Source organism: Delphinapterus leucas, chromosome 1 (assembly GCF_059928025.1).
Source record: "Delphinapterus leucas isolate spDelLeu-1000000601 "Yukka" chromosome 1, BTC_Dleu_Yukka2, whole genome shotgun sequence".
NCBI lineage: Eukaryota > Metazoa > Chordata > Mammalia > Artiodactyla > Monodontidae > Delphinapterus > Delphinapterus leucas.
Window position 1 is genome coordinate 76,700,014 of NC_143129.1, and position 282,691 is coordinate 76,982,704.

The 282,691-nt window shown below is 49.4% G+C and overlaps 7 protein-coding genes across 13 annotated transcripts in view; 4 read left to right on the top strand and 3 right to left on the bottom strand.

Annotated features, from left to right (window-relative positions):
- Window positions 1–25,690: 25,690 nt before the first annotated feature.
- Window positions 25,691–37,274, top strand: LOC111167057 (ETS variant transcription factor 3). The gene is made up of 5 exons (XM_022559441.3): window positions 25,691–25,735; window positions 27,696–27,754; window positions 28,347–28,584; window positions 29,844–29,959; window positions 35,539–37,274. The coding sequence occupies exons 2-5, from the start codon at window positions 27,709–27,711 to the stop codon at window positions 36,672–36,674; spliced, it is 1,536 nt and encodes a 511-aa protein (XP_022415149.1). The 5' UTR covers window positions 25,691–25,735; window positions 27,696–27,708; the 3' UTR covers window positions 36,675–37,274.
- Window positions 37,275–55,090: 17,816 nt separating this feature from the next.
- On the top strand, window positions 55,091–62,859 carry LOC111167049 (ETS variant transcription factor 3 like). The gene is made up of 2 exons (XM_089913357.1): window positions 55,091–60,321; window positions 60,724–62,859. Exon 1 carries the CDS (start codon window positions 59,482–59,484, stop codon window positions 59,878–59,880), a length of 399 nt encoding a protein of 132 aa, XP_089769483.1. The 5' UTR covers window positions 55,091–59,481; the 3' UTR covers window positions 59,881–60,321; window positions 60,724–62,859.
- ARHGEF11 (Rho guanine nucleotide exchange factor 11) lies at window positions 59,992–207,810 on the top strand. The gene is made up of 44 exons (XM_089907299.1): window positions 59,992–60,321; window positions 60,724–60,844; window positions 64,567–64,736; window positions 95,104–95,582; window positions 158,899–158,987; window positions 159,978–160,076; window positions 163,558–163,607; window positions 163,952–164,009; window positions 164,583–164,761; window positions 165,608–165,679; window positions 171,260–171,379; window positions 173,066–173,111; window positions 173,722–173,798; window positions 175,290–175,427; window positions 178,558–178,632; window positions 178,839–178,940; window positions 180,039–180,137; window positions 181,679–181,721; window positions 182,834–182,930; window positions 183,091–183,213; window positions 185,842–185,865; window positions 186,996–187,140; window positions 187,408–187,507; window positions 188,295–188,324; window positions 191,337–191,463; window positions 194,149–194,328; window positions 194,417–194,464; window positions 194,687–194,874; window positions 195,090–195,236; window positions 195,518–195,597; window positions 195,702–195,827; window positions 196,395–196,512; window positions 197,396–197,574; window positions 198,148–198,223; window positions 198,546–198,713; window positions 199,517–199,607; window positions 200,737–200,862; window positions 201,320–201,381; window positions 202,323–202,541; window positions 202,884–203,240; window positions 204,301–204,429; window positions 205,340–205,587; window positions 205,835–206,024; window positions 207,201–207,810. Exons 1-44 carry the CDS (start codon window positions 59,992–59,994, stop codon window positions 207,368–207,370), a joined length of 5,895 nt encoding a protein of 1,964 aa, XP_089763425.1. The 3' UTR covers window positions 207,371–207,810.
- Window positions 207,724–221,727, bottom strand: LRRC71 (leucine rich repeat containing 71). Of its 6 annotated transcripts, XM_022559575.2 has the most exons (16): window positions 221,550–221,727; window positions 217,895–218,044; window positions 217,434–217,559; window positions 217,256–217,331; window positions 216,961–217,038; window positions 214,521–214,589; window positions 214,134–214,293; window positions 213,964–214,047; window positions 213,784–213,873; window positions 212,979–213,125; window positions 212,728–212,821; window positions 212,288–212,376; window positions 210,656–210,697; window positions 210,466–210,577; window positions 209,982–210,103; window positions 207,724–209,730 (listed from the first exon to the last, which is right to left on the bottom strand). In XM_022559575.2, the coding sequence occupies exons 1-16, from the start codon at window positions 221,710–221,712 to the stop codon at window positions 209,611–209,613; spliced, it is 1,722 nt and encodes a 573-aa protein (XP_022415283.2). In that variant the 5' UTR covers window positions 221,713–221,727; the 3' UTR covers window positions 207,724–209,610. The 6 variants fall into 6 exon arrangements, with proteins under 6 accessions (XP_022415283.2, XP_089769492.1, XP_089769502.1 ...); XM_089913366.1 differs by lacking the exon at window positions 221,550–221,727 and having other exon boundaries at window positions 207,724–209,757; window positions 217,434–217,990; XM_089913376.1 differs by lacking the exons at window positions 207,724–209,730; window positions 209,982–210,103; window positions 214,521–214,589; window positions 221,550–221,727 and having other exon boundaries at window positions 210,115–210,577; window positions 217,434–217,993.
- A 1,121-nt stretch (window positions 221,728–222,848) lies between these two features.
- On the bottom strand, window positions 222,849–235,693 carry PEAR1 (platelet endothelial aggregation receptor 1). Its single transcript, XM_030759541.2, has 22 exons — window positions 233,921–235,693; window positions 233,134–233,238; window positions 232,679–232,779; window positions 231,823–231,915; window positions 231,295–231,538; window positions 230,413–230,533; window positions 230,078–230,214; window positions 229,772–229,984; window positions 229,313–229,487; window positions 229,106–229,226; window positions 228,198–228,361; window positions 228,003–228,105; window positions 227,727–227,873; window positions 227,388–227,513; window positions 226,326–226,454; window positions 226,081–226,209; window positions 225,663–225,875; window positions 225,353–225,441; window positions 225,103–225,241; window positions 224,855–224,929; window positions 224,508–224,756; window positions 222,849–224,024 (listed from the first exon to the last, which is right to left on the bottom strand). Exons 1-22 carry the CDS (start codon window positions 234,127–234,129, stop codon window positions 223,873–223,875), a joined length of 3,234 nt encoding a protein of 1,077 aa, XP_030615401.2. The 5' UTR covers window positions 234,130–235,693; the 3' UTR covers window positions 222,849–223,872.
- Window positions 235,694–255,542: 19,849 nt separating this feature from the next.
- Window positions 255,543–275,486, bottom strand: NTRK1 (neurotrophic receptor tyrosine kinase 1). Its single transcript, XM_089913403.1, has 16 exons — window positions 275,169–275,486; window positions 271,915–271,989; window positions 271,568–271,639; window positions 269,647–269,715; window positions 268,383–268,920; window positions 265,982–266,114; window positions 263,679–264,005; window positions 263,224–263,241; window positions 263,000–263,052; window positions 262,628–262,730; window positions 261,974–262,120; window positions 261,519–261,649; window positions 261,147–261,319; window positions 258,627–258,867; window positions 258,102–258,260; window positions 255,543–256,828 (listed from the first exon to the last, which is right to left on the bottom strand). The coding sequence occupies exons 1-16, from the start codon at window positions 275,456–275,458 to the stop codon at window positions 256,643–256,645; spliced, it is 2,715 nt and encodes a 904-aa protein (XP_089769529.1). The 5' UTR covers window positions 275,459–275,486; the 3' UTR covers window positions 255,543–256,642.
- A 2,126-nt stretch (window positions 275,487–277,612) lies between these two features.
- Window positions 277,613–282,691, top strand: part of INSRR (insulin receptor related receptor) — a 16,127-nt gene continuing 11,048 nt past the window's right edge. For both annotated transcript variants that reach the window (XM_089913391.1, XM_030759540.2), the window contains exons 1-2: window positions 277,613–277,754; window positions 281,380–281,931. In XM_089913391.1, coding sequence (XP_089769517.1) covers window positions 277,670–277,754; window positions 281,380–281,931 — 637 coding nt within the window. In that variant the 5' untranslated portion in view covers window positions 277,613–277,669. The remainder of the gene's footprint in view (window positions 277,755–281,379; window positions 281,932–282,691) is intronic.

A 282,691-nucleotide genomic window follows, 5' to 3' on the forward strand; every position in this document is an offset into this window, starting at 1 on the left:
CAGTCCTTCAAAGCAGTCTTACTTCCAGGGAAATGTTCCAGAGCTGGGCATTTCCCCCTGAATGAACCCCAGCCCCAGGAAAGCCCCTGTGTCCCATCCCCCGGCAATCTGCCTTCACCTCTCAGAGTCTGTCTCAAGGGGTGAGGCAGAAGTTACCCCACTCTCCTCTTTGAAGCTGTTTCACCTCAGAAGTTTCTCATTTGGATCAAGAACTCAGATCTGAAACATAGGGTCCTCAAGGGTCCCCCCTTCTCAATGGTAACCCACCCCACTCTTAGCCCAAAATAATTCTCACCCAGCCCAGTCTGAGACGTGGGCCTCCAGGTCCCCCCACCCTGATTCCTAGCCTAGGCCTCTCCCACATCGGGACCTTGCCCCTGATTTCTCACCCAGATCACGGATCTCTCACTCAAAATAAGCTCATTTTGCCCAGGAATTATTTCCTAATAGCTGAATCCTGGTTTACTCTTGTGCTGCCGCCCCAGCTATCAACCTGCCACCCCTTCCCCCTTTCTCTGGTTCGACCCTTGTGCTCAATCTGAGAGTGAAAGGAAAAGACTCACGGACCTCGCAGCACCACCTGCAACCAGCACCGAAGCCTCCCTCAAAGCATCCTTCCGCCCTCCCCACTGGCCGCGCAGCGCCTGGGCACTAGTGCCACCTGGCGGCTGAAGATCAAACTGCCGCTAGTGATTTCCCGAAAGGAGGCCTTCCAACAGCACGTCAACATTCTACAAACAAAACAAAAAAAAAAACGTGATGAGCGCCTATTGTGTGCAGTACCCTGAATACGAAGACAGGAAGCAAAGCCACTGTCCTAGACGAGCCCGTAGTCTAGCAGGGAGGTATAAGCAGAAATCATTTCAGTGCAGGTTGTATGTGCTACAGTACATTTTCTTTCATCTAGGAGACCGTAGCAAGCAACAGGTGAAAACTGAAATAAAGCAGGAAGGCCTCTTGGAGGAGGCATGCAGGATGATCCGCAAGGGGCAGGTGGAGCACACACAGACACCGGGAGAGGAAGGGGCTGCAGGAAAGGGAAGAGATGTAGCTTGGGCGTCCTGCGGCCCAGGTCTCTGTTCCTGATGGAAGCCAAGACAGATGTAAACTGGAGGAGACTGGCCCAACGTGCTGTGTGTGGGATGCAGCCTCCTGAGTCTGCATGTGAGTGCTTTAGGGATGTGAGAAATGGCAAAAGCAATGGCCTTACGGTTAATTTAAAAAGGAAAAAACGAGCTTCTCGAGCATCAAAATTTACCAGGAGCATGACAGTCTGAGGGGGAAAGGACAAAAGGGGAGTAAGTGAGCCTATTGCCTGCCTAGGTTTTCCCCAGATCCCTCCTCACTCATAAGGTTCAGGTAAGGTTGGAGGTCTCAGCATTGGGGAGAGAAGCAAACGGTACCGGGTGGGGGAGAAATGACTCCCTCCACGGCCCCTTCCAGCCATACAACTCAGTGTGCAGAGGGCTGATGTGAATGCAGGGGATGGTGGGTCGCGTGGCCAGGCCCTAAGAGGATGGACTTTCACGGCAGGAGTCAAGGCAAAGGGTAATGAGCAAAACCAGCAGCAGTGAGTTCCCGGTAAACCCACCACTCAGATCAAGACTCTACCAGCCCAGAGGAGGGGTGTGGACAAGCCCCTCAAGCAGGGCAGCAGAGCCAGGCCAAGCAGACTGGGGCTGAGGCCAGGAGAGCAGGGCCAGCGGGATCCAGGGAATGTGGACAGAGCCCAGTGTCACAGCCACACCCACGTGATGAAAACACAGGAGAGCAGCAAGACTAATACCTTCCACCAAGAAGACTTTGGTCCCCGTCCGGCTGCAGGCGGGGTCTGTGGCCTCCACGGGAAAGGGAGCCCTGAGGCCAGGACAGCCTTTTCCACTTGTGTCCTCAGGCCTCCCACAGGCCCTTCAGGTAGCGGGTGCCGAATAAATGCTTCCTGGATGTGAGGATGATACAGCTGCCGCCTGAAACCACCAAAGAATTCCTGCACCAGGTATCACTGAAGATAAAGGCCCCTTGGCCTCTGAGCTAGCCTTTCCCCCGAAGGAATTCCTGACTCCAGTCAGTGCCCAGAGGCGCCTGCCTGCTTTGAACTCTGCTGCTCGGCCTGCCAACCACCCAGTTCCCAGAGGTCCTAACAGCCAGGCTGCCTTGCCCCACTTCTCCTGACCTAACCCCTTGAGCACCAGCTTCACCCCTGCCCCAGCACGGCCCAGACCCAGGTGCAGTGCAGGCTCAGGACTGGGGACAGCAACTGCGGGCTAAGAGCCTGGTGTTTCCCTCAAACCTGAGCACAGGACTTCATCCACGGATTCAGTGAACATTGGTTGCCTGTTGCCCAGGTCTCCTAGAAAGCCAGAAGCAGAACTGAATACTCTGGTTTTCCTGGACACCATCCCAACTGGTATTGGGGGTTCATTCTCCTCCTGGGAGAGTCTGCACCCACCCTCAACGTCCCATGAGGTCCTTAGCTCTATCCCCGGGACAGAGGCCTTACAAATGTCCCACGTCCCTCAAGTCCCTGGCGCTGGGCTGCCTGCACTCCCAGAAAACTCTAATAAATTGTTGGCACCTAACTCTTACTGCCTGTCCCCTCACTGTCAAGGCTGCTCTCACCCCTTGCCCTGTAAGAAGGGAGCAGGGTCCTTCCTCTGGAGCACAGCCCCAATCTGTGTGTCCAGCAAATCACTGAGGCCCAGTCACTGATTTCAATGTGATGATGAGAGAGCCAGGGTCACTTTCTCTTCTCTTCTTGCCAACTTCTCTTGGTAAGTTTCCCTGATAAAACCTGTCCCTTAGCCCATACAAATTTTCAGGCATTCTTCCTGAGATCTAGTCTATCACGGTGGTAATCACAAAAGACTCACCTTGCAAAATGGCACAAGACACTGGAAACTGTGCAGTGGGGACACAAAGGTGATTTTTAAAGCGGGGATGAAATGAAAGAGAGGGGGGATTAAAAGCTGTTCCTGCAGATGCCTGCTCTGCCCACCACTGCCCTTCTCCAAGCCAGGCAGCTTCCCTGCTTCCCCATCTCCCTGCCTCCTACCCCACACGTTCATCTGGACTCTCCTTTCCAGGTTTCATTCTCTTGCCTCAACTTCTTTGAGAAACTGTCAGAAAGTCTGGGTAGTCACCCTCCTCCGAAATACAGATTAAATCTTCCCATATCCTTGTGTAAAGATCCACCTACTGAAACGTGAAGCAGCCCTGCCTTGTCAGTGAAGGGTCTTAGTGAAGAATGATGGGTGGGAGATAGAGGGGTGGGCTCTGCCTGTCTTATTCTTGAAGAAAATCCTAAGAACCCTCACAGGAGTGGGGAGCTGTGTGAACAGCAGATGAAAATATGCTGAGACTGCTCTGTCCCTGGTGGCCAGGGGGATAGAATCTGGATTCCAGGTGGTGGTAAAAAGTGGTAGTAGCAGGATAGGAAGCAGATCAATACTGGGGTTGGAAGCGTGGAGAGTCCTGCTTAGAAATGGAGCTGGGCCTGTGTCATAGAGGGAGGGTAAGAATGAAACAGTATTAAATGCCTACTATGTGCAGGGCACTGTGGCAGGAGCTTATATACATTCTCCCTCATAATCCCTATAACTTAACTACCTGGTCAGCAGAAATGTATGCACCTGGCTCCAGGTGACACAAGAAAAAGGCTCCTGGACCCTAGAGAATATCATACTAAGTGAAATAAGACAGAGAATGACAAATATTATATAATACCACTTCTATCTAGAATCTTAAAAAACAATACAAATGAATCTCTACGCAAAACAGAAACAGACTTGCAGACATAGAAAACAAACTTATGATTACCAAAAGTGAAAGGGATACAAACTACTACACATAAAATAGACAAGCAGCAAGGATTTACTGTACAACACAGGGAACTATATTCAATATCTTGTAATAATCTTTAAAAAAATAATGGAATCACTTTGCTGTACACCTGAAACAAATACAATGTTGTAAAGCAAGTATACTTCAATTTTCAAAACATGAACAACAACAAAATAAAAGAAGACAGGAAGAGGGTAAAGTAGAAAGAAAAAAGAAAAAGGATCCCGTAACGTTGGGTGAAAGAAACCAGAGAGGAGAGAACACAAACTCTGTGCCTTCACTTGTGTGAACCCCCAAAACAGGCAGCATAAATCACCATGTTCATGGGTGTCTACTGAGGTGGTCAAACTATGGAGAAAAGCAAGTGCTTATCTCTGGGGAGGGGGACCTTGTGATTTTTAAGGGACACAGACTCCTGGGGCACTGGGGTGTTCCATCTTGTGACCTTAGGTGCTTACACTGAGTACTTCTTTATAATAATTCATTAAGCTATACATTTACTGCTACACACTTTGTGTGTGTTATTTTTCACAATCAAAAAGTCTTTAACTAAAGAATATCATGTTGGGGCTTCCCTGGTGGCGCAGTGGTTGAGAGTCCGCCTGCCGATGCAGGGGACGCGGGTTCGTGCTCCGGTCCGGGAGGATCCCACATGCTGCGGAGCGGCTGGGCCTGTGAGCCATGGCCGCTGAGCCTGCGCGTCTGGAGCCTGTGCTCCGCAACAGGAGAGGCCACAACAGTGAGAGGCCCGCGTACCGCAAAAAAAAAAAAAAAGAATATTGTGGATAACTGTTGGGCATTAAGTGTTTCCAGGTTTTGTTAGGATTTATCACAGATGTGGGTAATGAGACAGATGGTATGAACATTTCACAGCTCTTGATGCATATTGCAGACCCTATGTGATCTCACGGTTTAATTTGCATTTCTATGACTACTAGTAAGTTACAACATGTTCTCAAATGTTTCTTAGTTGGTTGTATTTTTTATTTTGTGAATGACCTATACATATTTTTGAATATTACCCTTTGGGGAAATCCAGTCATGTTTGGGATGCTGAATCCTCGGCATTTTGAGGGCAGAGAGGTGTCCATGGAGAGGAAGATACTAAAGATACCACAGGGGCGGGGGGAACCGGAGGGAGCAGCTGGTGTCCCTTCCCCAGGCTGCAGACGCAGAGCTGTGAGAATCCTTTCTGTTTGTCTCCACGCATCCTGTGTCCCCTGAAGCAGCTCATGGGACAGGCCCTGGGGATGCAGTGAGCAGACTTCATATCTGCCTGAGAGGAGCACGTCCAGAGGGGCAGCAGACAAAACAAAACAAGGCAACTGAGACACAGGGCTGGATGGGACACACACAGTGATGGAGGGTAGACAATACACACAAGCAGGGTTGGGGAAATGAGCACTTGAGCTGGGCCAGGAAGGAGGCGGGGGGCAGGGGAAGCTAAAAGAACTGTGAGCAAATAGAGAACTGTGTGGAATGGGTGAAACATCGGGCACGTTTGAGACTGGTCTGGAGAGACTGGAAGAGACCATGAAGGCCCTGGATGCCACACACAGAGTTAAGATTTATCTTGGGCTTCCCTGGTGGCACAGTGGTTAAGAATCTGCCTGCCAATGCAGGGGACACGGGTTCAAGCCCTGGTCCGGGAAGATCCCACATGCCATGGAGCAATTAAGCCCGTGTGCCACGACTACTGAGTCTGTGCTCTAGAGCCCGCGAGCCACAACTACTGAAGCCTGCGTGCCTAGAGCCCGTGCTCCGCAACAAGGAAGCCACCACAATGAGAAGCCCGTGCACCGCAACGAAGAGTAGCCCCCACTCGCCACAACTAGAGAAAGCCCATACGCAGCAACAAAGACCCAATGCAGCCAAAAATAAATAAAATAAATAAATTTATTTTTAAAAAAAAGATTTATCTTGTAAGTCGGCATTTCTAAAGTACGTGATGTCAGAATGCTAATTTAGCACAACAGTTTGGGCTTCTGCTTGATAAAAAGACAGAAGGAATGTGAATCCCATGGTCATACATGTTGTGAAACACCAGACTGAAGAATTTAAATTAATGTTCCCACTGGAGTAGGGACTATGAATATCTCAGAAGGGATCAGTCTGTACATTTCCTAAACTTCTCTGATCTCTGCTTACCTTTCTTGAGGAGCATTTCTCAGAACCGATGTCCCATGGAGCACACTGAGAATTTCTGACATGGGTAAATTGGGTGTCAGTTTGTGAACACAGTGAGGGCAGGAGCCAGGCTATGTTGTATTCTCTCCACAATCCTCGCCTTCTTCTCGCCCTCCCCACCTGTGAAAGCTCACCAGCAACGTGATCCTTTGGATGAAACCCTATTTTAGTAGCACAACCACTTCTATTCACTAAATAGGAGCTACTAGGGCAAAACTTCTTCTTAGTCTACTTAGGCTGCCATAACAAAATGCCAGAGGGAATTCCCTGGCGGCCCAGTGGTTAGGACTCCATGCTCACTCTGCTGTGGGCCCGGGTTCAATTCCTGGTTGGGGAACTAAAATCCCACAAGCCACATGGCCAAAAACAAAAAAACAAAAAAACAGCCAGAGACTGGGTGGCTTAAACACACTTCCTGGTGAGAGCTCTCTTCCTGGTTTTCAAAGGCCACCTTTGTGCTCTGTCCTCGCATGGCAGAGTCAGAGACAACTCTCTGGTTTCTCCTCGTATGAGGGCAACTAATCCCATCATGAGAACCCCACCCTTATGACCTCCTTTAAACCTGATTACCTCCCAAATGCCCCGTCTCCAAAACCATCAAATAGGGGGTTAAGGCTTCAACATATGAATTTGGGGGACACAACTCAATCCATAACAACCTGTCTGCCCCCAGCCCAGACCCTCCTCAATGGTACACTCATTCCTTCAACAAACTGTTACCAAACTTCTACTATGTTGCAGTCACTGCTCCAGGTGCTAAGATACATCCATGAATGAATCCAGCAAAACCCTCTACCCTCATCATTCCATTAGAAGAAGAAAGCCACTATACAACAGTCATGATAAATAAGGAAGTGGTATAGTGTGTTAGACGGTGATAAGGGCTCTGGAAAAAGCAGGGTAGGGAGGAACCAGACCTGGGAGAGTGGTTTTAATTTTACATCAGAAGGTCAGAACAGGCTTCATCCAAGGAAAGACTTTTGAGAAAAGACTGGGAGGAGGTGACGGAGTGGACACCTCAAGGAATAGCTTCCTTGGTGGAAGTGACAACCCTCGTAATGGCCCTCAGGGGGCACCGTGCCTGGTGTGCTCCAGGAACAGGAGGCCAGCGTGGCTGGAGCAGAGGGGAGGAGGCAAGAGGGGAAGGAGATCCTGAGATCAGACAGGTAACGAGGAGCCAGATCAGCTCCATCTTGACCTGGAATCTCGGGATGCCCATGCCAGAAGGGGCCTCAAAGACTGCATGATAACCCACCACTTGCTGGTCGGGTGAGAAAATGAGGTGGACAGGGTCGATGGGCACTGGAATAGAACTTGGTTCCTGTACAGCTTCTCAAAGCCAGGTCTTGCTAGTGAGGACCTTGCGTGGGTCCTGTGCAGGGCTGTGCTCTCCACTCTGTCCACGTGTCCAGGAGAGACCCCCCCCCCAGTGGCCACAGCAGCAGGGCAGGGAGACTGGGTGGCTGCCGCTGCAGCACTGTCCACCAGGGGGCGCTGGCCCAGCGCGCAGCTTCTCCCTTCATCCCCGGAAACTCCCTGATCTCGGCTCCGCAGGGCTGTCGCCACCTGGCTCTGTCCCCAACTCCAGCCCACGCAGCGGCTCCTTCCCACCCAGGCTTGACCCCTTTGTCTCAACCAACCTCCCTGCCTCTCCTTCTCCCCCTCCCCTCCCCCCTCTTCCCAAGCTACCGGGGGGGGGACAGCCCAGCCCCAAGAAGATCTCTGAGAAGGGGACCCCGCCTGGGTTTTGAGGGGCGGAGGAGTGGGAGATGGGGAGGGGTGGCTGAGGGCGGGGCGGGGCGGGGTGGAATGTGCACAGTCACGAGTGCTGTCTGCCCTGCCCCCCGGGGGCTGGCTCTTGCTCTCTCCCTGTTGTGTTTGCTGCTGAGGGGTCCCCAGGGGCTCATTTGGAGCCCGGGAACAGGGCAACCGGGGAGTAAGGGCAGAGGCGAGATTCGGAGAGGAGAGCGGGGGCCTCTGCCCGCCAGAGCCCCTGCGAAAGGAGGCCGCTCCCCCCCAGCCCCACTCGCAGGGCTTATCACCTTCCACAGCCTCGGAGAGGCGGAGACCGAGGCACCAGAGAAAGCCTTCCAGGCACCCTCCTTCCCTGCCCCCGGTTCCCGGATGTGTCAGGACGAGGTCGGGGTGGACTGTGCCCGCACAGCGCTCTGCTCTAGGCCACCCTGGGTCCTGCAGGGCTGCGGCGGGCGGTGCTGCCGCGGCCCCTTATCAACGCCCTGTGCCCAGTCCACACCCGTCTGGCACACACACCCAGCGGGGAGAGGAGAAACGTCCAGAGAGCCCCTACCCCACCGCTCCACAGGCCGGGGATGGGAGGGAAAGCCGGGACGGCTGATGCAGGTGGGGGTCGGCGCCCAGTCTCTCTGCCCCACTGTCCCCAGCGTCTCCTTCGTCCTCTTCCCCCACCCTGACCTCGCTCTCTGGGCCTCTGAGGCCTAAACCCCCAAACCTGAAGAGCAGAGGTCAGCGGGAGTCCCCAGCTGACCAGGGAAACAGGCTCCTCCCCTGAACCTTGGTCTTGCTCAGCAGCTGGCCCGAGGCCAGGAGCAAGGTTTCCCCTCTCCAGAGGAAGACTTCCTGCTGGCCAGAGGCCGGGGAAATCCCAGAAGCCGAGCTTCCCCTGCCCTCCAGGGACTCACACCCGCCAGGCCAGGGCAGGGAGTTGCTGGGCCCTCCCACGGCAGAGCGGGGGCGGGGGCACGGGGGGTGGGGCGGGGGCGGGACCGGGTGAGAGAGGGGCTGGGGGGACGTCAGGGAGCAGGGTCAGAGGCCCAAGAGGGAGGGAGAGGGGACCTCGTTCACCCCTTCACTTCTGGGTATGGGGTTGCATCACTGACATCCCGCTCAGGGGAGGGGCTGAGGGCTGGCCGGACAGTGGAGGGAGGGGGAGGGGGCTTGGAGACAGGGAGGGCGGGTGCCCGATTTGTCGTTCAGACCGGGAGGAAGGGATCGTGATGGGCTAAGGGGAGGGAGGAGACAGCTGGCAAGGCCCACTCTCCCCCAAGCGCTGGGACTGGTGGTCCCGCCGTTCCCCCCCTCACAGTCGGCTGGGGTGGGAAGATGGGGAAGGGAGGAAGGAGAGAGTGAGGGTGAGGGGTGTCCACGTGGCAGAAAGCGAAGCCCCCGCAGGAGAGAAGGCAGCGTGCATGGGGTGGTGCTGGGCATTAGAACGGTTATTCTTGTCCTGTTTCCCTAGAGATCTCCTTCGGGCCCCCTCACAACAGCTGTGATGTATTCCTCCTCCAGCTCCCCTGCTGGCGGCTTAGGGGACCAGGCCCAGAATCCCAGCCAAGGGCGGGAAGCCTCCTCTTCCCTGCAGTGAGCACCCCCATCCCACATTCTGTCTCCCTCCTTTGCAGCTAACTGCCCTCCTGACCAAAGCTGAGCCTTCTCCTCCTCCTCCTCCTCCAGGAAGCTCTCCTAGACTGACCTCCCCACACCCCCTCATTCCAGGGCTCTTCTTCAATCCGGCCAGACACCCTTTTCTCTCCTGGGCGCTGATAGGTGGCTGTGTAAGTGTTCCAAGCCCTGTGGCTTCCTGGGTGTGTCTCGGGTCTCCCATTAGTAACAAGTCCAGGGCAGGGACCTTGACGTCAGGTCACAAGCCAGTCCATGTGGGGAGGGGGTGGGGGAGCCGCCAGTGGATTTTCACAGCCCCGGACCCTAATTAAAGGGTCCCCGTCTCTGCATCACAACCTGCCTAAGCCCGACCTTTGCATCCCCCCTTTCCCCACTTTCTCCTCACACCCAAGCCGTCAGCCTCTCCCAGCTTCCGGTTTTCAGTTAACAGGTCCACCCTTCTCCCACCCACCCAGGCCGGAAACCTGGAGTCATCTTGACTCCTTCCTCCGACAGCCCAGATACAGGCTCACATCCAGCCCTGCCTTTTCCAGCGCTCCAACCCCAGTCACCTCACTTCATCTCAAGTCAGCAAGCATTCTTGATCACCTGCCAGGGCCTGACTGGTGTCAGGTGCTGATACACAAAAGATGAGTAAGGCCCAGGCCTTGCCCTCGAGGGCGTCACCGCAGCGTTAGTTGCACTATACTAAGTCTTATACTGGAAGCACAGAGAGCCCTGGAGTTGGAGAGATGCATTTCCACTGCGGACATGAGGAAGACAGTCTGGACTCACCAGTGACTGGCTGGGTGGCCTTGGACAAGTTACTTATGCTCTGAGCCTTTGTTTCCTCAACAACAATAGGAGAATGATAAAAACCCTTGCAGGATTTGGGAGGATTAACTGTAATAATAGCTAACATTTATCGGCTCTCGTTAGGTACCAGGCCCTCTCCTAAGTGTTTTATAGGTAACAGGTCATCTTGTCCTTGCAGCCCCTGTGAGGTATGGGATACAATCATCCCTATTTTCAGATGAAGAAGCTGAGGCTCGGGGAGGTTAAGTACATTGCCGGAGTGAGCCCAACTAAAAAGGACTGATGCCAGGATTTGATGCAAGACATTATCTCATAACGATCATATTCACCTATGCAAGTTTATCTTCAAAATAATTGTAATAATAACTAACTTTTTTCTTTTTTTGAGCTCTACTCTGTGCCAGGCTCTATGTTGATAACTTTACTTGCATTTAATCCTTAGAACCACCTTGAATGGCAGATATTATCGTATTGTAAGAAAAAGGAGGCTCAGAAAGGTTAAGTAATGCCCCAGGTCATGCAGCTAGGTCCCTGGAGAGTTAAACTTGACCCCAAGTCTGTCCAACACCAGAGTGTTCTCTTTAACCCTGCACCCTCCCGTGGCTCAGCCTGTCTGCTCACCTCCCAAGCTCACACAGTCACCGTGCTTGTTCACCACGCTTGTTAATGTCCACCCCCACCAACTCTCCACATCACCTCTGGTTCTGACCACCTCCACTGCTCAGATTCCCACCCACCATTCAAGGCCCAGCGTTTCTGGAAGCCCTCTACACTGATTCATTCAAGCCCACCCTGGTGTCTCTTCCAGACAGCACATAGCACATTTGTGGCATGTATTTTGACACTTGATCATATTTAAATGACAGTGTAATTATATATTATTTGGCTTTGTCTTCTAATTATTTAATATTTAGAAATCGTATATCCCCAATCAGTGCAAAACTTCCTTGAGTGCAAGAACCTTGACTTTCCCTTCACTTATTCTGTCTCCTCCCCGCATCGCACAGACTGCTAGGCACACAGCAAGTGCTCCTTAAATAAACAGAGATATAAAAGGCATTGAAGAGGCAGGAATTCCTAGATGATTAATCACCTTCGTATCTTATTGTACGGATGCATATCTATACAATATGTAACCCCGGGCAGACAAGCATAAACCTCACCTGAAGGCAGCTTCTCCCTAGGATTCTGGGAGCTAGGGTCCTTTGAGGATAGATCAACCAAAGGACAGCTTTACTGTCCCCTCCCCACTGGCAGTGCCAGTTCCTTGTCCTTCCCTCCCTCCCTATCCTCCCTGGATGAGGGTGCTAAGAGATTTACTTGAGGGGAGGAGAGGGGTAATGGTGGGACAGAGAGGGCGCACAGGGGCCGCTGACAGCACTTAAGCCCAATGTGTCTGACCCTCCTGTGTCTCTGCAGTGACCCACACAATCAGGTGGGGTTTCGTGAGTTGGTAACCCACACAGAGGCACACAGGGTCCAGCCCTCAGAAGGTCCCCGCAAATGAAAGTAAAAACATAGCCTGGGCTCCTTCCTGGCTCTGCCACTTATGAGTGACAAGGAAGTTATGGGGCAATTTGCTGACCTCTCTCAACAGGCTCTTAGCTCTGTCTTCCAGTTCCATCGTTTCCTCATCTATAATGAGCAGATTCCCCTTAGTGTTTCCACAAGGGCCACGTGAGAAGATGCATGTAAAGAGCTTCATGCACTGCCTGTCGCATTGTAAGCACTCAACACAGAGCAGCCATCATGGGTGCTGTTGTGATTATTGCTGAGATGGGAGACACAGATGGGAGTTGGGAATGTACATGGAGCTGGAAAGAGCTGGAGCTTTGGCCTTGGGACCAGACAACTCATACCTGGGGTCCAGAGATCAGGAAAAGAGCTCCTAAGGGTCCAGGCCTCCCGCCATTATTAACTACCCTTTCCCTCCCTCCACTTTTCTAATCATACCTCTCCTGCCTCCTCAGCAAGGGTTGTGCTCTATCTCCAGTAGTTTTCTTATCATGTCTTCAACATAAGCACTGCTTGTCTCTGCTTCCGAAACTTTGCACAAAACATTCGCTCCTAGATATTCTTCCTCACTCCTTCCCAGTACATGCCTATCACCTCCTCCAGGAGGCCTTCTTGACTAGGCCTCTCTACTCCTCTCCCTGATTCCAGGGGCAGCCTCACCTTGCAGTCGCTCAGACCTTGCTTAGTCATGGCCTCCTGCCTCCCCACCCACTGGAGGAAGCAGATGCCATATCCCCCATCTTGAATGTAAATGCCTGAGGGCAGACACCTGGCCCCTTTAAAATTCTCCCCACTGCATCGGAATGCCTCTTTCTGAGCTATGAGCTCTGTGCAAGCCCACCTCTCCATGCTCCGTTTTCAAAGACAGTGAAACACATCTGCCCCTTCTCACCTTCTCAGAGTGATGGAAGGTAACTCAGAAAAGAAGGCTGAACATCTGGGAATCAGGGCTCCAGAGAACAGCAAGATAATCATGATTTAAATGTGCTTCTGTCCTCAGCAACAAGGGTGAAGGAACATCATGGCGCAGTAGAAAAATCCTTCTGGAAAAGAGCCCAGGAGAGCCAGGACCTGATACCAGCTCCACTCCTGACATGTTGGGTTACCTGAGCAAAGAACTTCTCCATGACTCAGCTTTCCTGAGTGCCGAGGCTGGTGCCTATACATCCCAGACCTCATATGGCTGCCCCCTTCCAAGATCCCTTGAGCTTGGGCGAAACTTTTATTTGTCCACTTATGATTGTAGGAAAATAGAGCTGGCCCTAAATGAAACTGTCAAAATCTGAGAACTATGTTTTACAGACCTTCCTGTTCTTTCATCCCAGATCCCTTCCACCCGCTTCCAATAGTCAGTGGGAGGAGAGGGCAAGACCCCCTCTCCCAAATATTTCCCTCATTTTTTCCATCTAAACATGAAGTAATTTGAGTAGTAGAGTCTTGCAGCAGTGAGGTGAGTTTCAGTCAGTTGCCTTTCCCAGGTCAACTGAACTTTAGGCCTTCAATCAGTAATAGTGATATGATTGATTGTATTCCATATTCCAATAATGATCTCTAAGAATATTTTAATGGAGAGATCCTAGGGAGCCCTTTATCCCTGAAATTCTTTGTGCCCAATCAAAATATTGCAAATAAACCTTATTTTGTGCTTATTTGGTTCTGTTATTTATTGCTATATAATAAACCACCCCCAAATTTAGCTGTCTAAAACAAGAGCCATTTTATTATATCTCACAATTTTGTGGGTCAGGAACCACGTGGCACTGAATGGAGTTACCCAGTGGTATTCAGCTGGGGGCTCAGCTCAGCTGGATGGTCCAAGGTGACTTTTCTCATATGTGTGGTATCTTGCCTGAGATGCTGGAGAGACTGATCTGAGTTGGGTGCCTTTCCCTTTCCATGTAGTTTCAGGGTCTTTGCACATGCTTTCTCTAGCAGGGGGACCAGACTTCTTAAATGGCAGCTCAGGGTTCCAAGAGAAAAAGGTAGAAGTTGCAAATCCTCTCAAAGCCCAGGCCCAAAACTCTCACGGTGTCACTTCTGCTACACTCTGTTGGTCAAAGCAATCAGAGGCCAGCCGACATTCAGGAGAAGAGGAAATAGATCCCACCTCTCCAGGGAGGAGTATCCAAGAATTTGTGGCCGTCCTTAATCCACCGCCCAGAGTAACCTGATGGGGACTTAAAAGGGAGGATGTGTGGGAGAGGAAGTGAGGGACCTGGGATGAAAAGCCTACGGAGAGTTTCTTGATGTAAAAGTTGAAGTTTCAGATTTGGCTGAGGTCGCTGAAGAAGGTAATAAATACCTCAACCTCCTGGATATCTCTTCTCTCTATACCCCAAACTTAGCCTATCCTAATAAGATCCCAGGAGTATGGCTAATTCAAAACCCAGCCTATGGCCTAGAACCCACTCTACCCAAACGCCTACTCCTTTTCTAGGATCCTCTATTCCCCATCTCCTATCACCTCCTGTCTTCTCCTTTTCTCCTAAGGAATTCAGACCCTGTACATCTTATCCTTACTATCTCCCAGGACTAGTTTCTCTAACCAATAATCACCACCTTGCGTTAAATGAGCACTTCCTTTGTACCAGAGTCTGTGCTAAGTGCTTCAAATTCATTATTACGTTGACTCCTCGCAACAAGGCATTACTCTCATTTTGCAGATAAGGAAATGGAGATCCAGAGAGATTATGCAACACACCTGAACTTGTATGCTCCAACTCAAAAGTGCAGCCTTTAATTACCAGGTTATACATCTACTCTTCCAATTGTCTACCATTTAAATGACCCATCTGTGTCTTTATGGGATGTGAGGGTTGGAAGGCCCTCAACATGCTAAAACGAGGACCCCATTAGAAGGCAAGAGAGGGGAGGAGGAAACTCAGGGACCCCAAATCCTTAAAGATGGGAATGCAAGGAATATTCTCTGTTGAAAAGTTATGGTCAAGGTTTCTGTCTTAATTTATGCCATGGCGTGTGAGTCAGTGGTGAGGAGAAATCTGTACGTGATACCACAGAAAACTGGTTACAGAGAGATAAAACAGAACTAAGCAGGAAGAGGGAAACTGAGGAGTTCAGCTGGCAGTATAAAGGCACCAGAGTTACCCCTTGCTTAGCTGGAAGTCAGGCTCTGACAACCCCAATTCTGTGGAATGAGGCACCAAATCCAGAAATGAAAAAGGCCTTTAAGCACCCAAATTAGCTAACACAAAGCTCTTGAACCAAAACCAGATCCTTAGCGCTCCACACAGAGCCTTACTGAGTTACACCGAACAAAGTTTCTAAGAGGCTGACCTCTGGCTTCCCAACCCATGGCCCTGGGAGGACAAGGTGGGTGTGGGTGAAAGACCTTCTGAGAGGGAAGTGTCTTAAGAGCAAAGAGACAGCAAACAATTTAACAGCAAAGGACAACAGGACTCGAAATTAGACACGGCATTGTGCTGTATGTCACTTCACTTTAGAAAAAGGATTATAATGCCTCATTGTCTGGTGTCTGATGGTTTATCAAGCCCTTTCGCACACATTATCTCATTTCAACTCCGCAGCAAGCCTATGAAGTAGGCGCCAAGGAGAAAAAATTACACAGAGAGGCTTAGTGACTTTTCCATGGTCACACAGATCAGAGAGCGTTGGAGCTGGGAATAAACCCAGGTTTTATGATGTCTAACACAGGCCTTTCTCTCTACACCATGACCCAGCCTTTTCCTCTACACCAGGATGCCTCCTTTTTCATAATGAGGGCTGTGAGTCATTAAGAAAAGATTAGTTTACACCTAGTAGACTCTGTTGAATGAGACAGGGAAATAAGTAATACATTTTTAAAATTTTTTTATTAAAAATGACACAGATAGACAAAGGTTGGCATTTAGGATAAAGTTCAGCTTTCTCTTCCCAACTATTGGGTGGGCCAAAAAGTGCCTTCGGTTTTTTAAGTAAAAATAAAAGACACATTTTTCATTTTCACCAAGAACTTTATTGAACAACGTATTCACCCTTTTGTTCCACTACCTTCTGCCACTTATGAGGCAACTTCATAATTCCATCTTCCCAAAACTTTTTATCTTTTTGAGCAAAGAACTGTTCCAGGTGCCTTTTACAGTCTTCCAGGGAACTGAAATTTTTTCCATTAAGAGAATTTTGTAAAGACCGAAATAAATGGAATCCAAAGGTGCAATGTCTGGTGAATACGGCAGATGAATCAGAACCTCTCAGACAAGCTGTAACGGTTTTGCCTGGTCATCAAAGAAATATGAGGTCTTGCGTTATCCTGATGGAAGATCCTGATGCGTTTTCTGTTGACTAATTCTGGACTCTTTTCGTGTGCCAATTTCAGTTGCTCTAATTGGGAGCAGTACTTGTTGGAACTAATTGTTTGGTTTTCCGGAAGGAGACTCCTTAATAGAGGACTCCCTTCCAGTCCCACCATATACACAACATCACCTTCTTTGGATGAAGATGAGCCTTTGGTGTGATTGGTGGTGGTTCATTTCGCTTGCCCCACGATCTCTTCTGTTCCACATTATTGTACAGTATCCACTTTTCATCGCCCATCACAATTTGTTTTAAAAACGGAACATTTTCATTATGTTTCAGTAGAGAATCGCATGAAGAAATATGGTCAAGAGGTTCATTTCGCTTAAATTATGTGGAACGCAAACATCAAAGTAATTCACATAACCAAGCTGGTGCAAATGATTTTCAACACTGGATTTGGATATTTTGAGTATGGCGGCTATCTCCCACATGGTATAACGTTGATTGTTCTCAATTAATGTCTCGATTTGGTCGCTATCAACTTCAACTGGTCTACCCGACCGTGGAGCATCGTCCAGCAAGAATCCTCCAGCACAAAACTTCACAAACCACTTTTGACGCGTTCAATCAGTCACAGCACCTTCTCCATACACTGCACAAATTTTTTGTGCGTTTCAGTTGTGTTTTTACCTTTCTTGAAATAATAAAGCATAATATGCCAAAAATGTTACTTTTTTTCTTTCATCTTCAATATTAAAATAGCTACACAAAAATTCACCAATTTTGATGTCTTTTTTTAAATGCACGCTGATATGACAGCTGTCACATACAATCTAACAAAATTGTTTCAAATGAAGTTAAAGACAACTAAGTGCTACTAGAGCCATCTTACAGAAAAAAAAAAAGGAACAAAACTTTTGGCCCACCCATTACATTATAATTCTAGTCTTTTACCATCTATGCCTAGTTGCCATACAGCACAATGATGGGCAGATCACTCTGTGTCTCCTCAACTTTCAGGCATCAGTTCCTCCTCTTCATCTTGATTCTACCACCTTAGTTCTGTTTTCTCCTCTGTCTTTTGAACTTTCATAAAATTCCCCATTGGGATCCCCACTTCCAGTTATGATCCCTCAAATTTATCCTTCACTTACATCATTTTAACCAAGCCAACAGGAAGAAAGTCACAGCTCTTAGCAGCAATCAAAGACTCACTCCACGATCCAAACCCTGCCAACCTCCACTGGTTAAGTATTGCCCCTCCTGGCTCCACACTTGGATTCCTACAACACCAAAGGCTTCTTGCTACTAAGTTTCTCCCTCATAGCTGGTGGCTTCTGCTCTTTTTATGATCCTTTCTTTCTGAAATACCCTTTGTCCTGCCATTTACTTGATTAATTTTCTGCACATCTTTAAAGACCCAAGCTTAGTTGTCACCTAGACAACTCTCCTTGTTTTCCCTGCAGTACCCTATCTCCACACCACAATGCCTCTACCCTTGCATGTATCGATCACAATGCTTGTGGTTTTAGGTAACAGAACTCCTACACCTAAAGCAGCTTAAACAATAGGGGCTTATTGTCTCTTTACAAGAAGTCCAGAAGAAGATGGTTCCTGAATTGGCTCAGTGATATCAGGGACTAAGTTAGCGTCTCTGCAATTCTTTTGGACCTTTTGCAAGATTTCTGCAGTGGATCCAAACTCATGACAATATCCAAATTCAGGGAAGATCTATTCGTTTTCTAGGGCTACCATAACAGTATCACTGATGGGAGCGCTTAAACAACAAGACTTTATTTTCTCACAGTTCTGAAGGCTGCAAATCCAAGATCATGGTGTTGGCCACGTTGGTTTCTTCTGAGGTCTCCCTTCTATCTTAAATGGCCATCTTCTCCCTGTGTCCTCACATGGTCTTTCGTGTGTGTGTGTGTGTGTGTGTGTGTGTGTATACATGTGTTCAAATTTCTTCTTCTTTATGAGAATACCAGTCATATTAGATTAGGGTCCACCCAAATGGGCTCATTTTAATGTAATTATCTCTTTAAAGACCCTATCTCCAAATACAGTCACATTCTGAGATACTGGGAGTGAGGACTTCCACACATGAATCTGCCAGTGGGGTGGTGGGGACACAATTCAGTCCATAACAGAAGGAGATGCAGGTATAGGAGTTCCCCTCTGGGAATATCGCTTTTCAAGTGAAGAATCCTTCCCAGTATCCCTCCAGTAGATTTACAGAGTAGGATTTGGTAGCATGTCCTTTTCCTAGTTACAGGGGGAGGCTAGGAAAGCAGTTTCACTTTTATAATGGGAAGAGGGCTCTGCCAGACAGAAAGAAAAGGTTGGGAATTACTGAGTAGTTTACCAAAGTGTCTGTTGCACTGTTCCCCCACATGTGTCACGGCTGTCTGCTTATGTGTCTGTCTCTCCCATTAGGTTCTCAGCTCTTTGAAGCAGAGACAAGCGTTTCAATCATCTGTGTACCCCTAATGACTAGCACAGTGCCTGGCTCATAGTAGGTGTTCAGCCAATATCTACTGAAGGAATGAACAAATAGAATTTAATGAACTCGATGAACCTGTTTATGTTATATTTGATTACAACATTAAACTCTGTTCATATATTCGGCTTGCTTTGTCTGTGGTTCACACCGTTAAATATCTGTGGGGAGTATGGCTAGTGGAACTGTTATTTCAATCAGAAGAGACCAAGCTCCATGAGCTTTGTTTCCCCAAAGTCTGGCGTAGTGCACGGTATATAGCGACAGATGCATGAGTTGTTGTAGAACGAATGATCGATGGATAAAAAAATTAAAATATTTAAAAATTAGGATATATTTAATGCTTTGAAAAAATATCATTACGTACTTAAGAAGTTATTATGTTTTCTAGAAAAATGTCTTCCAGAACTGGGCATCCCTTCTGCTCTGTTGGTATTTCTAAAGGTTCTTTATCACCAGGTAGTTATATCACCTATTCTACTCTAACAAAGAATGATCCTGATGAGATTGGCCAATGAGCCCGTAATGCTTAGACCAATTTCATCTGAGAAGTAAAGATAGACTAACAAATATAAGACTGAGCTATTTATGTGATGTTTGATTTTGGTTCTGTGGAGTTGCAGGAATCATGTCACAATTCCCCACAAAGCACTGATCCCCAAGTATCTGATCTTCCATGTTCTACAGAATAAGGAAGAGCCAGGCACCTAGCTAATGAATGGCATTAGTTGTGGGGATAAGTGACTGATTTAGTGGCAGTTCCCCAATGTTAGAAAGCCTCTGAGGATTTCCATCTAATTCCAACTTCCCTCTCTGCAACAAGGAGAAGGGACCCAGGCAGCTAAGGTGTGTGGAGCAAGGGAGGCGAAAACTCAAGGTTGCCACAAGTAACCAGGTTCCCAGAGGCAGTGTGTAGTTTGGCACCATGAGACTGTGTAACCGTGAGTCCAGTCTCCTTTCGCCCTATTTCAGATCCAAGGGACCTACATCTCCTTCACGGAGTTCGAGTAATGAGGTTCAATTTAAACGTTCAGGTTCAATTAGTGTTTCAGGGGCAGTCTTAGGGCAAAATATTTTCCACAAGGTTTGTAAGAGAAACTAGCACTGTTCTGGGCCACATTGACATGTAGGGGCAGGAGAGGACTTGGTCTGCAAACAGCATCTGCATAACGTAGAAGCTGGACAAGATGGCACTTGTGCGTGTCTTTGTGCTTCTGCGGTGCCCGTTCTCTGTGCCCCAGGTGCTTTCCTAACAGCCAGGAGAAGAACATGCGTGCTAGGGTGTTTTCCTTCCAAGTTTTGACTTTTTCTTCTTTCCTTAAAGTATTAGCAGCCCAGATTTTTGCTGCAAAATCAAGACCTGTTATTATAATGATGGTGATTTGTTTTAATTGTGCCAATGAACCTGGTCTTAATGCACTATTGCAAGCACATTAGCCAAGCCCATTACAATAATCTATTGTTGAGTGAAAAATATCCTGGCAGTACATGTATCTAGGAGTTCCGCCTTCTGAATTGATGCCAAAATATGATAGATTCCCAGTTCCTTATGATGTCCAACTACTGTACGTGAACTCCCACTCCCCTCTCCCTCCTGCCAACATAATGACTAGCTTTGCTTTGATGTTCTCTGCTTTCCACAGTGGCTTTAATTCTCTGCCAGAGTCTCATGCACGAAGCACCCTGCTATTTGAAATCCCATTACCTGCAACTCCGCTAACTGGCATCTCGCAGATCAAAGGTATAATAATTGAGGAGACACTGCAGTGACTTCTGAAGCATTTAGAAAATATTTGACTGTGTTTAGAGTAGTTTAACATTGGCGTTTCAGCGTATTCTGCATTTTTTTCACACTTGCTCCAAATTCAATCTATCAATAAATTACACTATAATACATTCTAATAAATTAAGATGATATAGACAGGCTGGAATGAATAACAGACCAAAACCAACCAAATAAAACTGACAAGAATTAATGTAACGTAAAGTCTGGCATTTAGATTTTAAAACTACTTAACAGAAGAGTCCTGGGTTAACAGTTCCCAAAAGAAAGACATGAGAATTTTGGCTATCTACTCAGCAGTGTACTACAGCCTCTGAAAAAGTCAATCCTATCCAAAGCCACCTTAAAAAAAAAAAAGAGGGGGCAGGGAGAGCAACCAAATCAAGGAGGGAGAATAGTTTTACTCTCTACTTTGCTCAGACCAGGTCTGTGGAGGACTGTGTTTAGTTATTGAAGCCACATTTGGAGAGAAAAGGAACTAAGGTTGTTTTTTTCCAGAAACTACTTAGGGAGGCATAATACCTGTCTTCAAAGAGCTGATGGGCTGTCACATGGAAGAAACATTAAATTTAATCTGTGTAGCCCCAGTGGCCAGAACTAGGAGTCATGGGTAGTTATGTCAGTGGAACACATTTCAGCTCCATATAAGGAAGAACTTTCTATAATTAGGGTGATCTAAACGTTGAACTTGAATGAATCAGGAGGGACAAAAGAAGACTTCTAGGGTATGGTAATTTCTATTCTCTGCCTGGGTTGTAGGTACTTAAGTACTTTGTGTTATTATTGTCTTCAACTGATACACGTATATTTTCATATACTCTTTTGTGGATATGATGTAGTTTACAATATATTTTAAAAATCTAGGTTGACTAGGTGTTGGGCAAAGCAGTGACCTTCTCATCATCATGAGGGTTCCAGGAGAGGCTGGTAGCACTTAGAGAGAGGATGGGATAGATGACCTCTGACATTCATTCCATCTCTAAGATTCTACACATTCAAAAAATGTGTGCACAATTATTAAAGGAAAGCTTTTAAAAATATTCTTAAGGTGATTGCCTGTTAATTAATAGGATCTGAGGCCTCTCTCCATTTTTCACAACAACCATTACTGGTGTTTGTTAGACTATGAACCCCAAGTCTACTACAGTGATTATCATTTTTATTAGCCATTATATAATGAGCATTAGATAGACACAGTCTCTGCCCTCTTCAGATGACAAATGATGTGGACAGTCATAAAGAGAATACAGTGGGAGCCAGATATGAACAGTGAATAAATACAAAAGATAGCAAAAAGGTTTATGTGGCAAACAGGTCAAGGCTCAGGGCTTATAAGTGGGGAACAAATACACAAGGGTCTTGGAAAAAAAACATCCTAGATAAGTTAAGACCAGGAAATCTAGGCCTCTGCTCCAATTAACTTCGGCAGGCTTTCTGAAATAAGTGAATAGATTCTAGGAAATAGATTCTAGGAATTCCCTGGTGGTTCAGCGGTTAGACTCCACACTTTCACTGTCTTGGGGACGGGTTCAATCCCTGGTCCGGGAACTAGGACCCCACAGCCAGGCAATGCGGCGTGGCCCAGAAAAAGAAAAAGAAAGAAAGAAAGAAAAAGAGTCTGGCAATCAAACATTTGGTTAGGGGAAACTTTCTCCTAGGCTGCCAGGAAAAAAAAAAAAGCCAAAATAGCTTAAGTGGTCATTTTCTCATGTTAATCCTATTCTCCTGTTCTGTTCCTTCGTGATCTCTCACTACCCTCTCCACAGTGCTGATCTGAGATGAGGGAACCAAGACCTAAAAAAGGGAAATGAGAGAAAGGGGTATTTGTGGACTGTGATGGACGTGGAATCGGGGAGAGTCCTTGAGTCCATAAGTCACTGCTAAATAACAGTCAGGCTCTCTGCTCCTCCTGGCTGAGCTGTGACTTTGGGCAAAGTTACTTCTGCTTTGGACTCACTTAACCTTTAATCTGGGGATCCCCACTCATATTACTGACATTAACTCCTCTGGCCTCACAACAACTTTGAGTTAATGGGAAAAATAAACCAAAACACAAAACCTTATGAGCTACTTGAGTCCAATGTGGTAAATGCAAATAATAAGTAGTCAAAGTTTATTCTCTTATAATCATTTATCTTCACTTTACTGAAGGGGAAACTGAGTCACACAGAGTGGAAATAAGTTGATTTCATATATAGCCTTCAGTCTTTGACCTCATCAATGTAAATAGTCTTAATGTTACAGTATTTTTCTTTCTGGAAGTTCTTGTCATGATCATTTTATAAATGGGGAAACCAAGGCACACAGTGATTGAAATGTATTGCCTCAGTGTAGCCTTCATAAAATAGTGCCTAGATGAGAAACTCAAGAAGCCTAATTTTCAAGGCAAAATTCTTTTTCCATTAGATTCCTACCCAAGATTGAAACATTAAATCCACTTGAAGTTTGTGAAATTAGGAGATAAGTAAAGTTTGAGTTCTTGATACCAAGAACAGAGTAGGGAATGGGGTGGTAGCAAGAGTAATCGGGATCCTTGACCTTTATAAAGGGTTTCATAGTGGACAAGCGCTCCACAGACGCTGTTACACTCTGTCCTCAGCAAGGATATCCTTACAGATGAGGAGATCAAAACTCAGAGGCTAGTCAGAAAACAGTTTGTTAGCAAAGAGCAGAACTGAGATGGAAACTCAAGTCTTCTGAATCCAAGTTTAGTGAGGACACACTTTGGGGTAAAGAGGCTACCTGATTTTTACCGGGAGCCTTGAGTATGAGGGAGGTGGGAAAAAGCCAGTCTCAGAAGCACATTCGCGGAAAAGGAAATAATCATCATTAAGCATTTCAAATGATGACACAGAACTGCTCTGGGCACTGTAGGGACCTACTGACTGCAGCTCTAACCTCTGAGGGCCTGCAATCTAAGACAAACACACTAAGAAGAACAAATATGTACGTGACATACAATGGTATCTATTACAGTAGATCTACCATAGTGATCTATGACAAGAACAGAGAGGAAAGCATTTATATCACATACGTGGCTAGCTAAGTTTGCGATGTGGAGAATGTAAGTGCATAAATGAAAATGGGAGAAATAAAGAAAAGCGAGCCAGGGAAGGAACACACACACACACACACACACACACACACACACCAATTCACAAAGCGTTTTTTGGAAGAAAAATAATGTTTAAGAGTTCTTTTTTTTTCTCTTTTTTAAGAAGCAGTGGATTAGCTGTGTTGTGGCAGGAGCAGACCTAAGAGTGTGAGATTTAAAACAGAAATGTATCCTTAGGCATATGGAACAATTATAAAGATGGGTAGGAAGGGGGTAGAAGGCAGTCAGTGGACAAAGAGGGCTTTGAGCAAGTGGAAATTCAAGAGAGATTACCTGTCTTGACTCCCAGACTGTATCTGAGCATTTCCACCCCTGTGCTTTCAGAAAGCTCATGCTCTCCACATTTCAGGAACAAGAATTTCCAAGTTGTGAAGCCTGTCTGCAGTGGCTGAAGAAGGCAGCAGTGCCATGGTGAAGGAGAACATTGCAGAAGTGCAAAGTTCCTGCACTCAAAGAGCTCATGGTATAGTTAAAAATATTGGTAGTGTTACCGAGTCCAAGTTTGTACTGCTCTCAGCACAACAGGGCAATAAATCGAGAGATGAGATGTTGGGGCAAGGAAGAATAACTTTATTTGGAAAGCCAGCGGATGGAGAAGATGGTGGACTAGTGTCCCAAAGAACCATCTTCCCTGAGTTAGAATTCATGCTTCTTTTATACTAAAAGGGGAGGGGGGGTAAAGTCCTGCTTCCAGGATGTATTAATTTCTTCCTTCCTGCAGCCGTTTCCAGGTGGACCTGGTCAGGAGGTTTCCTGTGAGCTAAAGAAAGGTATTTTAGCTTAACGCTCATTACATGGGAGGCAGAGTTCCCAGAGATAGTCGATTATGTATAATTTAAGGTTATAGGCAACATCCCTTTAGTGATTAACTTGTAGCAAAAGCAATAGGATACAAAGGTTAAAGTAATTTATTCTTCCCTATTACAGTGGTCCTCTCTATGAGAGCACTTAAATTTTCCTCATTTTATTCACCTACATAGGATTTTCTCACTAGAAAAGACCTTGTATCACCAATGCTATTATCCTTTCTTTTTAAACAGGAAAGGCAACTTTAGGCCCAGAGGGGACCAACTTACTAGTTAATTTACAGTAACTGGAGAATGGCTAGTGGCAAACCCAAAACTGGAAGCCAACTTTTCTAACAACTAATGGTGATGTTTCATGTTCTTCCTGGCATTCAGGATATAAAGGTATTGTTACAACAGCGGTACAAAAAGAAGTTTACTCCTTTATCCCAAATTGTCCTTCAACTCCATTTCACTTCTGGCACTCTTATTGCTCATTTTAATTTACTTCACCTTTACTGATCCCCACTCCTCCCTTTTTTCTCCTTTTGGAGTGAAACCAGGCCTGGACATCACTCAGGCATATGGGGCTGGGGATGGAGATAAAGTAGATGTTTGAGATCCTTTACCATTAGTGAACCTTAAAGGAAGAACAAAAAATGCTTTGGATAACATGCTTATAACTGCTTGAGCAGAAACAAAAGACGGAAGACAAAGAGAGGAGAGATGTAGTTGAATGACTTAGGGAGAAAACTTGCAAGCTGCTTAGATGTGGACAAATGAAGACTAAATGCAGGGGGTTGGGGGTCAGCGAGGAAACGTCACAATCCCCTAACGGAGCGAGGTGGAGGGTGTAATGCCTAAGCAAAGCGCTTCACAGAAAGCCTCGCGGATTCTTTTGTAAGTATCTGAAAAGACTCTTTTCTTAGATGGCAGCGAACGACCTCTGAGGTCTGCGGGTATCTCTTCCCATTGTAAAGGCGCTCCTCTCTGGGAGGTCGCAGGGCCCTTTTACGGAGAAACGGGGGACCCCCTCTCAGCGGTCTGGGGTAAGCTTTAGGCCGGCGTTGGGCCCGTTCCCGTGGGTTCTGCGAGGTCCCCTCCCGCGACAGGCGTGACCCCCGGGTCAGCGCCTGGCCCACACCAGGCCGGCGGAAAAGCCCCCAGCAGCCCAGCTGGCCTCTAGAGCCGCTTCCCCCTGCGAGTCCCGCCGAATCCCGCCCTGCCGCCCGCCGCGAGCGTGCCTAACGTGCCCCCGCAACGTGACGCACGCGCCGCGCCGGGGTGGCTGCGCGGGCAGCGCGGCGGGAGGAGCGCGCGCCGAGGGCTGGGTGCGGGCGGAAGTCGGCGTCTGCGGAAAGGAGAAAGGAAAGGGAGACACGGCTGGGTGCGGCGCGGCGCGGCGCGGCGCGGCGCTGCTGCGAGACCAGCAGGAGGGCGCCGCCCCCTCCCCCGCCCTCTCCGCTGAGGATGGAAGTGACGAAAGCAGCCGAGGAGGTCACTTCCTGCTGGGGTGGATGAGGAGGAGCTGGAGTCGCCGCGGAGGAGACCGGACCGAAGACGGACCGTGCGGGGGAGAGGTGAGTCCCGGCCTCGCCGCCAGGTTCCTCTGGGCAGAACCCCTGGCTTCGGCGTGGACGGCGTCCCTGCGGTCGGGGCCGCCCGGCGAGCCACGTACCAACCCAGCCGGGCCTCCCCCAGTGCGGGGGGCGGGGGAGGGAGGGAGGGGGCCCCGCGGCTGAGGGGCGACGGGGATCCAGGCAGTGTTCGTGCGGTGGCTCCGCGGAGCTTCGAGGCCACGGGGCGAGGGAGGCCCGGCCGGGAGGCAGGTAGAAAGGAGACTCCCGGGGCTGCGGAAGTCGGGAGCGGGAGCTGCAGCGGGGGATCCGCGGCACCAGACTCTGCAAGCCTCACTCTTTGGGGAATGGTCGCGGTCCGAGGGAGGCGAGGGGCCTGCCGGGCTTTGCAGAGTTGAGATGAGTGATCCTACTTGGACAGAGTGTCCTCGGAATGAATTTGCCTAAGGCATGGAGAGGCGCCTCCGGGACCCTGGGAGGGAGGCCTTTATGGGTGAAATCGGGGAGTTGGGATGTCGGGAGAGAGCTTCCTGGGCAAGTCATTGTTGCAGCGGGGTTTGGATCGCAGAGTCGTGGTGGGTGAAGGCATTCCGGTGGCAGAATAAAGACCTCGCGAACCGACAGAGCAATCTAGTTGTTAGCGTCCAGGGCAGCTTCCTGGAGCCGTGGGGAAATTAGTGTTTTTCCTCTCTCATTGTCACGGAGATGGAAGCAGCCGGGAGAGGAAACTCCTGCCTCAGCTCTGGGGCCTTGTTATTGTGTATCTTGTGTGTGTAACTCTGTGTCTGTGTTTATGTTTGTTTTTTCCTTCCTTTGGGGTATGTATCTTATCCTCATTCCCTGGTAGTTTCATAGCCCGAAACTTGCTGGTCTTCTTAATGTGTATGGTGAGAAAAAAGATTCAAAGGATCTAGAGGAATCCTAGGTTAGATGAAATTTCAAGATTAGGAATTTGTACCCACCCCACCCTAGGGTCACTAAGGCACCTACATTGCCTCCAGACTCCTGCTAATGTTGGTACTGAGGGCCTGTCATTTCACCCTGGGGAACTGCCTGGCTGAGGGTAGATCTGCCTTCTGCCCGCATATCCCTCTGGCAGTTTTACCCTTCCCTCCTTTTTGTTAAAGGATTGACTGATACAGGGTGCTTGCTGCTAGGAACAGGAAATTTATTAAGGAACTGTAAATCTGAGTGGAATGAATTCAAATCACAGCCAGACTCCCTCCACTTGTTGAACAGAAGGTTCCCAGAAATGCTTGCTTTTTTTTTCTTCCTGTTAAAGGGAGAAAATGTAAAATGTTTTCTCAAAGAAAAATTGGGGGAGTGTGTGTGTGTGTGTTTGTATAGAGTAACTGTACATATGGTGTGTTTACTTAATGTATCCCAGGGTGTTGTTTCAAGGAGGAAGGGGCAGTTTCTGACTGGGAGAAGTTTTCCTTCTCCCATCTCACATAGTTCAGGAAAGTAAATCAAAATCAGATGTTCATTCTTGAGTGGCAATCAGATGGCTTTGGATTTTTTTTTTTTTAACTCTTCTTTAAACTGGTACATCTGGGTGAACTCAGACTTGTGTATCTTGGCATCTGGGCCTGTCTAGTAATAGAAGACAAACTGTTTGACTTGTTTTGGCTGCTTTTTTGGACTCATTTCGCCATACCCTTTCTTTTTTACATTTGAAGGACTGGTCAGGAGGAAGAAAGCAAATATTAAACACAGTGTTTACAATTTGTGGCTTAAAGTCAGGTGGGAGATAATTATGGCCTTTGAAGCTGATGACTTGAGCACCATCATTTGATGACTTGGGGATTAGCAGTTTGGAGGTGACATGTTTGGAAGAAAGAGGGTTACATAAGGAGGGAAAGACAGGGAAAAAGAAGTTTGGGGAAAGGCTGTGCCAGAAAACATTGGGAGGATAATAAATAAATAGCACCTTAAAGTAATTGATGTGGCTTGTATCTCTCAGCAGGAGGGTGAAAATGAAAGCAGGCTGTAGCATCGTGGAAAAGCCGGAAGGAGGTGGAGGTGAGCAGAAGTTAATCATCTTCTGACATACCTGGAATGTCCCTCAGTGGTTCCTTTTCTCTCCACTTGGGCTTGGTTCACAAATGCCAGACCATGGCTGACAGCCTCTTGACAGGGTAGATACTGCTAGGACAGTTGTAGGCTTGTTTCCTATGGATGAATGTTAACATGTCTGGTCACCACACCCTTATCCCGAGCTTTAGAGTCTCTTTCCTGTTAGAGACACAATTCCAACCTTGAGGGTAAGGTTGTTTTTTCCTAAAACATTATCTTTCCTTTTTGTTCCCTTTGGAACTTTCATGTCCTTACAGAAAGTAGGCATGAGATTTAGTAAGATCTGAAAGGGTAAGAGATTAGACACCTGGGTGCTGCTGCCCAGCTCTTATCAGATTTAATGATTGCCACAAGGAAAGGTAACTTCTCTCTGCTTTCCTCTCGGCTATTGTGGTTAGCCCCAGCTGACCGAAAGGGTGTTTGTGGCATGTTTGCACAGCACTCTAGAGATTCTGAGCATTGGAATGTGAGGTTGGGGATACAGGTATGTATGTTCCTAGCTCCTGACTACCTTGATCTTGCCCTTTTCATATTAAAGGGTATCAGTTTCCTGATTGGGCCTATAAAACAGAGTCGTCCCCGGGCTCCCGGCAGATCCAGCTATGGCACTTCATCCTGGAGCTGCTGCAGAAGGAGGAGTTCCGCCATGTCATCGCCTGGCAGCAGGGAGAGTACGGGGAGTTTGTCATCAAGGATCCAGACGAGGTGGCCCGCCTCTGGGGCCGCAGGAAGTGCAAACCACAGATGAATTATGACAAGCTGAGCCGGGCCCTGAGGTGAGGGAAAGGATTCCCAAATCCATTGTGTTAACAGATTGGAAGGAGACTTAAGTAGTTTGGTGAATGTTAGATAAAAAAGGTATCAGGTGATAAGAGACTCCACTAGTGAATAGGTGTAGCTTTTTTTTTTTAGGTGTAGCTTTAAAGTGGGAGTGGGAGCTATTGAATCTGGGTAGCACAGGCACAGGAGGAGAAAAGGCATATCTTTGGTTATATGTAGGAGGGAATTCCAACGTGGCTGGCACTGGATCCTGACAGCCAGTTCTGCTCTGTAGTGGGCGAGAATGTGTGGTGAAACCTGGATTGGAGCTCATTTATAATCCAAATGATTAATTTACAGTTCCCTGTTAGAAATCTCTTAGAATTTCTCTTTTTTAGGCTCTCCTGGAAGAAACTAGAAAAAGAGTGAAGCAAGCACACAAGAGAGCACTCACTGCATGGTAGTGCCCTAGCTATTCAGGAACCAGTCAGTGAGCTCAGTGAGTTGCCAGTTCATAGGTTGCTCCAGCATGTCTAAAGATTGGTCACTATAAGTTTTCGCAGGTTTTCTTTTCCCCTTGTCAGTCTTTACATTTCATAACCCTTTAGCCCTCCAGGGGCCAGTTTATAACCTGTGCCACTGAACAGATTCAAGCCTCAAGGTTCTAGGTACATTGAAATCCCCTTGCCTTCCTTCACTGTTAGTGACCCTGAATGTAAAATCTGGGCAGCAGCGTTGCTGGAGCCTCTCACTTCCTTTTGAAAGTGAAGTAGGCCAGGCTGACTGCTGTTTTCCAGATCAGGGTGTACCATTGTTTGACCTGCCACCGTAAAACAGTTCTACATTCCTTTGTCTATGCCTTGAGCTTAGGCCTCCAGACTAACCACATCAGGTCTCCCAAGAGATTTGTCTGCCCCCACCTGGGCAAGGCAGAAAGGAGAAACAAGGCAGTGACATACAGTGGAACAGGAAGGAAATGGACTAAATAATTGAAACCATAGAGAGAGAGAGAAGAAAGGTGGTTGGGGCTAGGATAGGTGTTCAGGATCTCGAAGTGAGATTGTCTTTGTAAAGGACTAGAATTTAGTTGAAAATTGAATGGGAAAAGTATGCTCTTAGGTCTCCCAGCTCTAACCTAAGGGCAAGGCTGCAAAAGAATGATAGTGATGTTTGCAAGTAATACTCAGCAAGAATTGTTGATCTTAGTGGTTACCTAAGTATATCAAAAACTGTCAGTAGCTAGAAGATAAATTGACGTGCATTCCTGTTTTTACAGATACTATTACAACAAGAGGATCCTTCATAAAACAAAAGGGAAAAGGTTTACTTATAAATTTAACTTCAACAAGCTGGTGATGCCCAACTACCCATTCATCAACATACGGTCAAGTGGTAAGATGCAAACCTCTCTTGGTGGGGAATAAATTTTGAGTTGAAAAGGAATTTTAAAAACCCAGGTCTAATATGTGATCATGTAAGTCCCAGTATATAATGCTGTAATACCCTGCCTAGTTGGTTGCTTCTCTCAGAAGCTTTCTTCTGGACCCTCAGAAACCGAAATCTAGGACATAGGTACATTATGAAGGGAAAACACACCCATGGTTTCTGTTATCTGCTCAGTGTGACTGGGAAAAGGAAAGGTGATCCCAGCAGGGGTTCAGGATTCCAGAAGCATATGTTGATTTAGCGAGTTGATGGGACTTTTAGAGACATGTGTTTATAGAGTCAAATATGAACGTAAATTTCTGGAGGAGGATTCAGTTTGAGACACACATGTTTGAGTTATCCTTGAATGGACAGTTGTAGAAATGATCAGAAATAGACCTTCAGTGTAAAAAAAAAAAAAAAAAACCCAGGTCTAGGATTTGTCACATTTAAGGGGTATTTAGAAACACCAAAGTAATATGATCCCCTGGATTTCCTCTGCGTTCTTGCTCAAGTTTTCCCATTCATCTCACAGGAAGTGATAGACTCTGCAGCATCAAGATAGATTTGGTTTATTTGGTTCCTTTTTCTGCATATTATTTGTCATCTCCTAGATATTATTGCATTGTCCTCTTTAGGAATGGTGTTCCATAGGTTTGTGTTGATCTTTAAGTTCAGGACTCAGAGTTTTAACACCCTGCCCAGTGGCTCTTTCATAGACAAGAACTAGCTTCTACAAACACTTCCGATTTTCTATGAAACAACCAAGCTCACCCTTATCAAGTGAATATCATCAAAACCACAGCATCCTTGATCACAGAAAGGAGGTTCATATGTTTGCAGTGAAAAGCAGTGTCTTTGATCTGCACCAACAACGCCTCAGAGAACAGGACTCTGGGGTTACTTGACCTTCTCTCCTCTGAAGTGCTGCAAGGCTTCCCCTCTAGGCTCTCCACAGGACAGGTTTCCATTACAGCTTCTCACAGAGGTTTTGAGTCTGCCTCTCAGGGATGCAGAAAGCAGTCTCTGATAAGGATGTTTGTTTGTTTGTTTGTTTTAAGATGCAAATCAGACCCCTGCCTAAGAAAATAGATTGTGTTTAACTAGTTTCTGAGCAGTCCATTAATGCTCTGTCTTTGTGGCATTGTACAAGGCAAAGAAATCTGATTGTGATTCTGTAGTATTACAACTTCTCAGAGAAAAGTTGGAAGAAACCTGAAAAATTAGAGCAGGGGTGTGGCTGAGAGAATATAATGCTGAGATCCGTGGCAGATATGTAATTACTACACACAGCAAGTTAGGGCAGTTTTAGCTTGATGCTGCTATCATTACAGTTCCATCTCTTCTGTAACCACTCCCTTCTGTCCCTGGGGCATGCATTTAAAAAAAAATAAAAGTGGTATTGGAATGCATCTCTCTAATTACAACCTGTTTTCTTTCCTTGTGCCTGAGGGAGAGGCGTTAGGAAATCAAACCTGTTCTAACCACTGGAATCTTGTTTCCTCTATTTTTCACCCTTACCCCCCTCCTGTGTACCTAGAGGAATTTTGACTCTAGCTGGGTATACCAGAGTGTGTGAGTCTTGTTCTTCTGTCTTTGACCCATTTTTTTTCTATTGAAAACCCACAAGTCCAGCCACTTGGACAACCTGGAATGGGGCATTCATCAGCCCTTGGGAGTAATATGCTTTTCCAAGGAAAGGAAATCTGGACCCTCACTATATGAAGACTCTGGTCTAGAAACCTAACAGTAGTGGCCTAGCACCACCTATTGTGCCTGCAGGTGGTTGAACCAACATTGATCCTTAACTAAGCTCAAGATCCTAATCAAAAAGTCATGGGGAAAGCAAAACTTTTAGGGATACTACTTCGTTTTTACATCCTGGTTGCAGATAACCCCAAAGAACTAGAGTCATTAGTTCATAGAGAACTTTTACCCAGATAGACCAGATGTTTCAGGTTAACTTTTATGATGACAAAGGAATGTAACATTTATTGAACATCTACTTAATGGAGGTACTTTTGCCTAGTGTTTTTGTGAATTAACTCATGCAACTCTCCTAGCCAAATAAAGTATACATCTCAGTACCCTCATTTTACAAATGATAAAATTAAGGATGACAGGGCTTCCCTGGTGGCTCAGTGGTTGAGAGTCCGCCTGCCGATGCAGGGGACACGGGTTCACAGGTTCGTGCCCCCGTCCGGGAAGATCCCACATGCCACGGAGCGGCTGGGCCCGTGAGCCATGGCTGCTGAGCCTGCGGCGTCGGGAGCCTGTGCTCCGCAACGGGAGGGGCCACAACAGTGAGAGGCCTGCGTGCCGCAAAAAAAAAAATTAAGGATGACAGCAAAGTCAAAGATTGATCAGAGTGGCTTGAATACAGTTATCTGTTGGACACTTTCTCAGGAAACAATTCTTGAGAGATTGAGCTATTGAAATAGATCATACATTCCTTCTCTGGTTTGGGATTCATTCATTTGTTCAACAGATAATGTATTAAGCCCTAAAGAAAAAGAAAAAGATAATGGGGGAGTTCTTTCCCTCAAGGAACTTAAAATTTAGCAGGAGAGATAAGATATATGAGGTTTAACACAATTCGGAATACAATGTGGAATGTGATAAATGCTCTAAGAAGCAGAGCTATGTGGATTAAGATCCTGGAGGCTAGAGAGATATTGTCTAGATGGTGGGTTGATACAGTTGGGCTATTTTGAACTGTGTGTTTTTAAAAATAGAAGCAATACATTTAAATTTTTTTATTATTTTTTTAATATTTAATGTTTAAATGTATTTTTAATATTTACATTAAAATGTATTTTTTAAATGTACTTACATAGGAAACCTTGGAAAGATACAGAAGATACTAGTAAAAATGCTGCCTGTCAGGGTGTGGGGAGAGAGCAGACCAGTTCAAGGATGGACTTGAGACCTCACTTCACCCCACCCCAGTTTTTTTATCTTTATTTTAGGAAACTTTAAAGCTACAGAAAAATTGAGGAAAAAATTGAACATCGAACACCCATATATCCTCTATCTGGATTCACTAATCAATAGATAAACATTTGCTTTATATTTCCATATACTTTTTAAATCTTCTGAGATTAAGTTGCAGATGTGACACTTCATCCCTGTGTACTTCAGTATGTATCTCCCAAGTACAAGGACATTCTCCTTCTACTCACAATAACATTACCATACCCAGGAAGTTTTAACATGCTCTAATACTATTATCTAATATATGGTCCATATTTAAATGATACATGCCTTTTAAAGTTTTGCTTTTTTAATCATGATTATTGTCTAATAAAAATTATTTATTTTAACAAACACATGCAGTTTGCTATGCGCTGGTACCAGTTGAAGGACTTTACAAATATTACCTCTTGTAGTTTTCATAGCATGAGGATTAGTCCTGTTATTATCCACTTTACAGGTAATGAAACTGAGGCACGGAAAAGTAAGTAAGTTACCTAGAGTAACACAGCTATTAAGTGGTAGGGCCGGGGTTTGAACTTAGACAAGGGCCTTATTCCATTTTGCTAAAGGGGTTCAAAAACCAGTTGGTTACTTGTACCAGGCTACAAGGTAGAAGGTGCTGGAACTAAGATTCAAACCCACGTTTTCCAGCCCTACTACTCTGATTTCATAGTGGCTCCACGAAGGTTGTCTTCTTCAAAGCAGTGTTATTCATACTTCTTTTAGCAGCAAACTTAGTTTTCAGACAAAATCTTAGATTTGTTATCTCAACATACTGATACAACATATAAAAATCGGGCTGCTGCAGTTACTCAGAGGTGAGGGATCCAGAATGCCACCTCCAAATTGCCTTCCTTCACTCCCTCTAAATGCATTTGGAAAATGCTATGTATTCTGTCTCCTTTTTGCAGATTTACAGTATACCTTAGCCTGTGTAGGGACTGAGATATCCTCCAGTTTAGAAAAAACAAAGCGAAAAACTAAATTGTTTAGGAGACGAGACCTTCTCTACCACCTCCCTTCCCCCACACACATTATACTTATTCAGTCCTTCAGAACACATAGAAGTGTTTTTTTTGCTTTTGAATAGATGTGCTTTTAATACAAAATAAAGATCCAGGAGAATCAAAAAAGAATAGAATTTTAGCCATTGTAATAAGCTAGTAGAAGTGATACTTTGGAGACCCTCTTGACTCAAATTATATTCAAGGTCATCCATCTGTTTTTCCTAATTGTGCAATTAAATCAGTGGTTTTAGAAAAAAGACCTGCAGACCAGTTTTCTGTGGAACATCATTTTGAAATGCTGCTCTGGCACAGTGTTACTCAGGCACATGTGCCAAGAAAGCTGCAGTCTTGCACATACCTACCGACTCCAGAGTCCTATCTGAGGATGACTCAATTATAACAAGAATAGAAGACTGCAAGCAATTCCTACCCACATCGTATCTCGTGCACCTTTTTTGTTTCTTCTCCTGGATCACCACACTTCACTTATTTGGGTTTTTCTTATTTTTTCTTCTCCTTTATCCTTCCCTCAGTAAAAATAGCCCTCCTGACATCATCAGTGATAGAAGCCACTGATGCCTCCCAGGCGCCCAAAGGATCCCTGAGGCCTCATACCTCTCTTATGCTCTGATTGTCAGGAGGACCTTTTGGGGGAGTTGAGAACTTGTGAGGCTCTGAAGTTGACATGTGTAGCACAGTGTTGGTTTCTGCCTAGAGCTTCAGTTTTTAGTCTGTGAATTTGGGAAAAGTAGGTACTCGACTTTCTCGCAGCGTCCTCAGTGCTTGAAAGCAGGATGGTAGTGGAGATCATTATACAGAATATGTATAATAGAAAATAGATTGGAGAGATTTAAAAATTTTTGAATCTCTACAAAGTAATGATTGTATATCAGAAATGATAAAAGGTATACCATGAGAACCTACCTTAACAAACATAGCCTCTTTTTGTGATGTTTTTGTTCTTAAAATGTGGTCTTGTTCATGTTCATATATGTGAGGTGCAGGGTCTTCAGCCTTTTAATGCATTGTTTACATACATATCGTTCCCAGTTTCGTTCATTGCTCTTGGTTTGCTTGCTTACTTTATAGATATGGCCAAGATTATGAAAAAAAGAAAAGATGATTTGCAAAGCTGAGAGTAAAGCAGGTGATATATATACAGTATTTAGAGTTGCAGAGGAGAAGGCTGTAATACCCATTCATTCACTCAACTGGTAGTTATTAAGCACCTACTAATTATTAAGCCCTGAACTGCTGGGAATCTACTTGCAAATAATAGGAAGTCCCTGCCTTCATGGGATTTATGTTTTAGAATACAGATAGACAAGTAAATGATATTTTGGATAGTAATGAGTACTGTGAAGACAGTAAGACTCTAGAGAAAGGTGGCAACTAAACTGAGTATAGGAAGCTGAGGAGACAGGCAGCTGAGGGATTCAGTCCAGCCGGAATGTTTATTTTCTGTTGCTCTTCAACATCTTGTACTTGCTTAGCATAAGTAAAATTGCTGATAATGAATGACCGGACCTCCAAAGTGGCCTTTTGTCTTTTCCTCCCTCACAGGTGTGGTTCCCCAGAGTGCGCCACCAGTGCCAACAGCCTCTTCCCGCTTCCACTTCCCACCTCTGGACACCCATTCTCCAACTAGTGATATGCAGCCAGGGCGGTTCTCTGCTAGCTCCCTAACTGCTTCTGGCCAGGAGTCAAGCACTGGCACTGATAGAAAGGTGGAGCTTTCGGAGCTGGAGGATGGCTCAGCCGCTGACTGGCGCCGGGGTGTGGATCTCATGTCCTCCCGAAATGCTGTCGGCGGAGGGATTGGCCATCAGAAGCGCAAACCTGACATCATGCTTCCCCTGTTCTCTAGGCCAGGGATGTACCCTGACCCCCATAGTCCCTTCGCCATCTCTCCCATCCCCGGCCGTGGAGGCGTCCTGAATGTCCCCATTTCACCAGCCCTCTCCCTGACTCCCACCATCTTCTCCTATAGCCCGTCGCCAGGCCTGAGCCCCTTCACCAGCAGCAGTTGCTTCTCCTTCAACCCTGAGGAAATGAAACACTACCTTCATTCTCAAGCCTGTTCTGTGTTCAACTACCATCTGAGTCCGCGGACATTTCCTCGTTACCCAGGGCTCATGGTTCCACCGCTGCAGTGCCAGATGCATCCTGAGGAGTCAACCCAGTTTTCCATCAAGCTGCAGCCGCCACCTGTCGGGCGGAAGAACCGGGAGAGGGTGGAGAGCAGCGAGGAGGCAGCGCCTGTCACTGTTCCCACGCTGGCTCCTGTCCCCCCGAGAATTAAGGTGGAACCAGCCTCTGAGAAGGATCCTGAGAGTCTCAGGCAGTCGGCACGAGAAAAGGAGGAGCGCTCTCAAGAAGAGGGCAGTGTGCCAAGCAGGACCACAGAAGAGGAAAAAGGCACCATCTTTGCCCGCCCGGCTGCACCGCCTGTCTGGCCCTCTGTACCCGTTAGCACCCCAAGTGAAGAACCCCTAGAGGTGACTGAAGACAGTGAGGACAGGCCTGGCAAAGAGCCCGGTGCACCTGAGAAGAAAGAAGATGCCCTGATGCCCCCCAAGCTTCGGTTGAAGCGGCGCTGGAATGATGACCCTGAAGCCCGGGAGCTGAGTAAGAATGGCAAGTTCCTCTGGAATGGGTCAGGACCCCGGGGCTTGGCAACGGCTGCTGCTGACGCTTAGAACTGGAAGTTGATTGGGAGCTGTTTATACTATAATCAAACACATACATGTATTTATGTAGCAAGATTTCAGGGTGGGGGGTGGGGAGGGAATTAGGCTGGTTTGATCCTTCTAGGGGCATAGACTTGTATTTTTATGTTTGGGGGATAGGATGGGGGTATCTTCTGTTGTAAATTAGATGGGATGTGAACACTTTTTTCCTGGTGAGTAGGACATGGGAAGGGTATTGAACTGAAAGAAGAAAGAGCCTCTGTTTCCTGTTGAGGCTTACACTTTCTGACAAACTCCCAGAGGGCCAAGATACTGTTTGGTCCCATGATAGTTCAGGTTCCAGACTTGTTTCTTTTCTATTGTATTTATATATGGAAAGCCATTAATGAATTTATTTTGCTCTGAGACATACACATAAAAGGGAAAGGGGCGTGGTTGGGAGGTTGAGCAGTGAGAGACCATTAATACTAAGTATTTTGCCTGAAATGTTTCTTTATAATTATTTCAGGGGAGGAATAAGAATCTCAGTCTTATGGGGGCAGGAGGATGTTCAGGTGTTGCTCTTTTTCTTTTTCCCTTTGTTGTTGTTTGGCTTCTTTTTTTTTTTTTTCCTTTTTATAAAATGTTTTCAGGAAACGTGAAATGTACTGCCAGTTAGAGCGGGGCTGGCAAGGCACAGGCGCTGAGCCTTCAGCTGCGTTGTTGAGACAGGAAGCCCTGCTGTGAATTTCTTGGACATTTCACCTACTTCACCTATTAAGAAGCCATGAGGAGTTATAAACTCTTGTTCAGGGAAGAAAGAAGAGGGCAGGAGGATGTAACCCAATGCCTTTAAAAACAAAAACACAAAAATGCTCTTTTTTTTTTTTTCCATCGTGGGTTTGGGGAGCCAAACCAACGTGTGACTGAGCGAGTTGACTGAGAGACGTGACAGAGTTGAAGATGTCTTTCTGCAGTGTCTGGTTCTCTTATCGTCTTCTTAAGTCAAAGCCTTAACAATGAACATACTTCAACATGATACGGGTCTGTCAACGTAAACCTGTAAAAGGGCATAGACATCTTTTCAGATAATCCAGGAGTGTTGGAAGATGGTTAAATTTTAAGCTGGTATTTAATCATCCCCCCTTGATGTATTGGGATAGGTAGCAAAAAGGCAGGATTGTGGGAGCTAAGGGCAGGTGATACCTGGAAACACCGAAGGTAGCTGGGGGTACAAGTGGATGTTTAGGAAGCTGAGAAAGAAGCGGTAGACAGGAGACACAGAAGGGAGACAGATGCCAAGAGGCCTGGTGTAAGTGAAGCAGTGGGTGTCTGTCCTGTTGTGGTGTTGCCGTTCTTGCCATACCCATTCCCCTAGATTGTACTAATTCTCATGATCAATTGGCTGTCCTGCATGAGACCCCAGGAATTGTTTCTTCTTGGGAAATTCCCTTCCAGCGACTTCAAAGGAATGGGAAAGTATTGATCTTACATGAATCAAAAGGAGCCTGGATCAGGGGCAGAGAGAAAGAAGCCACAGCCAACTGTGTGTGTGTGTGTGTGTGTGTGTGTGTGTGCGCGCGCGCGTGTGCGCACATGTAAGTACACAGTAGTATACAGAAATACCGAACATGGCTCAGATCCACGAGCAGCAGAGAGAAGAAATAACTGCGTCTCTGGTAGGGGCACGGAGTGGGCACAGGGATGTTGTCTGGAAGTTGGAGAGAGAGATCCCTGGCTCCCTCTCAGCCTAGGTGAACTCAGTGTAGACTAAGAAGCACTTGAGGGTTGTCTTCTCATGGTGGGGGGGGGGGGTCTATTTTAAACTGGAGTGCGTGCGTCAGAGAGGGGCCCAGGAAGGTTCGAGCCGGTGGGTGAGTTGTTAGGTGGCTTAAGAGGACTTGAGTCCATCATGCTCTTTTTCGGCAATTGTCCTCCCCCTTGTTTGATTCAAATTCCGTGAGTGACTTGTCTTTCCCTGGGAAAAGGATTAGGAGAATGGTCCCTAACAACTCAGGCTTTGGTCAGGCTGCCTTTGGTTGGTTGTGTTTTTGTCGGTTTCTTTCTCTGTACCTCGACTTACCTCGAATCAGAAAGCAAGCCCAGGCAGGTGGAAGAGGCATCTCTGCTTGGCATTGCCCAATCTAACCAGGGAGGCTGGCTGCCCACCGTCTCTGTCCACTAGAGGGGAGGGCCGGCAGGTGTCAGTATGAACTCAGGAATAGAAACATGAGGCCTTTAAAATAAGAGGGAGAAAAATCCGTGATGCAAACCTGTAACCCCCTAGAACCCAAGTGCCAGAATTAATTCCTAGATGCTGCTTCTGTTTGAATAAAAAGTCACAGCTTTTACACTTGAAAAAAACACACTCAAAAAATGTTCAACTCCATGAAAACTGTTTTTGGCTTTAAGAAATTGTTTGGTGTTTAACTGTTTCCTTTGATTGCCATTCCACCAGTAAATTGTTGGTTGATTTGCACTGCACACTGGGGTTGGGGGGAGGGTCCTACACAGAGCCAGACTTGGGCTTGCCCGGGAAGTGGACCAGGGGATGTGGCGGTCACTGATATTTCCTGGAGCAAAGGGGTGGGAGATAGTTTTTCTTCCCCGAGCCCACTCTGGGCAGCACCTGTCACCAGCCTGGCACAAAGCCAGGCCTTTCTCCCGCGAGCATCTCATCACTGAACAGCAGGTGGAAAGGGGGGGGAACAACACCAGACGTATTTTGCCTCCCCATTTTTTCCACCTTTTGCTGTGCCAAATGTTTAACATTTTGCAAATACAGATCTTGAACATGTATTAAGAACCTGTTCAAACTGTTTGCTTTTTTGACTCTAGAGAAGAAAACAGTAGAGATCTCTTCAGGGCATCCAGCCTTGCTGAGCTTTTCTTTCTTTTTTTTTTTTAAGAGCGGCTAGGAGTGAAATATAAACAATTCACTAAGTCCCTTCAACCCCCAGTTTTCAAGCTGCACTGCATTAAACCCAGCTCGGTAACTAACACAGGGAATTACTGCACCCTAGTCCTCAGTGGGCCAAGAAACTTTCAGAAGCATTAAAAAAAAAAAAAAAATAGTTGAAGTATACCACTTCTCACCAAGCGGGTAGAGTCAGTTGGCTGTTTGTCCCTTGTTTTTTATTTATTCCATAATTATGTTTGTGTTTTTTGTTTTGTAGACAGTAATGGAACATACTTTTAAATTTTGTTCAAAAGAAAAAAAACTTTGATCCAATCTTTCAAGAACTGTTCCATTTTTTTGTTTCTTCTTGGGGGAAAAAAAAGTTACCAGTTAATTTGTTTTGAAATATTTAGGCATTCTTTGAGTTATAAAATTGCGATGCAGGGATTTTGGGGAATTCACATGTGAAAGATGACTTCACTAGTTATCCGCTTAAGCAGAATAAAGTGTGTATATGTACATAAAATGTAAGTAAACTTAACTCCATTGTGCAGTGCCTTTTAGATGTTCCGCTTTCTATAAAGTCTTCAAATTTTTGCATATATATATTATATATATATGATGTAATGTTATAGAAATATATGTATAATATACATATTTTTTCCAGGGGTATCTGATAGCTCTGTATTTTGTTATGGAAGTTGAAAGAAAAAAAAGTATTTTACCTCAGAAATTAAAGTTAAATAAAATTAAAAAAAAATACTTTTAAGTAATGTTTGCGGAGCGTTGGCTTTGTTGTTGATACGCTAAGCCAGGGTGGTCATGCCAGAGAATGTGCCGCGTGCATGCTAGCTCACCCACCTCCACACTTTTTATTCCTGTTGTGCAGGGGCCAACACGGTGAGGGTGGGCCCCTTAACAGCTTTGGAGGTTGTCAATTTCCTTGAGTCAGTAGGTGCTGCTAGATAAAGGACAACTGAAGCCAGGGACACGTGTTAGTGGGGGAATTTCTACCTCACGATTGATTTGAGGATTCATTAAGCGTACATGGCAAAGCCCGACCCAGTAGGCCACCCTTTGTATGAATCTATGTGAAATGTTCAGAATAGGCAAATCCACAGACAACATAGGTTAGTGGATGCACTGGAGAGTGACTGCTAACGGGTCACATATTCTTTTTGGGGTGATGAAAATGTTCTGGAGTTAGTGGTGATAGTGGTACAACAATTTGAATAGAAAGGCCACTGAATTAAAATCACTCTGAAAGGGTGACTTTTCAGCCATGTGAAGAATAATCCCAATAAAGGTGATTTGGGGATTATTGATTTTGTTTTGTTTTTAAGTACATGACAAGCCAGTGCTAGGGAAACCTAGTATTTCCCAGTAGAGGACAGGAATCCAGAGGAGTAGGAGATCTTAATGGGGTATTGAGTATCATACAACACACCCTAAGGAAAATGGTGCGGGACTAAGTATTCTCATTTTACTCTTGAGATAAGGCAAAGTGATCTTCTAAAGATACCAACGTTGGTAGAATCACAGCCAGGTGTTACATTTGACTTCTATGGAAGGGTCCTGTGAGTTCAGAAAGGCTGAAATTGATGAGGGGTGAGGCTGAAGAGGCAAACTAGGATGGATTATGAAGGGTCTTAGGAGACACCGAGAGTTTACATTTTACTCCGCTAGCAATGGCCATCCCCAATGTTATGCAAAAGAGTTTGGGCTAGACCGCAGAGGAGCATGAAGGCCAGCTTGTCAAATTAACATTTCTGCTTAAGAAGACTATTAACTCATTTTGGCAGGAAAAGGTGAAATGACAGAGGCTAACTGGTTGACTCCCTGAAGCAACCCAAATCAGGCTGAGAATGAATGAATGGGCTTGGGTGCAGACCCTCCTGCTAGGAGAGCCTCCTGATTCTTTTCCTTCCTCAGGCTGCTGAAAGCAAAGTGAGACTTGTTAGGAATGAAACTGGTTATAGTTTTGAGCTCGGGATTCCAGGCCACCGGTTCTGCCACCCAATGTTGACCATTCAGTGCATAGAATTGGATGGCAATTATTCAAATTCTGAGCAAAGAGGAGTGAGTGGTGGTGAGCAGGGAGAAAGAAGTGAGGAAGGAGATGGAGCTTCAAGGTGAGAACGCTTGGGGGGGGCGGGGGAGGAAGGATGAGGGGAAAGTAAGTCGCAGAGCCTGTGACATGAGCGAGTAGCGAATAACCCCTTCAAAGCCTCCCCATTATCTCCCTGTTCACAGTCCTTACTTTAGTTTAGAAGGCCCTTCATAATCTGGCTCCCGTTTACCCTGCCAGCCTCATCCTTAACCACACAAACATGCATACACACACACTCTGTCAGCCCACGTAAAACCATGACAGCCAGCGCAGAGACAGCAGTTACCACGTGCCAGGCATGTTAAGGGCTTACTTGTATTAATCCCCATTTCATCAAGGGGACCACTAAATCACAGAGACATTAACTGGTATGACCGGGGTCCAAGCTCCAACACCTGTGTTCTTAACCACTCATGCCATAAGGGCTCTTGGCCCTGCTGAACTCACTGCCTGGAGACAGACGTCTTTCCTCCACTTCACCTGACCAATTACATCTTTTCCAGAACTCAGCTCAGACGTCATTGCCTCCAGGGGCCTTTCCTGGGCACTCGTCTGTGTGCTATTGCAGCCCGTGTTTACCTCTGTGCCACCACCCTAAGACAGTTTTGTCAGTGCTCTGCCGGTCCGGTTTCTCACAAGATGGTCCAGAAGCCGAGGGCTGGTGCAGGGGTCGTTTTGTTTTCTCCAGTGCCCAGCACGCTGCCCGGAGCCTGAGGATGCTTGATGAGTATTTGCTGGATAAATGAATAACAAGAAATATATGAAGGAGGTTTGATTGTCCAGATAGAGAATGCCAGTTTGGAATACTGAGGACAGAAGGAAGACTGCTGTCTCAGTCATCCCCCCACTCCACCACCCCTAACCCCTCTCGTCACAGCTTCTGCTTCCCTCCTCTCTCAGGAGCTGGGTGTGTTGACTCCCTGAGGAAGGGAGATAAAGTGGAATTGGCTCTAATCCCATAGTCCCACCCCTGCCATTTTACGGGCTGTGAGTCCTTGGGCAGATTATGGAAGCTCTCCGTGCCTCTATTTCTCTATTTTAGAAGATGGTTCTGAAGATTAAATGATGCACATAAAGCATTTAGTACTCAAAGTCCTTTTTTAAATGACATGACAGAGATATTTACGCCTGTACTCTGTACAGGGCTTTTGCCTTCACATCACTTCCGTCGGCCCCTCTCAAGAGGAGGTAAGATACTATTGTTGCAGGAAGGGGGACTCCTTCCAGGGCCCTAGAGTGGGCTCTTGTCTAACACTCGGAGATGAATTGTCCGAGGAGACACGCTTACTGACAAAGCAAGAGACTTTATTGGGAAGGGGCGCTGGGGCAGACAGCCACAGGGTAAGGGAACCCAGGAGGACTGCTCTGCCACGTGGCTCGCAGTCTCGGGTTTTATGGTGATGGGCTTAGTTTCCGGGTTGTCTCTGGACAATCATTCTGGCCCAGGGTCCTTCCTGGTGGCGCGCACATCGCTCAGCCAATAGATTCTAGTGAGAAGGATTCTCGGAGGTTGATAGGACATATGGACTGGTGTCTCCTCTCTCCTTTTGACCTTTCCCAAATTCTTCTGGTTGGTGGTAGCTTGTTAGTTCCACGTTCCTTACCAGGACCTCCTGTTGTAAGATAACTCATGCAAGTGGTTACTATCGGGCTTGGCCAGGGCAGGCAGTTTTCAGTCAGTGGTCCCCCTAACACTATGATCCCTGTTTTACTGATGAGAAAGTAGGGGTCCACAGTGGGTGACCTGTCCTACTGATTCAAACCTGTCTCATGAGTCTGAATCCCATACTTTGCCCATTCATGGCCTTGGATCTCTGAGACAAGGGTGAAGACACTTTATTCTAATCAGACACGCAGAATTAGGGGTGGTGTGGGGGACCCCAACCTTAGCATTTCTCCAGGAGTCAGGCCTTGTGTCCCAATCAGGAATGCAGAAGGAAAGCCAGCACCTGCAGCAGGCCCATGGGAGGGGGCCTCTATCTCTGGACAAACAGGCTCCTGGGACTGGGTTGCGAGGACTGGTCACGGAGGGATAAAGATCAAAGATTAAAGCCTTCCCAGAATGCAGACGAGCCCCACCCTGACTCCCAGGGCCCAGGTTGAGGGGAGAAGCCCCACATCTCCAAACTCCGGGGCTCCAGGATCTGGGAATCTGGTCTAGGGAGACAATGGGGAGGGTGCCGCCCAACAATGGGCTAGGACTGAGAAGTGAAGGTCTAGAGCCAAGAGGCAGCAGGTGTCTGCCCCAGTGTCACTGCCCCTTGCCTCAGTTGTCAGGTGCTGGCTCCATCCCAGCTTCAGCCCGAAGACTGGTTTAGGGGAACAGTGAGAACCTTACAACCTTGGTCCCAGAGAGCTAAGGGTCCGTGAGGGAGGCCGTCTCTGACCTCTCACCCCACGTTCTGCAGGAACCTGACCAGGGAGGAGGATGGAGGGACCCCTCTGTCCAGGAGACAGAGGTCAGCCTTGCAAACATGATTCTGGCTTCAGGGCCCTTTGTACCAGTGTGTCTTTTTTGGCCTTCTGGGGTTTTTTTCCCCCAAATCCCTCAAAGAGTAATTTAAACAGGCAGAGAGTGGGGTAGAGATTTCTTTGTATGATTTTGACCTCCAGGCAACTAACTGGAAGGAAAAGGGAGGGGAAACTGAGGTATGCGGTGTAAGCCTGTCTTGAGAATAGCACAGTAAAGGAAGTTTGCTTTAGTTCTCCCACTCCTGGCCCAGCTGGGAAAAATCTTTATCGCCCATGTTGAAATTTTGGACTTCTGGTGACCAATTGCAAGTAACATTTGTACGTTCTTGTCACTTGCTTTAACTTACTTGATCCACGAGTTGATCCACAACATTGCCCTCTGTGGACTCTTATTACTATTATTATCCCCATTTGGGGGATGAAGAAAACAAAGGTCAACGAAGTTGAGTGAATCACCCAAGGTCAACACAGCTAGTGAGTAACCAAACCAGGACTCACCCAGAGTTCCTGACTCCAAGCTCCATGCTTTTTCTCAAACACCTCCCTGCCCCTCAGTGATGACACACAGAGGCTAGAAGAAAGGGATGGGGGATTGAGTTGCTTTAAAGAGGCCCCTGATTTCTCTAAGGGAATCTTATGGAATCATCACTGGTGTGAGCTCCCCTGAAATGACCTCCAGGCCAGAGAGGGAGAGGCACACATGCTTTCAGTCAGTCATTCATTCCTGAAACTGACATGGCCACGTGCCAGGAGACACAGCGAGTCCCTGCTCTCTGGAGACTCACAGAGACTCAGTTTACTGAGGGAAACAAGCCAACACAACGAACTGAAACACAAGGCAGATTGTGGCCAGGTGACAATATTCATTCATTTGTTCATCTAACATTTCCTGAGTGCCTGCTGGATGCTAGACTCTGTCTTGGGATTTCGCAGTCAAATATAGACACTCCTAACCCATCGGGAACCTCCAGTTCAAAGACGGGTAATTAGGAGGCTCGGGGTCCTGCTCCAGGGCTCTCCCCACAATGCCACAGCCTTTCCCTTCATCTCCCAGCGAGCTGTGACTTTTCTGGTTACCGGAGAATTTTCAGTACTGACTTGGGCAGGCAGGAACTCAGATGCCCCCACAACACTGGGGGACTTCTCACTCTCCTCCACAGCCCTTCTAGGGAAAAAAAAAAAAAAAAACAGAGCCCCAAGATCCCTTCTAAACACAGGCAGTCCTCAGATGGACTGGTGTCCATCTGGCAGCACCCACACCACCACTTTTGGATCAGCAAGAACCAGGGCCCTCCTCCTAGCCTCCTGACCCCAGAGTCCAGCTCAGCCAGCGCCTAGCACATAAGGAGTGCTCTATAGATGGAGTAGGTAGGTTGTATTGCCAGTAACAGTGAAGCAGGAGGCACAACTCCCTCTCCAGCAGTCAGGTCAAAGCTGATGGGGAAGGCTTGGTCCTTGCAAACCTAGTTCTGGTCCTTAGATAGCTCCTACCTGATTTGAGGGTGGGGGGGACCACTTATCCACACTTGGCCTCAGGACAGAGATGTGGGCAGCTGGCTATCCAACTGGCTTGGGCTGTGGACCCCACCAAGGGGGAACCAGGGTGGGGATGGGGAAGATGGAGAAAGAGGGTGAGGCATCAACCTAGAAGGACTGTTGAGAGTGGAGCAGTTTGGGAAGGGAGGAGAGGGCATGGGTGGGGGGAGATGAGACGGACACGGAGTCCTGGGCCGGGGGCCTGAGCACTCTCTGGAAGCTGGGAGGGGCAGGGGGTGATTCTCTGGGGGACAGAGTGCAGAGGCAGCGGTGGAAGGAAGACCTAGAGATGAATTCCCAAGGAGGTGGGGTGGGGGGAACTGAAGCGAGTGGGCGGGGGCTGCAGAAGGGGTGGGCAGGGGAGCAGGGCTGACAGCAGGGAGCGCCCCCCCGCCCAACCGCCCAGCCTCCTGCCCATGGTATTGATCCACTAGATTACTCAATTTCACCCGTATTGATCAGGTAATTGCTTTATCTCGGGTCTCATTTGAGCTCTGCATTCTCCTGACTTTCCCGTCTCTCTCCCTCGTGTTTTTTCCTATCAGCCTGACACAAGGCTCCCTAACACAGAATAAATATATATACGTATATATATGAACATAAAGGTTTGGTTAGCCTGCCCCGGGTTGGTGTTTGGGAAGGGGGACAGAGGTGGATAGAGGAACGTAAGACCAGCCTGCCCTCGGAGCCCCTAAATTCTCTTTTAAGAAACCCTTCCTGGCTCCAGATAGTGGAAATGTCTGCCCACCCCAGGTTCTCCGAGGTCCAGGTAAGAGCTGGGGGAAACAGGCTGCATAGGCCTTGGTCTCAATCTGTCTCTTCTCACCGCCCCACCCATCCTCCTCCCCTGCAAGACCTGGAAACCCCAACTCCTCAGCCAGGCTCTTGGACGTCCCTTTACTAAGTCTGCAGAGTCTTGCCTCTGTCCTTCCGGCTGCTCTTAACTATGTGTCCTGCCAGTCTGTCCCCTGCCCTCTCTGTGGCCCAATGTGTGTCCTTCCTGCCCACCTTCCTCACCCTCTCCCACTCTCCCCATCCTTGGCCTTGGCCCAATCCCCTAACCTCAGGGTTCAGGCAGCCTGTCCTTCAGCTGGAGGAAGGAAAACTAGGGAAGGAGACTCAGCCACCCCCCAGGGAGTCCACAGACTGTTCCTCCCAGGAGCCCCCAATCTGAGAAGCAATGGCTCTTGTCTTCCTGAAGCCTCCAGTCTGAGAGAATGGACAAGACCCATCTGAGGGCAGGACAAGAAGACCCCCACAAAAGTTATAGACAAGGTCCCGGGAGGGGATTGAATGCTGGAAGATGCTGGGCAAGATTCAGCTCTCTCACCATCTTGCAAAGCTCAGCCCCAGATTAGCTCACAGACCAGCCAGGCAGAGTGGAAGCAGATACGGAGACTGGCATTTGCCAACAGTGGCTCCCCGAGCCTGGTGCGAAGTCTATGGGGCCAAGGGGATCCATCCACCTGCCACCAGGTGCCTCCTTCCAGCACACACTCTGGATTCCTGGAACCCTGGAATTCCCTGTGCAATGGCCAGAGCTGTGTCCAGGCACGCATGCGCCTCCACCCTGGACGCACCCTCCTGAGTATGAGCCTAGGGGACAGCTGTCCACCTGTTGTCTTGCACAGGCGCCTGCAATGTCAAGAGCGGGCCCAGGGTGTGAAGATTCTTAGCATTGGAGCTCTATTTTCAAAACTTCTACTGAGACTGTGTGCCAGGCACTGAAGTAGGAACTGGGAATTCCATGGTGAACCTGATGGATAAGGCTCAGGCTCTCCCCACAGAGCTTAGAGACTCTAGGACATTATAAACCAGTTCTCCCTCCTACAGCCTTCAGGATCCCCCACCCGATCCATGCACACCACCCAGGGCCTTGCAGGCTCACTCTGTCCCCTTTGAGGAAGGGAGCCCACCAGGTGGGGAGAGGGAAGGACTCAAAGCAGGGCGTCCAGACACCATCTGCGCTGAGGGCGGGGGGTCCCATATCTGAGCCCCACAAACTCATCCCACCCAGTGAGGAGCCAGAGGAAGCAGTGGGGGGTGTGCAGGAGGGTGGGAGCCCCAAAGGGTCCATCTGGCTACATCCTACCTTCCATGAGCTGGCAAGCACCATCACTGTCTGCCAATGTCCTCCACAGAGCCCAACCCAACTCTTCACCAGAGTTTTCCAGAGCAGAGGGCAACTGATCCTTTTTCTTTCTCATCTTAATTTCCAGAGTCCCGTCTCTGTGCTCTGGGGAAGCTCCTCCTTGAGTCTAACCAGCATTCCTCCTGCTGCTCCCATAGCGTTTTTTTTTTTTTTTTCTAGGTTCCTCTTCCATTCAAATGCCTCAACCTTTCCAACTTCTCCTTCAACTCTCCACGCCCCATCTTTCTCTCATCCTTCCTTCCTTGACACCTGCATTCATTCACTTTGGCCTCCTTGTATCCGGGCTTGGAAAAAGAGTGACCAACTGTCCCGTTTTGCCTGAGACTGTTCCAGTTTTAGTTCTAAAAAAAGTCCTGTGTTTGGGGGAACCTCTCTGTCCCAGGGACAGTGGGGCACCCTACCTGGAAGGTAGGATACCGCATGAGGCCCAGTTCGAGAAGCCAGATGGGAGCAGGGTTTGAGTACAAATACAAAAAGGCCAGCAGCATTTTCCCACGTGTCCACAGAGACAAAGACAGACACACACACACACACACACATATACACAGAGATAGCCATAAACAGTCTCTAAAACAAAAACACAGCCCACACATCCAGAAGCAGACACCCACAGAAACCCGCAAACAGACACCCGCATTCAGATTCACACACAGACAAACCCCGCCTCGCACCCGCATTCCTCGAGACAGGTGTGTGTGGACACACATAGGCACGCACGGTACACCAACAACGCACGGCGGAAACACAAAAACTGACACAAACGCCTACGCACAAAAACACACGGTCATAGAGACAGACATCCACAGAGAGACGCTCACTGTCTGACTCCTCAGAGACACACAGACACATTCAGACGCCCACACAGAGGCACGAATAAGACCCGGGAGCACAAAGATGCCTTCACCTGCGCCCACAGACTGAGCCAATCCACACATTCCAGAGCTTTTCCCTGTTCTGCCTTGGAAATGCTCACAGGATTGGGGGTGTTGGCTGGGCTCAGCCCCAGAGGAGAAGGTGGGCCCAGCCTGAAGGTCTCAGGGGACCTCAGCCTGAGGCTCACAGAACCAGATAGAGAGAGCACACCCCTCCTCCCTGCTGAAGACTCCCTCTGCCTGGCGGGCCCTGCCCCCGCACCAGTGCCAGGGCTGGGGACAGCTCTGAGAGCAGCCTCTCTGGAGAGGGGGTCGGGCGTGGGAAGCCCTGGCTCCCTCTCTTGGGGGTGGAGAAGTGTGAGTGAAATGGGTTTATTACTGGGAGTCTGTTGCCTCGATTGGTATCGATCCCCGCGTGTCACCTTCCATTGCCACTAATGGGACATGAAGAGTCGCCACCAACACCACAGCCCCTGGCTGCACACACTCACCTGCGGCTCCCCTCCCCTGCCCCCGCATCCCAAAGCTGCATCCCAGGCTGCCTCAGCCCCGCCTCCTCCCGCATCCCCAGCCTCACCTCCTCCCTCTGCCTCATCCACTCCCTCTCCTCCTCTTCCTCTCCTTCCGCCTCTTCTTTGTCTCCCTGAGTCTGATTCCAAAAGCTTCCCCCCGCACCTCCTTTTCTTTCCCCCCTTTCCGGCCACCTAAGGACCTTATCCCTCCATTCAGGCGTGTCCCTTTTCCCTCCCCTCACTTCCTCTCCCTCCTCTGGGTCCAGTCTCAGTCACCATCTGTCCCCCATGGGGGTGCACTGGGCCCCACCCAGTCTTGGGGAGCGATGGGGGATTCACGGGAATGAGCCAGTGGGAACCATCCCTCTTTCACCAACAGCTGGCAAGGAGTGCTTATCAAGGGATAGTCTCCTTCTGTCACACCTGGACTGGCCAGACAGACCCTCCTGGAACCAGCCAAGTCCCCCACCTTCATTCATTGCACTGGCTGCCTCCACCCCAGGCCAGGTCCTGGCAGAAGAACAAGAAGAGAGTGAGGAAGTCTTTTTCTTTTCCCTCTCGCTGTTCCTCGTGGAGGAGACAACACCACCTCCTCATCTCTACCCCACCTGGCAAGCCCCTCACCCCCTACAGTGCCTGGGGAAACCCTCCCCAGGGCCTGATCTCCCATCTGTGGGTCTTCGGTCCTGCCCATGTTAATGTCAGATGGTTATGAAGGCACAAGTGAGACCTGAGAGGACCCGTTCAGGGTGGTGAGGTCTTGATACAAAGTATGTCAGACTGTGTCGATAGACTAGGAATTTAGCCTATCGTGCTGGTTACTCAAGTATGAAAAAAAGCCACTAACTAGAACAGGAAAAGTCTACTTGCAGCTCAGATAGAGCATCCTTGGCTTTGCTGCTGTGAAAGCAGTCTGCACGCCTGAGTCTGTGCCATCACACCCTGGGGGCTGGCAGGGGAGCTGAGGAGAGGGGCTCCGCCCAGCCCCGCCCTGCGCCCCGATCAGCCCTGAGAGACTCCTCTCCAAGTGACCCTGGGAGATACCCAGAGCCAGCTCTAAGCCGCAAAGTGGGAAGGGCTGCCTCTTGTTGACTCCTGTCCCCAGACAGGGATGGGGTCTCCACCCCCGCATCAATGGGCCCCATTACTGTGTCAGCGTCGTTTAGGGGGCTGCATCAGGCCAGGTACAGTTACTAGATACGAAGTCGTGGGTTTGAAGGCAGTTTAAAATGCTGAGGCTTCCTGTTGCAACTTAGGGTATTTGGATTAGCTAGTGTGGGGAGCTGGTCGGGTACCTGTTGGTTTATTCACTCGGCGATCATCTGTAGAGCAGCCTCGTGTCCAGGCACTGCACCAGGCACCGGATGCACACAGAGATGCTCAAAAGAGCAAAGGAAAGGGCTGGATTTGGTCAGGGGACCTCCCCTCCCCAAAGGGCACTAGGCCATTTGCCTGTGTCTCAGGGAAGAAACAAGAGAGGCTCAGGGTCCCACCCTAGAAGCCAATGTCTGTGCCAAGTGCCCAGCTTCCTAATCCCACACCGAGCCTCCCCTACGAGGGCCAGCCATCAAAACGTGAATTGTACAGAAAGGGTAGGGGCGGTGGCAGGGGGACTGCTGTGACCAGGTTTACGGGCATGTGAGAGGAAGTGGGCAGGGACAGCGTGTGGAGCAGCAGAAGAGAAAAGGTGAAACCCTAATAGTCTCAGAAGCAGCTGCTCTGGTTCTCACAAGGACTTGAAGTTAGCAACGTGAGGGACTTTCCTGGGAATTGGGACAGTGGCAGGAAGTGGGACAGGAGAAAAGCCTTGAGCCTCCCTCCCTGGAGGCCTGTCAGATGTCACCCTCCCAGGAGAGCCTGTGGAGGCAGCAGGTGGTCTGAAGGACCTGTGGAGTCCAGGCCCACCGTGTAGGTCCCAGTTCTCCCACTAAAGATTGTGCCACGACCTGCGCTTCCAATGGGGCCTTCGTGGGGGAGGGGGAGGACGGAATGGCTCTACCTCCCCAGAATCCTCTCCTTGGCCTTGGCATCTTCCTGCTCTGAACTCACATGGTCCTAAATCCTTAAATGAAGGAAATGGGATGGGGTGAAGGTGAGCAAAGGGGCAGAGCCAGCCCTTCCAGTGAGAAAACACCAGTGACATCTGAGAGAGATGCCTGGAGTAACACGTCTTGGCACTAACCTCAGTCTTCCTTGCTATAGCTCTCTGTCCTCTATGGAGATCAAGTTTGCCTCGTCCTGGCTAATATTCCTCCCTTCTCCCTGCATCCAACTCCCTGGAACAGTGTTCTGGACCGTCCCTCCCTTTGTAACCTCTTTCCTTTTTGCCCTCGATGGGCTCGGAGCCCGGTCCTCCTGCCTCTCCCCCAACAAGGACCCTCTCTTCGTGGCCCCTAGCTCCTGTCTCTTCCAGCAATCAGCCTCTCTCTCTCACCTTTCCATCATGTTAGCTTCGGTTGATTTAACCAGAAAACAACCCCCAGAATTTAATTCCATGGCCCTCCATTCCCATCTCGATCAGCTCAAGGCTGGGAGGGGCTGTGTAATGATGGGGGGAGTAGTGGGGGAGAGAGAAACCTGGCTTCCCAGAGTCAAGGAGAAAAAAAAAAAAAGAAAATCATATTGATTCCCCAATGACAGCCATCAATCTTTTCCTCCCGACTAGGGATTGGGGAGATTGGACACAGACCCAACAGGCTCCAGGGTCCCTTGGTCCCCAGGACGTTAAAAACAGAGGCTCTGGTCTTTGACAGCCTCTCTCCTCTAGTTTCCCCTGAGGTCAGTTACCTAAATTCTCCATGCCCTCCCCCGTGTATTCCGGAATTCTACCACCTTATCTTGTTCCTGATATTTATTTAGCAGGGTATCTGATGCCCCTGCAGTTACTTTCTCCTGTCTGGTTTATGACTTAGTGGGCAGTTCTTCTTGCTGTCTAACTTTGAGTAGTATTTATAAAGAAAAGGAAAAATCTGTTTTCTAGAGCCCTAAGAGGAAAGGGACATAATAAGTGCTTTAAAAACCTTAGAGAAAAGGTGACTGGGTAAACTATTAGTTTCACTGTAGTACTTGAGACTAAGAGGAAGGTTACAGATTATGAGGGTTCAACACCAGTATGCGAGCGGAGGTGGGACCTGGGACTCCGAGGGGAAAACAGGGAGTGAGGTAGTGTTAAGAGTCAGAGGTTATGAAGAGGGGGTTCTTGTCCAGGCCTGGACTCATGTCCACAGGACGTTCTATGAGAGTAGGGCTGACTTATAGTTGGAAGAGTAGACAGCTGGAAGGACTTCCCGGAAGTTCAGTGTCCCTTTTCCTAAAACTGAAGCGGGTGTAGCCCTCTCACCAGTCTCCCTGTTGGTCAGATGTTTCAGGAGCCATCTGCTCCAGAGGAAGGCTCTGGATGCAAAGGACTCAGTGGAAGACCCTCCCTCCCACCCTACCCGCCCACAGAGGTGGAGGGGGCTCAGGGCCGTGGTGCCACTGGCCTCCAAAGGGTTAATGCTATTGTCTGAAAAACCACATCCGTTCCCCTGGGAGCTTGGAGATCCCGCTCTCATTTTAAGTAACCCTAACTCAGCGCATGATGAGCGAGGGGTCGCTGGGCGAGGAGTGCGCCAGAAGGAGCCGCTGGACTGAGCCCGGAGAAGCTGCCGCACCAAGGTAAGGGGCTCTGGTGGCAGGTCTGCCGCCGGGGCTGGCCAGAGGGACAGCCCTTCTCCTCCCCCACCCCTACCCCAGCTGTGGAGCCAGTCGCAGAGCAACTGGGAAGAGGAAAAGAAAGGAGTCACAGGCACGGGGTGAAAATGAGAGCCCGAGGGCCACACTGAAGCTGCCTAGGAGGGGCCAGGCTCTTCCATCCAGGTGTGGGACAGCGCAGAGGCAGGTGTAGGGCAGTCAGGGCAGAGAGAGGCAGGGACCCCAGAAAGACAGCAGGTCTGGCATGGCACCAGGCTCTTCTCCCCAGATGGGGCACAGCTGGGGTCAGATGTCGGCTCACTGGGGCAGAGAAGACTCCTGCGATAAATGGGGCCAAGTCAGGCTCTTGGGGCTGAATGAATGAGAGTCTCAGCCATCCCCGTGCCCTGTTGTCTGTACCTACAGGGAGTTCAGCGGCTCAGAGAGTTCACTGCTGCCATCCGTGTGGCCAGGTTGAAGGGTAGTGGGGGGAGGACTGACACTGAGGGGGTAGGCATCACAGTGCGGGCATGGGAAGGAGTAGGAGGTGGTCCCAGCGTGGGCAGAGTTAAGGTTGTGCTCCCACCTGCGCCGGGCTGGGATGAAGTGACATCTCTGATGGACTGAAGGGATTCTGCCCCATCCATCCGCTTCCCTCACTTCCACAGACTCCTGGCTTCTTCCCAAAGAACGAGGTCCAAGAAGCCTGAAATCTAAGAGCTTGGGTGCCCCGTGTCAGGCGCACCCCTGTGACAGCTGGGGCGGAGGTGGGCTGGGTGAGGCTGGAGAGGCACAGACGGTGATGCTCCTATGGCAGAGAAAGGTCTTACCCTCCTTCCCAACAGACAAGAGGGCAAGCACTGGGAAGAAGGTGGTGCCGCTGCCACTCCACCTCCAACCCCTTTCTGACCCTGCTCGAGGGCAGTGGGGCCCCGTGGGGAGAGAGTCCAGGGCACATGGATGGAGTCTCGAGTCCGGTTTGGCCCTTAGTGGAAGGTGAATTCAGGCTTCATGGTAAGATTCGGTACGAGGGCCAGGGTTGAGGCGGAAGCTGGAAGCGGACATGGCATTGAGGGCTGGCGACTGAGTGAGACAGCGTCAGAGGCCCCCAGCTGGTGAAAGCACCCTGGGGGGCCCGCTGCCTGCTGCATTCCTCGTCCGTCCGCCCCCCCCCCACCCCCGTTACTCAGCCCCAGACAGGCCTGCCGGCTCATCCCAGCTCAGCACTTGGCTGAGAGCTTTCACTTCCTTGAAGCTGGCCAGACTCCTCAGCCACCTACTGGAGGGGATTTCTTGTCCCCTGGGTAGGGAGATGAAGGGAAGGATCAGGGGGTGTCCAGTCAAGGGGATCCCCTGGGGCCCAGCTGATGGGAATGAGATGAAAGGAACTGACACTGAATTTGTGCTGGGAGAGAGGGCAAGGGGCCGCTGGAGGGCTGTGGGGAGGACAGGGGCACTGGAGGAGCCTGGGTCGGGAAGCTGGAGGCCTGGGTTTTAGTTTCCATCTCTGAAGCATAGGTGAGAGACAGGAGGGCAGGAGAAAGACAGAAAGAGGTAAGACAGAAAGTGACCGAGAGAGAGTGACAGAGACAGCACAACAGAGGGCAGGCTGGGTGAGAGGTGGTGAGGCAGGGACACCCTCTAAGGAGGAAAACGGGCACAGGGGGAGGCAAGACAGACAGGTCACTTGATTTGTAGACAGGAGACAGTATGATCTGTAGACATAAGACGTAAAGACAGGAATGGAGAGACCAACGGAAACTGAGACAGAAAAGGATGGACAACAGAGAAAAAAGAAAGTGAAAGGAGCTAGGGAAGTAAGACAAGAGAAGCCTGGTAGACAGGAAGTGGAAACAAGGAAGAATGAGACTTGAGAGGGGAGAGGAGAGAAACTGTAAGAAAGGAGGAAACAGTTGAAGATTAAAGGTCAAACAAAGTGAAACAGAGACTTGGAGGGGCCAGACCAAGGGAGCAGTGGGTGTGAGGCTGGAAGCTGGTCTCCTGACACCCCAATTCCTGTTCCCCAACCCCTGGGTCCTTGCGGGGGGGTCTGTGACTTTCCCCATGACTTTTAACTGCCCTTCCTGGCAGGTCTGGGGGTGGAGCATTGGGCTGTCTGGGTTTGGATTTCGACTCCATGGAGTAACACAAACCTTTTAAAATCCCACGGCCCCCAGGGACCACAGAGACAAGAGCCAGAGACAAGTCTGCAAGGGGCTGGAGGGGTGGGGGTGGGGTGAAGAGGCGATAAAGATCTGAGACCCGATGAGGGGGCACTGGCAATGGGAGCAGGTTGAGAGGGAGCCTGGAGAGGGGGCTCAGGGCTGAGGAGGAGGAAGGAGGGATTCAGGGGAAGTAGGGTGGACCCTGCTGGGGCAGTGGCAGAGAGGGAGGCGCCTCTCCCAGGTATGGGCTGATGGCAGCAAGAGCTGAGGCTGCGGGAGGGAGATGGGGTTTAGCTGGCCAGATTCCCAGCCAGGGAGCGTCCAGAAGAGCTCCTCTCTGCCCTAGGCTGTCTGGGTTTGGCAGAAGAAGGGACAAGATGCCCTTGGTGAAGAAGGACATCGATCCCTGCCCCTCCCCCAAATTCCCCAGGGAAAAGGTGTTGGCTTTGCCCTTCTGAGGCCCCCAGCTGGTCCTGCTCTCCATCCTAAGCCTCTTTCGCTAGTAGCATTAAGGGAGGTCTCAGGACTAACTGCTCTCCACTTGGGGTTGAGATCAAGGGGAGAGACCAGAGGCTTCTAATCAGACTGGGGATTTGGTTGGAGGCGGGGCGGGGATGAGCAGTTTGCTCGACGCTAAGAAGCAGAAAATATTACACACACATCCCCCCACACTGCCATCTCTGTGTTTCCCTCATTGCCCCTCAGGGCTGGTTTCTCCACTCTGATCTTTCAGTCTCCCAGGGCTGTATCTGAACCTCACCTGTGTCCACAGCATCCCCGATTTCCACGATGCTATTTCTCTGTCTCATTCTCTCTGATTCACTCTCTTCCTCGCCGACCCTCTTGCCCTCTTTTTGGCCGCCTTTGAATTTATAAACAGTCCGTTTTCCCACTCATCAATCAAGCAGTCACTGAGAAGACTTCGTTGTGTCCAGTCAATCAGATTATGGGGACAATCCACTTTAGCAGTTTAGAAGGGCCAACGACAAAGTGACTTATGATGCAAGTTTCTACTTTGCAGAGAGGCAGCCTTGTCTTGAGCTCTGACCTTTGTTTATCCTGGGCGTGTTCCTGTCCTCCTCACCTCTCTGTATTCCACTCTGCCCATCTGACGGTCCTCTGGCTTCCCCCCGACCCCCACTGTTGATCACTTTTCTGGCCAAAAGCCCACCTCTCAGGTTTAGACTGGAGCACCTCCTTCAGGACCCAGGGCCTCCTAAGCCTTGCCTCTGCTCCCAAGTTTCATCCTCAACTTTTCTGCCCTGATTGACTAATTACAGCTCAGAGCCTGGAGTCAGACCTGTCTGCATCCGGCTCCACCACTTGCCTTGGGATCTTATGTAAGTCTTCTAATCTTTTGAACCTCAATTTCCTCAGCTTGCAAAACAGAGATAATAATACCCACCACGAAGGGTTGTGAAGATTCAATGAAGTAACATAAGAAAAGAAAAGTCAAGCCCAATGCTGGGTTCATGATAGGGGCCCAGCTCATATTAACTAAACTCTTAAAACCTAAAATCTGCTTGGGACATTTCTTTTGGCTCCAACATCTAGGTTAAGGCTCTCTTTTTTATCATCGTTATCGCTATTGCTTTTCTTAAATAATTACCTAAAACTTACGTGTGTTGTAATGAGCGCTTGTGCGGGCCAAGGGGATTAATCCTATTAATAATAATCAGGGGCTTCCCTGGTGGCGCAGTGGTTGAGAGTCCGCCTGCCGATGCACAGGACACGGGTTCGTGCCCCGGTCCGGGAAGATCCCACAGGCCGCGGAGCGGCTGGGCCCGTGAGCCATGGCCGCTGAGCCTGCGCGTCGTATTTGGCTTCATATTTTAGATTTTGTTCTTTGAGGGAGCAGGAGAGAGGGTTTGGTAGCCTACCTAGGTGGCTGAATATTATAAATTTTATATTTTGTATTAAGTTCTTGCTTTCCACTCTTTCACTTAAGAGCTGTGTGACCTTAGAGAAGTTAGTCAGCCCCTCTGAGCTCCACCTCATCTGATACTTCCTGTGAGGTTCAGGGTGTGTCAATTTCTCAGCACAGTGCAGAGTGCCCTGAGTGTCTGCTCTGCGGTGGGTTTATTGTTCTCTTCTTGCCAGATTCTAAATCTGCCCTGAGGTCTCAAACCCTGCAGACCAGGAAACATCATCAGATCCAGCAGGAGGCACCGCAGCCCTAGGAATTCTATCTGCTTCCTCCAAGGAACAGTCCTCCTTTGGAATCTCTCACCTTTGCTCCCCCTATTTCCCCACCCATCTTCCTAAGATGAGGTAGGAGACATCCCAATCATCTGGAGGTTAGACAAAGGAGGAACTTCCCAATGGACAAAGCAGGAAAGGAAGGTGGGAGAGGAGTAGGGACATCTGCTTCAGGGGAGGAAAAGAAGGAGAGAAGATTCCAGAATATCAGCTATCAGTTTAGAGACAGATGGATGGGTGGGAAAACCTATTCACCCAGATTCAGAGTGGGCACAGACCTACTCATAGCCCTGTCTGCCTTAATTTCCAGAGATGCTCTCTGCTGGGGCCAGATTGGGTACCCCTGGACACACCTGCCCCCAGCGGGCTGTAGGTTTGTCCACTGGCCCACCTGGAGCTGAGTGTTCCTTGGGAAAAGGAGAGCAAGAGATCCAGTGTCCTCTTAGTGTGGGGGGAAGGAGGGCAGGGTTGGAATTCCTTGACTTTTTTTTTTTTTAATTGAAGTATAGTTGATTTACAATGTTGTGTTAATTGCCGCTGTACAGCAAAGTGACTCAGTTATACATATATATGCATTCTTTTTCCGATTCTTTTCCATTATGGTGTATTACAGGATATTGAATATAGTTCCCTGTGCTATACAGTAGGACCTTGTTCTTGGGATTCCTCGGGATTCCTTGACTTTCCAACACCCACAGCTCCTTAATGCTGTTTCCCATGGATTCTTGCTACTCAAAGTACAGCCCGTGTACCAGCAGAGCTGACATCACCTAGGAGCTTGTTAGAAACGCAGAATCTTAGGTACCACCAAGTCCCACTGAATTAGAATCTGCATTTCAAAGAGATCGTCAGGTGACTCCTATGCACATTCGAGTTGGAGAAGCACGGCTACAGATGATTCGTTTCAAGTCTTAAGGCAGCACGCTGTATGAAAAAGTGCCGTGCATTAGGAGTGGAGGGTGGGACGACCATACACCATTGTCAAGTCACTTTCCCTCTCTGAGCCTCATCTGGAAAGTGTGGAGGCTACTCCAGATAAGCCCCCACATGCCGCCAGACCTGACGGCCTAATAAGTTCTGGTTGAGAACAGCGCTCGCCTCATGCCAACTGCATCAGAGATGGAAACCCAGAGCCCAGGTGGTGTGAGCCAGTCCCCTGTGCGCAAGTAGTCCGCTGCGCCTGGGCCCAGCCCCAGGAGCAGGCCTCTCATTCTCCCATCCCTCCTCATCCTCTGGCCTATCAGTTCATCTTGCACTAGTGACAGTAGAAGCCAGCTTTTCGCACCATCCTAGTTCCATCCAGAAGGCTTTGTGACTTAGACATTTCCTCTCCTCCCCTCACCTGCATCAGGCAAGTTTATCTTACTAGGGCTCGTTCCCCAGTCTTCCCCCCATCTCAAGGCCCACCCCCATCCCACCCCCAAGCCAAATTGGGAACCAGCAAGATTCCATCTTCCTTGCCCATGGTTCATTAATTCAACAAATATTTATAGAGCCCCTGTGAGTACAAGGCCCTGGGCTAGGATGGGTTCTGGGGAGCCAGCAGGGAAGAAGACAGCCAGGGTTCCTGACCACAGGGAGCTGACACTCTGAAGGGGAAGACAGATATTAAACACATAGTGACACCCTTGATAAATTCATCACCATTCATTGATTCTACCAACAATCATTTCTTGAACATCCATGACATGCCAGGCGCTCTGCTAGGCACTCGAGACTCCTCAGTGAATAAAACGCACAAAAATCCCTCCTCTTCTCAAATGTAAAATTGTTCTAAGTACTATAAAAGTGCAGGTTTGTGTATCTGCCAACTCCTCACACTCAAGGTTTAGAAAGAGCCAACGATTAATTACATTTTCACTTGTCTCCTCCTGGGAAAAACCCCAATCCTGTTAAGCCCTGAGAAAAGGTGTCATTGTCTAAATCCCCCAGTGGCGGCAGGACCTAGGACCCTCTGCCTTCCTCCCCATCTATAAAGCAGCTCAGCCTCAAGCCCCAAGTCCTGGGTCAGCCCCTGGCCAGTGAGGAGGTCCCCAGAGGAGGCTGGGCCCAGCCTGGCTAGGGGGGAGCTTCCTGCCTCAGACCCTGCTCCCCTGCCTCAGTCTCCCTTTCCTCCCCTAGTCTCTTCCCTCTTCTCTCTTTCCTTCCTCTTTCACCTCCTTCTCCCCTGCCTTCTTTCGCTTCCTCCTAAGAGGGGACCATTTCCCCCCAAGACCCAGACACAGCTCTCGCCCCCCCCGAATGGACAATGCACTGCAGCTGCCTGGATGAGGGCATCCCTGCCATCACCTCCCGTAACTTCTGGATCTCAGGTGAGCCTCCGCCAGGTGTCCCAGCTGCGCTCCAGCAGTGCCCCAGAGGCCTCAGGAGCAGTGGGACGGCGCTCACTCCCCTCTCCACCCCAGGCCTGGTCTTCCCCGACTGGGCCTGCAAAGCCGAGTCGTCCCCGGGTTCCCGGCAGATCCAGCTATGGCACTTCATCCTGGAGCTGCTGCAGAAGGAGGAGTTCCGCCATGTCATCGCCTGGCAGCAGGGAGAGTACGGGGAGTTTGTCATCAAGGATCCAGACGAGGTGGCCCGCCTCTGGGGCCGCAGGAAGTGCAAACCACAGATGAATTATGACAAGCTGAGCCGGGCCCTCAGGTGAGAGGAGGCAGCCGACGTGGCCAGACAGGGCAGAGTTCAAAGAAAAGAGCCGTGATTTCTGGCACCCCTATCAGATCCCCGCCCCTCCAAGGCTTGGGAAATGCTCTGGAGTATGGTGAGATGTCCAGTGGTTATCCAGGAACAGCTTGGGGTTTGCCTTGGCAGCCTGGGGACGGGGGATGTGGCTGCGTCTCTGACTGCATCCTCCCTGCCACTGGGCCAACCCTTTATTCTCAACCTTGGAATCTCCAGATATTACTACAATAAGAGGATCCTGCACAAGACCAAAGGCAAAAGGTTCACTTACAAGTTCAACTTCAGCAAGCTCATCGTAGTCAACTACCCTCTGTGGGAGTTGCGGGCACCGCCATCCCTCCACTTGCTGCTGGGAGCCCCTGCTCTGTTTCGACCAGCCCTGGTGCCCATGGGTGTACAGAGTGAGGTAGGCATGAAAGCTGGTCCCGTCCCCAGAGCTCCACCGGAACCTGCCTCTCTGCCTCAGGGGCCCATCAGCTTTCAACGTTCTTCTCCCCCTGCATCCTTAGTCCCTGAGTGTTCCAGGGGTGGGGGTGATACTCTGAATCACCCCTACATATTTAACGATCCCTATAGTAGAGCACCTGCCTATGAGAGAGAACAACTCCTTCTGTGCCAGGATCACAGGGAAGGGGGTGGCGGGGTCTCAGGGGCGGGTCCAGGACATGCGGGCAGTGCTGACTTAGCAACCATTATGAGAGTATTTCATTATTTTAATGACTGGTCATTAAAACAAACAATGTATACTGGGGAATACACGCCAGGGAGGGTCCATTCAACCCCTGAGCCTGCTCTCCTCACTCCCCAGCTCCTGCATAGCAGGCTGTCCACCCACTGGGCCATGGCAGAGCAGCTGGCTGGACAGCGGGCCCCTCAAGGACCACCAGAGGCCTCCAGGGACAAGAAGGGAAGCAGCAGCACTGTCCACCGTGAGTGGTCAGGACTGAGGTGGGCCCAGGGAATCTTAAGCAGAGGAGGGAAGGACCCTTTTTTTTTTTTTGCGTTACACGGGCCTTTCACTGTCGTGGCCTCTCCCACTGCAGAGCACAGGCTCCGGACGCACAGGCTCAGTGGCCATGGCTCACGGGCCCAGCCGCTCTGTGGTGTCACGGGGCCGGGGCACGAACCCGTGTCCCGTGCATCGGCAGGCGGACTCTCAACCACTGTGCCACCAGGGAAGCCCCCGGGAGGACCCTTTTGATTGAGCACATGGGTGAGGGGGCATGAGTCAAAGGATAAGTCATGTATTCATTCAACAAACATTTATTGCTCACCAGCTATTTACTAAGTGTGGGGACCCAGAGATGAAAGATGGCTCTCAAGATGCTCGGAGATCAGTAGGGAACAGAGATGGGAGGATGGTCAGTGACCAGTGCTGAGATTCTGGGAAGCACGAGGTGCTATGGGAATGCAGGTGAGTTGGGGCTTCCTGGAGGAGGCTACACCTGAGCAGGTGAATAAGATGGAGAAAGATGCCCAGGCAGAGGGAACAGCATTTGTGAAGTAAAAAGCTGCAAGTGAATATAGTAAATCTGAAGATCTGCTGACAGCTTACATGGTGAGAGTAAGGTGCGTGATGGGAGTGGGAACAAGGAGGCGGGTGAGAGACGAGGCTGGCGAGGCAGACAGGCATCTGGTCACGGAGGGCCTCTGAAGCCATGCTGAGGGGGCTTGGACTTGATCCTGTGGACAGGAGGGACCCAGAGGGAGAGGCACATCCAGTTGTTCATTTTGCAAAGATGACTTGGGTTGATGTAGAGTTTGTGGTGGAAGAGGCATACAACTGATGTTGGAGGCTTTGAAGATCATCTAGGCAGAGGACGATGGGGACAGAACCAAGGCAAGGGCCATGGGTGGAGAAGGAGGCCCAACTGAAGAGAGATTGGGAAGATAAAGTTCACCCATTCTTTCCCTTATTCACTCATTTCTTCTTTCAACAAATAGCTCATGGGCTCCTGTTGAATGTGCCAGGCCCTGTCCTAGGGCCAGGGGTGCCAATGTGAGCAAGACTGCCTTTATAGAGCTTGTAGACAAGAGGGGGTTTGCGGACATTCAGTTAATAATCCAACAAGTGGATAAGTAATGATAATTGTGCTAACTGCTACAGGGAAGTTCAGGGTGCAGCCGGGAAGACTTCCTTGACAAAGTGACATTTGAGCTGAGACCCAAAATGTAAATCGGTACCAGCTTAGTTCAGAGGGAGAGAGGAGAGCATGGCAAGCAGAGAGAATGAGGTGTGCAAAGGTCCTGGGGCAGGAAAGAGGAAGCGGGAGGAAGCCAGTGTGACAGCACATGGTGATGGAGGGGGACACGGCAAAAATGCAGGCAGAGGCCAGTTCTTCCAGGACTGTAAGCTGGGAAGAGGCAAAGTCAGATTTTCTGTGAAAAAGATCAACAGAGACACTTGACCAACACAAGGCTCTTCTGCAGAGGCCCAAGACCTAGCCCTCCACTTCTGGTAATTTCATGGAACAAAGACCCATGGCCCTCACCCCACCCAAGTGCAGCTGAGAGCCCAGAGGTCCCACCTCCCAGAGAATGCAGGGCACCTGGCTCTGGGTCCTCATGAGCGCAGCCAAGGCTGTGGGCGTAGGGCGGCCCAAGACCGGCTAGGACTCGTAGGGCCACAAGTCTGGCAGCCTGCAGCAAGACAGCACCTGAACACCTCTCTGTTCTTCCACCCACACCCACCCCTTCCCAGTTCTGGGAATGCCTTGGGCACAGAGCTGCTCTCTTCGGGAAACTATGAGGAGGAAATCAAAAAACATTCCCTGGCGAGCCCCCGCTTGGCGTGAGGTATTTTGCACCTGCCTGCCCTCTGCGGGTGCCCAGGCCCTGCCTGTGCTTGGGTCCTGGGGCACATTAAGCTGCTTCAGGTCTCTGGGAGCCTAGCAGCAGCCACATGCCCACTTCTGGATCGGGATTCCAGAAGGGTGTGCCAGCCCTTCACTCACAGCATTTGGTGTTAAGAGAGGAAGCTGCTTCTGGGCAGAAGAGCGGCCAGGACTACTGAGCCAGGGGCAGAAGCTGCAGGACCAGTGCTGGGAAGGGGCGGGGAGGGGTAGGAGGACTCTTAGAACCATCTTCTCCGCACGCCTACTCAGCTGTGGGGCCCTGAGGGGGGACACTGCCCCCAGGAGCCCCAGGGGACACAACCTTCCTGGGGGAAGACAGCCGGCTCCACATCTCAAGAAAAGGACAGTGACTTAGGAGAAGGTACACTCTGGCAGGGGCCTCCACGCTCTTCCTCATGAAGGATCATTTTCACTATTTTCCCCTTTCACAGATCCAACATCAGAAACATTGTTCCCACCACATAAATCGGATGAATGAAGTAATAACTAAGTTTTTTTTTCCAGTTTTTACTAACTATAGCCCTGCTGATGTCATCACCTTGGGTTGATACTTGCTAAGAAAAAATGTGGAACTGGAGTTAGGTGTTTTGAACTATAGAAAGTGGTGTGAAGTTCTATATAATCATCCCCAGAGATCCCAGGCTAGGAGTCCCTATTGCAGGATCCTGGGGAAACAGGGCAGATTTGGAAGGAATGGAAGGAGGGAGGGCTTCTTGGAGGAGGAGAGCTATAGGCCAGAGCCAGCCAGAGAAGGGGAAGGCTGGGGCTCACCCCACATGCTTGGCCTCACAGCTCAGCAGGCCCCATGATGCTGCTTGATCTTAGCTGGGAGCAGGGGGTTTATGGATGAAGGAACTGAGGACTGAGAATTTAAATGACAAACCCAGGGTCACACAACTAGATCTTTGCCCAGCTAGAATAGAACTAGAGTCCTTTGCTACAGGGACGAGGAGAGTGAAGAGTGGATCCATTGAGTTATGGCAAAGAATATCCTCATTCATTCATCCAACACATTTTTATTGAGCACTTAATACACGCCAGACTGGGTTGGATCCCGGGATCCAGAATAAAACAGACACAGTTCCTGCCACCACAGTGTTGGGAACACAGATATTAACAATCACACAAATGACTCCTGATTCTAAGCAACAGGGCCCTGGAGGAGAGTACCAGGAAGGATGAGGGGGGAGTCCAGGGGCTCTCACCTAGGCTGGGAAGGCTCAGAGGCTTCCCCAAGGAGATGACATTTACGATAAGATGTGAAGCAAAGAAAAAAGGAAGGTGCACAGGTGGGGAGAGAAGGTTTCAAGCAGGAGCAAAAAGAAATGGGAGGGCTTCCCTGGTGGCGCAGTGGTTGAGAGTCCGCCTGCCGATGCAGGGGACAAAGGTTCGTGCCCCGATCCGGGAGGATCCCACGTGCCGCGGAGCGACTGGGCCCGTGAGCCATGGCCATTGAGCTTGCGTGTCCGGAGCCTGTGTTCCACAACGGGAGAGGCCACAACAGTGAGAGGCCCGCGTACCGCAAAAAAAAAAAAAAAAGAAAGAAATGGGAAGTGGGCAGAGAAAGGAGACATCTCCAGCGGTGGGGACTCACTGACCCTTTCTCTCTCTCTCTCTCTCTCCCTCTCTAGGACTTGGCTCTGCCCCAGCCCCCTGCCGGCTCAGCCCTTGCTGCCATTTGGGGAGCCCCCAAGACGAGCTTCCCAGTTTTGCCTCCTTCATCCCTCCCCTGCCACCCCCTGTCCCCTCTGACTGGCCCCACCTCTCAGGGCCTTTTTTGCCCCCTGTCCCCGCAGGGCAGCACTTCCTAGGGTCCTCCATGCCGGACACCCTGCTCCCAGGACCCGCAGGGGCTGCAGGGACCCCAGAGGCCCAGCATTTTCCTGGCCTTCCTCTGTTGGCCGGGCTGGCGCAGGGGGCTAGGGAGAGGCTCTGGCTCCCAAGCCTGAGGCCCGAGGGGCTGGAGGTAAAGCCTGATCCCACGATGGATCCCAGAGAGGGCTTCTCCTCAGAGAGGCAGGAACCCTACATTGTAGAGGAAAGTCCTGTGTCCCCCAATCTGGAGAACTTCAAAGCAGTGTGGCCCTTGGATCCTCCTGAATGGGAGAGGAAGATGTGAAGTGGGGGGGTGTCCCCCAAACTCTATCTCACCTCTTATCTACCTCCCTTCTGGCTTTGCTCCTTCCCCTGGCTGGAAACAGCTTTAAATTGTAGAACGATCTGAAGGAACGGAGTTGCACCCAAGGAGGTGGGGGGCATCGCAGGGAAAAAGTGAATGTGGGGAAGGGGAAAATTGAGGCAGAGTGCCCCCTCCCACCAAATTGCTAATCAGATTAAGGAGACATTCTTAATCTCAACTTTTTTTGAGGGAGAAAGGGAATGAGGTTTCCATAGGTTTCCATCATTTGAAAGACCCTATACCTGCCCACATGAGACGGGAAATTAAGAGTCTAAGTTGGGGAAGGGTCAGGAGTTGTTTTGTTCTCCGAGTCTCAGGGCAACTCCTTTCTTCGCTGGGGCCCTTGTCCCTCATCAGGCTAAGGTCTCCCCTCTCTCTCCTGCCCCTCCATGCAGCTCTCTCCGATCCCTCTGATTTCTGCGACATTGGGAGCTCCTGTCCCCTCTTTTCCCCAAGACCCAAGCAAGTGGGGTCAGGAGGGATGGGCCTCCTCAGCTCTGTAATACTTCACTGCAGACCATGAATAAAATGCCCTTGGCAAACCTCCCTCTTGGCTGACCACCCCCTGCTGCGTTCCTGCTGCCCTCTGATCTGGTATGGAGTTAAACACCACCCAAGATTCCTGACGGGAAGGGGGTAGAGGGGGTTGGGAGGAAGAGTAGGAATCAAGCCAGCCACTCTCCTCCCTTCTGCTGCCATCATGTCCCAGAGAGAAAGGCTAAAGCTGTAGCCCGAGGAGCTGCCCTGGCCAGTGAGAAACCAACCTCAAGGAAGGAACCTAAGAGCAGAGCACGGGCCTTCACAGAATGACCCCCAGATCCCTGCCATGGACCTCTGAGCAGAGTTTTAAGGGCTGGAGATGAAGGAGGGAGTTGGAAGGGGTCCCTCTCCCTCTGCACCCCAGGTCCTAAGAATGACAAGGGGAGCCAACTGAAGCATCAGGTGGCTGGGGGAGGAGGGGACACATAGAGAGGGGTCTTTTGCTCAACCAAGGAAAGGCCAAAATAAAAGGATGTTCCAGGAGCCAAGGCAATGGAACCATATTGCTCTCTTATCTCTAGGCTGCCAATTACAGGTTTAGGATTTGTCTCCACTTTCTTCCCATGATGGAGAGCAGAAACTAAGGAGGCACAGAGGGTCCCTTTGTCCATCATTTGTCCCTGGCCCTCATCCAAAGAGTAGGGGTGCATCCCTCTCTCAGAGCTCCCTATTCATTCTGCTACCCACTGCCTCTCAGTCCTTTGGGGCAGGCGCATGTTCTCATGGATGGACTGGGGAAGGAGAGACCCAGAGTAAGGCAGGGCTAAGCCCTCACCGCACAGAAAGGTTAAGATGAGCAAGGAACCCAGCTCCCAGGCTTCCAAGCGGGGTATAGGCCAGAAGAAAGGATCTGTGAGTGGGCTTCATCACAGTCTCCCTCCCTTACCCCAGATGCCAAAAAAGGGGACCTCAGAGTGTCGCTCCCAGGAGATCCTAGGAGCTATAGTGAAAACTGCTTCTCACTTGCTCCCAAAGTCACAGGCCCAGGCCCATCCCCAGCCCTACAAGAAGGACGAACACCCAGCCTGGGGCTTTCCCATCATCCTGTCCAGTTTGGGGAGACAAAGAGCTAGTGCTGTCTGCTGTGGCACAAAGAACTGGATCACACTGTCATAGGGTTTGAGTCCTGTTCAGAGAGGCCAGCCTCGGGAACAGGGTCCCATAACAAGGACCCCCATGTGTCCTCTGCCTGACCCCTCCTCCTCTTCAGAAGTTCGTGGTTGCTATGACCCCCACGTTTCAGGCAATGAAAAATGCTTTGTGGTCACTTTTCTAAAATTTCTTTTTAGAGTAGGTGAACCCAGGAGACTGAAAGCTCAGCTTCAGAGGACATAAATTTCCAGGTGGTGCGCTCTGTGTTTTAGACAACAGATTCAAGGAGAGCAGAGTTTCTCAACCTCGGCACTATTACCATTTTGGGCTGCAAAATTCTTAGCTGTGAGGAGCTATCCTATGCATTGCAAGATGTTTAGTATATCCCTGGCCTCTAGATACGAGTAGCACCCTCTCCCAGCCTCCTCTTCTAGACCTGGTGAAATGTTCCCCCCAGGGGAAGAAACCGTGCCTGGTTGAGAATCACTTAAGAAAGGCTTCAGCAAGTCCAGATGTTCTGGCAAAGATGCGACCCAGGCGCCACCAACGCGAAGAGAACTGTTGGTTTACACGTTGCAAGAGTGCCCTCTAGTGGCCAGAGTCAACACCAGCGATCCGAAGAGTTCAGAGCTCGGGACCAGGCTGGGTGGGTAGAAACCATGGGGGGCGCTGTTTGAGGTGAAGGGGTGATGGGCACCTTCGAGTCTTCCGAGGGGAGGAAGGGAGTTGCAGGATAAAAATATTTTATAAGAACTCTCCTATTTCAAACCCCATTTGCAAATCATGGACTATTCACCAAAGGATCCACAGGTCTAATGGGAAAACAGAGAGCAGATTGTCAGTTCCTCTGCTACAGTCGGGTGCAGCCATCAACCCTGGACATCACACCCTCTAGCCCGCTGGGGCCATCAGCGTCCTCTGAGAAGAGTATGGAGCAGATGCTCAGCCTTCTTCTAGGAGGGGTGGGAACCAGGGCAAGACACAGCAAATCCAGCTCACCAACCCCTGCTCCCAGGCCCTGGACTCTGTTGCACCAAAGGCAGGGACAGAAGCACACTTGGGTTCCAGCAGAGTTTTAGGGCGTCAGAACTCCCAGGCTTCATGAACCAGACATTAGTAGCCATAAGGGACCTTTGAGATCATCAAGTTCAACCTCCTAATTTTACAGGCCCAGAGAGAAGAAGGGACTTGTTCAAAATCATACATGTAGAAGAGCCAAATTCAGAACATAAATTTCCTAATTATCAGTTAATGTTCTTTCCACCTCACCATAATCACATGGATTGAGACTTCAAGAGGCCCTTAAAATTCCTTAGAAATAAGAGCAAATTATCTACTGAGAGGGAAATGTTAAAAGTTATTCCTGTGTGATTTTTTTCTTCTTTTTCAATAAATTTATTTATTTTATTTATTTATGTTTGGCTGCGTTGGGTCTTCGTTGCTACACGCGGGCTTCCTCTAGTTGCTGTGAGCGGGGGCTACTCTTCGTTGTGGTGCGCGGGCTTCTCACTGCGGTGGCTTCTCTTGTTGAGGAGCACGGGCTCTAGGCGCGCGGGCTTCGATAGTTGTGGCTCGCGGGCTCTAGAGTGCAGGCTCAGTAGTTGTGGCTCGCGGGCTTAGTTGCTCTGCGGCATGTGGGATCTTCCCAGACCAGGGCTCGAACCTGTGTCCCCTGCATTGGCAGGTGGATTCTGAACCACTGCACCACCAAGGAAGCCCCTCTTTTTATTTTTAATTGAAGTATAGTTGATTTACAATGTTGTGTCACTTTCAGGTGATTCAGTTTTTTATATATATATATATATATTCTTTATTTATTTATATTTATTATATATTATCTATATATATATTATTTTTCATATTCTTTTCCATTACGGTTTATCACAGGATATTGAATATAGTTCCCTGTGCTATACAGTAGGACCTTGTTGTTTATCTATTTTATATATAGTAGTATATATCTGTTAATCCCAAACTCCTAATTTATCCCTCCCTGCCCCCTTTCCCCTTTGGTAACCATAAGTTTATTCTCTATGTCTGTGAGTCTATTTCTGTTTTATAAATTAGTCTTGTTTAATTTTTAATATGACCATAGTAGCAAACATTTTCCTTTTTGTGTACATTTTGTCGCTTGATTACATATTGTCTAGTGCTGTCCTCTAATTGTCTGATTTGCATTAATATGGTGTCCCCATAAAGGCTGGTTTTCTTAGGGTGGTGCAACACACAATAGTTAAATGGAAGGTGTTTTGTCATTGGAACACTTGATTAGCATATGGAAGAGGCCTCGGACATTTCAAAACAAAAACAGAAGCAAAGTATTTGCTGCCCTGAATCATTGCTGGCAATGAGGAGAATCCCTATCCTCTCCCTTTTTCCCCCTAATGAAGACTCTGACCAAGAGGGGAGAAAAAATTCAAGTACCGTATATGCTTTATACACACATACACACACATATGAACACACACACACGTATATATAATTCAACAAGCATTTCTTAAGTGAGAGCTACGTGCCAAACACTGTGTTGCCAGGTTCTGAGGTGCCCTTGAGACACTCTCATCTGTGAAGGGTCACAGACAGCATGGCAGGAGCCAGTGCCTTGCATGGAACATAGGTGACTTGGCCGGGGAGAGGAGGGTGGGGTGTGCCCGGGTCAGGGCTCCGGCAGTCACAGCAGACGACTGAGTACCGAGCACTGGAGAGGCAAGGTTTCTGCATACATGTGCAACACATAATTTAAACGTGAATTTTGTTTAGTAATCAACCTACTTTTTTTTTTTTTTTTTTTGCGATACGCGGGCCTCTCACTGTTGTGGCCTCTCCCGTTGCGGAGCACAGGCTCTGGACACACAGGCTCAGCGGCCATGGCTCACGGGCCCAGCTGCTCCGAGGCATGTGGGATCTTCCCGGACCAGGGCACGAACCCGCGTCACCTGCATCAGCAGGCAGACTCACAACCACTGCGCCACCAGGGAAAATACCTAAAAGTAGGCCGCTCTTACCTTCTGAGATGAACTGTGTTATCCGTATGGAATGTGTCTCTTTAAATAAACTTGCTTCCAATAAAATAAGATAAAATAAGATAAATAAAATAAAATACCTAAAAGTAAATCTCAAGAAGTCCTTTCTAATTACCAAACACAGAAAGCCAAGCAACATGTGCCAATTGTTTATAAAGTTATCAAAACAGATACACAATTCTGTGATCTCTTGTTTCATCAAACATTACTTCATAAACACTTCGTTATGTATTTGTAATTAATTTTTGTTTGTTTGTTTGTTTTTGTTTTTTTTAGCTGCGTCGGGTCTTAGTTGCAGTACTCAGGCTCTTTGTTGAGTCACGAAGGCTTCTCTCTAGCTAAGGCACGCCAGCCTAGTTGCCCCATGGCATGTGGGATCTTAGTTCCCGACCAGGGATAGAACCTGCATCCCCTGCATTAGGAGGAAGATTCTTAACCACTGGACAACCAGAGAAGTCCCTGTAATCAATGTTGATCATCTTAACCAGACTATTAGTAGTCTGGTAGTAGTAGTAGACTACTACTATTAGTAGTCTGCCTTACTAACTAGGGCAGACTATTCCATCATGTTTATACAACATATATTTTACCATTACCCTTTCGGTGGGTTTTTTTCGGTTGTTTCTTGTTATTTGTTTTGTAAATAAAATGTTTTCAAAACTTTTGTCCATAGTTACAATCTTTTTCTTTCCTTAAATTAATTCTTTGAGGTTCGTTCCCAGGAGTGAGATAACTGGGTCAAAAATTATGACATTTCAATGGCTTTAGATACATATTGCTCAACTGTCCTCCAAAAAGATGATAATATTTCAAGCAGCCACATTTACACACCGCTTACCATGAGCCAGCTGTGTCATAAGTGCTTCAGATACGTCAGCTCATCCAAAACCCACAACAGCTTTAGGAGGTAGACTCTATTATCATCCCATTTTACAGATAAGGACACCGAGTAGAGAGGTAAAACAACCTGTTCAAGGTCACTTTCCTGGCAAGTGGCAGAGCCAGACTCAAATCCAAGCCACCTGGCTCCATAGTCCTGCTTCAAGTGCTGGCCTATGATGCCAACTGAAAAGGATGAGCTCCCCTGGACCCTCAGCAGCTATGACCTCTCCCCACCTTCCCCCACCTTTATTAATAAGAGTAAACTGTTACGTCATTACTGTCGTCTTCGGTTTGTCTCAAATAAATGGTGAGGGCAACCGAACATTTTTATGCTTGTATGCCATTTATAACTTGGACTCTCCTGCTTTAAAATTGGGAACAGGGCTTCCCTAGTGGCGCAGTGGTTGAGAGTCCGCCTGCCGATGCAGGGAACACGGGTTCGTGCCCCGGTCCGGGAAGATCCCACGTGCCGCGGAGCGGCTGGGACCGTGAGCCATGGCCGCTGAGCCTGCGCGTCCGGAGCCTGTGCTCCACAACGGGAGAGGCCGCAACAGTGAGAGGCCCGCATACAAAAAAAAAAAAAAAAAATTGGGAACAAAGGCTACCTCACTAATACAATATTTGAAAGATAGCTTAAATTCATATTATGGCCTGTTAAGGATAAAGGTAGGAAATAGGGTTAGTCAAAAGGAGAACTTTTCAGAAGGTTTTGAGGAAAGGGAAGAAGAAAATGTTCCAGGCACCAGGTTAGGAATCACTTATTTAGTGTTAATTACTTATCATAATTACCTATAAAAGTAATGTATCTGGTCACGTGACTGGGAGCTATTCATTCCATTTGAAATGTTAATACTATCACAATTAATACTGTTTATAATTCTTTCATTGCTTTGTCCTTAACCATTCAGAGACTCAGACCAGTCAGAGCAACCCACCAGGGGAAAACTGAGTGAACACAGCAGTAATTACCTGGGAAGTTCAGCCTGAGGAAAGCAAGCAATGGGTAAGGTTTGGTTTCTGGGCCAGAGGTTTTGCATCCAAATGGAATGAGACCCAAACAGCACGATTACCGTGGACCATTGCCAGGAACTTAGAAATGAAGCCAGAGAGATCATGCGTCCAACCCATCTGTTTTTCAGTTGAAGGTTCCAAGGTCCCCAAGAATAAGTTGTCCTGGGTCACTTGGAACAGCAAATCCTGGGTATCAATCCCTATATAATCAATCCCATTCACTTTTCCTACCCCAGCTTGCCATGGATTGATGGAGGAAATCCCACAACTGCAGGACAAGGTGCTACCATGTAGCTGCCCTCATCTGGGTCCTCACAAGTCTTTTGCTGGTCCCAGGTCAGCTCTTAGCATCTGTACTAAATCTTCTCTTACCTATATCCCACTCCCTTCCTCTCGGTCTACTCCACTTCCCGCTCGAGGCTTCCCTCCCCTGCCCCCGGTCCTTTTTTCCAGTCCTAGGAATTGATTGTCTCCCCAATGATGTAACCCCTCCCACCGGTACCAAACAAGGAAGGTCAGGCAGGTGTCAACTCCTGTGCCAACTCCAGTTAACTGTCTGGGGCCACAATTAGGCAGCACATAGTTGAGAAGGATTCCAAGGTTGTGTTGGGGCTTAGGAAGGGACCTGGTGCCATGTTTTTCTGTGACTTCCATATTACTAAGTCCAGTGACCGCATTTTGGTCCTTATCTTATTCAACCTCTCCTCTGCATGCAACACTGTTGAAAACCCTTTGTTCCATTAGTTGCTAAGATCCATCCCCTCTCAACTCTCCCATTCCTAAGACTGCTCCTTTTCAAACTCCTTTCTGGGCTTCCCTTTGCTCCCCCATCTCCAGTGTTCTGCAAAACACTGGCCACTGCTCTGCTTATCCTACACATGCTTCCTAGACGGTTTTAGTTTCATCTTGTCTCCTTGTCTTAACTACCACAACATCTACACAGCAGGCACTGACCTCTGACTCAAGCTTCAGACTTATTGGTCCGGCTGCCCACCGAGCATCTCTGCCTCATTGTCCCATAGGCAGCTCAACTGTATCATGTCCCAAATGGAATTCTTTGTCTTATCATCCAGCGCTGCTCCTCACTCCCCTTTTCTCTCAGTTTCTAACTTTAGTTAATGACACCACAATTTAGCCTATTACAACCAAGTAGAAACTAGAGTGTCAGGCCAAGCTTTTTTCTCCCTCACTTCCTACACCTGGTCAGTCACCAAATCCTACCAGTTTCACCCCCTACACATTTCTCGAATCTATTCTTTTCTGGACAATGCTACACTGACCTAGTTTAGGCCCCCACCAGCCTCTTAGAGAGCCTAAGCTTGTCCCTTTCCAATCCATAATCCATACTGCCAGGACGTTCTGTTTAAAAAGCCAGTCTGATCATGAGACTCAAAACCCTTTGGTAGCTCCCCTCAAAGGAAAAAAAGGCCTTTGTAACCCCAGCATTGGTAATTTATCTGTATTATAATGCCATTTAAATAGATATAGGCATAAAACTAGATATAACTTTATACTTACAGTACATAAAACTATAAAAGCAATAGCAATTTACCAATTAAATAGAAACAAAACTATAAAAACCAATACATTTAAAAATAATAACATTAATTTATTGTGACAGATGATGTTTGCTGAAACTAATTGCTGCCCAAAATGTGACTGTGGAGCTGATCCCTCCAGCGCAGGGTCTCTGGAGTTTGGCAGGCGTGCAATGACTCACTTCTCCTACCACTTTTCTGTGTTGGAACTTCTGCTAACTCTTTGTTCACTCAGCCTGCCGGGAGACATTTGGCCTCCCGGAGGCACAAATGTTTCATTTACATATTGAGTCCTCTTCTGTTCTCTTCTCATTAGCTGAGACAATTAAAGCAGCGCTACCTGGTGCCAACTCACCACAAAGACAAAGGCAAATGCAGACACTGAAGTCATTTGGCAAATTTAGGTTATAAAACACCACCCAGTTGATCCTAAACGATCGTCGCATTTGTTTTTCATATTATTAAAAGTAAAACACAAAAGTTAACCTTTCTGCAGAAATTCCAGTGACTTCGAGCTGAGACCTAAAGAACCAAGTCCAAGTTCAATATAGCATGGGATCCAGGAGCTCACTGCTGCACCTGCACAAACACTCAAGAAATACTTCTGCAGCCACTTCCCACCACCCACTTGACATCCTGGTGGTACTGAATTGCTTGTACCTCTGGGCTTTGGGTGCCTGCTTGTCCCGTGGACCGAAAGGCCCTGTCTTGTCCACTGCTTAAGCTAACTCCTGCTCATCCTTTAGGATTTTGCTCAGAGGCTCTTTTTTATCCCGTAGGCAGGGTCAAATAGGTCCCTCCCCATCTCTACAGGGCTAGCACCTAGGCAGGACCTGGCCATGGCAGCATGAAACAACGGCTGCTGAACTAAAACCCAGGTTCCATGTTGTAGTAGTGGGAAACTCTCACAGTGGCTGGGCCGTAGAATTTGCTTCAGTGATCATTTGTGACCTTGGACTTGTCATTGCATCACCTTGAGTCTCAGCTGGCCCATCTATGAAACAGGGACCGTACAGATAAACTCGCACAGGCGCAAAATTACAAGGGACTTCGATGCAGCATGGTTTCAAAAGCAAAATAGTGGGAGCAACCAAAATGTCCACCCGCAGTGTTAAACAAATTATAGTGCATCCATAAAATGGAACACAGTGCACAGACAAAAAGAAAAAAGAAGCCCCTTGTGTACTGATGTCGAAATGCCTCTAAGATTTGTTTTAAGAGGAAAAGTAGGTACATAGCAGTATGCATGGGATGTTATCATTTGTCTAGAAAGGGGGAAACATATTCATGTTTACTTGATTAGGCATTTGTAAAAAATTGATAAACAGAAACCTCAATTAAATGGAGTGGGGAGACCAGAAGGGGGAGCTCTTACTCCCTGTGATAACAGCAGAGCCCAATAGGAAGAAGAAAGACCCCTCTTCTTTCCTGGAAATAACTTAGCCAATGAAAAGCCATGGAGTTTTTGTTTACAATAGCCCTCTCAACTTCCTTTTCCTCTCTATAAAAATTGTTCTCCTTCCCTTGCGGTTGGCGGGACTTGCAGATGGCTTGCCAAGGTGACAATTCTCTGCTGAACCTGAATAAACCCATCTTTGCTGGCCAGATATCTAGCAGTCTATTTGTTTTAGGTCAACTCATTTAAACGTCTGGAAAAATAAACAGAACTAATAACAAAGTTTACCTATTGGGGAGAAGGAAATGCGTGGCTAAAGGACAGATGTGAAAGTAGATTTCTCACTGCAAATATTTTATACTTAAGATTTTTAAACTACAAGATTGTATTATTTATATTAAAGTTAAATAGGTTTTTAAAGTAAATAATATCTGCCATAACTACATCGCAGGATCAAGTAGGAAGATCAAATAAAAACTGTAAAAGCATGTGCTATTATTGTAAGGTGTAAAGCAATAATGTCATTTTTGTGGTGAAGCTAACATCCTATAGTACTACTAATAATTATAATGACAAATATGTCACATACCTTCCCTTCCCCAAACCCACATCCCCCCAATACATACTCACTGGGGGAGGATCAAGTTTTACTATCATTTGACAGAAGAAAGGAGACTGAAAAAAGGAAAATGACAATTAGACTGAAACATGATCTTATACCTGCTTGTAATACGGAGGGTCCCACATCTGAACCCTCCCCCCAAAAGCCTTCTAAAGGCATCCTCTTCAACAAGAGCCTGCCTCCTTCCTACCTTCCCTTTCCACGCCCTACCCCTACCTTCTCATGGCCCTCACATAATCCGGGGCTCTTCTGCAGCTGGTCTCAAACATCTACCATCAGTTCCACACATCATTTTCTTGTTGGCCTAGTACACACACTGAGTCTCATGACCTTCTCTCACTCACTCTGACATCCTCACAGAAATCTCAAGGCTGAAAAACCCAAGGCTGTAGCAGCCTTACAGCAGGCTCCACACACAGATACTGGATGCTGACTCCTGAGACCCTTGACCAGCCCAGCTCATCAGGATGAGTCACTTCTGATGGTCTTCTGCCTCTTGTTCCTCTTCCCCTTTGTCAAATGTCTCAAAGAAACCAGAACTGGAAGGAAAGAATGCCAAGGTTTGCTTTCGGAGAGCAGCCAGGTACCACCCAAGTAACACCCCAGTAATGCACACAGCAAGGGTCTCCTATGATAAGAAATTCCACACTGAGCCTTATTCAGTTAAAGGTATGACTGAAGAGACCCTAATGAAATAGTTAAACATATGGACTGTGGTCATACGTTTATTCATTCAACAAATATTTACTGAGTGCGTACTAAGTGCTAGGCACTGGACTAGATAATGGCATACTAGTAAACCAGCTCTCCAAAAACAAACTGAAAAAATCCCTGATTTGAAGCATTAGCCAATTACCAGGGTGTAAATACTGCCACCATAGTCAATATCAAGCTCTGTGATATCTCTGAATGTGGAACTGGAAAGAAATGGGCACAATTGGTACAAGCTGGCTCCAGCACACCACTGGACAATGAACATGATACATACAGACCCTACGTTCATGAGCTTATACTAATAGTATAACAATAACTAACATTTGTTGAGTGCTTACTATATGCCAGCTAATATTCTAATAACTTTAAAGTTATAAACCATTAAATTATTACCAAAACCCTATAAGGTTCAATATTTTTTAAAAGATATAGGACTATTCAGATTGTATATTTCTTCTTGTGTGAGTTTTGACAGATTGTACCTTTCAAGGAACTTGTATATTTCATCTAGGTTATCAAATTTGTTGGCATAGAGCCATTCATAATACTCCTTTATTATCCTTTTAATGTCCATGAGTTCTGAGGTGATGTCCCCTCTTTCATTTCTGATATTAGTAATGTGTGTCATCTCGCTTTTTTTTTTTTTTTTTTTTTTTTTTGCGGTACGCGGGCCTCGCACTGTTGTGGCCTCTCCCGTTGCGGAGCACAGGCTCCGGACACGCAGGCTCAGCGGCCATATCTCACGGGCCCAGCCGCTCCGTGGCACGTGGGATCTTCCCGGATCAGGGCACAAACCCCTGTCCCCTGCATCTGCAGGCAGACTCTCAACCACTGCGCCACCAGGGAAGCCCACATCTCGCTTTTTTTCTTAGTTAGCCTTACTAGAGGCTTGTCAATTTTATTGGTCATTTCAAAGAAACAGATTTTCATTTCATTGATTTTCTCTATTGATTTCTTGTTTTTAATTTCTTTGATTTCTGCTCTAATTTTTATTTCTTTCCTTCTTATTTTGAATTTAATTTGCTCTTCTTTTTCTAGTTTCCTAAGGTGGAAGATTAGATTATTGATTTTAGATCTTTTGTCTTTTCTAATAAATGTATTCAACGCTATAAATTTTTCTTTAAGCACTGCTTTCACTTCATCCCACAAATTTTGATAAACTGTATTTTTATTTAGTTCAGAATATGTTTTTTAAATATTTATTTATTTATTTTGGCTGTGCCGGGTCTTAGTTGCAGCGTGCAGGATCTTCGTCTTGGCATGTGGGATCTTTTTAGTTGCAGCACTTGAACTCCTAGTTGCGGCATGCATGCAGGATCTAGTTCCCCAACCAGGGATCGAACCCAGGCCCCCTGCATTGGGAGTACAGAGTCTTACCCACTGGAGCGCCTGGGAAGTCCCCAGAATATTTTTTAATTTACCTTGAGATTTCTCCTTTGACCTATGTGTTATTTAGAAGTATGTTGTTAAATTTCCAAGTATTTTGGGATTTTCCAGCTATCTTTTTGTTATTGATTTCTAGTTTAATCCCATGGGGATATGAGAGCAGATACTGTATGATTTCTACTCTTTTCAACTTGTTAAGGTGGGTCTTATGGCCCAGAATGTGGTCTACCTTAATGGATGTTCCATGTGAGCTAGAGAAGAAGATATAATCTGCTATTGTTGGGTGGAGTAGTCTACAGGTGTCAATTATATCCAGTTGATTGATGATGGTGTTGAGTTAAACTATGTCCTTACTGATTTTCTGCCTGCTGGATCTGGGCATTTCTGATAGAGGGGAGTTAAAGTCTTCAACTATAATAGTGGATTCATATATTTCTCTTTGCAGTTCTATTAGTTTTTGCCTGATGTATTTTTTGCTTTATGTTGTTAGATGCGTACATACATATAAAGATCGTTATGGCTTCTTGGAATATTGACCCCTTTATCACTTTGTAATGACCCCCTTTAGCCCTGACAACTTTCCTTGCTCTGAAGTTGGCTTTGTCTGAAATTAATATAGCCACTTCTACTTTCTTTTGACTAGTATTAACATGGTATATCTTTCTCCAACCATTAATTTTTTTAATAAAAAATAATTTATTGTCAACAAAGGAGACATATACAACAGGAAAATAGGTGAATCTTTTTCATTTACTTTTAACTTATATATTTCTTTATATTTAAAGTGGGTTTCTTGGGAGTTCCCTGGTGGTGTAGTGGTTAGGATTCAGTGCTTTCACTGCTATGGCCCATGTTCGATCCCTGGTCAGGGAACTAAGATCCTGCAAGATGCATAGTGCAGAAAAAAAAAAAAAAAAAGCGGGTTTCTTTTATATAACACATAGTTGGGTCTTGTTTTTTTGTTTTTTTGTTTTTTTTGTTTTTTGCGGTACGCGGGCCTCTCACAGCCGCGGCCCCTCCCGTTGCGGAGCACAGGCTCCGGACGCGCAGGCCCAGCGGCCATGGCCCACGGGCCCAGCCGCTCCGAGGCACGTTGGATCCTCCCGGACCGGGGCACAAACCCGCATCCCCTGCATCGGCAGGCGGACCCCCAACCACTGTGCCACCAGGGAAGCCCGGGTCTTGTTTTTTGATCCACTCTGACAATCTTTGTCTTTTAATTAGTGTATTTAGGTCGTTGACATTTAAAGTGATTATTAATATAGTTGGATTAATAGCTACCATATTTTCTATTTGTTGCCCTTGTTCTTTGTTCCTATTTTTGTCTTCCACACTTTTTCTGCCTTTTGTGGTTTCAATTAAACATTTTATATCAGTCCATTTTCTCTCTTCTCTTAGCATATCAGTTGTATTTCTCTTTTTTACTTTTCTTAATGGCTGCCCTAGAGTTTATAATATAATACTTACAACTAATTCAAGTCCACTTTCTGGCGGTCCAGTGATTAAGACTCCACGCTTCCACAGCCGGAGGCATGAGTTCGATCCCTGGTTGTGGAACTAAGATCCCACATGCCGCATAGTGCGGCCATAAATAAATACATAAATAAATAAACAAACAAACAAAAAACTGCTTCACAGGTAGTGCAATACCTCATAATCATAAGATATTCCTAATTCCTCTCTCTTGTCCCTTGTATCACTGCTGTCATTCATCTCACTTATACATAAGCACATATATACATATTTGTGTGTGTGTATATATATACATGAATACATAATCAAATATATTGTTGCTATTATTATTATTTTGAACAAAATGCTACTTTTTAGATCAATTAAGATAAGAAAAATAAAAGGTTTTATTTTACCTTTGCTTATTCATTCTCCAGTGCTCTTCTTTCTTTATGTAGATTAAGGTTTCTGACCTATATTATTTTCCTTCTCTCTGATGAACTTTTTAAAACATTTCTTCTAAGGCAGGTCTAGTGAAAAAAATTTCCTCAATTTTTGCTTGTCTGAAAAAGTCTTTATTTCTCCTTCATTTTTTTTTCTCCTTCATTTTTAAAGGATATTTTACAGTGTATAGAATTCTAGGCGGTGGGTTTTTTCTCTTAACACTTTAAATATTTTACTCCACTCTCTTCTTGCTTGCATGGTTTCTGAGGAAAAGTTAGATGTCATCCTTATCTTTGCTCCTCTATAGGTAAGGTGTTCTCCACCACCCCAATCCCAGCTTCAGCTTCTTTCAAGATTTTTTCTTTATCTTTGATTTTATGAAGTTTAATATTATATGCCTAGGTATAGTCTTTTTTGGCATTTTTCCTGTTTGGTGTTCTCTGAGCTTCCTAGATCTGTGGTTTAGTGTCTGACATAAATTTGGAGAAATTCTCAGTCATTATTACTTCAAACATTGCTTCTGTTCCTTTCTTTCTTCTCTTTCTAATACTCCCATTACATGCATGTTACGTATTTGTATTTTTTCCCACAGCTCTTGGACATTCTGTTCCATCTTTTTCAGTCTTCTTTATTTTTGCTTTTCTATTGTTGTATCCTCAAGCTTGGAGGTTCTTTCCTCAGCTGTGTCCAATCTACTAATGAGCCCATCAAAGGCCTTCTTCATTTCTGTTACAGTGTTTTTGATCTTTAGCATTTCTTTTTTGATTCTTTCTTAGAATTTCCATCTTACAGCTTACATTATCCATCTGTTCTTTCATGTTTTCTACTTTTTCCATTAAAGCCCTGAGCATCTTAACCATAACTTGTTTTCAAATACCTGGTTTGATAATTCCAACATTCCTGCCATATCTGACTCTGGTTCTCATGCTTATTCGGTCTCTTCAAACTGTGTTTTTTGCCTTTTAGTATGCCTTGTAATTTTTTGTTGAAAGGTAGACATGATGCCCTGGGTAAAAGGAACTGAGGTAAACAGGCCTTTAGTAATGTAGTGGTAAGGTCTGGTGGGAGGGGAGTTTTTCTATAGATCTATGATTTGGTCTCCGTCTTTTAGTGAGCCTGTGCCCCTGGACTGTGAACTTCACCAGGGCTTCTCAAGTTTTCCCTCCCCTAAAGGGGGCTGGAGTTGGATATTTTCCCTTCCCCCAGATAGGTTAGGCTCTGATAAAACCCCAGCAGTTTAAGCCCCGGTAAAGTAGTTTCTCCTGAGGGCACACCTTATTAAGACGGACAGACTACTCTAATGTATTTCTCCTCCCCCCCACCCACCAACCCCCAACCCTCTGCCAGAACACAAAGGGATTTTTCTCCATTACTCACTGTGAAGTCCTGATAGGGCTCCTAGAGGCAAAACTCACAGAAATGGGTGCCTCCCACCCACCCATGACTGGGTCACCCTGCAGTTTTTAACTTTCAGACTTGTCCACACTGAGCCTCAAGCAATTTGTCAATTACAGGTCAGGTTTTCCTACCCCAGCTCTGGTTCCAATGGAAGTTTCTGCTCATGGGTTTCTGCTCTGGTCAGATGTGAGTCTCTGTATCTGTGTATCTATTTCTCCAACTTGGGAGAGCAGCAGTTTGCCCTGTGACTTCACTTATTTGGTAAATCTAAGAATTGTTGATTTTGCATTTTGTTCAGATTTTACTTTTTTAAAATTTAAGATGGAATGTTAACTCTAAGCTCCTTACGTGCCAGACTGGAAACCAGAAATCAACCATCTTTTTTTCCCCCCTCATAAAACAAGAGTGAGAAGGGATATGGTGGGGAACACTTGAGGCAAGTGGGGAGATTTACAAGAGTTGCTATGGAGAAGAGGGGAGGAGTTGATACCACTCAGAAATACACAGGATCACAGGAATTCATGGTAAAAGACCATGAATTTGTACTAGTGTTAAATTCCATGGTTGGGCGACTCCCCACAGTCCTCAGCAGAACAGACGTAGGGTCAGAAAAGGGGGACAGATGTGCTGCTCTTGGGTTAAAGTTTACAAGAGAGCGATGCATTTGAGAGCGTCGATAAGTGAGTTATTGAAGTGATAGGTCATAGATCTAGGCCGATTAACTAGAGAAATTAGAGGACGGGTAGGGTAGGAAGTTGTAGCCAAGGATATTGAACTCAAAGTAAAGAAATCAGGTGATAATAAGGCCCATGATATGGCCATAAGAGTAAGTGGATGGTATAGAGCAAAAGTAAAAGGAGTTGAACATTAGAAGGTAAAGAGCTTGAACATTGGACAGTCATTTATTTTGACCCTGGAACTGTGCAAGATGATGGTAGCATCCACAAGTTACAGAAAGACTATGAGCAAGATTCCAGAATCTTAGATATGACCAGTTCCTTATATGTCAATTCCCTATATAACAAATAGGAGTAGATAGTCGTGTAGTTAGACGATAAGAGTCTCAAAGAGGATGGAAGACATGATCATCTCTTTGGGCTTCCATTTTCTCTTCTAGGAAAAAAAGGGGGAGGGATTAAATTGAGTCATCTCCAAGAAATTTCACAGCTCTAAAACTCTGTGAACCCCTGTCTAGAAGATGACAGCCTAGAGGTGGCTCCCCACCTCCCAGTACAGTACTCCCTGCCTTTGCTGTCCGCACTCTGCTGGGATTCCCGCATATCCATGCTCAGCTTTTCTGCACTCCTCAGCCATAACCAGGTGCTTCCCTGGCTCGTGGGCTGAGCTCTACTACCTAAACTCCATGGACTCGACCTGGGTGCTCCTTGCTGTCTGTGCTAACCTGGCTTACCTAGCTTGGTCCATCTGCTTAGCACATAAGTGGCTCTCTTTATTAACAGTCCATCTTTGTACCCATAGCCTCCATATCCCTCACTCACTCACCTCTGCTCAGATAACTGGTTCTTTGCTGACTCCTTTCTATAGAGCTAAGCATGCGGGGTCCCAGTTCCCTGATCAGGGATCAAACCCGTGCCCCCTGCAGTAGAAGCGCGGAGCCCTAACCACTGGACCGCCAGGGAATTCCCTTTTTATTGGGGGAGAGGGGTATTTGTTTTATTTATTTAGGCACCACCACCTTGAAGATTTGTTAACACCATAAGGAAAGTTCGATGCTTCCAAGGGCTTCTCCCAGTACTACCTCTTATTTGATTAAAGTTGCCCCCTTCATCCAATGCCCATTTTACTCCAGTTAATTTCTGCTCCTCCATCTTCATTCATCTCAGAACTGAATTTTTGCCTGCCCCACACATTCATTCTGGGACTCCCATTTCCAGCTTCAGCCTTCAGCCTATCTCATGACACACCCCTCCAGCCTCTCACTTCTATCCTTCATGTTAACCCACTTTTCAGAAAAGGCCAGGTCTTTCCCCCTCTTGGAGTCTTTGCAATCTTGGTGGAGAATCTCTCCAGTTTGACTGCTATGTGCTTACCAGCTGTGAGGATCAGTGAGGCATCAGAATAGTTTGGCAGCCATGCTGGGCTCTCCCTGAAGCTGCCATGCGCGCTTCTCAGAAACCACCAAGCAGGGAGCCCATCCTGCCAGCAGAGAGCTGCAGGCAGCAGCAGCTCCTTGTGACGTCCCTCTCAAAATGCAGGCAGGAAGGGTCATTATGTGTGCAGGTCCTTGTGCAGGACTCCCCAAAAGCTTCCAGTGAAACTCACTCAAGTATATAAAGAAGTGGTCATCAGAATATCTGTGTCTTAACCATCCCACTTTCCATACTGCTGCTAGAATTAAATACTGTATTTACCCTTTTCCTTCTCCACCAGATAATCTTGCTGGCTCCCTGCTGTCTTATATTAAAATAAAATCATTTTTTAAATATATTAGATTTTTAAATTATTAAATTACTACAGGCTATTGCTGAAAATTTGGAAAAAACAGAGAAGTATAAAGAAGAAGATATAAATCACCTGTGTGATATTCTGATTTATAATGACATATATTTGGTCTTTGTCCGGTTTCTGGAACAGAGCTCCTAAAACCCTTGGAATTTCCTAAGCGATGAGAGCAACAAATATGTATTTTGTTATGTTAATGAAGTGACTTTTGGACCACACTTAAGGATGGCTGCTGGTTGCCAGTGGACCCAACCATGTGACTAGAGGGTTGGAACTTTCAGTCTCCCCATTTAGCTCCCACTACCTCCAGGGAGAGGAGAGGGGCTGGAGATTGAGTTCAAGCATCAATGGCCAATGACTTAATCAATCATGCCTATGTAATAAAGCCTCCATAAAACCCTGAAAAGACAGGGTTTAAAGAGCTTCTGGGTTTGTGAACACATGGAGGTGTGGGGAGAGTGGCATTCAGAGAGCATGGAAGCTCCAAGGTCCTTCCCACACACCTTGCCCTCTACATCTCCTCCATCTGGCTGTTACCTAGTAAGTAACTTGTTTTCCTGAGTTCTGTGAGTTGCTCTAGCAGGTTAGTAGAACCCAAGGAGGGGGTCACGGGAACCTCTGACTTATAGCCAGTTGATCAGAAGCACAGGTGACAACCTGGACTTGCAATTTGCATCTAAAGTGGAGGGCAGTCTTGTGGGACTGAGCCCTTAACCTGTGGAATCTGATGCTATCTCCAGATAGATAGTATCAGAATTGAAATGAATTATGGGACACTCAGCTGGTGTCAGATAATTACTTGGTGTGTAGAACCCAACCACTCCCACTTCCCACTTTGGAATTGGGTGACAGAAAGATAACCTGTCATTCCATCTCCCAGAAATAATATTATTAATATTTTGGAGTGTTGCCTAACAGTCGTGTGTGTGTGTGTGTGTGTAGAAATATTTTTCTGTTTCTTGTTTTGTTTTACACAGTTAGGATACCTAATACTATTCCAGGATATAGCTGGGCTGTAACTCAATTAATTGTTTCATATCGTCAGGCATTTTTCCAACTGTTCCTTGCTATAAACAATGCTGCTGCCATGAACATCCTTGAGGAATTACTGGATCAAAAGATATGAGCAATACAATGGAATATTATTCAGTCATTAAAAAGAGGGAAATCCTGCCATTTGCGACAACATGGATGAAACTTGAGGGCATTATGTTAAGTGAAATAAGTCAGACAGAGAAAGACAAAAACTGTATGATTCCACTTACATATGGAATCTAAAAACACTGAACTCATAGACACAGAGAGTAGAATGGTGGTTACCAGGGGCTGGGGGGTGGGGGAAATGGGTAGATGTTGATCAAAGGGTACAAACTTTCAGATATAAGATAAATAAGTTCCAAGGATCTAATGTATAGCATGGTGATATAGTTAACAATAGTGTATTGTATACTTGACAATGCTACAATAGTAGAACTTTTATGTTCTCACCATAACCACAACAACAACGAAATGGTAATTATGTGAGGTAAAGGTGTATTAACTGACCTTGTTGTGGTAAACATTTCACTCTATATACGTGTATCAAATCATCACATTGTACACAGGGTTATATGTAAATTATACCTCAATAACTTTGAGGAAAAAAGATATGTCCACTTTAAGGCTTTTTATTCATTCTACCAAATTGTCCCCCAAAAAGTTAAAATTAATTTTTACTTCACTCACTCAATATGAGTTTTTATTTCATGGAATCCTTCCTGCCCACAATAGATAATTTCATCTTTCTAATGCTTTGCCAATTTGATATTTATAGGTAAACAGACTTATTTTATTTGTGTTTTGTTTTGTTTGTTTGGTTTTGGGGGGTGGCCTCATCATGGCATGTGGGATCTTATTTCCCCGACCAGGGATTGAACCCGTGCCCCCTGCAGTAGAAGCACGGAGTCCTAACCACTGGACTGCCAGGGAATTCCCATAATCTTATTTTAATTTATACCCCTTACTAGGAGTTGTACATTTTTTCATGTGCTTATAGGTCTATTCTATCTCACCTAAACCCAATAGCCCAATCTTGCAGCCTTCTTCCGCTGCACCCATCCACCTCACCAACCTCACTTCTCATGACTTCCCACCAATCTATAGCCCACACTAGCCAAGCTCATCTGATTGCACTCTTCATACATATGACTAGCTAACATGTGATAATCACCTGCTACGTGTTAGGCAATGCAGAGTGCTTTGCAGTATTAACTCATTTAAATCTCATAACAACCTTATAAGGAAGGTATTATTATTATACACATTTTAAAATGTGTATAATAAGCCATAAATAAATTAATTAACATTCCCTAGGCCACACAGCCTGAATCTTGAATCTTGGAGGATCCAAAATTCAAAGCCAGAGAGTTGGCTCAAGAGCCCATAACAGGCTGAAAATCCTCCCTTCTAAAATGGTAGCATGGGGCTTCCCTGGTGGCGCAGTGGTTGAGAGTCCGCCTGCCGATGCAGGTGACATGGGTTCATGCCCCGGTGCAGGAAGATCCCACATGCCACAGAACGGCTGGGCCCGTGAGCCATGGCCACTGAGCCTGCGCGTCCGGAGCCTGTGCTCCGCAACGGGAGAGGCCACAACAGTGAGAGGCCCGCGTACTGCCAAAAAAAAAAAAAAAATGGTAGCATGACAAGCCTTCCTTTAAAATTTAATTCCACCAATGAGAAAATTTTTCAAATTCTAAGTATAGAGTCGGGGTTTAAGTTTGAAAATAAAAGGCAAGCCAGAATTTCCGCATCTGGCTAAGAAAGTATAATAGGGACTGAATTCCATTGTTTCAACTGAAACAACTAAAAAAATAGACAAAATATACAAAACAACAGTTCTCAAGACACTGGCGACCAGGCAATGCAGGATAGTGATTCCTGGGAAATGGGAAACAAATGAGGTGAGTCCTTTAGTTAGTTGCTCCAGCTTACTTCCCGGACAAAGTTTCCAGGCCAATGCACAGGGAGGGGGAGCCCAGGTGGAGTGCAGTAGTGCCCCAGAGCTGAGGAGACAAAGCTGAGAGTCCTGGAGGGCAAGGTGGCTAGAGGCCAGAGGCCAGAATATCAGAAGGAGAATGCTGCACAAAGAGAGGACTCCAGAGAGCTGCACTGGGCCCCCCCTAAGTATTCAGCTGAGTTTAGATCAGTGCATGTGTGGGAGGATAATATCCTAGATTGAAGACAGAACTACTTGAAAGGATTAGAAAGAGGAATCCTTGAAACTCACACAAGGCCAGGAAAGGTGCCTGTTCCTACCAGCCAGAGTGAAAGATCTCATAGTTCCTAGGCCGTCGTACAGAGTACACAGAAGACCTAACCTCAGTAGCTGTGGATAGGGGGAGGGAATCAACTTTAGACTAAATACTGTCCTTGTTCCACCTAACAAAGCTTAAATGCAAGACCTGAAAGGGTTAAACTGCTTCCAAGAAGCTTAAATGTGTTCTATAACAAAATTTAAGAATATATATATAGGAATACAAAAATATCCAGCACCCAATTAAAAATTACCAGGCATGCAAAGAAGTAGGACATTAAGGCCCATAATGAGGAAAAATATCAATCAACTGAACCTGACCCGGAAATGATGCATATGATAGAATTAACACACAAAAATAGTTATTATGACTGCATCTCATATTTCAAGAAGCTAGAAGAAAGACTGGGCATATTAAGTGTAGGTATATGAGGAATTTTAAAAAGAATGTAACTGAACTTCTTGCAAAAAAAACTACAATGTTTGAGATGAAAAATACACTGTATATGATTAACAGTAAATTAGACATAGCAGAAAGAAAGATTAATGAATTTGTAGAATAGCACTAGAAACCATCCAAAATGAAACATGAAAAGAAAAAAGACAGAGTATCAGTGAGCTGTGAGACATCTCAGTGGCCTAATATACAGTCTCCAAAGGAGAAGAAAGAGATGGGGAACAGACAAAAATATCTGAAGAAATAATTAATCAATAGATTTCCAAAGTTAACTAAAACCATAACCCACATATCTAAGAAGCTCAATGAACCCCAAGCACAAGAAAGTAGAAAATAATTACACCAAGCACATCACCTACACCAGCAACAAGAAATGTTAAAGGAAGTGTTTCAGACAGAAGGAATGATACCAGATAAAATTTCAATTTACACAAAGGAATGAAGAGCACCAGAAATTGTCACTATGTAGATAAATACAAAAACTTCCATTTTTATTATTTAAATAAGTTTAAAAGACAATTCACTGTTTTACAACATATTACAGGATTTACAACACATGTAGAAGTAAAGTGTATGTATGCTAACAATAGCATAAAACCTGGGAGATTACTATATGTGAGGTGGTATAATATCATTTGAAGTTAGTCAATGATAAAAATTAAGAATTATACTATAATAGCACAACAAAAAGTTATAGTTAATAAGCCAGTAAGAGAGATAAAAAGAAATCATAAATATACACCTGTACATCGTAAGGAACTAGAAAACAAAGAGCAAACTAAACACAAAGCTAGCAAAAGGAAAGAAAAAACAAAAGAGTGGCGATAAATAAAACAGAGAATTTGAAAAAGTCAATGAAACTGTCTTAGTCAATTTGGGCTGCTATAAAAATTACCATAGACTAGCTTAAACAACAACAACAAAAAAATTCTTTAAGGAATTCCTTTAGTTTTATTATTTATTTATTTATTTATTTATTTTTGGCTGTGTTGGGTCTTTGTTTCTTTGCAAGGGTTTTCTCTAGTTGCAGCAAGCGGGGGCCACTCTTCATCGCGGTGCGCGGGCCTCTCACTATCGCGGCCTCTCTTGTGGAGCACAGGCTCCAGGCGCGAAGGCTCAGTAGTTGTGGCTCACGGGCCTAGTTGCTCCGCAGCATGTGGGATCTTTCCAGACCGGGGCTCGAACCCGTGTCCCCTGCATTGGCAGGCAGATTCTCAACCACTGCGCCAACAGGGAAGCCCAACAACAAAAATTTATTTCTAACAATTCCAGAGGCAAGAAATCCAAACTCAGGGTACCAGTATAGTCAGGTTCTGTGAGAGATCTCAAATCAATGATCTCAACTTCAACTGTAAGAAACTAGAAAAAGAAGAGCAAATGAAATCCAAAGTAAGCAGAAGAAAGGAAACAATAAAGATCAGAGCAGAAATCAATAAAACAATAGGGAAAAAAATCAATGAAACCGAAAAGCTGGTTATTTGAGAAGACTAATAAAATTTATACACCTGTACTCAGATTGGCTGGGAAAAAGAAGTTACAAATATCAGGAATAAGAAAGTAGACATCACGGGCTTCCCTGGTGGCACAGTGGTTGAGAGTCCGCCTGCCTATGCAGGGGACGCGGGTTCGTGACCCGGTCCCGGAGGATCCCACATGCCACGGAGCGGCTGGGCCCGTGAGCCATGGCCGCAGAGCCTGCACGTCCGGAGCCTGTGCTCCGCAACGGGAGAGGCCACAACAGCGAGAGGCCCAAGTACTGCAAAAAAAAAAAAAAAAAGAAAAGAAAGCAGACATCACTACAGATTTTATACATCTTAAAAAGATAATATAGGAATATTATTAACAACTTTATGCCCATATATTCAAAAACTTAGATGAAATGAATAAGTTCTTTACAAAACTGAGTCTATTAAAGCTCAGTCAAAAAAAATAGACAATCCAGATGGCCTTATACGTATTCAAAAGACTGAAGTTGTAACTTAAAACATTCCCACAAAGAAAATTCCAGGCCCAAATGGCTTCATTGGGGTATTCTATGAAACGTTTAAAGAAGAAATAATGTCACTTCCACATAAACTGTTCCAGAAAATTGAAGAGAAGGGAAACTCTTCCCAGTTTATTCCATGAAGTCATCATTACTCAAAACCAGACAAAACATTACAAGGAAATAAAGCTACAGTCTAATATCTTTCATGAATATAGATGTAATAATTCTTAAAATTTTAGCAAATCAAATCAAACAATATATAAAATCATAACCAGGTGGAGTCTATCCCAGAAATTCAAGGTTGGTTCAACACTGAAAACTCACCATATCAACAGAATACAGAAGAAAAACCATATGATCATCTCAGTCAATGCAGAAAAAGAATTTGATATAATACAACATGTATTCTTTTTTTTTTTTTTTTTTGCGGTATGCGGGCCTCTCACTGTTGGGGCCTCTCCCGTTGCGGAGCACAGGCTCCGGACGCGCAGGCTCAGCGGCCATGGCTCACGGGCCCAGCCGCTCGGCGGCATGTGGGATCTTCCCGGACCGGGGCACGAACCCGTGTTTCCTGCATCAGCAGGCGGACTCTCAACCACTGCGTCACCAGGGAAGCCCGAACATGTATTCTTGATAAAAACTCTCAGCACGCTAGGAATACAAGGGAATATTGCATGATACTACTACACCAGCGGTGCTACACTAGGAATACAAGGGAACGTCCACAACCTGATAGCAGAGCATCTATGAAAAACCTACAGATAACATCATATATAATGGTGAAAAAAACAATGCTTTCCTCCTAAGATCAGAAACAAGACAGGGGGCTTTCCTGGTGGTGCAGTGGTTAAGAATCTGCCTGCCAATGCAGGGGACACAGGTTCAATCCCTGGTCCAGGAAGATCCCACATGCCGCAGAGCAACTAAGTCCGTGCACCACAACTACTGAGCCTGCACTCTAGAGTCCGCGAGCCACAACTACTGAAGCCTGAGTGCCACAACTACTGAAGCCTGTGCGCCTAGAGCCCATGCTCCGCAACAAGAGAAGCCACAGCAATGAGAAGCCCGTACACCGCAACGAAGAGCAGCCCCTGTTCACCACGACTAGAGAAAGCCCGCGCGCAGCAACGAAGACCCAACACAGCCATAAATAAATAAATAAGAAACAAGACAGGGATGCCTGCTCTTACTAGTGAGGTCAACATCACACTGGAGGGTTTAGCTAGCACAGTAAGACATGAAAAAGAAATAAAAGGAATGCATATAGGAAAGGAAGGAGTAAAATTGTCCTTATTCTGACAACATGATCATCTACATAGAAAATCTGATAAAACCTACAAAGTATCTACTAGACCTAATAAGTAAGATTGCAGGATATAGGATCAATACACAAAAATAACTGTGTTTCTATGAACTTACAATAAGCAATCAAAAATTGAAATTCAAAAAATGCCATATAGCAATAAATTGATATATTCAACAACATAGATGAATCTGAAAATAATTGTGCTGAGTAAAAGCCATATCTAAAGGAACACATACTCTATGATTTCATTTATATAAACTTCTAGAAAATGCAAACTAATCTTTAGGGAAAAAAGCAGATCAGCGATCGCCCAGGGACTAGGACGGGAGTGGGGGGGGGGTCCAGTTGGAAGCAGTGGGAGGGAAGAATTAGAAAGGAGCAAGACTAAGCTTTGAGATAATAAATATGTTCATTATCTTGATTTGTGGTGGTTGTTTCATGTGTGTCAAAACTTATCAAATTGTACATTTTAAATATGTGTAATTTATCGTATGTCAAAATTTTTAAAGGACATTTTTCAGTTTTTAAAGCAGGCTTTGGGCAGGTTTTGTTTTTTGCTTTTTGTTTTTTTAATCTTCCCCTTGGTAGCTCACCTTTTTTGTATCTCGCATTTGATCCTGGGTACTTTTTCCTATTGGGAGGAAAAAAATAACACACATAACACACCCAACTTCCGAAATATTAACCTTCAATCTAAAACTGGTTTTCTTTCACACATTTCCCTTTACAACTTACCTTGGCACCTTCCCTGTTATTCAATTCGTCTCAGCTACTAGGGGTGTTGATGGGAGAGAGCTGGTTTCTAAGGTAACAACAGACAGGAAGTTACCACGCTTCGGAGGCTGGAGTGCACACCTGAGAGGTGACACCATAGACAACGCAGACCTCCCCTCAGTGGGAATTAAGGTGAGAAGTCCCTTCTCCACTGAATGCCTTGAGATCCTCAAAAGTGATGAGGGAGCAAATTTCTGGGGGTGATATCTCAAGGGACACTGAGAAGGGAGACAAAGACGTGAGAGCACTAAGATAAAATTTGCTGTTCACTGCATCATGGGAAAAATGACTCTCTGGAGAGCTGAGGAGTTAAACCGCTGACCTCTACTACCAGATCCACCCTCCCCAGTTTCTCCTCAATAAGCCCTGCACCTCTTCTTTCTGATAAGCTTTTGTCTGTGCGTTGTTCTTTGTTTTGGTTTGGTTTTGGTTTTTGGGGTTTGTTTTTTTTTTCACCAGTGCCTGTAACATACAGCCAGTACAGTTGACAGTTAAGCATAGACTCTGGGGCCAAACTGCCTGTGTCCCCAGCTCTGTGACCCTGAGCAAGCTACTTTAGCTCTCTGAGCCTCTGTTTCCCATCTGAAAATGAGGATAATAACCACCTCAAAAGGTTGCTGAGACGATCTAGTGGTTAATACTCATAGTTTGTTTAGAACAGTATTTACATAGTAAGCACTATGTATGTTTTGGGTATTATTATTTGATATTTCTTCATATTAAAATTTTATTGGGAACTCAACAGGTTGAATGATCAGAATGTTCTGAGTGACAATGAAATGATATCTGTAATAGAGGTTTAATATTGGTTATTCTGGCTACCCAGAAGTATTCTAGAGAAATCTAAATCAGCTAAAACATAAACCATAACATTTTCTCACCCTTAGGACTAAACAATATCTTAATTAAGCAAGCCTCTCCGCATCATTTTTCCAACTGATAAAGGTTGAAGAGGGATAAAGGTCTTCAATAAACAGTAGCACTGTCCCTCCATTGGTGATTCTATTTGCTAGGCCTGTCTCCTAACAGCATCCCAGAAGCAGAATGACTGAAACCTGGAGTCCGTCTTTCTAGACTTTACTCCTGGTTTGGGCTGAGGCTGTCTCTGCATGAAAAAGTTGCTTCTCTAGAACTCACACTGGGAACCATTCAAGTTTCTCCATCACAGCTCTCCCTCAGCTATGCAATTAGTTTCTAGACTCCCTCTCAACACACACACACACACACACACACACACACACACACAAGTTTTTTCCTTTGCTTCTCTCACCTAAAAATGAGGAGGTATGAACTCAAGCCTAAATGTATCAAACTAATGGGATTTCATGCAAATTACCTAAAACTTCTCTGTGCCATAGTTTCCTTAAGTGTAAATAAATTTACCTAACAACTAATGAACATAACAATGAATGCCCTACCTATCCCACAGGATGTTGGGCAGAGAGGGTTCATTTATTAATAGAGCTCTTGGAAAAAAGGTAAAAGGACTCTGTCGATTCAAGATATCACTTCTTAACGTTTATCCTGATTTTCCTGCCCAACAATCTGTAGTTTACAGAGCCCATGCTTGACCTTACTTAATCCTTACAACCTGCAAACAGCAGGTCACAAAGCTAGAAAGGAATACAGCCCCAAACAATCTCTGTTCTTTGGATTCGTAGTCTAGTGCTCTTTTCATTAACCAACAGCTGCTTCCAGATTCCTACAACCTAGTCTGTCTTGGGTACAATATATTTTTTTCCCTGAACTGAGACTGCAGTTCACTTAAATGACCAGCTAACTTCAGGGAGTTCTATCCTGCTAAGGCCACCCCCCCCCCATCCCCACAGTCTTCAAAGTGGAGTATACAAAGAGATACACTGCTCTGCAAGAGGAAAATATTTAAGTGCATTCACAATAGTATTTAACAATAGTAAAAATAACTATTTAAGCTTTATATTTTTATTATTATTTATCTTTAATATACGGTGTGAGGCCTGACCTAGCACTCTCACCGGGTCACTACTTCAGAGGTCATCTGTCACGTGCAGTATGTGAGATGTTTCCAGGAACCCGCAGTAATGCCACACACAGTTCAGACATTCAGTTTATAATGTATGCCATCCACTGGATGAAAATAAGCCTCTTAATTGCTACAAACTTTACAATTTTTAGTAAAGACAGGGAAAATGACCATGAAAATTCTTGTTCTGCTGAGATTCATTGGTTATCTCCTGGGAGAGGCCTAAAAAGAGATATAGAACAAAGCAGGGATACACATTTTTATTTTACAAAGTTTTATCAAAAATGGCTGGCAAGAGTATACTATCTAGCACTTATTTTCAAAAACAAAAAACAACAAAAATCCACTTAATCTGTCCCTCCAAGGTGAAGATGACAGTCTATTAATTAGTGGGAAAGTTACTGCTTTTCTAAAGAAACTCATGCTTATTGAGAAAGCATTTGGAAAATGCCTGGCTGAAATGGTTCCAAAACTGTTACTTTAAAATTTATTTTTGGGTGGCACTGCATGGCTTGCAGGATCCTAGTTCCCTGACCAGGGATCAAACCCGCACCCCCTGCATTGGAAGCTGGGAGTCTTAACCACTGGACTGCCAGGGAAGTCCCTGTTATTTTTTTAATCACCAAAAACAGTGTATTTCACCTGTAAAACTTTTGTCTGCACACTTGAAAACTAAGAAACAAAAATTTTAAATCTGTTTAAAAAATCTAAACGATACTTCCAAGGGGGTTCGGACCCATTTGTTAAAAATATAAAATGTAAAACCTTCCAGTCACTCAAGAGGACTGATTGACTTAAGCTGTAAATTTACTAGTTGAATTTCAATTAAAAGCCTTTGCCTCGTGGTGAATGGGATAGGAAGATGAGTTATCATAATTTAATAAATGCAATCAAGAATGCACTCCTTCTGCTTGACTCTACCTCTTTGACAAGCATCTTTTCCAGTCATGACAGCCATTAACTTCCACTAAAAAGTACGATTTTAAAATGCACTTCACCTTTATTTTGATCTTTTAATATTTCTACTCTAGAGCAAGATTTATAACATATGTAATAAAATACATGTAAATAATTGTTTAAAAATATTACATAGATTAAGAAAGCATGATAAGAAAAATGTTTGGTGACCACTGGTCTATCACCATAGAACAAGTGTCCACATTTGGGAACATCATTTTTGCAGGTAGTATAGGAAGGGAATAAGCAACAAAGTCAGTAGAAATTTGAACTGTGGTGCCTCAGATTCCGGGCAGACCACCTGTCTTTGGGGATTCTGGCCTAGGGGTTGGTGGAGATGAAGTGAAGTTCTTTTATTTACCAACTTGTACCTGGGATAATTCAGAGGAAGGTTCTAGTTCATTCTGGGTCCTCAGCGGATGCTTGTTAGTTTCTTTTTCCTCTTGCTGTTTGCAAATTCATCACTTCTAACACTGCTGGGGTCACTCAGATCCCTCTTTACTGCTTATGGATGTGTGTGGGTAAATACACATATACGTGTATTTTCCCCCAGAACAATCAAGGTGGTGTGGAAGGGAGAGAACATATGCAAACACACCACCTCCGCAGGGTATTTTACAATAGCATTTACCCAGGCAAGAAGACAAAGTTCACTCCCCAGTCCTAATGAAAAAATTTCCTTTTTGTCTTAATTATTTTTAACCATAACGCTTGGGACCTTCTGACTAATGTCATGCTACTTGGAAAGATTTAGAAACCGTGAATCTTTGAGAGGGGGTTATGAAAATAGAACTGTCCTTGAAAGGATTTTCCATCGAGTTCAAAAACACTTTACCCAGCCTGATATTAAGATGCCCAAACAACCGGAGCGGGAAGAGCAGAAGGGTCTCTTCCCGCAGTGTCGGTGGGTGTTAGAAGTGAGGAGGACCACCGAAACGGGAGGAAAAGGTTAAAAGAGCTCCTGGCACCCAGGCAGGGGGCCGCGACAAATTTTTGAAAAATAAGATGAGAAAAGAGGTGGAGGTAGTGTGAGCAGAGGCGGTGGGAGAGCAGGCGTTAACGATGGTGAACGCAAAAACCAGTCCACGTGGGGAGGGGGCCTAGGAGCGCCGGGCACCGCAGCAGGGTGGGAAGAGGGGGAAGAAACAAAGGTCAGGTCTTGAGCTCAGGGCAGTAAAAGGGGGAAAAGCACCTAAGGGAAAGCAGCGAGAAGGCGGCCGGGGTGGTGACGGCGGCGGAGGCGGCGCCGTGTGACTCGCGGGGTCCGGGCCGGGGTCGCCGGCGAGCCAGGCCGGGAAAAGCCAGGGATCCGGCTAAGCTCGGGATCGGCTAGGCCGCACCGAGGGGCAGGGCCAGCGACTGTGGGGCCGCGGAGGGGACCCGCCGAGAACCGGCGGCGAGGGGTCGCGTCGGGGTAGAGCGCACACGGAGACCTAGCGAGGTGCCGGGGGGCGGGAGCCGCGGCCTCAACACTCAGGGAAGGGAAGGGCGGTCGGCTTCCCGCCCCCGCCCCTAGCCGCGGCGTGAGGGGAAAGGCCGGCGGGCAGCGCTGGGAGGAGGAGCCTGCGGCCCCGCCCCCGCCGGAGCGAGGGAAGGAGAAAGGCTCGCGGGGAAGGAGGAGGGAGGGCAGCGCGGGGAGGGGGCGGCCGGCCGGGCCTGCGCCCGAGCGAGCGGCGAGCCGGGGGGGAAGGGGCCCGGAAGGAGGCGAGCGCGGCCGCGACGCCGGGAGCCGGACGCCTGCCCGTGCCGGCCTGCCGCCGCCGCCGCCGCCTTCCCTGCCTGCGCCCGAGCCCGGAGTCCCGCCGCCGTCGAGACCGGAGCGCGGCGGTCGGGCGTGGGGCGAGCGGGCGAGCGGGGCCGGGAGCCGGAGGCCGCCGGCGGTCCTGCGCCAGGCACGGTGGGCTTCTGCCTGCGGGATTAGGCGAGGGGCGGAAAGGGAGGAAAAAGAGAGGCCGAGCGAGAGAAGCCAGGCGATCGGATTGTCCAGGAGGCTGGTGTGGAGGAATATCCCACCTCGAACTCAAATCCACAATAATAATCCAAACTATTAATAATAAGGGAGCAGTTTTTCTGGCCAGGCGAGAGGGAGAACAGGGGGAACGGGAAGAAGCGAAATCTCCGTTTCATGGAGGCTGAGGCAAGAGAAAATTTCGGATCCTGGATGTGGAGGAGCAAAACAGAACTAACTCAGGAAATTGTCTTTCAGAAAAAGGCCGAACCTAGGCTGGGAGTCAGGCTGGGGTAGGTGGAGAAACCTGCAAGTTTAAAGGAAAAAGAAAAGGAGAATATTTTCAGAGATTTTTCTCTGGTTTGTGGTATTGCTACCATTTTAAAGGTAAAAAGCATTGCATTTCAGGTGTTCTTTGATTTTTTTTTTTTTTTTGGTGCGATTGGCTCATTTAAGAATTTCAAAACCTTTCATATAAAAGCTTTTTTTAAAGGAAATTCATAATTTTGGTTCCCAGGGTTGCACTGGACTAGGAAGGAGTTCTGTTGTGTACATACTAGTGTATGGTTTTATTTATTTTTTTACTGTGCAAATCAGCTGGAAGATTTTTTCCAGGTGTCAATTTGGATTTTTTTTTTTTTTTTTTTGGTCCCTCAGTATATTTGTTGTCGTTTTAAGCATTGGAGACCAGAGCATTATTTTTTCCCCCTTTGGAGCTTGAGGCTGTCTTGCCAACAGAAGGACAGCTAGGAAAACTAGATTAAAAGGATGGTTTTTATCTGTATTTTGCAGTTAAGATTGATATTTTGAAGGCACATTCTTTCTGTGATTTTTTTTTTTTTTTAAGCCCATAGCGCTAACCTTGAAGAGATTTGTGGTTGGGTTTTTGGTTTCTAAGAAGGTCATAGTTTTTTCTCTTCTTCTTTCGGGTTTTTTCTGTTGTTTTTTTTTAAGGGGGGGGAGGGGAAAAGGGGGCTAAGAAAGGAGACCATGTTAACTGGTAGAAGTAGAATGGAGCTTCAGTTACCAGGGTCCTGAGAGCTGGAAGAAAAAGGATTCTGTCTTCAAGTTGGGAGGCCATCCTCTCACCTTTCTTAAAAATTGCAAGCGATTCAGTCCTGATCAAGACATCAAAACTACAGGATTCTGGAACTGTGGAGACACTGAGAAATCATGAGTGTAAGGTTACCCCAGAGTATAGACAGGTAAGTTTGCTAATAATGTGGTTTTTCAACACTTACTTAAGGAAGGACTGGGAGGGAAAGTTGCATTTTGATAAAGCGTTTCAAAAGAAGGGTCTCTGTTGGGCTGTGGGAATTGGTGGGGTCTCTGGGGACTCTCTGGGCATGTGTGTTTATGTTCCCTCTGTGTGTGTCCATGTTCAAAACATATCTCCTGATTCAGTGTTTTTTAAGTATAAACAGTAGGCAGTGACGCCAGAAGTGGGGAAAGAGGGGGAAATGCTTTCCAGCCGCCTTTGACTTTTGCCAGGCCAGAGGCTGAATTTGAGTCCCTAACTTGCCAGCCTAAGGGTGGGAGGCGGGCACAGGCCTGGTCACGTGAGACCCCAAGGGTGATTGGGACCGGCTTTAGGTGTCGGAGCTGCTGGGGGAAGGGCCCTGGCAGGGGCGTGGGCCTCCACCGGCTGGTTGTTGTGGAATGGTGGGGCTTGGTGATGGGGTGGATCCCATTTCTAGAATGAGGAGGATGTTCTTGGCCTGAATGATGGGACAGAAACAGCCTTTGCACCCATACAGGTCTGGATTTTTACCGGTGGTTGATAATGGCCCCTAAAATGCATAGGTCAGCCCTAGAATTTCTTCCTCTCCAAGCTTGGGGTTTAATTGAAATCTGCCAAACAGCTGATGCGCTAGGTTAAATCTTCCAAGCCGTTTTTAATAAGCTTGACTCTGCAAAATGGGCCTTCCCTCTGCCTGGAGCCCGAAGGAGTTGCTTTAGGCTCTTAGGCCTAATGGGCAGAGGCACTGGCCCTTAGAGTCGGAGCACAGGATGCCCTCCCCCACCCACCTCCCCCAAGAGTCTGCCCAGTCGCCCCATCACTGGTAACACTACAGTTTACAACTTTGTAAGGTGTCTGCCTTTTCCCTTCCTCTCCTGCTCAACCTTTTCTCCTTGAGAGTCTTTAGGGTAGTTTTGTGGGTGCTGGATGGATGGTTGGTTGGAGGACTGAACAAGCAAATGGAAGGACTGGGCCTGGAAAAAAAAAATATTGGAGAGATAGGGAAGAATATTTGCAAGGGAACAATTGTTTTCTCCCTGTCCAGTTAACCTTTGATAATCCATGCTGATAATAATTTCTTTTGGGCTGTGGAATGTGGCCTAAAATGATACAATCTCTCTCTCTCCCAAACACTAATCTCTGTATTGCCTCAGAGTCCCGTTTAGATTAGTTCAGCAGTCCCCAGATGGGGACCTGACTTGGCAGTGGAGAGAAGGCAGATAGCCACAAAGGACAGATAGTATATGTGGCTGCTTGAACCTCCATCCCTTCCCCTTTTTGTTGGCTTCTCTCTAGTTTGACTCTTGTAAAGGGAGAACTGAAGCGTGTGTCAAGGCAAGAAGTTGAAATGGTTACATGGCTGCCCTTCTCTTTTCATCCTCTTGGAATTTGGGAATTAGCGCACTTGCCTTTTTGAGATTTGGGGGTGAACTGTTTCTCTGAATTCAGAGATGTGAGCAGATGGAATCCCAGGTGTTGGGGGTACAAGAAAAAGGCAATGAAGGTTCCTGGGCTATAGTGTAAGATGCTCCTCTGGGAGTTTGCATACCCTCACAGTCTCTCAGGATTTGTATAGCATGGTTTTTCTGAGTGCTTTCATAGGAATGTATCTCATTTGAGCCTCCCAATATTTCCGTGAGGCAGACGAATCAGAGGTTATTATTCTCATTTTACAGAAGGGGTGATTGAGGCTCACAGGGGATACCTGGCTAGCCCAGTGCCATCTTCCCTGACTATTGGCAGAATCTGGACTCAGTCGCAGGTCTTCTGGTTCTGAACCCGAGGCTCTTTCTCTTGCCCCACCCTGTCTAAGTAGGTTTGTATACTGGTCCTGTGGAATAGGGGCGGGGGCCCCGTTTTATTCTTTCTGGCAGTAGGGTAAGATGCTTTTCAGAACCCCCTTGCACTTGGGATAATGGAGCTTCGCAGGGTGAGAGTGTTCCTCACCTCTGCCACTACCCCAATTCTCTTCCCCATTAAAGGATCAGTTCTGGGACTTGGGTCCCCTTCACGGTATCTCCAGTTGTATTGGATCGTACCCCTTTAGCAGTAGGTTCATTCTATGGGCTATTTTGACATCTCAGATTCAAGACCCTGTGGATTTTAAGTAATTTACAGTTTTACACAATTTTACACCATACTGGAGAGATTGAGTGGAGGGATTTCAGATTATAGAGTCAGGGATTCTCTTTTAGTTTATCAATTTGCTGTTTAGAGAGCGTAGTGTAAGGTGCTGTGCTCAGTGTTTCAAAAAATTTAAGTATGCAGTTCTTGCTTACAAAGATCGTGCAATCTACTTGAGGAACTAGGAAAGGTTTAAGACTCCTGAAGACCACATAAAAGCAACACTGGACTATAAGCTCTGTAAAGGTAGGAACTGTGTTTTGTTTGCTCAGTTATAGCCTGCACGCCTGGCTTAGTGCCTTGCATGGGGTGAGTGCTCACTAAATATTTGACAAACGAATATTGGATTGAGTGAACATGTCAGCCTGTATAAATTCATCCGTTTCAGATTTTTCAACATTCATGTGTTAATTTCAAGTGTAGTCAAAGTAAGGCCAATTAGAGAAGGCTTCCTAGGTGATGCGTGTTTTCTAGGACACAAGCATGGAGGACCATGTCTATGGAGAGAGATTGTGGCTCGAAGAATAGAAGGCTGTGGAATATTTTTTTTTTTTTTTTTTTGCGGTACGTGGGCCTCTCCCGTTGCGGAGCACAGGCTCTGGGGCGTACAGGCTCAGCGGCTCCGCGGCATGTGGGACGCTCGCGGACCGGGGCACGAACCCGTGTCCCCTGCTTCGGCAGACGGACTCTCAACCACTGCACCACCAGGGAAGCCCCAGGCTGTGGAATATTTATCCAGCAGAGTCTTTAATCCTCTCTTGGGAAGTGACTTCTGGGTCCAAAGAAACATGAAGTATTTGCAGCTCATCTTGATCTTACCGTGTTAATCATTTGTTAGCGAAAGATGGGCTAAGTTGTAGCTGTTCATGTCCTTTTCAGTTTTTGTCCATGGACAATTTATTGCCTGTTAATGTGTGTTTGATATTGCAAGCAGAGGTAATAATACTGAATTATTTTTATAGGAATGGTAATGAGTTTTGCTAAGCCATCTATATCCATTTGCCTAATTCTCCATGGCAAATGTTGTTGAGATGGCCAGATGGGTTAGGAGTTTGCATCCATAAAACAGCTTTTCTCTGTTCAGAGATAGTTAGCTTATGTGAGGACCAAAGCAAATGGAGAAGTACTAGATTTAAGCTGAGAGTTCTTGGTTTGAGCCCTGGCATTCCCCTTAACTGTGTGATCTTAGGCAAATCACATGCCTCCTTTGGTTTCCTCATATGTAAGGCAATAGCTCATTTATATGAAATGCTTTCCGGTTCACAAACATTTTCACATAGCTTGCCATTTGAGGATTGTAACACTTATCGTGTCTTTCTCAACGGTGCTATTGAAAGGAGCAAATCAAATTAGATAGGGACTTCCCTGGTGGTCCAGTGGTTAAGAATCTGCTTTCTAATGCAGGGGACACAGGTTTGATCCTTGGTGGGGGAACTAAGATCCCACATGCCGAGGGGCAACTAAGCCTGTGTGCCACAGCTACTGAGCCCACATGCTCTGAAGCCAGCGTGCCACAACTAGAGAGCCCGAGCATCGCAACTACTGAGGCTGTGCGCTCTGGAGCTCATGTGCCACAACTAGAGAGAGAAGCCCGCACGCCACAACAAAAGATCCCGAGTGCCGCAACTAAGACCTGATGCAGCCAAATAAATAAATAAAATATTTTTTTAAAAAAACAACATTAAAATCAAATTAGATAATATATTTCAAATTGCTTTCTAAACCAAAACTCTATAACATTTAGATGGTAAACTCATGGATTTGATTTAACATCATGCACTACTTTCTGAACTGGCCCAAAACAAATTAAGAGTGACTGAAAGATCTTTCCATTGTTTTGAAGAATTTAACCAGAGCGAACAGGCATTTTTGTTGCAGAAGTGCATGAGGTTAGAAAGAAGGCATACTTTTCTAGTGGTCAGGGTTGGGTGATGATACTAGAATATGAGAAGGGGAAGGTTATTGAATCTCCTTCCCAGGAATTTTGATGAATGGGAGAGGCTTGAGCTACCTTGGCTTCCTTAGATGGGGATAGAAAGGATTTGTTTTATGATCTCTGGCTGTTCCTTGTTTTAGAAGCATATGACTTGCCTAATTCAGAATAAACGCAGAGCCAGCAACTGTTCCTTATCAGGGATCTGAATGTAACTTTTCCCTAGCCTGTAGCCTTTTTTTTTTTTTTTTTTAGAAGAGGCAAAATCTTTCATGAAGTGTATGGAGGAGGAGGGAGAAAAAGGCAGAGGAAGGAGGAAAGAGCCTTCAAGCTAAGGGGACGTTTGTAGAGAAGAAAAGCTGGTAGCCTAGGCTGAGGAGACTGGGCTTGTCTGAGAAGGAGGTGGGGGGAGGTTCGTCCCACCTCAGGCTCCCTCTTTGCACTTCAGGTTCTTACTGAGACCTGGGAACAAGAAACCCCCAGACATTCAGCTGAGTTTCTGCCTAGTTTCGAGGTTGGCCTCCCAGAACAGTGACAGGGATCCAGAACTACAAAGAGTAAGTCCCCTGAAATGCTGAGTCTTCTCCAGAATGTACCCTTGTGCTCTCCAGGCGTGAGATGAGAGATGGCAGTGGATTTGCAGATGAAACATTTGGTGATTAATCACCATTATGAGCAGGAAAAGGCTGAGCTTACCTTCACATACTCAAAAACATTTCTGAAAGAGCACCCTTTGATGAACAAATTGATTTAGCTTTTTTTTTTTTTTTAAATAGTCAGAGTCCCTTTTGTTCTGTTTAGGAGGGTAGACAAATGTGACAAGTTAAATGACAATGAGTTCATCAGAAATAAGAAAGATTCTGTGAAGGTCACATGGCTAATTCCCAAATTGGTATAAAGACAAAAGAGTTCTGGAAGCTTGCAACCTTCGTGGAATAGAGTTTGGAAACTTTTGGATAGTGTCTTTTGGATAGCAGTGATACTGCTTTAAAGATCTGGGAATCTGATGTATGTGAAAGGGCTGAATGCTGAAGTTCCATAAAACGTAAGAGGAATGGTTTTAATCTATACTGACTGAATTTGCTTCACATCTTCATAGTGGCACTGCCGTTAAAAATCCATTTTATTGGTTTATTATTTTTAAAACTTAATTTCAAGATTTGTCATGTGGTTTGGAAACCCTTTTCCCCATGGACTGTGCATTCTTCTTTCCTCAATCACCGTATTGGGAAAAGACCCAAGCATAGACCTGCTAGTGGCATCCAGGGTCACTCCTTTGCCCCATGGAGGGAAGCAGGACTACAGAAGTTGCAGATTGTGGTCTCAAAAGAAAAAAGTAATCATTACTTTATGAAAAGTTGTGTTAGATCCCCTATGAAAAGAGGTTTGGAGTCCTGATGGAAGACCCCCAGCATCCAAGTAAATAGATGAGTGAATTAGGGTAGCCGACTTCTCAGATTTGATTCCTTCTAGCTGTTATGTTCTTTGAGCCTCTGAAAACATAATGCCTGTGCCCTTTCTTTCAGTGAGCCAGGACTTTTTTTTCAGGAATCCTATCTGCCTTCCTGAAAACCAGTGAAAACGAAAGTTTGAAAAAACCAGGGAACAGAGCTGTCTGATGAAATGGGAGGGGAAAGTGGAAGAAGCACAGTGATGTGGAAGTGGAAGTGTGGGGAGAGACGGGGAAACCTGTGGCCCCCAATAAAATTGGAGTAGGATTTGGAAGACATTTTCAAGGCCTGGAAGAACACCCAGATTTATGGTCCTAAAACAGTTGGACAGATTTGAGGGGAAAATCACAGAAGTCTTAAGTCTTAGGGGATCCTCCTCTTCCCTTTCCTCTTGACTCCAAATAGGGCATCTCCTGAGCTGGTCCAGAAGGTTGAGGGGCTCCCATTTTCAGTGATCTCTTGTGGTTCCATGAGTTGAATAGTTGTAAATTCTTTTGAATCCCAATTTTTCCTTTGCTACAATTTTTTTTTTTTTTTTTTGGCTCCACTGTGTGGCTTGCAGGATCTTAGTTCCCCAACCACGACCAGGGATTGAATCCAGCCCAGTGAAAGCGCCGAGTCCTAACCACTGGACCACCAGGGAATTTCCTCCTTTGCTACAATTTAAGTCCATCTTCCTGTCTTTTACTTCTGATTTCAACATAGGCCCTAAAGTCACTGGTATCCCTCTGTCGTCCTCATTGACTTCTTCAGGATTCTCCTCATTCTAAAGAATAGCAAACTAAGACGTGAATGTGTGAGAAGGGGGCTTTGAAAAGTTAGGGTGAAGTGACTTCAGAGGCCTGATTTCCAGCACTTTGTCCTCCAGTGTTTAAAGCTACCATAAAATGGTGCAATGGGATCTATAGTCACCAGTCGTGGACTGGCATCAAATCACAGAGGGAACGGGGCCAATCTCACAACCTTCCAGATGATGACCTATGATCTGTGGCGCTTGCAATCAGTCGGTTGGACGGTAGATATTTATCAAATAGCTCCATGCACAGCTCAGTTCTTAGTGTTCTGATAGATAATTTGCAAGAATGTGGAGCTTACATTCTTGTTGGGAAATGTAATTAATGAAGCAACACAAAACAATAAAAAGGTAGTACATCATTACTGAATCTTGATGTAGACCAAAAAGGTACATTTAGAGACAAGTCGAAAGTTGGTGCTAGTGAGAAAAGCCAGGGGAGGGGTTGTTAGAAATTATTTAGGTTGAAGAAAGAGAGGAAGCTGTTTCAGACCAGGGGAACAACATAAGCAAAGGTTCTGGGGCAGAACCAAGCATTGGATAGTCTCAGGATGGTAAGAGTATTGGTCTTTGTAGAGCAGAGAAATTAGGTTGTCAAGGTGAGTATGGTGGGAGCGTGGGGGGGATAAAGGTATTCAGACCGGATGTGGTAGGAAAAAGGGAACCAGCAAGGTTTGTGTAATATATGGTGATAAAAGGAATGTTTAAGGAAAGAATTCTAATATTATTATGTAGGTGGGAAGAGAACAAAAGATAATGTGAGAACAAAGAAGGGTAGGATTTGAAAGACATTTTGGAAGGAAAACCAACAGGGTATGTATGTTAAGTCTGAATCAGATTTGGTTCCCAAGTTTTGGAGACTGGCTATTGCTAGAGAGATTAAGACCATCATTAAAAGTCATTCTGCCTCCCATTGGTACCCAGCAATTCACTGAACATAGCATATCGAATGATACTTATCTTGCTGAGGCCCTTAGGTTAGGCTGTTTCTACCAAATAGATTTAGAGGTCTTCAGTGCAGTCTTCTAAAGAGAGGGAGAGAGGCAGTGAGTTCTGAGAGCTCCCTTAGGAAATGGGGTCATGATTTGAGGAGATTAGCATATATTTGATATCCTGATTAATTAAGCATACCCCACTCCCCCGCTGCAGACCAAACTCCAGGGCTCAAGGGATATCTCTGCAGAAACCATCCTAGTAGCATGATTATAGAGAGTAACAGGACTTGAAGTGAGAAGAGCTTTGTGTGAGTCCCAGCTTTTCCGCTAACTAGCTGTGTGATCAGGACGATTTGTGTAAAAGCATTTTGTGAATTCTATAGTGCCAAACATTTGGTGAGCGTTGTTGAGGCATTTGGTTTGGCAAGGACCCCAGATTGGCCTGGACTCTCCTCAGCTGCGAGAAGACCTGTGCTTGGGTGCTGAGACCTGTGCTGATTCTAAACTGAGGACTGACAGGCATGGCTCTGGGAACATATTGAACAAACACAGGACGGTACTAGTTAAAAATAAGATGCGGAAGATCTCGTCCTAAGTCGATCCTTTTTCACTGGAAACCTTCTTTGCACAGTGTCTTTCCTTTCCAGCTCGAACTCCCCAGCTTGGGATCCATGCCTTCTTGCTTCAGTTCAGCCCACATCTCACTAATTGTAGGTCTTATTACTGTCCCCTACCATCCCGCTTCAGGTAGGCTAGCCTGTTTCCCAGGCCCACATCACTCTTTCCACATCTTTATATGAGTGTTCTCTTTCTCTCCCCAACTCCGGCTAGTCTTAATTCCTTCAGGGTGACCTTTTCTGGTTAATATCATCAAACTCTATAGTATATTTATATTATTCAACATTCCTTTTGCACATACATATAGCAATTGGACTCATTCTCTTTCGTATGTTGGTATAAAATACTTTATATAAAAGATCTAGCAGAATCCCTAGCACGTGGTCGACTATTATAAATAAATGTTGGTGCTCTTCCATTCTTTGCATGTTTTATGTTGGTTATTGTGTCTTATCCTGTTTCTCAGGGTTCAAAAGCGATGTCTCTTCATTTTTCTAGATTGTCTTCTCGTGCTCAGTAGAGTTCTCTCTATACGAGGTATACTCCTCCCTCAGTTACCTGACTTGAACTGTAGTTCATTCTTGACATTTCCAGTTCCCTCCATGCCTACCCAAGGGATTTCAAGAAAGCAACTCTAAACATTGCTGCTAGGAAGGGAGACCAAGAATTCCCCTTGTTCTTACTGGGTGCTAGGTCTTGGGCACTTGGTATTTCTTCTAGGGACAGAGCAGCCTTGTTGCGGTTGCTTGCCTTCAGCTTCTCCCAGCTCTCGGGGGGATTTCCCCATTGGCGGCCTGGTTTCCGGGCTGCTGTTCCCTGCAGGGGTCTGATGGGGCACAGGGCCCGCCCTGCCATTGTCCTGCCTGCCCCAGGCTGGCCCCATTCATTTCCCAGAGCACAGCCCTCAGAAGCTTCCTTCCAAGAGACTGCTGCTGCAGAGAAAGGCCACTGTTGTTCTGGGGGGAGGTGGCTGGAGAGAGTGTAGTAAATAGCTTTGTGAATGGGACCTTGTATGAGACTAAAACCGCAGACCCTTTTCTCCGAGCCCTAGGGATGGGGGCAGAAAACCACTTGGGCTTCAGTGGGTTCACAGGAATAGGGTCTGAGGTTTAGGAATACTCATGCTATCCCTCAAATAAGGGGATTGGTCCATTTAACAAGTCTTCACTGGCTGGTGCCCCTCAAGCCACTAGGATTCAACATGAATAAGTTGCTTACCCTGCCCTCTGGGAGCCTGTGGTGTTTTTTTTTTGTTTGTTTTTTTTGTTGTTGTTGTTTTTATTTAGCAGTACACGGGCCTCTCACTGTTGTGGCCTCTCCCGTTGCGGAGCACAGGCTCCGGACACGCAGGCCCAGGGGCCATGGCTCATGGGCCCAGCCACGCCGCGGCATGTGGGATCTTCCCAGACCGGGGCACGAACCCGTGTCCCCTGCATCGGCAGGCGGATTCTCAGCCACTGCGCCACCAGGGAAGCCGGAGCCTGTGGTTTTGTGTGGGGAGACGGCGGGCAAGCAGGAGTTGTATGATACCACCCTGAACTCTTCTGTGATATCAGTTGAAGCAAATGGGAGGGACAATAAAGAAACTTTCCTGGAGGAAGTGACCTTTAATTGAGGCCAGAAAATGAGAGCCAGGCTTGAGCGAAGGAAAGTCCAGGCAGGGGGAACAGCATGTACTGAAGACAGAAGAAAAGGAAGGACATGGTGTCGCGGGAGCTGAAAGTAGCTATGGTCTATAGCGAGACCTTGGAACAATTAATTAAATGAAACAGGAGCGTACAGGAGCTAGAGCCTGGGAATCATGTAATCCTCCCTATTAGGAGTTTTGGACTTTATCCTGAGAGCAGTGAAGCACCATTGCAAGACAAGTAGGGAGTAACATGGTAAGACAGGCTTTTAGAAAAACAAGATCACCCGACTGCAGTGTGGACATTTAAATTGAAAGAACAAAAGAATAGAGAGGGAGGACAAATTAGGAGCCCATTGTGGTAATCTGGGCAGGAGGTGAGGGTGGCCTCTACTAGGGAAGTGACAGTGGAGATGGAGAAAAATGAAGGATTAGAAGACTAAGTAGTTGGTTATGGGGTGGGGAGGGCGTGGAGGGGTGGGGGGCAAGGCTGACAGCCTTTTCCTTGGCTTGGGCTGGCGGGTGGTACTATTCAATGAAAAGGGGAACTGAGGAGGAAGAGTGTGATTGAGGGAAGGAGTCCCTTTTGGACATCATGAGTTTGAAGTGCCTGTGGGAGATCCCAGGGAAGCTGTTCGGTAGGTTGGCAGCTGGTTATACAGTCCTGAAGGTCAGGAGGGCGTGCTGGGATGTGGGTCATCAACATCTGGACCGAGTGGTGGAAGTGTGAGGCTGTCCAGGGACAGGGTGTAGAGTGAGAAGAGGGCCTTGGACAGAGCCCTGAGGGACACTGCATTCAAAGGTGAGGCAAAGAAAGAGGATCCCACACAAGAGACTGGTGGGGAGTGGCAGGAAAACAGGAGCCAGGGCAGTGTGGAATCTCAGAAATGAAGGGAGGGAGTGGCCAGCAGTGTCAAGTGCTCCCAAGAGGCAGAGGATGGAAAGGATAGAGAAGTGTCTGGATTTAGTAACTAGGAAGATTTTCATGGCCTTGGGGGGACGTGGGGAGGAGCCAGTTTGCAGTGAGTTTAAGAGGGAAGAGGCAGTGAGGAAAGGGTGATAGTCTGGTCAATTCTTTTATGAAGTTTGGTCAGAAAGAAGAGGAGAAAAAAATGGAGCCCCTTAGTCCCCATCAATAGGCCTTTGAGTTCATTTTTTTCCAGGTAGAACTAGGTTGTCTTAAGTCAGAGGTTAGCATACATCAGAGTCTGCTGTGGGACAGGCAGGAGGGGAGATGTGTGACAGGATTAAAGGAAAGATTAGACCCAAGAGAAGAAGTCAGTTTTTAAAGTAGGGGAGGACACAATTGACAGGGAGACAAAGATGGAAGGTTTATAAGGCCGAGATAAGAGTGCCATAATGATGGCGCTTCTTTGTATTTCTGCGGTATGATATGTAGTTTGCAAAGTGTTTTTGGTCTGTTATCTTATTGAGGTAGTCCAGGCAAGTATTTGCATTCCCATACTAGAGGTGGGGAAACAAGCTCAGGGAGGCTTTAATGATTTGCCTAAGTCTGTAAACTAGTAAACAATGGGATTGGGATTAAAAAAAAAAAAAAAGCTGTGTTTACGGAGCCCTAGCCTAGTGCTCTTTCCATTTTCCTGTCCCCCTGGCCAGGTTCACTGGTAAAAATGTGTAAATCTTTGAGGGAGCCAGACATCAGGTTTGCTTGACACAGGTGAAGGGTGTCCTCCAGGGAAAGAGATTGGTAAATCGGGAATCAAGTCGCTTGAGTATTTAATCTCTTCCCGATAAGCTTTCCTTGTCCATGGCCTCCCCATAGGACCTGAGGTTTGCATTCACTATCCAAGAGGAAGGAAACTTCCCTCCCTCTCTGCCTCCTGGTTGGTTAATGATGGGGAAAGAGTGGCACTCTGGGGCCGGGTAGGTTCAGTGACTTTGCGAAGAATAAAGTCTCAGAAGTGACTGAGCATTCTTCCACTAAGCAGTGTGGCACCTTTAAACTACCCAGGGGCCTTATCTGTGTGTACCCTGCAGTGCCTGGACTGTGTAGTGAATGGATGCTCAGTAAAGTTTTACTAAATGAATGAATACAATATTTATTTATTTATTTGGCCACAGTGCACAGCATGCAGGACCTTAGTTCCCTGACCAGGATGGAACCCACACCCCCTGCAGTGGAAGCACGGAGTCGTAACCACTGGACCACCAGGGAGGACCCAGAATACAAGTTTTTAATTAACAGCTTTATGATATATAATTCGCATACTATAAACTTCACCACTTTAGAGTGTACAGTTCAGTGGGTTTTAGTATATTCACAGAGTTGTGCAACCGTCCCTATTATCTAGTTCCAGACAATTTTCGTCACCCCAGAGGACCTCGTATCCGTTAGCAGCCACTCTCCACACCACCCAACTAGCCCCAGGCAACCATGAATCTACTTTCTGTCTCTATAGATTTGTCTGTTCTGGACATTTCCTATACATGGAATCATATAATATGTGGCCTTTTGTGCCTGGCTTCTTTCACTTAGCATGATATTTTCCCAAGTTCATCCGTGTTGCAGCACATATCAGTACTTTATTCCTTTTTGTGGCCAAATAATATTCCATTGTATGGATATACTACCTTCTGTTTATGCATTCATCAGTTGACGGGCATTTGGGTTGTTTCCGCTGTTCGGCTATGATGCATAATGCTGCTATGAACATTTGTGTACAAGTTTTTGTGTGGATGTATCTCTTCATTTCTCTTGGGTATATACCTAGGGTGGGAGTTGCCGGATCATATGCTATGTCTGTGTTTAGCATTTTAAGGAACTACCAAACTGTTTTCCAAAGTGGCTGCACCATTTTACATTCCCACCAACAAACTGTGAGAATCCAGTTTTCCCACATCTTCACCAATACTTGTTTTTTTGTCTGTCTTTTTGGTTATAGCCATCCTAGTGGGTATGAAGTGGTACCTCATTGTGATTTTGATTTGCATTTTCTTAATGACGTTGAGCATCTTTTCATGTGCTTATTGGCAATTTGCATGTCTTCTTTAGAGAAATGTCTATTCAAATCCTTTATCCATTTTTTGTTTATTTGTCTTTTTTAATATTTATTTATTCATTTACTTATTTATTTATTTGGCTGCATCGGGTCTTAGTTGTGGCATACGGGATCTTCGTTGCTGCATGCAGGATCTTTCACTGCAGCCCTCGGGCTTCTCTAGTTGCAGCATGAGGGCTCTAGAGCGCACCAGCTTAGTTGCCCCGTGGCATGTGGGATCTTAGTTCCCCAACCAGGGATCGAACCCGTGTCCCCTGCATTGGAAGGTGGATTCTTAATCACTGGACCACCAGGGAAGTCCCTGTTTACTTGTCTTTTTATTGTTGAGTAATGGATACAGTTTTCAGCTAAGTCACTTAACCTCGCTAGGCCTCTCAGTTACATCAATCGTAAAATAGGAAAGTTGGATTTGATCTCTGAGATCCATCCAACTCTCATGTTAATCTGTGGAACTTCGGTCACTCCTTTAAGGTTCTACTCACCATGTTGCAGTACAGACTAGTTGTTAGGAATATGACTTTTGTGTCAGATAGACCTGGGTTTCCTGTTACTCCGTCCCTCTCAGCCTCAGTTTTTCCTTTTGGAAAATGAGAAAAAGTCTATTTCTCTCATAGGGTTCTTGCAAAAATTAAGTAAAAGTAATGCGTGTAAGGTGCTTAGCAAAATACCTGACATAGTTAAGAGTTCAGTATATGCTAGCTATTATTATTAACTCATTACTACCTCCTATCTTATAGTCTCTAGTTGGATGAGCCAGGTCCCCGTCCCTTAGGTGTGACTTAGCTATCCTGGTCATGGAGGCTTTGCACAGATCAGTATTGTTCAAAATATCCATTGCTGCATAACAAACCACCCCAAACATTGGCTTAACATAATACTAATTATTTGGCTCAGAATTCTGGGGGTTGACTGGGTTGAGCTAAGCAGTTGTTCCCAATTGGGATCTCTCAAACAGGTGCAGTTATATAGGGGCCAACCTGGCCTGGGCTTCAAAGCCTTCTTCACTGTGGCCCCTGTGTTGGGAAGACTCAAGGCAGCTGGGAGCTGAAACAGCTGGAGCTCCTCGACTCTCTCTGTGTCTCTCTGTCTCTCTGTCTGTCTGTCTGTCTGTCTGTCTGTCTGTCTCTGTCTCTTTCTTTTCCTCTCTCTGGAATCTCTGTAGATTCTCTTTCCACATGGTAGGGTGAGGGTAGCCAGACTTCTTACAGGGTGACTGAAGGCTCCCAGAGCAGGCATCCCGTGATATTTGCAGAGGCTGCATCACCCTTTATGAGCTAGCGTCAGAGATCACATAGTGTCAGTTTTGCCCTACTCTTATTAGTGGAGGGAGTCACAAAGGCCTGGCCAGGATTAGGGAAGGGATATGGACGCCACCTCCTGATGGGGAGTGGCATGAAGAATGGGAAATACTGTTGTGGTTACTTTTGGAAAATTCAGTTTGCCACAGTCACTTAATTTCTTTATGGTTAATTTTTGTCCCTCCTGTGCTTCAAATACCACTTCCAAACTTACTTCCTAGTGAAGTCTTACCTGATTAACTGCTTGATTCAGGTTTCTCCTTTTTCCTGTATCTCTCGCCACATAAATCCCTGTTGATTTTTATGTCGTATCTGCTTATCTTTTCTGTCACCTGTAATACTCCTGTAGTACTTACAACTGAGCTCTGTGCCCTTTAAGTGGTGCCAGCTAGTGCCCTAAATTCTCCAACTGGGGTTTTTCCAATAACTTTAATCGGCTGGTGTTCAAGTGTTGACTGGTTCTCTCTTGGTTAAAAGTTCTTGCAACTTTTCAGACTTACTAAGTGCTAACTCTAATCCATCTGGCACTGTAGGGAAACCCAAGTCCTACACCCTTTTGTTCTCTCATATGACACTACATCCAACCGTATAAGTATATAGAAGGGTGGATAGGGGAAGATCCGGAATAACAACTGGGGTTTGTCCAGCACTTTACTATTTTTTGGAAAGTGCTTTAACAGTCATTCTTTCTGATATATACTTATTACAGTTATTTTTCTCCTTTATATACGAGAACACGGAGGCTCACGGGAGTTGAGACTTGAAATCACAACTGTAGTGAACCTAGGTCCCTGGCTCTAAATCCTGGGCTTCCTCTCCTTGGTTGAGGAGGGTGTCTGGTTTGGGCCCTGTTTAACACTCTTAATCACCCAGAGCTCCGGGGAGCCCCACAGGACTGATCTCAGAAATCGCTTTCCACCTCCTAGTCTTTGCTGAAGGAGGTAAACGCAGACAAAATCTACCATTCTAGCCCTACCTTCTCTGTAACAGCCATACAGTGATCTGGGACTCTGAGCTGTGTTTTCCTCCCATGGTCTCGCCTCTGCCGCTTTTATTCTTTACACCAGAGGTTGAGTTCCTTGGGAGCCCTGTGAGCTCGGTTACTTTGGAAAAGGATCCTCCCAATTGGGGAAAGTGTGTGTGTGTGTGTGTGTGTGTGTGTGTGTGTGTGTGTGTTTTCGTGTGTTTTCTAGCAGGAGGGTCTGAGAAATAGTGCTTATAGGCTAGGAAGCATGGAATGGGCAAAAGGATGGGAAGGTAGCTAGAGAAGATAGAAAAGAATACCTCCCAAAGTGGTTAAAGTTCTCTTGTCTTCAGTTGAGGGAGAGTAAAGTCAGATGCAAAACTGATGCTTTCTTTGCATCTGACCCTGCTGGTGATCTGCCAGTGCCTCCGAATTGATACTTGTGTCATCAGGGGCTCTTGACTGAGAGTCTGCTTCATTTCATTTCCTGTCTTGGTGATCCAATGCTTGGGGAGTTTTATTAGGGTACTGTTGGAAGAACTAGGACACAAACCAGACGAAGGAAAAGAACCACTTAATATAATAATCCTTGCAGTACCAACCATTTATACAGTGCTTTTATTCCTCAAAGCACTTTCCATCTATTGTTGTACTCTAACCTCACTATATACTTGTGAGGAAGAGCCTAGGGCATGAGGGAGGCATCTCTCTTCATCTGGCTTAGTTTCTGTTTCTTCCTCTCCCTCCTTGGAGGTGGGTTCCCCCAGGACACACTGTTTCGATAGCTCTTTCCAGCTTTTGGAATTGCCTCCCTTCTGATACAACTTAGCTCCTCCGTCTTTCCCCTGAATGGGGTGCCTTCCCTCCCTGGTGTTTATTAACAGGGGAGCCTGCTCATCTGTGTGGCCGTCCTGTCTGTCACCGTCAATCTCATGGAGAGCCTTTTATATGAAAGCTACAAGATTAGAAAATAAATTGGCTGAGGCAGGATTACTGACTCAGAGGGCTAGGAGCCCACAGCTTCAGGAGGGCATGGAGAAGGGGTGGTGAGGAGGGAAGGATGAGATAACAAGCGGGCAGCATGAATCCCACTGGAATCTGAGGTTCTTCTTCCCTCTGTACCAGATTTATCCCCCATCTCATTCTGGCTGCCATCGTCTCCATCAGCATCTACTCCTGCCCTGTATTATGTGCTTACCCCTCTTCTAGATGCCTTGGGGAAGCTAATGGAGACTAGTGGTCCCTGACTTTAGGGAACCTAAAGGCTAGTTGGGAAGACACCTGCAAAAGATCTAAGCGCCCTTAAGCAGCAAGGGTGGAATAAAGGCCTCACAGCTCACAGCCAGGGAGCTTACTGGCAGCTTGGTAGAGAGATAAGGAATCTCCTCTGCTTCCTGATTTTACCTTCGAGTCTTATTTGGCAATTAATTGACTTCAACAAGAAATGTGTATTGATCCCAGGTTGGTATGTGAGCATTGTGCTAGAGGTTATGGGGATTTAATACTTACAGGCAGACATTTAACCTGAGATATGTGTTCAAAAAATACGAAATGAATAATAAAGGAATAGTCACTCAAGATGCCATAGAAGTGACGTATCTGATGCACCTTTTAAAAGATTTTCTCTGGTATTACGAATAGACTAGGGGTTCAAGAGAAAAGCAGGAAGGACTATTGAGCTCTTGCAGTAATCTAGGCAGGAGATGATGGGCATAATTACTGAGTTAAAAATCGCTACTGTTTTTACTGTGGCACAGATACAAACATCTTTTTTTCCCCCGTAACCAACAGACTGTGCTTTTATTTTTAAAATTGAGGTAAAATTCACATGATATAAAATTAACCATCTAAAATATACAGGTCAGTGACATTAAGTACATTCACAGCGTTGTGCAACCATCACCTCTATCTAGTTCCAAAACATTTCATCTCCCCAAAGGGAAACCCCTTACTCATTAGCAGTCATTCCCCATTCTCCCCTCTCCCTTACCCCTACAAACGTCTTAAATTTAGGAATAGGGTGGGTTTCTATGGGATTTTGTTCCCTTCCCCCATACATCTTAGCTTTAATATATCTTTATTGGTCAGAGGTGAAAAGCGAATTGTTTATAAATGTACCCTAAAGTCAAGAGATAAATACATTAGATGTAAAATACATAGCAGGCTGGGCACCTCCCATACCTGCAGACAAGATTTTTGAGGATGAGTGAATTGGCTGATTTAATTGCTACTTCATCTAACCTTCATGACTTCACAATCCACAGCCATTTATTTGCATCATAATAATCCCTTGTGTTTGTGCATTACTTTGCAGTTTTACAGTTTGAGTGTTCTCACATATATTCTTTTTTTTGTAACAGCTTTATTGAAATATAATCCACATGCCATAAAATTCACACTCAAGGTGTGCAACCATCACCATTATCTAATACCAGACATTTTCATCACCCCCAAAAAGAAACCTTATACCCATTAGCAGTCACTTTCCATTCCCCTCTCCCCACACCCTCGGGCAACCACTAATCTACTTTCTGTCTCTATAGATTTGCCTATTCTGGACATGTCATGTAAATGGAATCATACAATATTTGTTCTTTTGTGTCTGGTTTATTTCACTTAGCGTATTTTCAGGTTTCATCTATGTTGTAGTATGTGTCAGAGTTTTATTCCTTTTTATGGCTGAATAATACTGTATTCCATTGTGTATATATACCATCTTTTGTTTATCTATTTACTTATTTGGCTGTGTTGGGTCTTCGTTGCTGCATGTAGGCTTTCTCTAGTTGCAGTGAGCGAGCGTTACTCTTCATTGTGGTGCGCGGACTTCTCACTGCAGTGGCTTCTCTCGTTGCAGAGCACGGGCTTCCGTAGTTGTGGCTCGCGGGCTGTAGAGCGCAGGCTCAGTAGTTGTGGCACACGGGCTTAGTTGCTCCGTGCCATGTGGGATCTTCCCGGACCAGGGCTCGAACCGTGTCCCCTGCGTTGGCAGGCAGATTCTTAACCACTGTGCCACCAGGGAAGCCTCACATTTTGGTTATTTATGAATAATACTGTTGTTAGCATTGGTGTACAGGTATATGTTTGAGTCCCTGTTTACAGTTCTCTTGGGTATATACGTCATAGGAGGATGACTGGATCATAGGATAGCCCTGTGTTTAGCATTTTGAGAAACTGCCAAACTGTTCTGCAAAGGTGGCTACACCACTTTACATTGCCACCAGCAGTCTGTGAGGGCTTCTAATTCTCCACATCCTCTCCAACACTTGTCATTATTTGTCTTTTTTATTATAGTGGGTGTAAAGTAGTATCTCATTGTTTTGATTTGCATTTTCTTAATGACTAATGATGTTGAGCATCTTTTCATGTGCTTCTTGGTCATTGTATATCTTCTTTAGAGAAATGTCATATGCTAAACCAACCTTGCATTCCTGGGGTAAATCCCACTTGGTCATGGTATATAATCCTTTTTACATGTTGCTGGATTCAGTATGCTAGCATTTTGATGATAATTTTTGTGCATATAGTCTTATTTAATCTTTAGACTAGCACTATGGGATTAGGGTTCCCATGAAAAACTGAAGCATGAATTAAGCAGTTTTCCTGTGACTGCATAGTGTCAGGACTAGAATAGGAAAGTAAGACTTGAATTTAGTCAAGTTTTCTTACCACTGCTTTACTTTGCCCCTCTTTTTAGCATAGATAACCAACAGTTGTTTTCATTTATTTGGGCTGTTTTCCCTTTTTGAAATCCTATCATTATTGCTTAGATTGAAAACTCCCATTACATGGCCACACAATTAAGACTTAATATTAGGTGCATTTTGAATGATAATGAAATTTATATCCTTGATGGTTATTAATTTGATTTTAAATGTGTCCTTGTCATTGTCTCCTTTTTGAATAAGAAGCATTGCAGAGGAAGGACGTATCTGTGATTCTTCTCTCTTTTTTAGTGCTCAGCATTTGCTGTGCCCAAATAAATACTAAATAAAGACTTTAGGACTGGAAGGATGCATCTCTGTAGTGCCCACCTGAAAGCATCTAAGAACAGCTTATTCTGCTGGCCTAAAATCCTCTTGAACAGCTCTCTTCTACCTGAATTGTGTACCCCATCACACCTGTCTCTCTCCCTCCTTCCTAAGTAGCAACTGGCTCATCAGAGATTGTAATTGCTGAGAATTTACTGACAGAATCTCAGCATTAAATCTTTGGCTTTTGCCACCTTTTCTGATGTGTGCATAAGCAGGCTATAACACATTTCACCTTGAGGTACAAGCATTTAGAGACCCAGAAAAGCTCTTCTGGAGAGCTCATCAGAGTGAGTGGGGAGCACGTGGGCAGACATTTCCCTGTAAGTATATAACATTGGTGGATATGTGTGAATGCTTTTAATTCAGTTGCTTTATCCATGTCAGCGTTGTAATTTATCCTTGCCACCTCTGAACTCCTTAGCTCCTGCTCTAGTAAAAAATAGGGGGGGAAAAGAATTTATTTTAACGTTAGTCAAAGCCCAACATCCCTAGATATATCTTCTGAAAAACAAGACCACGTGTTCAATTACAAAGGCAAATGAAAATGCTTTTTGTATTATACGCTTTTGCTGAATACTTGTGCTGCCTCTCCATTAATGTGGGTGTTTAGTAGGACTTGCCTGTGCATCAATTGATTAATCATTTGTGTGTGTAAAGAGATAGAATGCAAGTGTGTATGTACATATTGCGATTTTCTCCTGTTTTAAATCCAGAAGCCATTGCCTCATTTTATGGTCTAGCAGCACTGTGACCTGGAATAATGAACAGAATGTCTTGGGACACACTTGTGTTACCAGTTAATAGAGACTGCCTGCATCTCTGTAATTGAAAAGGGCAATGTTTAGTTTCCAGTGTGGACTCAGAATTTTTTTTTCCCTTAATGCGTTTTTTTTTCCTTTTAATAGTTCTATTCTGGTATATTTGATCTACAATCAATGTATACATTTACAGTATATAATTTGATGCATTTTGACATTGTGTACATCTGTGGCACTATCCCCACAATTAAGACAAGAAACATACCCATCACTCCCAAAAGTTTCCTTATGCCCCTTTGTAATCTCGTTCTCTCTCTTCTCTTCTTTCCCATCCCCAGGAAACTATCCTTAGGGATTTCTTTTCTATCACTGTAGATTAGTTCACATCTTCTGTAACTTTATATAAATGGAATTATACTCTATGTCCTTTTTTCTTGCCTGACTTCTTTCACTCAGCACAATTATTTGAGGTTAATCCATGTTGTTGTATGTATCAGTAGTGTATTTTTTTATTGCTGAGTTTTATTTCATTTTATGGATAATCTGTGTATCCAGTCTCCTGTTGATGGACATTTGGGCCACCACAAATAAAACTGCTATGAACGTTTATGTACAAGGCTTTGTGCGGACACATGTTTTCCTTCTTCTTGTGTAAACCCTAGGAGAGGATTGGCTGGGTTATATGGTAAGTATATGCTTAGCATCATAAGAAATCGCTAAATTATTTTCCAAAATGGTTTTACAATTTTACATTCCCACTAGACAATGTATGAAAGTTCCAGTTGTTCTACATCTTGGCCAACACTTGGTATGGTCAGTCTTTTTAATTTAAACCATATTAGTATGTATGTAGTAATATATCTTACTGTGGTTTTAATTTGCATATCCCTCATGACTAATGACGCTGAACATTTTTTATGTGCCTGTTTGCCATGCTTATGTCCTCTTTGGTGAAGTGTTTGTTCAGGTCTTTTGTCCATTTTTTAAGTGGGCATAATTGCTCAGTATTAACTCAGTTATTAAATTGTAAGAGTTCTTCGTGTATTCTAGATACAATTTCTTTGTCAGATATATTTTTGCAACTATTCTCTCCCAGTGACATGCTTTTTCGTTTTTGTAACAATATCTTTTAAAACTTGTTTCACATTTGCATGCATCAAAATACAGTGTCTTTGAAGATCAAAAGCTCTTAATTTTGATGAAAGCCACTATATCAATTTTTTCTTTTATAGTTTATACTCTTTGTATTGATTAAGTAAATCTTTGCCAAATTCAAAGTAAGATCTTCTCCTCGAAGTTTTATGATTCTGGCTGTTACGTTAGATCTGTGCTTTATTTTTAGTTATTTTTTGTATAGGGTATGAGATAAGAATTGAGGTTATTATCTCTTTTGGCTTATGGATATCTAGTTGTTCTAGCACTATTCATTGAAAAGAGTATTCTTTCCTCATTGAGTTGCATTGGCACCTCTGCTGAAAATCAGTTGATCATATGTGTGTGGCCTGGACTCTACTTTGTTCCCTTAATCTGTCAGTAACACTGGTTTGGTTATTGTCATTTTATAATAAGTCTTGATATCAGATGATACAAGTTTTCTAGCGTTGTTGTTGTTGTTGTTGTTGTTTTGGTCGCACCACACGGCTTGTGACAGCTTGTGGCATTTTAGTTCCCCGACCAGCGATCAAACCCTGACCCTCAGCAGTGAGAGCGCGGAGTCCTAACCACTGGACCACCAGGGAATTCCCTCTAGCGTTCTTTTGTTTTCAGAATTATTTTTGGTTATTCTAGGTCCTTTTCATTTTCATGTAGATTTTAAAATCAGTGTGTCAGTTTTTACAAAAATGCCTCTTTGGGGTTACAGTTGAGATTGTGTTGAATCCATAGATCAGTTTGCAGAGGATTGGCATCTTAATATTCAGTCTTCCGATCTCTGGACTTTGTCTATTTCTCCATTTAGGGCTTTAATTTCTCTCAGCAGTGTTCTGTAGTTGTTAGTGTACAGGTCTTACACATCTTTTGTCAAATTTATCCCTAAATATTTCATATTTTGGATGCCATTTTAAATTATAGTTTTTAAATATCAATTTTCAGTTATTTTTTGTCAGTATGTATGGATATTCATTTTTATGTATTTATCCTGTATCCTGCTACCTTGCTAAAGTCAATAATTCTCACAGCTTTTTTGTTAATTCCCTAAGATTTTAGAACCGCTTGTTTGATTCTAAATCATGTTGTTGGCAAATGATGAGCTTTGCCTCTTCTTTTCTAATCTGTATATTTTTTGAGCTTGGGAGAAAAATCAGGATTTTATAACTTTTTGCTAGACATGTGAAGCATATGTTGGATTCTCCCTCACTAGGGATTCTTTAAAAATAAATTAAAAGGGGATTATTAAGTCCTTCTATCCATTCCTTTATTCATTCAGTGAACATTTAGTATCCACTGTGTGTCAGTCACTATCTATTGACTAATGGAAGAGACAGACATATAAACAAGTAATTTTAATTTAACAAGTAAGTACAGTAAGTGCCATAGTAGTTATGATGCAGAGTACGTTGGCAACTTCGAGGCAAGGCTATTCAGAATCAGGGGAGAGAATGAAATGATCTCTGCAGGCCTGCTGCTACCCTGGATGGGTATGATTGATAAAAGAATACTCAGAGATTATTGATAGGAAAATGTTTAAACTACACTGTCCTGAGAAATTCTACATCCTCCCCATCCTGATTGTTAGTTACAGTCGGCCCTCTATGTCCTGGGTTTTTGCATCCATGGATTCAACCAACCTTGGATCAGAAATATTCAGAAAAGGGCTTCCCTGGTGGGGCAGTGGTTGAGAGTCCGCCTGCCGATGCAGGGGACACGGGTTCATGCCCCGGTCCGGGAAGATACCACATGCCGCAGAGCGGCTGGGACCGTGAGCCATGGCCGCTGAGCCTGCGCGTCCGGAGCCTGTGCTCCGCAACGGGAGAGGCCACAACAGTGAGAGGCCCACGTACTGCAAAAAAAAATTTTTTTTAATTCAGAAAAAAAAAATTCCAGGAAGTTCCAAAAAGCCAAACCTGAGTTTGCTGTGCACCAGCAACTATTTACATAGCATTTACATTGTATTAGGTATTATAAGTAATGTAGAGATGATTTAAAGGATATGGGAAGATGTCAGGGGTTATATGCAAATACTTTGCCATTTTATATTAGGGACTTGAGCTTCCGGGGGTGGCAGGTGGAAGAGCCCTGGAACTATTCCCCCTTAGATACCGAGGTACAACTGTATTTACTTTATTATTGAAAGTCTGAAAGGGCTACATCTTTATCTATAGTTAGTTCTTTTTCTCTTTCTTCTTCTTATTTTTTTTTAATCTTACATGAAGGCAACAGCCTTTGCTTCTAGCCTTAAATCTCATTGACCTGAGACCAGGAGCCGTGGGAGCAGGGATATTTGATACCATGTTACTCTTAATAGTAAATTATGCTGCTGTGTTCTTAAGAACCCTATGAGTTCAGTACTATTGCCCCCATTTCTGCAGGTTTTTTTTTTTTAATAAAGTGAGCTTGATCTTTTTTTAAAAAAATATTTATTTATTTAGTTGCACCAGGTCTTAGTTGCAGCAAGCAGTCTCCTTAGCTGTGACACACGGGCTCCAAACTCTTAGTTGCAGCATGCATGTGGGATCTAGTTCCCTGACCAGGGATGGAACCTGGGCCCCTGCATTGGTAGCGTGGAGTCTTAACCACTGGACCACCTGGGAAGTCCCAATTTCTGCAGTTTTGTTTTGTTTTTTAAAAAGCACTTTAGCATGTATCCTGTTATTTTTAAAATTCTCATAGCAGCTCCTGAGGTCTTTACATTTCTCCTGTCATGTACATTGAAGGAGAAGTAAGCTTCTGACTTCGTAGCCCCAGCATATTTCTTGGAATCTGGTGAGTAGGAGGTGCTAAATAGACACTAATGTGTGTGTATTGGCGTAATTTCTCTTTAGTCTAGTTGTCATGCTTTGGGCTCCTCTAAATAATATAGGATCATTCCCATTTTATAGATAAGGAAATTTCTCCAGGCCACCAGAGAGTAAATGATTGTAGGTTCTTCTTCTTCTCCTTCTTCTCGTTCTCCTCCTCCTCCTCCTCCTCCTCCTCCTCCCCCTCCTCCTCCTCCCCCTCCTCTTGCTCCTCCCCCTCCTCTTGCTCCTCCCCTCCTCCTCCTCCCCTCCTCCTCCCCTCCTCCTCCTCCCCTCCTCCTCCCCCCTCCTCCCCCTCCTCCTCCTCCCCCTCCTCTTCCTCCTCCCCCTCCTCTTGCTCCTCCCCTCCTCCTCCTCCCCTCCTCCTCCCCTCCTCCTCCTCCCCTCCTCCTCCCCTCCCCTCCTCCCCTCCCCTCCTCCTCCCCCACTCCTCCCCTCCCCTCCCCCTCCTCCTCCCCCCTCCTCTTGTTCCTCCCCTCCCCCTCCTCCCCCTCCCCCTCCTCCCCTCCTCCTCCCCCTCCTCCTCCCCCTCCCCCTCCCCTCCTCCTCCCCCTCCTCCTCCCCCTCCCCCTCCCCTCCTTCTCCTTCTCCTCCCCTCACCCTCTGCTCACCCTCCCCTCACCCTCCCCCTCCTCCCCCTCCTCCTCCCCCTCCTCTTCCTCCTCCTCCCCCTGCTTCTCCCCTCCTCTTGCTCCTCCTCCCCCTCCTCCTCCCCCTCCTCTTGCTTCTCCTCCTCCTCCCCCTCCTTCTCACCCTCCTCTTGCTCCTCCTCACCCTCCTCCTCCTCACCTTCCCCTCACCCTCCTCTTGCTCCTCCTCCTCCCCCCTCCTCTTGCTCCTCCCCCTCCTCCTCCTCCTCTTTTTTCCTCTTCTTCTTTCTTCCTTCTTCTTCTTCTTCTTCTAGAATTTAGTATTTTATTCGTTTGTAAAATGATATAATTTAAGAAACACTAACAGCACTCTTCATTTTAGAGGTGAGAAATCTTGCTTGCTATCATAGAGGAAGGCTAAAAACTTAGACATATCCACACTCCTTATTTGTTTCTGAAATGAGTCATGACTTCATTCTTCCTGTCACCCTGGCAAAAAGAATCTCTCACTTTCCTGAATTGAGAACTCCCAGAGGGCGGGGACCAATATAGCAAAGCGACTGGCACATGGTAGGAATTGAGTAAACATTCTTGACTGAGTAAATGAGTGTATCCGGCTCACCATGGGAAACACGCCCATCGGACCAATGTGCTAAGAATCTGGTGGCCAATTTTCCATTCCAATGCTTCTTCCTCCTGCGGGGGTAAGAAGAAGTGAACTGCACATACCTATGCTGCATGTGTTAAAGCCCTCTGTGATTTTATGATCGTTAGCAGACACACCCTACGCCTTAACCGAGGGCTACAGTGCATGTGTGACAGTAGACCTTCAGGCTGCAAGAGTGAATAAGACAATCCCTGCCTCAAGTGGCTGACAGACTATTAAATAGATAACTTAGTGCAGGGTGAGTGCAGTGATGGGGATGTGCACTGTGAGTTAGGGGCACAGAATAAAGATAACTGACCCAGTCAGGGGAGCAAAGTGAGGTTGCTTTTTGTTTGTTTGCTTGTTTACTAAAAACGAATACAGTGTTTGTTATGTGCCGGGCACTGTTCTAAGCAATTTGCACATAAGAACCCCTTTACTCCCTGCAAGCTATGTTCTGTTAGTGTCCCCATTTCACACTGAGGATAAGGAGCTACAGAGAGTTAAGGTCACACAGCTGGTAAGTTGTGGAACTGGGATTCAAACTCAGGCACTGTGGCTCTAGCATCTGTGCTCTTAAGCACAGTGCCAACTGGGTCTCTTGTAAGTCCTGAAGTAGAGGGGGAAATAATGAGAAATATAAACATTTGTATCATACTGACAGAATTTCTTGTTTAACTGGCTATGAGGTTAGAGAAAAGGAAGAGTCGAGATTGATTGCCAGAGCCTCTACGTTGGGTGAGAGAGAGAATACAGGAGTGGTAAAGAGGTGAGGTGTACGGAGATGAGGTTTTCAATGGATTGAGTTTGAGTGTTTACAGGTCGAGGTGTCTCCCCAGAAAGTTACATATAGAAATCAGAAACTTGAGAGAGTCTAAGGGCTGAAAAGAAGCTTTGGGAGTCATCAGTGTTTTGAGAGCTGGTTAAAAGTACCAGAGTAGACACTGTCTCCTGTGAAGAGAGTGGCAGACCCGAAGGAGAAAGAGAGAGAGAGATCAGCATTGTCAGATGCAGAGAGAAATCCAGTTTGATGAGATCTAGAAAAGAAAATCCTTCAAACTTTCAGTTAAGGGACTATTTAACAGTTCAGTGTCAGCAATCTTACTGAAAACAATCCCATCCGTGTCCGGAGGTAGAAGTCGGATTACAGTGGGTTGAAGAGTAAGTGGGAGGTGAAAACGTGAAGATAGTAAGTGCAGACTACCCTGTACTTTCCAGAAGTCTGGATGAGGAAAGAGGTTGCTTGGTAAAAGCTAAAGGAGCTTTCTGGGTGAAGGAAATACTTTCTCCTCAGGTTAAGACAGATTTGGATAAATTTATGGGTTGAGGTGGTAGAGCCAATAGTATTAGAAGGATCCTGAAGATTTAGGAGAGGAGGAGTTCCTGAGGAAGCAGAGGGGAGTGGAGTCAGGGACCTTGTGAGAGGGCCTTGACTAGAGGAAAGTAGCTAAGATGTGTGTGAATGTTGATTGAGGAGCTCATAGGTAGAAGTAGGAAATTGAAGAAGAATATGCCTGAGGACTCTAGTTATTTCAGTGAGGTCAGAAGAAAAACAATCTTAGGATAGCGTGAGGGCAGGCTTTAAATACAGAACTTTAGGAAAGCCATGAATGTTTGGAGTGGTGGTGGAGAGGGTGTGAAAAAGAGAATTGGGCTAATAAAGCCCTGACTAGAGGCACTAAAGGCCTGACAAAGGTTGGAGACCTTGGATCTGCACGCAGGATTGCATGGCAGTGTGGTTTTTCCCCAGCTAACTGAGTCTACCTAACTGGCAATAGGAGCAGAGGCCACAGATGGGAGTTTTGCTGCAGTGCTGGTTTGCTGGACACATTTGATGGAGGATCGGAGGTACAAAGGAATCAGGACTGTGACTTCAGGTGATCAACTACAGAAGAGAAGCCAAGAGGGGGCTGACACCTGGAAGGAAAATAGAAGGGTCTGGTGAGGTCACTTATAGGTGAAAGAGCAGATGTAGCGGGACCGAATGTGAGAGTGAGGGAAACTGGAGTTTGTGTCTTTGAAGGTGGAAGTAGTCAGGATCCAAAGTGTGTAGTTCTGGGAGTGAGTAGAGGAGATTGAGTGGAGGTGAAAATCTTAGGAATTAAGGGATAAAAAGAAAATACATTCAGGGAATTCAGTGTGTTGTATGAGACCCATAAACAGATTTGCTCTGCAGAATAAGAGGTACTGTAATAGAGGGAGGGAGGATGTGAGCAACTATGCTGGGGAAGAGGCAGGGAAATGCTTCACCAGGGTATTAATGTGTTTGATCTGAAGCTTGAGGAATGAGCAGGAGTTTGCTAGGCGTTCAATGAGTGAGCATGGCTGTGCTATGTAAAGCAGGATAGGGAAAACCAAAATGACTGTGCCTTTGAAATAAACCCACCCACTGGACAAGGCTTCTGATGTGTGTGGGTCGGAATGGGAGATGCAAGGAGTTGGGAACAGACCCAAGTACAGGTGAAGGCAGGGAAACGTAATTCAGTCCTGGAAATAAACCCGATTTCTCTAGTGTAGAGCAACCATGGCCAGTGGTCCAGGCATGTAGTTAATTACAGACGTTCAACACTAGACATCGGATGAGGAGTCCACGTGAATATTAGCCTGTAAACTCCAGGTTCCCCCTCCCGTATCACTGCCTCATCAACCACCCAAAATGGCACCCTTATCTAAAGACCCTCAATGACTTTGCATCAGACAAGGAAGGAGAAACTGACTTGTGTCTTATTTTGCTTTTGAAACCTAGCAGTGCTGCTTCATACACATTAGGCACTCAGTAAATGCTGTTGAATGAATGGCTCAGAAATGGTGATGATGATGGTGGTGATGATGATAGTAACTTAAAGCTTAAATAGCGTTTACTATATAAAGCCCTGTTCTAAATAGTGCTTACTGTTCAACAACAGTACTGTGAAATAGGGCTTCCCTGGTGGTGCAGTGGTTAAGAATCCTCCTGCCAGTGTAGGGGACATGGGTTTGAGCCCTGGTCCCGGAGGAAGATCCCACATGCCATGGAGCAACTAAGCCCGTGTGCCACAACTACTGAGCCCGCATGCCACAACTACTGAAGCCCCTGCGCCTAGAACCCATGCTCTGCAACAAGAGAAGCCACCGCAGTGAGAAGCCCGAGCACCTCAATGAAGAGTAGCCCCCCGCTCGCCACAAGGAGAGAAAGCACACGTGCAGCAACAAGGACCCAATGCAGTCAAAAATAAATAAATCTATTTTAAAAAAATACTGTGAAATAGGTTCTCTTTTTATCCAGATTCAACATAGATGATTGAGCAAAACTATCAAATTAATACCTAGAAAGAGAAACTGTTTACTTTGGATATATGAAGGATACGTATCCATCTGGAGTAGAGGATGGGGAAAGTAGTCGTATGAGAGCTCTAGGAAAGATCTTTTCTTCTAATCAGTAAACCCAGGAAAGTGTGGGGGTGGATGGCTGTTTGTTTTCTGTTTATGTTTTTGTTTTACACCTTTATTGAGATATATTTCACATACCATAAAGTTCACCCATTTAAAGTACACAGTTAATTGGTTTTTAGTATATTCACAGAGTTGTAAGACCATCACCACAATCTAATTTTAGAATTTTTCAGTACCCCAGAAAACACCGCCCTGTTCATTAGCAGCCCTTCCTCTTTGCTGCTCCCCGCCCTTCACCCTAGCCCCAAGAAGCCACTAATCTACTTTATATCTCTGAATTTGTCTATTCTGAACATTTCACATAAATGGAATCATACAGTGTAAGGTCTTTGTGACTGGCTTCTTTCACTTAGCGTGTTCATTCATGTTGTAGCAGATATCAGTACTTCATTCCCTTTTTTCTCGCTGCTTAATATGTCATTGTGTGGATACACCAGCTTTGTTTATTCATCAGTTGATGGACATTTGGGTTGTTTCCTCTTTTTGACTTTTATGAATACTGCTGCTATGAACATTTGTGTACAGCTTTCTGTGTAAATATATGTTTTCAGTTCTCTTGGGTATATACACCTAGGAGTGGAATTGTTGTGTCATATGGTATTCTGTGTTTAATATTTTGAAGAGCTGCCAAATGGTTTTTCAAAGTGACTGCACTGTTTTACATTCTCACCAGCAATATCTGAGGGTTCCAGTTTCTCCACATCCTCACCGACACTTGTTATTTACCATTATTTTGGTTCTAGCCCTCAGGGTCAGTGTGAAGTAGTATCTTAATGTACTTTTGATTTACATTTCCCTGATCGCTAATGATATTGAACATCTTTTCTTGTGCTTATTGGCCATTTATATCTTTTCTGTAGAGAACTGTCTATTCAAAATTTTTGCCCATTTTTTTAATTGAGTTATCTGGTTTTTTTAAATTAATTAATTAATTTGGTTCCGCCGGCTCTTAGTTGCTGCAGGTGGGCTCCTTGGTTGCGGCAGGTAGACTCTTTAGTTGCGGCTCCAGGGCTCCTTAGTTGTGGCACGTGAACCCTTAGTTGCGGCATGCATGTGGGATCTAGTTCCCTGACCGGGGATCAAACCCAGGCCCCCTGCATTGGGAGCATAGAGTCTTATGCTCTGCACCACCAGGGAAGTTCCCTGGTTTTTTTGTTTGTTTGTTTTTTATTGTTGACTTATACGAGTTTTTTAAAAATATATTCTGGTTACAAGTCCCTTATCAGATATATGAGTTGCAAATATTTTCTCCCATTGTGTGGATTGTATTTTTACTTTCTTGATGTTGCCCTTTGAAGCACAAGTTTTTAATTTTAATGAAGACCAGTTTATTTTTTCACTTGTTGCTTATGCTTTTAGTTTTATATCTAAGAAGTCATTGCTTAACTCAGGATGACAAAGATATACTCCTATGCTTTCTTCTGAGAGTTTTACAGTTTTAGCTCTTACATTTAAGTCAATGACCCATTTTGTTAATTTTTGCGTGTGATGTGAAGCAGGTCCAACTTCATTCTTTTGTTATGGATTTCCAGTTGTTCTAGCACCATTTATTGAAAAGACTTCTTTTTCCATTGAATTGTCCTGGCGCCCTTGTCAAAAATCAGTTGACCATAAATGTGAAGATTTATTTCTGGATTCTCTAGTTTGTTGACCTATATGTCCATCCTTATGCTAGTCCTGTTCTGACTTGATTACTATAGGTTTTGAAGTTGAGAAATATGAATCCTCCAACTTTTTCAAGATTGTTTTAGCTGTTTATTTTCATATGAATTTTAGGATCAGCTTGTCAAGTTCTGCAAAAAAAAAAAAAACCCTGGGATTTTGATAGAGATTTTATCGAATCTATACATCAGTTTGTGGAGTATTGGCATTTTTTTTAAAGGTTTCTGTTTATTTAGAAGACACAGACTAACATTATTAGATGGTAAGGTTCACAAATGGGTTCATTTCTTTCCTTAGCTTTTTTTGGCTGCATTGGGTCTTTGTTGCTGTGCGCGGGCTTTCTCTAGTTGCGGTGAGCAGGGCCTACTCTTCGTCGTGGTGCACGGGTTTCTCACTGAAGTGGCTTCTCTTATTGTAGAGCACGGGCTGTAGACGCAAGGGCTTCAGTAGTTGAAGCATGTGGGCCCTAGAGCACATGGACTTCATAAGTTGCAGCACAAGAGCTCAGTAGTTGTGGCTCTCAGGCTCTAGAGTGCAGGCTTGGTAGTTGTGGTGCATGGGCTTAGTTGCTCTGCGGCATGTGGGATCTTCCTGGACCAGGGATCGAACCCATGTCCCTTGCATTGGCAGGCGGATTCTTAACCACTGTGCTACCAGGGAAGTCCTGAGTATTGCCATTTTAACAATCTTAAATCTTCTAACCCACGAACATGGATATCTTTTCACTTAATTTCTTTCAATGGTGTTTTGTATTTTTCACTATACAAGTCTTTCACTTCTTTTGTTAAATTTATTCCCAGGTATTTTATTTTTATGCTACTATTAAAAAGGAAATGTTTTCTTAATTTCATTTTTGTATTGTTCATTGCTGGTGTGTAGATATATAAATGTTTTATATCAGCATTGTATCCTGTGGCCATTTATTAGTTCGAATAGTTTTTTGTGGATTCCATAGGATTTTCTATATACAGGGTCACATCATCTGTGAAGAGAAGTAGTATTACTTCTTCCTTATCAATCTGAATGCCTTTTATTTCTTTTTCTTGCCTGATTGCCCTGGCTAGAACCCCTAGCTCAATGCTGAAAAGAAGTGATGAGACCAGACATCTTTGTCTTGCTCCTGATCTTGGGGAAAAGGCAGCCAGTCTTTCACCTTTGATATTAGCAGTGGGTTATTTGTTTGCTTTTGAGGAAAGGATGAGATAGAATTTAATAGGTGCTCCTGGAAGCAAGTTCATGTTGGGAGAAGGCAAGAGAGGTTGAGTGAGATTCAGCCACTGAATATTGAACTGGGGGTGGCATGCTTTTGTAGTGGAATGAAATGGCTCAGAGCTGGACTACTTAGTGTGTTGAGGACTTTGTAGCCAGGTGGACGAGCTTCACCCCTGTAGAAGTTTTCCACCAGCTAGCTCAGACTAGCTAATGAATTTGCGTTGATAAGGAGTCCCCTTGTGTTTAGGTCAAATCATGGTTCACTTTGGTTTAGAAGCTAGGAGAAATAGAAGAAGAAGGGTGTTTATCCCTTCTGGCTGCCCTTTAAGAGTTTAGTGCAATACCAGTGACCTCAGGATTACTCTTCTTGAAGAGCCCCATCTTCTGATCACTGTATTTATTACTCAGTACTGTTTGTAAACAGTTGGCTCTTTGTGGATTTGCACTTCTCTTTTGCCTTTGTCTTCCTAACTCCTCAGATTGTAAATTTCCCAAGGACAAGAATCATGCCTCCTATGATTCCAAGGACAAGAATATGCCTCAGATGTCTAAATCACTTCTGAGTACCAATAAATAGTTATTAACTATCGATAAAGATAAATGTGATTATAAATACAAAGATTTCTGAGCCGTTTGGGAAGCATATTAAGTATAAATCCATTTTATACTCGATAAGTGGACTTTTGGAAGAGATAAAGGAGGTCACCTGAAAGTCATTATTTTAAAGTTTAATATACACCCACTTGAGTTTTTAAATATGTGCACGAGTGATATTTCTAACCTGCCCCTAGAATTTATTTCAGTTCATTTCCACTTACCTACAGGTGACATACCAGACAATCTGACTTTTCACTTCCTATGGACTTGGCCTTTACTAACTCCCACTCCTGAGTGCAACTTTGTGACTCAACAACAGCTGGGAGGAAAAGCCTTTGAAAGCAAAGCTGTGCCCTGCCTTTTGTTCCTTTCCCCACCTTGTGAAGGAATGAAGCAGGACTTAGGAGAGTAGCTCTCTTCGTATCTCTCCCAGAGGCGAAGCCATTGGCTCTAAGTATAGAGTGAGAAGCTCTGAGGAGTTGAATAAAGGGTTAGATAGAGACGCTGCTGAACCCATTTTTCCGGCTTCTCCCAGTGTTGTTATCTCCAAAATGGCCAACACCCCTACATTGATGTGCAAACACATTCCAAGGCCTTGTTGTAATAGAAAGCACCAACCTGGCATAGGAGCCCTGGCTTCTAGTTCTCACCCTGTCACTAGAGGACCCAGAAAAATTCAATTAAAGGCCTTCTTACTCAGCATAGGCTGCCATAACAAATACCATAGATTGGGTGACTTAAAACAATAGAAATTGATTTTCTCACAGTTCTGGAGGCTTGAAGTCTGAGTCCAGGTTACCACCATGGTTGGGCTCTGGTGAGGGCCTCTTCCTGGCATGTAGACAGCTGCCTTCTCATTGTGTGCTCACTGGCCTTTCCTTGTTGTGTACACCTGGAGAGAGAGAGGGGGCCAACTCTCTGGTGTCTTTTCTCATAAGGGCACAAATACCATTATGAGGGCCCCACCCTCATGACTTCATTCAACCTTCTTTATCTGCCAAAGATGCATCTCCAAATACCATTACACTGAGTGTTAAGGCTTCAAAATAATAATTTGGGGGGGGGGGACACAGACATTTAGTCCATAACAAAGGCTCCAATCCTCAGTTTTCTTGTCTGTGAAATGAGGATGTTGAGATTCTTTCTAGCCCTTAACATTTATGATTCTGTGAGGTTGCATTTGCATTATTTTCTATTTTGACTTATTTATAATGTTCCCCGTTACATTCTCTCAGGCAGCTGAATGGGTTTAGATTTAAATGGAGTTAGGTTTATTCTTTTATTTAATAAGTATTTTTTTGAGTATCTGAGCATCTTCTTTGTGCCAGGAACTATTGTAAGCACTGAGACTATAGCAGTGAACAAAAGAGACAAAAATTCTTGCCTTCCTGGAGCTTACATTCTAGGTGAATTAAAATAAGGAATAAAAGGATAATGTGTTAGGTAATAATTGCTAAAGAGAAAATAAGAAGTATCAGAAACGCAGGGTTGCAGTTTTAGATATGGTGGTCGGAGAAGACCACCTAAGGTGGCATTTGAGTGAAGAGGGAAGAGAGTGTGTTTATTTTATTATTTTTTTAATTTTATTTATTTATTTTTTTATACAGCAGGTTCTTATTAATCATCCATTTTATACAAATCAGTGTATATGTGTCAATCCCAATCTCCCAGTTCATCACACCACCCCCCCCCACCCCCGACGCTTTCCCCCCTTGGTGTCCATACGTTTGTTCTCTACATCTGTCTCAATTTCTGCCCTGCAAACCAGTTCAGCTGTACCATTTTCTAGGTTCCACATATATGCGTTAATATACGATATTTGTTTTTCTCTTTCTGACTTACTTAACTCTATGGCAGTCTCTAGATGCATCCATATCTCTACAAATGACCCAATTTCGTTCCTTTTTATGGCTGAGTAATATTCCATTGTATATATGTACCACATCTTCTTTACCCATTCGTCTGTCGATAGGCATTTAGGTTGCTTCCATGACCTGGCTATTGTAAATAGTGCTGCAATGAACATTGGGGTTCATGTGTCTTTTTGAATTATGGTTTTATCTGGGTATATGCCCAGTAGTGGGATTGCTGGGTCATATGGTAATTCTATTTTTAGTTTTTTAAGGAACCTCCATACTGTTCTCCATAGTGGCTGTATCAATTTACATTCCCACCAACAGTGCAAGAGGGTTCCCTTTTCTCCACACCCTCTCCAGCATTTGTTGTTTGTAGATTTTCTGATGATACCCATTCTAATCTGTGTGAGGTGATACCTCATTGTAGTTTTGCAATTGTTGTTGCATTTCTCTAACAATTAGTGATGTTGAGCAGCTTTCCATGTGCCTCTTGGCCATCTGTATGTCTTCTTTGGAGAAATGTCTATTTAGGTCTTCTGCACATTTTTGGATTGGGTTGTTTGTTTTTTTAATATTGAGCTGCATGAGCTTTTTATATATTTTGGAGATTAATTCCTTGTCCGTTGATTCGTTTGCAAATATTTTCTCCCATTCTGAGGGTTGTCTTTTCTTCTTGTTTATGGTTTCCTTTGCTGTGCAAAAGCTTCTAAGTTTCATTAGGTCCCATTTGTTTATTTTTGTTTTTATTTCCGTTACTCTTGGAGGTGGATCAATAAAGATCTTGCTGTGATTTATGTCAAAGAGTGTTCTTCCTGTGTTTTCCTCTAAGAGTTTTATAGTGTCTGGTCTTACATTTAGGTCTCTAATCCATTTTGAGTTTATTTTTGTGTATGGTGTTAGGGAGTATTCTAATTTCATTCTTTTACATGTAGCTGTCCAGTTTTCTCAGCACCACTTATTGAAGAGACTGTGTTTTCTCCATTGTATATCCTTGCCTCCTTTGTCATAGATTAGTTGACCATAGGTGCATGGGTTTATTTCTGGGCTTCCTATCCTGTTCCATTGATCTATATTTCTGTTTCTGTGCCAGTACCATATTGTCTTGATTACTGTAGCTTTATAGTATCATCTGAAGTCAGGGAGCCTGATTCCTCCAGCTCCGTTTTTTTCCGTCAAGACTGCTTTGGCTATTCGGGGTCTTTTATGTCTCCATACAAATTTTAAGATTTTTTGTCCTAGTTCTGTAAAAAATGCCATTGGAAATTTGATAGGGATTGCATTGAATCTGTAGATTGCTTTGGGTAGTATAGTCATTTTCACAATATTGATTCTTCCAATCCAAGAACATGGTATATCTCTCCATCTGTTTGTATCATACTTAATTTCTTTCATCAATGTCTTATAGTTTTCTGCATACAGGTCTTTTGTCTCCCTAGGTAGGTTTATTCCTAGGTATTTTATTCTTTTTGTTGCAATGGCAAATGGGAGTGTTTTCTTAATTTCTCTTTCAGATTTTTCATCATTAGTGTATAGGAATGCAAGAGATTTCTGTGCATTAATTTTGTATCCTGCAACTTTACCAAATTCATTGATTAGCTCTATTAGTTTTCTGGTGGCATCTTTAGGATTCTCTATGTATAGTATCATGTCATATGCAAACAGTGACAGTTTTACTTCTTCTTTTTCAATTTGAATTCCTTTTATTTTTTTTTCTTCTCTGATTGCCATGGCTAGGACTTGCAAATCTATGTTGAATAATACTGGTGAGGGTGGACATCCTTGTCTTGTTCCTGATCTTGGAGGAAATGATTTCAGTTTTTCACCATTGAGAATGATGTTTGCTGTGGGTTTGTCGTATATGGCCTTTATTATGTTGAGGTAGGTTCTCTCTATGCCCACTTTCTGGAGAGTTTTTATCATAAATCGATGTTGAATTTTGTCAGAAGCTTTTTCTGCATCTATTGAGATGATCATATGGTTTTTATCCTTCAAGTTGTTAATATGGTGTATCACATTGATTGATTTGCATATATTGAAGAATCCTTGCATCCCTGGTATAAATCCCACCTGATCATGGTGTATGATCCTTTTAATGTGTTGTTGGATTCTGTTTGCTAGTATTTTGTTGAGGATTTTTGCATCTGTATTAATCAGTGATATTTGTCTGTAACTTTCTCTTTTTTTTTGTATCTTTGTCTGGTTTTGGTATCAGGGTGATGGTGGCCTCATAGAATGAGTTTGGGAGATTTCCTTCCTCTGCAGTTTTTTGGAAGAGTTTGAGAAGGATGGGTGTTAGCTCTTCTCTAAATGTTTGATAGAATTTTTCTAAAAATGTTTGATAGAATTCACCTGTGAAGCCGTCTGGTCCTGTACTTTTGTTTGTTGGAAGTTTTTTTTTTTTTTTTTTGCGTTACGCGGGCCTCTCACTGTTGTGGCCTCTCCCGTTGCGGAGCACAGGCTCTGGACACTCAGGCTCAGCGGCCATGGCTCACGGGCCTAGCCGCTCCGCGGCACGTGGGATCTTCCCAGACCGGGGCACAAACCCGTGTCCCCTGCACCGGCAGGCGGACTCTCAACCACTGCGCCACCAGGGAAGCCCCTGTTGGAAGACTTTTTATCACAATTTCGATTCCATTACTTGTGATTGGTCTGCTCATATTTTCTATTTCTTCCTGGTTCAGTCTTGGAAGGTTATACCTTTCTAAGAATTTGTCCATTTCTTCCAGGTTGTCCATTTTATTGGCATAGAGTTGCTTGTAGTAGTCTCTTAGGATGCTTTGTATTTCTGCGGTGTTTGTTGTAACTTCTCCTTTTTCATTTCTAATTTTATTGATTTGAGTCCTCTCCCTCTTTTTCTTGATCAGTCTGGCTAATGCTTTTTCAATTTTGTTTATCTTCTCAAAGAACCAGCTTTTAGTTTTATCGATCTTTGCTATTGTTTTCTTTGTTTCTATTTCATTTATTTCTGCTCTGAACTTTATGATTTCTTTCCTTCTGCTAACTTTGGGTTTTGTTTGTTCTAATTTCTCTAGGTCCTTTAGGTGTAAGGTTAGATTGTTTATTTGAAATGTTTCTTGTTTCTTGAGGTAGGCTTGTATAGCTATAAACTTTCCTCTTAGAACTGCTTTTGCTGCATCCCATAGGTTTTGGATCATTGTGTTTTCATTGTCATTTGTCTCTAGGTATTTTTTGATTTCCTCTTTGATTTCTTCAGTGATCTCTTCGTTATTTAGTAACATATTGTTTAGCCTCTATGTGTTTGTGTTTTTTACGTTTTTTCCCCTGTAATTGATTTCTAATATCATAGCATTGTGGTGCTTGATGCTTGATATGATTTCAATTTTCTTAAATTTACTGAGACTTGATTTGTGACCCAAGATATGATCTATCCTGGAGAATGTTCCATTCGCAGTTGAGAAGAAAGTATAATCTGCTGTTTTTGGATGGAATAGCCTGTAAATATCAATGAAATCTATCTGGTCTATTGTGTCATTTAAAGCTTGTATTTCCTTATTAATTTTCTGTTTGGATGATCTGTCCATTGGTGTAAGTGAGGTGTTAAAGTCCCCCATTATTATTGTGTCACTGTTGATTTCCTCTTTTAGAGCTGTTAGCAGTTGCCTTATGTATTGAGGTGCTCCTATGTTGGGTGCATATATATTTATAATTGTTATATCTTCTTCTTGGATTGATCCCTTGATCATTATGTAGTGTCCTTCCTTGCCTCTTGTAACATTCTTTATTTTAAAGTCTATTTTATCTGATATGAGTATTGCTACTCCAGCTTTCTTTTGATTTCCATTTGCATGGAATATCTTTTTCCATTCCCTCACTTTCAGTCTGTATGTGCCCCTAGGTCTGAAGTGGGTCTCTTGTAGACAGCATATATGTGGGTCTTGCTTTTGTATCCATTCAGCAAGCCTGTGTCTTTTGGTTGGAGCATTTAATCCATTCACATTTAAGGTAATTATTGATATGTATGTTCCTATGACCATTTTCTTAATTGTTTTGGATTTGTTTTTGTAGGTCCTTTCCTTCTCTTGTGTTTCCCACTTAGAGAAGTTCCTTTAGCATTTGTTGTAGAGCTGGTTTGGTGGTGCCGAATTCTCTTAGTTTTGCTTGTCTGTAAAGCTTTTGATTACTCCATCGAATCTGAATGAGATCCTTGCTGGGTAAAGTAATCTTCGTTGTATGTTCTTCCCTTTCATCACCTTAAGTATATCATGCCACTCCCTTCTGGCTTGTAGAGTTTCTGCTGAGAAATCAGCTGTTAACCTTATGGGAGTTCCCTTGTGTGTTATTTGTCATTTTTCCCTTGCTGCTTTCAATAATTTTTCTTTGTCTTTAATTTTTGCCAATTTGATTACTATGTGTCTCGGCATGTTTCTCCTTGGGTTCATCCTGTATGGGACTCTCTGTGCTTCCTGGACTTGGGTGGCTATTTCCTTTCCCATGTTAGGGAAGTTTTCGACCATAATCTCTTGAAATATTTTCTCTGGTCCGTTCTCTCTCTCTTCTCCTTCTGGGACCCCTATAATGCGAATGTTGTTGCATTTAATGTTGTCCCAGAGATCTCTTAGGCTGTTTTCATTTCTTTTCATTCTTTTTTCTTTATTCTGTTCTGCAGCAGTGAATTCCACCATTCTGTCTTCCAGGTCACTTATCCATTCTTCTGCCTCAGTTGTTCTTTTGTTGATTCCTTCTAGTATATTTTTCATTTCGGTTATTGTATTGTTCACCTCTGTTTGTTTGTTCTTTAATTCTTCTATATCTTTGTTAAACATTTCTTGCACCTTCTCAATCTTTGCCTCCATTCTTTTTCTGAGGTCCTGGATCATCTTGACTATCATTATTCTGAATTCTCTTTCTGGAAGGTTGCCTGTCTCCATTTCATTTAGTTGTTTTTCTGGGGTTTTATCTTGTTCCTTCATCTGGTACATAGCCCTCTGCCTTTTCATCTTGTCTGTCTTTCTGTGAATGTGGTATTTGTTCCACAGGCTGCAGGACTGTAGTTCTTCTTGCTTCTGCTTTCTGCCCTCTGGTGGATGAGGCTGTCTAAGAGGCTTGTGCAAGTTTCCTGATGGGAGGGACTGGTGGTGGGTAGAGCTGGCTGTTGCTCTGGTGGGCAGAGCTCAGTAAAACTTTAATCCTCTTGTCTGCTGATGGGTGGGGCTGGGTTCCCTCCCAGTTGGTTGTTTGGCCTGAGGCGACCCAACACTGGAGCCTAGCCGGGCTCTTTGGCGGAGCTAATGGTGGACTCTGTGAGGGCTCACGCCAAGGAGTACTTCCCAGAACTTCTGCTGCCAGTGTCCTTGTCCTCATGGTGAGGCACAGCCACCCCCTGCCTCCCTCCAACACTAGCAGTTAGGTCTGGTTCAGTCTCCTATGGGGTCACTGCTCCTTCCCTTGGGTCCCAATGCACACACTACTTTGTGTGTGCCCTCCAAGGGTGGAGTCTCTGTTTCCCCCAGTCCTGTTGAAGCCCTGCAATCAAATCCCGCTAGCCTTCAGAGTCTGATTCTCTAGGAATTCCTCTTCCCGTTGCCAGACCCCCGGGTTCGGAAGCCTGACGTGGGGCTCAGAACGTTCACTCCAGTGGGTGGACTTCTGTGGTAAAAGTGTTCTCCAGTTTGTGAGTCACCCACCCAGCGGTTATGGGATTTGATTTTATTGTGATTGCTCCCCTCCTACTGTCTCATTGCGGCTTCTCCTTTGTCTTTGGATGTGGGGTATCTTTTTTGGTGAGTTCCAGTGTCTTCCTGTCGATGATTGTTCAGCACTTAGTTGTGATTCCGGTGTTCTCGAAAGAGGGTGTGAGAGCGTGCCTTTCTACTGTGCCATCTTGAACCTGGAAGAGAGTGTGTTTAATTTTGCACAGCCAGATTGGAAACTGAGACCTTGCTAGGGAAAGCTCTGTAATCCAGAAATCCTGCAGCAAACCTGGTTCTTGTTTGCCAACTACCCACTTCTCTCTCCACTAATCCTTCTCCCCACCACCGCGTCATCCTGTTCTCTGCCAGACACTCTGCGTTAATTAATGATTTCACAGCCCTTTTATAAATCTCAACCCAAAGACTGTAATGAGTTCCATTTAACACCCCTGCTGTCACAGTCTGGGAGAATCTGGCTGCCTTAGAATATGTACCAACTCCTGAGCTAGTTTGATGTTTAAATAGTTCTACAACTCCCTTCTCTCCCCTTTTGAATGCTTTTTCTCTTTTGCCCTAATTTCCCCTCTCCTTTCTCCACATCTTTCCACGTAGCCCTTGATCCCAAATCTTTTTATCCTGTCATGCTCTTGCTTTACTCTCCCCTTTCTTTTGTAACTTCCCTACTTCCTCCCCTTCTTCACTTTGTTCATCTCACATCTGCATTTATTCCATCTCTGACTCTTCCCTTCTGCCTTGTATCCCTTTCCATCCTCTCATCCTCACCGTGCCCTGTGATGTGTGCAGAGAACAGGCTAACACAAGGTGAGGAGCTCTCTCCTTTCCTCACAGAGTAAGTCACATCTTGGCCTCTCTCCTGTCTCCCCCTCACTGCTGCCTGAGCGCACAGAACCTTATAGGGGAGAAATTCTAACACAAGTCAGTTAGGATTTAAAGGGCTGCTAATCTCAGCCAGGCTGTCCCTGCAGGAACCCCATCCTCACTAGGCCTGTGGCATAGGCCTCATCCTACAGATCTGTGGCTGCCACTTCATCCTCTGGCTCTGGCCCTTGGCACATTTACAGTTAGTGGGTTATGGGGATAGTTTCACATGTCAGTCAGATCATTAAAGGTTCAGCACGATCCAGGGAAGGAGGTGCCAGCAGGTGGTGAAACCATTCATCGGGTCACTGCCATCTTCACTACCTTTCTGACCTGACCGCTGTCCAAGTGCCTGCTGACTTCCCCTGTGTTTCCAAGAACCAGAGCACTGAGTCCCATTCCAAAGCAGACTTCTGCACCAGAGGGCAAACGGGATCAGAGAGGTGTCCACTTCTTGCCCTCAGAACCCTTTTTTTCTAAGCCCTAGAAAGAGCGACAGAGAGACTAAATTCTATCCTGTGGTTATAGTGCTTTTGATGGGATGCATCCTTGCCCCCCACCTCCCTCCCTTAGTCCCACTCTGTCTTCAAATCAGAATCAGCCTCAGGATTGGAAGGAATCTTGGTAGTCATCTAATTAATCCAACCCTCTGATTCTTAGCCCATGTGGTTGTGTAGCTCCATCTTGAATATCTCTAGTTTTTCTTTGGCTATCTGGTCCCTTAGATTTGTGACTTGTGTCAGTGGCCATTTGTCAGCTGGTTTGTCGAACAAGTGGATCAAGCAGTGCTTTGTAGAATCCTATATCTTGTAGTGGATGCTGTGTGTGTGTGTACGTAGGTGCTTGTGCAAAAAAACCTACCTATTTTATCCAGGTGACCGACAGAGGGGAGAGAATACAAAGATATTTCAAAAGTGGAAGACACATCCTTTCCTCTTAAGGAATTTACAGCTTAGCTGGGGAAACCAGAGATGTGGAAGTATATTGATTGAAGAATACTTAGAAAAAGAGTGTCAAAACAAGTGTCATTTAGTGCACAAATGAGGTCTTTGTGGAGTGAGTTCCACAGAGGTGTTCGTCTTTGGTCATGCTGGATATGACAAATATAACTTGAAATAAATGGTTTGAATGGCTGATTGTTTTTCACTGAGGCTGTTGTAAGTAACTAACCAATAATACAGAGTGAATTTATGAAGGCTTAGGTTACTTCTGCCAAAGGGGAGAGGTTGGTTAGGAGCAAATCAAGGAAAGCTTCTTGGGATTAATATGTTTTCTTTTTTAAACATATTTATTTATTTATTTATTGGCTGCATTGGGTCTTCGTTGCTGTGCGCGGGCTTTCTCTAGTTGCGGCGAGCGGGGGCTACTCTTCATTGCAGTGCACGGGCTTCTCATTGCAGTGGCTTCTCATTGCAGAGCACAGGCTGTAAGGCGCGTGGGCTTCAGTAGTTGCGGCTCACGGGCTCTAGAATGCAGGCTCAGTAGTTGTGGCACATGAGCTTAGTTGCTCTGCAGCATGTGGAATCTTCCCAGACCAGGGATCGAACCCGTCCCCTGCATTGGCAGGCAGATTCTTAACCACCGCACCACCAGGGAAGTCCCAGGATTAATATGTTTTAAGTACGGTTTTGATGGGTGGAATTGGGTCAGTACCGGTCTGCTTTGGGGCTTTTCTCAGTTTGCTCTGTCAACCACAATTGTGAGGGCTCTGGACTGGCCTCAAGAAACTGCCCTGACAACCTTCATTTCTGGCCTCTGAGCCATAACTGTTCAAAAGCCCTCTAGGATGTTGAGGTCCACTCCCTATTTGGGATACCACCCCATCCCTATCCTCTGCCCTATGCCACATTCACTTCACCTCCTGAGAGTTCCTGGAGGTGATTCTAGGGTACTCAGACCCAGTGAAAGCCTTCAGCATTGTGGGGGCAGGAAGTAGGGACAGCCCTGAGACCACTGGCAGCAGTAGGGGACAGCATTCTGTTCTGTAATGGTGTACCCAGAGCAATCATCAGAGCTAAGCTGAGCAAATCCACCACCCAAGCAATGGACGGTGACAACAGAAGGGAGAAGGAAGGTACTACATAAAGTACCCTTGTGCTGGAGTTTGAAATAACCGGAACATCAGTCCCATGTTTCAGAATAGAAGAGCAGCAATTTTAGAAAAGAAGGCGAGGTCTGACGTTCTTTCCTGTTAGCCAAGCTTAGGAGGCACTCTGGGAGCGGTAGATTTCCTACAAGACTTTTCTAGGATCTTAGAGATAAGAGTTAGAGTTCTAGATCCCTTTGGCCTTCTAGATGTCATCTTTTTTTCATTCTACGTCCAGCCAAGATTGCTCCGTCTGGAGAGATTGAGGTTGCTGTTTCCTATTCCACAAGATCCCCTTCATTTTCACATTTGGGTGTCTCACCCACAAAATTCCTTCCCGACGTCATCTTTGTGGGAAATTGGGGATGGATTGAGGGGAGGGGCCTCAAGAATGCTTCTCTTTCTGTGAAAATAACTTTCAGCCCTTGCTGCCATTCAGCATTAGTTATATCCATGAGATGGCTTCTTTCCCCCCTCACCCCACCCTTCTTCGGTTTTCTGGAAGTGGAGCAGGGCTGGAAGAAAGAAAGGATGGAAATTCCCGTTGCATCTCTCTGCACTGAGCAGTGGTTGAGATAGGGTTTGGGTGAGGGGGATGGGAGAGGTAGAGAGATGGAGTCAGCCCTGGAGGGAGAGGCCAAGAGACTGCTGAGCCGATGGTATGGGCGTAATTACTCCTCTGCCTTGAGCTTGCCTGTAATTGTGGTTTCTGGGAGCCAGCACGTCCTGGAAATCTGCTGGAACAGCAGAGATTTGGGGTTTCCGCCTGGGATGGAGTTGAATTTTGCACTTGGAACAACTTGCCCAGCACCCGTGTTTGCTTGGGGGGTGGGCAGGGTGAATCCCTAAAGCTCTAAAGGGGCAATTAGGATAGTCTTAGGACTACAAGGCCCTCCTTTGGAACTGAACGAAAGGTTGTATATTCTGAAATTCTGGACATTAGAGAGGCGGCAGATAGCCAGATCTGGTGAAGAGTTGTATGCCGAAAGTTAGGAGATGAACTCTGTTCCTAACCTTGGGTAAGGGGCTTAATGTCTCTAGACCTTAGTTTTCCCATCTGTCATTTGATTTGAACATCCGTCTTTTTTAAAAAAAAAATAAATTTATTTATTTATTTTTGCCTGCGTTGGGTGTTCACTGTTGGGTCTTCATTGCTGCGCGGGCTTTCTCTGGTTGTGGTGCGCGGGGGCTTCTCTTCATTGTGGTGAGCGGGCTTCTCATTGTGGTTGCTCCTCTTGTTGCGGAGCATGGGCTCTAGGAATGCAGGCTTCAGTAGCTGTGGCATATGGGCTCAGTAGTTGTGGCTCGCGGGCTCTAGAGCTCAGGCTCAGTAGTTGTGGCGCACGGGCTTAGTTGCTCCGCGGCATGTGGGATCTTCCCGGACCAGGGATTGAACCCGTGTCCCCTGCATTGGCAGGCAGATTCTTAACCACTGAGCCACCAGGGAAGTCCGAACATCTGTCTTTTTTACAGGGATCTTCCTAAATAATACTTGAGGAAATGCTAGACTAATGTAAGGGAGCAACTCATGGTGTGTTGATAAGAGTAAAAGGTAATATGCATTTTTGGTATTTATTGTGTACCCTGTGCTAAATGCTGTAAGGAATGCACCGTTTAATCTCATAACAATCCAGCAAAGTAGTTACTAACCTCTGTTACAGATGGGAAAACCTGAGGTTGAGAGATTAAATATCTTGCCTGAGGTCACAGAGCCAGTGTCAGCGTCAGGATTACGAACCCCGGGATCTGATTGCAAAGCCTGTGTGTTTGGCCAGCAGAAGTATAAATGGTAATCCGCACTGTGTTTTACGCTTGTGCCAGGAAAAACCCAGAGCCAGCCGGGCTTAATGAGGACTGGCTATTGGACTTGGAGACAGGGAATCTGAGTTCCAGTCCTGGCACGAGCCATCACTAACCTTGGGACCTCAGGCAAGTCCTTTATCTTCTCTGAACTGTAGCTTCCTCATCTGTAAAATACTTACGTTCAGAGTTCTGAGAATCAAGTGAAATACTGTTTAGCACCACACCTGCCACCCAGCAGGTGCTTAATAAATGTTAGCAGAATCTAAATGCACATATGGAAAACTAAGCAGCCCATCCCTGTCATCCAGAATCTGTGATCTGAGATTTCAAGAGAACACTGATGTAAGTTAAGGATGGATCTGTGGCAAAAACACACTTACGGTTACCAAGGTTCGGGGTGAGGATAAATTAGGAGTTTGGGATTAGCTGATACAAACTACTATATATAAAATAGATAAACAACAAGGTCCTACTGTATAGCACAGGGAACTATATTCAATATCTTGTAATAAACCATAATGGAAAAGAACATGAAACAGTATATATATCTGAATCACTTTACTGTACACCAGAAACTAACACAACATTGTAAATCAACTATACTTCAGTTAAAAAAAAAAAGGATCTATGGTAAAGTAAAATAGGTGGTAAAAACTGTCTCGAACTAGAGAGCAAAGCATTAGCAGAGAACGGGCTCTGAAGTTAAACTGGTTGGATTCAAATACCAGCTCCATCTCCCTCACTGGAGGCATGAAATTAAGCAGGTTACTTAGCCTCTCTGTGCCTCAGCTTCCGACTATAAAACCACAACATTAATAGTACCAATTCATAGGGTGGTTGTGAGGATTAAATAAATAAGAATGGCTGGGGCTTCCCTGGTGGCGCAGTGGTTGAGAGTCCACCTGCTGATGCAGGGGACACGGGTTCGTGCCCCGGTCCGGGAAGATCCCACATGCCGTGGAGCGGCTGGGCCCGTGAGCCATGGCCACTGAGCCTGCGCGTCCGGAGCCTGTGCTCCGCAACGGGAGAGGCCACAACAGTGAGAGGCCCGCGTACTGCAAAAAAAAAAAAAAAAAAAAAAAAAAGGCTAATATTTATTGATTATTCTTACTGTGACCAGGCCCTGGCCTAAGCATTTTAGTTTTACGTTTTAAATAATTAAGTCCTAACAACAATTCCAAGAGATGGGTACTATTACTATCCCCATTTTAAGGATGAGGCTCAGAGAGGTTAAGTAACTTGTCAGGTCACATAGCTAATAAGTGGCAGGACCAACATTTACATCTGAGAGCGGGGCTCAGGAGCCTACACTCCTAATCATACTGTCTTGTCTCAGTAAGTGCTTGAGAAACATGCTAGCTCTCATCATTGTAGTCATCACTGGTATCTCATCTATCAATCAGTTACCTCACAATTAGTATTTACTAAGAGTACATGGTTAGCACTGTGCTCGTTACTGTGGGCTCTGTCAACAAGGAATATAACAGGATTTCTGCTCTTAAGTTTATCTATTTGGAGGGAGACATGATCAATATGGATGAAAAAATTTGAAAACAATCAAGTGATAAGAGTATGGACTCAAAATGCAGCAGAAATGAATTTAGTAAATAGTAAAAAGGGCATTGGAGAAGTTGCACTAGTTAATGAGAAAGCTTCCTAGAGCAGGTAATACTTGCCTTCAGCCATGGAAGACTGGGCCAAAGGACAAGGGTAAGCTATTTGGAGCACTGGAGTTTGGGAAGAGTTAGAATTTCAAGGTCGGTCATTCACCGTTCAACACATTTTCATTGAGTATATACTACGTGCATGGATAAAATCAACACTAGTTCTCAGTTGCCATTGTCTCTCTCCTGGTCAATCCAGGTTGAATTCCTAAAGATTATGTTTTGGAGACTGGCAATTTCCAAGTTGAAGTACTGTTACTGCCCTGCTCAAGGTGGTCTCTTGTTGACATAATAAAACTTCATTATAATATGATTTGTGCCTGGATAGAATAAAGAGTATGTTTTCCAGGCCCCTGGAAAGGCGCTGCAGGGAACCATCTGGTTCATCCATTCCTCTCCGCGTCACCCCCTCCACATGCACATGCCACCACACTCTTTGCTCATAAGGAAACGAAGGCCTAGAAGTACGATTATAATCCAGAGCTTCAAGCCCCCAGGATTATTTAAACTACCCTGTGCTGCGTGAGAGTAAACTGGGTCACATCATGTGCTCTGAAATGCAGCTGTGTAGGACAAATGCTTATCATTTCTGTCCACCTACACAGGGGGTTATAGTTCCATCTCCCAGCGCCAGTGATTTTTGTCTTTTTTTTTTTTTTTGGACCGTGCCGCGAAGCTTGCAGGATCTTAGTTCCCCAACCAGCGACTGAACCTGGGCCACGGCATTGAAAGCGCCAAGCCCTAACCATTGGACCACCAGGGAACTCCCTAATTTTTGTGTTCTTAATAATCTCTTCCACTGTTGTGCAGCCCCCCACCCCACCCCAGTATGAAAGGTTTCATTCAGTAGGAAAGGGTATAAGAGGCAGCAGCACTTGCTGGAAGTGGTTAACAGCCATTGCTCTAAAAACCCTTGTCTTCCCACAAAATGGCCTGGCATCTCCCCCAACAGAGAAGGCAGCAGCTGGTTTCCTCTCTTTGCGCGTATGAGCTAGATCAGCAGACTCGAGAAGTACCCAGCTAGGCAGAGCCAGTGGAGTGTTCTGGTTTGTGGTCTGCCCATTCTACCTCCTTTCAGGCAGGCATATACCTGAGTTGTTGCTTGGAGTTGTCTTAGGCCAAGTTTATGTTTTAATAACAGTGGCTGGTCCAGCAGTCCCGGTCCCATCAGTCAACATGAGGGGAGGGAGTAAGGGCCAGAGAGGTCCAAAGTGCATCACATGGCGATGAAACTGCGACGAGAGCTACGGGGATCTGGCTACTAGGGAAGTTGACTCACGTGTTCTCTGGCTGGCTTTCTGTCAGCTTCCTACCAACTATGTCTGTAAAGTACCCCTTGTAGAGCTCAGGTTATTGGTTGGGGGGCCCAGGTCAGGTGGCTGGAGATGCAGGTGCTAAAGAGACACAAAAATAGAAGACCGTGAGTCCTTCCTTCAGAACAAGTATTGCATTAGACAAAACACAGAATACTTGAGTTCCCTTTTAAAGTAATATGGAGGCAAGGATATATGTGTTTATAGCACAAGTCAAATGCTTAAGGGCTAGCAGGATGCAAAGTATAGGAGTGGTCATCATTAGAGAGTTAACTGAGGAAGGCTTCCAGAAGGAGGGGAGTTTCCGGGCAGTTTTTAGGAGGATGGAACAGGAATTTGTAGGGAGCCTGTTGCAGGCTGGAGAAGAAGCCCCCACCCCCACCCTTCTTTCTTCTCTCTGCCTCCGGCACGGCTTCCTGAAGTCACTAGCTAAGAATGTGGAGGGTAGGGACGCTCAGCCTGTGATGTTCTGGGTCCCCTCCCCCATTACAGTTGGTAGCTTAGATGCTATGAGACTAGATTTGCATCTTCCTGCAGTTACCTCAGCTGAAGAAAAGGTTACCACCTCCCTGAGGTAGGAAAGGGATTGCAAAGAAGAGCAGATGTGCTACTGTCAACCCACGGCAACTCAAGTTACCTCTGCTAGTCACTCATTTTACGGTTTAACCTCGGCAGTTTTAAAATCGAAGACTAGCTTTCTTCTGCCACCAAGTACTTTCCTAATGATTGTGTTATGAACTCAGGGAATTGAAACCAGTAATTTAAAACCCACCTTAACAAAGTAAAGCAAAAAGGTGAATCTTCTGAGACAAACGACAAAACTTTTTTAAAGCAAAATGGAGACTTCTTGGATTGGCTGCTATTCTGGGTTATTTGTTTTCTGGTTTGTCCTTTATTTGTGCCAACAATAAAAAACTGACTCGAATAACAATTCTCTTCTTATGGAGTAGAAAGCAAGGTATGCCTTGCTTTAAGAAAACCCAGTCTTTTGAAAGTTTTTTTTAAATTAGCATCATCACCTTCCGGAGGGTTCACTTCAGGACACGTTTACTTATCTTTCCAGGAAAACTTTAGGTAAAACAAGATATACCTGTAGAGTGATTTTTGGTTTACAAATAATTTAGTTATCACAGTGCCCTGTGAGAAGTGCAAAGCATGATCTTCCTGTTTTACCAGCACGAAAGCTGAAACTTAGAGGTGTTATGTGGCTTGTCCACTGTCACACAGTGGGCATCATGTAGGCAAGGAAGAAACCTCCTTCCATAGATGGAGGCCCTTTCCACTCCACCCTCCTAAGCCTTGGGCCTTATGACAGATGCTTATTCTTTACCTTGTGAATTCTAGGCTTGCTTCTTATTCCTTTGCTTTTGTGAAAACTGGGAAATGAATAAAAATATTCTTAGCCATCTTGTGGGCCTTATTACCAGTGCAGACCTTGAAGTGCTTCTAGATGATTGTTGGTGAGGGTGTCTACTGTTTTCTCCCAGTCGAATGAATTTAGTTCTACCTGAGCCCCCTCTGGGTGCAAAGACCTGATATGCCAAAGAAACATGGTGAGGGACAAAGAATCATGCAACGTTAGTGTGAGAAAGGACGAGAGATAATGTGGTCCAGCCCCTTCATTGCAGGAGAGGAAGTCAAGGTGCTGAGAGGGGAAGACTGGACTTTGGTCAGGCCAACTTAAGCTCATGTTCCTGGCTCTATCATTTAGCACCTGTGTTCTTGGGCAAACTATTTAACTTCTCTGAATCTCATTTTCTCATCTGTTAAGGGAAATAACAATGTCTACCTCACCAGGTTATTGTGAGGATTAAATGAATGCCTGTAACATATTAGGTGCTTGTTGTATATAATTTTCTTCACCTTTTTCAAGGGTAAACAAAAAAATAGGGGCAGATTTGGTCTAGAACCCAGATGTCTAGACTGTCAGTCCTGCCCTCTCACCACTTTGGCCTGTTCCCTCCCTGCTGCTATGGCAGCCTCCATGATCTCCATGATTTCCCTTTCTGTGTGCACTGCCACACCCCCAAACCACACACACACACACACACACACACACACACGGAATTACACAGCTAGTGAATGGCAGCATTAGCACTGGTATCCAGGTCTCCTGGTCTCCTCTTTCTGTCCTGAAGCACATTATTTTTATCAAAGGTAGCAGTTTGGAGGATACTTAGACAAAAGCAAATGAATGTCAACTGATATAACAGCAATAGGTCATTTGCTTCAGAGGAGATCGGTGAGATGGTTGCGTCTGTATTAGATAACTCAAAATTTGTTTATTTTGTGCTGTGAGGCAGGATATGATGGCTTTAGCAGTAGCTTACTAATTATGTTTGACTTAGGGTCTCATAAATAACAAGAATAGCAATCATTTTTTGAGCATTGCTCTGTGCCAGACATTGTGCTAGAGACGTCACTTACATTACACCAGTTCTTACAACAGCCCTGCAGGACAGGTAGCTGGTATTCCAGTTTTGTGGATGAGAAAACTGAGGATCACAGAGAGCAACTTTGCCTCGGTCACACAAATGATCAGAGACAGAGCCAGGACACACGCCCGTTCTAACTCCACACTCCCCACGCCGCTCCTCAATATCAGCTTGAATTCCTGGGCATAGCCTGAGCGTTGAGCTTTTCCTGAGGGATGTGTGACAACTTGCAGACATCAGATGTGCATCTATACCTGTGCTGGTAGAGCCTGGGAGGCTAGTGGGGTGTTGGGTTCTGAGCGAAGAGAAGGGTGCACAGCCAGGATCGTGTGGCATTGTTCTCTGCTTAGCACTGCAGATGGCCGCCCCCAGAGCAGGGCTCACTGCTTCCTCACTGGGGCTCCAGAGACGCTGTGGCGCACCCTCAGGGGCTCACAGTCCAGCAAACAAGGGAGAAAGGTCGGTGCCCATGTACGAAGTGCTTTGGCAGAAACGTGTAGCAGGTGCTGTGGGAGGAGTGACTCTGGGCAGATTTCTAGCTTCCTTTGACTGGTCTGAAGGGCACGAGGCCCTGCCATGGGAGAGAAGGCACAGTGCAGTACAGCTGTGGCCAGAGGAGGCCAGACCAGCGCTGCCCAATAGAAATAGAGTGCAAGCCTCGAGTGGAACTGAAAATTTTCTAGTAGCCACATTAGAAATAGTAAAGAGAAACAGGTGAATTAACTTTAATGTGTATTTCATTTAACTCAATATATTCAAAATATGTTATTTCAACATGTAATCGATATAAGAATTATTAATATTTTACATTCTTTTCTTTTTTTGTACTTAGTCTCTGAAATCTTGTGTGTATTTTGTACTGACAGTGTCTCAGTTCAGACTGGTCACATTTCGGGTGCTCTGCGGCTTCCCTGTTACATAGTGCCGGGCCGGAAGGTACTCCTCATGTCGGCCTCCAGTAGCCACTCTCAGTGGTCTCTCTCTCTCCTGCCTTTGCTATTATATCCCAGCAGCTGGGCTCTCATTCACGTACACATCATCTCTGCCCCACCTGTTCTCTGGGCCTCCAGCCTTAATCTCTTCTTGTCCACTCTACTCACTGCAGTCAGACCTGTCTTTTTTTTTAAACATCTTTATTGGGGTATAATTGCTTTACAATGGTGTGTTAGTTTCTGCTTTGTAACAAAGTGAATCAGTTATACATATGTTCCCATATCTCTTCCCTCTTGCGTATCCCTCCCTCCCACCCTTCCTATCCCACCCCTCCAGGTGGTCACAGAGCATCGAGCTGATCTCCCTGTGCTATGCGGCTGCTTCCCACTAGCTATCTATTTTACGTTTGGTAGTGTATATATGTCCATGCCTCTCTCTCACTTTGTCCCGGCTTACCCTTCCCCCTCCCCGTATCCTCAAATCCATTCTCTAGTAGGTCTGTGTCTTTATTCCCGTCTTGCCCCTAGGTTCTTCATGACCTTTTTTTTTTTAGATTCCATATATATATGTGTTAGCATACGGTATTTGTTTTTCTGTTTCTGACTTACTTCACTCTGTATGACAGACTCTAGGTCCATCCACCTCACTACAAATAATTTCGATTCTTTTTATGGCTGAGAAATATTCCATTGTATATATGTGCCACATCTTCTTTATCCATTCATCTGTCGATGGACACTTAGGTTGCTTCCATGTCCTGGCTATTGTAAATAGAGCTGCATTGAACATTGTGGTACATGACTCTTTTTGAATTATGGTTTTCTCAGGGTATATGCCCAGTAGTGGGATTGCTGGGTCGTGTGGTAGTTCTATTTTTACTTTTTTAAGGAACTAGATCTGCTCCTGTTACTCCCTTCTAGAAAACCTTCAACAGCTCCCCTCTGTAAAGAATAAAATCCATAACCTGCCCTAACCTTTTCCTCTGTCCTTGTACTTCCTAACATGAATATGTTGTTTTAGTTTTGAAAACCTTTGATATTCCCTACCTCATTTAATGCTCACAGCAGCTCTATGAGATAGGTAGAGCAGGGCAGGTGAGTTATCCACATTTTTTAGGTGGAGAAACTGAGACTCAGTGAGTTTGAGAGAGTTTCCTAATGTCCACCAGCTGTTAAGTGGCAGAACCAGGACGAGAACCCATGTCTTTTCAGTTTTATCTCTTGTTCACTCCTCTTGTCTGGCCCTTTCCTCTTTTCTCCCCTGTGATGCACTGACAGCCTCACCAAATTCGCTGTGTTCTTGACCTCCTTCTGTGCCTCTGCTTATGCTGTTTCCTCCCCCTAGCATGTCCTTGCACAGCACAGCTTCCCATCAGAATTCCACCCTTCCCCAGGCTCTGGTTAAATGTCTCCTCTCTGATTCCCCCTTTGGCCATCCCCTCAGCCAGATCTACTTTGTAGTTACCAGCACATCCTAACATGCATTTTCTTGTTTAGTGAATGCTTCGCTGCTTTGTGTACAGAATTGGATTCTAGAGATCTGAGAGATGGAAGACTTTAGGAGCTTAACTAGTTCTTACAGCCAGGTTGATGTCACTCCCTGCTGTAAGTGCATGGAGAGGCTAACACCTTCCTACTTCATTTAGCCTTTGTTAAAACTGTGAAACTGTGGGTTTAACCCTAACATACACGCGTTGTGGAGGTTACTCAGAACACTTTTGATGGTAAGTATGTGCTTACGATATTTTGATGTCTATAAAGTTCTTTTGTGTGTATTATCTGATTTCATCTTTCAACACGTATTTATTGAATGTCTACTATGTAGTGTGTTCTGGAGCTGCTGCGTGCTGTAGAGAATAAGAGACAATGAAGTTTATCATTAAATGAGGAAAGTAGACATTAAACAATCAGGAAAACACCCAAATAACTAGTTACTCTTGAGTTAGACATTGCAAAGGGAAATTTCAGGGGAGATTCAGCTTCTTGAGTATCGGAGAGAGCTTCGCTGAGAAGAAGCATTTACGCTGAACCATGAAGAATGAGTGTGAGTTGGCCTGGCTGAGGTGGGAGAGAAGGCCCCTAGGTTTGGAGTATAGTGAGCAAGGTGGGGGGCAGCGGGGGAAGCACAAGAGATGAGAACCTGCCAGGCCATGCAGAGGATTTGGAACTTTATACAAGGACAGCGGGAAACCACGGAAGGGTGATGTGTGTTCTAAATTATCTTTTGAAGAAACCCCCCTGACTGTGTGTAGAGAATGGGTGAATTCTAAAGGAGTGGAGGCTGGAGGAGATGTGAGGAGACCAGTTGTTCTAGGTGAGAGGTGTCTTCCAACAGCGTGTGACAGGAAGGGGCAAAAGTAAGTGGATTCCAAAAATAATAGTAGGTAATATCAGTAGGACTTGGCGGTTGGTTAGATTTGAGGGGGCGTCAAAAATAACTCAGGTTTCTGGCATAAGCGACTGTGTGTGCCCCTGTTTCCTGAGGAGGAACTTTGCTCAGGAGCCAGGGTCAGGCTTGGGCTGGGGAGATTGATTTCAGTGTGAACATTTTAGCTTCGAGGGATCCGTGATGGTGATTTGGTTCCACCAGTCGCCCTTTGAGGAAAGTGGAATTACCCACATTTGTTATTGAGAAACTGAGACTTGGAGAGGTTGGGTGGTTTGCCTGAGACTACACAGTGAGGACAAGCTGAGCCTGAGCTGGAGCCCGTACTTTACCCCTAAAGCTGTGCTTTCCAGACCATACCACATGGGCCGCGTGCTACCCTGTCGGCATACCAGTTCTCTGCCTCCACACAACCCCGTCTGCCAAGTTGTCTGCCCTGATCGTCAAACAAGTCCCCAGGCCTCTTGTTCTCCAGGAGTCCTTCATGGACGTGCAAAGGAGAGCTTTCCTGTCTCTGCCCTACCTAGAATTAGAACACACCAGGAGTCACCCCCACTTTTCCACGTATTGTTCACTCACTCAACCTTGTACTGTTCCGCTCACCTCTGACACATGTTGAGTGTAGGTCACCCAATCTGGACCTGGACAAGACTTCAGAAAACACCGTAGAGCCATTTGCGTAGGACTTTACACTTCCAAAGAACTTAACAAATATTACCTCTTTGATCCTCACCTCAGCTCTGGGAGAAAGAAAGGACGTGTACATTCCTTCAGCAAACATTTTGGAGCAGGTGCCCACCACGCACAAGACGCTTTGCTGGACCTTGGCCGGTGTTACAAGGATGAGTAAGATGCCGTCCTTGTTCTCAAGGGGTTTAAGGTCTACCAGGGAAAATAGATGATAGACTAAGAAGTTAAGGAACTTGTTTTGAGAGTTCCTCCAAGTTACTGTCCTCTAAATAAGGAATCACTTGGACTGCCTGTTGAAATAAAAATAGTATTCATACCACAGACCTGCTGAGTTGAACCCGCAGGGTTAGAGCCTCAAGTAATTCATATGCTGCTCCTCAGCTAGTAAATGATCCACTTGAGATGTGAGCCTTTTCTGGCTACATTGCCTACTTTCCCACTCCATTCTTCTGCCCTCTACTTTTACAGATGAGAGAATTGACACGTGTAGAAGTCAAGTGGGTAGTGGCCCACAGTGAATTAGAGACAGAATTGGAATTAGCACCTGAATTTCCCTGATTTCCAAGCCCAACGCTTTTCTGCAACATCATTTAAAGTGTTAACTCTGCACTCTGGTTCTGATTGAAACCACTGCTTTTACTTGATCTGTACCCTTTTTTCCCTCTAAATGTCTTCAGTTATATAAGCTCTTAGGGAGCATTTATGTCATATTCTGTCAGCAAGGATTGTCTGCAAACTGGCCTCTTTTATTTACTATAGGGATGTGCTGTGTTTCCAGCCTCAGACCATGGGGAAAATTCTACCCAGAGGCAGAATCCTTGGAAAGTTAGGGTGCCAGGAAGCTGCTTAAAGCTCCACCCTGGCAGATAAGGGAAACCAGACCAGTAGGACCAGGTCAGGGTTCAGTGAGTGTGGACTTTATCTAGAACTAAGGTCCTGGCAAGGTAGCTCTTTCCTGGTTACTACTCCTCGCTTTGGGCAGGGATTCAAGAACATTGCTTTGCCCCAGACTCAGAACACCTAGGTCAGCCTATGTATAGTGTACTTTTTATATCTATCTGTCTATCATATGTGTTCTATATCTTTATATACATGTATTGCATATATGTATTTGTATCTCATGTATATATCATCATATATATTATATGTGTGTGCACATGTGAGATGTATATATTATATGTGTGTTTGTATATGTGTGCATGTGTGTACGTATGTATGTAAAAAAGAAAATAGAGAAAGCCCAGTAAAGACCAATTAGGTCTACATACGGGCACAGGTCATATAGCTTTTTGTTCAGGAACACAGACCTTGAAGTCAGTTACTTAACCTCTGTTCACTCATCCGAGAATGGAGATGTACTACCTGCCTCACCAGGCTTTTGTGATGGTTAAATAAGATAATGTATGTCAAATGTTTAGCATGGTACCTGGTAGCTAGTAAGAACTTAATAATTATTATCACAGAACAGGGATATTCTCGGCCTTTCCCTCATTTACACATTTGTGGTGGAGTGGGGCTAAGGATGAAGAGACCTCCCATCGGAAGGGGCTGATACCACCCAGCTTAAGCCAGTTGTCACCATATGAGACTAAAGCCCCAGTGATGCCACAACTTCTGCCTTTTCAAGAGAAACCAGAAACCTGTATTTTTAAATATGAAATTGCCTGATTTTTTAAAATTTTTAACAATTAATTTTAAACACACATATATACATATATGTGTGTGTATGTGTATACACACATATATACATACGTATATATGTGTGTATACACACACACACACACACACAAATACCATAGGCCAACAGCAGGGATTTGTGGGCTGGTACCACTCTTCAGCTTTGCTGTCTGGAAGGTCACCAGAACTTTCCCTGCTTCCTCAAGCACCCTCTAGGCTAGGATGCGGAGGCTGTTTCACCATGTATTTGCAGAGCGCCCATGCTGTGTCTGGTGCTGGAGAGCATACCGGGAAGAACACCCTGTAACCATTGCCCTCTGGCAGAGAGGCAGGACTAACACAGCAGATGACAGGGAGCAGTGTAGGAAGGAGGAACATTTGTGAAAGAATGTGGGCTGCGTTGTAAAGAAAAGGATGAGGAAATGGAATATTTCTGTGAACTGATAACGGAGTTTCTTTGAGGGTATATTAAGCGAGAAATCAAAGCGTAAAAGGTGTAGGATACTACCTGTTGTGGAAGCAAGAAAGGAAAATAAGAGTATTTATATGTGTTTGCTTAGTTTTTACAAGAAGAAACACAGAAAACCAAAAACAAATGAAAGTGGTTACTTGGGGAGGAGTGGGATGAAGGGACAGGGACACTTCTGAATATACCTTTTAAATTGCATTTTGAGTTTTCAACCATGTAAATGTTTGACAGATTCAAAAAATAAAATTAAATAAATAAGCCTGAAAAAGCAAACCCTAAAATTACAGACGAATATAAAAAGAAACCTAGGGACTTCCCTGACAGTACAGTGGTTAAGACTCCACGCTTCCACTGCAGGGGGCGCAGGTTTGGTCCCTGGTGGGAGACTAAGATCCCACTGCTGCATGGTGCAGCCAAAAAAAAAGTAACCTAAATGCACTTCAAATTGATAACATAAAGAAGAATTCATCCAAAGTAACTTTCACACACAGTACTGGCTGTATACCTTTAGTGGGATATAGTCTAAGGACAGAAAGAATTGCAAGGAAACGCTGAACTTTACTTAGTAAGTTTGCTGTTGCTGGTGTTACTGATGCAGTAACTCTGAAAACAGTATTTGATGTATTACAGAAGAGAGCAAATGAGTAAATGTATTACTGTTGTTTGTGAACAAGGTTCTCACTATGGGAAAAGGAAGATAAAATATGGAGTTGGGGAAGATGAGGAAGAACCGTGTAGTGTTGGAGTCGAACAAGATTTTATTGTGAACTCACAATTTCTTAATCAATTTATTTCCTGGCTCTGTCCATTGAAAGGGCCTAGAAGCAGTGACAGCTTAGCAGCAATGAGCACCTAGCATCCAGATCTTGTTTCTAAATACATTTCCTACTAAAAGGAACCAGGGCTCCTTAGAGAAATGTTTGAGTCAAAGTCTGACATAGGGAAAATACAAGGTGAGCCTGGAGTATTTTTGTGTGTGTGCCAGAAAATAAGGATGCGCTCAGAGACAGATAGTGGCACTTTAAAGGACACAGCTGGCTTGTAGAAGCTCCCACCAGCCAAACTGGGACAACTTTAACATTTTTTTAAGAGCAGTAATGGATTATAATGCATTGCATTGAGGGAAAAAAAATCATGAGTTCATAGCACTATTCCAGAAAAGGGACAAAATGACCTTCTTTACAAGATTGCCTGCTAATAGATGTAGAAGGAATGATAGAATTCCTTCACCTCATCATGCTGCCCCTTCAACTTTAATATAGGTTTGAAAATTTTCCCAAAATGCCATTTTGCAGCCACCAGTGCAGTAAGTGGTTCAGGCCAGGATCATCAATGGATAGTAAAACTATTGGGTGGGAAGCTGTTGGACAACAGGATATTCACCAGTCTCAAAATATCACCCCACGGATTTCCCACTAATTCAAATGGGAAAATATACTTTTACCATTGAGAAATCTTAGGAGCACCAACTTATCTAAGTAATCAAATGTAGGATCACCAGAAATGGGCAAGTTATGCTACATCACTTATCTAATATTATTTTAAAATGTTTAATCTGAATCTAATCCTGAGGAGACAGGCAGATCTGTTACAGGCCATTCAATAAGACAACTGGCCTGAACTCTTCTACATGTCAGTGTTAGGAGAGACCAAGAAAAGTGGGCAGGCAGGGGCTGATATTCTAGATTAAATGAATCTAAAAACCATGAACGAATGCAATTCTGAGATCTTTGACTGGATCGTGTATTGAGGCAGTTGGGGAACAACTATGTAGGAGATTAATGAAACAATTAGGGAAATTTGAATATAGACTATATATTAGATAATATTATTTTTTGTTTTTATTTTTTGGCTGTGTAGGGTCTTCGTTGCTGTGCACGGGCTTTCTCTAGTTGCGGCGAGTGGGGACTATTCTTCGTTGCAGTGCGCGGGCTTCTCATCGTCGTGGCTTCTCATCGTTGTGGCTTCTCTTGTTGCGGAGCATGGGCTCTAGGCACGCGGGCTTCAGTAGTTGTGGCTCGCAGGCTCCAGTAGTCGTGGCTTGTGGGCTCTAGAGTGCAGGCTCAGTAGTTGTGGCTCACGGGCCTAGTTACTCTGTGGCATGTGGGATCTTCCCAGACCAGGGATTGAACCCGTGTCCCCTGCATTGGCAGGAGGATTCTTAACCACTGCGCCACCAGGGAAGCCCTAGATAATATTATCGTATCAAAGTTAAACTCATTGGGTGTGCTGATGGCATTGTGGTTATATAGAATTCCAAGGGTCTCGGGGGACATATGCTGAAATATTTAGGGGTAAAATGTCATGATGTGTGCAACTTTCAAATGGGAAAAAGTGTATAATCATAGAAAGATAAAGCAAGTGACAAATGTTAATTGGTGAATCTAGATGAAGGGTATATAGGTGTTCATCATGCTGCCCCTTCAACTTTAATAATAGGTTTGAAAATTTTCCCAAAAAATGTTGGGGTAAAAGAAATGTGAGCTGCAGTGGCCAGGGAATGCTTCATGGAATCAGTGCCATTTGACCAGAGCCTTGAAAAAGGAGTAAAGGAGGGATAGAGAGGAGAAGGGATGGAGGTCTTCATAAAGCAGAGGTGAGAATGAGCACAGAGTCTTTTAGGATCCAGTAGAGGTAAGGAAAAGTGAACAAGTAATAAGAGTGAATTTGAAAGGTACTTGGATCCACTTGATGAAAGGCCTTTAACACCAGGTAAATGCACGCACATCCGATCATATAGAGAGTAAGAAGGGAAATCATAGGTTCTTGACCGGGGGGGGACCCAAAGAAATATTGTTTGGGAAAGTTAGTCCTTTGTGATAGAATGCTGGAGGGACTGGAGAGTGAAAACAAGAGGTTTGTGGTTTTTTTTTTAAGTCATCCAGACTTGAGGCAATGGACATGTGGCTTAAAGTGATGGATATCAGTGATAATGTAAAGGAAGGAGCAACTCTGGGAAAACATAAAAGGACTTATCAGTCTCCGTAACTGACTGGATAAATATGGGGGTTACTGAGAAGTTGATTCAGAAGATCTATCTCAATGATGCCATTTAGAGAGCCACAAATTTTGCGGGAACTTCTCTACTCTCCTGGGCCTTCTCCATGCCCATCAGATTTAGGCTGATTGGAATCTGATCTCTGCTGCCCAGTTTTGATGGGAATATCATCAGGAAGAGGGAGAGCCCGCCATTAAAGTCTTGATCTGCTGATACAGGCATTTCTCCCTCCTCTAATTCAGTGGTAGTTTTTCCTCCTTTAAGCTCTCAAAGAGAAAAAAAAAATTTTTTTGCATCTGTTAAAATTATACTTATGTTGTAATCCCCCATGTCCTCCACTGTCTCTCCCCTAGCCTGTGATTTTTTTTTTTTTTTTTAGAGGAACTTTCAATGGCTGCTGAAATGATCCTTGTCTTTGCCCCTAACAGTCCTCTACAGCCAGGTACATAAACCTTGGCTTCATGTGCTTTGAGTTACGTTGAACAGCTCACAGCCTAGCTCAAATGCAAAACCAAACCAGGTTAAGTTACCAGACCATTCCTTCTAAGCTTAAATGTGGGCATAGGAAACCAGTTTCCTGCAGAGTCAAGCAGAACAAGGCAAGGAGGAGGCCCAAGCTGTCCCAAGATAGAATGGGCTTTCTCCTGAAGTAGTAAGGAGGGAGAAGTGCAAGCCCATTCTGGGTAACCCAGGGGTGGGATGTTGTGGATCAAGCCGAAGACAGCAGATGAGCAGCTGGAATAAAAAGCCTTTAATAGTTCATTCTGAGAATCCCTCACCGATGTGGGGGGTGGAGCTGTTGCCCTTCAGTGTTTATACTAAAGTTCTATATGTATACCTCATCCATTACCTGCGAGCGACTGTATCTTATTCGTTTTTGTACCCCGTAGTGCCTGGCATAGTGCGTAGAGCAGCGCTGTGCCGTTGAACTTTCCGCAGCGACGGAAGTGTTTTATCCCGCACTGTCCTGTATGGTAGCCACTAGCCATAGCACAACTGAGAAACAGAATTTTAAAATTTAAGTATCTACATGCGGCTAGTGGCTGTTGTATTAGGTAGATAGCACGGGTCTAGAATCTAGGACTTCTTTTTTTTCCATTTTACTGAGGTATAATTGACACACAGCACTGCCTAAGTTTAAGATGTCCAGCATAGTGACCTGGCATCCGTGTATTGCAAAATGATTACCGCAGTACGTTTAGTTATCATGCATAGATTCTAGGACACTTATTAAATGATGAGCTAAGTCTTGAACCTTTACCTTGGATGAGGAGGTGGGGGGTGGCAGGGCATGATGGACTAGGGTAATTTGAAGAAAGCCAGAAGTTGTAGCTTCTGGAAGTTCACCTTCTTGTCTGGCTGACAGGTGTAGTAATGGGGAGTAGAGTAAGAAGAATATCTAGGAAGAAGGAACAGTATGGGCAAAGACAGGAGCCGGAAACCATGGCAAGAGAAAGAACAGTGAAGAGCAGGGACCAAAAATAGGACGGAGCATTCACTGTGTTAGGCACAGGGGGTGCTGATCAACAAGACCACCCTGACTTCGTGGACCTTACAGCCCTACGGACAAGCGCACAAGCAGCTCCACTGATTGTATGCAGTAAGGATAGGTACTGGGAGCTGTGGGAGACAGCGGAGGGGCATCAGGCAGTACTTCCTTTTCGATGCTGTGCCTAATGGCCTCGCTTGAAGACAGGGTGACCTTTCTCCCAAGTACAATGGGGAAGCTCTAAAAGGTTTTAATCAGCAAAGTGGCACAGGTAAATCTGCATTTTAGTAAGGTGATTCTACTGCATTGGCCAGTTTCCACCCCGGGTCCTTCTTAGCTTGATTGTGGTTTTTCTTTTAAACCAACCACCTCCAGTGTCTTGTCTGGTTTATGTCTTGTTTCGTTTTTCTTCCCTGCTTCCTACTTTCCTGCATCACTCTCTCCTGGGCCCCACGCTCTCTTCTTCCTTGATGTCCTTCTCTCTCTGATCCAAAGATCAGCCAGTAAAAAGCAGTCTCACCTGTCCAGGTAAGTGGGGTGCCAGGGTGAGGGGGGAAGAAGACCCCTCTTTTAAATTTAAAAGTTATTTATTTGTACTGTGTTGTATTTATTATTTGAATAGTTAGTACCTTCACATGACTCAGAATTTAAATGGTACGAACGAGAAGATAAGGAAAAGATTCCAACTCCATCCCTTTGCCCCTGGCACAGTTTCCTTCCTCAGAGGCAACCAGTGATCTATGTTTTCTTTTGTACCCTCTCAGAGGTATTTTACACATTTTATATATATGTAAGCAAACATATAAACAAATCATTCCTTCTCTTTTACCGTCTACATAATTCTGCATCTTCCTTTTTCCACTCAGCAGCATGCCTTGGAGACTATTCCTTATCATGTATAAAGAGCCCCCTCCTTCTTTTATATGACCGAATACTGTGTCATTATATTGACGTACTGCAGTTTATTTAACCAGTCACCCCTTATGAACACTTAGAGTCTTTGCAGTGTTCTGCCACTGCACACAGTGCTTACGTGAAGCCCCTTCTACACAGTCATTTGCTAGATACGAATAGGAGACACCCTCCGGAGGGGCAGCAACTTCTGAGTAGGAACTGGCAACTTGTACACTTTTCTGGAAAGGAGAGGCATAGCAATGATCTGAGCTTCTCCTCTTCCTGCAGGGGCCCTATTATTAGATCTGGTTTGGTGATCCGTGGTACCTTGAGGTTGTAGGGCCTTAATAGTTTCTAAGCAGGGTGCCTCAAGCTGGCTGTAGGAATGGGGTTGGAATACTACCAGCAAACAGACCAGATTCCTGTTCTCCCATGGTACACACAAAATAAATGGAATTTCAGAGGTTTGGGTCATATTGTACGCCTCCTTTCTAGAACAGGGTACAAGTTGCCAATTACCCAACAGGTAAAGTTGCCAATTACGCAACTAAAGGCCTAGTTACCCTCCTAGAGACACTTGTTTTGGAGAGGGACGAAGAGACGAAGCTAAAGTGAGAGAGAGTGTCTCTGATACAGCCACTGCAGTCCTCTGCTGTGTCCCTGCAGGCCTCTGTGTGTTTGTGGCCCTCCCATCCTTGCCTTCCAGTCCCCCCTTCCTTAAAAATCATCACCTAAAACTAACTAGCTGTTTGGTTTTTTCTTGTCTTTTTCTCGCATTCATTTCCTCTGCTGCCTCCGTTCTGTTCCATCAGCCCCATTGCAGCCTGGTAAGACCCAACAAGCATGTATATTTGTTCACACCCTGTTCTTGCTACCGTCTCTTTGTCTCCTGACTCCAGGAAGGGCTATTTCCCTTCACGCCTTGCTGGGTATTAAAGAGATCATGCTTGCCTTGCCAACCTAGGATTCCAGATAGGTGATGTTGCCAGTGGTGTAGATGTGGCTGATCTCCCACCAGATTGAGCGGGTTACAGGGTGAGAGGGTCGGTCTCTTGTTACCCAAGACTCAGGGCCCCTTTGACAGAGCTTCTTTCTGCTACAAGGCTGGTCCCTCCCTGCCCAATTCATTGTTGTGCTTTTCTTACTCTTTCTCCAGGTTAAGTAGCCTGTCTTTGGGAGATTCAGCACCTGAACGCAAGTCCCCTTCCCACCACCGCCAACCCTCCGACACCTCTGAGACAACAGGTAACCTTCTCGGGGCATTAACACGTAGACACAGAGGTGTTTACTCATACAGACAGATCTGTATACCCCAGATGTAAAACAACTTAGCCTTTATATTGAGCTCATAATGTGTGCTAGGTATTGTGTTATATGCTTTATACAGATTACCTTATTCAGTCCTTTTACCAGTTGTAGAAAGTAGATTTTATCATGCCTATTTTATGGATGAGGAAGCTGAGACACAGAGTGGTTAAAAAATTTGCCAGGTGTACAGGCTTGTAGGAGACAAAGCCAGGACCTGAAACCAGTTGAGTTTTAACTCTATAATTCATGCTTTCTCCATCACAGGAAGCAGTCACACATACCTGCACACGTGCACGATGTCTAGTACACGCCCATAGGGATGGAGTCAGTTAGGAGTTATAGTCTCTCTTTCTTTTTTCCTACGCTCTGCATATGGTTGTATGTGTGACAAACAGGGTTTTCTCTTGTCATTTATCCTTCCCTGGATTTTGACAAGGGGCCAGCCCTCAGTCACCCCACGTGAGTTACCCAGCTCTGCAGAATCAACAAGCACTGGTGTCCCATCTGCTGTATTCATTGGACGTAATTTAATGGAAAACTTCCAGTCTCACTTAGGCTTCAATCCCAGGGCTGCTTCTCTGTAACACTAGCCTTCAGGCTGGAGTTGGCCATCCCCTTCTTCGACCAGTCTCACCCAAACAGGCCTAAAAAGACAGACATACATAAGAGAGACAAACATCTCAGCACCTCAGAGAAAGGAATTTCTTGTATAGCATACAGAGTAGATGACCGGGTTTTGTCGATCACTGAGGAAGGCAGGCATTTCAATAGTGTGTGTGGGCAGGAAAAGTCTGGGGAACCTGGAAAGGCTTTCTGGAGGAAGAAGCACACTGGGACCTCCCTGGGTTGGTCTTGGCTTGTGTGCACTAACTTTCTGATAACAGTTCCTACCGAACTCCCTTCTTTCTCCTCCTTACCTCTCACCAGGTCTCGTTCAACGCTGTGTCATCATCCAAAAGGACCAGCATGGCTTCGGCTTCACAGTCAGCGGGGATCGCATCGTTCTGGTGCAGTCTGTACGGCCTGGTGAGTGTTGCGTCCCTGCCACCTGCAGTTCTTACAAAGTTCTTACAAAGCCACCATGTATGTGACAGTGCCATAGGACTTGAAGGACTTGCAGGTGCTTTCTCTGGAGGCCTGGGCATCCTGGGGCATGAATGATTCATTCTAGAACTGGTTCCCCAGGGGCATCTGGGGAAGTCTCCACAATGCTAAGCTTCCAGGCGGGATTTCTAGGGATCGCACTCCAGGCTTGTTTCCCCTGTTGGAAGTGTGAAAATGGCAGAATAGCCTTCAGGTCATCAGGCAGGTGCCTGATTGCCCTCCAGGGGAGCTCCTCGTCCTGGGTTGGAAGATGCCGTGGAGAAATCGAAGACCCGCTTTCTTCTTTCTCACCTTCACATGACCTTGCTCCGTGCACGAATGGTCACTGTGCTGCGGCAGTTCACAGTTGAGACAGGCACACTGGTCTAAATGTATTTGCAGATGTTTTAACAGTAAGTAATAAATGACCTAAAGATGTGTGTTGGGCAGTACGTGGGAGGAAAGGGTGTTTGTAAGTTTGTATTTGGGTAGTTGGTGGTTCGAAGCTAAGTATTTCCCTTCTGATCAGTTTAGGAAGCCTCCTTAGAAGAAAATAGGATTTCAGGAGTAGTTTGAAAGATGGCCATGGAAAACACATTGGCGGGATAGAAATTGGGTGGGAAGGGAGGGCATTATAAGCAAATCGATCGAGTAACCAGTGATGTGTGAAAAAGCTTCAGATATTTCAAAGCACTGTCATATGTCAGGTGGTAGAATCATTGTTGTTAAGTGACCCAGACTGAAGAAGGTGATCAGGAAGGAGATGGGAGTAGCGGAGAGTATGAAGCAAGTATCCCTAACACAAGCAAGTATCCGTAACAGGAGTGAACTTCAGTGTAGCCCATGGGATTGGGGCTGGCAACGTGGTGCATCATAGGCTTGAAGAAGAGTACAAGGAAAGGGGTAGGGGGCAGGCCAGCATTTTCCCACTAAGTACAGTGCAAAATGGGAAGGAAATATACTTACATAATTTGGGAGACATATTTGGGATTTATTTAATGGGAAAAGTGAAAAGAGAATTTCAAATTTATGACCAAAATGAGGTATGTGGATCATACAGGGATATAAATAATTATAGCTCCTTATGTTTGGTAGTTAACTTTTGTCAGCGAGAGGTTTGTTTTTCATATCCTAGGGTAGAGCTCTGAAAAGATACTTTTATTCTTTGCTTCCATATTCTCTCAAGGTTCCTGGACTAGGGTGAGACAGAGCAAGTGGGACTGCCAGTAACTTGTACTTTGCCTCTATGGTCTGTTTGATACAAAAAGTATGGGGACCCCCTCCAGTGAAGTGTGAGTTCAGCACTCTTCCAATTTTGCCTCCTCTCAGACCTGGAGAGGAAAGAACAAAAGGATGGCTTGCAGTAAAATACGAGTTTTGGAAAATCTGTGTATGTGTGAGTACTTCGGGCAGGAGAGAAGAAGAGAATTCATTTGGATTGGCATTGAAATCATAAGAGCAACAAAGCAGTTGTTGTCTTTTCCAGATTTTAGGCTTCTCAGTTCACTGTTTCTCAAAGTGTAGTCTGTGTTCTGCCTACATCAGAATCACCTAGGCCCTTAGGATGGTTGAAATCCTCATTCCGGGGCCCAGTCCCAGAAGTACTGAATCACTTGCTAGCAAGGGGGTCAAGGAATATGCTTTTTAACAAGTTTTCCTGGTGAGTCTCATGCTTACTGAAGTTTAGAACTTCTGCTCTAATTCCGTTACTCTGAAAAGTTTAATTTCTTTTAATCCCTAAGTTATTGGAAGTCACCTCATGTGTTTCATACATTCAGGCAAAATAGCTCTTTCCCCTCCACCTTTAGTTTCTAGATGACAGTGTAAAAGAGAGTTTTCAAGCTACTTGCAAGTACTTTTCCATAAATAGCACACTTAAGATGAGGGTAGTCTGGGTCCCAATACTGAAAAGCCAAATTGGAATGTAGTCATCACTGTAATTTCTCTTTTCAGACTAGAAACATCTAGATGTGCTTTGTCGGAGTTTTGTTTTGATCAGATGAATGCAACTTACAGATTTAAGGATCATCTTGGGGCAGATTTACAAGAAACATAATTTTTATGCTTCTCGTGAACTTCTTTCTTTTTTTTTTTAATAAGCTTTCTGAGTGAACATATTTTAAATATTTATTTATTTATTTATTTAGCTGCATCGGGTCTTAGTTTCATTACGCGGGAACTTCCATTGCAGCTCGCAGGCTTTTCGTTGTGACACACAAGCTTCTCTCTAGTTGTGACGTGCAGGCTCCAGAGCACGCAGCCTCAGTAGTTGCGGTGCACAGGCTCAGTAGATGAGGCATGTGGGCTCAGTAGTTGTGGCACGTGGGCTGTCTAGTTGAGGCAGACGGGCTCAGTAGTTGTGGCACGGGGACTCTCTAGTTGAGGCACGTGGGCTCGGTAGTTGTGGTGCGTGAGCTTAGTTGCCCCGTGGCATGTGGGATCTTAGTTCCCCACCCAGGGATCGAACCCGAGTCCCCTGCATTGAAAGGTGGATTCTTTACCACTGGACCCCCAGGGGAGTCCCTCGTGAACTTATCTCATCATTAGTGTTTCTTATGCTTTCTGGGTATAACTTAAACTAGGACTCTAACTTATTTAAAACTACATTTGGCCTTCCATATCCGCGAGTTTTGCATCTGAGAATTCTGCATCCATGGATTCAACCAACTGCAGATTGAAATTTCCATCTGCAGTTGGTTGAATCCACAGATGCGAAACCTGCAGGTGTGTACTACTCCATTTTAAGTAAGGGACTTGAACATCTGCAGATTTTGATATCTGTGGGAGGTACTAGAACTAATCCCCGGTGGATACCGAGGGATGACTGTACGTGGTGATCAAAACCACTGCAGCTCCAGAACAATTTTTTAACAGAAAATAAAGCAGTGATCATTATCATCCTTAATGCTAGGAACCCCCATAATATCCTTGTGAACTTCTCAGGGCTTAGGGACCACAGTTTGAAAACGCTTGTTGTAATCCTTTTCTCATATTCCTCTTAAAAATGATTATTACTTCAGCAATTATTTACTACAGTGAACTCGTTCTTCCCACTGGATAATAGAAATAACTCTTATTTGACCTTGGAACATCTAGACACATTCAAATAAAGCACACGTTACTCTCCGCAGAGCATGGCCCTGCCTCTCTGCCACCTTGGCCTGGCTCTCAGAGGAGAAGTCTGGCTTCTGAGCCAGGTGGAGGAAAGAGCAAGAGATGTGTCCTTATACAGTCCAGTCCAGCTCAAAGGGAGTTGTGTCACTGGAGCAGAATAGGATGTACACCCAGCATTTGAGGCACTTAACACAGAGAGGTGAGAAGAGATTTGAGGGGGAAGGTGACCTGACAGGGTTGTTGGTGTAGATTCAGCCACCTCTGGAAAGGTCGTGGGGCTCTGCTGACCAGGCCTTCTCCTTCCTCACAGGAGGTGCAGCCATGAAAGCCGGTGTGAAAGAAGGCGACCGGATCATCAAGGTGAGTGACCTTCCCTCTCCGCCCCCAGAGGAGGGGGTGCAGCGTCACTTCTGGCCTTGGCCATCCTCCGCACTTCCGTTTTCGTGCCAGCTGTCATCAGCCACTGAGTAGGGGGTGGTGCCATGAGAGTGGGTAGTGTAATGTGACAGAGACTGGGGGCTAAGATAGCTGGGTTCCATATTCTAGGCCCTTCTTGACTCTGACCAAGCTTCTGTAATGTTTTACTATGCTAGAGAACATTGATAAATGGCTCCCTAAAGGAGTGGCGATTGACCACTGACCAGGAGAAGGGTCCCCTGGGCTTCCACTGCCATTACTCAATAATGTCGTTTGTCCCCCAACAGGTGAACGGCACCATGGTGACCAATAGCTCACATCTGGAAGTGGTGAAGCTTATCAAATGTGAGTTGGGGAGAGCTGACAGTGAAAGAAGTTAGGGGATCAGATGGGGCACGGGTGGAAGCAGGCCTGTTGCCCCAGGAGGCTTCCTTTGTAGACGTGCGAGGCAGCCGAAGTCTTTCTTCTTGGCCTGATCATCGTAGACTACCACAGTTCCCCACTGTCATTTCAAGTGGAGACACTATTAGTCTCTCATCCGACATCTCTATTTTTCCACCCATCTTTGCCCTACGTTTTAGATCATATTCTACTAAGACCAGGTCTCACTCAGATACCACTCACTCCCCTCTCCCAGTCCCAGGAAACAAGGGACTGGGCAGGCAGCTCCCACATAGTTACGGGTGGGATTTTGGTTGAGGTCTCTGCATGAGGAAAGGGAAGGAAGGGATACTTGTGTTGATGCAGGATGGAAGGACAGGAATTAGAGAACAGGTGGGGCATTAAAAGTGAGGAGAACTTTACCTGCAGAATTATAAGCTTAATGGAAGGAGAAGGGAGAACCCCCTCCTTTGTACCTTGAATGTCTGCTCTTGAGAACAATACCACTTGAGCAAGCCTCTCTTTGCCTTCCTCCAGCTGGTGCCTATGTTGCACTGACCCTCCTGGGCTCTTCACCCTCATCCATTGGTGTCTCTGGGCCCCAGCAGGACCCAGTCCCAGCAGGAGCTCCCCGAGTCACCCCTGTGATCCCACCACCACCACCCCCTCCACCTCTGCCACCTCCACAGCGCATCACAGGACCCAAACCTCTGCAGGTAATGGTCTGCCTACTCCTCTCCTCATTCTGGTGTCCCTTTGAAGAGCTCCCCATTGGAATGAAAGCAGGTTAAATCAAATGGCAGGCTGGCAGAAAGAGACAAGCCAAAGAGCTGTATGAAGGCCATCAAAAAGTAGAGCAAAATGAGAACTGCATTAAAGGGGTGTTCCATGCCTTAGTGTCCTCTTTCCATGTAAGTGCATATGCAGTTTATCAGATAGCAGCATGCAGTGTGTTTCCTGTGTGTGTGCAAGACTCTAAGGAGGCCCTTTGAGAGTTCTCCTCCCCGTCGGGGAGAAGGTGCACACCTCCAGCCATGGTCAGAGGCATCTGTAAAGACTGTTGCCAGTCATTGTTACAAGGGTATGGAATAAGTCAAGGAGTAGGGGAAAAGTCTTCCTGGGGAGAAAGGCTGCTTGGAGGAATGAAATATGGAGCCTAGTCTGTAGGGGAGAGAGTCAGGAAAGGACAAGAATAGTAGGGAGAGAACCCAAGGACCAGGATAACCTGTGTGAGGCGTTAAAAGAGGACAGGAGGCAGATAGGAATAGGGAACAGGATTTTCTGGTTGGAAAGAAGACCGACCAGCAAGTCCTGGGAGACTTCAGAGAGCAATTTATAACAGATGTGATTACAGCCAGGGTTTCTAGGAAATTAGGAATGAAATCAAAATCAGATTTTATGTTTACGGAATTTCAGTGAGATACTGAGTGTTATACAAAACATTCTTACGACCCAGGCTCTACTCTCATAGCTTTCCTCGACCAGGAATCAGCTAGTAGACGAGAATAAAAGCTATTGATCTGGTCCCCAATTCTCACTACTGTCATATTTTCCATTCTTAGGATCCTGAATTTCAAAAACATGCCACTCAGATCCTTAGGAATATGCTGAGGCAGGAGGAAAAAGAGTTACAGGTAAGGTCGCTGCTGAGGGTAGACTGGCCATTGCCTTAATGAAATAATACTTTATCAGAGCAATCTGCCAATGTGTACAACTTAATTTGCAGGCCATATCCTATCACAGTAAAACCTTAAAAAGTCAAACTTCAGGACTACTAAAGAATTGTCATAGGCCAGTGGAATTTGTTAAAGCAGAATTTGATGGATAGAGTGAATAGGGTAATAGAGCTTATGGTAATAGATTAGAATGGTGACTATGTAGAGAGAATACAAACAAGTGATGAGACAGGTAGAATAAAATGAGGGAACATGAGAACTGAGGAAAATCAGTTGGAATTTATCTTAGAGGTTCTGGGAAGGGAAGGATAAGAGGGAAGGAAGGTGGGGGTGGGGGGTGAATGCCAGGCCAGGCTGATGGAGGAGGGGATGCAGAGAGATTTCCAGGCCTGGGGAATGATGCACAGGGAGAACAGGAAGAAGATTAATTTGGCTGGACGGGAATAACCAGATTCCTATAATAGCCATGGCTTACAGTGGGCTCCTTGCCCCTTCATTTCAATTCAACAAATTTCTAAGTTCCCACTGTATGTAAAGCATTGCTTTAGTTCCTAGAGTATACAGAGATTAAAACGATTAGACAGTTCTTGCCCTCAACATGTTTACAATCTCATGGGGAAAATTCATATTACGGTAAGAGAGTGGGAGGAACAAAGAGCTTGCAATAAGAGAACAAAGAAGAGAGCAGTTAATTAATAATGGGAAATGTGAGGGAAACTTCACTGAGAAGATTGTATTTCAGCTGGGCCTTGAAGGATAGGGCTTCAGTAGGCAAAGGAGATGAGGAAGAGAATGCAGGTAAATGGACAGCATAGGTCAAAGGCACCAAGACATGAAAATACACTCGTTTATTTAACAAACTTTGAGTTCCTGCTGTGTGCTAGGTACTGTGTGTGTGCTGCAGTGGAGGCATGGGCCAGTGCTAGGGACAAAGGTTAGAATGGTTATAAAGATAAGTGAGAGATGAATCTTTCCTTTAAGGAGTTTATAATCCAGTAGAATATCAATGGATGAATGAAGATAAAGTTATACTGCACTATAATAAGTGCTGATACTTGCATTTTGATGCAAGTCATAGAATAATCAAGATAGTGTGGTACTGGTATAAAGATAGACCTATAGATCAGTAGAATAGAATTCAGAGTCCAGAGATTAATCCATACATCTATGGTCAATTGGTTTTTGACAGTGTCAAGATAGTTCAGTGGAGAAAGAATGGTCTTTTCAACAAATGCTTCTGGGACAACAGGATATCTATACGCAGAGAATGAATTTGAACTCTTACCTCACACAATAAACAAAATTTAACTCAAAATGCATCAAAGGGCCTTCCCTGGTGGCGCAGTGGTTGGGAGTCCGCCTGCCGATGCAGGGGACACGGGTTCGTGCCCCGGTCCGGGAAGATCCCACATGCCGCGGAGCGGCTGGGTCCATGAGCCGTGGCCGCTGAGCCTGCGCGTCCGGAGCCTGTGCGCCACACGGGAGAGGCCACAGCAGTGAGAGGCCCGCGTACCGCAAAAAAAAAGGCTCAAAGACTTAAATGTAAGAGCTAAAACTATTTTTAAAAACTATAAAACTCTTAGAAGAAAACATAGGTATAAATCTTTATGACCTTAGATGAGGCAGTGGTTTCTAGGCCCTGACACCAAAAGCATAAACAGCCTCCCAAAAAAGATAAATTAGACTTCATCAAAATTAAAAACTTTTATCCATCAAAGGACACTGTCAAGAAAGTAAAAAGACAACCACAGAATAGGAGAAAATATTTGCAGCACATATATCTGATAAGGGTCTAGTACCAGAACATGTAATAGATGCTTAAAACTCAACCCAATTTAAAAGTTAGCAGACAATTTGAATACACAGTCCAATAAAGAAGACATACAAGTGGCCAATAAGCACATGAAAAGATGCTTAATATCATTAGTCATTGGGAGAGGCTAACCAGAACTACGAGATACCACTGCACACGCACTAGGATGGCTAGAGCCAAAATAGCAGTTATTGGTGAGCATGTGGAGAAGTTGGAGAAATGTTTGTTTATATTTTGTCTACATATCCGCTATCCTAATCTACTCCCACCGTAGTGCAGCCAGTTTGGCAATTCTTCAAAATATTAAACGTGCAATCTGTCAATTCCACACCAATGTATATACCCAAGAGAGTTCAAAGCATAAAACGTGTACATAAACATTCATAATAGCATTGCTTAATTGCATAATGGCCAAGAAGTGGAAACAACCCAAATTCCCATTAACTGAGGAGTAGATAAACAAAATGTGTTGTATCCATAAAGTGGGATATTATTCAGCCATAAAAAGGAATGAAGTACTGATACATGCTTTAACATGGAAGAACCCTGAAAACAGACTAAGTGAAAGAAGCCAGGCACAAAAGGCCACATATTGTATGATTCCATCTGTGTGGAAGCCCAGAATAGGTAAATCCATAAAAACAGAAAGTAAATTAGCGGTTGCCAGGAGGTGGAGGAAGGGGAAATTGGGAGTGACTCCTTTCTTGTTGGGTTGATAGAAATGCTCTGGAATTAGATAGTGGGGATGTTTGTACAACTCTGTGAATATACTAAAAACCACTGAATTGTATACTTTTTTTAAAAATATTTATTTTCTTTATTTTTTTGGCTACGTTGGGTCTTAGTTGCGGCCTGCGGGATCTTTTTCGTTGCCGTGCGTCGGCTCTTGGTTTTGGTGTGCGGGCTTAGTCGCCCCGTGGCGTGTGGGATCTTAGTTCCCCGACCAGGGATCAAACCCGAGTCCCCTGCCTTGGAAGACGGATTCTTTACCACTGGACCACCAGGGAAGTCCCCTAAATTGTATACTTTAAAATGGCAAAGTTTATGTTATGTGAATTATATGTCGGTAATAATTTTTTAAATATTTTTTAAATGCCATTAAAGCCCCAAAGAAGGATTAAGTAATTATGCAGTGATCAGAGGAGGCTTCATGAGATGACATTCCAGTTGGGTTCAGTCTTTTTCACTCTGGAATGTGCTTTGGGCCCTCAATACCATGATGAGCTTGAAGTTTATTCTGAAAGCAGTGGGAATTGATTAAAGGATTTGAGTAGGGGAGTGATCATATCTTCAAATCAGTTTTCTTTAGAAAAGTGTGTTAAGTGGATTGACACGTAAGGAAACTATCTCGGAGGCTGTTTCAGTAGATAAGAAATGATGAAAAAAAAAAGTTAATGAGAAATTAAAAAAAAAAAAATGATGACCGATTTAACAAGAACAGCAGGAGTAAGAACAGACGGAGGGATGGCAATGTGAGACACATTGAATTCCCTCCATTCCCTGGCGGTCCAGGGGTTAGAACTCTGCGCCTCCACTGCAGGGGGCATGGGTTCAATCCCTGGTCGAGGAACTAAGATCCCTCATGCCACTCGGCGTGGCCAAAAGGAAAAAGAACAGAAAGAGGGTTGGCAATGGGAGCTATCTCAGGGGTCAGGTCAGGAGAACTTATCAACTGGAAGGGGGAGGTAAAGAAGAAGAAAGCAAAGATAGCCCCAAGTTTGTGTGCCTACATAGATGGTGATACCATTGATGGAGTGAGGTGGAAGAGAGGAGCAGGGTTTAGGGGAAAGGAGTGAAGGTAATCTTTGGATGTACTGAGTTTAAGCGCCCATGGGAGGTTCAGATAAAAAGATCATCCACCAGGCACATGGAGATAACAAGGATGAACCTCAGAAGAAAAGATTGGGTTGAAATAGAGATTCGGGTGGCCTCAGCATACAGGCGGTAGTTGAAACTGGGGACTAGACGGTATCACCTAGGGCACCACTGCAGAAAAGAGGAGAGAGCTGAGGGCAGAATTTCGGAACATCCGTGCTTCTGTAGCACACCGCACCAACCTCTAACATCACACCAGTTGCTGTTGTATTTGTATTTTAATTATTTATTTGTCCTCCTCTATTGCGCTAAGTTCCTTAAAGGCCAGGACCATGCCTACATTTGCATATTCCTCCTGCACAGCTGGCACAGGGCCTGGTGTGTATCAGCTCCCTGTAAATGTTTGCGGGGCTGAAGGCTCACCTAGATTGAAGAGAGGAGGAGGGGGTAAAGCTGTGGTTGGGGAGAGGGGTGTGAGGTGACCCAAGACAGTGTTGAGTTAAGAAGTCAAAAGAGGATAGCATTTGGAGGAGGTGGGTGTTTTTAAAGAGGTCTGGAGAGATGAGGACTAAGAAGAGACCATTGGATTCAGCCAGTGGGTCATTTCGCCTTTGGAAGAGCGGGGTGATGAGCGGAACTCGGCTGTGTATGCTGAAGAGTGGCTGGAAGGCTAAGAACTCTGGGCTCTGCATAGAGACTCCTGTTTGGAAACATGTGGCTGTGAAAGGAAAGAGAAAAGACTGAGGCGGTGGCTTGAAGAATAATCAGACTTGATGGAAAAGGTTTTGTTGTAGTGGCTTGTTTTTGTTTTAAGACAGGAAACGAGCATTTTTGTAGGGTGAGGGGAAGGAGCCATTGGAAAGAGGAGACTTTGGAGATACGTGAACGATGCCCAAGAGGAGCCCGAGGCAGCTGGAGGCACTAACCTTGTGGAAGATTCAGACAGAGTTTCTATTCTGAGGCAGGGGGAAAGGGTGGCTGCGGACGCCTTGAAATGGAGTAAAGTTGGGAAAGTTCTTACCAGCCGATACTATCCGCAGAGACTAAGGGGAGGGTTGGGGGCTCGAGAGGCGTGGAGAAGATGAGACGGCAAGTATGGCCCCAGACGATCTTGGAGAAAACGTGCACCCGACGTCTTTATTTAACTATTTAACCCGCCAACTTCACTGAGCATTTCATTTGGTAGTAAAACATAATAGCTGCCATGTATTCAGTCAAGTAATTATGCACCAGACATTCTGCTCAGCACTTTCCGTACGTAATCTCATTCAGAACGTACAGCCATCCCCAAAGGCAGGTACCGTCATCTCCATTTGATCCATGAGGACGTAGTAAAGCTTGCCCAAGTCTACACAGCTAGTAAGCCAGAATTCAGAGCCAGGCCTCCCTGACTGCAAAGCCCAAGCCCTAAACACACATGCTGTGCTCTGCCGTATGCTGGGAGGATGCTAGATATGTCTCAGAGTGGTTCCCAGCTACAGGGCTGGGGGACGGGGGTGCTTCTTCCTCTCATCTCCTGTGGTTCTCACTGTGTGTATGTTTCCTCCTTAGCACTTTTTTGTGTGTGCTGGTCTGGCCAGTCACTTAAATATCTAACCCTTCGGCAGCAGTCAAGGAAGACCTCATTTAGCAAGTAGGCCTTAAGAACAGGTCAGATTAGGACGGGCCTTTGTGTCATGTCTTCTTTCTCTAGTTGCCTCGTGTTCTTTTTCTCACCATTTATACCTCTTTCTGCTCCTGAGTGATGGTGAAATAACATGTATCTCCTAGGAGGCAGAGATCTCCTTTCTCTCCTCTTTGTTTTGGGATAACTGCCTACTCTCCCCACTGGTGAGTCGTCCATTCTCTACTAACCACTCCTCTGCCTTTTCCCTTCCTCCTTGTCCTCCTTGCCCCCCCCCGCCCCCCAGCGTATCTGTGAGGTGTATAGCCGGAACCCCGGCAGCCTGCTGGAAGAGCAGATCGAAGGCGCCCGGCGGCGAGTCACTCAGTTACAGCTGAAGATCCAGCAGGAGACTGGTGGCTTAGTGGTGAGTGATGATAGGCGAAGCTCTAGGAAGGGCACGTGCAGGTGGACGGAGGGGAGAATGAGGGAGAAATCTAAGACAGAGGCTTCCCGAGTCATACAGGACCGCAGGGCTGAGCTAGTGAGTGTTTAGTGTTTTACAAAGAAACAGAGGTCAGCAGTTCTTTATGTAGCACCACAGAGACTGAGCACTGTCCTGACACTTGGGATCCCATAAAAGGAAATAGCCTGTTTCTTGCCCTCCAGCAGCTTACAGGTGCAATAGAAAGAAATAAATATGAAAGAAATCAGACTGTCGGCTTTAATCTCCTAATTATCCATCCCCTTCTGGGTAGTTTCCTCATAGCTGATGTATATTCCGACACTAATTTTACTCATTATTCATCTGGTAGCTTTTCCCATCACCTCTCCCTCCAGTAATGGGTCTTCTCAAAGAAGTACGAGCACTTTTAAAAGTCAGCCTAAGTAAAGGATCTCCAGTCAGTTGAGAGGGATCTGTAGCAGTACTAACCACACTTTGTGGGAAATCCCAGAGAGGAGGCACTTCCTTATCTGTTCTAGTCAGGGACTTATTAATTAATAAGTATTAATTAGTGTCTTACTTCTCTCCATCAGGTCTTAATTCTTTGGGTAAATAAGTAACTCTCCAAAAACTTTAAGATCTCCAAGAATAATATTTGCCAAAGCCAACAGAAATTATTTGAGGATTATCTACTTTCTTTTTCAGAACATCCAGATCAAAAAAGTCTGGGAAACACAGGCTAATCAAATTTAAACTTTTATTTTCTGAAGGGCTTTCAGTATCACATGGTTGATAGGAGCTCAGGTTTAGGACTTAGACCATCTGGATTCACCTCCCAGCTATAGTGCTCACCAGCTTTAAGACTCTTGGGCAAGTGACTTAATCCCTGGGAGCCTTGGTGTCCTCATTTATGAAATGGAGCTACGGCAGGATCTGCCTAGTAGTGGTATTGTCAGAATTAAAGGATGCCCTCAGCACGGGGCCAGTGCATGTTTGCTGCTGCCGCTCCCTCTGCGCTCGTGTGCTCTGTAAGCGGTTGAGTCTGAAACATTCAGCTTGGAATCTAGGGGTCTGAGCGCCAACCCTGGCTTTATAGTTTACCTGCTGTGTACCTTGGGCAAGTTACTTAAAATCTCTGGGCTTCTGTTTCCTCATTTATAACATGGGAGTACTATACCTGCCTCAGAGTTGTTGAAAAACTCAATGAGATATAGACAAGAGTGCATCATAAACAGTAAAGCACTGGCAACATAATTCCCTCCACAAATGGCTGGTCAGCCCCAGTCCAGCGCCTGTCAGTCTTCAAAGATCTTTAGAGGCAGAGCTTTCCATCTGCTAGAGCTTTTCATACTCCTTGATAGTTCGGAAGTTCTTTCTGTGTCCAGCCCAACTAAGGCAATAGACGCTTTGAGGTCCAGGGTGAGAAATCAAGTAAGTTTTTAGAATTTTACTAATAGTAAAGCTCCCTTTTCACCATTAGGGGTCACCATTCTCCTCAAACTGTACAAATGAAGCAATAGCTCTTCCAAAGGGGCATTTTTCAGGCAATGAAGCAGAAGAGGCCACTAATTGTAAGCAGATGTTATCTGCTGAGACTGAGAGAAGGAGGAAAACAGTAGGGGGAGAGGTTCACAGCATATGTCCACCCTCCGGACCTTTCTTTTTTAGGACATACTTCCGCTATATGGTGACACCGGCCAGAGATCATCAGAAGGTGAGTCCCGTCAGCACGCCTTTTTTCTCTGGCGCATCTCTAGTCTACATTTCTTATCTATTCTGTTGTCCCGTCCCTTTGGGGCAGATTCAGGGGGAAAAAGTATAGTCCCTGCCTCTGAGAAATAGAATAATGAGAGAAAGCAGTACCAGTGACAGGGAACTTGGATACAACTTATTCAGTAGAAATGAGTGTATAACCAGTAGCCCTGGATCGATAAGTGCCAGGGAAATACTAGAATGATGGTGGTCCAGACAACAGCATGCCTACCAGCACCTAGCAGCTAGGAGCTCAAGAGATGCTGTCATAAGAGGAGATGGATGGGAACCAGAAGAGGGTTGGGATGAGCTGAGGGCTAGCACTCGTTGCAAGGTAGAGCTATGGAGGATTATTTTAGGAGGTGACACTGCCTGGGCTCAGGTGTACAGGTAGGTAAAAGCTAGGTGTAGAGGTTCTCGGGGAGTCGTGTAAGAGAGCTGAAGGGAAACCGGGAAAGAAAGGCAGGTGGCAGCTTCGCCCTCCTGCCCTGGGCACAGGTTCCCAGAATAAAGGCCCTTCTTTCCCCCAGGCCACAGCTCCTTCCTCACTGTGTAAACTCTTTTCTTCTCAGGCCGACTCTCTCTGGATTCCCAGGAGGGGGACGGTGGCCTGGACTCTGGCACAGAGCGCTTTCCTTCCCTCGGCGAGGTGAGTGCCAAAGCGGGGGGAGCCCCTTTTAAAACCATACCTTCAGTTTTCCTTCTCTGAACACCTAAAAGTTCTATGCTCACTGCTTACACCAAGGCCTCTGGCCTGTCATCTGTGGCCCTCTGGTATAGTTCCAGTTCCAAGGGTTTTAGTCATTCTGCTCTGGGATCCAAAAAAAGGGGGTTCAGATGCATCCTGCACTCAAGATCAGCGAATCTGGCTTCTGTTTTATCATCGTCAACTCTGTAGTACAGAGTCGGGTGGAGAAAGAGGCCATACCTTTAACTGTAGCAAGCCTTTTCTGAGTGTAAGGGAGCAGAGACGAAAATTCTCTAAAACAATGACTGGACCAAAAACACATTGCCAGCTGGCTGCGAATAACACCATCTTGGAGTAATACAATGAACCTGGCCTAGTCGGAGGTGGCAGCCTCTCTTTCTTTGTCACAGATCTTTCTGTACTTGAACAACTTATCTTTTCTGGAGTGGTCAGAAGAACTCCAGGCTTTGGCTTCAAAGGTTGTCTTCTAGGTGTTCTCAGTCTGCATATATTAATTGCAAATATAAACTTGCAATATAAAAATAAGAGTGAATGGAAGAAGTAATAATGGTGTGAGCAAAATATTTACTTAGCCAGCTTAATTAAATATGTGAATAAGTAATTGAAAACATGTTTAAAACCTAATTTTAAATAATAGTTGGAATTTTATTTCTTTACTGCTCCTGTCTATTCGTGGGAAGGTGATGAATGTACGTGGAAGGATCAGTACGTCAGAAAGACACCAAGAAGGGGGAGGAGGGTCCTAAATAATCCACAGTTGACATTCCCCTGCAGGCTCCACATCTGGAAGCAATGCAGCCTAGTGGGCAGTGGGTTGAGACTGCCCAGGTTGCATCCAGGGAATACCACATTGCTAACTATTCGACCTTCAGCAAGTCCCAGAACCTCTCCAAGTCTTAAGTTTCCTTGTGTGAGAAGTGGGAGGAATAATAGTTTCTACCTCAAAGGGCTCCTGTGAGCATTAAATGAGGTGATACATAACCAAGGGCTAGTATAATGTCAGGCACAGAGTAAGTCCTGGACTTTTATTAGCCAACGAGCAGAGCCCTGAGGGTCTTCTGGATGAGGTTTTCTGTGTTTTTTTTTAATTTTTGGCTGCGTTTGGGCCTTCGTTGCTGCATTCAGGCTTTCTGTAGTTGCAGCGAGCGGGGGCTACTCTTCTTTGCAGTGCGTGGGCTTCTCACTGTGGTGGCTTCTTTTGTTGCAGAGCACAGACTCTAGGCACGTGGGCTCAGTAGTTGTGGCTCGCGGGCTCTAGAGCGCAGGCTCAGTAGTTGTGGCACACAGGCTTAGTTGCTCAGGCATGTGGGATCTTCCCGGACCAGGGCTCAAACCCGTGTCCCCTGCATTGGCAGGCGGATTCCTAACCACTGAGCCACCAGGGAAGTCCCTGGACGAGTTTTCTTCTCACAGAATTCTCTGTTCCTCTAGTCATTGGTGAATCGGAACTCAGTACTGTCAGACCCTGGGCCAGACAGTCCTCGAACCTCCCCTGTAATCATGGCCCGGGTGGCCCAGCACCACAGGCGGCAGGGCTCGGATGCATTGGTTCCCCCCAGCGGTGACCAGGTGAGTGATCAGAGCCACCGTGCGCTTTTGCTTTCCCTGTTTTCAGAACTGGGTTACCCATACGTGGCCTTGAACGATCAGACTAAACCCTGTTTTGAGATAGACACTAGAGGACAAATAGTAAAGGAAGAACATGGTTTAAATGCATACATGGAAGTAAGGCTATCTCAGTTTCTGGGTGAAGAGTCCGTGAATGCATCTGTAGGGAAGTGATGTCCAAGGAGCAGATCGCTGGTCTTTCTTTTAATGTCTGTATAGAATGGGAAATAGGTTGGTTCAGTGTTTCTCCAGAACACTAATTTTCAATCTTCTCTTTCTTTAGCAAAGTCCTTTTCTTGAGCAAAATCTTATTATTTGGTACCCTAATACAGAAAACAAATAAATGCTCAGCTATCTGGGACTTTTCCTAATCAATCTCCCCACCTCGGCCCCCACCTCAGGGGCACTTCTCCGGAGCCCTAAGGTTCTGCAAAGCCTGATTTGAAAGCCACTGCTTTCAAGGGTAGAACTAGGTCCAGGGGAGATTTCAGGAAGACAGTTTTTGGCTCCATGCAAAAAGCTTGCAAAGAACCTGAGCTATCAGACAATGGAATGGGCTGACTTGAGAGCCCGGGAATTGCCTGTCATTGTTCAGGCAGAGGTTAGGTCATTCCTTGTTAGAGACAGTGGCAAGAAAGCTCCGAGTTTTGTAAAGCAGTGTTTCTTAAAATTCATCTGCTACCACCATAATTTTTTTTCCATATCCTCATACCAACTATATAATGTTACTTAATAGTTTTCTTTAAGCTAACTCACTTTTTAAAACTTAAATTTATTTTTAAAGGAAATTTGCCATTATATTAAAACCAACATCATACACCGTTTGATGCGCTAGTTCTCCCCATAGGATAGAGTTTAGTTACTTTCAGATCTTGGAGGGGGAAAGGCAGGGAAGTGGATCTCACATGTATTAAAATGCCTAGTGTACCAGCTGCTGTGCTAGATCTTTTAGGAACAAATCTCATTTAATTCTTACCACCAGAAAAGGAGATAGGCATTAGAATCTTCATTCAGTGAGAAAACTGAGGCAGAGAAAGGCTAAGGGACCATTCAAGGACTCAGCTTGCTAATGGCAGCATCAGACTAGAACTTAGTTTTCCTGAGCCCCAGTGCAGGGCTGCCTCCTGTCCTAGACGCTCTTTGATCACCCCTCCCACTCCTCCTCCACCACCACCACCACTCCCCCTTAGTAGTACTATAGGGCCAAGGTCAGGCTTTCCAGGCAGGGTCAGGTGCACATGGTGTTCTTTTTGTTTTTTTGTTTGTTTGTTTGTTTTTTTGCAGTACGCAGGCCTCTCACTGTTGTGGCCTCTCCCGTTGCGGAGCACAGGCTCCGGACGCGCAGGCTCAGCGGCCATGGCTCACGGGCCCAGCCGCTCCGCGGCATGTGGGATCTTCCCGGACCGGGGCACGAACCCGTGTCCCCTGCATCGGCAGGCGGACTCTCAACCACTGTGCCACCAGGGAAGCCCCCACATGGTGTTCTTAAGGGAGGTTTTCATTTAGGTGGCTAATAGAAGCAGGTGTAGAGTAATTGGTCTTGGAGTCCTTTTCCTCCTTCTCTGAATTTGTTTCAACTTCTGAAAACTATTTAAATTGTTATTTTTGAGTGATAAGAGCAAATATAGTATAGTTCCAGTTTCTTAATAATAATCTATGTTAGTAAGAGCAAAGGTGGAAACCTGTGCTATCCATGAAACTTGCAGCAGCTGGGGGATGGAATCATAGGGAATTCAAACTTTGTTACGTAATTCCGCAATGTTTGATTTTCTTATGATAAACATATTCTGCTTTTGCAATCAGAAAAACTGTATGTTTGTAAAGACTTTAAAAAAATAAATCCTCCCGCCCAAACAAGCAACAACCTAGTGCTTTCAGGTTTCACTAGAGAGCCAAGCAGAGACAGAAGTGATCATCCCACACCCCCTGGGCATCCTGGATCCCAAGGGATTCAGAGACTAAGGTGTTAGGGGAGAGGAGGATACTCAGGATGTGTCTGAGGAATTCAGGTCCAGCACATCAGGCCTGACTCTGCAACTTCCAGCATGCCATTATAAGTGAGTGCTAGACTCTGATCTCTGAGATGCATCCTGGGTCTCTCGAGTTCTATACTCAGTCATTCCGAGCATAGAGTCTATAAATACCCAGGAGAACAAAAATGAGTGAGGTGTGTCAGGGAGGAACCGTCAGGAAAAGCCCCTTGAGAAGGTGGAATAGGAGGGTGTCTGGGGCCTGAGAAAAAGTAGGCATGAGAAGTGCCTCCTCCAGATGGGTTCCAGAGCATAGTCCTTGATGAGGAATCACTGAAAATGAGGTAGAGTGAATTGAGTGAAAAATATAGTTGGTAGGAAATCTTTGAAAGCTCAAGGAACCTTTAGGAGAAAGGCTTGTCCAATGAAGCGTCTAAAACGTTTATACAGTATGAACTCTCTCATCAGACCTAATCGATGGCATAAGGGGGAAAGAGCGAAGGCCAAGCTGAGAAACTTGGATTTTAGACTGGAAATGGGGAATCTACCATAGATTCTTGAGCAGGCAGGGAAGATGATGGAGACGGTGTTGGAGAAGGCAAAGCTCCATTCCCTTTTGCTCAAGGAGGCAGAGATGGACCACAAAGCTCTCCTCCAGCAGGGGTAGAGGGCACACCGAAACTGTAGAGGAGCGCTGTGGAAGACACTAGGTTTGGAGGGCGTGTTTTTGGGGTGGGGGGCGGTCTGTTGAGGAGAACAACAGAGCCCCCGCCCACCAGTCCAGCAGAAGCTCTAGGTTCTTATTTTGTGGGCTGACACTCCCTCCTCAGATCTTTCACAAACAGGAAGAGAGCACTTTCTCTCACTTCCCATCTTCATACGTCATGTGACCAGGCTGCTCTGAGTCTGCCCTGCCCCACCCAGAAGCAGTTGCCTTCTTGCAAGTGGAAATCATTCTTTCTGTTCTCTGAGATTTGGGGGGTGGTAGTGAGATGCCGGTGTTTACCAGCCCCGTGTGGCCTTCCCCTTCAGTGCCATGCTGTCACTAACCAAACTCCACTGAGGGGGCTGGATCCCTGTCCTCTGACCTCTCATCTCTACAACTCGACTCTCTCCCCCAGGGTGTAGATCAAAGCCCAAAGCCTTTAATTATTGGCCCAGAGGAAGATTATGACCCGGGTTATTTCAACAACGAGGTAACAGTTTCCTGATTTTCTCCTTTCCTCATTCTCTGTCGTACCTGCTGTTCTGGACTAGAAGCGCTTGGACTGGCACCAGCTGTGAGGGAGCGTACGGGAGGGGCCGCGCTTATCAGCCCTGGCAGGCAGGGAGCATGGGGGCTGAGCTGGGGCAGGCAGTGCTTCTCTGCCCCCCCAGCCCCGCCTGTCCTTCTGCCTTCCAGAGCGACATCATATTCCAGGACTTTGAGAAACTTAAGTCACGGCCGGCTCACCTGGGGGTTTTTCTACGGTACATCTTCTCTCAGGCGGACCCCAGTCCACTGGTAAGTCGCAAGTATCTGTCTCGATTGAGTACCTGCTTGTGCTTGGCCTCTGTCCCTGCTCTCTAGATGTCATAAGTCAGATCCATGGGCATGGTCAGGCATCTCGAGGACAGAGACAAAATAGAAGAGAAGGTGCAACCTAGGTGGAAGGGATTCTTCACTGCTAACTGCATCGATAGCACAGGGAGGAACAGGAGAGCTGGGCCAAGAAAGCTGTCGTTCTGGGTCTGCTTGGAGGAGATGGTCTTTCTAGGTTTTTGGAATGAAGGTGGATACAGACTGACAGTGGGGAGTTGAGAGAGCAGCCCTTTGCAAGTATACAGTGTTACTGCAAGAAAGCTTGGCAGAGGGGGAAGGTGGTAAAAGGTCTTCAGTCTGAAGGTGATGACAAGGAAGATCGTGGCGGGATGGAGGTCGGGGTGCTCCGCGACAGTGCCCAGAGCCAGCAGCCTTACCAGTTTCTGTCGTTCTGCTCAGCTGCTTAGGAAGGGGGATGAAGGAGAGAGGCTGCTGTCATGTTCTCCAGAATAAACTTGTTGCCCGTGGCATGCACTGCGGCTCTTCCTTTCCGGGGCTACCACTGTTAGAAGCCAGAGTCAGCATCCGTTTGCTCAACAGGTGTTCAGTGAACACCTACCTGCGTGTACATCCCAAGCGCTGGTATCTCAGAAGCATTCCTGAATGAAGACGAGGCACAGCACAAAGAGAAATAACACCTGAACCCTTTAAAACAACAGATAAACAAGTGCAAGACAAAATGTCAAGTGTGGAGAGGATACAGGGTTGAGGAGAGATTGCGTTGGGGGAATGTGTGTGCGCGCGCCAAGGGGTGGGGATGACTTACCACAGGTTTCTGAAACGTGCTAAGCCAGGGTTTCTCAACCTCAGCACCACTGACCTTTGGAGTTCTTTGTTGTGGGGTGCTGTCGTGTGCATGGCAGGATCTTTAGCTGCATCGCTGGACTCCACCCAGTAGATGCCAGTAGCACCTCTCCAGATATAAATCAAAAATGCCTCCAGACATTACTAGCTGTCCCCTGGAGGGCAAAAGCACTCCTGGTTGAGAATCACTGCTCTAATCCATTTTCTCTCTCCCAGCTTTTTTACTTGTGTGCAGAAGTTTATCAGCAAACAAACCCCAAGGATTCCCGAAGCTTGGGAAAAGACATCTGGAATATTTTCCTAGAGAAAAATGCGGTAAGGCGGTCATAGACTGGATTACAATTTTCAACTTTATTATATTGTTTGACCATTCAGAGGCAGAGGAAAAACTAAGCAAAACACTCAGGCCGAATGGAGACAGGTTTTTTTGGTTTTGGGGGGTTTTTAAATATTTATTTTATTTTTATGGCTGCATCTGGTCTTAGTCGCGGCACGTGGGATCTTCACTGAGGCATGCGGGATCTTTTATTGCGGCGTGCGGGCTCTTTGTTGCTGTGCGTGGGCTTCTCTCTAGTTGTGGCAGGTGGGTTTTCTCTCTCTAGTTGAGGCGTGCGAGCTCGGTGGTTGTGGCACGCGGGATTAGTTGCCCCACGGCATGTGGGATCTTAGTTCCCCGACCAGGGCTCAAACCCACGTCCCCTGCGTTGGGAGGCAGATTTTTTACCACTCGACTGCCAGGGAAGTCCCTGGAGACAGGTTCTTAAAGAGGATTCCTGGATTCTGTTCCTAGCTCCACTCTAAAGATTGATCTCCTCTCTGGACCTCTTTTGCCCACATGTAGCAAGGTAGAGTGCACATTGCCTCTCTCTGAAATGTTTGGAGAAAAAGAACTTGCACCAAGTCCTAATTACTCTCCCCTGGATCAATGCCCTGGTTCCCTTCAACTCTCCTTGCCTTGCCCATCCCTGGGATGCAGAAACAGAGGCCCAGAGACATCAGATGATAGAAATCAGTGAGCCAAGAGGCGAGCCCAGATTTCTGAAGTTCAGCCTGACGTGCTCTTACTGCCCCAAGGCAGGGTTCAGAGGGAGGGGACCCCAGAGTGTCTGGGGTGGATGAGCACGCTGCATCTGGACATAGCTCCCAGGGATGTGTCAGGGATCCCCCGGCGGCAGCACCTCGGCCTGCAGAGGGCAGTTCCCATCTTAGACTTTCTAATCTGATCAACTAAACTAATTCCAAAATGACTTTATTCATCTGGCAGCAAGCTACTAGGACTAATGAGACTGGGGAATAAACGGCTTTTCCCCAAGATTTTTATTTTTGCCCCCTTCAGTGGGTCTTGAGTAAGGAGGTTAGAGCTGCTCGTTGTTCCCTGTTGGCTGTTACGGAACCACCGCAATGTCCAGCGGGCAGGCAGCCGTAAAGCAAAAGCCAGGCGCTCTGCTCACTGGAAGACTTGGTGACATGAGGCCAGTTTTCCCTTGGGAGTGAAGGAGCGGGGAAGCCCATCAAATCGCCTCATCAAGATTTCTCCCATGCTACTAAATTGGTACCAGTCCACTTTTGGGAACCTCTCCATTCCATGCCTCTTGATGTCCTTGAAATAAGAGTGGGAAGAGTACAGGTGCCACCCTCGGAGTAGAGTCCCAACTTGCCTTGCCACCTCAGATTCCACTTCTCAAATCCCGAGCCTAGAATTCAGTTGGAGAGAGGTGAGTGGAGGGTAGGGTAGTGTAGGGAAAGGGGGAGAGAAGCTAGTGTTCTGGAGCCCTCCTTGCCTCTGCACAGTATCTCCCACATCCCCTGGGGTGTGTGGATCTCACCACTTCTGCCCCCACCCTTCTGTCTTTTAGCCTCTGAGAGTGAAGGTCCCAGAGATGTTACAGGCTGAAATTGGTAAGTTGGCTCCTAGGACGGTTAGTCTCCTCTTGGTGTCCACCTTGCTGTGCTGGGCCCTCAGGAAGGGGCGAGGGGTCGGGGGGACATAGTCCCTGCCTTGGGCAGCTGTTCTCAGATAGGGGGAAATAGGGACAGTTCCTCCAGAACTCCTCACGGTAGCTTATGGACAAGCACAGACAGAACGGACCCTGCCTGGGAGCTTGTCGCAGGGAGACAAGGCTTGGTTAGGAGAGCGGGGTCGTTCCTACCAACCTTCCATGTGACCTCTCTGGGCCTCAGTCGGCTCATCTGTACAAAGAGGAAATTGGATTCCGAAGCCTGGTCGAGCATCAGGATCCCTTGGGGAATTCTTCTTTAAAAATACAGAAACCAGTGCCTCACTCCACCCCACCTGAGAGTCAGGATCTCTGGAGTCTTTTTGTTCTTTTGGTTTCGTTTGCGTGAGTTCCTCAGCTCACACAGAGTGAGGAGGCAGGGAACGAGGCAGTTGCTCTGCTCCTGTCTCACTCTCAAGCCACGACTAGAAGAGCTGAGGGAGGTGGTAGAAAGAGGATGTTAGTCTGAGAGGCTAATCATGGGAGCTTTCTAGACCTAATAGTTTGAAGCTGCCTTGGAAAAGAGGCACTTTACAGGCCCAGATGATAGGAAAGCTTATGGGCACAGGCAGAGGGTGAATGTAGGGACAGGAGAGACACCTTCCAGTTTCTGGTGGGGAGTTAGGTTTCCTTGCCTTTTTCAGCCTTGCGAGCTGGCCCTGGGTCAGTGGAAGGAGAATGAGCCTCTCAGAGGTTTGCACATGATGCCAGAGGGCAGCAGCGTCTGGACACATCCAAAGAGGGACTTTAATATTTCCCCACTTAATGGAGTGTAGAACAGCCTGAAAATGTTTTTGTCCTTGCCTTGGGACTTGGATGTCAGGATTCCAGTCCTGAATTCAGGAATGACCTGGTAGGTCCAGGCCTCCACTTCCCTTGGTTAACAGGAGGGCAGAAAGCCAGCTTTCCCTCGCGGTACCCCAGGGAGCTAAGAGGCTTGAAGGTGCTCAGCAGATATAACCTCCTCCTCCTGACATCCCTCCCCTATCTGTCTCCCCTCGGCTCCCACCGCAGACCTGCGCCTGCGGAATGGTGAGGACGTGCGCGCTGTTCTCTGTGAGGCTCAGGAGGCAGCCATGCCAGAGATCCAGGAGCAGATCCATGACTACAGGTGCCCGGCGCCCCCCGTCCTGCTCTCTCCCCTGCCTCCTCGCCCGTTTTCTTTCCACTGCGGTGTGTGTGCATCTCTTGTGAGGTGTGTATGTGTGCCTCACTCTCTGTCCAGCAATGATGTACATGTGTTTCTTTCTCTGTGTGTCTCTCTGGCTCAGAACAAAGCGCACTCTGGGGCTGGGAAGCCTGTATGGTGAAAACGACCTTCTGGACCTGGATGGGGACCCTCTCCGCGAGCGCCAGGTGGCAGAGAAGCAGCTGGCTGCCCTAGGAGACATTTTGTGAGTCTCCGATCCACTTCTACCCCCTGAACATGCTGCGCAGATTGACGTGTTTTGTGGGTCTGTTTCCCAACCTCTCCCCCTCTTCCACTGCTTGCCTGATCCGTCTTCCCCTGAAAGATGGGGAGAGTCCAGCCCTCTTGCTTCATTTCTCAGGCTGGGGCTGCAGGAATTTCAAGGGAGTTGCAGAGCCTGGGGCTCCTGACAGTAATTTGGTGATTATGACAAACCACGGGCTCCAGGAATGCAGGGAGCTTTCTGCTTCCCCTCCCTAGCCTCTTCTTGACAGTTCTCCCTTTTTGCTCTAAGGTCATATCTGATGCTGAGTGTGAGAACCACGCTGTGATTCTCCAGGGAATAAAGTTCCTTCAGGAGGCAGGTGGTTCATGGGAAATTGGACTATTTTTAACTAATCACATCAGAGGACTAGCCTAACTAAACTTATTAAGGAACTTCTGGCACAGCTGCTGTGGTTGCATCTTTCCAGTCTTATTTTCTAAAAGTGTCCCAGGTGCCTGGGATGACTTTGTAGGGACACTTGCAGGCTTAGAGGTAGATTTTTCACCCCAGTACTTCTTTCCACTCAATAGTTGTGTGACTTTTTTTTTTGGCTGCGCTGCGAGGCATGTGGGATCTTAGTTCCCTGACCAGGGATCAAACCTGTACCCCCTGCAGTGGAAGCGCAGAGTCCTAACCACTGGCCTGCCAGGGAAGTCCCGAGTAGTTGTGTGACCTTGATCAAGCTATGTCATCTACCTTGGTCTCATCTAAAATGACAGAGATTGGGCTAGATGATCTCGATAGTCTCTACTAAGAGTGATATTTCAATCCAGCAAATTTCTGTGGAGTCCCCACTGACACTAAGCAGTGTTCTAGGCTCCTGGATGCATTAATAAACAAACAGCAGTGCTTGTGGGGCTTATGTTATTGTGGGAAGAGAAAGCAGTATATAATAAATAAGTAAGTTATATACTATGTTAGAAAATAAGGCTGGGGGTGGGGGGGAATAGAGCAGGCTGAGGGGAGTCAGGAGCACCTGAGCTAGTGGGTTGCAATTTCAAATAGAGCCTCATCCAGAAAGTTACATTTGGGCAACTGAAGAAAGTGAGGGGGTCATCCTTGGAAATATCTTAGGGGAAGAGCATCCCAGGCAGAGGCAACAGGGCAAAGTAGGAATGTGCTTGACGTATTTGAGGAACCGTAGGAGACCAGTGTGGCCAGAGAAGATTGAGAAGCTCAGTGCTGAATCAGAGAGGTAACAGGAAGAGCAGCCTCGCAGAGCCTGTGGACTGTTTTAAGGTCTTTAGTTTTTTTCTCTCAGTGAATGAGGAGCCACTGGAGCTGTGAGAGACTCGAGGGTGGGTGGAGGGTGGTGGGAGAACAAGGAGGGGTTCGAAACAGGGAGATCAGTTACGGGAACCCACGCAGTAGGGCTCCGACCAGAGAATTGACGATGGAGGGTGTGAAGAGAGGTCAGCTCCAAGTATATTTTGACAGTAGAACCAACAGGAGGATTTCCTAAAAACTGATGTATAGGATGTGAGAGAAAGGAAAACCAAGGAAGACTCCACAGTTCTTACCTAAACAACTAAAAGGACAAAGGTGCCATCAGTCGAGTTAGGGACAGTTGTGTGAGGGACAGTTTTGTGGTAGAAAACCGGGAGCTCAGTCTCGGACATGTCAAAATCCGAGATCTTTAGACATCAAACTGGAGATTTGAGTAGACAACTGCATAGATGAATCTGGCATTTGACAAGAGATCCGGGTTGGAGATGAGACCAGATGAGGCCCCACAGGAAGGGTATATTCTTTGAAAACAACCCTCTGACCCTCAGCCAAACCCTGAATCTTTCTGGGCCTTAGTTTCCCTAGCAGTCAGATGGCACTAATCACCCCGACCATGCCAGGGATGGTGGCAAAACCTGACCGAGCCTATTCTGAGGTCATAGACACCACAGAGTTCTGTGGGGTTATAATGGACAGCACAGGCACCCTGCTTATAAAGGCTTCTATTTAAAAGAAGGAAGCGCTAGCCTCATTAAATGGAGATATGAGACCTATTATTTTGAGTAATAAATTATACGTGTAAATATTATACGTGTAAATAGCTTAGAATAGTGCCTGGCCCGTAGTGAGCACGCAGCATTAGTTGCTGTTACCATTAACCGCTTTTAAATAGGTTCCTCTGAATCAGGTCTCAAGGTATTATCTCTGCGCCCTCATCTTCTTTCCTCTTGCCTCAGTGTCAGCCCAACCCTTCTAATTTAGTTCTAGGTGGACACAAAGAGGAGCCTTTTCCTCTGTGGTAGCTTCAGAGGCTGAAACAGATACCAAGCGAGAAGCTGTATTTGCCTCATTCCCCTTCCTTTTAGCTGGCTAAGGACACCATCATCACCATCAGTCTGTGCTAATTGAGCCCCTCAGAGGAATGAGAACCCTCACCTCCTGAGCCCCAAGCTGGCTCCAGAGCTGAGACCAGGAGTCTGAGTCTGACCTTTTATCATCCTCCTCCCTTTCCTCACCCGCTCCCTTCCTCTAGGAAAGAACTTACCCTCCTCCCAGTCTTGCACAGGCGGACGAGCCTCTGCCTTTGCAGTCTGAGTCATCTGTTCTTTTCTTTTGTTCCAGGTCCAAATACGAGGAAGACAGGAGGTGAGTGAGTCTGTGCAGTTGAATCAAGGTGGGAAGGAGTGGGGTTGAGCTACTGGGCATTGCATCTCTGCCAATCATAGGCGAGTCCCTAGCTCCAGAGGATCACCGTCTGTCCAAGTTTAGTTTCCAGATGTCTGTGTAACCACAAGGAGGTCACGAGGCCCAGGCCCTGGTACTCGGGGATCACTGCCTGGGACGTGGGTCTGCTCCTCAGTGTGAAGACACCAAGCTGCCAACACTCCCCTTCCTGGCCTCCTCTTCTCCACCCACATTAGCCCTGTGTCTGCCTCCCCACTTCTTTCTCGTAAACCACCGAAAGAAGGAGCAGTGATAGAATCAGCCTGTGTTAGCAGCACCTGCAGAGGGGAGCTAGGGTACAACACATTTCCTCTGCTGACACATTTTTTTTTCCTTGAAGCCTATATACATGTCCCTTTGTTTCTCAGTAGCCAGTGTTAAAATGAGGGTGCATTCCTTGAGCATACACGCACTCAATAAGGGAGAGAAGATGGGGTTAGAAGTCTGTTTCAGAGAAGACGAAAGCCAGGGCCGAAACATTTGCTTCATTGAATCCACAAAGTGGGTAATCTGTCTACTGAATTGAGAGGCAAATACAGTTTTAAACACAGAGCTCTGGACAGTTTCATCTGTGGCAGTTGGAAGCTACTTGACAGATCATTTCCATCTCTTTTTCTCCTTGTACTTGGGGTGGGTGGTGGCAAAGGCAGCTTACCTGGACTTGCAGGGGCCGGTTGGCGTTTCTCCGCATCCCTTTGCCACCCCACCCCTGTGTGTACGCTTGAGGACATTAGCTGTGGGCCTCAACTGTCGCCCATGGCTTATTAGTTGCTTATATTTTGGGGAACTGACACGTCCTTCCGCTGACCACTGTCCCCTCGTTAGGGAGCGTTCTGCGTAGGAGAAGAATACGATTTCTTCTGGGAGTCATGCCAGCCAAGACTTTTCTCCGGCTTCTGCCTGCTGTCCCATCTGAATATTCTGGGCCTCCCGCTGAATGCCCTGGCCCTTCGCCACCCCACTGGGTGGTGGTGAGGAGCTTGTGTAAAGCAGTCCCAGCCCTTCCACCTGCTGGTGCTTGCCGATTCACCGCCCCCATTCCTGTTTTACAGTGCCCCCATGGACTTCGCCCTCAATACCTACATGAGCCATGCGGGCATCCGTCTTCGAGAAGCACGACCTTCCAACACAGCTGAAAAGGCCCAGTCTGCTCCTGACAAGGACAAATGGCTACCCTTCTTCCCGAAGACCAAGAAGGTGACAGAGCTCCCCTAGAAAGAATCATCTCTTGGCACGGTTCCTGCGCTGAGGCAGACCGGGAGAGTCATTGAGAATCCCCAAACTAGAGCAGCCCTCTCCCTCCCTGCAGTCCCAGACCAGAAGCAGATGTGCTAGATCAGATACAAGCATGAGTCTGCTTTCCTGTTGCTTGTTTAGGGCTAGTCATAGAGGCAGTAGCACGGTGACCAGTGGCCCAGTCTGGGTACTGGGACCTTCTCCAAACCCTAGTGTCTCTTATCTCAGCAGAGCAGCAATTCCAAGAAAGAAAAGGATGCCTTGGAGGACAAGAAGCGAAACCCCATCCTCAAGTACATCGGGAAGCCCAAAAGCTCTTCCCAGAGCAGTGAGTATTTGGGGAGCAAAGCCTTGGACAGGGACCTCGGCCCCTTCACAGGCCAGCATGTTGGCAGAGGGCCTTCCTGTGCTTCAGGCAGCCAAAGGCCCAAACAAACTCTGAGGTCGCAGCTTCCTCTTGGTGCTATTGCATTCTCCCCTTGCCACACCCAGTGATGGCCCCTGAGGTACAGGGAACTGCTTCAGAGCCAAGAAGGCCAAGCCAGTCCCTGGGTCTAGGAACTCAGAGACAGTTGTAGATACTGAACAGCCATGCAGAGGAGTATTTCCCCCTTGGCAAGATTGCCCTGTTGACAGTCAGTGCCTCCTTCACCTTCATCCATGGACTTGTCTGTCCTCCTGAGGGCCTGTGTGTTGGGAGCAGTTATGGGCCCTTGATGGAGGGTTTCAATTAAGCAGAACTAGGTGGAAAGGGAGCAGGTTTGGGACCCAGAGGCTCCCCTCATGCCATCAGTAATCCAGACCTCCATGGATCCTGTCACCGATCTCTTCCCAATTGTGTGTCATCTGTCTGGACATTGCTGCTGGCCCTCCCAGTCATTATCATAAGGCCCCAGTGTTAGTCTTGGGGATCTGGGAAGGGCCACGGCATGGGCCTCCTGCCTTTCCTGAAACCGCTGCCTTGGGGGAAGGGGAGAGGAGGGGACTCTACTAGATCAGACCTGATTTTTGCCACTACCTTTCACTTTCCAGCTTGATGTAATTTTTATTTTGACTCTTGAAACATTAATTTGACTTTTCATGGTTTACTTTTGTTTTTGTTTGTTTTCTTTTAGCATTTCATATTCCCTTGTCCCCTGTGGAAGGTAAAAGGACCATTTTCTTTGGGTTTTTCTTTGCATTAGCATTGAGTTTCCATTTCCCAAGTCCTGTCTGCCCTTCTTCCCCTCTCCTTCATCGCCTCCTGTCCTGGCTCTCTTTCCTCCCTCCCTTTCCTCACTCCATTACTCTTGTATGTTCCTCCATGCTGCTAAAGCTCCCCATGACACAAACGCCTGCCCAGGGGTGCCTGCCCAGGGGCTCCTGCCCTCACGCTGGGCACAGGACTCTGCCTACCTAAGGCAGGGCGGGAGGGGCCGGGGCACTGCCCCCCGGCACCGTGCAGCTCCTCCTGGCAGTGCTGGCAGAGGCCAGCTTCTAGGCCCTCCAAGACTGGTGCACGGCCTGCGGCCTTGCTCTCATTCTGTCAGCTCTCCGTGGATGCGGCTCCAAAAGTCCAGGGCTCTATGTAAATGAGGGGAACCCTCGCATGTTGCAATGTCCTGTACAAGTTCCTCAGATTTTTGTTTTCAATTGAAATAATAATAAAATCCTCAGTTTTGAGTGTTATATGGGGTTGTTTTTAGTACCTAATGGGTCTTCAGCAGTTTTGCCTTGGGGTATTTTCATTTCTATCATCTCCTTTGTTTAAGTCCTTCACTGTAGCACCTTCATCTCCCGACTCTTACCTTTGCCAGCACAGCGTCACTGAGAGAGACTGACCCTAACGTATGTATGTTAGAGGCCTAATATCTTCTAGAATCTATGTATCAAAAATAAATACATATATAACAGACATTAACCCAGAGGAGCTTAGAACCTAGAACTGGGCAGGTTCATTTCCCATCAGTGAGGTCCATATGCATACAATTAAAGTGATTAATATTTTCTAGGTTCTGTAGTAAATCAAGGGGAGAGATAGCAGTGAGAGGCAATCAGGAAATCTGTTGCTAGAATTCACTTTATATAAAGTGACAATTAAAGATAATGATTTTCAAAATTATTTTTAAAGTTAAATTCCTAGACTTGTTATGCTATTTTAAACAATATAAGTAAAGAAATATTAGGGGGGGAAAGTCTATAAAACAATGGAAAAAATAAAAGAATGGCCTTGAAACCCAGGCCCTTAGTTTTTAACACATACTTCCTCCCATCCACCCTGCCCGAGGCAGGCATGAGGCAAGCAGCAGGCCTGAGACGAGCAGCCCTGCCCAAGCTGCTTGCTTTGTGTCAGCCTGAGAGGCAACAGGAACACCCAGGGTAGGGCTGCTGATCCCAAGAGAGGATAAGTATGCTGGGTATTCACCATCTCTTTGAGTCATATCTTTCTATTGTCATTTCATGGTTTGATTTGATGTTCTCAAGTTCCCAGGACATCAGACAAGTCTGTATGCGTATCTAAAGACCAAACACCCACCAAAGCTAGAAAGCCTCAGCATTGAGAACCTTGCTGTTTCGGAGCATCAGCCATTGCCCCTGTTTATCAGTGAACGTATCTGATTGTTAGTGACATATAATTCACTTTTGTTTAGTTTCATTGTTATTCAGAGAATGGAGGAAGGGAGAGCAAAGGTTACTGATGAAAACTTTGCCCTTTTCAAAAACGCGTTCCTTTCTACGTGTCTTTTTCCCGTTACTCTGGGTTATTCAGTTATACCAAATCTCAGGGCCACACCTGTTCCTTGTCACAGCTAGGGTGTAACTATATCCCAAGAACTGGGCCTTTTCCAAGTGGCCCATGGGAGAGGGAGCAATAGGCTCTGCCCGGAGGCATTCTATTATAGGACGTTCCCCAGCTCCTACGTCATCACCCAGCCAGGGATGCTCCGGGCTGTGGCTGCACAGCTGACCCTGGCTGCTGCAGTTGCCCCAAGGCCCAGATGCACAGTCTGGGACAGGCAGATCTGACTCAGATCTCCAAAATGGGGGTGATGGTAACAGTCCCTACTCCTAACACATATACACAGCCACCTATTTTGCAGTTTTAGAAAAACATGACCTGCCTAAAGGATATGAAATTGTGAGCTTTGAAGAGACCAGCTAAATGTTTTTCTGTTTCCTCTGGCTTGGAAATTTTCTTACGAATCTCAAGTTTAGATACAGAGGGAGATTTATAAGTTTGTATATGTCGATGTCAGAATCTCTGGTTAGTGTGGTTAGGACCAGGGCCTGGCGCCCGGGGCTGTTTGTCTTGCCTTCCCCATCCCATTATCCTTCCTATTGGTCCGGGCAGAGCAGCATCTTTAGCCCAACTCCTGTTCTGACATCCTGGACCTGGAGCTGAGCTAATCAACTTTGAAGATAGGAGCCACTGAGCCCCTGGGCCTGAGCTCTCTTCTCCAGGGTCTCCACATGGCATCACCTATGCCTTTTTTACTCTCTTACCTGCCTTCTCTACTTTGAACGAGAACAGCACTCTTTTGTCTTAGCTTTGAAAAGCATCTGGAATTTGAATGCCGGAGAGTGACATCTCTCCTCTGTTCCTCCTAAGACCCCCCTCACTGGTAATGGAGGGTCTGATTCTTTAATGATGGGGAGGAAGAGCTGGGGGTGAGGGCAGAAAGAACAGAAAGGAGAGTCAAGGAAAACCAGAAATAGTGAACTCTAAAAGTAGTATAAATTTGAGAAGTGCTTGGTAAAGTTGGCAACCTGGCCAAATTATACCAAGGTTGACGTGTTTTGGGTCTTCCTGGATATCTTTTTTTTTAAAACACATATATGGCTCTTGGGAATAACCTAGTAACGATTCTCAAGCATGAGAACCACTGTGATAAAGAATGTGAGAGCCAAAAGAAATATCCATAGCAAATGCACTTTCAAACCCTCTCATTTTGCATCCCAGGAAAGAGTAGCCCCCAGAAAGGTGGAGGGACTGCCCGTGCCACGCCACACAGTAGAAGAGCCAGGGCTCCTATCATGTCTCCTGACCCTCAGCCCCATGCTGTTCTCATCCGTGCTTGCTCATCGCTGTCTTCTGGGCTAGAGGGGAGCGAGGGCCCCGAGAAGTCATCCCTGAACAGAGAGCAGAGTATCTTTCATTATCTTTCTTCTGCTTCCAGTCAAGCCAGGCAACGTGAGGAACATCATTCAGCACTTTGAGAACAGCCAGCAGTGCGACGCCCCAGAGCCCGGGACGCAGCGACTCTCCACAGGAAGCTTTCCCGAGGACCTGCTGGAGAGCGACAGGTAGCAGCGGCTGGCTGGGGCCTGCTGGCCGCCCAGAGAGGGGAGCGTGGGCAGGGTTCGGGGCTAAGGTTCAATGCCAGCTACTTTACCCCCCACTAGACTGTAAGGCTCCCACTGTAGAGCTCTCTCCCTCTCCCCCAACCTTCCCGCCTATGTGTTGGTGATCAGGCCAGCGGGAGAGAGAGCAGGGCCCCTGACCTTCCAGTCCGAGAACCATATGCCTTTAAAATTCCCTTTGGGTTCACCCCCTGGCCACGCAGTAGCCTCCACCCCAAGAATGAGCTAGATTATGTTATAAAGCAGCTAGTCGGGAAACCCTAAATGACAAAGCTAGAGAAGAGTACAGAGTGGGGCGAAGGGAAATCCTGGGCAATAAGGAAGTCAGGCTAAAGACAGCCTGGGGCGTCGGTGAAGAAGAGAGTTAGAGATGAGGTTCTGCTGGCTGGTTTAAAGGCAGACGGTGTAACTTGGGCCTCAGATGTACATCTCAGCGAAGAAATAGAAAGGTCATTGATTCAAAACAAACTGCTCTTCCTTCAAGAAGCAAAAGGGGAATGGAGGCTGTGACATCGCTCACATTCTCCACCTCTGGCCAGATTCTAAGAAGAGCCCTTCTCTGCTGGTGAAACGTACTCTTAGACTTGCTCTTGACTGTGGCACGACAGCCATCAGGTCACGTCTAAAATTCTGTAGCCAGCGCTTCAAGTGAGAACTGCCTGAAGTCAGAAACATCCCTGCAAATTCCTTAAGGCACACTTGAGGTACAGTAAATGTGGTCTTGTGTACACAAAACTAGTTCCTGTGTACACTGCTGAGCTGGACTAAAGGCAGACCCAAAGGCAAGCCAGCATGCAGCAGCCTGATTAGTCAGACTGTTTTACCCCTGAAATAACTAATCATCAAACTGTAAGTCAAACGTTCCTGCTTGTATGCAGGGTTACTCCTTTCTGCTGCTACTAAGCCTTTATAAGCTTAATACTCATTAAAAGATTTTGCCATAGTGAGAATTAACAAAGATTTAGGCAAGATAAAGGTTAGATTTGTACTGGGGTCAGAGGTTGAGTTCTAATATTACTGAGTAAATTAAATATACAAATTATATGATTGCTGGGGTAGGTGTGATCTTACAGATGTATCAAATGTACAATTATAAGATATACTATCAACATTTTGAGGCAATATTTGAGACCATTTGTAAACGTATTCTTCAAGTTGTTAGGTAAATTTGCCCTGAGACATTCGCTGGGATTCTGCGTCTCCTCTCAGCAGAAGCCTTTGGATTTGATGGTTATGAGTTCACTGACAATCTTAGAAGAAATGGCAGCGGCACATGGTGGGTCAGAGGTTGTCGTAGAAACTAAACGGGTATAAGAAGCCCCCGATTGTAGACAGCAGTAGTCTAGGAATTTTTGGCCAGAGGTGGGTCGTATGCCTCACTTCTTGGTGGGATCATTACTCACTTCTGAGTACTTGAAAGAAGCCCCAGGAGCCTCATTGCAGGAGGTTTGTTGTGGTGCTAAAGTGACCCATTGTGGGGCACTGGTGAAAGTGTTTTGAGTTAGTCTGTGTTGGAGTTGTTCTGTCAGACTTCAGGGGGTGAGTTCAGTAGGGCATCAGCTGGCAGTATGGTTTCTAACCCTGCAGACAAACCCTCAGGACCTGGGCGGGGGAGCGGCATTGGGATCCTCTGGCAGTTCAGAGAGACTTGATGAATGGAGACCAAGGCATTTGGCTCCTTCTCTGCAGCAACCTGCTGTGCTATTAAGAGCTCTCCAGACTCTCCAGGCCTTCTGTTGTCCTAGAGGCAGAGCAGGATGTAGATTAGTAATAATGTCAGCAAAGAACTAGCCCAGCAGGACCATGGGGGGAGGCACCATCCTGGGGCAGCCAGGGGTCAGAGATGCCAGCTGTCACAGGGCTGATGCACTGCAGGACTCAAAAAAGAGCAACACCCAGTCGTCAGCATCTCATCAAGCCCCACAGATACTCAGTGGCCAAGCACGGTAGGCCAGGGAGCAGGTTCCTGCCCATCAGTAAACAGGCCCCTGTAAGCACCCTCCCAAGCTGGTCTGCTCCCAAGAGGGGACTGGAAGCCTAGGAAGGATGCTGTCAGGATAAGAACAGAAGAAATCCACAATCCACATCACAACTGGAGGGGTGGGAATTCAACAGCAGATAGAATTTTCTGACAGGCAGTGTGGAGAATACTAGAGTGTGTGAAGATGGTGCTTTTACTTCCCTCTTAAAAGATCTCGTAAAAGGAGAGATCCGCCTCAAGCAGGGTCCAAGGTGGGAGCCGACCTGTTCCAAAGCAGAGGGCCAGATGAGCTGGCCACGAGATGGCCAGGGGCAGGGAAGGTGGGACCTTGTTGTCCCTGATGAGGGACTTTGGTGTCCACAGCTTTCCTGACGGGGACTTGGGGTCTTTGGCATCCGGACACCCCACAAGTCTGATTCTGTTAGCCCCAGATTTCACCTTCCTGTTGGGATCCCTTCCTGACCAGTCGCAAGGAAGTTGAGAGGCTCTCTCCATCCACCTGGGCTGGGGAAAGGAAGGATTTTGTAGAGTTGGGACCCTTTGGGTCTGGTGTTTGGGGTGGAAGCGCTGAGGCACCCCTGAGATGGGGCAGCAGGTCAAAGCTGGCCAGATGTAAGACCCCAAGGTCTTTTGCCCCCTCCATCCAGTTCTCGCTCAGAGATTCGCCTGGGCCGCTCTGAGAGCCTGAAGGGCCGGGAGGAGATGAAGCGGTCCCGGAAGGCAGAGAACGTGCCCCGTTCTCGCAGCGACGTGGACATGGACGCGGCCGCAGAGGCCGCCCGCCTTCACCAGTCAGCCTCGTCCTCTGCCTCCAGCCTCTCCACCAGGTGGGTGGGGCTCAGGGGCTCAGCCCGCTGATATCTTGGGGGCCGGGCAGGAGCAGAGGGTGGCTGAGATTTGACATTCTCTCCACAGGTCTCTTGAGAACCCAACCCCTCCCTTCACCCCCAAAATGGGCCGCAGGTGAGTGATGGGTGCCGTAGCGCCTCTGTTAGGTGTCGGTGTCCCAGCCGTGCTCAGCTGCCCCTGCTCCCCTTCCAGGGGCCAGCTGGTGGTGCAGCTCCTCTTCGTGGCCCACTGGCTTCCCATGGGCCCTGGGCAAGCAGGGTGGGCAGGAGGCGGAGGGACAAACCCCGTGTTTGAGTTTTTGCTCCGTGTGACGCTGAGCTGCCTGTTTTCCCCCAGGAGCATTGAGTCCCCCAGCTTGGGGTTCGGCACAGATGCCCTCCTCCCCAACCTCCTAGAAGATGATCTGGGCCAGCTGTCTGACCTGGAGCCAGAGCCCGACGCCCAAAACTGGCAGCATGCAGTGGGCAAGGACGTGGTGGCTGGGCTAAGCCAGAGGGAAGTTGACCGGCAGGAGGTCATCAACGGTGAGACTCAGGCGGGAACAGCTGCAGGGCACCTCAGGCGCAGATGGTGGTAGAGAAAACAGTGGGGGGCCTGGGGGCAAGAGCGGCCCCTGGGGAGAGAGAAGGTGACACACCATCTGAAACCAGCACCAAAGGTGGTTTGGAGGTCATGAGATCCTTGCTGACGGGCTTTCCCTCTTGTCTTTCTGCCCCTTCTTGTCCCTGCCCCCGCTCAGAGCTGTTTGTGACAGAGGCTTCCCATCTGCGCACACTCCGGGTGCTGGACCTGATCTTCTACCAGCGGATGAAGAAGGAGGGCCTGCTGCCCCGGGAGGAGCTGGCGAGGCTCTTCCCCAACCTGCCCGAGCTCATCGAGATCCACAGTGAGGAGCCCACCCCGCCTGCCCCCTTCCCTGGCCAGCCTTCAGGTTTCTGCCCCAGCTCTGCCCGCATGCCAGGACCCCCCGAGCGGATAGCCCCCAACAGTCCTCTTTGGTGAGAGAACCTGACGTGCAGCCTGAACATCGGTATACCAGCCCCCCACAAGTGAAATGACTTGAGACCCTGCCCCACGGCCCTGCCGTCAGATCCCTCTTCTCTCGTCATGAAGGGCCTGGCCATGCGGCTCAACCCCAGGCACTTCTGTCTTTTTTCCTTGCCCCAGATTCCTGGTGTGAAGCCATGAGGAAACTCCGGGAGGAGGGCCCCATCATCAAAGAAGTCAGTGACCTCATGCTGGCTCGGGTACGGCTGCCCAGGCCTGGAGGAGGTGGCAGAGGAGGTGGGGGGGAGCTGTCCCAGGCAGGGGTGTGAGGCCGGGGCCATGTGGTGTCCCTTCTGCCTCGCAGTTCGATGGCCCCGCCCGGGAGGAGCTCCAGCAGGTGGCCGCGCAGTTCTGCTCCTATCAGTCCATCGCCCTGGAGCTGATCAAGACCAGGCAGCGCAAGGAGAGCCGGTTCCAGCTCTTCATGCAGGTACGCTCGGCCTCGCCTCATCGCCACCGAAAGCAGCCAGTTCAGTCATAGCTCACCCAATAAGGCAGAGGGGGACAGTTAACCGGGTTCACCCACAATCTCCTGGACTCCGCTCCTGGCCCCCAGCTCCAGGCGCTTGGCCTCTTCTCTCTACAGGGGAGGGTAAACGGCAACTTGCTGCTCCATCCACACCCTCCCCAACACCCCCTCTTCAGAAACACTGACACATACTCGCTCTCAAGACGGAGACACTGGACTGACCATCAGAAGGCCCCGCTCACCTACCAGTGCCTGTATTTACTTAGATGGATCTCAGTTTCCTTGTCTATAAAGTGGGAATAATACCTGCTTTACGTGGCTTATTTGACCATATCCCCTTCTTGGGCTACTGTCTTCCTGCCCCCACCAACCTTTCCCTAAATATTTAAGCAAGAAGCTGCCACCTCCGTTTCTGAGCGATCCTCTGGGATTAGGCCCTATTCGGCATTCGCACAATCCTCGTGTCCTGAGCTCACAGCCAGCTCGTAATCCAGGCTGTCGTCTTCCTCTGTTCCTCCTTGTGTCTAGGAGGCTGAGAGCCACCCCCAGTGCCGGCGGCTGCAGCTTAGAGACCTCATCATCTCTGAGATGCAGCGGCTCACCAAGTACCCACTGCTGCTGGAGAACATCATCAAGCACACGGAGGGTAGGGCTCACAGAAGGCTGGCATTGGGAGGCAGCAGCCCGCAGCTCAGACCCTGGTTCTAGCACTGACTTGCTTTGTGTCCTTAGCAAGTCACTTGACCTCTCTGGTCTTCAGGGTCTTCGTCCTTGTGTTGTTATGGTCACTCTCAAAGAAGGTAACGATTGTCAATGTGCTTTGGCAAAACTAAGGTGCTGAGCAGCAGGAGGAGGTAAGGGCTGCCTCTGGCCTGTGTGGGGCGTCTGTGCAGATCAGAGGGAAGCATCTGAGTGACACAGGTTAGCGCACAGAGGGCACCTTGGCTCCTCTGAGGATCGTGGTCCCACGCCAGAGGCTGTGGCCGGATTTTAGCCCTGTTGATCCCCCTGCTGGACGTCTCTGTGCGATGCACAAAAGATACAGCCATGCGTGCTTACTCCACAGGAGTAGGGGACCATGCTGAATAGGGGGGTCTAACCCCAGGTTGTCACTGTCCCTGGGATCCTGAGCAGCTTTCACCACCCTCAAGTGTGGGATGCTGGCGTCAGTGTGTAGAAGTGGGAAGAACCACAACCTGATTTGAGCAGGTGTTCCTAGAGGGAGACACACCCCATCACTGTCATCACCCACAGTCCCTGTCCCCGTTCCTGTCCTCCACACCTGTAGAGTGGCTGTGGCAGGAATTCCCAAGAGCTATCGGTGTCTTCAGAGCCTTGGTCTGAAACACAAGGACCCTCAGTGTAAGTTGTCCTTACGATTGAGGTCCAAGTTAGGCAAGGGTGGCGCATCTACACCCATCCCTGCTGGTTGGCGACTGGCCAGCGGCTGTTGGTAGCCAGGCACTCTCAGGCTCTGACAGACTTCTCAGGCGGGAGCCCTCACCACCTCCTCTCTGCCCCGTGGGTAGGTGGCACCTCTGAGCATGAGAAACTCTGCCGGGCCCGGGATCAGTGCCGGGAAATTCTCAAGTACGTGAATGAAGCAGTGAAGCAGACAGAGAACCGGCACCGTCTAGAGGGCTACCAGAAACGTCTGGATACCACCTCCCTGGAGAGGGCCAGCAACCCCCTGGCAGCGGAGTTCAAGGTAGGAGGCTGAGGCTGCAGCGTCGTCAGCCCCACATGGCGCACGTACCTCTTGGGCACCCTTAGGAGCAGAGCTCCAGTCAGGACCTGGAGAAGGTGGAGGGGAGGAGACCTGGGCCTGTCTGTGATAGGATGGCGCGATGGGGGCCCTGGAATACACACAGCCCCGGTTACCATTGTCACCCCATCCCGAGATAGACAGGGGCAGACAGCCCTACCATAAAGGCCAGATGTTCGAACTCAGTCTGGGAGAGCGGGGGATGGGAGTAAACTCAAGGTAAAGGTGAAGGTCATTCGGGAGAACATAAAGCTGAGGGAAAGGGCAGGTGAAGCAGAGTGATCCTAGGAGAGTACACAGCACGTAGTAGCGGGGAGAGAGACCCCTGCCAGAACCATCGGCATATCCCCCAGCACAGCACGTGGCACGTGACTCTGTAGTTGCCTTTTTACTTGTCTGCATCCCTCACAGGAGTGTGAGGGCAAGGACTACTCTTGTTCACCACTGATGCCCAGCACCTTAGCACAATGTCTAGGTTTTCAGATACTTGTTGAATATATGGTGTCTCCTTAACAGAGTCTGGATCTTACAACCAGAAAGATGATCCATGAGGGGCCCCTGACCTGGAGGATCAGCAAAGATAAGACCTTGGGTAAGTGCCAGGGGACTGGGGCCAAGAGGGAATCTAGGGCACTGCCCCTGGGCTCTTCCCTCTCTGGATCATAAGCCCTGTACCCGGTGCTCTAAAGGGATGGTAAGGAGGCAGCTTGAAACACGACTGGGGATGAGAGCTCAGGGCTCCTTAAGCACAGCATGGGGAGGAAGGACCAAAAACAAAGCAGTCAGAGGTCACCAGACTCCAGGGCTTCCTAGATCCTGGAGATGACTGTCCAAGAGCCTCTGGTACCCCATGTGTTAATGGGGGATGAGTGGGCCACAGAGAACACCGCCTCACAAGCACCGCACCCCTCCAGACCTCCATGTGCTGCTGCTGGAGGACCTCCTCGTGCTGCTGCAGAAACAGGATGAGAAGCTGCTGCTGAAGTGCCACAGCAAGACAGCCGTGGGCTCCTCGGACAGCAAGCAGACCTTCAGCCCGGTGCTCAAGCTCAATGCCGTGCTCATCCGCTCCGTGGCCACAGGTACCCGTGCGGCCCACACCCCGGGGCCGTGAGCCCTGTTACTCGTGTCCAGCGAGCACTGGGTGGTGCGGGGCCGATCTGGGGCCGTACAGAACTTATCAGCCCACCTGTGTTCCTTTCCTCCCAGCCCTGACTCACTGAAGCAGGAGGACGTGGTCCAACGTGGGGTAGGGTGATGGGTAGGAGGGGGACCAAGATGAGGGAGGACAGCGTGGTTCAGGCAGGATGGGATGTGGGCACTGAGGATGAGGTAGCAGAATTGGGCAGAGAAGAGCAGGACAGGCCTTCCTGCTGCAAAAGTGACGGGCAGAGCTCGCTTGCAGAACACGGACGCGCCCACAGTCCAGAGCCTGGTCCAGTGCTCAGAGCATTTCAGTGAGAAGCAGAATGTGTACAAAAAGGGCTCTGGAGCAAGAGCCAGGCAGCCAGATTCTCTGGGCTCATTGCTTCCTTCATCTGTAACACGGGGGGTGAGGTCTGTCTCTTGGAGCGGGGTGTAAAGGGAGGATGGGTGTGATGCAGTTTTATAAACCCTGAGCACCGTACACCCCTCAGCCTTCACTGTTCGGAAAGCGAGAGGTAATGGGGGTGGCTGTGAAGATGGCCTTAGGGGACCCAGAATTGCCTCTGTCCTCTGTGAGCGAGCCCCAAGTGCTTCTGAGGACCCAGGTCCGTCTGGCGCTGCACTCTTAGCCGGCCGAGGGTGAGGGCTCCAAGTCCGCACTCTGCCGCCTCGGCTCAGGCTGCAGTCGTGCCTCTGCCGCCGCCAATGCAGACCCTTCTGCCTTCTCTCTCTCACACAGATAAACGGGCCTTCTTCATTATCTGTACCTCCGAGCTGGGCCCACCCCAGATCTACGAGCTGGTGGCATTGACGTCATCAGACAAGAACACGTGAGGATTGCCTGATTGCGGGGGCGGGGGGGTCCCATGTAACTGCCGTCCCCTTGGGACCAGGGTGGTGTATGAGGATGTGGACAGGGAGGCCAGATAAGGCTGCGCCCCAGAGCATTCACAGGTCGGGGCCTTGAGGGGAAGTGGGAGATAAGACAGGAGTAGAGAGGTTTACAGGGTCACCTCCCCTGACCCCATGAGCAGGCCTGCCCTAGGGAGGAGGAGTCCCCAGCAGTCTTCCAGCCTTTCTGAGGCTGCTTTCCTTTCTCTGGCCCCAATTCTTTCCCCTGGGGTTTTTCTTCCCTTCCCCCATCAAGCGTTGCAAATGCCCACATTCTCCGAAGGCCTTTGCCTCCGGGACCCTCATCCCCACCCGGGGCATTCAGTCACCCGTATTCCCAACAGTGGCCAGCCAGAGGCAGCGTGGCACGGTGGGAGGAGATAGGTTGAGTCAGGCAGTTTCTCAGACTCCGGGTTTTCATCTGCGAAATGTGGATAATGCTACCTCTTGAGAGTTATTTTGAGAGAAAGAAGAGATATAGAGGGACTTCCCTGGTGGCGCGGTGGTTAAGAATCCGCCTGCCAATGCGGGGGACACAGGTTCGAGCCCTGGTCCGGGAAGATCCCACATGCCGCAGAGCAACTAAGCCCGCGAGCCACAACTACGGAGCCTGCGCTCTAGGGCCCGCGAGCCACAACTACTCAGCCCGCGTGCCTAGAGCCCGTGCTCCGCAACAAGAAAAGCCGCCACAATGAGAAGCCCGCGCACCGCAACGAAGAGTAGCCCCCGCTCGCCGCAACCAGAGAAAACCCATGCACAGCAACGAAGACCCAACGCAGCCAAAAATTAATTAATTAATTAAGAAAAGAGAGAGATAGATATACAATGCTTAGCACAACGAGTAACAGAGGGTTGGTGTTCAGTAATTGGTAGGCGCGAGTAATGTAACCCAATGTGAGCAGCCAGTCAGATCTGCAAGGAAGGGGACCCCGCTGGGCAGAGGGGGTCCTCAGAGCAGGGCCTGGCGAAGGGCTTCGCAGCTCTGACGCAGGGGGTCAGTAAGGGGAGAGGCTGTGTGCCTCGGTCCTGTTCTCACCACCAGTCCTCTCTGATCCTGCTGAACAACAGATGGATGGAGCTCTTAGAAGAGGCCGTGCGGAACGCCACCAGGCACCCTGGAGCCGCCCCAAAGCCCGTCCACCCACCGCCCTCAGGCCCCCAGGAGCCAGCCCACCAGAGCCCCACACCCAGCAGGTGCTTAGCCCTCCAGGCCCCCTCACCATCCCCACTCCAGGCCACTCGTTTGCTGCTTCTAAGCCCTTCACCCCTGGGGATGGGCAGCCTCAGCGGCAGACGTCAGCGTGCAGGTGGCGGAAGGCACCCTCACATCTCTGCCTTCCGTCGCCGTCTGCTCTCCCCCTGCAGCCCCCCACTCGGCTGTAGTAGAGACTGTGCCTGAAGTGGGGTGGGGGGTATAAAATCGTGATCAGGAGAAGCTTGGCCGACACCCACCCTCCCCTCCGGGTTGCCAGCCAGACGGCAGGTGCCGGAGTCTAAACCCCTCCCTCCTTGGGCCCTGCTCCTTCATTGCCCATCCCAACTCAGGAGGCCCGAGTGGAATTTCACGACACGGCCACCTCCTCCTGGCTGGCAGAGAGCCAGACTTCCCAACAGGCGATCCTCTCTCACCCTGGGCTGTTTCTTCCCTCAGGGAAGGACTGGATGACTCCGAGGTGTTCCATAGTGAGCCAGAGCCTGAGACAGTACCTGGAGGTAAGTCCCCTGAGCTGTCTTTTTGGGAGCCCAACCCATTCCATTTTCTGTAGGCACAGTAGGGAGGTGGTCAGGTGTGCCTGTGGGGGTGATGGGAGAGGGCTGTCGGGGCCAGAGGTGTGAGGTTTTGATAAGGGTAGAGAAGAAACAGTGAGGAAGAAAGAGTCTGGAAGAGGAAAGAGAACAGGCTGAAGCGAATGTGGGCCAGCTCACTTGAACAGAGCTCTCAACCTGGGCTCTCTGGGTGCCAGGTATCGAGCAGGGGAGGAAGAGAGGGGCGGTCAGGTCCGGGGGTGCCTAACGGAGAGCAGAATGCACTCAGACCTGCAGGCACAGGAGCCGTGTGGGGGCAGGGATAGGGAGCCCAAAGGGCTGAAGGTACAGTCACCGGGATGGGGTTGGCAGGGGCAGGAGGGTCTCAGACAGAATTCTCGTTGAGTTTTTATGTGAAATAACTTAGGGTCTCATGTTTAGAGAGAAGTCTCCCCGGTGGGCTCCCTGGCTGGGTCCCTTTTCTGTTTCCTTCTGCTTAGAATGCTTCTAACTCCCGCACACCCTTCAAGTCTTTGTGCAGGTGTCAGCTTTGCACCAATAGACCTTCTCTGACCACTCAGTTTAATACCAGCATTCCTGACCTCCCACACCCTGCGCTATGTTTTCTTCTTTCCTGTAGCACTTCTCTATTTATGTAGACAATTTACTTATTTTATTTTTCTCTATGTCCGTCCACTAGAATTTAAGTTCCGTAGGGCAGGGATCTCTGTTTTATTTACTGATGTATGCCAAGAGCCTGGGACAGTGCCTGGCCATAGTAGGTACTCAGTAAACATTGTGGAATCAGGCAATGTTCCCAGCCCCTTGAACCCAAAGCTGGGCCTGGGATCAACCCATACGTGCCTTCCCTCTTTCCCTGTCTTACACTGTCCTCCCATCCAAAACAGGCACTGGGCCCCAGCAGAGGGTCAAAGGGAAGCACCCGGTCCTGCTAGAGGACCCCAAGCAGGAGGGCAGCATAGAAGAAGAGGAGCTGGGTACCCTGCCTCACCCTTCTGCCTCCCTGGATGGAGAGAACAGGGGCAGCAGGACAAGGGACCCCATCCTCCTGCCCCTCCCAGGCCCTCTGTTCATGGAAGGACTCGCCGATGCAGCCCTGGAGGACGGTGAGTGCCTCATGGCCCCAACCGTCAGCCCCCTGGTGCCCCAGTAGCATGGCCATTGTGAACACCATGGCAGACACCCCACTCTCTTACCTGCTCAAAGGCTCTCCCTGTTGTGTTTGAGGAGAGATGGATGCAGAGAGACAATTGTCATTCCTGTCCCCCCACCCACCCACCCAGCTGGTTGGCCAGAGTCCCACAGCTCCACCCTGTGACTGAAGCAGTTTCACCAAGAAGGCTGTGGGAGAGGGGAGCAGTGGCCCTCCTGCCACCTCTGCACCCTCCCCCGACTGGCGAGGTGTGTAGTACTGTTTCCAGGAAGCCATCGCCCTGTTTCCCCTCCAGTGGAGAACCTGCGGCACCTGATCCTGTGGAGCCTGCTGCCAGCTCGCCCCACGGACCCACAGACTTCTGGGGAGCCCGAGGACGACCTGACACCTACACCTTCCGTCATCAGCATCACTTCTCACCCCTGGGACCCAGGCTCCCCAGGGCGAGCTCCCACTGGGGGTGAAGGGGACAATGCCCCGCTCTCAGGGCCAGAGCGGGGCCAGCAGGAGGACATGGCTCTCTGTTCTCTGGAACACCTGCCCCCAAGGACCAGAAATTCTGGGATCTGGGAATCTCCTGAGCTGGACAGGAATCCAGAGGAAGAAGCTTCGAGCACAGAGGCAACAGGAAGTTACAAAGTGGTGAGAAAAGGTAAAAGAAATTGGGGTGTCCACTGGGGAGACACACGCCCAATTTTGCTAGGGTAGCGCTGAGTCTTCCAGATGGCTACTTCCTTCCCCGCCTCTGTCCTGCAAACCATGTGTGCAGAGGCTCGTCCAGATCCTGGGGGAAGGAGACATGTTGCTATCACGCAAAGGCTTTGGGGTCGTGCAGCTTAGGTGCAGAGTCCTAGCTCCGTCACTTAGTACCCGTGTGACCTTAGGCAAAAATCTGAATCACCTCTGGACTTCATTCTACAATATAAGGGTATTACTACTGCTTGGCACAAATCAACTGTCAATAAAAGTTTCTGCTAGCGCTTTTCACTGCTCTTCCAGTTCTAAGGAAAAGTGGGGCTCTTCTCAGGAGCTTCGTTCCCAGAAAGACAAGGGCAGGTTCTTGCAGCCGGTGACTCCAGATAGCAGCGAAGGAATTGGCGTGTAGGATGGAGGTGGCAGCGGGACTAGAGGTGGAGCCAAGACTAGGGGCTGAGGACAAGGCTGGGGAGACGCATGGGGAGTGTGGGGCTGTGTTGAATGAGCGCCCGGCTTGTGGAATGCCGTGGGCTGTAAGACACGAAAAGCCCAGACTGGCTGGGATGGGGACTCAGGGCAGGCTTGTCTGGCCAGAGCTCGGGGGAGGGAGGGAAGAGTAAGCTGAAGAGAGGGCAGCCTGATGTGAGGAGCACAGCAGGAAAGATGAACCGAAGCGCGGGATGCTTTCGAGGGGTTGAGCTGGGGGGGTGGGGGGTCCACGTTAGTGCTAGGGGGTCTCCTTTCCTCCCCTAGTGCCCAGCTCTGCCTCCTTTTCCAGGAGCATTTTTCTTTCCATCTGCCCAAGGTGTGTGCTCTCTCCTGGGTTTCTGGGACCTGACCTCCCTGCTCTCTCCTCTGGTGAATTGGTGGAGCGGCTGTCTTCAGCTCCCTGGGGTATAATCATGTGTGATCTTGCGTTCACTTTGTTCTTCCCCTTTTCTCCACCCCCGCTCCCTCCCCCCTTCCTTCTCCCTCTCCTTCCTACTGTCTCTCCCTTCCCTCTCCTTCTCTCTCAGTCTCTACTGTCCCTGGTGGTGGTGTAGGTGCAGCTGAGGTGGCAGGCAGCAAAGTTGTCCCTGCGCTACCAGAGAGTGGCCAGTCAGAGCCTGAGCCACCCGAAGTGGAAGGCGGAGCAAAGGCTACGGGTAATGAACTTCTCCTTGGAGCCAGAGACAGGCCAGGGCTAGAATGCAGGCCCACGGGGGCAGAACTGGGCTTCAGGTGTTAGACCCTTGCCTGCAGTCACGTGGCCACACACCTCCGTACATACTCCCTGAACTGTCTGGAATGGGTGAGGAGTAGGACGTGGGCCTGAAGACGGAAGAATGGACCCTGTGCCAGCCCCTCTCCGAGAGCGGCTCAGAGCAGTAGGGTTAAGCAGCTCTGCTTAGCCACGAAAGGGGGCGGGGAAGCCTGGCCCAGTGCCCAGGGCCCAGTGTCCTTAGCCCGACATTCTGAGCCACCTCTCCCCGACACTAGCCGCCATCCAGTGTCACCGTGGAAAAGGGCTTACGTGGCCTTCCGGGCTCCTGGGCACTTACCAGTGCTTACTGCCCTGTCAGTCAGCCTTACGTCCTTCTCTGTGTGTCCCCGACCCCCTCTGATGCGTTGAGGTACCTCGAGGATCGTGAAATAGATGGCAGTTGGGGCAGGGCACCGTGTCGAAGTTCAGCAGCAGAGCCTGAGATGGGGCAGAGGGAAGGAGGCTAGTGCCTAAAACCAGCCCACGCCCTCTTTACCCTTCCTTCAGGGAATGGGAGCCGCTCCCCTTTCCCAGAAGAAACACAACCACCCTGCCCCTTCTCCCTTAGCTTCCACCACTAAGCATCTCCCCTGCTCTGGGCCAAGCTGAGCAAAGTCGCCATCTCAAAGGCTCTCTGGCAAAGAGGGGCTTTTGGGAGACTGGTAGGCAGCACGAGGCCAGCCTACTCCGAGCTCGTCTGCCGGATGGCTTCCCTGGCCCTGTCAGCCGGCCTGGGGAACACCAGGGGAGCGGAAGATGGTTTAGACTTCCTCTCTGTTTGCCTCCTAATCGCTTTGTCTTGCTGGGGACAGGAAACTGCTTTTACGTGAGCATGCCGGCAGGACCCCTGGACTCAAGCACTGACCCCTCAGGGGCACGCGTGGGGCCCTCCCAGCCCGATGGCCTCCCTGCCTGGCAGCCGGCGCCTCGGCCCGCGCTGCGGGAAGGCAATGAAGATCAAAGGCGCCTGGGCCGCTCTCCCCCCAGCCTGGCCCTCAGGGACATGGGCGTGATCTTCCATACCATCGAGCAGCTCACCGTCAAGCTCAACAGGCTCAAGGTAAGGGCTTGGGACCCTGGAGGCCTCAGTCCATTGCGCCGAGACCCATCACCCACACGAGTGAGCTACACAGTGTGTCTCCATGGGAGCCCTAGATCCTGGCCTGGGGCTCTACCCTCAGCCCACCCAGCCGCCCTCAAGCACAACCCCATCCCCTGGACCCCACGGATAAGAGGGCATTGCCCCTTCCCCAGGGGCTCATGAACAGAGGGGCTTGAGAGCAGATGTCCCTCTATAACTCTTCCAGGACATGGAGCTGGCCCACAAAGAGCTGCTCAGGTCCCTCGGGGGAGAGTCATCTGGTGGCACCACGCCTGTGGGCGGTTTCCACACAGAGGCAGCTAGATGGATAGACAGCTCCCTGTCCCCTCCAGCCAAGGAGCACCTGGCCTCTGACTCCAGGGACAGCTGTGAACTGGGGCCCTGCCCTGAGGACGGTGAGTGAAGTCCTCCGGGGTTGGGGTGGGGTGTGCAGGGAGAAGGCCTCCGTCTCCTGAGGAAGCACTGCCATGCAGTGTGAGGACGCAGGAGTTCTGAGAAGGGGCCTCGTCTCCCCCTGAGTACAGTTCATTCATTCGTTCCCTCAGCTTCAGAAAGAGGTCATTTTAGGGAAGGCCCACGGAATCTCCCCTAAAACTGGGAAACTTATAACTGAACCCTCTTTTCCCTTGGGTTATGGAGATAACAAACCAGGGGGAGCCTCGTCTCACATCTGAAACCTGTTCTTAATAAGTGGTTCAGAAGCAGATTGCATGGGCCAGGGCCATGGCTGTGTTCCAGCTTAGGAAGACAGACCCATACCTACCCGTGGGCTTTGGGGGCCGACAGAAGTGGGGTTCAGTACGCAGCCCTTTCCGGGTCACACAGGGAACTCCAGGGTTTCTGGAGGAGGAGAATGCCTTGTCACGGAAGGATGGCACTGAAGAGCTGCTCTCACAAGCCTGAGGACTTTGCAGGCGGAACACAGAGGGAGGGTCATCTCAGAGGCCAGCCAGCACCTCACTGCCATCCCCACATCCCTGCAGGCCACAACGCCCCGCTGGAAGATGGCCCGGCGGACTCGGCCACATCCCCAGGACTGTAGCTGTCCAAACCACCGAATCCTCCGCGTCCCGACTCCTCCTCTAGGGACTGGCCTGAGGCAGGGCTCAGGGTGGGGAGAGCCCAAACCTCCTCCCTGCCGTGGAGGCAGGCGGTTGAAGAGACAGCTCCAGCCAAGACCGGGGGGGAGATGCGCATGTTGCTTGGTCTGCTCGGATTGGAGTCAAGTTTCAGTGTCTTTTCCCCTCCCTTCAGCCCAACCCTTCAAGGCCTTGTGTCTCCTAAGCATGCTGACTGCATCTGAAAGGCCCCCCTCGTCCCACGTATGTGTGCGCACCTGTATGTGTGGGTGCCCTCAGACAAGCCAGTGCGGGTGAAAGGAGGCGGCTCCAGTGTAAATGCACTTTCTTCCTCCCCTCCCTTCTCCACAGGACCCCAAGGCTGGGGTGGGTGTCTCCACCTCTCCTCTCTTTGTCACTTTGGTTTCCTATAAATATGTATGTATTGTATGTGCATCTTTGCTATTGTAAATAACTTTGACCTTTTTTGTTTCTGATCCTGGCGTGCCGAAGGCAGTTACAGAGGGACTGCTAAGGGAAGAGGAGGTTCACTTGTATCTCTGTCAGCAGCCCAGCTCCAGGATCAGGGCCCAAAGGTGGAGCCAGCCCTGAGCGCTCCGCCCCCGACCTCCCATAGGCAAGAAGGCCTCCAGCTTCCGGCCCCGCCTGGCCAGAGAGCCTAGCCTCTGCAGCTCGGTGCTGAGCTACTCCCTCCCTCCTAGGACTTCTCATCTTCAGGGGAACTTCTTACCCCACCTGTGTCCACCCTGCCCCACCCTCTCCCTATAGAAAACCAGTGTATCAGGTACAGAGCTGAAAACTGGGCCCCAGGGAGGTGGGGGTAGGGGTTTGAATGCTGGAGTCCCTAAACTAACCTAGGACCATCCCCAGGGGCCACCACAGCTTTGGCCCCTATTACCACATCCACTCCACTCCCCACAGACTAATAGAATATACACACTGTGCTAGGTGTATATATACATATATATATATAAATATATATAATATATATAAAATACAGATATGGAAATGACTGTTTTGCTGTTAAAATAATGTATACTCTTTTATTTTCTTCCTTTCATGGTTTTTTTTTTTAAGAAAAGTTAAATATTCTTCAACTGTGGTGGTGTGTGTGTGATTCTTGGAACTGCTGTGATCAGAGATATTGTGATATTCCCTCTGAGACTGATTGGAATTGAGTAGAGGGAACAGAAGGCAGCCCCAGACCCAGGCCTTGCCGTATTCTCTCCCGAAGTTCCAGATGTGCACTTCACTGAACTTCAGACTAAGCGATACAGCCCCTGTGGCCAGAACACAAAAAGACAACGCGCAGGCGCGCGCGCGCACACACACACACACACACACACACACACACACACACACAAGCACGCACGCACGCAGTGGCCCCAGTATCAAGAGCCCTCGTGAGCTGCCCTCTGAGCTTCAGGACTTTAAAGGCAATACACAGGGGAGGGTCATCTCAGAGGCCTGGCCAGCTGCTGTCATCCGTCCTCCGTGTCCTCCCACAGGCACCCCCTGGAAGCAGCTCATCAGACGGGGCCACACCCCCAGGACTGTAACCACTCAAACTGCCTCTGCTGTCGTCGTTGGACTAAGGGACACATTCTCTTTCCCCCAACTGACGTTTTCCCTCCTAAACCCAACATGATGCTGAGTGCTGACCTTGGGAGCTTACAGTCTAGTTGGGCATCAGAATTAATACACGGTTCGTTCTTGATAAAGTGTAGGGGTGCAGACAAGAACTGTACGGATCCACTGGAGCTTTAGAAGGCCTCGGGCAGGGGTAACTGGAGAGGCTAGACGTTACTGGAGAGCGCCTGCTATGTGCTCAGTGTTGGGAATTCAAAGAGCTGCTCCCTGCAGAAGCTCAGCCAGCCGCCAAGAGGCTGAGCAGCAGCGCAGGTGGTCAGAGGCAGAGAGAGGAGGACCGTTGAGGGCCACGGAGCCCCGCAGAGAGGCAGCGCTGGCAGGGACAGCAGGGCTCTGTCCAGGCAACAGAAAGCGGAGTCGGGGCCGAGAGGATGTGACCAGAGGTGAAGAAGGGACGCTCCCCGAAGAGTGGATGTCAGCTCCCCAGAAGCCGGCCCTGTGCTCTTGGGGCACGGTCGGGTCATCTCAGTGGAGGCAGCGCTGAGGGTGAAGAGTCGCGGCCCCCAGCTCTCCTGACTCCTCTGGCCCCCGCACTGTCTGGGTGGCTCTGGTTTCAGGCGGCTGACAGCAGCAGGCAGTGTCGTTAGGGTTCGTGTTTAGTGCTTGGACTTTGCTACGTAGATGACAAGAGACTCAGCACCCTCTCTAAAGCAGCCTGACAACTCTACGTTTTCGTAAGCTGAGCCCTTGCCCCTCCTCCAAACCAGTCCAGACACGTGGGCCAGATGGAGCAACAGAAGGGGGAAGGGGCCCAGGAGGGTGGAAGGGTGGAGCCCCGTGCTCCATCCCTCTGCCCCACCCGCTCTTCCACTCAGCCTTCACGTTACTATCCCAAGTCTTTCCCTTCTGCCTCTGAGAGCAGAGGCAGTGCAAACCCTCGTGTATCACATGTCCTCCAGGGAACGGGGACGGCTGGTACAGGTCGTGACTCTGGTCTGGGCAAGCAAGAACTAGGTCCTGAGGAGGCAGGAGAGCAACACCCCTGGTCGGCCACCGCCAGAGGGGCTGAGATCACCCCCAGCAGAACCATAAAGCCATTCGGCCATTTCTGGCCATGTCAACGCGCTGTTAACAGGCGCAAAGTCCAAATATTCCCAGTAGTTCTGGGACAAAGTTTTCAGACAACCTCAAGGAAAAAAGTACAGCGATAGACTTTGTTAATGATCTGAGCTCTCCCGTGGGAAGTCCAACCCGCACATGGAAAGGAGATGCTTCCGTGGCCCAGAATCTCTGGGAAGAAGGTGGGAGGGGACTAGGTGGAGGAAGCCACAGCCGCCGCCTCTTTGTGCTTGGCTTTACTGGCAGGGTCCCTTGGCAGCATCAGCTCTTGGATCGTGGTGCACGCAGGACATTGCGGGGAGAAGCAGTTTTTCTGAAGGGAGAACAGCAAGGCTGATAGCTGACAAAAGCAATGAAGGTTAACCGTCTGGGAGAAAACCACTTCCTGGGACAGGGTGGGTTGGGGGCTGGAGGACATGGACAAAAGACAAAGGAGTGCGACCGCCCGTCTCACAGCAAGAGAGGAAGGCTGTGTTGTGATCAAAAGAATAAGGGAAACTACAGGCCTGTCTTGGAAACAGGGAGACAAGCTGCCTGCAGCAGCTGCAGTCCCTGGGGACTCACCGCCAGGGACAGCCACAGCAGCCCCACGGGGCCCTTGGACGCGCTCTTGGACTCAGAGAACTGTGCCTGGTACTGCACTGCGGTTAGGAAGGCCTCTAGCCCCACCTCTGTGATGCGGTTTCCTGGTGGAAGAAGCAGACGACGTGGCCTCCGACACTGCCAACCTCTTCTTGCCTACACCCTCACGGGACACCCTCTGCGAACCCTCTTACTCCAAAACTAACCCCCTGCTCCCCCAGCTCCCCAGCTCGCTTACCTAGGACTAATTTCACTCCAGCTCTACTTCTCTGACGCCTCCTTTGTCTGACCTCCCTCACCCCCACCCCAAAGCCCCGTGCCAGAGGGCCTTCACCATCATGATGCCCAACCACTGGAGAACCAGGTTCCACTCCGTGGAGCCAGGGCGGGGGCACCCTTGTGACAGCATGGGGCCCAGCTAGCCTCGTGGCAGGAAGGTGGGGCGTGGGGGGGTTGCCAAACGTACGGAGAAGGTTGAGATGCAAAAGGACCCTGTTCCCAGGCATGAAAACTTTCCCATCTCGGTGCTCCACGGGCTCCAGGAGAGGGCTGACCATCTCAGTAGCTTCCCCAACCACCTGCTCAGGCAGAATACTGATTGCAGCAGAGGAGAGGGGAGCTGGTCAACAGGCCATTCATTCATTCATTCAACATACATGCTTTGAGGGCCGGCTACAGTCCAGGCTTTGTCCCAGGTGCTGGGGATACAAAGATAAATAAGCCCATACCCTCAAGAAGCAGCTGTGTGCAGGGGAGCCAGAGAGTGAGAGAGCAATGCAGTATGCTGTCAGAGCTGACAGAGGGAAGCTCAGTACTCTGGGGGCACGGAGGAGCCACAGCTAGCGGGTCTCGGCAGGGGTCCTGGAGGAGGTGGCCTGTGAGCTGACATCTGAATAGTATGTGGTCCCTGTCAGATGAAGATCAGGGGGGAAGTGGCAGCAGGTGCAAAGGCATGAAATAGCGTGTTGGCATTCACTAAGTAATTCCTAACAGGGAGAGCAATGAGGGCGATGGACTGGAGGGAGATGACGCTAAAGGCAGGATGAGAGGAAAATGCAACAGTCCTGGGGAGAATCAGCAGCCTGGATCAAGCCTGGGGCAGGGACAGAAAACTGGCACTGAGAGGCAACCCTCGCCCGCCTTCTCCACCCGACTTTCCTCTTTTGTAAGATCTTGTCCTGGGTGCCAGAGAAGACTCCTAAAAGCGGAGGCGCCATTCCCTGCCAAGGTGGGGAGGTCTTTTGATGACAGAACACAGGCATACCCTCAGAGATATTGTGGGTTCGGTTCCAGACAGCCGCAATAAAGCGAGTCACATTCTTTTGGTTTCCCAGTACGTGTAAAAGTTATGTTTACACTATACTGCAGTCTAAGTGTGCAATAGCATTATGTCTAAAGAAACAGTGTATATACCTCAATTTTAAAATACTTAACTGCTAAAAAAAATGCTAACCATCATCTGAGCCTTCGGGGAATCCTAGTAGTAACATCAAAGATCACTGATCACAGATCACCATAACAAATATAATAATAATGAAAAAGCTTGAAATATTGAGAGAATTATCAAAGTGTGACCCAGAGACACGAAGTGAGCAAATGCTCTTGGAAAAAAATGGCACCAGCGGACTTGCTCGACGCAGGGTTACCACAAACCTTCAGTTTGTATTAAAAAAAAAAAATCTGCAAAGCACAATACAACAAGGTATGCCTGTGTAAGGACAGATAGCCCTCGGGTTAGGGTTAGGGTTAGCTGACTCCACTGCGGAGGGGTGGGAGCTACGGAGTCAGCAGTCCAGGAAGGTTTCCAAAGCAAGGAACAAGTTGGTCCAAGTTTAAATAGAAAAGGGAGGCTCCAGGGGCAAAGGAGAGAGGGTCTCAAGTAGCTGTGCACAGGGTGGGGGTAGTACCACGACTAGGAAAACACCCTGCCCTCCTGGGGAGCTGCTGGCAGGGGCAAAGGAGAATGTGCTTCGTTCCCTGTGCAACTGTACGAGCAACCGTGGGTGTGGTGGTGAGGAACAAATGGCCTTTCGGGAAGCAGACTGAGTTGAGGCAGAGGATCAAAAGTGTGGGCTCCTAATAAGCAAGTAAAGGTAGAAGGGGAGGGGGCACTGAGCTCTGTTACCCCCTGCAAGCCCAGGTTGGATTAGGGAGGGGGCCAGGACTGAGGACACAATGTGAGTTGAAGTGGCTGCTGCCACAGTACAGGGCCGGAGACTCCATCCCAGGAAGGCTGGGGGACTGGACCCCAGGGACGTGTCCCCCACCCCGCTTCTCCTGCAGCCTACCTCCGACTCCAGGAGGATGCTGCGCTTCTCTTTGCTCCCAGTCTTGGTCCCTTTTCCCTTGCTTAGTTTCTGCTCAGGGATGGTTACCTCTGGAGTGGGAAGAGGAGCCAGAATGCACAGTGCAGACCTCTGATACGACTCAGTTTCCCCAGAGAGAATGGACTGCGGCGAGGAAGGGGACTCCTCAAACTTTGGGTTTGGGTACAACAGAAATAGAGCTGAAGGGGGGACCCCCAGCTAGGTAGGCGGGTTTCTTCTCCGAGGGCAGGGCCACAGGGGTCCAGCCCAGGAGAAACGGTGTGGAGTGCCGTGGATGGGGCCGGTTGGGGCTTCCGACATCAAGGTGAGAAGACTAGCTCAGCGCAGGCCTCCCGCATCCCGCCCCGTGCTCCTCCTTCCTCCACACCAAGTGGGCACCGCAGAGGGGTGCTAGCACTTACTCCCCTTGCCTGTCTTTGTGGAGTCTTCTTTCTTAGGGGTTCCTTGTGTGGGTGACTGCCCAGACCCTGACTTCTCCTCTTTCTTCACCACTTCCTGTGGGGGATGTAAGAAGAGAGAGGAGAGTCCTACCTCCCTGGCAGATGGGGAACGGGTGTGGGAGGGGCCAGAGGTGGACTTTCAAAGGCCTTCCTCCCTCCGCCCCACCCTGTTCCTGCAGCGCCCAGGGCTCTGCTGCCCACAGCACACCTACCCCGGACTTCTCCTTTTTCTTGCCCAGACCCTTAGGGGTCTTCGTTGTCTGCATCTTGTCTTTCTCCACCATTGCAAAACTGCTGACCCCCATCAGCTGGCTCTTCTCACGCTCTGTTTTGGAGTCCCCGTGTCGAGAGGTGGAAGGCTGTGCTCACAAATGGGAGGGGGTGGAGGAGGAAGAATCCGGCGCCCCTTCCCCAGTGAGGAGTGCCACTCACTCGGACTGGCAGCACCCCTACCCCAATCTCCCTGCCTAAATGCTAACATAATTTGTTTGGGACCCTTCTGGTGCAGGTGCTCTTGGGAAGAAACGGCAGAGGGACCCAGGGATGAGCTGGGGGTGGGGGGAGGTGGCATTCAGACTCATACTGAGGGAGAAAACAGTAGCTGACATATTTTTAACTAAGTGCCAGGCACTGTTCCAGGTGTATTAGATGAATTAACTCATTTAATCCTGTCAACAATCCTATGAGCTAGGTACAGTTATGCCCATTTTACAGATGAGGAAACTGAGGCCCGAGAGGTTAAGTCACACGCCCAAGGTACCAAGCTGTTTTGTGGAAGTGCCAGATTCCAAGTCCCTGCGGTCTAAATCTAGTCCTCTTAACCAATACACTCTACCATCTGCGGAGTGGTTCTGCAATAAGAACCCAAACGTTTGTTGTATCTGTGCAGAGGTCGGAGAGCAAAACGGTCACGACACAGGGAGAGAGGACGGGTTAAGATTCGGCCAGCTGGCTGAAAGCAGCCGACCTGGGCAGCGGTTCCAAGGGCTCAGGTCTCAGGCTCCGAGCGCTCCTCACCGATCGCAAGCGCTCCTGCGAACCTTTCTCCAGCAGGAGGCGCCGGCGCTCCACCACCTCGGTGTGCGTCAGCTCGAAGGGGCGCAGGACCTGGGGCGGGGCGGCACCTCGCGTTCAGCCGCCCGGGGAGCGGGAGGATGTGGGGGTCTCTCCCCGGCCCCGCTCAGCCCGCACACCCACCTCGGCCAGCTTCAGGGCGCCCTTGTCCTGGATGCGGTTGTGGGCCAGGGACAGCCAGAGCAGGGAGCGGTTGAGCCGGAGGCCCTGCGGGGTCAGGGAGGGGCAGTGAGCTGGCTGGCCCCGGGCCGCCACAGCTCGCGCGGGGGGGCCCCTGCCGGCCTCGCACGCACGTCCGCGATGTAGCCCGCGCCCTCGTCACCGATGCGGTTGAAGCCCAGGTTGAGGGAGACCAGGGTCCGGTTGCAGCTGTGCAGCGTGGACAGAGCCTGGCCTAGGAGCTGCGCCCCGTGGTCGTCGATGTTGTTGTTCCGCAGAGACAAGTGCGCGATCCTGGGCAGCAGGAGGGAGAACGCGGGTCACAGGAAACACGGGGTCCTGGGCGTTCCCCGCAACCTCGGAAAACGGGGGCATGAGGAGGGCCATTCGGTCTGAGGGTGGAGAGGCAGGAATTGAGGGTGCTTGGAGAGGTGCTGGAGGGGCAAGGAAGCGTGGGAACAAAGGGTGACTTGGAATGGGGGGCAGGCCCAGAGAAAGGGGGTGAGGGAAAGGAGTCTCACGTGCTGTCCACTGCCATGAGCTTGTGATAGGACTGCTCCGGCAGCGGGTTCCCCTCCAGAGACACCTTCCTGAGGGTGGGGGAGATCTGAGACCCAGGAGGCACCACTGAGGCCAGATGAGGGAAGGGGACAAAGAGGAAGGGTGGAGCTCTGGGAAGCAGCTTGGAAACAGAGGCAAAGGATGCACGCACGCGCGCGCGCGCGCGCACACACACACACACACACACACACACACACACACACCCGCCCCGCCCAATTCCCTGATACAGGAAATTATGTGACAGTTCTCCAGACTAGAAATCCAGAAGTGTGCCATGTGAAGGGGTTCTTCTCCAGAGTTAGTGAGGTGTGGTAAGGGGGCCTCTAAGATGACCCCAGTGATCCCCACTTCCTGGTATCCGTGCCCCAATGTAATCCTCTCCCCTTGAGTGTGGCTGGACCTAGTGACTCACTTCTAATGAATGGCATACGGCAAAAGCGATGGGCTGTCACTTCCAAGTTTAGGTTACAAAAAGGCTGTGGCTTCCAACCCGGGTGCTCTCTGGCGCCAGCTGCCAAGTGGTGAGGGCACCCAGATGACCTGTGGAAAGGCTCCCGAGTGGAGGCGCTGTGGCCAATCACCTGCCACATAAGTGAGCCTGGCGGCAGATGCTCCAGCCCCAGTCAAGATGACTGCAGCCCCAGCCAACAGCCTTACTGCAACCTCACCAAGACGCCGACCCAGAGGTGCCAGCTCACCTACACCCGGATTTATCTCACAGAAACTGTGAGATTATAAATGTTTGTTGTTTTAAGCCACTACGTTTTGAAGTAACTTGTTACACAGCAATAGGTACCCAATACATGACCCCTCCACAAGGCAGTGGCTTCTCCAACAGTACTGAGAAAATGGAAGTGTTTTTCCAAGTCACAAGAAAAAATGAAATTAATGGCTGGAAAATTCTCTATTAAAAAAAGTTTCTCTCGGGGCTTCCCTGGTGGCACAGTGGTTGAGAGTCCGCCTGCCGATGCAGGGGACGCGGGTTCGTGCCCCGGTCCGGGAGGATCCCACGTGCCGCGGAGCGGCTGGGCCCATGAGCCATGGCCGCTGAGCCTGCGCGTCCTGAGCCTGTGCTCCGCGGCGGGAGGGGCCACAACAGTGAGAGGCCCGCGTACCGGAAAAAAAAAAAAAAAAAAAAAGTTTCTCTCGGGACTTCCCTGGTGGCACAGTGGTTAAGAATCTGCCTGCCAGTGCAGGGGACATGGGTTCAAGCCCTGGTCCGGGAAGGTCCCACATGCCATGGAGCAACTAAGCCCATGCACCACAACTACTGAGCCCGCATGCCACAACTACTGGAGCCCATGTGCCTAGAGCCCATGCTCTGCAACAAGAGAAGCCACAGCAATAAGAAGCCCACGTGCAGCAATGAAGACCCAAGTCAGCCAAAAATTAATTAATTAATTAATTAATTTTTTAAAAGTTTCTCTCATGATATTTGCCCAACCTTTCAGCCTGGCTCATCTAGCATCTAAACTTGATTGCATTTATTTTTAATTATTTTTATCATGTTGATCTGATTTATTTTTACATATTAAGATGAATTCTATAGTTTTTCTCCTGCTGGCTAAATTGTTTCTAATTCCCACGACGGAATACAATATGTGTTTTGTGGTGTTCAAGACAAAGAGCACCCAAGGACCTCCAGCTGAAGGAGAAAAAATCCCTGCCCTCAAGAAGCATCCATCCCATCTACAGGAGGAAGACAGGTGAGGAGGCAAGCCAGTGACAGTGGGTTCTGTGAAGCAGGAGAAGTCAAGGGCGCTGGGGGAGCTTCAACAAAGGGCAGCCAAATCAGCTGTGTCCTTTATACAGCAACCACCCCTGTGGTTATACTACTCCACACCTTGCTCTGGCTCCCTCCTATACAAGAATGCCCTTTCCCCGTTCCCTGCCGGCGGGCCCCTCCTATTCCTCCTTCAAGGCTCAGCTTAGCACCACCTCCTCCAGGCAGCCTTCCATGTCTCTCATGAACCATTCTTCCACCACTACAGTCCCCACAGTGCCCTGCAGTATCCACTCCTATGCCCTTCTCCCTCCCTCACTGGACTGCCAGTCCCTGTAGGATAAGAACCAGTCCCTAGAACAGTGTCAGACACCAGGCAGTGAGGAACCTCCAGGGAGAGAGCGGGTAGTGGTGGGACTGATGGAGAGGAGAGGGGATAAGGCCCCAAAGGTAGGCTCTTTAGGCACCAGAGTAGGCAGAAAAGGGGACCCCACTGCTTGTCAGATGGGAGCTTCAAAACCCAACAGACAGTAGCAGCACCCTCTTTCCACAGGGATGCCAGCCCAGGCCACAGGAGCTGGAACTTGTCACCCCCGTCTCCAAACTGCTCACTTCTGACCACCCAGCTAGCCAGGCTACCCAGGTAGCCTCCCCCTTGCCTATTCCCCTCTGCTCACCTGAGCGTGGATGAGCAGAGAGGCAGGAGGGCGATAAAGGTGGTCAGGGTCTTATCAGTCAGCCCCACCTTCCACAAGCTGGAGATGGTGGGAAGCACAGAAACGCAGCTGGAGCACCACCTCTTTCCCACCTTGTCCTCTCCAGCCACCCTGACACCCCAGCCACACCCTTCCTTATCACCTTCCACACAGTCCCCAGGGCCTTCCATGCCCCTTCAGTTCTTTCTCCCAGACCACTGGTGGCCCCTCTCCAACACTGGCCTCCTGCCCCTCCCCCACCCCCATGTCCCCTCACTTGATGGCCTGAAGCTGGCTGAGGGAGGTCAGACACTTAGAGAAGATACCCAGGATACGCTCCTCAACCTTCCAACCTGCGGAAGGGAAAGGAAGAAGGCGCCTCAGGCCGGGAGAGGTGCGGTGGTGGACGGCTGGTGAGAGGGACAGGGGGGTGGGGGTGGGGGGGCGGACCTCACCGCGGATGTAGATTTCCTTCACGGACTTGTCCTCGGGCTCCAGCTCCACCTGGATGGTGGGCCGGAAGAACATGTATTTGCTCTCCAGGCTGTTGAAGCTGCAGGACCCGGACAGCGGCTGTTCGTCTAGAAGGCAGGGGTGCGAGGAGCCGGGGAAGGAGGGAGGGGGCAGAGTCACCGCCCCCAGGCCCCACGCCCCGGCCGGCCTACGGGAGCCGGAGAGGCCGAGATCGGGACGGCTCCCAGGGAGCCGCGGGATTGGAGGACTCCGCCAGAGCCACATCTGCGAGGGTTTGGAAAGGACGACGGAAGACCGCCCCCACCTCCCCACCAGCCCCCTTGAATCCACCCCGCTCACTCACACACACATTGCCCTGCGTCCCCGCCATTCGGCCCGCCGTGCGATGGGGGATGGACGCGGTAGGCCTGACAGACACCCCGGCGTCTCCACTGTCACTCACCTACGGTGGGCTTTTCCGACGTAGAGGCGGAGGGGACGAAGGTCGGGTGCGGGCGGGGCCGGGTGACCACTTTGGGGAAGTCCGTGTAGCCCCACCGCGTGCAGAGCTCAGCGAAGTCCACCTCGAGGACGCCGGTGCCCTGGTACTCCTCTGTGGGGGCGGGGACGAGAGCGGGAGGGGAAGCGTAGCGCTGCGCCGCGCCCGCCGCCTGTAGCCCAAGGCTGCCAACAGAGGGCAGCAGAGACCAGAGGACGTCCCACCCAGCCCTGCGCCCCCGCCCGCCAGGGATCGGCGCACTGCGCCGCGTTCCCACGCTCGCCCGCGCGGGGTTTCAGGCCTCTGGGCGGGCAGCGGCCCCTCCATCGAGGCAGACGTCCTCACAGCCATTTTTAACATGTAAGATGCGTTGTAGAGACCGACACTGAAAACACTTGAGAGGAAACAGTGGGAAATCAAGACCTAGGAGGAAGGGGACTAAAGGGCGTGGAATGTAGACAATGAGGGCGCCTCTTTTATGTGCCGGCTCGTCCACCCACCCTGTGGGTCAAGGCCGCTTCCACTCCCGCTCTCCGCTCCCTGGGGGGCCTCCTCCTCCCCAGCCCAGCGTCCTCCCACGTTCCTTCCTTGCGGGGACTGCCCAGGGTCACACGGAGAAAGAAGGCCCAGGCTTGATGTGAGCAAAGGAAGGAAAGCAGAAGGACCTCTCCACCTGCCCGCGCTCCCACCCCCATCCCCACGCCCGCACTCGGGTAGACCGAGGCCCAGCAAGGTGGTAGGCTTTTATTTATTTAGCAAACATTGATATAGCACTTACTCCTGTCCCACACGGTTCTATATATGCTTTGGAAATCTTAACTCATTCAAGAGTTTTATTAATTCAGACAGATGCCCACCACTTCCCATCCTGAGGGCTATGCAAACCTGAGGTGCCTGAGTCCCCAAAGACCCCTGCTCTTTCCTGCTCCTGCATGGGCATCCCAACAAGAAGTGGTTCCTTGAGACGGGAAGGGGTGTCCCTGGCAAAGGCGAGAAACCGGAGGCAGAAGGGTGGGCTTGGTGCCAGCCTGCTCTTCCAAGTGCAGGACAGCCTGGAGCCCCACAGGCGGCAGGCGCCGCAGGGACTGTGCCCCCGACAGAACCCCTGCACCCAACAGCAGGGAGCCTGCCCGGAGGGTGCAGGGGGGCTGGCAGGACGTGTGCTCAGCACTGTGGGGCAAGATGCAGAGAGGTTTGAGGGTTCTCGTGGCAAAAGGGTGAGAGACACAGGCACCCAGACGTCAGGGGGAACACAGACACCCGAGAGACATTAGCTGAATGGACGAGGCTGATGAGAGGAGGCATTGGGAGGCTAGGGGAGCCCCTCGTACAGCTGACTCCTGCACACTGCCTGCTTTCCCGGACTCTTCCCTCTGCTGGGTGGGTCCTTCCTTGCTTCACTCACACCATCTTTCCCCAAACAGAGGTTCTCAAACTTTAACATCTTTCTGTAAGAATCAGTAGGAAAGCCTGTTAAAGCAGTTTGCGGGGCCCCATCCCCCCAAATTCTGATTCCATAGGCTGGGTAGAGTCTGTGAATTTGCATTTCTAACCAGCTCACAGATGATGCCAAAGATGGTCCAGGGAGAACCGCTGCTCTAGACCAGCACTGCCCGACAGGACATACTGGGACGATGGAAGTGTTCCACCTCTGGGCTGTAGCTAGCAGTGATCTAGTGGGCAGCACAGCTCCGAAAGGGCCTTGCTCCTGCTCTCCTCCCCTCCCACACTCCCTCCTCACACTCGCTATGACCTTGCCTCATAGCTCCTTGAGAAATAGAAGCCACCAGATGCGATGTCCTCTCAATCTATCAACGTTCCTACAACTGCCTTCACTCGCTACCCCATTTGAGCCCTGCCACAACACATGATAGCGGCTGCTAAAGCCGCTGTGACCGTGTGGCCCTGTCCCGTTATCACTCCCTTTCTCTCCAACCCCTCTGGTTCCCCCTGCCTGGGGGAGCTCCTTCTCCTCTAAGATCACTGAGTCTGGGTCCTGAGCCCTTTCCTGTCTCCGGTTCCACTCCCCCCTCCCCAGGGGAATCTCTTTCATTCCCAGGGCTTAAAGGCACCCAAACATCAGCAGCTCCCCAATTCACATCTCCAGCCCTGACATCTTCTCACCGCTCCACACGCTTCCATGCAGCTGCTCAGCCGACATCACCCGTTGGAGATCTCTTACGTGCTCTTCCTTCAGGCCTGCCTGTCTCCATGAATGGCACCTTAACCCACCCCGTGCCCAGTACAGAAACATGGAATCATTCTTGCTACCTTCCCCACTTTCCACCCCATCCACTACTTCACCAACTCTTTTTCTACCTCAGAAGTACTGTTCCAAGGAGCCTAACCCATCTCCCTCACTACCCGAGTCCACAACTACCACTGTCCCTCACCTGGGCTATTGAAATGCCTCATAACTCAGCTGCCTACCTTCATTCTCTCCCTCTGCCACTCCATTTTTCCACACAGCAGCCAGAGTGGTGTGAGTGTGTGTGTATGTATGTGTGTGTGTGTGTGTTAATGTAACTAGGTTCATTTCTGTAGGAGATTCTATCCTGTCTTGTCTCTCCTTCTGGAAAATGCTCTTTCTCCAGCTCCCAGAGCTTCCTCCCCCCGCCCAGCCACCAGCACTGACAAGGAGATGGCACCTGACCAATGTCTGACAATCAGAGTCTTTTCCCAAGTTGTTTTTCCTTGAGTCCAGAGACAGCAAGTTCCTGTCCCTCTTTGAAGGCAAAGCTGGTAGACTTGAATCAAGAAGCCTTCCAATCAATTCCCCTTTGTGGATAATTAATTTGGGTTGGGGTTCTATCACTTGCAACATAAAGAGCCACACTCATACGCATACTTTTCCAATGGTTTTCTTTTCCTAGAGAATGTAAATTCCATTCCAGCTGGACTGTGTCCATCTCGTTCTCTTTCTATTGGACCTGACCACAGAGCAGGCATCCAAAAAGTAATTGTTGAATAAATGAATGAATATCTATAAAACTAAACTCAGAGGCACCTCCCGGCAGCGCCCCTGTGTCTTTCCACCACTCCCTGGACCTTCTTCTCTGATACAAATTAGCACATCTTATTGTATTTGTCAGCATCCCAAACCAGAGTGTGGCTTCTTTAAGATCAAGTTCAAGTCAAACGTCTGCCAAGCTGAGTCTCAGGAACTGTGCTGGGACTAAAACTGTGATTCATATCTCAGGATGGAGCAGGGCGCTTTGGGTGGGTGCACAATGTATGTTTGTTGAGTGAACAAGTGAATTTGCAGTTTATAAAATCCTTTCTCACCATCAACTCTACTGTACCTCCCAGTAATACGCAGGGCAGGACTCCATACTACAGAGAAGAAACGTGCCTAGTAACACGTGCACACCTCACAACGGTGACCACTTAGAACACCCTTACCATGTGCCAGGAACTTCAGCTGGTGGAGCCCTCTTCCACACAGCGCTCCTCAGCGCCAGAAATTCTGTTATTATTTACTGGCTCGTCTGTCTCGCCCGCCGTTGCCTGGCACAACGAAGACGCCCCATCCAATCTGGCTAACCCGAGCGACGAGTGGCTGTTGGGAGCGCGCGGAGAAGCCTAGAGGCCTGATCCCCCAACCCCGCCACCAGCGTACCAGGGTTTTTGGGTTCCTCCTCCCCAACCGGCGGCAGGACGGTCGTCGGCTTCTCCTTGGCCCCGCGGTCCCCTTTCCTGGTCACTGCACCGGATGACTTCTGGATCCCGGGACGCGGGACCCTGGGTGAGACCACTGGTGGTGCGCTCGCCTCGCCCGACATGCTGGTGCCGTCCGCAGAGACTCTGGGGACACTCACGGGGGCAAGGAGGCAGGACGGGATTCTGTGGGGCTCGCCCTGGAGGTGGCCGAATCAAGGGTCTCTATTCCGCGTCCACAGGCGGGACCCGCCTGCCGCGGCGTCGCCTCAGCGTCCCTCTCCAAGACAACGGCGCGAGGTGGGCGGGCCCGAGGGCAAGGGGCAACCACAGAGCGCACGCGAGGCCAACAGGGGGCACCACAGAGTCATCAGGGGGCGGAAGGAGCCCGGAAGGCGGAGCCGCGGAACTAGGGCAGCCGAGAAGGGCGGGGCCAGAGCGGAGCCTGGGCAGCCCTGGGTCACAGGGGCAGGGGAGCCCTGGAGCCCTGGAGGGCCGGACCCCGCGGACCCTGTGCGAAAGGAGAAGGACCTGGGCGGAGCCGTGGCGGAGGAAGACGAGTGGATACCGGACTGGACCGGAGTGGAGGGGGCTGGGCTAGAGCGAGACCAGGACGGAGAGGCGGGGCTAGGGGGCGGGCAAGGAGCTGTCCAAAGTCACCCGAGAAACTGAATCGGGGAAAGCCGGGATCCGACCCCGTGTATTAGAGATAGCGGCAGTCGGAGGAATCTAGGGAAGCAGGGTCCGGTTGGAGACAGATCCACTCTCTGGGGTCGGCCCTCCTACCCTGTAAGGAGAGGACTCCTGATGGAAAAGGCCCAGAGAGACCCACCGAGTTAGCGAGCTGGCGTGGCTCTGGGTTTGTAATCTCGACCCCATCTATGTAGCCTCCTGGAGGTCTGGGGACTTAGTTGATCCGCTAACGAATTTAGGAGGCGGGTCACGCTTCCAAGAAATCTTGGATTCAAAGTCCTCAGGTAGCCTAGACCCTACCGGGCCCCCATCAGAGTATACTCTCTCCCCTCTGCTTTCCGGGCTCCAACCTCCCCACTCCAGTCTGTTCCCCTCCCCGACCGTCACTCCCAGACCTTCCCACCATTGAGCTTTTGTGCTGTTCCCCTGTAGAAACGCCACCCTTTGGGGAAGACTCTGACCTATGCAGTCTTTCAGCTCTCAGAGCACCAGTTTGCCCAGCTATCTTAGCACTTGCCAGCACTTACCACTGGTAGTTTTAACTCACTCAGCCACTCAGCCTTTGGGGGAACATTTATTGAGTGCCTACCATGTGCCAAGGGGAGCCAGTGTTGAACATAAACACAGGATTCCTGCTTTCAGGGAACTTAAGAGTCTGGTGGGGGAGGCAGAGATTAATCAAATAATCACACTAAAAAAAAAACACATTACAGAGGTGCCTGGCACCCTGTAGGCCTTCTGCAGGTAACTGGTGCATGAACACATCAGTAATCAGTGCTGTGAAAGAGAACACGGGGTGTGAGGGACAAGCAGGAGTTAACCGGTGAGTGGGGGAGGAAGAGCATTCCAGATGTGCCAAGTCCCTGTAGTAGGAAGACGTGTGGCTGATAGGAGGACGTAGAGGCCAGTGTGACTGGGGCAGAGTGATAGGGAACACAGTTCAGAGTGAGGCTGAAGAGACAGGCAGGCCAGGCCAGCAAAGCCTTTAAGGCTTTGGACAATTTTGACTGTAGCCCAAGGGCCATGGGGCACCCACGGAGACTTTCAGGCAGGGGTAAGCTAACCAGCTTGTATTTTGAAGCAGTTGGTTGGCGGGAGTACCAAATGAATGCAGGGAGGCCAGTCACGCTATTTCTAGAGTTAACTGGGTTTGGGCTGCCTCTCCACTATATAGTGAGTGCCCCAGGACAGGATCAGTGCCTGGTACGCCTCTGAAAACACGCATGCACGCACACACAGAGCCTAGCCCGGGAGTGCACAGAAAAGTTACCCAATATACACTTCTTACAGCAATCTGAAATCAGTTATCCAGCAACATTCAACCCACCAGTTTATGTATACAGGGCCCTGGGGGCCTTGGGGAGCAATGGGTTGGGGAAAAGGAACACAGGTTTCCTGCTGACCAGTGTTTCCCATGGTAGAACCTGGGAGCCAGGCTCCCATCTCCTCTCCATTCACTTCCTCTATTAAACATGTTCATGTTCACGGCCGGCCAGTCCTCTCCCTGCTCCTGGCAGGGTACAGCGGTCTCTGTCCTTAGTCTTGAGTAGCAAAGAACCGGTGTGCTGACCTCTGCACACCATCTTGGCTCCTCAACGGTCCTGGCGCCGAAGTGGGGGTGACGGGGGATGCCGTACTGGAGGCAAGTCATAGTGTCCAGGTATGTGGCTGTTCTTGGGTGAGTCATAGTGGCCAGGAGGCAGGCCCGGAGGCAGAGGCAGCTGGGAGCCCACAGAGTCTCGGTCTGGAGACAGAGAGGGATGAAGATGAGAAGGAGGTGGCTCCTCCCACTTCCCACCACTCTCCTCCCCTCTCCAGCCTCTTCTGCCGGAAGACGGATGCATAGTGCCTGGCTATAGGCCAGTTTGTGCAGCTCCTCAGCTGCCAGTGGGGGAGCCCATCTCGACCTGCCCACCTCACAGGATAGGAAGATGCTCTGTCACCTGCCTTGTTCCCACCTTTTCTGGGTATCAAGTCTACAACTCAGGTGCTGTAAAACCACCATTTCAAATACTCAGCCCTCTGAGGGAGGTACCGCCACCTACAGGCTCTAAGAGGCAGTGTGACTTCCCAAACGTCATGCCTGGTTTGAGCCCAAGTCTGACCCCCAAAGGCCTTGGTCTTGCTGCCACTTCATGCCCACTCCGCATTCTCGCCCTCTGTCCCTTCTCTTTTCCCACCTCCCTGGTCCCTGTTCTCTCTGCCCCAGTGGAGAAGGAAGGCTCACCATGGGTCAGGGGGCTGGGCTGCTCATAGGTGCCACTGTCTCTCTCTGGCTGGGGGTGTTGCCGCCTCTGGCTGTCCCGGAGCTGAGGCGGCTGCCTGGGGGGAGACCCTGAGGGAGGGCCTTTCATCTCCATGTAGCTGCTCTCCCGGGGGCTCCCTAGCAGGCTGGGCAGGTCCCGGATGGTGGCGTAGGGGTTCTCACTGCTCAGGGAAGCCACGCTGGCCCCCAGCCCCTCTTCAGAGATGGGCCCTAAAGATAGGGGAAAGAAATCAGGCTCGGTGGAGGCACTGGCCCCTAAACCCCAGCGCAGCTCCCTCCCTCGCTCCCCTGCCCTGCCCTGCCCTCACCTTTACTGTAGAAGGGGCCTGGGCCATTCCTGTTGCTGTAGCTACAGCTGTAGCTTCGGTCCAGGTGGCTGTTACCTGAGGAGGAGAAAGCAACCTGCAATCAGGCCCCTGGTCCCCTGCCCAAGGTCCCACCTCCTCTAGAACTGGGGCCCAGAATCCCTTTCCACAGACACACGCACTCAGATGAAGCAGGACGCTGGGCTGTACACATGCCCCCTCACCAGAGGCCTTGGGCCCCAGGCTCCTACCCCTGTCCAGAGGCCCTGGAGGGGGCTGCCGGCGGTGCTTCCAGTCAGCAGGCAGTGTGGCGTGGTTGTTATCATGCCCGTGGGCTCCACCTGGCCGCTCAGGGGCCTGGAGGCTGGCAAAGAGCTGACTGCCTGGGACCTGGCAGGGGAGGGGTGGGACAGGGAGAGCGACGTGCACAGCTGGAGCTTTCCGGAGAACCGGGCTGTGCCCACAGGGCATCCAGAGTGCATCCCCACCCCCAACACTGACCTTGTTAGGGGGCGGGGGGTTAGGTGAGCACTGAGACAGGGTGTGGTAGCTGGGGTTGGAGTAGTAGTGACTGTAGCTCGGAGGGACATCTGCACAGACAGACACAGTTGCAGGGTGACCTGCCCGGCCAGAGACCAGCCTGGGCCTGTTCCAGGAGATCCCTAATCAGCCTTCTGACCTCTCTCACTCTCTCCAACTCCCCGCTTCCCACCTACAAGGTCCAGGGAGGGATGCAGGAGCCCCACACCCCATCTGCCCTGTACCTAAGAGCCAGCCACTCATGTGCGTCCCCGCCCCCAGGCCAGCTCACCTGGCATGACGTACTCAGAGCCGTCCAGCCGCCCGCTGCTGTAGGCCACTGCCAGGTGATGGTGCACTTTGCCTTTTTGCCAATGGCGGTAGCCAATGAACAGCGCCACCAGGGCCACCACCAGGGATCCCAGCACTGCAATGCCAATCACTGCCCCGAGTGAGTTATAGGCCACTGGAGAGGTAGGCATCATGGTGAATGGCTCCTGGCTTCCTGTGGGGGATGGGGTGGTCACTCAGGACAGTGTCTTGGCCCTACTGGTGAGCTGGGGATGCATGCATGGGAGAGGCCCCAGTAGAGGGGCAGGGTGATACAAGGGTACCACCTAGCAGAGACCTGGGCATGTACCTGTGTCCTGGTTCCCTGGGGACAGCGCGGGGCGGGGTGTGGGTAGGGAGGGGGCTAGATGAGAACTCACCAATCCTGCAGGGGGCACCACTGTGCCCTGGGGGACACACACAGGCCCCAGTCTCTGGGTGGCACCTCTCTCCAGGACCGCACTGGCATGGTTGGGAACAATTGGCACCGAACACCCCTGGAGAGCAGCCTGTTTAGAGAGCCGAGGAGGCAGGCGGGGATCAGAGGGGCCAGGGAACAGCAGTCCCCTCCTCAGGCTAGGGCTGACTTGGAGGCAGGGGCATGGAGTTCCCCTTCTGCTGGTACCTTCCAAGCAGAGATGTCCGGTCCGGCCTGGGGGGCAGAAACAACTCCCATGCTGGGGGTGGCAGGTCCCGCCATGGCGACACTGGCAGAGCTGGGCACAGTTGGCCCCCCAGTGTCCTAGAGGGCACGCTGCAGGAGACAAGGTTGGAGCCTGTCTGGCGGGCAGGGCCAGCCCCCCCTGAGTGATTTCTCAGCCCCCAGCATCGCTGAACTCTTCAGCTCAGCTTTGGTCTCCCCAGGGGCACCAAGGCTTTGAACCGTATCTACACACTGATGACTCACAAATGCTTATCCGCAGCCCTGTGTCTTGCCTGAACTCCAGACCCACGTGCCCAGCTGCCTGCTTAACTTCTGCACTTGCCTATCTGATAGACTTTCGAAATAACGTGACCAGGGCCAGACAACCAAAGGCTTCCAAACTATCCTATATTGCTTAGCTCTAGACCTTTTTTTTTTTTAACATAAGAGAGAAATAAGTGTCTACACTATTCAAGGCATAATTTTTGTGTATCTGACACTAGCAAAAAAATCTAAGAGTAGTCACTGAATTCTATGGAAAAACTCTTGTCCAAGATTACTTCCCTCTACCCTGCCCATCTTTTTCATGGTAATGGCTTCTCATTTCCCCTTTTCAAAATTTGTTTGACTCAGTTTTCTGGACTAATCTTTTCCATGATGTCCTTCTTATATTTATGTGGGAAAGAGGCCATGTATAAATAAATAAAAATAAGTTGGCAATCCAAAAGCAAAAAAGAACATGTCCAAAACTGAGCTCATGATTTTCCCCGCCCCCGTACAAACACTGCTTTTCTCGGGCCTCCCATGCAGAAGGGCAGGGAATTTTTTTCCCTGATCCGTTCATTGCTGCATCCTAGGCACCTAGAACAATACCCAGCACGTAGGTGACGCCCAATAAATTTTTGTTTATAGTGTTTATATAAATGGCTGAATCAAGGTGGGTTCAGAGGCTTTTATACCCAGGAGCAGGGGAAAGGAAGCCTCTGGTCCTCAGCCCACCCCCTCAGCATGCACACATGCTCAGACACATGAGCCACCACATACGTTGGGAGCAGTCAGGGCCTGTCCAGCCAGCCATGCAGTAGCAGGTCCCATTCGAAGGGTGGCAGGAGGAATGGTTAGCACACTTGCAGGGCACACAGCGTTTGCCGTAGCGGCCGGGCTGACAGGCTGGGGGAAAGGGGCTCGTGGTGACCAGGGGCAGGGGCCAACCCTCAGTCAGCCCGTGACCCCACTCTCTCCCTCACTCCTTCCCACTGCAGCAACCGGCCCAAAGACTGGAGTCAGCACAAGAGACCAAGATGGGTAGAGTGGGAGCTTCAGGCATCTGACACTACACTGCACATTACTGTTGGCAGGCAGGGGGAGGGGAGGGAGCCTCACATCTCTGGCAGGAGGGGCCTCGGAATCCAGGTGCACACACACAATTGCCATTCTCAGGGATGCAGGTGCCCCCATTCTTGCAGGTGCAGGTGTTGCTACAGTTGGCTCCCCAGAAGCCCTCAGGGCAGGGCAGGTGGCAGCGGGTACCTGTGAGAGGGGTAGGATGAGACTGGCCTGTGGCCCCCCTTCCGTAGGGTTTCTTCTGAACACATGTCCTGTGGGATGCACCCCCCAACTCCACAGTAAGCCTGGGGCCTGGACACCCAGAACGCTCACCTGTCCAGCCAGCTTGGCACTGGCAGTGTCCGTGAACAGGGTCACAGCCATCAGAATGGTCACAGTCACAGCGGCTGGCACAGCCTTCACCAAACATCCCCTTCTTGGAGAGAGAGTGGAGGGTAGGATAGGCCAGTCAGTTGGGGGGTGCTGTGCCCTTCCCTCCCCCAGACAGGCAGACTGTTGTGCACTTACCAGGCAGGGGAGCTGGCAGTGGGTCCCGTGCCACCCAGGGGTACAGGTACAGGCTCCAGTTTGGGGGCTGCAGGCTGCCTCGTGGGCACACTGGCAGCTGGCATTGCAACCAAAGCCCCAGGTTCCAGGCGGGCAGGGCACGGAGCAGTTACCATGCTGCCAACCTGGAAGAGGGGACTTGCAAGTAGGCATGGGGACCTGGCTCCCCTCCTGAGCAAGCACACACTGGGCATTGGCTCTGCCAGGCTCTGCGCTATGAGCTGGGGCTGGGGGTGGGGATGCCCATGGCCGCATAGGAGACAAGCATAGAAACTGTTGGATGTTGGACAGAAGGTTGAAAGACCGCTGGGGATGCACCACCACCTTCTGGGTCTTGGTTGCCTCTTCTGCAAAATGAAGGAGGGTGGCAGCAAACCCAAATGCTTACAGAGGCCCCAACAGGTAACTAAATGAGTTCTCCAGATCATGTGTAAGACAATAGGGAGGAGTGGGGACTGGAGACTGGACTTTTGTTAAATATGATAGAGAGCTAGTCAAACAAAACATATCTGTGTCCGAATCTAGCCTAAAGGTTGCCAACGTGCCACCCCTGGTGGATCTCCGAGGCCCTTGCTGGAGCTGCCATTCTGTGATTCTGTATGTCTGAGGATGAGGAATGATCTGCAAAGAGGTACCTCTGGCCTGGGCCTTTAAGGACAATTGGGATTTTTGTGGTTGAAAAAAAGCAAAGCGGATATTCCAGGAAGGAAGTAGCCTGGCTACTTTCCCAGCAGTCCAGCTGCTGACCAGTGCCTCCACCCTTAACCTGCAGCCTCTCCCCTACTCTTGGCCTGCCCCTACCCTTGGTCTCTCCCTTCTTCGCATGGCCCCGCCCCCAAATCCCCTTCCGGGAGATCCCAACCCGTTACCTTCCTTGCAGACGCAGGTGCCGTCGATGGGCGAGCAGGCGATGGCATTTTCGCAGGAGCAGCGTGCGGAGCAGTTGACTCCATAGGTGTCAGGGGGACAGAGGCTAGCGCAGTGCGGGCCCTGAGAGCGGGCGGGAGCACCAGTGAGAGGAGCGGGCGGGCTCCCGGGCCTCTCCGGCACCTCCCTCGCGGCGGGGCGCGCCTCACCGTGTAGCCGGGCGCGCACCGGCAGAGGCCGCTGTCGGGCTGGCAGACGCCGCCGTGCAGGCAGAGGCAGTGCTCCTGGCAGCCGGGCCCGTGCGTGTCCTGCGGGCAGCTCTCGTTGCAGTGGAGGCCCGCCCAGCCCGGCAGGCAAGAGCACTCCCCGCTCATCGGGTGGCAGCTGCGGGCGGAGGCGGGGTCGCGGAGCGGTCTGAGGCCGGGTCCGCAGGTCGACTTCCCCGCCCCCTCCGCGTGGTGGGAGCCGAGCATCGCCGAATTGAGGGGGACATCGGGGAGGCTCGGTGCTGTTCCGAGAGCGGTCTCTCCCCGTCCCCGAGGCCCCTCCCCTTTCCCTTCTGTGAGATCTGCCCCGCCCTAAGTCCTTTTTGTGACTCCGGTGGCTTCAGCACCGAAGGCCTCTCCCACTGGCCTCCAGACCCCTTGACCACAGTGCCCGCGGCCTACTTGAGACTGTGTTCCGGGTCGCAGGTGCAGGGCATCTGGCAGCTGAGGCCGTAGAGGCCGTCGGGGCAGAGACGTTCGGCGCAGCGGTCCCCAGTGAAGCCGTGTTCGCACAGACACGCGCCGTTGGCCGGGAAGCAGCGGGCGCCCGTGGCGCAGTCGCAAGTCTCAGCACAGTCCTGCCCGAAGCGGCCCACGGGGCACTCCTCACGGCACCTGGGCACCTCGCGGGAGTGAGCCTGGCCACGCCGCCCGCCGCCGACCCCGGCCCACCCCAGGCCACTCCCACCCCAGGCCAACACCACTCACCGGTCCCCTGTGTATCCCGGAGCGCAGCGACACTGCCCGGTGAACCGGTCGCAGAGGCCTCCGTTGTGACAGCGACATTCCTGGGAGCAGTTGGGTCCATAGGAGCCCTCGGGGCAGGGCAGGGAACAGATGGTGCCCTGTGGGGGTGAGAGGTCGACAGACCCCCAGGAGCCCAGCCCTCTCCCCATGGCCACAGGACCCGTCAATACCCCTACACTCCAAACCCTCAAACCTCTCCAGGGCCCACACAGCCTACCCCCCTCACACACATCCTCCTGGGAGCCCTATAGAGAACCGCCCACAGAATTCATACCCACAGGCCCCACCCTTCATACCATCCAGCCAGGTGGGCAGCTGCAGGAGCCCCGAGAGGCCTGGAAGACACCCCCATTTTGGCAAGGAGGGGTGCTGGGGCAGAAGCCACCAACACTGTCCTGTGAACAGAACACCTCGCAGCTGTTGGGCAGAGGGGGTGAGGTCAGTATGTAAACAAGCAGTACCTGCTTCCCCCTTTGCCTCCAAGGGCTGGTCAACCACAAACAGGCCCTCCCCAGGAGGAAGGCCCGACCCCAGGGCTCAGTGAGTCTCACCCCCGCTTCCCTGTTGGGTACTGCAGGGATCAAAAAACAAACGTTTCCAGGACTGGAAATGGCAGGGACACCCAGCCCCATCAGGAGGGGTAGAGCGAAGAGCCATGGGTGGCGTGTGCTCTCCACGCACCCTCTGCTCCACCTCTACCTTTGCTCATGCTCGTCCCTCTGGGGGCAACACGTCTGCCTGCCATGGTTTTCTATCCTGAGGGCTCAACGCCAGAGCTCCTCCATGAAGCTGGATCTTTGATCTCCAGCTAGATGCACATTCTCCCTCCTGTGACTCCCCAGCTCTCCCTGCACCCTGCCTTGCAGTAGGATTCTCTGCGTCCCTATCTCAGCCCCAATTTGGGACGTGCTTTCGCTCACACGCTAGTTCATGTTATCTTCACAGCAAACCTTCTAGGTGGACAATACTGCTCCCATTTTACAGACCGGAAACAAACACGTGAAGAGTCAATGATTTGCTCAAGGTTGCTCATCCAGTGAGCAGCAAAGCTGGGACCAGGATCTGGGCCTCTTGACTCCAACCCCACGTTTGGGATGCTGAGTCCCCTTGTGTCCCCACGTATGCCCGTGCATCCTGTGTCTGCGATCCCATTAGTGTGTGTTCCTCCTGTTACACACCTGGGCCCAGTTCTCTCTGGGGGGCAGAGGCAGGCTCCGGTCTGTGGGTCACAGGGTGCCCCATGGCACTGGCAGCTGAACTGGCAGGCAGGGCCATAGCGGCCAGGGGAGCAGGGCCGAAAGCAGTGTGGAGGCTGCAGCCCAGAGGGACAGGAACATGCCCCACTCTTGGGGTCACAGGAGCTGCTGTTGCCGCAGTTGCAGGGCTTGTCACACTGTGGCCCCCAAACTCCCAGGGCACAAGCTGTGGGATGGGAGAGCGGAAGGGGGTCACCAGGGGTCTTTCCCCTCCCCAGCCTCCAGTTAGTCCCTGTCTCTGTGTCCTGGCCCCCACACATGCCCCCATGCCCGGCTTTGGCCCCTCCCCCTGTACCACACCTCCAGAAAAGGCTGCTGGCTGCAGTGGGACTCTGCTGGGTGATCGCCCTGGGGGCCTAAGCACCTGTGCCCTGGTAGGGAGGGTGTGCCCAAGGCTTCTGCATCCCTGGAGGCACAAGGGGTCATGCCCTGCCGTCACCAGCCACTCACCACTGGAGCAGTCGTCGCCCCGCCAGTCTTGCACACATTGGCACTGATTGGGTGCCACGCAGCGGCCATGAACACACTCCCGAGCACAAAGCGCTGGAGCAGAGATGGGGTGGGGTGTGTGTGAGAAGATGCTTCCACCCCTGCCGTACCCACCTTTTATTCTCTGAAGCCTAACCCCAGCTTCCTCCCACACCAGGGACCTGGAGTTCGCCAAGCAGCAGTTCTGCCTCTAAGATGCAAAGAGACTGAGAGTAAAGCAACTCAGGTCAGAGCTTGTCAAGATCTCAGGATTCCGGACTCCCGAGCTCCTTTCTGTGAAATTCTGGAAGCACCTTGTTGGGAAATGGGCAGGCGGGGTTCCTCACATAGGGACCAGACATGGATGCTGTCCAGAGAGAGGGTAGGGGCTGGGCAGGGGTCTCTGTAGGGGCTGGTGATGGTCCAAGGCTGAGAGAAGGAGAAAGACAGACAGAGCGGGCTCTGCTCTGGGGGTTTCAGGGTGCTGGGGGCGGGGGACAGGAAAGACTGGACGGCGACAGGTCGAGACAGATAGCAACAGAGAGACAGGGACAGGAAGAGTCAGAGAGAGTGCCAGACACGGAGTCCTGAGACACGGTGACAGAGAGATACAGGCAGCCCAGAGACAGAGATGCAGAGCCAGAGACTGCTGAGGGACATGGAGAGAGAGGGTGGGAGAGACGTAGGGACAGCTAGAGACAGAGGTATGAAGTGGCAGCTTTGTCCCTAGAGACAACAGGGCCAGCGGAGAGCAGAGGAGTAGCCCCACCCTGGTGAGGGCAGGGAAGGACTAGGTGGCCTAGGCTCCACTCATTCCACGGCCCCACCCAGGACTCACGGACACAGGCTCCGCCGCTCTCATAGAAGCCCCGGCAGCACTGCAGGCGCATTCGGTGCTCCGTCTTCACCACCTGGCGGTACACGGTCCGGTAGACAACCCTGGCGGAGACCCAGAGGTGGCCCTCAGTCCTCCCCGCCGAGGCCCCGGCTTCCAACCTTCCACAGTGCGGCACTGGGGGAGGCCTGGGGCACTGCCCAACACTCTGAGCTGGGGTAGCATAGAACATTCCCTCCTTGCCTCCCATCCGGCCACACACATGCACACAATACACCATACCTGCACACCCCAAACACACATACCCCACACACAACATGCCTTGAGTGCCCTGAGGCCAGATGCTTCCTCTGAACTCTAAAGGTTCTGAGAAAAGAATGGGGGTACAGAGGGGCAAGGCCCGGGCCGAGGCAGCTCCTCTGGCACCCATCTGCCGATGGAGGGGGACGGGCACTCACGTGGGCCGGGGGCAGGTGTGCGGGCTCTCCCAGGGCCGGTCACAGGGCTCCGAGGGGAGCAGGCTGAAGGGGCGGGAGTGCGACTCCTTGGTTGTGGTGGTGAAGCTGCAAGACAGGGAATGGAGTCGGGGCCCAGGGCAGGGAGAGAGGTCTGAGCTGGCAGAGCTGAGCGGGGGTGCGAGGGCTTGGCCACAGTGGGGGATATTTAGGCTTGCTCCCTCGAGCCTAGGATGGACCCCCCCCATCTGTCCTGCTTCAATCTGGAGGGATCCTCCCAGAGTTGGAATATTCCTGGGAATATTCCATTCCAGCCCCCCATTCCCCACCGCCTCCTTCTCCCTATGTGGGGAAATTGAGCTAGAACTGATTTCTGGGCCCAGCTGATGGAGATGGGTTGAAGCACTTCTGGCCAAATCTTGCCCTGGGCCTTGTTGCCCAGCCCTGTCCCCTGGGCTCTCCCTGGGCCAGCCCCTCTGCTTGTCCCATAGTGAATGGCTCCTACCCTGTGCTCTGTCCTGCAGCTAGCCTCGCACAGGGACCAAGGGATGGGGATAAAGAAAGGACAGGGTCACAGCTGAGATGGAGACTGAGACAAGATCAAGATGGGGATGGAATCAGAGGCATCCCATCTAGGGGAGCAGAGAGAGTAGAAGCAGAAATAGGAGGGAGGTGAGGGCTGGAGAAAGGGAAGGAGGCAAGGGAGGGAACTGGAAAGAGGAGCCCCAGTGGGGAGAATGGGGAGCTGGGGGCTTGCAGCCCTCAAGGCACAGCAGGGGCCCTCTCTCACCTTTCCCAGAAGCTGCAGGTGTTGGGGTCCTTGGGGTTGAGGGTTCCAGCCAGCCCCAGGCCCAGGGCCAGGAGAAAGAGGGCCCGCAGAGGTGGTGACATTGCTGAGGCCTGTGACAGGGCCAGGTGTGGAGCAGGTGAGGGGCACTGCAGCCACAAACCTGGAGGGCCAAGTCTCTGCAGAGACCAAGCAGGGGTGGCAGAAGACATGAGGCTCTGGTCCTCTGGCCCAGGCTTCCCAGGCTCCAGGTCTGATTCCTGACCAGGTGGAGCATGGCCATGCCTCTGAGACTTTCTCACACGGTTTCCTCTGTCTGGACGTCCTCCCCCCCATTCTTCACTTTAAGCACTCACCTTTCAAGGTCTAGCCCAAGTGTCACCCCTCTTTCCCTGCCCTGCTTCCCGATCCACACTGGCAGACTGCCCCCACCCATCCCTTCCGGGACCCCCAGCACCATTCACCCACACACCACTGTTCTAGTGCCTGTTCCCTGACCATGACCTCTAGAGGCAGGGACCTGTGCCTGAATTCCCAATCCCCAGCACAGCCCCTACCCAGGGCACTTTGATATTATACCAAGGTGTGAAATTGGAGCCGATGAAGGGAAGTTATAAGGGAAGCCAACTTGGGCTCAGTTAGAGGAAGAACTTTCCAACGGTCAAAGCAGTTCTGTGATGGAATCAGCGACCTCGGGTGGTGAGCCCCCCATCACTGGATGTAGGCAGGCAGAGGCCAAAACCACCCTGATGCTGTTAGGGGCTTCCTGCTTTATGGGGTGGGAGTAGGGCTAGGTCCAGGTGACCTTGAAGGAGGCCCCTCCCCACCACTGGTGCGCTGGCACGGCCCATACTGACTTCTGAGAGCCAATCATGACTTCTCTTCCCAACTCCTTGTTCAGTGCTGTCACAGTAGTAGCTTGAAACCAAGCACGGGGGTGGAAATCAGCAAACATCACAAATCAGGGCCATCCCCCCACCCAGCCCCCCACCGAAGCCGGTTGCTAAAGCCTTGCCAGCATACCTCTGCACCCAGCTCTAGGTGCTATCACCCAGGGAGTCCCCAGCCTGGCCTCAGACTTCAGGAGAAGCCGCCACCTCCCTGTGACCACCCACCAGCCATCTGGAAATGGGCTCCTCCCCCTCTCCTCCACCCCCTGGCCTCCCCCAGTGGGTGGGAAGCAGGTCAGGACCTCAGAGGAGTCTCTTTCTGGCTCCTGAGCTCCGGAGCAGCAGAGGCCCTTGAGCACCCGCCACCCCCCACCCCGCCAGTTTCAGATTCTCTGTTAACTTGCCCCGGCTTGGCTCCCTCCTCTACGCCGCCCTGAGGCGTCCACATCTGCTTATAATTTTCCCCGAGAAGAGAGAAAGGTCGTGGTAGCTGGCCCCTTAGCCCCCTGAGTATCTCTGGAATGCCTGCCTCCAGGCCCCACCCCAGGCCCTCCACCCACACACTCCCAGGGTCCCAGCGGGCCACTCTCAGCTCCCATCAGGGCAGCGCTCAGAGGGATGCTCCCTAACCTAACCGCACCCCACTGCTGCGTTCTGCCCCACCAGTAAACCCTCCAGCCTGCTCCCCACCCTCTCAGCGGCTGGGCTGGCCCACCTCTCCTCCCCAGGCTCCCTCCTACCCACCGCAAATTTCTACCCACCACCCCCCTCCTGTCTTGCAAAGCAGCAAGGCCTGCCCATGACTCTGGTTAGTGGCCCCATCACAGCTCCGCCAGGGCAGATCTCCACCTGTAGTCTTTTTTGTGTCCCTCCCATCCATCCTCAGTCCCCAGGTAACTCACCAGGCCTCTATGGTATCCTGGGGCCTGAGAAACTCAGGTGAGCCAGGGGCAGGGCGACAGGGCCCTTGGGCCCCAGGGCCTGAGGAGCCCAGAGAGTGTCCTGGGGGATCCCGGTGCTCATGATACGGAGCCTGAAAACAGGAAACAGAGCCTGGCTAGAATGTGTGTATGTGGGGAGGGCAGCAGGCAGCATGATCATGGGCGGAGCATGGGGTGCTCTGTCCTCCCACCACCCTGAACTTGGAAGGTAGGATGTGGGGGAGGGTGGGGAGTGGGGGGAGGGAGGGATGCAGCCTGGCCTCAGGGAGCCAGGCCACAGTCAGGAGTGCCCTTCAGCCCTTCATAGTCTGGCCCTTCCACCACACAACCCCCAGTTCCCTCCCCAACAGTTGGCTCCCTCTCCCAACATCCCCAGACTCTGCCCTTCACCCCAGCCCTGCTCTGGTCACCTTCCCAGGCCCACCCTGTCTGATCCCAGCTGACCTTCTCCCCACTTCTCCCTCGAGTGTGCATGGCAGCAAGCCCATGGACAGGACCCCAAGCCCCCCACGTATCTCCCCCTCTTCATCCCTCAGTCTGGTCCACACTCCCCTCTTCCTGCAGCCCCGCTGTGCCCCTGGCATGCGGGTCCTGTCCTCCAATTGGAGCTCAATCTGTCTGGATACAGGGTCATCACCCTTGTCCCTGGGCGAGCCTCATCTCCAGCCACGCAGGGACCCCCAGACTTACCTGGGCCTGGATCTGTCCGCGGAGCTCGAGGCTGCGGTGACATGGACAAGACCTGCAGCAGGAAGGCCCTGATGAGGTGCAAAGGGGAGGGGCTGTCCTTCCTTTCATCTACAGCAGCCCCCTCCCACCAGCCACCTCCTCTTAACCAACTTCTGGAGGAAATGGTTCCCCCCGGGGGACTTTGAGGGGGACCTCGAGATGGGCAGGGGAGCATGCAGAGGGCCTGACCCTAATCCCAGGGGGTTGACTCTGATAACTAGAGGGGTGGGGAGATTCTGTTTTCCCAAGGGCTTCAGGGTAGGACTGGAGAACAGAGAAGGTCTCAGCTGGTCAGTGGAAGGGGCTGGAAGCCAGGATGGGGTCGGTGAGATCAGTGGGTGGTCCGCAGGGAGGGGAGAGATGAGATGGGGATCCTGGCAGAGAGGGGCAGGGTTTGGCCTCACCAGCCCCAGACCCTGAGGAGGGAACACAGGCCAGACCAGGAGCCCAGAGCTCCAGCCTGGCTGCCTAGGCTTGTTCCCATCTAAGCCTTTGTCCCTGAGGGGCTAGGGAACCTGAGACCCTGGCCCACCCTTCCCCAGCACCTCCAGTCCCAGCAGAACGGGGGCTATTGTGATCACACGTGCCCCTTCAAGGGGTTTAAATCAGACAACTAGTGGCTCCCCATCTGACCCCAGGGGCCCCCACTGTAGGCTCCCTTCTCCCTCTTCCCATACAGATGACCCCTGCCTTTCCCCTACTCAGCCCCCTTCCTCCATGGCACCTCTGGATTGAGGGACCCACACACCTTCCCTCACAATTGGAAAACTAGTGCGACCCCATATGTTGTTCACTGTGTTGGCACAGGCAGAGTGCTGAGCAATTTCTATGGATCATTTCGTGTAAAGCTTATGTCAACCCACTGTGGTAGGTATGATTATTCATTTTACTGATGACGAAACAGGCAAGGAGAGGGTAAGTTCCCTGCCCAGGGCCACACAGCCAGTAATATCAGAGCTGGGATCCAAACCCAGACTGGCAGACCCATCCCTGCGGTTCCAGGCTCTCCCGAGCCCAGGCGGGAATTCCAGGGGCTTTACATCTCTTTTTAACAGCCTTGGTTATGGAGAGGGGGAGCCTGGCAGGGGGCTGGACAGGAGAAGGGGATCAGGCTGGGGGCTGCCGCAAGAACGCGATCACAGGCGTGGGAACCGGGATGTGTTTACAGTCAAGAATGAGCTGACACTTCTCTCTCCTTCACCTCGAGATGCAAAGCAGCTGGGCGCCTGGCCAGGCCCCCCCCACCCCAGTCCCCAGTCCCGCCTGCGCGAGCCCCCAGTATCCCTGCCCTCTCGGCCTCCAAGCCCACACAGGGCCCAACCCAGCTCGCCTCCCCTGCTCTTCTGTTCAGCCTGATTCCTCTGGTGGGGAGTCCCTCTACCCTCACTGTACTCTAATCCTAACCCTGCTAGGAGGAGGGGGATGAGTCTGGGGCCTCTGAGAGGGGAGTAGAGTTCCTAGTGGACAGGAGATGATCCATGTCTATAGAAGGCAGAGAACAAGAGTGGGGCTGATGGAAGTGAGACAGCAAGAGGAACTTCCCCACCAGCTCCCTTCCAGCTGCTCTTCTCTGGGAGGTGGTACAGCAAAGGATACCCTCTGAGCTCTGCATCCCCTCCCACCCACCCCCCATTCAAACCTGGGTTCGAATCCCATCTCTCAGTTCCCTCATCTCTAAAATGGAGAGGATAATGGTACTTCCCTTTGTGGGACTGTTCTGCGGAGTAATACGTGAGTTGATACAGGTAAGTGTTTAGAGAGCTACATAAGAAGCTCGATGAGCAACTGCAGTCTCCACGATGGCACCCTCAGCCTCAGTCCTGCACCTATCACACCCCTTCTCCACTCCCCTTGGCACTGTCATACTCTTTGAGTATGAATTCCAGGAAAAGCTGTTTCTTTCTCTTTTTTTTCCTGAAGAACCCCCAGGATGATCCGGGAATGGGAATAGGGCCTTAGATGCTGACAGAGAGAAAGGAAGTGAGGAGGGGAGGGGACTAGGCTCCCCAGAGAACCTGATCCCCCAGAACGATGGGCTGCCTGCCAGGTATGTCTCCAAGCCAAAGGCGGTTGATGAGGCAGGACGCCTGCATTCTACCTCCCCCCAGCCCTCAGCCTGAGCACCAACTCCAGCTTCTTGCTTGTTTCCACTGGTGCCTCCTCTCTGTCTCTCTCTCCCCCACTTCCCATCTTGGAGGCCAAAGCTTCTAGTACTTAAAAGCTGTACGGCCTCAAGCATGTCACTTGAGCCCTGTGAGCCTCCATTTCCTCATCTGTAAAATGGGAGAATAACACCCCATATCTCCCAGGGTTCAGTGGGGGTTGGAACTGTCGGTTCCAATGACCATCCTGGAACTGAGCCTCAGGCCAGAGGCTGCTCAGTGGACATGTGTCGATGCAAAAACAGAATCCTCCAAGTTCTAGGCTCTCTGCCTCTTTCTTTTTGCCTTTTGTCTTGCTCTTCATCAGAAACTCTCTGCTTTCTTTTTTTTCTTCCTCCATCAGTTTCTTGGTCTCTTCTGCCTCTCTCCTTCCTTTTCTATATCAAGGCTACCATGTACAGTTGCGCAGTATGTTCACTGCACTAGGGAATCCACCTTCAGGTATGGAGTGTAGGCTGCACTCCAGCCATGATCCACAAATTGAGCCCTGTGTCTTAGCTTGGTGCCAAGGTTGCCTCGCCCTGTAGCTCTCTTGTCTTTCAGGATCTCCCCTGTGTCTGTGTCTGTCCTCTGTGCCCTTTCCTAACCTCTCTTTGCCATGGAGACAGGATCACTTAGTCCTTCCCACTCAGCAGTGTGATCCTGAGTCCAAAGACTTCCCTTCCCTCCCCATACAGGGATGCCCTCTAACCCAGCTCCGCCAGCAGCCTAGACTTCTCTGCTCCACGTGCCACTCAGAACACCCGTGTACACGCTTGTACACATACACATAGAGCCCCTCCTACATCCAGCCAAGCCAGGCCTTCGGCATGCCAGGCATGTCTGCCGGATGGAGGGACAGGAAGCCTGCATGTGCTCCAGAGGCTGGGCGGGGAGGGAGCAGGGGTGAGGGGCCGGCCTTGTGTTCTCTGTGGCTCAGGAAACAGAAGCTAGAGGGTCCTCAGCCCGACCTGTTTACTCATCAGGAAATAGAGAAACTGCAGGGACTCTGATTCACCAAACATTCAGCACGTGCCTACTGGAAGCTAGAGCCAGTCCGGACCCTCACCACCACCCACAGGCGGAGTGATTGTTACCCCTCTCCATTTCACAGGAGAGACCATGGAGGGTCTCAGGTAAAAAGACTTGCCCAAGGGCCAACTGGTCCGCAGAGGCAACAGCAGGATTAGAATCTGCTTCAAAGAACAAAGCAGTGGGGGGCGGGAGGTAAGCCCTGGGGTGACACAGGCCAGGGAGCAGCTCCCCCTGCTGATTGCCACCCCCAGATACTGTTGGAAAGCGCAGCTCTGCTCTGGCCACTGTCTCCCTCTAATGCCTCTGTGGCCCCCCACGCTGCAGGAAAGGGCGCCCAGGGCCCAGGTGGCCAGCCTCTGCTCCCATCACACTGGACATGCCTCTCACCACAAGGCCACCTCTGCCCAGGCCACCCCTGGAATGCCCAGGTCCTACCCATCCTTCTAGGCCAGTCTCCTCCAGGAAGCCCCCTCAGTGGCTCCGTACCTCACCTGTTCCTCCCTTTCCTTGGACCTTCCTCCAGGCTCTTAGCACACTCAACACGGACCCCTGTGGCCCAAAGGACCCCAGTTCTTCCCTGAGGCCGGCTCCATACTGGACATAGACCAGTCCCCGAGAGGCCCAACACTTCCCCAAACTCAATTCCCCGAAGGCACCAGTGTCCCTCCTCTGGGGGCAGGTGGGACTAACCCAGGTCAAGTCAGGAGTTCACAGGCCCGGGAGCACCTCAAGTCTGATGGACGGATGAGGTAATATACCCCATCTTGTGACTGCCAGCTTGCGAGTCTGGTTTCCCTACCAGGCTGGGACAGCCTCCAATTCCATTCTTGTCCCAGGCTCTATTAGTGGGCTGCTTGCCCCCCAGGTGTTCCCTCAAGGTTCCCATCCCGTGGTCATTATATTTTTATTAAGGTCTGTCTTCCCCACTGGAATGGAGCACCGTGGGGTCAGGGCACTTCTCTGCCTGCCTGACCACTGTGTCCCCAGCACTGGCCAGCACCTACACACACGCATCTAGGGTGCCTGGCACCCAGTGGGCAGTAATTAAACATGGTGTGGAGCGGATGGACTGATAAACTCTAAATCCTTTCCGACTTGAGTAAGCCCAACCTTACTCTGTGGGAAACAGGACAGGGAGAGATGTTTGGAGGCTGTGGCTTGTCCCGGCTCACCAGACAGCAGGACCTTCCTTCTAGGGCCCTCAAGACACAACACTGGTAAGTCGATGGAAGGTGGAGTTCAGAAAGAACTTCCCAACATTACACAGTAAAAGGCGTCTCCAGACCTGCTCTCCCGACCTCAGGCAGGAATTCCTCAGGGCTGGCCTCCAAGTTCCTCTGGGCTGAGTGCATGGGAGTGCAGGACACTGAGTCACCTGGAGAGGAGGGAGTGTGCCCGCACGCAGGGCCTGAGCCCTTATCCTGAACCTCCGGCCCAGGGACTACGCCCCTCACTGCCCATCCACACACCACCTCCTACACTGACGGACTAGGCCTCAGATGCCACTATGTGGGGTGGGGTAGGAGGCACAGGCAGGAAAGGGGACTCACGAGGCTCCATGGCCCAGCACCCACCCGGTGCTGTTTCTGGAGACCTCCATCTGGCCATGTGTGGGTGCTCTAACACCAATTCCTACCCCTTGTTAAATGCATATTGTGAGCTGGATCCTTTCTTTTCATCCTCTCAGCAGTCCTAGAAAATAGGTACTATTATGCCACCTGTTACATAGATGAAGAAATCCCAGGGAGTTCCCCGGCGGTCCAGTGGTTAGGACTCAGCGCTTTTACTGCGAGGGCCCAGGTTCAATCCCTGGTAGGGGAACTAAGATTCCACAAGCCATGCAGAAAGAAAGGAAGAAGAAAGAAAGCAAGAAAGCAAGCAAGAAAGAAAGGTAAAGAGAGGGAGGGAGGAAGGAAGAAAGAAAAGAAAGAAAGAAAGAAAAGAAAGGAAGGAAGGAAGAGAAAAAAGAAATCCCGAAGAGGTTAAGTCATTTGCCCAAGGTCACACAGCCCACCAAAGGCGGGGTGGGGATTTGGACCACGTCTATCAAGCTCCGAAGGCTGTGCTGCTCCCTTTAGGTCCTTCTACCCCTGTGATTTCTCTTTGGTGTTCGGACTTCCTCCTGTTTTACCTCCTCTACCACCTTCTTGTTCTTTCTCTCAGTCTCTGCTCTGTTTTTCCAAATATGCCTCTCGCTTCCCTCTGGGCCTTGTTGTTTCCAGAAGTCTCTATGCCTCTGCCTGTGTCTTCCTTGTCTGTTGGTGACTGTCTGTCTCTCTGTATCTCTGTCGTTGTCTTTCCCTCTCTCCTCCCCTGTCTTCTCTTGCTCCTCCTGCTGGCTTCTCCCCCATAGAGAAGCCTCTATGGTACCTCCCCCAGGACTGGTATAGACACCCTCCCCAGAGCTAGGATGGGCCCTAGGGCCCCTCTTGCATCCCGGGAGGGCTCTCTTTCAAGGTTTCCAAGGCTGCTCAAAGGAGAAGCTCCGAGCACTGTGGTGGAGGCCCTGCCTGGCCCAGGTCCCCTCTCCAGCAGAATGTGTTGGTGGGGGGAGGCAGACAGCAGCCCAGCGACCTCTATCTCTATCCAGGTTTCCGAACTGTGGATGGGGCTGCCTGCAGAGCTGGTTTCCTCTTCTGGGAAAGTCTGATAGGGGATGGAAGCGGCGGGTGTGTGTGTGGGGGGGGGGGTAGTGTAGAAACAGATGCCAACCCTCGACTTCACCTCCCATTGAAGAGAGGAAGACAGAGGGGAGCCTGGCTAACCCAGCTCCTAGGTGGCAGGGAGGGTAGCCCCAACTGCAATGGCAAGTTTAGCGGGTAGACTTTGGGAGACCTCAGAAGTGGGAGAGGCAGCAGCAGGAGACAGAGAGCTGGAGAGAGGAGAGCTGTCCCACACCCTGGCTCCCGCATGCCCACACAGAGGGACTGTATCATGGATTGGGATGGGGTGGGACTCAGACAGCTCCCCGACCCCCCAGGCCCAGCTTAGGCCAGGGTTGAGAGCTGACCCCTTGCCCAATCCTGCCTGGAGCCGAGGTCTGGCTGAGTCTGGGAGCCTGGGAAACTCGGACCAGCACAAGCTGTTCCCATCCCCGGGGACTAGGGTCACAGCCCAAGCTCGGGAGAGGCCACTCATAAAAGGCCAGAGCAGGACAGCTGAAAGTTCACTACTGGAGGCCGGAGATGGGGTGGGGGTGAGGGATGGCCTTGCTGGGGCCTGGGCTCCGGGGCCCCCCACCCTCACTCCCCCTCACACATACCAGCCCATGGGGCTTTCTGGGGATCCACATGCCTGAGGCCTTGGGCCAACTTCTTAGTCCTCAAACCGGCAAAACTATGAGCCCCAGGGACCTGTAAACCTGGGTCCCTTCCCTCCATCCTCCTCAAACGTGTCTCCTGGTGGGGAGAGGGCCAACACTGTAATAAACACTGAGCAGGCACGGTTCTAAGCAGGAGACATGTTTATGCTCATCTTAGCCTCACAGCAACCCCATAAGGTAGGCACTATATCGTATTATTCCCCTTTTAGAAATGAGAAACTGAGACACAGAGGTGAAGTCTCTTGACCAAGATCCTACAGGTAGTAAGGAGAGGAGTCGAGATTCGAACCTGGGCAGCCTTGACTCCAATGTGGGTGCTCTTAGCACTACACATCCCTTCAGCCAAGCAGAGGGCTTCTCTCTCCAGCCCTGAAAGGGGGCCAGTGTGGTGGTGGCAGCCGCTGGACACACAAAGTCTCATATAAGGGGCTAGGAAACAGCTTCATTTGCATGTCATTTACATGCTGTTTCATTATGGATGGAAACCCCCAATCCCCTTTGGCCCCTCTCCACTGCCCCATCCCCTTCAGGTCTCTCTGTCGGTCTTTCTTTTCCCCCCCACCCAGAGGTCCCCCAGTGCAGGGTGGTCGCGGGACCAGGGGCGCGCGGTCACTCACCTGCCTCGGGACCCTATCTCGCCGTCCGCCTGGGGTGGGGACCGCCGGGGTGGGCCTGGAGGAGGACAGGGCGGGGGTCCCTGCGTGGAGTCCCAGGCCGACTGCGAGAGCGGCGGAGTGGCCGAAAGTTGTGGATCGCTGGGCGGGGAGGGGCGCGGAGGGGCGGGGGGCAGGAAGGGGGTGGGAACTCGGGCCCTAGCCAAGGCAGGAAGTTTTGACAAGGAAACCGGGAGCCGGGGGAGGGGAGATCCAGAATGCCCGGGAGGGAGGCTGTGTAGGGGTGGGACCACTGAGGCCGAGCGGCGGGGCCGACCCGACAGACTGGATCGGGCGCAGAGAGGGGATGAGCAGGGGAGAAGAGCAGGGGCCCCGGGCCCGAGTCCCTCCTCGACTCTTCACCAGCTGTGCGGCCTTGGGGTACTCCGCCTCTCCGGCCTCAGCTTTCTTATCTGCAAAGTGGGGTGGTGCAGGGGAATCAGTGAGATCGTCTACGTCAGGCACCTTCCCACTGAGGCCCAACAACCGTTACCTTATTAAAGATACAACCCGGGGACCGACCGACAGCATCCCAGACTGGGAGAGGAGCACCGGGAAAAGGCCTCTCCGCTTCTCTGGCCGCCGGAAAGCACCCTGAGGGAGGGTGTGATCCAGGGAAGCAGTGTTCGGCGGAGTCTCCGCCTCTGCCCGCCCCCTTGGTCCAGGGCCCGGGCGCTTCTGTGCACCTCGCGCCGCAGCCTCCGCGCGGAGGCAACCCGAGCCGGGCGCCACCTCGCGGCCAGCGTCCGCCTCCCCACAGCCCGCGCACCGAGCCTGGGAGAAGGCGTCACTCCGGAGGCCGCCAATCTGTACCCCACCTTTCTTGGGGCACCCTTCCCTTCTCAGTCTCTGAGGAGACAGAGGCAATTTTCATAACAACTAACATTTGCCTTCATCATCGTTAGCCCTTTAGGTGCTGCTTCTTTCAATCCTTAACTCGAGACAGGTTCTATTTACATGACATTGTTCGTGTAATTAGGACATCCGTAAGCGGCAAAAGCGGGATTTGAACCAAGGTCTGTGGTCCGTCTGATTACAGGGATCCCACTACAAACCACCGCCCGCGACAGAGAAATCTACAATAGTTCAGGAAGAGTAAGACAGGTATGTTCCTCTTTGGCGCCTTTTACAATTCAACTTTTTTGAAGTATAATTGACATAAATTTAAAAATGTACCCACTTAAAAGTGTACAGTTCGATGAGGGTCTTTTACATTTTTTATTATAGTAAAATATAAATAATATAAGTTTTACCATTTTAACCTTTTTTTTTTTTTTTTTTTTTGCGGTATGCGGGCCTCTCACTGTTGGGGCCTCTCCCGTTGCGGAGCACAGGCTCCGGACGCGCAGGCTCAGCGGCCATGGCTCACGGGCCCAGCCGCTCCACCGCATGTGGGATCTTCCCGGACCGGGGCACGAACCCGAGTCCCCTGCATCGGCAGGTGGATTCTCAACCACTGCGCCACCAGGGAAGCCCCATTTTAATCATTTTTAAGTGTACAGTTCAGTGGCATAAGGTACATTCATATTGTTCAACCACCACCACGATCCATTTCCATAACTTTTTCATCATCCCCAACTGAAACTCTGTACCCGTTAAACTATAACTCCCCATTCCTCCTCCCCCAACCCCTCTATTCTACTCTCTACCTCCATGAATTTGACGACTCTAGGTACTTCACATAACTGGAATCACACAATATTTGTCCTTACAGTATGTGTCTGGCTTGTTCACTTAGTTCGATGTCCTCATTTGATGCAGTTTTGTTTTTTGTTTGTTTGTTTTGGGCATGCCATGGGTATTGTGGGATCTTAGTTCCCTGACCAGGGACTGAACCCCGGCCAGGGCAGTGAAAGTGCCGAGGCCTAACCACTAGACCACCAGGGAACTTCCCCCAAGTTTGATGAGTTTTGACAAATGTGTTCATCTGTGTAACCACCACCCAATTAAAAAAAATTTTTTTTAAACATTTTCGTCTCCCCAAACTTCTCTTGTGCCCCTTTGCAGATAACGCCCCACCCACTACTCCATCCTCGCTCCCGAACCCCAGCCCTATGAAATCTCTGATCTGCTGTCACTGTAGATTTTTTGTTCTAGAATTTCGTATAAATGGACTTATACAATATGTACTCGTTTACGTCTGGCTTCTTTCACTTACCATAAGGCTTTCATTCCTTGCTTATCACCGAGTGGTATTCCATTGTATGGATATATTACAATTTGTGTTTACATGAGTAGATGGGCATTGAGTTTTTTCCAGTTCTACTTAGAAGTGGGGGGACTTCCCTGGTGGTGCAGTGGCTAAGCCTCCGCCCTCCCAATGCAGGGGGCCTGGGTTCCATCCCTGATCAAGGAAGTAGATCCCACATGCCACAACTAAGAGTTCGCATGATGCAACTAAATATCCTTTGTGCCGCAACTGAAGATCCCGCGTGCCGCACCTAAGACCCGGCACAGCCAAATAAATATTCTCTTTTAAAAAAATAAGTGGGATTGCTGGGTTATAACAGTTATGAATTCTTCATGTATTCGGACTTCAAGACCTTTGTCAAAAATATGTGTTGAGGGACTTCCCTGGTGGCGCAGTGGTTAAGAATCCGCCTGCCAATGCAAGGGACACAGGTTCGAGCCCTGGTCCGGGAAGATCCCACATGCCGCAGAGCAACTAAGCCCATGTGCCACAACTTCTGAAGTCCACTGCCTAGAGCACATGCCCCGCAATAGAGAAGCCAACGCACCGCTAGGAAAAGTAACTCCCGCTGGCCGCAACTAGAGAAAGCCCGCGCATGTAGCAATGGCGATCCAGCGCAGTCAAAAGTAAATTAATTAATTAAAAAAAACATAACCGGGCTTCCCTGGTGGCGCAGTGGTTGAGAGCCCTCCTGCCGATGCAGGGGACACGGGTTCGTGCCCTGGTCCGGGAAGATCCCACATGCCGCGGAGCGGCTGGGCCCGTGAGCCATGGCCGCTGAGCCTGCGCGTCCGGAGCCTGTGCTCCGCAACGGGAGAGGCCACAACAGTGAGAGCCCCGCGTAACGCAAAAAAACAAAAACAAAAAAAAACATAACCATTATTAAAATTTATTTTTAAAAATGTGTTGAGAATATTCTCTATTTGACATACAAGCAAGTGTTGTTTAGTTTGCTGCTTTGAGAGGTGGAAGGTGAAGGGAAGGCGCGGATTGGATGGTGCTGCTCGCTTTGGGGAAGGAAGGAAAGGAGAAGGCATGGCTGGGTGGTGCTTTTCCTGACTCCAGTGTTACCAAAAATTTCCAACAGGGGGCAGTAGAAACCTGAGCACAGATCCAGGGTCCAGAGGCCAAAGATCATAGAGTTGCAGCATGTCGGAGGCCAGAGGAGCCTTGAAAGTTGTCTGATCCAGCACTTTCGAGGGGTAAATGGGGAGACTGAGGACCAGAGAGGAAGAACATGCGCTCCTCCCTCCTTCACCTGGGTCACTTGTTCTCATCCTTTCACATTCAGCTCAACTTTCCTTTCTCTGGGAGCCTTTCCAGCTTCTGCCTCTCCCTCCCCATCCCGCTCCTGCATGTGAAAGTTTAACTCGCCCCTCTCTCTGTTCCTCTCAGTTTTTCAAGGACTGGGGCCAGGTCCAAATCATCTTTGTGATCTCAGGGCCTGGCACAAAGTAAGTGCACAATAATCGTTAGAGTAAAGGGCTGCCACCCCATGCAATGCTCTTCCAGGGTCCCTGGGCCCTAACTCTGCCTCCTGGGCCCAGCCCTATAGCTAGAAGGATGAAAGTTCCCCTGTTGCCTCCCTGGAAGGTACAAGGGGGCCTAAGGTCCTCATTCATCCTTCTGTTCAGTAGCACCTGTTTTGTGTTTACCTGGTATTGGGCTGCATCCACAGGCCTGCAAGCCCTGTAATTGCCCCGCCTCAAGACCAAAGAAAGAGCCTGGAGTCATTGATAGAGGCATTAATTGTTTAATAGATGGGGGATCTTACACATCTGAAGCAAGGTCCTGGAGCGACACGGGGCAGGGGGTGGGGGTGGGGTAGGGAGGTTCCAGTTAGAGAGGGAATAGATGTCAGGTTGGCTCATCAGTTACCAGGGTAACCAGCAGAGGGGGCTCCCCCCCCTTTTGATAAGCTACCATAATGAAGATAGCTCTGATCTAAAGATTAGAGCAATCACTAGCTGGGGCCGGGAGCAAGTATGTAGGCATTTGCTAATTAGGCTGTACGATTAAGAGGGAAGGTCAGTCATCGGACTAGGGTGTAGGTGAAGCAGGGACTGGTCAAGCGGGGGATGTACAGAGAGCAAGAGAACAGCCATCTTGGGTGGCCTGATACAGGCACCTGGGATACAGAGGAAATGACATCATGATGATGTTGATGGCAAATACTAACTTTTATTAAACAAACCCTACTGATTACTAGGCACACTTTTTTTTAATTTTAATATTTATTTATTTATTTGGTTGCACCGGGTCTTAGTTGCGGCAGGCGGGCTCCTCAGTTGTGATGTGCGAACTCTTAGTTGCAGCATGCGTATAGGATCTAGTTCCCTGACCAGGGATCGAACCCAGGCCCCCTGCATTGGAGCACGGAGTCTTAACCACTGCATCACCAGGGAAGTCCCCTAGGCACACTTTTAAGACCTTCACATTTAACTTATTTAGGGGAGAAATAAAAGTTTCCTCCCTCAAAGAGCTCACATGCTAACCGGGGAGTCAATTATCCACCTCATTGATTCATGAATAAGAGCTAGAGACATGAACAAAATAGGCAAAAATCTCTGCCTAAATATGAAAGGTAAAAAAATGAAGCTTTCATTCTAGTAATAGTGCTGGTGAAGAGGTGATAAATGAAATCAGTAAAATCATCACGCATTAGATGATGTGTTATCATAAAAACTAGAGAAAAACATGTAGACAACATTCATTGTCCATTGCAATGAATAATGACTTGTACGAATCTCTCTCCTCGCCTTATACCCTGAAGGAATATTTGTATTACCATATTGGAATTCTCCAGAGCAAGTGGTTACTGTTCACTCAACACAAACTCTGTTATAAAATCACTATACACTTTGAAATATTCCTCAGTGAGCCTTTTTCAGCTATCACCTTTAGTCCTAACTACACAAGAGTTTTCAATGTTTTTCTCTAACAGGATTGTTCCTGTAATTAGCTATAGAATAAAACCAAATTATCGATGGGCAATGAAAACAGTGCTCTAACAAACAAACAAAAAAAATAGAGAAAAACAAAACAGGAAGAGTGATAGGGAGGGCTGAGGGTGCTGTTTTTGGAAAGGTGGGCAGGGAAGGCCTCACTGAAAAGGTATCCTCCAGGTGAAGCCCTAAATGAGGTGAAGGAGGGAGCCACACAGATTTCTGAGGGAAGGGCATTCCAGGCAGAGGAAGAGCAAGTGCAAAGGCCCTGGGGCCAGAACATATGCCATGTTCACAGACTAGCTAGGAGACTGGAACTGAGTGAGCAGCCGGGGAGCATGGTGGGAGATGTCAAGGACAGAGGTGTAATGGGGGTCAAATCTGCAGGGCCTTGTAGGCTGTGGTAAGGCTGTTGGAATTTGTTCTGCGTGAGACAGGGAGCCACTAGAGGTTATGGGACAGAGGAGGGACATGATTCAACTCAGGTTTTAAAAGAATGACTGTTGTGTTGAGAATAGGCTGTAGAGAGCATGGGTGGAAGCAGGGAGACTGGGGAGGAGGCCATGGCACTGATCCAGGGAGCAACCCGAGTAGCACGTGCCCACAGAGGGAGCGGGTGCCTCTTCCCTCCAGGATGGCAAGGGATTGCTGAGGTCTTGAAGGAACTGGAAAGGGTGGAGAGGGCTCCCCGATCCAGCTTCAAAAGAGGGGCTGAGTGGGACACGGGGCTGGCCTCACTGTCTCCTGGACACGCAACTCACCTCAGGAGGCTGGACGTCAGAACACACGTCGCAGCCCACTCCCTGTCTCAGCCTCAGCTGCACAGAGGTGCGCTCCGGAACACACAGACACAGGGACGGAGCGGGTAGCTCGGCCTCTGCCCCACGCAGCCCACGGGAGCCGAAAGGATCCCTGAGGTCCTCTCAGGAAAGCCCAGAAGGAGAAAGGGTAGCACGTTCCTGCTGCTCTCTCTGCCTCTCCAACCAAGCATGTCGTAGACGCTTGGCAAGCATGCTGATGACGCTGGTGAGGACGACCCACTGACAGGACGTGTGCCCAGCTGACCCTCTCCCTCTCCTTCCTGGGTGTTAATGGGGGGTGGGCGCGCTGAAATACAAGCTATGACACACACACACCCTGCCCGTTGCCCACCTTCCAACCTGACCTTCCCTCCCTGTTTCAGGCTCCCAGGTCCCTCCCTGGGTGGTCTCTGCCCTGAATCTGCCCAAAGGTCCCCACGCCCTACTCTCCCCCTCCCAGCCCTGCCTCCAGCCTGCCCGCCCATCTGCGTGGCACTCGAGCTCTGTCCCTCACCCCCTCCACTCTAGCTGTAATCACAGCTCAGCCCAGCCCCACCTCCTGTGAATAATTGGGGCTGATTTAGGGGCTATCAGGGGAGGGGGTGGCTAATGGAGTTCATGGGGGGGCCGCCCTGGTGATGAAGGGAAGGTTGAGAGGCAATTAGCAGGGCTGACAGCCTCGGGAATCACCTAATGTGCCCTCCTGCCCGCAATAAGAGCTAGTGAAGGGTTTGGGCGTGGGGGGTGGCCTTCCCCCCCCACATCCAAGGGCGGACTTGGACTTGAGGAGGGATCTTGGCCCTCCCTCAGCAGGAGGTTGGAGGACAGATAGCAGGATGGACTTCCAGAAAAACAAGGGCAAGGGAGGGGGGGCACTTTGGGGAGGAAGGGAGGTTGACAAGATGAGCCAGGAACCCCTGGTGCTCCATAGCCCCCCACTTCCCAACACACACTCTCTCTCTCTCACACACACACACACACACACACACACACACACACGAGTGCCCCAGCTGAATCCTATCCCTCACTGGGGACCAGCTCCTGATTAATACCAACATTAGCCCTGAACACGCTCCCCTCCTGGCCTCCCTGCCATTAATTACCTCCTCTCTCAGCCCAGCGGAGGGGAAGCCAGCCCCTCTGGAGCCAAAGGAACAGAGTCTGACCCCCTGCCCAAGCAGCCACTCCCCCCCCCCCTCCTCCCTGCTTCCGAAGGAAAAGAGAAGAGAGGAATCCGGAGGGAGGGACAGAAGGAAGGGAGGGAGATTGTGCCCTTCTGTGTCCAGCAGCACCACATCTCCCTCTCCGAGGCTCTCACCCCTTGGAGCCTCTCTGCCATCTAAGTTCCATCCCCACCCCTGAAGATGGTCAGCCTGGAGCTAAAAAACCTCTGGCTGGAAGAGGGGCCCCCTGGATGAAGTGGGCAGTCAGATCCCTCGGCCCCTTCCCCTGCCTACATCCCTGGTGATTTCGTCAGGAGCAAGACTTTGCACAGACGCGGGCAGAGAGCCCAGTTTACACAAACCAGCACGCGGGGACTGTCACACGTGAACACAAAACCTGACGCACTGGGACCAAAGTCACCCTGGGGCTGATGTCATTTCATGATGTCATGACATGATGTCATGACATGATGATGTCATGATGTCATTTCCACACACAGAATCACACCAGAAACATTCAGTCAGCTGCTTGGAGAGGAGCAGGTAACGTATCACAGAACATTCACGTGTCAATGGAGGAGGCTCTGCCTCAGCTGAATGTGTATGAGCCTCAGGAGGAGGGATCCCTGCCTTCTCTCTCTCTCTCTCTCTCTCTCTCTCTCACACACACACACACACACACACACACACACACACACATACACACCCCTTAAAGCAAAGGGCAGTGAACTGAAACCAAGCCCACGTCTACTTCAGCTCCCACCCCACAGTCTGCTCCCTGCCCAGGGCACCAAGCCCTAACTCCCCTCTCAGCCCCTCTGCGTTCGTCTCAGCCCTTGTCCCCCACATTGTGTCTCTGCATGTCTTCCTTTGAGAAAACCCAGGCAGCCCAGCTCCCACTCAAGGATAAGGGGTGGGGACGCTTCATGAGAATTTTTCTGAGCCCCTCCCAACACCCCCGTGAGCCCCATTATAAGACCAAGTGAGTCTGGAGACCCGACAATCGATATCCCTCAAAGATGAAGATGCTAATAACTTTATCCCCTCTTGTCCTCCAACTCTCTCCTACATTAGCTCTGACCACAGGCCCCAGGCATCTGGGAGCTGCAGTGGGCAGGCCTGGAGCTGAGTAACCCCTTCAGATCCAGGTGGGAAGCAGGAAGGTAGACAGCAAGAAAGACTTCCTGACACTCAGGAGTGGGAGGCCACAGGGTTAAAGGGTAGAAAGCCTCAGAAGCATGTTTCCCACTCCTGGATGTATACACTGGAGACCTGACTCAGAGTCTGGGAGGATTTGTGACCTTAGAAGCACGCTACAGGGGCACCAAGGTCCGAGTAATCCCTGAGGGCTTCCCGGAGGAGGTGAGCCAGGAGGGGAATTCCCACTGGGGGAAGTCAGAGAGTTGAGGGACAGGAGTTTTGGGGCGGTGAGTGGGGGCCGCTCTGGCCCTGCCATCCCTGCAGACCTGGGGCCCATCCTCCACCAGGGCCGCTTGGGGGATACCCAGAGACCCACAGCCCATGGGGTTTCAGAGGGCGAGAGAAGCCCTCTCCTCCCTCACACACTCCACAGCCAGGCTAGACCTCTCTGGAGCTGGTGCAGCTGGAGGGGGTGGTTGGGATCAGGGGACAAGAGCTTCTCTTCTGTGAGCACTATCCCCCCAAAATATTCTTCCTGCCAGCCTGGCCTATCCCACCCCAAAGACCAGGGCCAGGCCTGGGACTGGGGTGCTCAAAGCCTGTCATAGGATAGAGAGGAGGAGGTGGAAAAGGAGGAAGAAGTGCGGGAAAGAGAGGAATGAAAGCAGCAAACATTTATATAGCACCTACCACAGGCCAGGCCTCATTGGAAAATCTTTACACATGAGACTTGTTTAAATCTCATGATGACCCTAGGAGATTAGTGCTATTATTATTATTTTTTTTTTTGCGGTAAGCGGGCCTCTCACTGTTGTGGCCTCTCCCGTTGCGGAGCACAGGCTCCGGATGCACAGGCCCAGCGGCCATGGCTCACGGGCCCAGCCGCTCCGCAGCGTGTGGGATCTTCCCGGACCGGGGCACAAACCCGCGTCCCCTGCATCGGCAGGCAGACTCTCAACCACTGTGCCACCAGGGAAGCCCTAGTGCTATTATTATCTGCATTTTGTAGAGGAGGATACTAAGGCACAGAAAGGCTGTGTAAATTGCTAAGCATCACAAAGCTGGTAGGTACAGAAACAGGCACTCTGGCTGCAGAGTCTAGAAGCTTGATCTCCAGGGAACCAAGCCCTCGAAAAAGAGGAAGGGACCCAGCTGAGTAGGAGGGGGTGTTAAAGAGCCTCTGGGTCCAAGGGCTGAGAGTAAAACACGCTGCCCCAGGGCTCTGGGCCGAAGCTGGGGCTCTCTGCTTTTTTTCCATGCCCTATGCATGCACCTCTTGTTTCTCTGCACTGCTCCGGGCTGCCCCCTCTCTCCTTGTCTTTGCCCCTAAGTGGGCTTTTCTGGCAGCTCTGGCCCTGTCTTGTCTCCATCTCCTGGCTCCAGGTCTCTCTCCTCCCCACTGCCCCAGAGCCAGAGCTGCTCAAACTTTCCATCTTAGCACTGGAGCCTGTCAGAGCTGGCCTGGGGCGGGGACAGGGTGGGGCCGGACCGAGAGAGAATCTGGGAGGGGACTGATGCTTGGAGCTGTGGAGTCCTCACTCCCCTCTGGGGGTGGGGCTGGACTGCCTGGTGGTTCAGCCTGGCTGTAGACTGAAAGTTGGGGTTTCTGGGTCCTGGCTCCTCCCGGGACTGTCAGCCCCTCTCTCATTGGACAGCCTGTCTAAGGCCACGTTAGGAATTGGGCAAAACAGGCTTTCTCCAGCTGGTACTTAGAGAGTCCAGGGCCTATGGAGCCTGGAATTTCTCTAGGATCTCTCTTTAGCTTGGTGGTTCAAGGGGACACAGGACAGGACATTCTCCACCCAGGCTGCCCCAGCACTCTGCCTGCACTGTTCCTGGAAACCTGAACAGATGCTCCGCCCTCCTGTCGGGAATCCAGCCCCCAAGGGAGCAGACAGGAAAGAGGCAGAGGCTGGTTAGGAAGGCTGAGGGGGTCAGCCTTGGAAGGCTTGGACCCTTGGGTTCTGTAGAGAGCCCATCCCCCCTGCTGGGGGCCCCTGGGGAGCCACACTGGCTTCTGCATCACTGATTCCTTCTCTCCAGAGCCCTGTGGAGATGCTGGCAGAAGCTTCCTTAGACAGGGCAGTTCTGGGTTCTTTCCTCAATGTTGGGTGCTCCTGCAGTATCCACCACCTCATCTGAGCCTGTGTCTCCCAACCAAGACAGCTACCTCTGAGAGGGAGGGGTAGTGGGGAACTCAGATGTCTGATCCCCACAGCCTCAGGTGGCTGTCCCTGTCCCAGCTCCCCATGGGGTCCTCAGGGCCCCATTCCATTGGTCCCCCTGCAGGCGTTCATCTCAGCTGGTGCTTAGCCCCTGGTGTGTGTGTGGCAGGGGTGGGCATGGCAGTTAATGGACTTGGCACAGCCAGGAGGTAATTAACAGGGACGGGGCATGTGTCACAGTGGCGTGGGGGGAGCACCATTAAAGACAATGGGATCCAACAGTTATGAGTCGGGGAGGGGGGAGGTGCCATGTGTGTACACGTTTGCATGTGCACTCCTGGCTGTGTAGGGTAGGCTGGTGTGCCTGTCAATGTGCTCATCTACGTGCCCATCAATGAAGGGAACGGACTACAGGGGCTTTTAGGCCATGAAGCTGGCAAAGTGGGTGCAAGCTCCCTCCTTACCACCCAGGACAAGGCCCCAGGCCCCGATTGCCTGAAGGAATCAAAGTCACTAGCTTAGGCTCCTGTTCCCAGATCGATGAAAGCTATCCAATTCCCTCTCCCACAGTCTCCCAGCATTTTCCTTTCCCTGTCCTAACCTTGTTCCCAGAACCCCTCACCTCACCTGTCCAGCTTTTCCAGCAATACCTCCAGCTGTGGTTTTAAGAGCCTCTGAGACTCTCATGCTCTTGACCTTGGTAACACTCCACATGCCCTGGCGTGTCCCTTCTGCCACCTGATCTCCATCCCCTCTGCTTCAGTGATGCTCAATGTGGGCCAAAACCAAGGCCCGCTACACCTCTACCCACAGAGTCTCCAAGGCTGGAAGTGTGTACCACTTCCCTCCTCGGCCCTGAAGACAGGCTCAAGGGGCCTGAGGAGGTGGGGAGGATGGGAGTGTGGGCGAGATGGAGGCACCCTCCAAGGAGGCCATGCTTTTCGGCAGGACACTCTGATTCAGCTGCTTGTCCCACCTGTGTCTGTTTACGTCACTCATCTGTGCCTCCGCCTCTTCATCTGTGTCCATCCATCTGTGTGTCTCTTTCTCCTTCTCCGTTTGCACTCTCAGCCTGTCTCCACGTCTTTAGGTCCTGCCCCTCTCTGTGTCTGCATTGTCTCTCTCTTTGCACTGTCTCTGGGCTCACCTGTTGGATTTGACCCCCTGACCCTGTCTCTCCCAGCACGTTCCAACCTCCTCTCCTCCCAATCACTTCTGCTTAAGCCCTCCCTCCCGGGGGTGGCGCAGCAGCAGCCCCACCCAGCCCAGGGCATGAGAGGAGGTCCTTTGAACTTGGCCCTCAAGGACCAGAACCCCCATCAATCAGCCCGCAGCCCTGGGTCAGACCTCCATTAGCACTAACCAGCCTGGACAAGAGGCAGACGCCATCGGGCTAGGCCTAGGGGTGATAAGACCCAGATTGAATCACCGGGTGGGGAGAGCTGGGCACCCAGGGACATGAGACAGCCACGCCATTAGCCCTGAGGAGCCATGGGGAGCGTGGGTTATTGCAGGAGCTGGGCAGGTGATTGGAAGTGATGGGGCTGAGGGTGGGAGAAAATTGCTCCTCCCCGGCTCCAGGGTGAGGAAGATGGGGGCGGGGCCCAGGTCCTGGGGTGGGGGACCTCACCCAGCCTCGGAGCTGACAGAAGCCTCGGGCCAGTGGTGTTCCAAGGGACAGAGGGGAAGGGAGAGCTTACCTCCTCCCTCGGGCAGAATGGAATGGGGAGATGGCTTGGTCCTTAGGAAATAGCCACCTTGCTCAATTCCTGGCCTTCAGGTATGGATCTCAAAGCACTTAGAGCCAAGAAGAGTGACAAAGGGGAAGGAACAAGGGGTCCTGCTTCCCTCAACCATTCCTTTATCCTACTCCTTCCCTGTCCCTGCCACATGTACACACACACACACACACACACACACACACACACACACACGTGCGCATGCACGCGCACATGCGCTCTCATGCACACATGCGCCCACATACGCAAGCTGTCCCCCCCTTTTCTTTCTCAACCTTTTGTTGTATTGTGTGCTTGCTCTGTGCTGGGTGCACCAATACAAGGAACACTCACCCCACCAATGCTTCCATCCTGTCCACCTCCACATCTAACTTCAATCCCTCCTACTGCAGCCTTCCTGAATGAAATACAGAGATAGGCAATTAGGGTCTGAAGGTCCGGGAAGCTTGACCTGAGGCTGCCTCACCGCCAGGCGGACAAGATGACCATGGAACTGGGAGGCAAACCACAACTACGAGGTGGATGTGACAGCTGCATGCAGTAGGGGTAGGTGGCTGAGGTTAAGCAGAGAGGGGGAGGATCCCAGAGAATCATCCCCCTACCTGAGTCCCGATAACCCCCTCCCAGAACGACATCATCCCAAGAATTGGCAAGAGACACAGCCAAGGGATAATAAATATAATTGCTATCGCGGAACCCTGCCTAGAGAAGCAGGAACATCCTCCACTCCCAGACCCCACCTGTCCCCTCCCACATGCTGAGGGTGAGTTAGATGCTTTGAGATCACCCTGGGGCTGCTGGGAGCCATGGGGGTCACTGAGGGCAGGCTGCAGTATTCCGGCTACTCAGCCCCAGCCCCTGGGCCAGCCTCCTAGCCCAGGACATCCAGGTAGACAGGAGGCGCCTGGGCAAGGGCTTGCAGCCGGGTGTGCACATCCTTGATGCTGTGGCGTTGTTGGGGCTCCCGCTGCCAGCAGCCTCGCATAATGGCATAGACCTCCGGTGGGCAGGCACGCGGTCGCTCCAGCTCACGTCCCTGTGTGATGCACTCGATCGCCTGGGGCCACCAGAGGGAGAGAGAAGAGGGCATACTGGGCTGGGGGCAGGAGAGTGAGGCCTGACCCAGCACTGCCTCTGCCTCATTGAAGCTCCCAAGGCAGGTCATACGATATGTCTGGGCCTCGTAGCTACTAATAGTCTGAAAGGATGCAGTGAATCCCAAGATTCCTTTCCACTCTGACACTGAGCAGTGGAAGGATTAAAGCTAGAGAGACCCTGGGAGGGCTGGGCTGGGGTAGAATTGTATCCCAAAGGGCTGGAATCAGACCCTAGGAAGACTTGCCAGGTGGGCTAAGGAAGGGGAGGGGCCAAGGCATTTGCCAAATCCATCAGTTTAATGTCGAGGGCTGCATGGAAGAAGGGAAGCGTTCTCCGTCTCTCAGCTCCAGAGGGCAAAAAGAAAACAGACCAGGGTTGCAGGTAAAGGCCTTGAAAAGTGGCTGGCTTGCATTTTAAGGTAGAGGGCAACCCCACTTTTTTTCTCTTCTGTAGTTGCCACTCTGTGGGGACCTAGCTGCTCTTAAAAGACAACTGCAGCAGGAAAGATCAAAGTTAAACTCCAGGAAGGACTGCAAGAGCAGCTAAGGGATCCAAAGAAGGAGAGACTGTGGCAGGGAGATGCTTGAAGGGCCTGGAGTCTCTTCCCACCTTCTTCCCTCCCTCGCCATTAGAGGGCTTGGGTTATGGGCGGCACTAATTCCATTCCTTCTCTCAGTGCTTGAGAAAATTAAAATCTATAACCCTCTCTCCCACGCCACCAGCCTCCAGGGAGCAGACTGCATTAGTAGGAGAAATGGAAACTGACAGCTGCGAGCCAAGGAGGGGGTGGGGGGAGCTGCTCTGGGAGAGGGGACACCTGTGTCCAGCCAGGAGCGCAAGGGGAGGTGTAGGACCGTCCTTCTTACAGTCTAACCTCCAGCCTCCCTGCTGGAGCGTCAGGCCCTCTCGTGCTGTGTTCCTCTTTCCATGCCTCTCCCTTTCACCCTGATGATGCCTACTAGGTCTATAAAATGCAGCTAGGGATGGAGGTCTGGGCTCCATTTATAAGTGCTTTGAGGTCCCCCCAGGAGCCAGTTAGAATAGGAGAAGGAAGAATGTGAGAAAAGAACAGGGTTGGGGTGGAGAGAGCAGTGTCAGCAGGATGCTGGGTGGGTGCCCCGCCTGCCGGCAGTGGGATGAGGGGCAAAAGGGGACAGAATTTCCTGAAAAAGCGACCCGAAGGGGCGGGGAAAGGGTGGCCGGCAGGGAACGACCCATGGAGCGGGGCTGACCTCTGTGTTGGAGAGCTGGTACCAGGGTTGCTTGCCGTAGGTGAAGATCTCCCAGAGCACCACGCCGAAGCTCCACACGTCGCTCTCGGTGGTGAACTTGCGGTAGAGGATGCTCTCAGGTGGCATCCAGCGGATGGGCAGCATGGTGCGGCCTCCCACCTGCCGGCGTGCGGGCGCTGCGTCACCTCCTGCGGGCGCCCACCGCGGACAGCCTCTCCTGACGCATGACGCAGACCCGCCCCCAGTCCCGTCATTAAAAATAAATAGAAGTGGCTCTCCCGCCCAGGGCTAAAAGGGAAAAACCGATGGTGCCCGTTTCCCTCCGTGATAGTGGAGACAGACCCTCCTCCACTGGGGGCCGAGGGGGTAGGAGGAGGGTTAAAAACCAGAGCCAGAGAGTCTCAGACACCACACCGCCTGAGGAAGAGGAGGGCGTGCCCAGCAAGGGCAGGCACTGGAGGGGGACTCGGCATTAGCGTGTCTACAGTTTGGATGCTGTGGGAGGGGTCGGGGTGAAAGACTTACGCGGTAATAGTCGGTGCTGTAGATATCCCTGCTCATGCCGAAATCGCCGATCTTGACCACTAGTCCCTGACCCACCAGACAGTTGCGCGTGGCCAGGTCCCGATGCACGAAGTGCAGACCCGCCAGGTACACCATCCCCGCGGCGACCTGGCTAGCCACGGCCAGCAGCTGCCCCAGGCCCAGAGGCCCTGGAGCCACGTCCTCCCCACCAGCCAACAGCTTGGCATCAGGCCCGTGGGACCTTCGAGAAAGAGTGAGGGAGAAGCATAGGCTGGGAGGAGAGAAACCCCAGGAGCCTGAGAGAAGGGAGCCCAGGGAGCTGGGGGGTGGGGGGTGGGGGAAGGGACTCAGGGAATGGAGGAAGGAAAGAACAGGGGAGGCAGCTGTCTGGAGGGACCGGGATGGGGGCCGGCTGGTGTGCCCCACCTCTAGAGCTTCCACTGGTGCCCACACTTTCCACATTAATGCCTTCCTCTCAGGCAGCCCCCTTGAACTCCAAGCCCACTGGAGCTGCCCACTGGCCCCTACATCTCTTGCCCGGGTACACCTCCGACTCAGCCCTTGCGAAGATGCTCAGCATCTTCCCCCAGGCCTGCCCCTGACTCAATGAAGGGAACATCCCCCACTCAGGCTGTGAGCCTGAAATCTGGTAGTCCTTGATTCCTGTCTCTCTCACCTTTGCCCTCGGTATCCAGCCTTCCTTCCAAAGGTTTCCAGGATGCCCTCCTCCTCCCCACAGCCATCCCTCTAGACCAGTACCTGATCATTCATCTCCATTCCCCAAATATTCCTTCTTCTGAAGCTGTCTGAGCTGATGGTTTTGTCAGTACTGCCCTTTCCTACTGGCCAACTTTCTCCTCAACAATTTATCTCTTCACTTATTCTGGGTAACATCTCCAATGTGCCAAGCACCTGAGCTACAGTGGAGGGTAGGATGCAGATAAACAGGTTACAGCAGTGCAATGTGGGGAGCACCTGATGGGCACTCAGGGTAGGGATGGAAGAAGTCAGAGAAGGCTTCATGGAAGAAGAGACATCTAAACTGAGACTCAAGCCCTTGGGAAGGGAGGTGGGTAAGCCACTTGAAGGGGTCGGGGACAGGGGTGGGTGAAGGGGCTGGGAAGGAGACCCAGTGTACCAGGCAGAGGTAGAGGCCCAGAGGCGAGTAGAAATAGAAATAGGCCCCTCCTAGGGGAAGTCTTCCAGACTCATCTAGGAGCTTTCATGTTTCCCTCCTTCGGTTTCCCCATGCTCTCTCCACTAAATAAAGCTGCTTTTCCTCCATCCTGGACCCCAGATGGATCCTGGCTTGCATCCGGTCCCTAGCACAGAGCCCACACCGCATCTGGTGAGTAAGGGGAAGCGTTCCCCTTTGGCCTCCTCTTGACTTGGGTTCCTCTGAGCCAATTCACCTCCACATTTCACCTCAGGTCTGCCCTCACCTCCTTCCCTCTCCACATCCTCCATTGGCTCCTCCCCATGCTCAAGATAAGCTCAAACTCTGGGGTCTCTCCCAGCTGAATTTTGCAGCCTGGCTACATGAATGACCTGACACTCCCAAAGGGATGTTTGGAGACCAAATCACTACCATCAGCTGTACAAACACACTCATCCAGAACCACAGTCCCCCGTTGTCCCTCTTACTGGTAGGGAAACTGAGGTCAGAGAGGAAATCTACTTGGCAAAGTAGGCTCAGCTAATCAGTCACAGTTGATTCCAAACCCTGGCCCTTTCCCTGCCTCACACTGCCCCAACCTCACAGGGGGTCCACCTCATCGGAGTAGGACTCGACGAAGGGAATATGTGGCCATCACAGTCAGGGGTTGAGAGCAGGGCTCTGCCTGGGGTCACATCTCCCTGGACCATTTGTTACCTGTGTGCCCTTGAGCAAGTCACTTAACCTCTGTAAGCCTCATCTGAGAAATGGGTACATTTCTTGAAGTTATTAAAATTATCAGTACAAATTAGTTAACATATCAGAGTTCTTCTGTCCAAAGCCAAAGAAACGAATTTTTGGTAACTTTCTTCAAGTGTAAACTGCCATATATGCTAAAAAACTATGAAAAATAAATATACGTTTATATTATTATACAGACATATATGTATAAGCACAGACAGTCATAATTAGAATGAATTATAAAATATATAGCATAGTGCCTGGAGCGTGGAGAGTGCCTGATAAATGCCTGTTATTGCTGTTATCGTAGTTATCAAAACTGCCACGTCCTACAGGCCTGGCTTCTGTGTGCCACACGTAAGTGCACACACACTTTGCAAAGCCCACCCATCCTGAAGATTCAGCTCCTGACTTCTGCTAAGGCAACCTCCCTGACAGTGCCGCTCTGTCCTCCGCATGGACTCTCCTCACATTCACACATTTGCCTCACATTTGCCTTGCGGACAGGGCCTTCCTGCTTCTTCTTGGTGTCCCACCCCCCGCAGTTCAGCAGACAAGCAGGGATGTGCTTGTAGGGAAGGGACGACGGGCCAGGGGCCAGCGCCAGGGCCGGGCCCTCATACCGGAGGAAGCGGTTGAGGTCACCGTGCCGCATGTACTCAAAGACCATGAGCAGCGGGCGGCCCTCAGTGCAGACGCCAAAGAAGCGCACGATGTGCTGGTGCTGCAGCATGGTGAGCAGCTCGGCCTCCCGCTGGAAGTCCTGCCTGGCACTCTCAGACACCTCCTTCAGCGCCTGGATGGCAGGGGCGGGGACAGGCCTGGGTGAGGGCCCAGCCTTGACCTCCCCACGTCCAAGGTGACCCATCCACCCACAAGGCGTGAACCATGCCGGACCCCAGCCTCCCACCCACCAGCCTGAGCACCCCATCCTGGAATGATGGTGCTCTGGGAGGGGGGCCCGGGCCAGCAATATCGCTTGGCCAAGGTCTTACCTTGACGGCCACTAGCATCTTGTCCTGCTCAGGCAGCAGGCTGTGGCACTCAGCTAGGAAGACCTTCCCAAAGGCGCCCTCGCCCAGCTCCCACTTGAGCACAATATCCCGGCGCTTGATGTGATGAACACCTGCGGGGGGCTTGCAGGGTCAGACAAGAGACCCAGTCTTGGGAAGGATGGGACAGGGGCAAGGACAGGACTGTCCAGCAGGGCTGTGCTCTGCACAGGGGGTTCCAGGCAAAGGGGATGATGGACACTGAAAGTGAGCCTTCACACCTTCACCAAGCCCCATGACATGATGTGGACATGGGTGGCAGCGGGGTGGGAGGGTAGGCTTGTTCAGGCCTGGGGTGGGCAAAGGCAATGACACACAGGGGCTTCTACACATGCACACACACACGTACAAACACACACATACACAGGCTCGCCCGCACCCTTGACCCAGCCCCTCACAGGCATCACTGAAGTACTGTGGGTTCTCAATGATGTGGCCTTGGAGCCCAGAGCTCTTGCCCTCGCTGGGAGACAAGGAGCTGCCACCCAATGTCATGAAATGCAGGGACATGGCCAGTCCATCCTCTGGAGCCAGCACGGTGGGGCCTGGGAAGGAGACACAGTAACATGGAGGGGTCACAGCCCAGGCGCACACTCTAGCTCCTGTCAGGTTGCAGGGTGCCAGGTGACCCCACCTCATAACTTGCACGGGAGGAACAGAAGAGCTAGGAAGCCAGACAGCAGGCAGGAGGAAGGGGAGGCACTATGGCCATTCTCTGTCTGGCTCCTGTCCAACCCCAGGCCCCGTGGGCCACCAGAGAACTCCCCCACTGCTCCCCCCGCAGAGCCCAGACCTCCCAGACCCACTTAGTGTTTGACTACAATCCAGCCACCAATTAGCAGATGCTACCTCTGAAACTACCCCAGCTCCAGCACCGACACACCCATATTCACAAGCCCCATAGCCTGTCCTCATATACCCCAAACACACACTCTGTAGAACTCCACGTGTGCACAGGCCCTCACACAGCGGACAGAGTGGGGAAGAGCCAGCAGGAAACAAAGCCAGATGGACGGACTGACAGACAGCCATTCTGCAGCCCCCCGACTCACGGTTGATCCCAAACTTGTTCCTCCGTCCACATTTGTTGAGCACAAGAAACGTCGTAGAAAGGAAGAGGCAGGCAAAAACAGCCAGGCCCACGGCCATGGAGACCTGAGGGTGTGGGGTGGTCAGATTTGGGGGTTGTCTGCACTCTCAGAGCTCCCCCAGAGCAAACTGTTTCTCCATCCTGCATAGATGCCCAGAGCCAGGCCCACAGACCTGCCTCCTCCTCCCCTGGGTCACAGCTGTGAAGGGGGCTGATTAAGCTCAGGCCAGACTCTACTGATCTCTGTGTTCTGACCAGAACCGACATGCAGATGAGCCTCTAGCCCGGCCCCCTGATCGAAAGTCCTGGACGAGCTTCCACTTCCCACGCTCACCCCAAAAGGTGTTTCATCCTTCTCCACTGGGTCTCCGGATGTGCTGTTGGTGTCTGTGGGGACACAGGGCAGGAAGGATAGGCTTTGGCACACACGGTGTCTCCTCTACCGACTCCCCACCCTGGCCCCAGCTGACCCCGCAAGGATCAGGTTAACTGTACCCCCTGCCCCAGCCGCAGCTCCAGGGACCAGACAGAACCTGCCCTCCAGCCTGGGCTACTCACCCACCGGCGAGAAGGAGACTGCAGCAGGAGGGAGGAGAGAAAGCGATCAGATGGGGAAAAGAGCAGTGCGTCCCCTTCCCCCTCTGGGACTCATCCCTTCGTGGGTGGGGCTGGGGTGGGGAGGTGGAGCTGCTGGACCTCAAGGGAGAAGATGCACGTGGCCCTTTTCCAGCTGGGCCAGGGATGCCCTGGTGCGTGGCTCTCTCTTCAGCCAGCCCAAGTGAATGGAAGAGCTCAGGGGTTCAGGACTCCTGGGGTATGGGGGAGGCAGGGGCAAAGGAGGACAGCGCAGAGCTGGACACCAGAACCCCAGGCTTCTTTCTGTCCAAGACCAGGCACTCCAACTTCTGAGGTCAGGATCACAGCAGGAAGTGGGCCAGGCATCCCTGGACACCTGGATCTGTACCCAGGTGGAACCCAGGGAGAGGGGGCAGGGTTCAGGGTGGCCCTCACACCAGGGATGGGGTCCTCAGGGTTGAACTCGAAAGGGTTGTCCATGAAGGCGGCCATGACGGAGGCGGCGGCCTGGCCCAAGGGGTTGGTAGCCAGCAGCGTGTAGTTGCCGTTGTTGACGTGGGTGGGCTGGTTGAGGCGCAGGCAGCCGTGTCGCACGGTCTCATTGGCTGCCAGCTCCAGGAACTCGGTGAAGATGAAGCTGGTCTCGTTGAGCACAGAGCCATTGAAGAGCCAGCGCAGAGAGGGCGTGGGCTGCCCGTCCACCGAGAAGGGGATGCACCAGTGGTGCTGCTCCACGGCCGGCTGCAGGTGCACACTGGCGGGGACTGTGGGCCAGAGAGGGGGACAGACAGAGTCCGGGAGCAGCTGCGGGCCTGACCAATCCTAGGTGGGGCTGGGAGTGGACAGCTGGAAATCAGGGGGTAGGCCTAAGAGGAACTGGTCAGCAGGCCCTAAGAGATTCATAAGGAGAGACGTTTTGGAGAAAGCTGACAGTAAATCTGAAATAAATCAGGCAGCAGGTACATAAAACTCAGGCTTAAAGAACTTAAGTGGTGGGTTTAAAGAAAATAAGTAACAGTCGTAGAGAAGTAGGGTACCGGCTTATGGAAATTAGACATGGAGTCTTTTGGATGAGGGATCCAGAAAAATTAAGTGTAATCAAGCCTAAGAAGATCGGGAAGGGGGCCTAAACATCAAACAAACAAACAAACAAACAAAAAAAAATATATATATATACAGTTTAAAAACTCTTTGAAAAAAGATATGGGTTTGAAATAGACCCAACCTGAAAGAAACAAAAGCCCCTCAATAATAGAAAAAATATATATATATACATACATACATACACACACAATTGATACTGGAATTCCAGCCAGCACTCATGCAACGGAATACTACTCAGCCGTGAACTGAATGAACTAATAGTTACTCCCATTAACGTGGACGAACCTTACAAAAATAATGTTGAGGGACCTCCCTGGTGGTCCAGTGGTAAAGAATCTGCCTTACAATGCAGGCGACGCAGGTTCAATCCCTGCTCAGGGAGCTAAGATTCCACATGCTGCGGGGCAGCTAAGCCCATGCACCACAACTACTGAGCTCGCGTACCTCAACAAGAGGGCCCGCGTTCCATAAACTACAGAGCCCAAGCGCTCTGGAGCCTGCGCGTCACAACTAGAGAGAGAAAACCCGCACACGTCAACGAAAGATCCCTCATGCCTCAACAAAGATCCCATTAAGATCCCGCAACTAAGACCCGACACAGCCAAAAATAAATAAAATAAATAATAAATACATCTTTAAAAAATAATAATGTTGAGCAGAAGAAACTAGACACAAAATAATACGAGGTATGATTCCATTTATATAATGTACAAGAACAGACAAAACTCAACCATGTTGATAGGGAAGCGTACGTGTGTAAAATTCTTTTTAAAAGCAAGGAAATGATTATCACAAAAGTCAGGATGGGGTGGAGGAGAAGGATGAGGTTCTGAATGGGGAGAGGAAGAGAGTGTCTTCTGAACTGCTGGTAAGAATAATTACTGTTTAAGGTGTATATGTTTTATGTACATATCTATGTATGTTATGTTTCACAAGAAGAAAAATGTATATAACATGGAAGATTTTAAATAATTTGTGGCAGACCTAGGGAAATTAGGCAGTAAGCCTAAAGGGGAACTTAGATGGGGAATTTCTTCTTTTAAAACTAGGATATAGGGACTTCCCTGGTGGTCCAGTGGTTAAGAATCCCCCTTCCAATGCAGAGGTTGCGGGTTCGATCCCTGGTGGGGGAACTAAGATCCCCGCATGCCGAGGGGCAACTAAGCCCGGGCCACAACTAGAGAGAAGCCAGCACGCTGCAATGAAGAGCCCGCCCACCACAATGAAAGATCCCGCGTGCCACAACTAAGGCCCAACGCAGCCATAAATAAATAACTTAATTAATTAATTAAAAATTAAAAAAATAAAACTAGGATGTAGGCAAAAGTTCTAAGGAGGAACAGGCATGAAGAAATACAGCAGAGCAGTGAGAACGGGCAGGCAGCTGGTGTTGAGGGCTTCAGGTAGCAAGACTTGGGCAGGGGCCAAAAAGAAATCCATCTCCATCCCTCTGGCCTTGACGAGCCCCCAGGACTTCCCTCAAAGGATCAGGTTTTCATGGGAATCTGGAAACAGCTGGGAGGGAGCAGCTGTGGACACACACATCCCACCCCTTTCCTGCAGCCCCCCACGCTCACATCCTCTTTTCAGGGAAGAAGGAATGGGGGTGGGCGCAGGGGCAGTCATTGGGACTCACAGGAGACGTTGACCTGGACAGAGACTTCAGCCCGGCCCACGTCATTCTCCGCCCAGCACGTCACGTTCTTCCTATTGAGGTCACTGGTGACATTGGCCAGGGTCAGTCCCAAGGACGGCAGACTCCCAGATTGCTGGGTCAGAGAAGAAAGGGGAAAATCAAGAAAAGCTTCAGCTAGCTTGGGATTGGAGGCAGGGTGGCTGGAGCTGATGTCTTTGGGGAGCACCTCTGGGCCAGATGGAAAAGGGAGGAAGGCCGGGAGGGAGGGGAAGGAAAAAGGTGTGGGAGAGAATATAGCAGAGAATGGCCCTCCTTTAGAGCTTGTTTGCAGATTCTCCTGGATCATTTGTTTAATGATCTGAAAACTCTAGAACACAACCAATAACCTCAAGATAGGCACAAAGTACCCCAAGCCATAAAACCACCCATCTAAACAGCTAAATAGATGTCACAAATCCCAAGTACTACATATGCACAACTAATTGGAAAACCAGCTAGGACCTCACCACCTACTCATTCTTGTTTTACACATAGTTCTAAGAAACTTAGTCTCAGCCCAAGGAAGATCAGAAACAAAGAGGTGGTGCTGGTAACAGGGCAGCACTTAGAAGCAACGGTAGAAGCATGGTGACTACCTTTGGCAGATGGAAAAAGAGAGCGAAGTTAGAGAGAAGCTAAGCGGCTTGGCTCTGAATCATCATCAAAGACTGAACCCGATTCAGATTCTCTTCCTAAGACACCATGGACGTTGTGTGGCCTTAAGACAATTCTTAATCCTGCCGAACCAAGATTTTCTTATTTTGTAAGCTGAAGAGGTAAACAAAATGATCTTTTGACATTTTAGAAAGCTACTTTCATAAAATGATGAAAATAGCTGAAGTAGTGGACAAATCTGATTTACCTGGAAATTTTGTAAATGTGGAATCCCTTGAATAAATACCACGAAAGGTGAAGTTTCTCTGGGCTTCCACTGGAATATGTGAGTTCAAAGATTCCAGAGGAGCTCTGCAGCCTCTTATGCAAGGCCTGGGTTCCAGCCACCCCAAAGGGAAGCCCTGCCCTTAGCTTCTCTCGGCTGTCCCATCTCCTCCAAGTCACCCTGGGGTATGGGGTCCCGTGAACTCTTCCCTTGGAGCTGCTCTGCCACCCTTCACACTCCTGAGGGGGACCAGCCTCCCCTCCCCTCCATTTAACCCAGTTAGGCTATGGCTTTTCTATAGGAAGTCTCCAGAAAACAGAAGTGGTAGCAAACATGTAAAGCTCCCAAAGAGAAAAGCAAAAACCTGCAACTTCCCAAAACAGCTTATCAAAGGTCTCTCCACAGATGGTCATGCCCAGCCTCTTGCTTCTGTCTTGTCCCCTTTTCCATTACTCACCCTCAGTGGCTTTGATCTCTGGGAGAGGAGGAACCACTCAGTGGCTTGTGATTCCTCCTTCAATATTGTTCCAGGGGCCACCAGCAATTCTGGGGTTGACTCCACTCCCAAAGCGAGGGCCTCCAAACTGAACACCACACCCCTGCTTTCACTGACCCAGCTCCTTCCAGGGACTGGACCCTCTGTGTCCACCCATGAGGGCCCAGCTTTCTGGGTGGGCACAGCCCAACGTCGGCCCCTGCTGACCTTGTCCATGAGGCCTCCTGAGTCAACTACAGCTACTCTCAGTTGCCCGTCGCCAGCCTGAGGACAAAGGGCAAGACCTGGGAAGATGCCCAAAGACCGATCTGGATAAGAGGCCAGAGAGTGCCCAGAGGCAGGCAGGACATCAGAAGGCCATCATGTCTACCTCCTCAGCTGACAGATAAGAAAACCAAAATGCAGGCAGACTGAGGGATTTTTCCAAAAGTCACTCCAAGAATTAATTAGTGAGAGAGCTGGAACCAGACCCGTGCCTCCTTTATTAATATGCTCATCACACACTCAAGAGGATGTTCCTTCCAGAATCTCTAGAAAATGACCAAAAGGCCCCCAAGAACTGGCCTGGGTGCAGGACCGCAAATATTGTGCCCTGTCCCTGGTTCTCAGTTTCCTTATCTAGAAAGGAGGTGGATGGGAGAGTTGGTCTGTTGGGTTCCCCTGCTCAGCTCCAATATGTGAGGGCTCTGTGACCCTCTCTCTTGTGGCCAGCACCGTGATCCCAGAGTGGGGACCTAAGTTTTGGCGGATCGGTGGAGCCTGGGGTCCTTGCTGGGCCAGGGCCTGGCCTGAGGGCATGTGCATGCCTGCGGCTGCCCAGCAGCACAAGCCTTAGTCCCAGGGGTCTAAACCATCTCTGTCCATCCCTCATCCTTTATGTGCTTCTTATTTGTTGTCTCTCTTTCCCTGTCTTTGCCTCCTGTGCTCTGTGCAGGCCTCGAATCAGGAGGGGGGCATGGGGGCACGGGCGGTGGAGGGCTTCTCACCATCACCGTGGCTGACTCCTCCAGCTCCGTGAAGATCCAGCCAGCCTGCTCCAGGCCCTGCCCCTCCACCTGGCACTGCAGCAACACGTCGTCTCCCACGTCCACGGAGGCATTGGGCATCTGGACCTTCAGTGTGGGTACACCTGGTGGCCCAGGATGCCCGAGGGGCGTTAGAGCTGGGAGCTGCCTCCGAGCCCCGCCCTTGGGCGGGGCTCCTTCTCCCACCCTCCTCAGAGACCCTGCCCCTGCCCCCCAACCTTCAGTTTCCCCCAGCTCTTGCCAATGCCCGTTTCCCAGTCCCTCTTCAGGGCTCACCCCCTGAGCCCTGCCCAGTGCCCTCTCCCCAAGCATGGTGCTCTTTCCCAGCCCCTCACACCACCTCCAGCACGTACCGCAGCTGGTGTTGGACATGAGGGCAAGGGGCCCCTGCCCGGGACACTGCAGCTTCTGTTCCCGCACTCCGCCCAGCCCCTCCTCCTCCCAGCGCTGCAGCCAGAGCAGGGCACAGGTACAGTGCAGGGGGTTCCCCGACAGGACTCTGGTGGGTGTGGGGGACACCAAGAGAGTCAGGGGGAGGGCAGATGTGAAGGAGTACTACAGCAAGAGGGAATGCAGTTAGACAGCAGGGTGGACTGTCTAGAGGTGAAGGAGTGGCGACACGGGAGAAGTTCCTCTCATGGACCCCCCTATAGAATAGAATGCCGAAAGTCTAAGATAGCCAGCTGTGGGCTACATGGAATTCCCTCACCTGGGCTCCCCAGGGTGACAAGCCAGGTGAGGGCTCCAAGTAGGGTGACAAGGAGAGAAGGGCACCGCCTTCCGGGGTGACCCAGAGGCCTTAGGCGCCCACCAAACAAACATGGACCACTGCCGTCCCACCCATCCCATGAACACTGTGGGAGGATGTGCCGGTGTGCACAGGCCCTGAGAACCAGGCCAGCCCCCAGCCCCCCAAGCACACACGCAATCAGTTGTCCAGGCCAGCTCTCCACCCCCCACCCCAAATGTGCCCAGGGCAATCACCACCTCAATGGGTGGGCCTGCAGCTTCTGCTTCGATGGGGGGGTTCACAAGCATGCATATGGACAGCCAAACACGCGGCCCCAGAGAGAACACCCCACCCCCAAAGTTCCACACAGACACAGCGACACATACCTTCACACAGAGGTTCAAGTGCCCGAGGGCACACGCACACACACACACACACACACACACACACACACACACACTTGCCGCTCTTGACCCTGGAAGTCCCCACACTCACAGTTCCTGTAGGGAGAGGCCCTGGACGGTTTTCCAGGAGAGAGACTCCAGAGCATTGAAGGACAGATCCCTGCGGGAGTTGAGACAGAGCAGACAGACCCTGTGAGCAAGCGACCTCGCTCTGACCCAGTGTGAGGGAGGGGAGGAGCCAGGAGGAAGCTGACATCTGGCTCCCCCGACCCCAGCCCTGGCAACTACAACTAGCCCGCGAGTCACTGGAGAGGGGGGACCAGTTGGGCTCTCTGAGTCCTGCTCTTCTCCCTGGGACAACAAGGGTTAACCGCACTGAACCCCCTCCCCAGACCCCAGGGAAGCGGGGTGGTCTGAGGGAACAGCCGCTACCCCTCCCCAAGCCTTGGCCCCAGCTGGCAAAGTGCTGAGGCCCCAGCTGGGGGCAGGGGCTCCATCTGTGCTGCCTGCCCACAGAGCCCAGGACGGGGCCAGAAGAGGAGGGGGATCACAGGGCTTCCACACTCCCTTGCCGCCTGCCGGACGCAATGGTGAGGATCTCAGAGTCCTTCCCCGGCTTCCCTCCCCACTCCTCCTTCCTTCCCCTCCTCAGGGACTAAGGAAAGCTGGCTGCAAGGGACCCCAGGCCCCCAGCCCCCTAGCTGTAGAGATAGAGAAGGGGAGTTGGGTGAGGGGCCAGCTCCAGGACTCTACACCCTGCACCAGGCTGCCACTCAGGGGACCTCTGCCTCTGAGGGGTCTGCCCTGACTCCTCCCCTTGCCTAGCTGTCTTTCAGTTTGTGGAGGCTGAGATGGAGGGTAGCCGCCACAGGGGGATCACAAAGACTACCCGCTTCAGCGCCAGACAGAGCTGAGTGTGCCTCTGTCCTGCCACTTACAGCTGCGTGACCTCAGCCCAGAAACTGAACACGTCTGATTCTCAGAATTCTCATCTATAAAATGGAGATGACACTACCTTTCTCACCAGGTTGATTGTGAAGATTCACTGACCTAAGTATCGTGAGGTGTCGCTGAGTACGCTTTTTTTTTTTTTTTTTCCGCGGTACGCGGGCCTCTCACTGTTGTGGCCTCTCCCGTTGCGGAGCACAGGCTCCGGACGCGCAGGCTCAGCGGCCATGGCTCACGGGCCCAACCGCTCCGCGACGTGTGGGATCTTCCCGGACCCGGGGCACGAACCCGCGTCCCCTGCATCGGCAGGCGGACTCTCAACCACTGCGCCACCAGGGAAGCCCAAGTACACACTTTTAACTGAAGCCCTAGTACACAGTCAGTGAGGGTAACATCACCTCATTTTGTCGTCGTTGTTGCTAAATCACGGACACAGAGAGTTTAGAGTACCCAGCACAACTATGAATGGCAGGCTCCCACCACTCTTCCTGTCTCTCCACCTGCCAGTGGTGAGAGGAGGAGCTGAACTCCTACCCTCAGAGGGGCTGCCAGGGACTCCAAGGGTCTCTCCTTTGGAGGTGTCTCCTGCCCACCCCTGCCCCTCCCCCTCCTCTACGGAAAGGGTGGCTGTGACTCCCAGGGGAGTACACCAAGTGGCAGATCTGATCCCCCAGCTCCCAGGCTATCCCAGGGGCTAGGGAGCAGGTGGGAGATAGAGTCCCGGCCAGAACCCGGGGCCCTGTTCCCGATCCTTGCTCCCTTTGGACTGGTGTGTATCTGAGCCCTGGGAAGAAAACTGAGGCAGGCACCTATGAGAAGTGTCCCTGTAGCATGAAGCATGGAAGTGAGACAGCAAGAAGGACCTTCCAGCTGGCAGGGGTGGGAGCTGAGGGCACCGCCATCCCTGAAGTGGATAAGAAGAAGGCCCCAGGAGAACGGGCGGAACGACTTCCCTGACCAGGCTGGGGCCTTCCTCAGAACAGTTCCCTGGGGAGGGCCAAGCCCATTAGCCACCCAAGCCTAGGTGTCTTCTCACCCCCCTCTGCCCAGCCCTGGCCACTCACAGGCGACGGAGACGAGGAGTGAAATGGAAGGCATCTGGCGCCACGAAACGGAGACCACTCTTCACGATGGTGCTGGGGAGGGTGCAGCAGGATCAACACCGAGGGTCGTAGCCCCCCTGGGTCACACTCTCTGCCCATGCCAGCCCTCCGGTCCCCCATGCTGAGCCCTGGACCCCTCCCCACCCTCCTCAAAGCTTTCTCAGCCACCCTGGACCCCTGAGACCACTGAGCTCACTGAGCGGCCAGCCCCTCCGTCCTGAGCCTCTCAGGTCCTCCCACGCCCCTCCCAGGCCCCTTGAGCCCTCCCTGACCCTCTGGTCCCCCAGGCCCTGTGTGGAGCCCCTCACAGGTTTCTCAGCTCCCCCAGGCCCCTCAGGTCACTGAGCTTCAGCTGCCACAGATGCGGCTGGTTCTCGATGTAGCTGTGGGGAGAGGGGATGGGAGTCACAGGGGCCCAGGCCCACACTCGAGTTCCCACACCCACCCACCTCCCTCCCTCCCAATCACATGCGCATGTGCACACATGCACCCAGTCACACAAAAACCTGTTTACACGCGCACACATACACAGGCATGCCCACACATGTGCAGCCTCATATGCATGGAGACCCACCACCTCACACAGCCACACCGTCCCATGCATGCATCCTCACACCACCACACGTGCACACTCTCACACACTCAAGCATGCACACACACAGGTGTGTAAACATACGCACAGAGACACATCTCCTCACACACGTCCACACATGCATGCATGAACCCACAGGTGTGCCCGTGTGCATGCTCACGCTCTCCCACGGGGACAAACATAGCTGCATAGCTCTCATGCGCGCACACACACACGCACACACACACGTGAGAATGTGTGGGCATACTCACACTCACAAACACACACAAGTCCATTTGCAGCTTGGCGTTCTGCTTTTAAACACAGCCTCTCCTGCACACGCTCAGCAATAGGGGGTCACGCTGAAACGCTTGTTTCCACAAAGGGCCCGTGCTCATCCCTGCCACTGCCCCACCCAGCACAAAGGAAGCCCTGTGGCCATGTAAATATGCGCTCCCAAACACACCGCTCAGGGGCCACCGTCTGGGCTCACCCATACTGCTGTGCACGCGCACAGGGGCAGACACACACACACACACACACCCCACCCGCTCCCCCTCAAAGCTGGTCCCTCCCCACACTCAAGAAGCAACCCCTCCATCACCCCCGCCATCTTTCAGCAAAGCCAGTGACAGGCATAGAGGCTGTCAGTCAGAGACCCCTTGAGCCCCTCCCTGCCCCAGGAGGGACCCAGGGAAGAGGAGAGGGGCAATGAGAGGACAGAGTCAGAGTTGGGGACAGTGGAGAGGCAACGAGTGGCTGTGTTTCACAGTGAGAGGGCAATGGGAAGGCTGAGGGTGGGGAGCAGGGTGCAGAAAAACAAAGAGAGAGCGAAACAGGGACACCTAGGAGGAAGGGACTGACAGGAGGAGACAGGCAGCGAGACAGAGACAGAGACAGACAAGGAGAGAGACAGATAAGAAAATGGAGACAGAGGGACAGACAGATAAGCACAGAGAGCCAGAGAAAGCAAGATGGGAAGAAGAGAAAGACAGAAGTAAAAGCAGGCGTGCAGGGCTGGGGGATTTCTGACACTGCAGGCCCTGTCCAGCTTCTGGATCTAGCACGCCAGGGAGTTCCTGAGAAGTCAGCTGCCCTGCAGCAGCACGTCAGGCCTGCCCCCACCACACACACAGGGGCCCCTGACTCACTGCCTGTTCTCAGAGCCCTCTCCCTCTACCCTGTACTTTCCTCAATTGTGGGAACCAGGACCAGCCTGAATGACCCCTCCCCGCCAGCCCTTCCCAGACTTGGCCCCTGCAGGACAGCCAGGCATCAGGTCCTCAGTCCCCTGAGGTCTAGGGAGTAAAACTCCAGTGACTCTGAGAGAGAGTAGGTCCCTGTCCTGCCAACCCCCCACCAGCCCCTGCCCAAAGGACCTAGAGCTATAGGGAGCCCAGGAGGGGGTGAGAACGTAGTGTGGCCGGGTGTGTGCAAACTGTCAGGCAGCGTGCTCAAAGCTGCCTCATTCGTTTGGATTCATAATCAATCTGTCTATTCGAGTCCATTATCTCCTCCTTAGCTCTGCGGGTGAGGGAGGAGGAGGGGACCTTGCAGGCGGAGGCAGGGGTTAGACTGCCCCCCCATCCAGAGGGACAGCTCAGCTCACCACCCTGCATGCCTCCCACCCCCCCAGCCCCAACCCGTCCACACTTCCACCCCCTCCCCCAGCTGTACCTACTAGGGGCTTGGAAGGGAATCAGGAAAAGAGAGGGCTGACGGGGAACATTCAGGAGCCTGGGCCCTGCTTTGAAGGTCCAGAGTGATGAATGGACGGGACTGGGGGTGGCAGTCTGGACCTCAGGCCCCCTCCCATCATGCAGAAACCTAGGTCCAGACCAAGACAAGGCCATCTTGCCTCCTCATCTCCCTAGGGCCATTAGGGAGAGAGATCAAGTACCTTCCTGTTAATTACCACAAGATACCCAAGTAACTCAGTGCCAATTATCGCAGGCTGCTCAAGTCACTTCCAGACATCGATGGCCCCTGCCTCAGATACCTTCCAGCCTGTCATACATGAGGCCAGGGCTCCTTGCCCATTCGCTAACCCCAGGCCACAGGAGGAGAATATTCTAGCAGTTCCTTTCTTCTTCTAGAAGTCTTGCTGGCCCCGCCAGCCACATAGAATACTCAAGTATTTTCCAGCCACCACCATGCGATGCTTGAGTACCTCTAGGCCAGTAAGTACAGAATACTCCCATAGGTTTCATCCACTGCTAAAAAGTACTTGAGTATTTTGTAACCAATTACTGCAGGATGTCAGAGTACTGCAAATGCTGGAGATTCCTCTTAGTTTCCGGTCCCGAAGGGAGGAGAGTCTCTCAGCAAGGCCCCTGACTCCCTGCCCAAAGTAGGGAGACAAGGGTGGTGAGGGAGATGGGGTGGGGAGAGGGAAGCCAGGTGGGGCTCTCATTTCCCACGTCCAAATCAAGAGGTGGTGTGGACAAGAGACGGTGGAAGTGGGAAGAAGAGAGCTCAACCACCAAGCTATGGCTCCTCAGCGCCTCCCACCTATTCCAGTTGAATTCCCAGTTCCAGAGAGAATTGGTGTTGCCTGGTCATGACTAGGAAAGGGGAGGGGGCTGATTTCTCCCTGGAAAAGGAAAATGGTGAGGATGCCAAACTGGTGGCGGGGGGCGGGGGGATGTCTCTGCGGATAACCAGCCCCTGCATAGGGCAGAGGGTGGACTCCTGGCTGAGCTCCAGAAAGCGGTTTCTAGAAGGCTGGGCTCTCTCAGGTCTGGTCCACAGAGAGCCCCCTTTCCTCTCCTCGAAGCTGGCACCGCAGCTGCCCTGAGCCCAACTTCCAGGCAGTAACTGCGGAGGCTGCCAGGGCAGCGGAGGAAAGCCGAGGCACAGCTGCGGGCTGCACGGTATCAGCCTCCCGCCGCGCCCGCCCCTCCTGATCCAGCAAGCAAGCGGCAAGCCAGTGCCCACGGGGCACTGCTATGCCCGCCTGTCCCTGCGCCCCCTCGCCCGTCAGACACTCACAGCTCCGTCAGGTTCTCGGCGCCTGGCAGGTGGCGGAGGCTATCCAGGGCCCCAGGCCGGGTGCAGAGCAGCCCCGAAGGGCCGTGGGGGCAGCAGACATCGGGGCAGGGTGCAGCGCCCGCAGATGCCAGCATCAGCCAGGCCAGCAGGCTGCCCGGCCCCGTAGCCCGGCGGTGCCCGCTGAGTTGCCCGCGCCGTCCGCCTCGCAGCATCGCGGCGGCGCCCGCCTCGCCCCGGCCAGGCAGCCGTCTGTGCGCTTCCAGCAGCGGCTGCCTGGCTTCCCGCGACATGTGCGCTGGGCAGTGTTAAAGACCCAGCCGCCAGGAAAGGGCGGAGCCAGCGGCCCCCGCCCGGCCTCGCTCCGCCCCCTCTGACTCCAACCCCTCCCCCTCCTATTCTAAGTCCCCAACTCTGCCCCCACCCTGGCAGCCTACTCCCCCAAGATACCCCCAGCTCCAGGAGTCGCGGAAGGGCAGCCGCAGAACTCCTCGGAGGTGTCTGCTGGAAGTAGGGGAACTGGGAAGTTAATACATTATTTCTCCCAGCCTAAAGAAGCTGTATTTAGGTGGGAGGGGAGATGACTGAGCTTAGGGAAAGCTTGCTGTCCAGGTCATCCTAGCCAGCCCCCGGCCTCAGATCTCACTCCGCACGGGGCGCGTGCCTGAGGGACTGTGCATGTCACTTGGGATAAATTAGGTGAAACACTCTCTAAAGCCTAGAAAGAAATGGGAAGGGATCCCCAAATGACCAAACGCAGGACCTGGGGAAGGAAAACAGAAGAGACAGAAAGGGAAGGTGTCGCCCCCGAACAGCGGGAGAATGGAGACCCGGGAGCCGAGACGCCTATTTCCAGGAGAGGCCACAGGGTGGCGCTGGAAGCCCGCGCGCAAAGGTGTGAGCTCCTCCGAGGTTGGGTGGGTGGGGGCGCAGTCGGCAGCCCCCACTGCGCGGCGCCTGGTGACCCAGCGTCAGCCACTGACCCGGGCCAGCCGGCACTGGCCCCCCGGCTGGGCAGAGCCAAGCTGGGCTGGGCTGGCATCGATCGCCGTTCTGACAAGAGCATCGATTTCTGCACGGAGAAATTAATAGCTCTCTTAGCTCCTCGGACGCGGGAGCCGCCCGCGGGCGGAGCTGGGGACCCGTCGGTCCAAGGAGGCCGCGAACCCGGAAAGCCCCGGGTCCCCAGCAGCAGTCAGAGGGCAGGTCCCAGCCCCTTCACCCCGCGGGCCTCAAGCCGGGGAAAGGGGAAGGAAGAGAGGTTCTGGAGGAGGGACTTTTGGAGAAGGGTAGGGCAGAGAAGGGCCCAAGGAACCCGCAAAGGAAGCCTTCCGAGAGGAGAGTTTTCTCCACCAGGGCCCCAGCACAGACTGTCCCCCAATTTCCCGAGACAGAGACAGACCGACCGACCAAGTAGCCTAAATTCAGGAAGGTGACCAGACAGAAGCGGGGCCCCACGGGGTCATTGCCCTCTCCACGAGGATTTTGGTTGGAACCAAGGGACTTAACTAGGACAGAGCCTTGCGCCCGAAAGCAGAAGTGCCAGGCTCCTAAGGAGGTTGCCAGGAGCTCAAAGAAGCGAAGGACTTGACTATTCCGGAGACAGGTCGCATTCCCGCCGGGTTTCAAGCTCACCGGGTCGCTGCTGCCAGCAGTTACCCCCCAGGTGTCAAGGCAGCAGGTGGCCGAACTTAGAACCACCCCTCCCCGAGGGGCCCGGTCGCTCGCCGCCGCTCGGCCGGCAGTGCAGCCCCAATTGGGAGAAGTCCGCAGGGGCGAGGGAGGGGGGACCCACCTCAGCCGCAGCGGGGCTGGGGGGAGCTCTGTTCTTGGCCCACCATCCCCCTGTATTTTGGCCTTATTTCCCCAACAGACCTGTCCACCCCTGAGTTGTCAGGCTAAATATTTTGGCTTGGCGGGAGGGGCGGAGAGAACCGAGAGGTCCCGGCAAACCAATCCGTTCGGTCTGGGGCGGGGAGGCGGGAGCTGGGCGCGGCCCCTGCGTGCCACCCAGGGAGATACCGCGGCAGCGCGGCCAGCTGGCGCTGGGGAGCCGAGCGCGCCCGGAGGGATCCGGGGAGACTGTCCCCGGCGAGTCCCGCGCTCCCCGGGACCCCCCCCCCCACGGGCTTCTGCTCCGCCCTCGGGGTTGACCGGCCTCTTGCGCTGCCTTTTGCTCTGCACCCTGTGTGACTTTCTTTCCCTGGAAGCCTCTCTGAGTCTCTTCCCGTTGCTGTCTGCATCTCTGTCCTCATCTCTCTGTCTCTGTTTTCACGCTGAGTCTCTGGCTCCAGCGACCTGTCACCGTCTGTGTCTCTGTGGCTCTCATGACTTTTTTTCTGTCTCCTGCCATCTCTGTGTGGGATTCTTTGTCACTCTGCCCCTTCCCTTCCCCTTCCCTCTGAAGCTTGCATCTCTGTGTCCCTTAGGGCCTGTCAGGTCCTTCTCCTCCCCGGAGCCATCTGGAGAAGAGTCAGGACTGGGCACAAGGCAGGACTAAGACAATGGCAGTGCCCAGTCTGCGGCCATGGGTGGCCTGCCTGCTTGTGATCCTCCTCTCCTTGGGATTTAGCCTGGACACTCGCGAGGGTGAGTCCCCAGCACTGTCTCCTGGAGCCCCATCTCCCTTCCAGCAGACTGGGAGGCCAAACACTGAGCTTCCAGCCAGAACATGTCTATTTACTTACTTCGACAAGAAGACTGGGGTTAGGTCTCAGAAGGACTTCCCACCAGGAAGAGCATTTAGTTTCCCAGAGGTGGGCATTTTCCTCTCAGTTCCCTGGGAAATGAGAAGGACCCTGAAACAGGGATGAATAGATGTCCTCCATTCCTGCTTATGAAACAGTGATCCCAGTAAAGCCTGAATGAGAGTCAAAATGAGGGGATTAGTCTTAGAGGTCTTTTCTAGAGCCACTGAATGTTGGGAAAGGGGCCAGGATGGGAAGGGGAGCTGAAAACTAGGCACCATTAAGTAACTGAACCCATTGTGCAGACAGGAAACTGAAGCTCAGAGAATTGAGAGATCAAGCTAGGCTGGGGTCCTGAGCTCCTGTCTCCAGGTTCTGTCCCATGTCCCCCACTTTGAGGGCCCATCTGCTGGGGTAGGGAGCTTCTTTTAATTAGTCCCCAGGCTAAACACTTCCCATGTGTAGGGTTTTGGGGATTGGGACCATGTAGACGAAGTGGCCCTCATGAGGGTGCTGGGGGCTTGGCAGGGAGAGGAAAAAGTGCTGAGGGTGGAAGATTCAAAGGCGGAAGGATGAAGAGATGTCCCTTTCCCCACACCCACCATTCCCTTCCAGACTGAGGAAACTCAGGAATCCAGTTCTCTGTGCCTGCCTGAGGGGTCCCGTGATGCCCTCAGACTGGGACTTCCAGGGGCAGAGCAGAGTCTCCCCTTCCTGCAGAGACAGAGGAGTGATGTGAGTGGGTTGGGGCAGGGGGTCCCCTGAAGAGTGCTAGTCACAGAGGCACTGCCTGCAAGGCATAGCCCCACCCCTACACCCCTCCCCTCCTCCACCCCTCCCCTCCTCCACTGCTGTGCCAGGACAGGGCATAGCAAATGCCAGCCAGGAGCACAGCTGTCAGGACAGGAGCACGGCCCTGGGGGCAGGGGGGCGGGGGAGGGCGGTGTTTGGTCAGGGGACCCAGATGTCCTGTTCCCAGTGCAGCTCTGTACACCACCATGTCCTGAAGGGAGGCAGGCAGGGGTTAACCTGTGAAGGTCGTAGATTTGTTTTTCCAAATGACTCCCATCAGGGGAGCCCTAGAGAGGCTGGGGCATGATGGGAAGTGGCATGTGGGCTCCTGAGAGAACCCCCCATCTGCCTGCAGAGCCTGATTGGCCTTTGCCTGGAGGGACTAGAAGTGTTTTCTCATTCTCCCTGTCTGTGTGTGTGCATGTGTACCTGCATGTGCTCAGACACACACACACACACACACACACACACACACACACACATACACACACACACACAGTTGCTGGGTAGAGCCAAGCACAGGGACCATTAAAGACAACAGGGACAAGGTGTGAAGTAAGCCCCAAGGAGCCAGCCTAGCCTGGCCACCCCCTTTTCACCATCAGGGGATGGGCCTGGGTATGTATGATGGGTGCCTTGTTGCTTGAGGGCTGGGTAGGAAGGGAGGGAGTGGCGGCTGGAGAGGTTAGCAGGACTTGAATGGCAAGCTGAAGGATTCAGACCTGAATCTTCCCGAGTGGGGAACATGGAAGGTATCCTTGGGAGAAGTGAGTGCAGGGACCAGGTATCCAGCCCATTAGGAGAATGGTCCTACGTGCCTTGGGGAAAGAAAGAAAAGGGGGGCTGGGGCCCTGCGATCCAGAGAAGCCAGACACACCCAGGTCCCCCAGGGAGGATTGGACTTGGGATCCAGATGTCCATCGATTCAACCCACAACCCCTGAGTGCCCAGCGGTTCCTGCCCTGAACTGGGCACCATGTGGGGATCCTGACTAACAAGGGTCCTACCCTTAGCAGCCTCCCTCCTTGGAGGGGGTGACAGACAGACAGAAAGCAATGTTGGGGCAGTACCCCAGGTGTTCTGGTGTGGGTGCTGGACTAAGTGCAGCTGAGCTGAAGTGATTAACTCAAAGGGCCAGGGAAGGCGGGGGCTTGACCTGAGGCTTTCAGGGCAAGAACTGAGGGTGTTGGCAGGCCAAGGAACTCTTCTGAGGCTGGAGGTATTAGCGGGGCCCAGTTTATCAACACCCTGGAATGTCAGGCTGAGGAATTTAAACTTGAACTTTTGGCAATGGGAGCCACGGAATGTCCCTTCGAGAGTAAACAGTTGCAGGGACCAGGCATCTAGCTTTCTCAGGCCTGGGAGAGAAGTGGAGTGTCTGAAGCTCAGACTACTGCTGCCCAGTCACAGATTTCATTCATTCATTCCTTCATCAAATATTTATTGAGCACCAATTTCATGCCAGGCACTATACCAGGCACCAAGGATACAGCAATGAATTACACAATGATCCCTGCCCTTCTGGAGCTTACAATAAACAAAATAAATAAGTAAATTGTATATTAGCCAGCGTTAAGCATTTGGAGAAAAATTAAGTAGGAAGGGGAGTGGGACTTTCCTGGTGGTGCAGTGGTTAAGAATCTGCCTGCCAATGCAGGGGACACGGGTTCGAGCCCTAGTCCGGGAGGATCCCACATGGCACAGAGCAACTAAGCCCGTGTGCCACAACTACTGAGCCTGCACTCTAGAGCCCGCGAGCCACAACTATTGAGCCCACGTGACACAACTCCTGAAGTCCGCGTGCCTAGAGCCCATGCTCCACAACAAGAGAAGCCACCACAATGAGAAGCCCATGCACCGCCAGAAGAGAAGCCCCTGCTCACCACAACTAGAGAAAGCCCACGCAGCAGCAAAGACCCAACACAGCCAAAAATAAATAAATAAATAAATTTATTTATTACAAAAAAAAGTAGGAAGGGGGGTAGGGAGTGTTGCCATAGTAAATAGGATGGTCAGAGTAGTCCTTATTGAGAAGGTGACATCTGAGCAAAGACTTAAGAGAGGTGAGGGAGCCATTGAGAGGGAAGGGTGTTCTAGCCAGAGGGAACAGAAAGTGCAAAGACCCCCAAGGCAGAAGCTTGGCTAGCTTGTTTGAGGAACAGCAATGTGGCCACTGCGTCTGAAGAAGAGAGAGAAAGCGGGTGAAGTTGGAGAGTTGCAGGGACCCTGTAGGCTGCGGTAAGGACTTTGGCTTTTCATCAGCTAGATGAAAGCCATTGGGGAGTTTTGAGCAGTGGAGGAAAGTGATCCAACTTGTGCGTTGTGTTTCCACTCTGGCTATAGAGCGGAAGAGAGAAGAAAGGGGGGACAGGGTGGAGGTGAGGAGACTATTTAGGAAGCTATTGCTGTAAAGCCAGGAGAAGATGATGGTGAAGGCAGCTCAGGTGGCCCTGGATACATTTTAAATGTACAGCCCACAGAGTATAGGGGTTAGACAAGGAAAGGAATCATGGAGGCTTTAGTTTTGGAGTCTGACTGCAAGAATGAAGTTGCAATCAACTGAGAAGGGAACGTGAGTTTGGGAGGGAAGTTCAGAAGCTCACTTTTGCCCATGTTGGCTCATCTGGTGGGGATCCTCCAAGCTGCCAATGAGGCCTCTGAGGCCCGGGGAAGAGGTCACGCATGGGGTGCTTGGCCCAAACGGTACTGAGGGCTACCTGCACTTGTACCCACAGTGTGCCCCAGCCTGGACATCCGCTCAGAGGTGGCAGAGCTGCGTCGACTGGAAAACTGCAGCGTGGTGGAGGGCCACCTGCAGATCCTACTCATGTTCACGGCCACCGGCGAGGACTTCCATGGCCTCAGCTTCCCACGCCTCATTCAGGTCACCGACTACCTGCTGCTCTTCCGTGTCTATGGCCTGGAGAGCCTGCGTGACCTCTTCCCCAACCTAGCGGTCATCCGCGGTGCCCGCCTCTTCCTGGGCTACGCGCTGGTCATCTTCGAGATGCCGCACCTGCGGGACGTGGGGCTGCCAGCGCTGGGGGCCGTGCTGAGTGGGGCCGTGCGCGTGGAGAAGAACCAGGAGCTCTGCCACCTCTCCACCATTGACTGGGGCCTGCTGCAGCCTTCACCTGGCGCCAACCACATTGTGGGCAACAAGCTGGGCGAGGAGTGTCCCGACGTGTGCCCTGGCGTGCTGGGCGCCACTGGCGAGCCCTGTGCCAGGACCACCTTCAGCGGGCACACCGACTACAGGTGCTGGACCTCCAGCCACTGCCAGAGAGGTGGGCACTGGCACAGAACATGACTGGGGGCACAGAGGGGGCAGGGTCAAATGGGGCTGGCTGGCCATAAGATGGTATGGGTAAGTACTTTGCCGACACTATTTATTTTAATCCTCACTCATCCTATGAGGGAGGTGCTGTTGCTATTCCAGCTTTGCAGATGAGGGAACTGAGGCTCAGAAAAGTTAAACAACTGATGTAGCATAAGGCAGTCAAGGGGTGGGCACAAGACAGCATCAGGTAGTTATGGAGAGACAGTAGAAGATAGGTATAAGTTGGACATGGTGAGGAGGGGAAGGGTGGCATGAATGGATACAAGTCAGCTGCACAGCAGCAGTATGGGGCAGTGGACAAGAGCAAAGCCGACTGGCCTGTGTTTGACTCTCGGCTCTACTACTTACCAGCTATGTTTATTTAGCTAATCTGTGCCTCAGTTTCCTCATCTGTAAAACGATCAGAGCATTGTGATGAAGAATGAGCTATTCTGTAAAACATTAGAGCAGTGCCTGGGCCATGTTAGCAGCTCTATGCTTCTGATAAAAATGGCCTCAGCACAGGCTGGCAGTATTGAAATGGGAAGGTTGGGAGCTGGGTGGAAGGAGAAAGGAGGAGGTGACAGATGAATGACAGGGCAGGTGAGGACAAATAATGTGACGTGGGATCTTCTTTAGGACGTAAGGTACATGGAGGGGAAACAGAAGGAAAGAGTGGAGGAAAGGAGGAGTGGAATAAGGAGGGGATGGTTGGAGGAGGAAGTGAA

Bases quoted from the DNA above. Each gene is read 5' to 3' on its own strand.
- NTRK1 (XM_089913403.1), bottom strand. From the start codon at position 275,458: ATGTCGCGGGAAGCCAGGCAGCCGCTGCTGGAAGCGCACAGACGGCTG. The intron at 271,990-275,168 runs GTGAGTGTCTGA...CTCTCCCCACAG, and splicing joins GCCGAGAACCTGACGGAGCT to CTACATCGAGAACCAGCCGC. The intron at 268,921-269,646 runs GTGAGTGTGGGG...CACACCCACCAG, and splicing joins GGCCTCTCCCTACAGGAACT to AGTCCTGTCGGGGAACCCCC.
- PEAR1 (XM_030759541.2), bottom strand. From the start codon at position 234,129: ATGTCTTCTGCCACCCCTGCTTGGTCTCTGCAGAGACTTGGCCCTCCA. The intron at 227,874-228,002 runs GTGAGCGTTCTG...CCCCTCTCACAG, and splicing joins GTGCCAAGCTGGCTGGACAG to GTACCCGCTGCCACCTGCCC. The intron at 224,025-224,507 runs GTGAGCCTTCCT...CTCTGTCTCCAG, and splicing joins GCCCAGCCCCCTGACCCATG to ACCGAGACTCTGTGGGCTCC.
- LRRC71 (XM_022559575.2), bottom strand. From the start codon at position 221,712: ATGTCGGGCGAGGCGAGCGCACCACCAGTGGTCTCACCCAGGGTCCCG. The intron at 218,045-221,549 runs GTACGCTGGTGG...CCGCCCCCACAG, and splicing joins GGAGGAACCCAAAAACCCTG to AGGAGTACCAGGGCACCGGC. The intron at 210,104-210,465 runs GTACGTTTGGCA...TTCTTCCACCAG, and splicing joins TTTGCATCTCAACCTTCTCC to GAAACCGCATCACAGAGGTG.
- ARHGEF11 (XM_089907299.1), top strand. From the start codon at position 59,992: ATGGTGAGATGTCCAGTGGTTATCCAGGAACAGCTTGGGGTTTGCCTT. The intron at 171,380-173,065 runs GTGAGTGATGAT...TTTCTTTTTTAG, and splicing joins AGGAGACTGGTGGCTTAGTG to GACATACTTCCGCTATATGG. The intron at 194,329-194,416 runs GTGGGTGGGGCT...TTCTCTCCACAG, and splicing joins GCCTCCAGCCTCTCCACCAG to GTCTCTTGAGAACCCAACCC.
- LOC111167049 (XM_089913357.1), top strand. From the start codon at position 59,482: ATGCACTGCAGCTGCCTGGATGAGGGCATCCCTGCCATCACCTCCCGT.
- LOC111167057 (XM_022559441.3), top strand. From the start codon at position 27,709: ATGAAAGCAGGCTGTAGCATCGTGGAAAAGCCGGAAGGAGGTGGAG. The intron at 28,585-29,843 runs GTGAGGGAAAGG...CTGTTTTTACAG, and splicing joins AAGCTGAGCCGGGCCCTGAG to ATACTATTACAACAAGAGGA. The intron at 29,960-35,538 runs GTAAGATGCAAA...CCTCCCTCACAG, and splicing joins CATCAACATACGGTCAAGTG to GTGTGGTTCCCCAGAGTGCG.